Here is a 221,167-nt window from a genome sequence, read left to right as displayed (position 1 = left end):
TGTAAATGCAAGTTCTCCACACTGTCCTAACCAAAATATATGCTGTATTAGTGGGAACTAATCTCTTTGGTATTCAAGGAGTGAGTCTCGGGAGATTTTTCTGCAGCAGAAGCTCTGTCATATCATGAGCATTGACAAATACTGAAATTTGGGTCTCCCATACTTTTTGTACAAAATTTAAACTTCTTACAGCAGCATTTCTGGCTGTGATCTCCATTGAGATGTTGCTGACAACTCCCACTCCCCGAGAAAAGGAAATGTACAGCCATAGCTGTGACTTGCATGGCTCCTGGAGAACAACAGCCTCTGCTGCTGCCTGGAGCTGCATCTCAGCAGTGCCTCACTGCTCCAAAAATACCACATCTCAGTTGGTTCAGGATCAATCCTTCCCACTGCAGATATAAACCAGTGGTGATCTGAAAGTGGAGTATAGCAGGAACAGCCCTGCATCATTTGCCTCCCTCTGCCTCTGTTAAGTCCAGCTAACTTTTGCCATCTTCTGGAGGAAGGGAATAAAATGAGGGCGCTCAGTTATATTTGTGCTTTATCAAACTTGAGACATTAAGTAATCTGGGTTTTTGCTATTTTTACAAAGATCACTATGTTTGTAGAATTTTTATGGAGCTTTTAACTATTTCATCCCCAATTCTGCAATGCAGCTCTGAGTCTTTTGCAGACTCTAGAGGCCTCATGTTCATCAGAAACACTCCCAAGGTGTACAGAGCATATCTGGGGTCTCCTGACAAGTTCTTTTCAGCATTGCAGCCTGCTGAAAAGAACTTCTCAGTACCAGACCACTGGTGCATTTCCCCTTGACTGAAATAAAAATCTCCTTCACAGGAGAGCTGTGCTTTCCCATGGACAGTGAACTCACTTCCTTCTGTTTTGTTTATAGCCCTATGTGAGGTTTTTCCTCTTCCATTCCCTTTTCCAAAAGCAGTAAGACAATAAGACATTGTTAAGTGTTAAACATCCATGTTTCTGTTTCTTGTCTTCATAACAGGATTATTAGAATGATGAGAAGTGAAACAGGGAAATGATAAGGGAGAATGGCAAAATTTAGCTCAGATTTTTATCCAAAAAAGCAGAAAAGACATTCAGAAATGGTCCAGCAATAGCCAGAGGCCATTTTAGTTTTAGAAAAATCACAGATTAACCACATAATGTTAATGAATATGGGATCCATGTTTAAGCTAGAACACTTTGTACCCTGGTAACAGTGAGCAAAGTCAACTGTGACAGGGCATAGGAATGAAGCATAGAGGTCACTAACAAAAAGCAGAGATGCCACTTCCAGCAGCACCAGGAAGGAAAATATCCATCACTGAACTACAAAATCCTTGAGCTCCTCAAAAAAGGGGCCCTCCCTGGAGGAACCAGGGATAAACACAATCATGGGAAGACCTGAGGGTACCTATGGAGAGGAGCAAACTCTCCACAGTGTGTGGGAGAAAACTAAAGGAGTCTGACCTTCCTCACATCTTGGGGAGAATGTCTAAGGCAAGACAAACTGGAGCTGGAATGGCACACCCAAAACTAGGGATTGGTGCAAGCCCAGGCTGGAAGAATACAGACACTCACCATGCACACATAGAGCAACAGATCTATCACTGTGCCAGAAAGGAAACTTTGCACTATCCTCGACATCCTAAGTGTGCTGGGTGCCACAGTTTGACCTCGAGCAAGAGAAGGGCACAGTCAGGGACTCTGGGCAGCTTTGAAATGAATCTCGTGTTAAGTAAAGAAGATCCAGAAAACATGTATTTGGTTTAATGAGAAGAGTCAGCCCAGAGCATGGACAGGTAGATGGGAGGAGGTTTAGGGGTACATCCACTCCAGCAGGCATCAGAAATGCCTTGGCATCCATCAGAAATTCCTTGGGATTCCCAGCTGTCTAGAGAAATGCATGTCACACCCATCTGTCTAAAGCAGAAACCTCATCTATTGCCTCTGTCTCCCCAAGACAGCCTTTCTGAAGCCACATAGACGGTCAGTCCAGTTTGGCTTGCTGAGTGTGTTTTTCCTCACACAATAACAGAGCACAATTTACTGGCCACAAGCATAAACACTCTAGTCAAAGGTATGCCACTGATGGTCCCACTAGTGCCCAAGCCAAAGGTAAAAGATGATGATACAGTAAGAAAAGAGCTATCTTAAAGAAGGCAGAGAGATTTTGATCAATGTTTAGTATTGTCAAATCATCAAATAGATAATTTCAATATCATTCAATGACTCTTTTAGCCCTAAAAAACATGAAAAGTCATTCTATTTTACTAGCAGCTTGCATGTACAGGGACAGACAAGGCAAAAACAATGATACAAAATCAACTAATAACTAATTCAACAATAAAACATTTGATATATTTTGGATCAGTCAGTGCAAAACTAAAATGCTGCCATGAATATCAACAGGAGGAAACAGCAATTGCAAACAACTGTGATATCTCAGTGGACAGCCCTGAGGTTGGGGGCTGCAGGACAGAGGAGCCAGAACCTCCATTTCCAGCTCTTTGAAGGCAGGACAGAAACAATCAGCAAACTGAAACAGAGAGCTCTGGCTCACAGCACTGCAGGGAGAAGGGCATTACTGCTGCTGGACATGTGGTGGAGGGGGGAAACTGAGAGTATGGGGAAAGCTGAGAGTATGGGAACAGTGGGAGATCCCTAGACTGAAATTTCTGTCATTTAAAGTATATAATTACATGGACACACACACACATCTATATATCTATATCTATCTATCTATCTATGTAACCATGAAGAAAACCCCCTCCCACATACCTTCAATACATGAGTAGGTAGCCTTTATGCTCCAGGCTTTGTTCCTAAAGTAAAAGCTGAGAGATTACACAATAAAGTGTCATTATTTTTCCTGCTGCTCTCCTTCTCTTTCCTATCTCATATTCTTCCTTAATTTTTTTCCTTCTCTTTGATTTCACTTTTTTCTTCCCCTCTTCTATTCCTTGCTCTCCCTACCCCCCCATATTAGCATTTCATCCCTCCACTCATTCTTGCTCTTTTCCTGCTCCTTCTGCTCTTCTGTCTTATTCCCAGTCATTCATTTCTTTCATACTGAATTAACTCTACCCCTGGTCTATGAATCCTGACAATCTATCTGGTTTTAATTGTTGCATTAAACTTAGCTGGACATTTCAGAGAGCCGTGTACATTTAAGCTGAGGACCTTTTCAGAGTCTTCATAATTCAACTTGATTCCATGTATTTGATACCAGAGCCATATGTTTTTGTGGATCACGTATTGTTTCGCACATGTGAATACTTATGGAGCAGACCTGGATTTGGGTATCAATTGCTTTTGCTTTCTGAGCTTTCAAGTAATCTTGGGCTATGTTATAGCATTGATAGTTAGAAATGTGCAGAGATTTTCTCCACACTTCTGAAAATCCTCTTTTAATGTAACAAATGAGGGCTCACAATGCTGACTGGGCTGTGCTTGGCACCCTTTCACCGCGAAAAAGGAGCCCTCACATGCAGCTCCTGGTCAGAGCTAACAGGGTGGTAGGGTTTGAGCAGCATCGAGACCACATTGCTTCCTCATCAGCATCAGCCTTGCTAATGGCCTGTCACAGATGCTACCAGTGCTTTTAAGGTTTTCTGATTTATCCCAACAAACTCCCTAGAAATGATCAATCAATCTATTGCATCCTCAGAGCAGATTTAGCCTTTAACCAGACAAAACTCCTGTGTCATACCCTGGTGCTAAGTCTATAAAGAAAAGAGGGAGAACATCATAATGGATTCTGGCAAAGGCATATAAAAATTGACATTTCCTTTTCAGCAGCTAACTCGTTAAACTGAATGTTAAATCCTACCCTAGGTGTGGGTGTCCCTGGAACATCTTTGTATCAAATGTGTGCATCTCCTGGGAAAAGTGGACAGAGACTAGGAATGATCTAAATGGAGGGGAAAAGTTCTCACACTGATTCAATTAGAGCAGTAGATGTTGTAATATAGCTTCAAGGGATAACTGAAACTTTTGGAGAGTGCTTCCTTTTTTTTTTCTTTTTCTTTTTCTTTCCTTGGCTGCTGCCACATGGAGCTCATTTCACATTTCAACTATAATGTAAGTGATACAGAAAAACAGTTCTCACATTGTGTCAGATCCACTGGTGCTGAATCCACAGGCACTCTCCTTCAAGGGTTCTGAGAATACAGCCGTGCACAGAGGTTTACCTTTTCTACCCTACTCCTGCCACACCTGGGTTTTTTAAGTGGATGAGTTTTCTGTCTGACTGTCAGCCAGAAAACACTGAGTGACCACCAGAAAACCATCCATCTCACTGAGTTCTCTGGGAAAAAGCACAAAAGTTAAATCATGACAGGTGAGGCACAGGACAAAGAAAAAAGTACTATTAACTGATTATGTCAATAGAAATCCACACTAACGCCATGAGGGTGCCCTGACTTCATGACTCCTGCGCTGATTTGCACCAGAGAAGCATCAGCCCTGGCAAGTTCTCTGGGAGCAGGGCGTCCTTCTGTCTGTGATAGCCAACAGTCTGGAAACATCACAGAAGTATTTTGACTGGGGGCTCTCAGGAGCTGGGGCTGCTTTGTGTGCTGTGGTATTGCAGAAATGCCTCAATCTTGCTTGAACAGTAAACAAATAAAAGCATTAGCTGTAAAGATAAACCACAAAAAAAAATTCCCACTCCTGGAATTCCCAATGCAAGGTGAGCACCTTCCTCCAAGAAATAGCCAGCACCTCCTCTTCCCACTGCACTGGCTCAAGCAGGGGGTGCTCAGTGAGTCTAAAATTTGGCTCTGCTCTAGTCTTTGTCAACTCAGAAGTTGAAAGATCTGGAGAAAAACACCCCTAGAAATCAAGGCAGATAAGTTTGTTCACTGAGGAGAGCTCTCCTAGCTCAGTCCATCCCACTCAAACTCTCACCCTGCCATCAGAGCTGGCACTTTGACATTGCACCACTGAACAGGATGGTGGCTTCACCACGGCCAGGCTGGGCAGCCAAACGGGGGGATTAATTTGCAGTCTATTTCTTTGTTGGCAATGGACATCCCAGCTCCTCCTCAGCTGGGCTGGCTGCTGAGACACGAGGATTGGAGTCATCTTTGTGATTTTCCTCAGCCACTTCAGACCAGGGGCTGTGGGGAATCCCTTGCAGCCACGCTGCCCCACGCAAATCCCCCTGCCCAGCCCCAGGGCAGAACCGAAACAGGGAAGGGCCACGGCCAGGTCACAGCGAGAGAGCTCATGGCTGCACAGAGAATCCTGGACTTCCTTCTGACTTCAGCATCATTTCGCTGCTCCTTATGTTTCTCTAGGACCTACTGCACTTGATTTTCTTTAGCAAATCCTGTTTCTCTAATACTTTGTAAATATTCAGTTCTTTTTCAAATAAAAGGCAATAGCCGATCTTACAAAGAATATTAGAATTCATGTAGGATATAATAAGTTGTGAGCACCTTAAACTCTGTGACATTGGGAACTACAGAACTTGGTGATTTTGTTGCATAAATTGCAAATTGCTTCTATAAGCTAGCAGCAATCCTATATCCATGCATTGACAAATGTAAGCTTTGTATATAAAGGGATATTTCCTTAGCCCATACCCTTTTCTTTGTTTTTAATTTCACATTTTGCAATTACACATGTCCTCATTTGCTCAAGATCAATGGACCACAGAGTGATTTTTTGGGTCTGAGCAAAAGCAAATAAAAGTTTACCACCAAAAGTGTCAGTAAGCGTGTACACACACATTTCCTGTAGTTATAAGGTCTCAGTTGCCAAAGAAGGATTGTATCCTGCATGTATTTACAGAAAATTTGGCTATGAAAATTACTTGACACCTTCTAGTTCTCCTAAGCAAGTGCTGCTTTCCACAAGACTTTATGAACATTTGTACAGGGCCACACTCCAAAACACAAGAACTCAGAATGATTTGTTACATGAAGGATATTTTCCTTAAAGGAGAGATCAGTAGTAAAAAATCTGGAACACCAGAGCAACGGTAAAAGCCTGCCATGAGAAGTGAGGGCTGCAGCCCCTGTGGTAACAGCGAGAGAGTGAGAGCAGCAGCAAGGGGAAAAGAGGAATCTGCAAAGGGAATGGAGCCGGCAAAAAGAGAAATGTGCAACCGCGTATTTCTGGAGCAGGAATTCCCCACATTGCAAGACCGCACGAAGAACGTCCCGCAGGCTGGGAAACACCTCCCGCCCCCGTGGCTTTTCTGGGAGTTTTCTGGCACTCGGACCGTGCTGCGGTGGGAAGCACGGAGCCCCCGCGGCCGGGGGGCACGGCAGCCTGTGCGGCGGGCGGTGCGGGCGGTGCGGGGCCGGCAGAGGGCAGCGCCGGGCCGGCCCGAGGCTCAGGCAGTGCCCCGCACCGGCCCAACTGCAACTACTTAGGGTGTGTGTGCTCCTGCTTCAAACTCCCCAACGTGTCATGTGCAACATCAGAAAGGCGCACTGGTGAACTCTCCGCCTCTAATGGGAAACACTTGAGAGTTCTACCAAATCTGTCACTTTTTAAATGAAAACATGAAAAAGGGCTGAGATAAAACAAAACAACAGGGGGAAAAAATAGTTGGAATCATGCACTTTGATTCAGATACTAAAAACTTTTCCTCAAGGAATGGAAAAACTGATGGAAAAAAAAAAAAAGGCAAACCAAAATCTTCTGGTGCTTGCAGCAGCCGGAGCAGACATTCTTCCCTGTAATCCCCTCGCTCCCTTCTCGCTTCGGGAAGGGAAAAAAAAAAACCCAAACCCTTCTGTGATGGCTCTTAGAGATTTTGGGACCTTAAAATGTTTAAACAAGTGGTTCTTATTTCTGCTCCAAGGCAACTGGTGACTGTCCCAGACAACACTGGCTGCTCTGGGCTGAACTGAACGCTGGTTTGTCCGAAAAGGCGAACCAAAGCAAACTCGTTGATTTTGGGGAAAGAGTAGGTTAAGAGGAGTGTTCCCTGGGACTGTAGCTACGAGCCGGGCCGGAGGCTGCTCTACAGGAGATATTATCAGTGATGTGCATTTTAAAAAGAGTTACTGCTAACTTTTAAAATCTTCTGTTTCTTTTTTCGAAAATGTCCCTGTATCTTGGAGGCTTCGCAGGAATCAGAAAGACAACTTGTAAGGCCGGGGACTGAGAGGCAGTCCCGTCCCCGTCCCTGTCCCTGTCACTGTCCCTGCCTACCCGGCAGGGCAGCCGCTGCCCCGCGCTCTCCCGCCGCTCCCTGGGAACATCAGATCCATGGCAGGAACTAATGAGGACATGGATTAAAGTGCCTCGGGAGCCCCTGTCCCAGTGGGTTAGCGGGGAACCCAGGGGCCTCTCCTGGACGCAGGGTGAGCATCCCTCCTGCCCCGCCTGGGGCTGCTTTGAAGGCAGAAGGGGCTGGCAGCAGCTCTGCGCACCGCCCGGCAGCTACGGTCCCAAAACCTTGGTGAAAACGAATCAAGGCAGAGCTCCGGCTGCCCAAACCTCAGGCTCCTGCAACCTGCTTCCCTGGAAACCTCTCCCGGCCTCACCCCGTGCCCGGGCGATGTTCTGGTAGCCAGATAGCCAGCGGCGAGGAATATTTCCCAGGATTTCGTTGTCTGGGCTGTGCGAGCCGTTACCGGCGCCGCTTCTGATTCTCTGCTGGGGCTGCCAGCAGCTCCTCGGCGGGGCTGGATGCGGGGATGGATGAGGGGCTGGATGCGGGGCTGGATGCGGGGATGGATGCGGGGCTGGATGCGGGGATGGATGCGGGGATGGATGCGGGGCAGCCTTCGTGCCGCAAGAATCACTTGCACCCGAGCGTGGGGAGCGGCCAGGAGCCACGTACCCGATGCCGCAGACGTCGTCGCTGATAAGCACCAAGCGATATTACCGCCAAAGCAAGGAGCAGAGGGAGCGCAGGTCAACATGTGCCTGATTTTTTTTTTTCCCCGAACCTCTTGTTAAAAGCAACACCTGAAAAAAAAAGAGATCAGTAGTGAGTGACTCCTTTGTTTCTTCCCTCTTTTGATAACTTAGGACATTCCGCCTTGTGTTGTGCTCGGCTTCGCCCTGTACTTTATTGATTGTTTGGGTTTTCAAGGAACAAAACGATAGTAACGAAACGAATCACAGTTATCGCTGGGAAAAAAACGGGGAAATAGGCGACATGCCTTAAACACTAGGTCAGTAACTCTGCGGCGGGGCCGGCAGCGTGCCTCCAAATCCACACCTTTGCAAGCACTGCTTGTCCGAAGAAGTGGAAGCTGCCCCGACAGCCCAAAAATCTCCTCGCCCAGAGCCCATTTATGAAGCCCCGCGGTTTCGCCTCAGACGGCCCTGCCCCAGCTAAGCGCCAGATGCCCATCAGTTGTCAGTGACATGTCCCTCGAGGGCCAGCCCGCGGGTCGGGGCCACTCTGTGCCCGCATTCACCCCATGCTGCCTCATGTCATCGAAAACAGTCACTGTGAACGAGAAAGGTGAAATTCTGTCCCGTTATTTCGTGGTCGCTCCGAATTAGTTATTCATGTGGGGCGGGGAAAAAGGCCTTTTGGAGAGAGAAACAAGTTAAACGAAGGTAGGCGAACAATTTACCTGCCAGCAGAACCGTAGGGTTTATAGGGCCCAGTTGGGAAGCCAGGAGCTTCCGGCGGGGTCAGGAGCCACCTGTGTGCCCGTGCCCGCATGTGTCCTCAGGGAAAACCGCGTTTGAGACCCCCGGCACATCAGGGGAGAGTGGCGCTCCTCCTGCCGTCATTTTGTAACGGGGAAATGTCTTACACAGCTTGTTAACCGTCTCGCAAAGGCAGAGAAGGGAGAGCGGATGTTTCACTTTAAAATCACACCTGATGAGATTTCTCGGGGTATTTGCTCACTTGAGGGAGAGCAAGGCTCTTCTTCCCTGCTCAACGTGTTCCTGATCTGTGGTCCTCGACTCCCTTTCTCCAGGACACCGGGCAGGTCCCCGCAGCGGGGACGAGAGGGGTCCCGCGGTGCTCAGCCCTGCCCGGTGCCCGCCGCGCGGCGCCGCGTGCCTGGTGCGGGAACAAGCACGAAGTTTTGTCGAAAGCCGAATTCTGCTTCAGGAAACATGCAGCTGATTTTGAACGAATTCCCACCAGCCCACCAAATCCTGCAGCTGCTTGTTTGGCCAATAAAACCCCATGTGGTTTCTAAACTTACGGAAAGAAAAAGGAAAAAGATATCCATCCAAGTAAACTATAAGTGAAAACTCATTGATTACCTCCGCCTTCCTGTCTCTGATTTGATTAATCATTTGCCATCATGCTTTCCGAGTCACTTCTGTGTTGGTTTCCCTCCGCCTGAATCCTGTAAGACTTTTCCAGAAAGGCGGCTGTGATGTTGAGACCAACATACTGTAAACAACCACAAGAAGCAGAGCTAATGTTTTCAATACAGCTCGAGGACTAAAATAAACTCATTGGATTAGGCCAGCTCGAGCGATTGTTTTGGTGAACGCTTCCCAGGCCCGCTGCTGAGCACATCTCCAAGGGCTACCTGGGGCGGGCGGCGGTGCCGCGGCGGCCCCGGGCGGCGGAGCGGGAGGGCGGACGGGCGCCGAGCCCCACCGGGAGGAGCCCCCCCTGCCCTCCTGCCTGCCCTGTGCGGGGGCGCATCCCTGCTGCGGGACAGATGTTACACTGCCGCAGAGCAGAGCCCTGCCAGCACGGTGATGCTCCGCAGACCCAGGGGTGGGCTTCTCCTGCATCACGCATAGGTGGATGGGGAAGTCGCAGGGGAAGCGCAGACCCGGGAGAGCAGCCTGAAGCCCCTCTCCTTGCCCAGCTCCCGGCCGCTGCGGTGTGCCCAGGGCTGCCGGCGCCGCGGCCGGGACTCAACGCTGCGCTCCGGGCTCTGCAGTGTTTCTCGGGGTTCTCCAGCCTGGTTATCCAGGCTCCGTCCGAGCCCGCTACAGTCTCGAGCTTTTTAGCCCTCGCAATATTGGTTCCACCGTCTTGTATTGTCCAAAGCACTACGCCGGCTGCCCGTGCCCGCCTGCACGGAGATGGCCCCCCGCGTTTGAGGCTGGCCGGCCTCTCCTGCGAGCGGGCAGGAGCGGACCCCGCAGGGCGGGCCGAGCCCCAGAGCGGGGGGAACGGGGGTTCCTGCCCGCCCCCCGCCCCATCGAGCCGCCCTCCGGCCGCGCAGGCCGGGATGGGCCCGAGCCGGGGCCGCCGGAGCTCGCCGCGCTCCCGACCGCCAGGAGCCGCGTCCGTCACACACGCAGAGCGGAGATTTTTTAAGTAACAAATGTACTTTTTTATTTTTGAAACAAAAATATCATTTTCGGCTTAACAATAGCCGGATCTCGCTGAATGAAGCCTTTGCATATTTTCCTGTTTTAATTGGTTGTATAATAAACAGTCCTGACCCCGCACTCTCTTTTCAATGAGTTCAGGGTGAAACGCGGACCATGGGACTGGAAATGACTTTTTCACCACTTAAAACACGGACAAGAATACCAGGAATCAGGCGGTATTAAACAGCCGCTCCGGCCGGGGCGGGAGGGAGGGCGCAAGGTAAGAGCTCTGTGTGTGTCTCCTCACGGAGCTCGGCTCTGCCCTGCTCGCAGCCACCGGCGCCTACCCGGTGCCGGCACGACGAGAGGAGCCGGGACAGAGCCCACGGGGTGGCTCAGCACCCCGCTGCCAGGCTGCTGGCCCCGCGCTCCCGCCGGCCCGCAGGCAGAGGGCAGCCGTGCCGTGCCGTGCCGTGCCGTGCCGTGCCGTGCCGTGCCGTGCCGTGCCGTGCCGTGCCGTGCCGTGCCGTGCTGTGCCGTGCCGTGCCGCCGGGGAGCGCTCCCCGCGCCCAGGGCTCTGTCAGCCTCCGAGCCCGGCCAGGGCTTCAAAGGACCTTTGCGGCCTGCGCAAAGGACCGGAGACGAAGAAAAAGCTGCGGTCGCAAAACATCCCCCGGAGCTGGCACTGCCCCGAGGGCTGGAGCAGCAAAGGGGTGCTGGGAGTTCGCTCAGTCTCGAGGATCAAACTCTGTCCTTCCCCGACAGAGGCAGGCTGCTTCCACGCCCGCTCCGGGCAGGGAGAAAACACCCCTCGCTCTTCTGCTTTCATCTCTCGCCAGCGTTGCATAAACCCGGGGCCGCTCGGTAAGGGCAGAGGCGGCGGCTCAGCGGCACTGAGCCCCCCTTCCCTGGCTGTGGCCCCCGGGGCAGCCCCGCTGCAAGCGGCGGCCCCGGGACCGGAGGAGGCTCAGCGCCAAGGTGCTGTCCCTGGGAGCGTGTCCCTGTCCGTGGTGCATTCCTCCTGCCGTCATTTATATAACGGGGAAAGACCTTACACAACGCGCAAACCCAGCTCTTGCCAAGAGTGCGGCGCTCGGCCGCTTGATTTTGTAAGGGGCCGACGGGGCTGGGCGGCGGCGCGGCCGGGGACAGGTGGGAGCCGCGGGAGGAGGTGACGCGACGGGCCGGGATGAGGGAATGCTGAGCCACCGTGAGCACCCTTGGTCCTCTGGCGCCGTTCGTGCCCACGGAACTGACTGCAGAGCCCCCAGCCCCATCCGCCCCAAGCCCCATCCGTCCCAAATGCCACTGTCCCGAGACGCGGCGCACATGACCCGGGCTGCCCAGCGGGCTGGGCGCGGGTTCGCGGGGAGGCAGAGCTCCTACGGGATGCTCCGTAGATGCCTGACGGCGCCTGGGTGCTCGGAGGCGCACAGCGCGGTTCGCGGCCGCGGCCCATGTACGCCGGTGTCCGCTGCCCAAACAAGCACCAGCATGCAGGGAGATGATGGCCGCCCCCCTCCCCAGGCCGGCGGGACTGAACGGGAGGCCCGGCCACTCCCGGCAGCCGCAGAGGCCGAGCTGCTGCCGGCAGGACCAGCCCTGCCTCAAGCCTCCGCCCGACAGCGCCCGGCGAGCGCGGCCAGGCCAGCCCGGGACGGCGGCAGCGCCCTCGCCGTGATTTCCCTGCGAGTTTACATTCAGCGCTGTCTCTGTTTATAAAATACAGAAAACGATCGTGAAAACATCCTACGGGCGTGACGGCCGCAGCCGCCCGGGAGCGGCGCGGGGGGCCCGGGGCGGAGGAGGGTAGAGCCCCGGCCCTGCACAGGGAGCCCGGCAGACGGACTGGCCCCCGGCCTGGCAGGGAGAGCGGCCTCACGGCCCTGTCAGCCCCGTTCTCCCCCAAACGCGTGGCTCCCTGCCTCTCTCCATGGGCTCAATCTGCCGCTGATCACGCACAGCGGGACCTGGCTGGACATCAGTCGGGAATGGGAATAGCCCCGGGGGCCGCACGTCCCTGCCCCGTCCCGGCCTGCCGCCTCCTCTCCCTGCACTTGACACGGTCAGGTATGGCTTCACTCAAAACTGGCTAGCCCCAGCCTTTCCCGGGCGTGTGCCAAGGGTGCTTCGGCCTTTGCTTCAAGCCGAGCGACAGCGCAGCCCAGGAAGGAGCCCGAGGAGGCATCGGTGGGCCTGTGCGGGGTCCGCGGAGGTGCTCCCGCCCTCCCTTCGCCCCGTGCCCACCTCCGGTGGCGGTGGTTTCCCTTGTAGCCTCAACGCACCCCGGAGGAAAGTAGCGGGATTGGTAGTATCTATCTAGTACAGAACAAGCAGCCAAGGCCCCGAGCCCTCGGGTGTAAAGCTGCGAAGCTCAGTGCGTGTGAGCGGTGCTACCTCTGCCCTCCACCGCCCGCTCCCACCCGAGGGCCCCGGGCGGGTCAGAGGCACAGAGCAGCACTCCGCTCCCATAGAGCCACAGCTGGCAAAGGGGGGAGTCGCGGCCGCGTCCCGTGTGCGCTGGCAACCCCGCTTCGGCCTTTGGCCTCCCGTTACATCGGTGTTCGTGCAGAGGCCAGGCTCGCTCTGTCCCTCCCGGTGCCCGGGACAGCCACTAGGCCCGCAGCTCCGGTGCACAGCGCGGAGCGGTGGCGGCCCCGCCGGCCCGCAGTGACCCCGCTTGCTGCACCCCTTCTCTCTGTCCGCCCGGGCGCGAGGCCACTCGGCCTCAACAACTCTCGCAGCGCCCTCCCGTTCGGGGACCGGGCCTGGGAACGGGGCCAGGGGAAACAGCAGGGCCTCCGGGATGTCTCGGCGGGTTTCCCCGGAGCCCTTTCGCCCTGGCTGTGCCCGCCGAGCGGCAGAGAGGCGACCAGACCCCACGTCTTCCACCGCTTTCTGTGACTGGGCTGGAGGCTGCCGCTTCCTGCCGTGCAGGGAAGCTGCAGCAGGCCCTGGCAGAAAGGGAGAGCGTCAGGGAGCCGGGCAAGGGCAAGTGCCAGGCTCCTGCAAGCGGGCGCGGAGTGCTCAGCCCCGTTACCGGATTTCGCTCCGGGCAGCCCCTGTCCGCGGCAGCGAGCTGCCCGCTCGGCCCGGGAAGCGAACACGCGCATCCTCGCTTCTGCCGCAGAGCTGCAGGCCTGGCCCAGGCCGGAGTCTAAGCAGAACCCACTGTGTCCCAGGCCGGCACCGGGCGGGTCCGCCTCGCCTGACCCATCTGCTCTTAATTCCCGGGCGCCCGCGCAAGGGCCACTGCCTACGAGGACGGGCAGCTTTAGAAGCGAGGCCCAGGCCCCTGCCGCAGCCATCGGCGCGGCGAGGAAAGAGAGACCCGCCAGCGGCTCCCGGGTCCGCCACCGGCCCGGGCCCGGATAAGCCTCAGGCCCCGTCGCAGCGCAGGGCTCGGGGCGACACGGGGCCGCTCTGTGCCGCCCAGGGCCACGGCTCCGAGCATGCGGGGAAGAAACGAAAGCGGAGCCGGGGTCCGGCACAAGTCCCAGGCACTGCGCCTCGCGGGCCGGGCTCCGGGACGAGGTGCCGGCCGCTGCCCGCATCCCAGAGCGGAGGCGCTCCCAGGCCCGCCCGCCCCGCACGCCCGCAGAACCAACGCATCCGTCCCCGCACCTTCTTGGCCGCCGCCGAGACAGCCCCGGGCGGCCGGAGCTCTGCGCCGGTGCCTTACGGAGCCGATGGAGCGCCCAGCACGGCCCGCGTGTTCCCGCAGCCGAGCGGCCGTGCGCCGCAGCGGGGAGCGCTGCAGCAGCGGGCCGGGAGCCGTGCCCGCCGCCCGCAGCGGCCCTGGCACACAGCGCCCGCCCCGTCCTCCGCTGCCGCTTCCCGAGCCCCAGCGCGGAGGAGCCGAGTGAAATAAAACGATATGGAAAGAAGGAAAGGCATTTTATTGGAGACTTTACAATGCTAGAAAGTACAATGAAAGTGCTAGTTCATTCTAGAAAAGTTGGTCCCAAAATGGTACTATGCCACAGCATCTATCAGTTTACACAAACATTTACAAAATCGCTATGAACTGGCCCCTGTTTTAAAATCGCTATTTTTTTCACATTAATCTATGTAAAATTGAAGGATCAAAACTTTTTAAGAAAGAGGGTAAGCATTCAAAAGCAGAACCTACCGGATAATCCATTTTGGGCCAGGTTTGGGGGCAAAAAACTGAACACAGTTTTAACTTTCATTATTAATAATAATATGCACACGGAAAAATATTCCAATTTACAGGAAAGCGTCTCTTTTCTTTTTTTTTATAACATCAAAAAATTTTTTTTGACCTGTATAAAATTATTTTTAAGACCTCAAAGGACACAAATTGTCTCCTTTAAAAAAATATATTTACCGTTGCCGAAACGTTTCACGAGTCACCCTGGCGGGTTTTGGTTGTTGGTTTCTATTAACCAGCAATATCGCATATCTGCTGTTACAGCAGTCCCCACGTTAAGTACTATTTTAACGAAAAGCCACAGCTCGGAAGAAGCGCAGTGCTTTGCAGAGCGAGAAAGAAGACAGAGGGGATGAAGAGAAGGAGGAGGACGAGCACCGTGGGCACCCGCTAGTGTCTAGGCCCCGCCGGCCCCGCCGCACACGCGTGAAAATGCCTCCGCTATTTACAAACTCCACTTCACTCTCTCCACGGCTGAGCCCGAAAAGATTACGGCCGAATTACAGAGGAGCATAATTTTGAGGGCTGAACGGCCAATTTTTAATTAGATGTTCCCCCCCTCAAGAAATAAAAACCAAACAAACCCAAAACAAAAAAACCACCAAACCCAACAACTCACAAACACACACACGAGCAGAGAAACTCCCGGTGAATCCCCGCTCGCCCGGAGACAGGCGGCCGGTCGCCGCTGCCCGGCACAGCCCCGCGGGGAAGTCCCCACACTTACACTGCCTTCTTCTCATGGAGGAACGGCTCCTACACTGACACTACACGCGGGGCAAGGCTGCTATTTCCCCACCGCAAGAGTTTGGGCACAGAGAGAGGGAAGTCCGTGGCTAGAGACGAGGAGGAGAGACACGGAGCGCAGGGGAACGCGGCGGGGCAGGAGAGGGGCAGCGGGGCCGGTGCATTTCTGTGACGGCCGGAGCCTCCCTAGATGTCTATGCGGGAGTGCAGGGCGCTGTGTTTGCTGTCGTGCTCCCAGTAAGAACAGTGCATCATGGACAGCTCGGCGGGCTGACGGGCGCAGGCAAACTGGAGACCGGCTCCGTTTGCCGCCGGGGCCGCGGGCGGCGCGGGGCTGGCCGGGCTAAGCTGCTGGGGGTGGTGGGCGTGCGGGTGGTGGTGGTGGTGGCCCATGCCGTTGTAGGAGTTCACCATGCTGGGCAGCGCCATGCTCTGCACCCGCGAGTAGGGGCTGTAGGATGCCGGGCCCGAGAGTCCTTTCACATTGACGGGGCTGACGTTCCCACCAGACATCTGGCAGGACGTGTAGGGCATGGGCGCGGGGGGCTGCGCCAGCGGCCACGAGTTGTTCATGAAGGTGGACTGCAAATACTTGGGCGGGGACAGGTAGCCGTAGCTGTCGGGGCTGAAGAGGGTCTTGCCAGGCTGAAAGTGGGTCGGAGGGGGCCGGAAAGGCCGTTTCATCCTTCGTCTCCTGCGGTAGTTGCCCTTCTCGAACATGTCCTCGCAGGCGGGGTCCAGGGTCCAGTAGTTACCCTTGCGCTCGCCGCCGCCCTCCCGGGGCACCTTGATGAAACACTCGTTGAGGCTGAGGTTGTGGCGGATGCTGTTCTGCCAGCCTTTCTTGTTCTTCTCGTAGAAAGGGAACTTGCTGATGATGTACTGGTAGATCCCGGACAGCGTGAGCCTCTTCTCCGCACTCTCGCGAATGGCCATGGCTATCAGGGCCACGTAGGAGTAGGGGGGCTTCTGCGAGGGGTCCGGCTTCTCGGGGCCCTTGTCCGCGTTCAGCTCCTCCTTGACCCGATCCGGCTCCTTGCTGCCGCCGGTGTCATGAGCCAGCAGCGCCACCGTGTCCTCCTCGCCGTCCGGGTAGTTGCTCATCATGGTGCCCCGCGTCCGCCGCCCGGGGCGCCCAGCGCAGCGCCGCGCGGTGCGGAGCGCTGCCCGCTGCACGGAGCCCGCTGCCGGCGGCCGTCCCGCTCCGCGCTCGCCGAGACGGGGCCGAAGCCGGAGTCGAAGCCGGGACCCGGACGGAGATCGGGAAGCGCCTCTCGCGGCGCCGCTGGTCCGTGCAGCAAGCGGCGCCGGCGTCCCTGCCCCCGCGGGCTCCGCTCCCCTCTGCCGCGGCGGCCGGGCTCTTTTCTGATTTGTATGGGCCCGGCCGAGTTCCGCTTTCGTCAGGAGCCCGCTCCCCTATCGCCGCCGAGCCGCTGGGCACGGCCGAGTTCACCCTGCAGTCACGGCGCCGCGCTCAGCCCCGCGCACACGCGGCCCGACGTGGCCCCGCGGAGCGGCGCGGAACCGCCCCGGCTCAGCCGCGCCGCCGGGGGCGGGGGTAGGCGGGGGGAGGTGTCCGGGGGGCGCTGAGCGAGCCTCCGCCGCCCACCCCGGAGCCCGCCGGGACCCGCGGCGCTGCGCTCCCCTCCCGCCCGGCGCGGGGTCGCGCTGAAGGCGGTGGGTGCGAAGGGGTGTGCCCGCGGCGCCCGCCCTGCCACGGCGGCTTGTCACACGTCCAGCCGCACACGCGGTCGCGTTTATATGTCTTGGCCGCGGGCCCCGCCAACCGATCGCTCCCGGGGAGCACCAGGAGGCTGTTGCCGCTCCCTGCAAGTCGATTCTTGCAGCTCTTATTTGCAAGAGACAGAGAGCAAAAGGTGTCAGGTCGCCCCTTTTCCCTCTCTGCAAAGTACTGGCAGGCCCCTAGCGCTGCTGCGGGGCTGACAGGCGCTTCGAGGGCCGGGGCAGGGTGGCGACACGGGGGATGACACACTGGGCAGCTTTCCTACTCCTTCCCCCGGAGGGCTTGGGCTTATTTCACACAGTTCCTGGAGTAGCGTATGCGGCACCGACATTCCCGCTCCTTCCCCTTTCCTGCCTTCAGGTAGAGCCTCCTCGAGCAGCAGCCAGGTAGTCTCAGCTGGCCCGAGCACAAGAGATGTGTTATAACAAATCAGTGCCTCGGGACTGCTCAGACACGGGTACAGCGGCGGGCAGGCGACGCTTTGCTCTGATTTCTAACGGACTCTTCAGCCCTATACCGGGAGCGGGGCAGACCGGCCCGATTTGACCCCCGAGCCTTTCCACCAGACAACGCGACCGCCGGCAGCCGCAAGAGCCGGGCCGAGCTCCGCAGGGCCGGGACCACCTGCGCTCCTCGGCCGCGGCCTCGCTCGGCCCCCGGGGTGCGGCGCTGCAGTGAGTCCGCTGCTGCCGGTACGGCTCCGCAGGACCTGACCTCCCCGCCTATACTCAAGCACAACCCTGGCTGCCCAGAAGCGGCCCTGGGAGCAGCTGTTGGCCGGCGGCTCATCGCCCTCAGACTCGCTCCTGCCTTTCTTGCACGTGAACCGCCTCGCACGATTCTCCCTGTCCCGATAATTTTAAGTGCGACATCAATTTTCGTAACCACTCGCGAGCCCGGGGGGCTGGCAGCTTCGGAACGAGCATGCCCGGAGCACTCGGCCTCTCCCGTCGGGGCGCCCCGGGGCTTCGGTGGCCCATGACTGTATTGCTAGTTCCTCTGCCCGGCCACGGGTCCCTGCTCCCCCACTGGGACAGAATAATTGCGGGTAAAGGCAGTCGAATATATAGAAACATAATTTAACCGAGAAATAAATTAGCTCTTCGGGGAACTATCAGATTTATATATGTATATATAGGTACATATTATTGTGTTTCTCAGTTAAAACACTTTTCTGCGTCTTCGCCTAGAGCCATATAACGAATCCCTTATCTGCCGTCGGCGAAGGAACGTGTGCCCCAAAACCCGGGCTGCTTGATTTCGGTCACAGAAAGGAGGCCTGTCTGTTTCCGCACCCAGCCGCGGAGCAGCGCACGCCGCCCCCAGTCACCCCCCTAACGCGCACAAACGAAACGGCGCAGGGATGAGGCCCACAGGAGAGACCCTCTGCAGGGTTCCCCATCCCGGGCAGCCCCCGCCGGCTCCCCGGCGGCTCGCTCCGCTCAGGGCGCCGCAGCAGCCGGAGCCAGCTGTGCCCCGCCGTCGGGGCCCGGGCTGCCGGGCTCCCCAGGGCCGGGGCGAACTTCTTTCTGCCGGCCACCCATGCTGCTCCCGGCGCTCCCCCTCGCAGGCATTTCCGCGGCGAGGGCTGCTGCAGGTGTAACAGCACTGCTGCGTGTGTCATCACCTCCGCCAAATGGCACATTCCTCCCTTCTCACTCCTAAGCCGGGCGCGTAGCTCCTTGGCAGGGCTCGCTCGCTCGCAAAGGACATTTGACATCCGAGGGTCTTGTTTGGGTTTTTTTGACAGCCCCACCAAGGGGGATTTCGGATGAACACCAGGGCAGAAGCTCAGCCCAGCGCTGGAAGCGGCGACCGGGCCGAGCAGCGGCAAAGGTGAGCGCGCAGCCCCGTGTGCGGCTACTTGAACATTTGACACAAGGGCAGGCAGGGGCTGCCGGGCTCTCCCCTCTCCCCTCTCCCAATTAAGCCCTTTTTGGGACATGAAAGAATTACCTGGAAACGCAGGAGCACACCCCTGGCAGCTGTACACAGTAGCTGCGCTTAAGCGGAGAGCTGAGGGCTTTTCGGCACCCACAGAAATGTCACAGCGGGGTGAATGCAAGTAGCGGGGACGGGCGGGGAGCAGAGGAGCGAGGACAGCTCTTTCCGGGAGATGGAGAGGGGATCCCGGCACGGCCCCGGGGAGCGGCCCGATCCGCTAGTGCGCCCGGCTGAGCCCGCGCCCCGCCCGCCGCAGCTCCCGGGTCCGGGCAGCAGTCGGACAAACCCGGACAAGGAGAGAGCAGAAGGAGCCAGCGGAGCCGCTCCCGGCCCGGTCCTGCAGCCGCTCTCGGGGGTAGGGGAAGCAGGAGGGGGGCTCACGGCGCCGATGCACGTGTCCCAGCCGGCTACGGCAGGACGGTAACGGGCGGCGGGGAAAGGGCTCTCGCTTTCCTCACACGAGGGCAGAACAGCCCCAGCCCGGCCCCGGTGCAGGGAAGCCGGACGGGAGGCGGGCAGAGCGGGACTCAATCCCGGCCGCGCAACCCTGCTAAGAGGCGATTCGAGAGGCGCTGAAATTGGGGCTTCGCAGCTACCGAGCCGAACCGGGTCCCCCTTCCCAAACAGAGCACGAGAGCCCTCGCTGCGGCCCCGGGTGCGCTATTCCGGCTGCGCAGCGGCTGAGCCCGTAGGCGCGGGTGGAAGCGCCGAGCGGAGCGGGCACGGCGAGCGGCGGGGGTCTCTGCCGCGGGGACACAGGGCACGGCGTCGCCCCCACGTCTGGCCCCGGCAGCCCGGACGAGGATTCCCACGAAAGCCGTGCCTTCAGCTGAAGCGCTGATAAGACTCGAGTAGCCCGAGCGGTTTGGTTTTTTTTTTCTACTCACCGTCTTCAGGCAGCAGAACCTGGAAGGTTTGGGGTCAGTTTGCTTGAAAATGCTGCAGCCTTCCTCTCCCAAGGGTTGTTTTTTTTCCTTTTTCTCTTGGCGAGAAATCGTGTCTCCGGCGGGGAGTGCCGGTCCGCCCCTGGCTCGGAGAGCCCCGCTCCCGCTCGGCCAGCACAGCCGCCGCCTGCAGGCACCGGGGCAGGGCTCTCGCCGCCCGCACCGAGACCCAGACGGGGACAGGCGACACAGCCCCACAGTCAATCTGGCGGGTTCTACTCCGTTGTGCTGCCCCGCCGCGCCTCGGCTCCCGGGGACGGACACACGGCTGGAGCCCCTTTCGGAACCGCTCGAGCCCGCAGCACGCTGGGGCCGTACCGACATTACCCGCGCTCATTCGGCTCACGTAGGAACGACACGGACACGGATGTAAAAGCGGCCCGGGGCGCGCCTTGTTCCGAGTCCCGTTTCCCTGAGGAACGGGATCCGCGGCGGCCCGGGGCTCCGGGAGCCGGAGCGGGCAGGGCGCTCTCGGTCCCCGCTCCGTCCCCGCAGCAGCTCTCCTTCCCTCGGTACAGCCCGCAAAGCAGCCGGGACAGGGTAGTCACCACGCTACAGTTTCGAGTACTCCTAGTTTCTCCCCTTTTTTTTTATTTTATTTCCCTAAATCTTATTCTCCCAGGTACTACTGGTCTTTAAGATCGTGGAGTATTTCTCCTCATAACAAACTCAGGAGAAATAGGGCACACGTAAACGCGGCGTGCGCGGGTCTGTCCCGCACCACGGTGCTCATGAGAGTTAACGAAATGTACTGCGGGAAATAAAATATTCTGGCCTCAGTGAAAATTCATCAGATTTAATCTTTTAAAAGGCTGAGACAGAGGCGTTTTCCTGCATTTTCCTGCATTACCGACGCGGAGGAGCTCCGTGGCCCCTCGGGGGGAGGGAGCGGAGGTGCACCGGGACGCGGCTGCTCGAGTCCCCGCAGGCAGCTCGGAGCGGGCCGTGTCGTGTCGGCAGCCGTCCCGCTTCCTTTCCAGAGCCCGTTTCGCTCCCTTTCTAAATGACAACTGGAGGCAGGGCTCGGTGCTGGAGGTGCTTTTATCGGCACAGCACCAACTACCAAGAATAGAACTTTTGCAACCTTAACGCAACCATTATGTGAGACGAAACTGCGTTCGTGTCACTGCGTTTAGACCCCAAACTGTAGCTTGGAAAAACTTGCATTTTCAGAACCTCTCACTTGGCTTGCAAATCACATCGCTCATCTAGGGACACCACAAACACACACAATTCCACTTTCCCCTCTGTTTAGGATTCCCAGCAGCACAGTCCCGAACATTTAATAAACACTCTTTAATTACATTGCTCAGCGTGTGACGCCAGAACAAGGAAATATTCACCTGGAAAGTGTCTTCTTCTGCATGAATGAGTCTCATTGTCAAAATCTTGAGCATATATAGGTGCATATATGTTTTGCAGTGGAGAATTTAGTCTCTCGTTTATACTGTACAGCGAAAAATTTTGGTAGCTTCAGGCTTGTTTTTACAAGCTCCCAGCTGTACAAGGATTTCTGTTTTTACAGGAAAAACTAAGCAATCCATAGACCATGATGGCTGTACATCCATAATGTGAGCTTCATGAGGAACAGAGCAACTTTATTATGATCTGGACTGAAATCACATTGAATAAAAGCCCATCTAACAGAGCCTGAGGGAAAGAGTCACAAACGGGCTCAATTCTCTACCAAATCCAATGTGAGTTTTACAGGGAAAGGTTTGGGGTCAGGAGAGTAGATTTCCCCCTTCAGCTGATATTATGAAGATATTTTCATGATCCCATTTAATTTTGAGCCTGTTCTTGTTGCCTTGATATCAAAGATATCTATCTCACAAGACAAAAACAGCCCCAGACCTTTTCCCTCTTCTATTCCGGCTTCTCATCCCTCTCCTTCTCAGCTTCTCTTCTGTAGCCTGAGCCCGAGTCTTCACTACAGTATATTTGTTTATGCTTAGAGAACAGGCCTACAGGAAAACAAACTCTGCATTTCACTCCACCATTTGGTAGTTCCTTTCTTTCATCTGAAAACACAGCCTGATCCAGGGAAGGTTCTTGAATTCACACAACCGGTTACATGATGAAATGCAAACAGTTTCTTGTGGTATTAAATGGCAGCCCGCAGCAGAGTTCAGGTTGGCTGTTATGGATTCACTAGTTACGGCTCTGCAGGATAATCCTGTGTTACTGCCATCCTGCAGTTAGTGGCCTACAGCAATGCTGCCGAATGCTGCAAATAAAAACAAACAAGGTAGCCTCTGCTTTTTAGACAGAGTAGAAATTATGTCTTTTTAGGAAGCTGGAAGCAAAGATCGTTTGTATCACTCTGACAACCTCCAAAGCAAGCTGCTCCTTCTAGCACTTCAGAATTGATGCTTATTTTTCTACAAAGCATGGGGAGGGGGGAAAGAAGGAGGAATAAAAACCCCAAACCCTACAAGTCCACTCATGTCCAGATCACCCTGAAGTTGCAAATTAATAGCACTGTACAACAAGATTAGAGCCAAAGCAGGCATCTCCCATTGTTGCTGCAGAGATGCACTGCTTAACAGATAATTTTTAGGTATAAAAAAAATTCTGCATGCTTGTTTAGACTATTTGAAAAATTGTGCAGTTAAAGATTCAAGCAGGAAAAATGATACAAATTTCAGATTAAAAAAAAAAAAGAGAGACTTCAAGAAAAACTCTTCTAACCAACTTACAGACATCAAGGAAAATTTCTTTTCTATTATTCTCTGAGAACATGGGTCCCAAACTATAGCCATGACCCTCTCTGAACTCATAGAATCTACCCAAGTCTGTTTTCATAAAAGGTCTCTTACTGCATTGAAGAAACAATATTTGAAAATGTCATTCAGCTTAGAAGTTGAAATGCCTAAACTTAGGAGACAGAGATCCACCAACACAGTAACAATGTAACTGGATTGTTAGTGATGGGGAGAAGAGCAATTCCCCACCTGATACAACTTTGCTGACAAAGGCCCTTTTCGAGAGAGTCCTCCTGGCAAAGCTGGAGAGCCTGTACAACAGGCTGAAGTAAGCTCTGGCATTTGCCTGATACTTAGCTGTGTCCATCCTGGAAGCACTTTGCTGTGGGAGTTTTCGGGGATACTCCTGCTCAGTCTGGTGTTGGAGGCTCCCAGCCCTACAACAGACCTGGCCAGCTGGGGACATGCTTGCACACGCTTGCAGCTCTGCTGATTTTAGTTGGAGTGAGCAGCTCGAGCTGACTCACTCACACCACTGAACTTGGGCAGCACATCTATGTACTGTGATTTCAAGTTTTGTCTTTAGCAGCTCCTTGAGAATTTGTTCGAGGCATGGGCAGTGCTCTCTGTCTGCTCTCTGCAGGATCCTGCAGAGGAGGTGCTGCCCTGGGAGCCAGGCCATACAGACACAGCCACACACTGTAAAAGCCACATGTATATTTCAGACTTTGTCATCTCCATTACCACCACATAAGTTGTGCTCCTCTTCCATTTCTGAGCAACACAGAAGCAGTTGAACTTGGTTAAATCTAAGCAGTCATGTCCTAAGGTCTTCCAGAACTTGCAAAAGGGGCTACATCAGCCAGGAACAGGGTGTTTTTGTTTTAAATAGCCTGTCCACATCTGGAATTTATGTATACATTACCTACCTAAACAACTTGTGAAAAACTCTCTATACACACAAGCTTTCTCTCCATCTGCTTGTTGAACAGAAGCCCTGGCTGAAACATCCAGAGAGCACCTGGTCAGATGCAGAGGGCAGAGTTATGGTGAGGAAGGCTACCATGCTCTACAAAGAGCACCTTCCTCCTCTTAAAAACCTCAGGTGTTCAGGAGGAGCGTGTGGCATCCCCACACCGATGTACATGCAGCCTGCATGAACTGCACCTGTAAAGCCATTCCTGTTTCCCAAGCTCTCCAGTCAGAGCTAGTGCACTTGGCAAGCTATTCCCTCACAGCTTGAGCTGTGTCTCTACCAAGTACCTGCTGCACTTTAAGCAATTAGCAGCACTAGTTTGTTTCCTTTTAAATGTAACTATTGCGCTTCTAGAAACATTATAAGATTGCAAGTTAAATAACTAGGTCTGATCTGAAGACAAATCTCTTTTGTTGGATCAAACCACATGCTATCTTTCCAGAATCAGGTTAAAAGTGATGTGATGGAAGTAATTTTCTTCCTTCTGGAGGAAAAGAGCTAAGATTTAGCCAAAGTCAGCTTCAGATTCCATACAGGCTCCCCCCAAAACTTGAATGCATAACTTGAAAGCACACACACTGGAGACAGAGGTTGTGGTGCCAGTGGAAGGTGGATATGACCCTCAGAAACCCGTAAGGTACCTGCATTGTCCCAACCAACCACTGGGCTTGGAAGCACAACGCAAACCCAAAAGACTAGATTTCCCTTCATGAAAAGAAAAGAAACTTTGAAGAAGCTGAGTATTTCAGTATAAGCTTGGCAACCTAACTTCTAGTTGATTTTTGTCTGTACAATCACCCTGAGGTCTTTTAGTTTATCTCAGTCTTGTTCCAGCCTTCTGAGTATGTGAACCTGAACTGGAAATCTACCAAACATGGGAATTAGCATGACATTTCCAGCTCGTTCTACTTTTGACCTGGCCAGAAACAGCATATCAGAGTTGCTCACAGTTTTCCAGCATTTCTCCTCTTGGTTACAATGAGAGCAAGGAAATGCAGAGCAGACCAAACAAAAAAATAATTAACCAAACTTAGATTCTCTGAAGGGGCTTGGTTCAAATCCAGTTGAAATGTAGATGAAAGTTCAGCTTGCTCATTTTATTACAGCTTGTTTACTTACATATAATTTAATTTCAATTTGTTTTCCTTTTTTCATCCAGTTTGTAGCTATCCCTCACAACAAATAAGAGACACCCATTACACAAATAACTGTCAGGAGAAATTAAGCCCCATGGGTGAGCCCAGCCTGGGCTAGGCACAAGGTACTCCATCCTGTGACCCAAGGGTTCAGGGCAGAAGTTGTGCCAGGGTCAGGCAGCACAGCCTGGTCAGACAGAGCAGCTCTGCCTGGGGGTCAGGACACCCCAGCTCCTTCCCCTGGGGTGGGCAGGGCAGCCAGCACTGCCTGCAGAGGGCAAAGGGGAAGAACACCCTAAGATGCAAAGATTCAGTCCATGTCCCAGAGCCCTTTGCCAGAGCAGCTCCTGCACAGCTCTGGCCAAAGGCAAGGGTGGGATATGGGATAAATGCCCTCAGGGCTTATAAGAGTTGCCAGGACACTCTTAGCAGGGTTCAGAATATAAGCATTACTTGCGTTATTTAACAACAAAATAAAATTGCAAAATAATTCCACTTCTTCCTTGTCCTGTCAGGTACCTAGCTCACTTGGAATTATCAGTCTTCATCATCTGCCTGGTGCCATAGGTGTCTCATACTAAGCACGAAATAACATTATTTGTATAGAAAGGTATGTGCTACGTGACTGAATATTGTATTGAGCCAGTTCTGTTCAATAGCTTCATCTATGGCTTAACTCTTACAATGCCCATGGAATATGGAAGTATGTGTTGCACTGATAGGATGTTAAAGTCTCTACCAGACATTTGGAATAACAGTTCAAAAAATTACAATTTATTATTCTCCTGTGGTTCATTTTTAATGGGCAGGGCACAACAGTTGGATTTTTTTGAACTTTGATTTTATCTAACTTGAATGAATAGCAGAGGAAATGAAAGGGTTTGGCTGTTTCTTTTTCAGAAAGTTTTTGCCTTGAGTGAAAAGTGTCAGCTTTTAGTGCTCTGTGAATCCCTGCACCCTTCCAGAGGGAGCTCTGAGGATGTGCAGAGTGTATCAAGGGTCAAATGCATGGCTTACACTCCATTGAGGAGAAATAGGTTCAGTTTCACCTGATAAGTTAATTAATCAACAGTTACAACTCTTCTTTTAGTTGATGCCATGACTGGAATATTATAAAGCATTTAAGCAGCATGTCATATTTTGGGCAATTTAAGTATTTTGCAAACAGCATCATTGCTGGAAGGCATAAAGCAAAGTTTTACTTGCTATTGGATCCTCCATTAGTCATTTCATGTCACATTTTTGTACATGTGGTTTCTCAGAATTAGATAATACACAGTATCTTTAAATGCATCTGGGAACTCCTGTGTCTAAATACTGACTGAGATTGCTGATGTCAGACACTTCCCTTTGAAAATGTGACGGAGCTTGACAATAAGAAGCATTAGAAACAATGAACGAAGGGCACTTCAGCACAGATTTTCAGGGAAGACATTGTCCCCTTGAAATAAACAAAAAAACCCCAAAAAGCCCAAAAAGAAAGAGAGGCAGCAGTCACTTAATGCTACAAGCTCTGAAGAAATGTTCCTGAGCACCACCCCAGGAGCAAGCCCTACACTGACCTGTAAACCCGATACAAGGCTATATCCCCTTTCCCTGCTTGTGGGATGACTGCAAAGGGATAGAAATGCTAGGCCTTTTAAGCAGGCTTTCAGAATAATGCAAAGATACATTTTGGTTCTTTTGAAGCCGAAAAGGAATTTCCCTCTTGATCTCGAGGGGAGCAGGATTTCCCCTACTGTTTAAAACTCCTCATAATGAAAAGGTACTTTTCTGTTTCAGTTCTTGCTGTCGGTGAGGTGTTAATCCAGCACTGTCATGGCCTTGCAGCTATTTTGCACATTTGCTGGGAATGCAGAAAAGGAGAAACTACAGTTTATGACCTATTTAAAGTCTAGTTTTTCCAGTAAAACATACATTTACAAAACAAGATTTTACAGCCAGCTTTGGGATAAAAAAAGAAAAGAAAAAGGCTGTCTATTCTTTCTTGCTCAAGTGTCTATGCATGAAGTCTTGCCTGCCTCAGAGGCTTATTACCTTAAAAATACCTATATGGAAGGACTAATGTGGGGGATAACCTCATAATTAATTGATTCATGAAGCTGGTGTAAATATATATTTTGAAAAACAATTTGTTTGCAGGCTCCCTCCTTTTCAGAGAGACTATTAGATTATCCTGGATCCACCAAAAAACTTTGGTTTTGAAGATAAAAAAGTGCTTTTTTATAAACAATTATTTTCAGCTGAACAATGTATCAAAAAATCCCATCCTGGCTTCAGTTTTTCAATAGAAATACTGTCAATTTTTGACAAAAAGCAAAACAGCCTAAATTTTCCTTTGGGCAAATGGCAGTTTCTTTTTCAAAACTGTTTTGATAAAAGATTTCTGATTAGTACTGCACTGGGTCTCTGAAATGTCCAGCTGAAATGTAGCTGGGGCAGGAGCTTGGGCTGGGAGCTGGGTTTGAAAGAGGCAAAGGTGCTTTGGTTGTCCCACACTGCCAGGGAGCATCTCCACTGCTTCACATCCCTTGCAGAAATCAACCACCACTGAAAATGCTTCAGGGAAGCGTTCAAACAGCATTAACTTTTGCTGCTTTCTAACAGAAAGAGTTTTTGCAGAGGTTGGTTTAGTATTTTAAAAGTGATCTATTGTGCAGCAGCTCCTGCTGTGGTACCTACAATCATTGGCTGGTGAAGTTGGGAATGTTGTAAATGATCCAGTGCTCATGGTGCAGGTAGCGGGGTTTGTCAGCTACACTGCTTCCTTTCAATCTCAATGTTTTTGAAAACTGGCAGAAAAGGAATTTTTTCAGGATCATATGCCCACCACATCACCACAACCCTGATTAGACAAAAAACAAAGGAAAAACACAGCTAATGTAGTTTCCTCTAAATTCTGATAACTACAGTCAATTGGTAGAACTGCTGTTTGTATGAGTGAAATTAGCTCACTTTGTGCATTTTGTCCGTAAGACAATGATAAGATTCTTAAGGGTAGGGTAGCTTGCTCCCTCTTATCTCCTTGAATCAATAATGAGCCACCAGGTTCTCCCACTCTACTTCCCCTTTCTCTTAAATTTAATTTCTCAAGCCCCATTCTGCCTGGACTGCAAGGCTTATTTCAGTTCTTTAGTGGCTGCATTAGTCAAACACACAGCAGATGTCAGTGCGTTACAAAACTTGGTTTGAGAATAAAAAAAGAAGTTCCAAATGAGAAAGTTAAGCGGGAAAGTGAAAAAGCAGGGAACTGCAAAGCTCTGAAGGCATGGAGGAGCTCACTCCTCAGTGTTTGACACATCTCGTTAACCACTAACACTGGGAGCATTACTGCAATTTTCCAGCTTCTCCTGTTGAAACCTTCTAAAGCTCTTAAATCTCTCTCCCACCCAGCTTTTCTGGGAACAGCAGCACAAGCTTCTCATCTGGTTTGGGAAAGTATTGCCTAGGTATTTTTTTCCCTTTTGCACAATTCAGCCCGCAGAAGCAGAGCAAACTGAAAGCATCTCTGCTGCTCGCTCCTCCTGTAACCAGAGATTCTCTCCCTGCTTTAGGAAAGCCATCCCTAAGCAAAATATTTCCCTGGCCCGGGAGTCACGACTGAAACAGAGGTGGGTCATTGGGAGTCAAGCCACGCATACCCTAAACCAGACCTCGGTCCTGCTCCTGCTCCTCCCAATTTCGTTGAAGTCGCAGCAATCCAGGAACAAAAGAGAGATCCAATTAAAGGCCTCCCTTGTTTCCCCCAGAACAGAGAGCGCCCTGGAAAAATAAACAGCTGCTCCCCTGGCCCGGGGGTGGCGCAGCTCAAGCTGCAGGAGTGTGGAGGGACCCTTGGGCGATAAGGCCCACGGGCAGGAAGGCCAGGACACACACCTCCGTGCGGGGGGCTTCCTCACTTTGTACAGGCAGCTTCCCTGCAGGACACGGAGCATTGTCCGGCCATGGAGAGCCTCGGCTCCAGCAGGCTGCTCACATCCAACTGCCTCGCAGGAAACTGCTGAGGGCTTTTTTTGTTCTGCTTGGAGAAGTAAAGCAGAATGTTTACCTTTCTTATCTCAGAAAGGAAACCTATGGGAAATGCTATGCCATATTCTCCACTGTTCTCCTGTCATATAATTATAATGCATTACACAAAGCAAAATCTTTTGGAAAATCAGCAGGGCTAATGAGAAGACAGTCCCTTATTAGAAGGCACTTTTCTTTTCCTTCCAAATTCTACAAGGCTCATCTGAGTAGCCATTGGTATAAAAACAAAAGATGAGCTAAATGTTTATGTCAGGAAAACACAATGCACCCGGAGTGTCTCATGGTATTAGGAGAATAATTGTTACACAAGGCAAATCTCTTTTCCCCAAATAAAGAACCTAGGCCAGATTTTTTTCAGACTTCAAAGAAAGAACACAGTAGGGTCTTTCCACTGCCAAATGGCTAAGTGGAATAGAAAAAAAATTGTGATTTTGCCATTAAATACTTGGTATAAATTCAAGAGATTTTTTTTTAAACAGTGATGCTATTACATTCTATACTGGAAAAAGATAAATTAGAATTTCAAAGGCTGTAAGCGGTCGCTGGAGAAGGAACTGTGCACACAACACTGCTGCACCACAATGCACAATTTAGAGCACTTACAATCCCAAATAATGATAGGATATATTCTACATGTTAGTAAGGTCAGCATAGATTATACTGAACCAGCATCTAATGCCTTACATTCTGCCAACAAATTTTCTCTTGAAGATTTACTACAAAGCTCACAGTATTTTTCTAAATTCCACTGATTTAGATTAAAAAAAGTCTCTGAAATAGCTGAGAAGCCTGATATGAACAACGTCTCTAAGGAACTTCAATTTTCTTAGTGAAATGCTTAATGAAAATTTGATGAAGAGGATCCTGAGACTGTGTAAGAGGTTGGTAACAAGCCCAGGTCTCCAACAACACTTAACTCCAACAGTCACTGCAAAAACTTTAAATGCTTGGAACTAGATTTTGAAGAAAAGTTACCAGACCTAGATAGGAACTGAAGTCCTCTGAAAGAGAGTAAAATCTCACTGGTTTCCAGTTCTGCAGCATGTACTCCTCAGAACTGCCCACAGACACACACTCAGGAAATTATACTGAATTAATGTTTAAAGTGGATTAATTAATTGGCCTCAGCCCCCAACTTATTCACAACCAAGAGCTTTTGGGTTAACTAAGTTAAAAGCTGTTTAGAGTGTCCAAATTCTAAAAGGAATTTCTACACAGGATTTTAGTCCTGCTAAAGTATTTTGTTTTAAATTCACATCTTCACTTAATTTGTCGGGGGTTTTTTAAGCCTTCCTATGTAAATAGGTGCTAAGGCAACACAGAAAAAAAGGAGTTTGGATAAGTAAATTTGGCATTTTTAAAGTAAACAAAGAAAATGTTTAATCTCAGCAAATGTACCAGGATCATTTCACGAGGGTTCTGTGTGCAATCTCTGAGAATGTGCAGGTTTTTGAAGCAAATGTCAGTACAACAGCAACAAACTTCTCAAATCAGTGTTCTCTGCAGGTATTTGGCCCCCAGTTTAACACATACAAGCACCTGAAACTGTTTGCAGGTATTCCAGGCTTCTCAGTAGTTTAAGTGAAACTGAATGATGTCACCCAAAGAATCAGCTAAAAATAATGAGGATAAAGTAACCTGAGCCCTGCGCAAGGAGCACAGAAAAGCAGGAGGTGAGCTGAAGGGAGTCCCCAGCCCTCGCAGCAGCGGCTGGGGAGTGAGGGGAGCAGGGCAGCTCAGCCCTGGCTCTCTCTCCACGGGGACCATGATGTGGACATTTTCCTCCTGGCTGTCTGGAAGCAGTTTTGCAGGAAAACAGCTCAGTTGGTATAGATCCTTCAACAGTTACTGAAGTGTACTAAACTCACTGTTATCAGTTTTTCTTTCCGTGGCTGAAATTTTGGTTTTCTAGAAAAATACACCTCTTGTGGCTTCTCTTTTCTTAGTTGCTTAAAAATAAATGATTTGTGTTGATTAAGGTCCACTACTTGTCAGCTGGCTTCAGGTTTAGGTGGTTTATAATACCTCACCGTAACAGGACCACCCTCAGCATGTGATTTGAACTTTATGTTTCTTTCTGTGGAGCTGTTATCCTGTGGAGCTGCCTGCCACCTACAGAAAACTGCATTGTACGTGTTGCTCCCTAACCAAGCTTATTTCCCACTTTCTGCTTACAGAATGAAGCTGCAGTGCCCTTCATTTGCCATCACTGCTGTCCTGGGTGCTGTGGGACATCCTTCCTCTGGCACACCAGGCCATAACTTGACAAAAATATGATTAGTCCTCCACTCACAGTGGAAAAAACATCCTAAAAAAGATGTACTTTTTTTTTTCTGTGAGTTTCTAACCTCGTTGTTTATTAATTTTCAATGGCTAGAAGAAGAGATAATCCAGATTTACATTCTCTGGGAATAGTCCCAAAAAAAGGCAGCCAGCCCATTACTGACACCCTGCTGCCATTGCATTCCCCTGCTCGCAGCCCATTGACAGCACAATTCAGGGAGCTGAAAAAGAAGAGCCTTCATGCTATTATTAGATTTCATCTGCATATTAGGTTTCCTCTGCCTATTCCTCATTTGAGAACAGGGCTACATACAGACACCCCAGCCCTGGAATAGATAATGACAATAGAAAATGTTTGTCCCAGAGCTGCACTTATCTGTTATAAGAATAATTGTTACTACAAAGTTTAGTACGTGAAGGAGGAACTTGACACACAGAAAGGCATCTTTAACTAGCTGTGTTTTCCAGCTCGATAAGCTTTTTTAAAAGGAACATAAGCAGAACTAGAAGCTAGAAAAAAGGTGTACCACATATTCTGGACATCCAATAGTCTATAGAAAAGATTTCACTGGAGCCCTTAAAGCAGTATTAGGACAAACTAAAAGAAAACAAGAGTTTCTGTGGGTTAAGCATCAATACAACATTTCTTTTATCTCAAATAAATTTAACCTGGTCAAAAAGCTCTTTAAAATGCAATGGAAATTATTATGGAAATGTTATTTGTTGCATATGTTATAACAAAAATAGTATTTACTGCCTTCCAGCGCTATGTATACAACCTGGGATCAGGAATATGGAAAACAGAAGCACTGAATTTCTTTGCTGTCAGCTGTACTCCTACTCAAATCAGGGATTCATTACAAAGCTGTGTTCAGTGGGCGTTAAACTGTGTGAATGGAAGCAAGCAAATACCCCTATTTGTTTGGCACAGAAAAGCAGGAGAGGGGAAAAGGCTGGAGACACTCTGTGACTGCAAAGCCCTACAGCAGTGTGAGCTCCATGCAGCCGAGCTGCTGCACTCTGTGAAGTGGATTTGGAGCTCAGTGAAAGCACCCAGCTCTTGCCTAGGCATGCAGACACCAGAACCAGGCAGCACTGAGCACTCTGAAATGTCACTCATTGTGGGAACAGCAATTGCTTTTCTAAGGATTGGAATAACTCCCGACGTGGGTAGTTCCTGACGGCAGGGATTTTCAGATAAGGACAGGAGTTAAAGAATGAGCTTCTTTTCATCACACACGAGAATCAAGCTGGGCCCACAGCTCACTTGCACTTGCTTTAAACCTTGACAGATCACTTTACTACCTCTGGCTTTTTCCGAGGCTGAAAAAGTTTCTCTTTCCACCAAGAAAGAGAAACCTCAGCTTCACAAAAGCAAGTAGAAATTTGCTGTTGATTTTAGAAGGTCTGGCTTTACACAGGTCTTGGCAGCAACTAATATTAAAAGATATTACTCTAACTACAAAAATCAAACTCAGAATAATGTCCTGAAATGCAGTAGTTTCATGCATGCAAGAGCCCAGTTAGATAGTTAAAAGGATGCATGATAACTGCTGTGAAAAGGCTGGATTTTTAGTTTTTGTTTTGTTTTAATAAATATCAATGCCACAAAACTGTTTCCTTCTGAAGATGGTATTAAAAAAAAAAACCCAAACATAATTAAACTTGGAGCAAAATACTATTTGGAGCAATTAAATTTATGCATAGTACAGCAGTAAGACATTTAAAAGCCAAAATTATCAGATATTTCTTATTGAAAAATATATAACACTAAAAGAAGAAGCATCTGACATTCGCATGCATATAACAAAAGTATTCAGGATCAATTGTTAGAGGGAGAAACACTTAATTCTTCACTTTTCAGGTGAAAATTTTACCCTCGTACAGGTTTTAGAAAGCCACACAGAAGGGGCTGTCTGAGCACACAGAGAGGAACTGCCTGTGGGTAATACAGTTTCATTGAAGTGAGACAGAGTACTGCTGGAGCTTCGTAAAATCTCAGATCTGTGCATGGTTTTGGGTTTCCTCACACACTGTCTCCAGCTGCCTTCTCCTGCTCTGGTGTTTCCCAAAACGACCCAATCATCATCACCCAATTAGTGCTGGAGAAAAAGGGGCTTCTGTCAAACAGAACTCCTTAAACAAATTAGCACAGGTTTTGAATTGGGCTTTACAACCTATTGCAAAGATTCATGCATCAAATACATTCAAATTTGTGAGACAACAGGAGTGGAAAATGAATTAAATTTATTTACCACTGAAAATAGTGAGGTTTGTGAAAATATTGGCAGTAGAAGTGTATAGTAGAGATCCTTATCACAGCAGTTCAATCACAGGTGTTTCCCCATATTACTAGATTATCCTTATCCAGAATAAATATTTAATGTTAGTATTAACAAAGAAAAGCTGTAGCTCCAACAACAAGCTCTGTGTATTTAAAGCTCAGTGATGATTATCCACTTTAAAATCAATTGAGTAGTAAGTATTAAACAATTTTACACAATAAGGGTTTCCAAACTGTAAAGAAAAAGCTTCCAGTCCCCAGAGGCACCACTTCAGGAGCCAAGGCTGAAGCCAGCTCTCCCTGCTGGGATCAGCCCCTTCAGAACAATGCTCTTGGCTGATTTTTCTTCCCCACAAATGTCTTCCCCCCACACAAGTGATGTGTTACTGAAACACATCTACCCCCTGCAAGAGAGGGCAGGATTCTGACAGCAGTTTTTTGCTTGTGCCTCTCAGGAGGCTGCACTTCAGCTCACAGCTTTGTCCCTGCTGTGTGAAAGCTCTCTGCTAAGCACCTCTGGGTGAATGGCAGTGCTGAAGCAGGGTGGGATGCTTTCACAGGGACCATTGGGCTCTACTGGTAGTGATTAATACCTGATAAGTTATCAATTAAGGTTTGATCTTGCCAGAGTGGGAGCTGGGAAGGCTCAGGAGATCCCCAAGCCCAACACCCCACAAGGCCTGTGGTACCTCTGCTGCCACTGGCAATTTTAGGTTTTTGGAGGGGTTGTCCAAGAATCCTTCTCGTTATGTTATGAACTCCCTAAAGTACTAGAAAGTCTACTTAAACACAAATCCAGCTTGCATACAAAGTTCCATATTTTTCCTAATTCTCTGGAGAAAAGTAGCAAAAAAGAAAGGGTAGCAGATACACAGGCTTCTCCTGCAAAACATCTCCACTTTTCTTGAAATTCTAACTTTCAAAGCTCTTAATAGCCTTCCCATTTTCCTAATTTTGATATCTTTCTCATGAGTGCCTCCTGGCAAGTCTTTTATCACCAGTATATTGAGGCTTGATGTTCTACCTGTTCTTGGCCCCTTTGCAAGTTCTCCTGACCTGTACCCTTTTATTCACTCTTTTTGCATAACTCTTTTTCAAAATTTTATGAGTGGTTTGGAGAAGATGAAAATGATCCCTCCCATTGGAATAACTTTGTTAGGGAACTTGGGGCAGTAGAAGAGGACAGACTCTCAACTCATAAGCCACATTAAATATCCTTGGGTCTCCCAGCGTGCCTCTGTCCCCCCCTTGCTGTGTCTCTCATACTCTTCCAAACTCCCTTTTCCTGGTTTATTCTCTCACTGTTTCTTTTCTCCTAATAATTCCCATCCTTTTTTTAATAACCAAGCAACTATCCTCCCTTTAACTAGTCCCTTTCTGGAAAAACATATCACAAACTGCTTTTCCTTGTTCAAAGCTAAAGTACATCTGCCTGGATTTGGTTATTTCTTAGGGTGTTTTAGTCCCCTCATTTGCTCTTTTAGAATAAAAAAGATAAAAATTTCTCATGTCTTTCACACTATTTGAGCAAAAAGGAAACCCCAAAAAAGATGGCAGAAGTTAAAGACTCTAAAAAAAATAAAGTATGCTAACAGAATGTCATTCTTTGACCTGAAAAAACCTTTATTGGCATTTTCTTTCAACTGGCCTGAGTTCATTTGCTGGGGCAGAAAAGAGGGGCCAAGAGTCAGACGAGGTGGTGTGGGAAGGGCGATGGGGATGGAGGTGGGGGACACCCTTGTGAGCAAACCTGCACCTCTGTGTCCTCCTGCTGAGTGCAGCTCAAGGGATGAGCAAAGCAGCAACACAGGGCATGAAACCAGAGCAGAATGCTGCATCAATCCTCCTCCTGAGGGCTGCTTCAGTAGCAGCGATTCCTTTTGAATATAATCACTTTATCTTGTGGTTATAAATCCACGCCTGCCGCCAAATGGCAGAAATCTTTATCAGAGACAACTCCTTTTGGCTAGAAGCAATTGGTGAAGATGTCTGATAATGACTGCGAAATCACTGTTCAAATGATTATTTCTACACAACACACACCCAAACACAATCTGTATCATTCCTTACCTGCGTATTTGCCCTGTTTCTAAGCATTGCACTTCCTAGTGCTGCTGTGGGGATGCACAGGGGGTGCAGCTCTCCCGTGGCTGCACCACAGAGGAGGCAAAGCCTAAGGGGCTTGGTGCAAGGGCACTGCTGTGCTGCTCGGCTCAGCCCCACCAGCTGCCTCCAGCTGCTGCCTCCTGCTCTTTCCTTCCCACATCTGCATTCCTCCACAGCTCTCAGGTGAAGCTCAGGGGCTTGGGACCACCTTGGGTGATGAGCACATGGGACCTCTGCCACAGCCACGAGGCTGTCCCCATTGTCACAAAGCAAGCAGGGTTGCACTTGCCTGTGCACAGCCCCAGTGTCCTGCGCTCTGATGGGGCTGCAGTGCAGCAGCTTATCCATGCTTTTCACCATGGGCAAGGCAAGCAGGTTATCCATGCTTTTCACCAGGAGCCTCCTCGGGGGAGACTCGGCTCTCCTGTCTGCTCTGTGCCCTGCGGGGACCGCGGGGAGCAGCCCGAGCTGGGCTGGGTCACACAGGAGTGGACGCAGCCAGGCCAATTGCTTCCATACGCAGCCCAGGAATCCCCGGCCGGCCAAAACTGCTATTCTTAATTGGAATTATTTACAAATGCATTGGATTTCTTCTTCTCTTGTTTTAGTTAGTTCCAGGAGCTATGGACTAGATTCAAAAAAATAAAAGGCTGGGGGCTTTCTGATTGGTTGGATCTTTTTGCTTTGGGTAAGACAAACAGGGAGATTAAAAGCATCTCCAAGCTTTCTATATACTCATGGGAAGGGTAATATCCGTTAACACAATCAGGAAAATTGCCTGATGGAATCAAAACTGTTTATACAAGGCACAGTTAGAGGATGGATATAGGTGGAAATAAATGGTGCTAAATTCAGCCTTCTTTATAGTATGCACAGCACTATATAATTTTCTTATGTTACTTAAGATCCAAAGTCCACTTTGTCTTGATGTAAGGCATAATCCTGTTGTATTAAAAAAAATTGTAAGGGAAATAGTACTTTTCCCTATTGCCTCACTATACGTATGCTGGAGGGTACAATAAGAGCCTCTTTTCAAGTCTTGCACAAGTAAGGATGTAAAGCTGTGCTTTATTTGAGTTAAGGAATGCAGCATTAAAACCAGGCTTCTCTGTGGGACATCTCTGGGGGACCCAGAGGAAGCCCTGTGCAAAGTGCTTCCTGCGTTTGGCTGTTTCTCCTGGGAGGAGATTAAGATTAGGGACCTAATTCCACTGAACATCCTCCGTTTTTTTAGCTGTCCACAGAACTGGCTTCCTGCAAAGAACCTCATCTAATTAACTTCCCCTCCTGAGTGACAGACGCGTGCTGTGTTATGAAATATCGATATGCTGGCATGTTTTCATACTGCATAGCTGAGCTGTCCTTCCCCACAGTGCCATCAGGATGGCACTGGGAGCAATATGTTTAATCCAGGCATGCTGCCAGCAAATATAGATGTTTCCTGTCCTTTCAGGGGTCCCTCACACTGTCTTCCCTAAAAGACTGAACATATTCCACAGTTCTAATAACAAACATTGTAACCTTGCAAATAGTGACACTTGGAGTTTTCTTTAATATTTATATTTTCTGACCCCAAAAGGGGAAAGAATTTACCATACTTAGGCTGGAAAAACAGCGTGCTAATTTTGCTTATCAAAGGCGTTCAGAGCAAAGAGCCTGCCACTAATAACACTATGTTAAAAAAATATTCTGGAGCGCATCATGTGTTACTGGATTTTAGTACATGCTGGTACCTAGCTCTAAATGTCAGTATTTTCACAGCGTAATTCATGTCAGCTCCCAGCACTTATGACATCAGAGGATGAGTTCAAAGGGACACAGTTTTCTGCTTTATAAAAACAGTTTAAAGATAAAAGCCAGTTTCAACCAAAAAAAAAAAAAAAAAAAAAAGAGAAAGAGAAAATGAAAGTATTAAGCAGTGCATTAGCCAAACAACTCTCTGAGAGGCCAACGTCAATCAAAAGAAGATGACAGGATCCTGTAGTGAAACCATATTAGTAGAAGTGATCAATTGCTGTTGCTTAATGCCTTGCACAATGCTCAGTGTCTTTCCTACTAAACCATGCAGCTGAGGAAGGGGTAAAAATCATATCAGCTATCGAGTAGAGAAGATGGAAACAGAATATTCTCCTTTGCATCACTGACAGTTTTTAATACATATAATGAATCTACTATCCATAAACCAGCTTCTCTGTCAGCGTGAATAGACAGAGAAAGTGACGGAGTATTATTTTCTATACTAATAATTAAAACAAATACATATCAATCACATGCCTTTAAGCATTTAGCTTTCTGTGGATATTTCAAAACTTTTTTGACCCAGCACTCGGTGCTCTGGAGCTTATCAATGACACCAGGGGTCAAAAGTGTTAGTGCGACTAAAATTACTTGGACAAAGCCAGAACCAGGTCAGATCGCCATGGGATAGTCCCATAAGGCCTCCTGTAGGCTGCTGCCACCAAGGAGTTCTAAGGAAAAGAAAGGAAAGACCATGAATCAAACATCCCAGAAAATTCACAAGCAAATGTGTTATTAATCAAGGAAAATAAAAACAAAGTTTATTAAAATGCCTTGTAATAGTACATTTCAAAACAACACAAAGACATCTTATGTGATGACCATTTTATCACTGAGGCTCATTCCAATTGAGTTACATTCTTCAAACCCAAAGAGCCACAAGTGTGCCAGAAAAGAAAATAAACACTGGTACGATGTGTGCAGTCACACATCTAATTTGACGATTGATCTCACAATTTAAATAGACACTTTCCACCCCAAATAAATGCAGAAGTCTGTATCAATGGCACTTCTGCAAACTGAAACTAATGGCAGGACTGGTACGATTTACACATTTCTTTCCTTATTTAGCTGAGAAGTTCAAACTAGGATCTGAATGAAGCCAGAGGATAGGAAAACAAAGCAGAATGGGTCTACTATGTTCTGTATGATTTGGAACATCATATAAAAATATTTTTAAGTTACTATAACTTTCTCATTTTTTGCATAAATATTTATGAAGGGGATGAATCCTCACAGGGCGTAAACAGCCCCGAATTCATTGGTTTCAGCCATTCCAATACGGTCAAGGAAGTTACAACAATTGATATCAACCATGAATTTGCCCCAGCGTGTTTACACAGGAATTTCAAATCGAATTTTCTGTTGCTCCAGCTCTGGGGAATTATGGAACTGTTACAGCACACGATTTAGTCTTTTATGCTCTAAACCAACATCAAAAGATGGATCCTGTTTCTCCCCTCCCACAAGCTCTTGTTTACCCGAATATTGTCTGTGAAGTGACTCCTGGGAGCAGGGATTGAACTATTAGGCCTGCCTTTGTGCTAATGAGGCTAATACACAGGGATATTTGAACTGGATCAAGTTTTGAAGCTAAAGATGGAGGTCAAAGTTACAATTTTATCAGTTACATTTTGGAGCCCTTCACTTGATCATGACAATGCCATGTTCATAATACAATTATTGTAATCATATTTCCAGTATTGCTTGCCTTCAGTGGAAACAGATTGCATTAGACTCCAAAGCCGCCTGAAATGGTATGCACATTTCAAAGTCAAACAGAGGTTATGGAACAGGACCTTTCAATTCATGTGAACTGTATAATCAGGACTTGATCACTAGAGATATTTTTGAGGCTTTTGTGAACTTAGCAATTCATGCAAAAAATAGGCATTCTGTGAGGAGAGACAGAGTAGTTATTAGGTAATGAGCAGCTCAGTGATTGTACAGACCTTAGCAAGGCTGTGGGCAGAGCTGAGGGCTCTACATGACACTGGTGCTCTTATGATTTATTCATGCACAGAACTTATGTGCTTGAAATTTATACCAGACAGCAGCTCATGTCCCTGTTGCTGCAGCAGAGATGTCCCAAAATCTCCCCAGCTCATCAGATGGTGTAAGGCAGTGGAGCCTGGCTGTAACCAGTGCCCAGTCCTGCGAAGACACAGCTTATCTTGCAGTTTCTGTCTGAATCCCTAGTTCATTAACATTTATTAATGAAAGCACTTGAAAAAGAAACTACTTTGTGTATTCCTTCTATCCTCACTTTCTGAAGAACTGTACCTTTGGTTTGTTCTGTTGTTCCTGATCTCCCGTTGGTAACAAATAATTGTATTAGAATTAATTGCCTCTAGTCTTATAAAATCCTGAAATAGCATTATGTAAAAGTGGAGCTATCATATTACCAGGAAATGTAATATACAGAAAATATGTATTAATTATTTGTACAGAAACTGGACAAAGATTTATCACCTCACTAGCTCTTAAGATCAATGTCTAGAACAAAACAAGTTTTGTTCACTGACTAAACCAGAAGTTTAAGAATGGATTTTTCACCTTATTTTTCAGCTCTGAGAAATTAATTTCTTTTTTTTAAGGGCTTTTTTTGTCTAATTTTTTTCCTGACTTAGATAAATCCTTTTGACTGACCCAAAATGAAATTATGATTAAATTTTATTTGTTTTCCCAGTCTATAGTATTATCTAAAGTAACATTTTTGATTTCTAAATCAAAAGATTTCTAAAAGGTCATTTGAAATAAGAAATGTAAACTTTCTTTAAATACTGCAATAGTTTTTTTGTGTTTGTTTGTTTTTCTTTTTCTTATTTGTTTTTTTTTTATTTGTTTTTTTTTTTAATCTATTCACTTATTCCTTAGAAGCTTTGAATTTAGTAAAGGAGTTTAGAACTTGCACTTTAGGGGAATAACAAGAGCAAGCTGCAAAGCATCACCCAACTCTACAATGCTGCCCAAAAAGAGGGAAGAAATCACAGACATCTCTAGAAATGCACAAAAAGCACTGAAGATAAAGTGAGGCAGAATATTGAGTTTGTATGGAGGATAATTTGGTATGTTAGAAGGCTGAGTTTTGGTTTTTTTCCCGGTTGCTATTTTAATTTATTAGGTTTTTGTTCTGAATGAAAAATTAGCCAGCTGCAGGGACAGCTCAGAAAGCAAAGGTTTGGAAATGAAAGCAAAGTGTTCCTGTCCCTGGCTGCGGTCAGCTCGGCCCCTCCAGCCCCAGCTCCCTTCTGGAGGTTGTCCCCAGGCAGTCCCCGTGTCCCCTCCCTGCCCTGTGTCCCACATCCAGCACAGCCAGTGCTTACACAAAATCTGAACTTGACACTCGCAGGCAGCTCCAGGGCAGCGCCCCAGACACCACACACAATTAATGGGGAGTGCAGGAGTATTGGAGAGATCTGAGCCTGGCAGAGGCACAGCAAAAGGGGACACTCAGGTACCAGCAAGGGTGACAGCTCTCTACAAGGGCTATATGCACTTTCACAGCCCCCACAGATGTGTGACAAGAGTCAGCTCTGCTAGCCCCAGTGCTTTATTTTTTATAGGTTGTAAGGTGATCATGTAACATGCAGCCTGACTTCCTAAATAACACAAGCCAAAATAACCTCACCCGCTATTTTCCCTCTCCATTAGGACAAACTGTCTTCACCTTGGAAAATATCACGAATGTGAACATGCAGAAGAATGAGCAGAATGCTGTTTCCAGCACGGGGCCTTTGCCAGAGCGTGCTGGCTCCTGCTGAAGCCAATCCAGCCCTCGTGCGTGCACAGGGCAGATCCCAGCGCTCGCTGCCTGAAAGGAAACTTTGCACAGTGTCACGTTACTCTGGAGTTCAGACTTTGGGGGTTATTTTCAGAAACTCACAGCTAAGGGTCTAGAGCCATCGAGTGACCCCAGTCCATTGCAGGTCAGCACCAGCTCCCTTAAGAAATCTGGCAGCGACATCCTGCACTCCCTGTCTCATTTCTAATGAGAGTGCTCTGAGTGCAGTTCCAGCACAGAGCCCTTGGAGGGCTCGTGGCAGTTTCCAACAGCCTGATCACAGGACTGGAGTCTTGGATTGCAGCTGCTTCAGGGCAAGAATCACGGCTTTGTCATTTGCTTGTGAGATATACAGCCCCACAGCTCTGTCTCTGGCAGGATGAAAACACCAGGCCAGTTATTTGGAAGTGGATCTAGCCAATTTAAAAGTATTTCAGTACTCCTTTCATGTGTCTGACTTTGCAAGTTCACACCATCTCCAGCAGGTAGAGTTGATCTGAAAAATGAAACGCTGGGGATGTCCAGGAATCAAACATTGACATGTACCTGTCAGAAATCCTGGCTGGGACAGGCTGTCAGAGCCTTTATCCCAGGACAAGGCCTGGGAGGGAGTCGCTGTGAACAGCTGCACTTCAGGTTCCCCCTCCAAAGAACTGCCATGAACTGTGTGTTGCACAGCACCGGATGGTTCTGCAGGTAGCTCCTGCATGTGCCAGCCATGTCTGGAATCCAGGAACACACTGGGAATATTCCCAGCTCACAGATATCATATCCAAGCTAACAAAACAGAGAGTGATGAGTTCCTACAGATTCTGAAAAGCTAATATTAATGCAGATTTGGTTTATCTCAGATGTAAGTAGGGCGCTTTTTTTAAAGTTTGTTTTGCTGCCAGCTTTAATTCAAGAGACTCAAAAGACAGAGTGCCTAAATTTGGCAAATACTAAAATACTACCCACAAGTGCAAAGATTAAAGCAGAAATGAGTGGTGGTCTGTACTGCAACCTGAACCCCACTAAATAAACCAAAAATATTCACTTACTTGAACATTTAATGAAGGTTAAATATAACCCTTAAAGCATGAAAACAATGATTTCAAAAGTTTCCAAGTGCCTCTTAGCTGCCCCCCCGCCCCACTCTCCTTAGATTTTGGAGCAGTGATGAGTGATACTTCTTAGCTGCTTCAGCTATTCCTGAAGCTCTTGCTAAAGATGCAGGAGGGAATTTTTCTGCACTTCTCCTGCTTCATTAATGACTCTCAAGCTGGGGTTTTTCTAGCATGAACTGAGATGAACATTGTCCCTGGAGCTTATACAGGTGTCATTTGTATGAGCCTTCAGTGGTTTTACACAAATGATTGCCCCAGGATTTTTAGCAACACAAGCCAAATGGTCTCCTTCCTTTAATATATTATTTAAGCAATAACCTCACTCTAGCCTCAGGCTTCCAATGCAATAATTAGAACCAAACTAGCATTTACCCACAGAGATGCAAATGCTGTATTTAAATATAATAGCAGTATGTAAGTAATTCTAATTCAGAGAAGAAGTAATTGAAGTAGCTGAAGAAAACATTAAAGGATGTTAAAGACTTTTATCCCTGTTAAGGTTAGTCAGAAGGTTAGATTGGCATATATTAGGGTTAATGACATAAACAGTATAATGGTGTAGGAACAACTGTTCACATCAGCAGTTGCAGTGCTCCTAGTACTGAAACAGAACAGGAAGAGAACCTGACTTTGAATGACATTTACTGAAATATAATCAACTACCTGGACAAAGTTGGCCAGTTTGTCCAACTTCATTACTGTGGGCAAAAATAATTTTGTCACTGAGATTGACAGTACCTTTCTTCTCTGCCCTTGCAGTTGCACACTTTTCCCTCCACTTGTAAAACTTCAGTAAAACACATTTTCCATTTAAAAAATGAAATGTCATTCCTGCTTATATGAGAACTTTTGTAACAAAATCATATGTGCTATCGAACAATAAACATCAGCGATGAAACCAATTTTGCAATGTGGACCTGAGTCTTGACACTTCAGGCACAGAATCATAGAAAGGTTTGGGTTGGAAGGGACCTTTCAAAGGTCATGCAGTCCAATGCCATATTTCAGGTCTCCTCCCCCGATGACGGGGTACATTTGTGAAGGACCACACCCTGGCTTGGTACAGGAGCCCTTTCCTGGGAAGAAGTGCCTGGGGGAACAATGGCAGCAAGGGATGCCCAGCTTGCAGGGCTGTGTGTCCCCATCAGCTCTGCCCAGCAGCCGAAGGGGAAAGCTGTGCCTATGTCAAGGCTCGTGAAGGAATTTCCTATCCATTGTGCACTCCTCCAGGGTGAAGAGCAGCAGAGAGATAGATGGAGAGAAACAAGGAACTTGCTCAGAGGCACCAGTCCTATTTCACCAATTTGTTGTGTCGTACACAAGGCACACTGCCAGGTGAGGCAGACCCCTCTGGGTGCTCACACAAAGCAGCTGAGCATGCATGGAAAGGAAATCCTAACTGGCCCCAGTAGCAGCAACAAGAGCTTACATGGCTTGCCTAGAGAGTCCCTGTGGCAGTTTCTGGCTGAGCCACATCATGGGTATTTCCTGATTTTAGCCATTGCTGCAGTCCTACTAAAGACAGCAGCTGTTTTAATCTCTTTTAGCTATTCAAAGTTAACAACCCCCTTTTAAAAACAGTAACTGATTTGTATTAAGCTCAAGTCTTTTGAATCCCTTTAGCGAGACATCTAAACCACCTTTTTCCTAATGAAGACAAGATCTGTGTATCTGGTTCCAGGCACAGCAATCTCTTGAGCTTGGCTAGGGACAGTAGGCACCAAATACAAATAACTGAGCATCAGAGGTGTTTCTTGTTAGAAAGAGGCTTCTGCAGCCAACTTCCTTGCCTAGCTAATTGGAAGCAGTGTGTTGCCTTCCCCAAGCACAAGAAAGAAGGTGCTTGAGGCTGGCTAGGATGACCCTTCACAAGCAAAGCCACAAGCAGCAGTAGGAAAAATAGACGAAGTTACAGGGCAAATGGGCCCCCAAGAATTTTAAAAAGAAAGCAAAATGGTGAGCAATCAGTAAAAATAATGCTGGATGCAAACACTGAAGGTGACTTTGTGATCTCCCTCCCTGCTCTGCTCCCCAGAGCATTAGCAAGGACTTTGGTAGAAACTGGTTCCCAAATGCTTTTTGCCTGCCTCATTCATTTTAGTCAAATTTCCTTTTACTCTGCTGAAGCCTGGAAGTCTGTCTTGTGCTACCTTGTCACTGGCCCTGCTGCAGATGCTGCCAGAGAGCACTGGATAGAAAATACTTAATGTATGGACTGAACAGCAAAGTGAATCTGTGACCTGTGTGGATGCACTGGAGAGAGTTTCACAACCACGGGACAGTGGCTTTAAAGCAGGGATAGAGTTCATCTCAGCAGTACAGAACTGTGAACTTGAATTGTCAGTTCCTCCAATCACCCTTTTACTGATGAGTATTTAACCTTATGTTTACTTGAATAGTTCTCTCTGCCCTTACAACTACTTAACATAGACCTATTCTGAAATTATTCTTAAGAACCAGGAGTTGATGGGAATATTAGAGAAAAACACACCAAAAAGAAAAAAAAATCAGTGTACCAATGTGTTTAATTTTCATGGATACTCTCTGTACTTTTTGTATTTCCCAGGCAGCAGAGGTAATTGTTAAGGTTTTATTTTATTCCTGTTACCTCTTGGATAAAAAGCCAGCCAATATGGATAATGTGTGTGGGGTCTTCCTCCTATTTGTTTTTGATGGCCAACCTTTTTACTTTAGGAGGGTTAGAGAAATAATTATTGAACCCTCTTTGGGTAACAGCCAGAGGTTGTTTTCCTTAAGCTGCTCCAGATTGTTACAAGGCAAGGTTGAAACGATAGGCTTTCACATGGCATTTGAAAAGCAGGTGGTGAGTCAGAAAGGCAGCAAGACACAGGAAGGCTGCTCCAGGTGGCAGAAGCAACAGGGTCAGAGAGAAGGCCACTTGCAGCTGAAGAGAGGAGAGCAGAGAGGGGAGGTTATTTAGCAAGGCTGGAATTATCCCACGAAATCCTGGGGAGAGGCCTGAAAACAAGAAGGGCAGTTTTGAATTGCATCAGGGAATAATGGAGCTATTTGAAGCTGGGGGTTTTAATGCTGTGCTTCTTTATCTAGGAGGGAAAATCGCACTTGCACTGGGACTGCAGAGGAAGCAGCAGCAGCAGCACAGAACTGAAAGGTGTGACAGCCACGAGGAACGTGCACATCTGGGCTGTGTGAGGGACCAGCAGCTGATGCTCAATGCCAATTGCTTTGGTTCTCAGTGCAGACAGCCAAAAAAAATGACCCCAAAACCCAAAGAAAAACTCAGCACAGATTTGGATGGAGGATCAAAACCTGCACTGACATCAAGGAGAGCAACAATGAGGGGACACCATGAGAATGGAAAATGGGAGAAGGACACCTATCCAAGAGAAGGCAGCACTGACATGGCCAGAGCAAAGCCCAGCTGTATGGACAATGTACATATTTAGATTCTATATGCTTAGGTCTCTGAATGGCCACACTTACAGACATTGCTGTAAATGATGCATTTTATATGTTGAGGTACTGCTGTGGTCTCCAAAGATCTGACTTACGTTAAATAAAAACAATGAGAAGAGACCTAATGGCTTAGGGATTTTTTTTTTTAAATACATGACATTAAAAGTCATGAAACAATATCAAGGAACTCAAATGTTTACAAGTATCAGAAAACCAAAAGCATTTTTCAGTTTGAAGGAACATTCTGAGAGTGTTTTATTGGACATCACCAGAAATATCATATGAAACAGAAGCAGATACCCCAGGAATTTCAGACATTCCACTAGACTACATAACTGACACTCTAGTGGAATTAATTTATGCTTTAGAGATATATAAAAAAGTTCAGTTTTCTAATTTTCTTCCCTTGAGTGACATTCAAGGTGCACTTTACCCACATCTGCCTGAGTGTACAGCCAAGGGAGGGAAATTCAGTGTTTTTGTTATTCAACAGGATTAGCAGCCTAGATTCAGGTTAAAGTGATACAGGAGGGCCTTAACTAGTTCTAAATTACTTAATTCCCTGAAAACAGTATTTTTTAATGTGCTGCTAATTAAAATATTTAAAAGCTCACTGTAACAACATTTTGAAAACAAACCTGAAGAACCAATGTAAACAAAATATCATTTTACAAACCAAACGGAATCACTTAAAATCCAATGTAATTCTATGTTCCAATAAAAATAAATATATATATACAGGTGTCAAGACTGTCAAGCACACCCCCAAGATACCATCTAAGAATGAACAAAAAAGTCAAAATTAACCCCTCCTGTACTTGTTCCTACTTTTTGGGAGAGGCAATCTAATTTCCTGCATAGCACCTACCTCTGCAGCCCATGGCAGTTCCCCAGAACACGTTAAATAGAGGAAGAGGAGTCAACAAGAAATGCTTTGCTGGAAGTTCATCACAAGTCTCTCTGCAGGACTGCAGTGCACTACTACCCACATACTATGTTTTCAGGCTTTTACTCAACATTCTTAAAAGTTAGAGGTTTTCTTTGTAGTATTTTTCTTATATTTTGATAGAAATCTGACTATGACAGATAAAGATTTAAGGGACATGAGATCTGACAGTGCTCAGCAGCTTGATTCTCTTAACATTCTCTTAGCTTTTTTGGCAAAAGATTATTCTTGCTCTTCCCCAATACATTCTACTGACACAAAATTACATGAAGAGAAAATGCAGGCTACAAACTTTTGCCCTGTAAGTTCAAACTTATTTTTCCATATTCATTACTTTCCTTGTCCTGAGAATGTTTTAAGTGCTGCTTAACTGTGTTGGGGGCAGCATAACAGCAAACATTGAGAAATAATCATTCAAGGACTGCTGCAAGAAACAAAGCTTGTGCCTCTGAACAGACTGATCCCTCCACCTGGAAACTGTTTCTTTACAGAATCTGGGATTTCAGATGGGTCTCTTCTTGCATTCAGTTCTTTCAACGGAGCTAACCAACTAACTTCAGTCAAAAGCGAGGTGAAAACAGCTTTTTTTCCTTTTATTTCACTCGTATTTCCACATAATGTCTGACTCTGCAGTTTCTAGGTTAGAAGACATGTCCTTGGCCATTACTCTGTGGAGCACAGCTCCATGCATCCATTTGAATATCATTCCTTGTGCTCATTTCAGATGAACCTTTCCCTGGTATTCTCTGTACTGTACATGTTGTTCTGGAAATACTTTCATCTGCAAAAAAGTGATTACTAGCCTGCATAGCATTATCTCCTAGGATAACATCTTACACTTATCCAGTGCAAAAAAAATGCACCTCAACTAGATGACAGACAAGTGGGAACATCAAACTGCAAATGTAATGCTTCACTTTAGCCACTCTGTGCACTAGCCAACCTCAGGTTACTCGCGGTGTAGCTAAGTGAGTTCCTCCACCAAGATTTATTTTAGTTCCAAATTTAAAAAATCTACATGGGATAGGTGCTATTTCACAGCTGAAAAGATAATATTACATCAGAAGTCTATTTTGACCATTAACAGAATACAGCTGGTAGCTTCAGGACAGGAAAAAAGCTGTCTTTTCCAAATAATCAGGTCAGCAGGTTCCCCACCCTTCAGCATGTTGGCAGGGACCAGTGCTAGTACAGAAGACAGGAATATTTCCTAGGTGATCTAATAAAACCAGAAAAACCTCATATCAATAAGCCATATGGGGATATTGCTGATAAGCTGTTGCCATAAGCTGCAAACCTTTTCAAATGTCTCATCTTCCAGAGGCCAAGTTCTCATCTGTCAGTTCTCAGAAGCCAAAATATCTTGGGCATGTCACCCTTAATATGGTTAAACTCAGTATTATATTGTGAAGTTCTTTAAATGTGAGAAATTTAAGGTGACAAAGGAGAAGATTCTGCACTTTCTGCAACTTGCCTGTTCTCCAGTTCTTAAAAATTATCTTTTTTGAGGAAAGGGCCCAGGCAGCCACTCCTTCTTTTCCCAAAGGCTGAAGTAAATGTCTCCCAGAGTGCTGGGAAGGAGGACTCAACATGAACCACTCCTTCTCTGGGGTTTCAGAGATACAGAGGTGAAAGAACAAGAGAGAAGGCACAGCCTGGATTCCTCCTTGCGTTTTTCTCCCCTCTACTGAAATGTGTCTACAGAAAGCAGAGATATCAGGGATGCTGCCAGGGCAAGACTGTAGATTATCTTGACTGGGAAACTGCTGAACAGAAAAACAAAAGTGCCAATTCCACCCCTTTCCCAACCAAACCAACTCCTCGTGGTTTTTGCAGCAGGAAATTGGCCCCAAGTTTCTCTGCAGACCTCACAGGCACTGACAATTCTCACAATGGTATAAGATCCTCCATAGATCAAAGGGTCAGCATGAACAAATAATAGATTACCTTCATGAAAGGATCTTGAAGAGCTTCTCCAAAGAAAATGAAACCCAAATATTATTTCATGTCCCTACTGCAGAAATAAGTGCTGCAGTCCACTGAATGCCAGCTCTTAACCAGCTGGGCAGAAAGCCAGAGGGGCAAGAGGGTGTCAGATGGAATTTAGGCCAGGCAGGCAGGAAGCACCAAGAGGAAACACCAGCAGCAGCTGTAGAAGCAAAAGAATGGGCAGAGGCTCTAAGACAAATAATAACAGGCAGAGCAGCAGCAGTAGCAGATGTCAGACTATTGCTTTCTGGAGGGGGATGGGATGGCACTTGTGAAGAAAAGGGATTTTCTTTTTTTAACTACTTTGTATTAATTATCTGAAAAGGGATTCTTCCCCAAAATCCTTTGAAACACTGTTATTTTGGATTAGTTTGTGAGGAGAGACTCAACTGAGCATCCATTCAACGTGTGCAGTGCCCAGGACAGGCACTGCTGCTGATCCTAGTTCCATTTATGGGCTGAAATTCTCCCACTCTCCCGAGATTAAAAATAATTCTGGAAATCATTTTGGTAAAGGAATCCCTTGTTTCTAGAGTGGCTTTACTGCAAGGTTTTCTGGGTGTTTTTTAGGGTTATATAAAGTGGAACTATCTGGGAGAAGGAGGAAGTTCTTCTCTTTCAGAGGATGCTTCAATGCTGCTTTTGTCAGGGCTGTGATTTCTAGACTGATACATTTAAAATCTTTTGATCACTTCCATTCCTTGGTTGATTCACCAGGCAGGCCCAAGCAGCACTTGCATCACAACAGACTCTGTGTCATGCTGAGGTCTGTCCCAGTGTTCTGCCATTCCTGAGGAACTTGTCCTCTTCCACACAACCCGAGGCACTTTGCAGAGAGGATATTACACTGATTCAACCACAGTTCCCTCAGGCTACATTCAAAAGGTTGTAGGTGAGAGAAGAACTAATCAACCTTTCTCCTCAAGCACCATCAAAAGGAGAGGAGCCACCTCTCAGCTTCAAACCAGCAGAGCACCAATTCACTCAATCGTCTTTTCATATCTAAATCACCTTCAATTTTATCTTCAAGAAGCAACTGCTTGACATGAAGCCTAACAATTTTTTTTCCACATAAGATCATTTTGCTCGGCTTTTGAGAAATCTATTTCAAGACTTTTCTAAATAAAAATCAAACTCTGAAAAATCAAGGTCTAACCAAGATGATTTTCTCACCCAGTTTTTCAGGACCCATGTTTGAACATCCTCTTAGAAGTCTAGTTACATTCCCAAGTTTGCCTTTAAATAGTATTACTTTAGAAAAACCCCAAACATTCCTCCAAAATAAAGAAAAATCATGGAGCAGTTGGTCAGAAAATACAAAAGAGCAGAAACAACTCTTCACTTGTTCTTGAACACCTGGTTCAAAATGTTCCTAACAAGAACACTAACATCCATACCATGTTGCTGCATGTAGGAGCAGAACATCCATCACAGCAGTACTTTAACTACACAGGTAATTCTTGTAAAAAGAAAATTAAAATCAAAAGGTAAACCAGAAATTCTTGCACATGAAGACTACAGGAATATCTAAATACATCATGTCAGGGGGACAGAAAAACGCACATTTATTTAAATAAAAAAGTGAAAAAGACCAAAGAGATCGGAATGGACTTCCAGAATGTTAGAAATATAGACTTTCTCTGAAAAGATAAACAAACACAGATACAAGCTTCTTACTCATATACCTTACTTGCCTTCCCAAAGAGCTTGTGATAGAATTTTCTCTCTCTGAGCTTTACATTCAAATGGAGTAAAAAACATAGTAGGTGTTCACATCCATAAATAACTTCTTTAAAAATAGAGTAGGGATCCTTTTCCACAGGAAACTGTGGAGTTCCACAAGAATCTACATTAGAGCTTGTGGTGTCTAATGTATTTATGAATGTCTTGGGAAAGTGGAGAGGGAGATGAGGTTTCCTGATGAGATGTGGTTTTCAGTGAAGTATAAACTAAAGTCAGCCATGGAGAATTACATGACAATATTATAATCTGTCATAAAATGGCACTTAAAAGTGTGAAGTGATACACAAAGTAAAAAAAAAAGTCCTGATTTCACACACACAGTGAGGGACTCTGGCTATCACTAAATAGAGGTATTTTGAAATAACGGTTTCTACAAAAAATGCCAGCTCAGGGATCAGCAACAGACAAAATAACAGATAGAATTTTATGAAGAGTAAAGAACTTAGTAGAAAACCTTCCTATGTCCCCACACACACCCATGGTTGGTTTATATACTGAACACAATGTGCTGCTTAGGCCCATCTCAGACAGGACAGCCCAGAGCAGGCACAGTCAAGGGCACAAAGAGCAATCCAGGGCATGGAGCATCTTTCACAAACAAAATCATAAAATAGACCGAGACTTGTAGGCAAAAAAAAGACTTCACTGAGCAGCATAGGACATAGAGGGAATAAACCTGAGCAGCACAGAGATGATGAACAGGTGAATCAAGATCCTTGTACCAAAGTGTGTCTTCCTCAAGCCCTTGTCAATCTGTTTGTCCAGCTACTCCTGGTTTTAAATTAGGATGGCTAAGAGTTCTAAATTAAGTTTTTCCCTTCCTTATTCCCTTTGATCTTAACATATCTGCACATATTACTGATTGCAGCTTACCTTGACTTGCACAGCCAGCCTAAGATGTCACCTCATAATTATTTCTGATCTCCTTGTCCATCCAAACATTTGCCCTTAGAATTTGTGCACAAATCTCTACCTTGTTTTCAAGCACAGCTCCCAACCTTTCTGAACTTAACACTAGTTAACTTCTGTGTGCTGCCTGAGTGTCAGAAGTCCCTTCTCTGCTCCTAAAGCCCTCACAATGCAATGGATGTCTCCAAGGGTGGAAGAGGCCCGAAGGGTTGTGTAAAACACTGCACCCACATCTCCAGTCAGTCTGTGCAGTGTAACCAGCTCAGGAATCCACAGAAACTCTGAGAGGTGAGGACATTCTGGAATCTGATGACATCCACTTAAGCCTGGCAGACACCATCACAGCCAACTGCAGTGAGAGCTCTGCATGCCTTGGCCAGAGGAGGAGACATTCCTGCTGTCCCTTGTGTGCAGCGTTGTGCTCTTCCTGCCTGGCAGGGAACTCCATCACTGCTCTTCCCCTGCCCGCTCCACCCTCTGTCTTGTAAATCATCTGTCACAAGAGCATCCTGTATGGACATGAGGGACAAGGCAATATCCAAGGGCCATGGTCTAAGGGTCATGGTCTACACAGGCTGTAAGCTTCCGCTGGCTCAGGAGGAAGAAAAGGACAGCTACTCCTCACACAGCTTGGGCCTTTTCCAGATGCAGCTCTCAGAACAAACCATAAGCTCCCATTAGCTTTTCTGAAAGGATGAGCAGCCTCAGATGGGAAAGATAGTGAGCAGCCCACTGTAGGCAACGTTTTCACTGATGTCAACCACTTCCTCTCCTCCACACATGCCAAACTGATACATCCAGACAGACAGGGCCAGCAAACATCTGGCTGACACGAGAATCAGCAGGTTCCAGCCCACAGTTTTGTGTTTTTGCTGTTGTTATATGCTTTTAAATACACAAAATATATCAGTGCAAAAAATGATTTTAATGCGTTCATATCATTTCTCTCCATCAGATATGATTCATTATATAGAGGCAGGATTTGTCAGATATGTGACAGTGGCCTATCCTTGTAGCATTCTCTGAGTTCATTTCAATTTAATACGCTCTTAGCCTTTTCTAGCACTCCAAGAGGACACAAGAGCCAGGGAATTTGGTTCTTGGCTGCATGTCAAAGAAGCATGAAAACTCCAAGCACTTCAATGAGCCAGTTGATACTGACAGAAAGCCTACACTGAAGCAGTGATATAAATTTAATACCTCTTTATTGCTTGTCGAATAGTTACACCTGAAATAGCAGCAAGCAAAGAGTAAATTATGAGAAACTATGTAAAATCATAGGCTACATTTTTTTGTCTAATAACTACCTATAGTTTAAAACTAAGTCTTTTAAAAGTAAAGCTAGAAATACAGAGCACACTGCAGGATTTTTATTTCTTATGCATCCTGCTTGAAATGTGACAATAGAAGTGCTTAAGTTTTTTTCTTGAAGCATAAAATTACAAATCTGAGCATTTGTTATATCACCTTTGCACAACTTGATTTTTCACTTTCATGATCTCTTGAGATTTAGTGATGTAAACCAAGGGAATTTGGTGCCTTTTAAACACCTTCTGTCTCACTTTCAGTCTGCATAGACTTACATTCTTTAGCATGGAGCCTATTTCTGTGTTGTCCATTTATCTAGCTTGGGTAGCTATGTGTATTAGAAGTTGTATTTCTGGATTTGACATGTTCTATCATACAGCCAAACCCCAAATGTGATCTTTTATTAAAATTTAACTGAAAAGAATACAAATTTGCTGATTACTTGTGTTACCACATATATAGAATCAAATTCTCCTCTAGATTAAGTAAATAACACTGCTGTTAATTGCACAGACATTTTCAGGAAGAAAGGAGTAAAATAAGCGTTGATAATTATTCTCATAATTATTGATACATATTAATATTACTGAATATTACTGACAGAGTGCTAAGTCAGAGATTCCCATCAATTTAAGGACATTCCAGGATGTTAATCTGAAATATACATAAATCTTGTATAAATTAAGTTTTACTAAACATCCTTGTCCTGAGTCTTGCAAGAGCTAATATAGCTGTACTTTTAATAATAATATAATCCCAGTACTCTAAGTTGCCTAATGTATGTATTATGCATTGTTCAGTTTTTCTAAGAGCCACTGTCATGGACCACTGTGGGCTGGCATGTTACAAAAGCAGAATTAAAAAAAAATATTTTGCATAGAATGGTGATTTCAGTGTAACTAATTTTCTATTCTGATGCAGCCTCAAAGGAAATGTAATGAGGGTCATGTCATAATTTACAGTTTCCCCCTGCCAAGATTTTTGCACTTGTAATGGTTTAAACTCAAATAGGGCCATTTTAATGGAACACATTCAATCTTGTCTTTATTCTGGAAAATAGACCAAATAAAATACACAAACATCCACCACCCCTTTTTTCACTGACAGATTGAAGAGTCCCTGACACACATAAAGAAGTCCAGGTAACTCTGCTGAATGAAGAGTTCCACTTCCTACAGAAGCATGAAGCAATTCCAGTACAATCCAGCAGGCAAAACCCAAATATCAGACCTCACAGAGCCCTAGCTCTATTTGGACAGGCTGAGTGAAATCTGTATTTAAAGCTTCTTATCTGTAAATTGCAAGCAAAGATTTCCTTCCTTTTGAGGGGTGCACAATGCCTCTTTTAAGGTACATGAAGCTAATGGCCAATTTGAAGTAGATTACAGGCAGAAGAAATGAGAACATGGTACAAAACCTTCTGGTTCTCAACCATACACCTGTTAATGACTCAGACACTGAAGAAAACAAAAAATTAAGTGTTCTGCTTCCCAGATAATCCTCTCTCTCTCTCTCCACTCAAGAGATCATTCTGGCACTGGTATGGATGAAACACTCCCAGTACTCTAAGTTTTTTAGCGAATTACCTCACAAAGCATAATCTGAGTATAAAGCTTCCCTTTTATAGTGACTGTCATGACTTGCAACTGCCAAAACAACCTTATTCTCAAGAGCCAACAGCATAGACTAACTATTTTTTTAAAATAGTATTCATTAGGAAAGGAGAGGAAGGAGAAGGAAAAACACTGCTTTCCCTTTAAGATGCAGTTTGAGCCCAGGTGGTTGGACTGAAGTGTGGAGCACAGCTGTACTCCCAGAGAGAGAGGGATGTGCTGTGTGCAAGAGCAACCTGGAGCTCCAGTTTCAGGCCAGTGCTGAGTTTTTATCTTGCATCACTCTGGTGAGATGAAAGCTGCACTCTAATAGCACTCTTGTCTGCTTGCACGTAGGATTAACAAAGTGAAATAGTTTCAGTTCCACTTTGCAGGAGTGGCAAATATCACACTTTCTAGGAGATGGTGCCTATAGGGGAGAGCAGTTGTGGTAAGAGAAGAAAGCAACACATCTGTGCAGGTATTTGAGCAGGCAGAGGCGTGGAGAGCTCAGTTTGAAATACAGATGTCAGTACAGTGTCTGCACAGGGCTGGGAAGCTGCACCAGAGCTCAGGACCTTCCTCCATGCTTTTTTACTGACACATACCAAGAACTACCAAAAGGCTCTCCTGATCTTTTCTTTCAGAGGATTTCAGAGATGAGAACTTATTTCAAGGCATTGACTCTATTAGAGATACCCTGAATGACTTTTGTAATTTTTTTTTAACCTCCATTTCCTGTACAGTATGCAATTACTAACAGGGTGGAAACTTCTGAACTCCCTGGGAGAGTTTGCTATGTCTCTCATTTCAGCTTAATAAAATATAATCTGAATTGCAGCATCTGCAAGACAGAGTTGTTCCTTATCCAGCTGTTGTAACTCAGGTTATTCTCAGGATGATGAAGAAAGGAGATTTGCTGGAGGGATGCTGGATTGATTTGATATGAATAGCACAGCTAAGTCCTTTATTTTAGTATTTTAGAAAGTTTCCCCTTGTCAAAGTAGTTAAATTAGAAGGATTTGCTGCTATTGTGCCATTTATCTTTTTCAGACTTACTGCATTTTACATGAATTATGACTTTTCACTGATACAGTCTCTGTGTTCATTGTCTTTCCAGGCCACCTCAGGACTTCCATGTTCCTGGAAAGAGAGTGGCTTTCTGGAGCAGAACAACCACCAGCCAGGTCATTGTGAGAGTTTATTACCAGGAAGCAAAGTGGGACAATATACTCTTCCTCTTGCCTGCACTGAACCCATTTACCTCCTAAAAAGAGAGAAGCTTTATATACACAGAACAAAAAAATAATGAAAACTGTCCAGGGAGTGAACAGGTTCACTTAATTAGACTCTTTAATGTGAAAGAAAGGGCAAAACCAGGGACGTAAAAGAAGGGAAACCAGAGAGAGTTTGAACAAAGTGATTGTTCACCTCAGAGTTTTGCTTTTGCCTGTTAACTCCCCCAAATCATTTGCTGTTGATTACTGGCATGAAGGAAGCTGATCTAGCCCTGGATAGAGACACTCCAAGATTAGTCTGTTGTGAAAACCTGAAGTTCAACTGCAAGACTTTTTCAATGATAAATTCCAGTTCCCTATCAGATAGCTGAAACCAGGGCTGAACACACACTGTATTTTTTTCTTAGAGTGAAACACTAGAGGTGTCTTCCTTTTTGGCTAACAAAAGGAAAGTGAAATATTATTGATTCCCTCTGAACTTAAAGGCATATGGTGAAACTTCTCTTAATTTTCATACTTAAAAGAAAAATCCACTTAAGGTCCTAAAAAAATAAAAAAGAAAGAAAAAACCAAAGGAACTAAATCCAGCATGATTGATTTCCACAGGGATACATTGACCAAAGAGATTTTCCTGGGAATTATTCTAATAAATGCAGTACCAAACTCTGAAACTCTGAATAATCAGAGTGCAAATGATTAATCAAACCTTGCTTCACTGAAAAGTTCCCTCTGTTCAACATTTTCTTTTTTAAAGTGCTTTAGTAAGCTGCATATATTTACTTTGCTTACAATAAATATAAATAAATTAAACAATATTAATCTCAGGAAAAATACATATGGGATAGGAAAGAGTTATGTATCTGCATGTCTGAAACGACATTAAAATCAGCTACTAGGAAATAGCTTCTTCATTGCTGACCATTCCACTTTTGTCTAAACCAGATTTAATACCAGAAAAATATATTTATGAAATGTACAGCATTTATAAGTTTTCTTTATATTTACTTGCATCTTTAGCCTCCTCAACTACCCAGATTTCCCAGCTCTAGATTCTGGAGAGTATCTAGAGGAGGAACATAACCTGCACATTAAATATGCCCCTAAACCATGCCATAGTGAGCTCTATCTCCCTGCTGTTTTCAGCCTGATACAAGTGCATTAGTCCCTAAGCAGCCTTCACACTCAGGAAATGTCTCTCAACTGCACAGGGTAAAAGAAAGGTCTTCAGGCAACTGAGAAATGGCTGCAGATTTGGAGACAGGGATTCCTTTCTTTATTTCCTGCTGTACACTTCCTAAAGGCATTTGCTGACAAGGAATTTGCAAATCTTGTCTTGTTAAGGACTGTAATGCTCCTTGGTATTACTCAGATATAATCATCTGTGTACCTGTCCAAATACAGCTTAGCAACTGCCAGGCCGTGGAGCTGAGAGTTCCCCTCTCGTCTTTTCAGCAGCGATCAAATATCACAGTTTGCCTGCAGTGACCTTCTCCCCAGAATCCTTGCAGATGTTGCCGCCCCCTCCTCCCGAAGGTTGTCCCGGAGAGAACATGAAGTTCCAGGGTGACTCATACCCACACACTATCCCTTACTCATTCGAATACTTTCATTAAAGGCACTGGACCACGACAGATAATCTCCCATTTCACTGTGAGCCTGTGCTGCAGTTCTCTCCTCTAGGATGGTCACACAGACAGGGACAGGGGACCTCTGTGGGTGAAGGACACAGCCCAGCAGGGAGACTTCTGGGAAGAAGGAGGTTTCATGGCAGCACCACTTATCCAGGCATTCACAAGTGTTCATTAATTTCTGCAGCACAGAACCAGTGCAAAGATCTACAGCCTGTGCTTCCCAGAATAGCTGACATTTGCTATTTTGCTTATTTAACATTAAAATTCTTTAAAAACCGCCAAAACTTCACATTCCTGCCCCAACTCACTCTCTTTGAGAACACAGGTGAGTGAAGAGAGAACTTGAGCTCCCCAGCAGACTGTGTGGGACTCTGAAACCCACGAAGCACGGATGAGATTTATCACCAAAATGATAACCTAGGTTTTAACACAGCTTTAAATTATTTGGAAATTAGAGGCTTTATTTCCCGTGCTTCAGTTACCTGAGAAGTGCAATATGGTCCTACTTCTCAGAGGATAAAATGCAAAACTCAGAACGTAAAGGCCACATAAAGGTGCAAAAACAGTTGAGGAAACAGCTGGCAAGCAATCCTCTGCTCCTAAACTCCTCTGCTCCTAAAGCCAGTTAAGAAATATCACAGAAGAGGGAATTCCAAGAGCAAGGAAGAAAAGGAATTAGATAGTATGGTGGCAAGGCTGGTGAAAGAGAGATTAAGGTGTCTACACAAGACACCTTAATCTGTCTGGGCAGAGAGGTACAGTGTCTCCAGAACCAGGGATCAAGTCCACAAAATCAAAAGTGATTCTCAGTAAAACAGTCAATGTAAAGCCAACACATCGAGCAGATTCGTCCTTTTATTGGAGTTTAATTCTCTGCAAAAATGAGCTAGAAAATGCAAGAGCACATTTTAATCAACTACTGAAAAATACATCTGAAATTTCCAGAAGGCTCTTTGCATCAAGGATCCTGTACGAGTCACGCTGCTCTACTCAGGAGAGGGAAGTGCAGGACACCCAGCCCTGCAAGCAGGCAGTTCTTACAAGGAAGATCTTACAGAAGACACAAAACAACAGTTAATACTGGTGGAAATTATCAGATAACTGTAAAACAAAACAGAAAATTTCATAGAAAAGGTGATTTGCTGAGAAGTTTGCTCTTGCCAACATGCAAAGTGCTGCAAGATCCACAGTCACTCACAAAATCAGGCCTAAAATTATTCCTTTCTCAAAGTAAACCTGCCATACCACTGCTGACAATGCAGGCTCCTGGCCCCCACCTTTGCATTTACAGCCAGAGGTGCAAGAGCTTATTTTTGAGCTTGGTTGTTTTTCAGACAGCTGGATACAGTGTTTGAAAGCATTTGAAAAATAAAATAGCAATTCTTTTCTAAGCCTAGAAGTGTTAATTTCCCAATAAACTTGTTTGATTAACTAAGCAAACCCAGAGGATATGCTGACTTGGTCTCGTTTCCCTTCCCCCAAGCGCATTTTTACAAAACTCCAGTGGAGTCTTAACCAAAACAATGTGCTGATAGGAGAAGCTGTCTGCATTCCTCTTTTGCAGTTCACCTTACACTCTACATGTTACTCGAAGATAAGCTCTTCTAGATGCCAAAAAACTCCAGCAAGAGGTGAAGGCTTCTTTGCAGCGGGTAGAGAGCTGCACGGTTTTGTCAAGTTATTCATTGCATTCTTGCCTGTGGATCCCCACCCTGAGTGTAATCCCTGCAGTGGCTTCTCTTCCAAGTGACCCCAGCAATACTTAGGGCTGGGAAGAGCCTATTTCAAGCTTGACTATTAGCTAATCAACATTAGGCACTGTTTTAACTTCTTTATATCCACACTCATCCCTCTGGATGGAAAGCAGCAGCCTATTTAACTTGGCACCTGCGAGGGGCTTGCTCCTTTTCTCCTGAAGGAAGAGATATCCATGGGGCTGGACTCATTTCCAGGGAAGGACCCTGATGTCCTGCGATTTTTTGAGTGGGAGAGGGAGGGGAGGAATAAAACTTGTATTTGTATTATTTCAGCTTTGCTCGAGAGAGGTACTCTCCATAAATAGCAAATTAAAATATTTCCAGAATAGTAGAAGAGAAATGGTCTCTCCTGCTCACATTTATGTGCAGATGCTCACAACAAAAAGAGAATAACTGCCCAAGAAAGACAGATGCACTCAAATTTGCACTTCCAAATAGGTGCAAAGATGCAACAAATGCTGTAAAAACCCAAGGTAGCTCCAGATGAAATACAAATAAATACAAATAGAGAAAACAAATAGAGAAAACTGATGTTTTCTGACACAATTAGACCTTCTCTCTTGGCATACACAGTTTATGACTTTTTTTACATAGAAAGCGGGTTCCCATCATATCCCTATTTTCAGAGCTGCTGATATAAGAAATCAGAATTCAGCTGCCAGTAATGGTATCAGCTAGAATTCTTAAATTCAGGACTAGCAGAAGAGAAGAAACCAATCAATCTGAGAAGAAAACCTGAAAAATCATTAGAAGGACAACTTATATTTTATATTTATATAAGTCACTTGAATGCTGCTATAAAATGGAATAATATTCCCTTGTTTCTGCCTTTTTTTCAGTGAACACACACAACTGACATGACATGCAGGTCACATCACTTCCAAAGGAGCCATACAATTCTGAATTATAATCTGCTTCAATTAGTCACTAATTCAAGAGTCATTAACTGATAATTAACTTGTGCAAATTTTCAGGCATGTAAAAATAAAAAAGACACCTGGAAACTAAATTCAATTAAGTGTTAAAGCTCTTTAAATCTATTGCAGTATTTCTTCCAAACCAACACGAATTCATAAAAAGAGCCTTGTCACCAAAACTCAGCCTCTTCTGCTGTGGAATCTAAAAGCTGCTAAGGATAAAAAGCAACATCGCGTATGAATTTTTTTTTAATAGTGCTATATTTGTATCTAATTATTCAGTTGCTTTCTCTAGGAAAAGATTAAAATTTATCCAAACCATTTCAATATTGGAAAACAACTGGGAATCAATTAATTTCTTTTGGGTCAGTTCAAGGGCTGCTCCAGGAGAGCTGGGCAGCAGAGTCTGAAACTGAATTTGCTCATTTCCTCCTTTATTAACTCATGAAGTCAGCTTAAAAATATTACAAGTTCTGCGTTAGTAGAGTTTAATATCCCCTCCTTTTCACATGTGTATGTGTTCCAAGAGCATACATTTATTTTTCATTAATATTTAGAAATTTATACTACATAAGAGAAATATATCTATATATCTGAAAGTTATGCTGGACAAGCTAACATTTTCCCTGGATTACTTGGGAACATAGAGCTGTTGAAAGCAGTATAACTAAAGTCCCAAGGACAAAAAAATGAAAATATTTACTCGATAAAGAGACTGAATGTCACACTTTTTTAATACAAGAAGCAATGTGACATTGCTCATTTAATCTGGGCTCTGCTAATTGGTCTATTACACAAGGAAAAAATCTTTGGGAGTCCTTCTGGGAATGTCTCACATCATTCCCTATCAGCTGTTGACATACAAATACTCTGGTAATGAAAATATTTTCATTCCTTCATAACAGCATTCCCTGTCCTGTTTAATCTTATTTTCTCTCTTTCTAAAAACAAGCTTCTGTGTGGGGTTTCTGAACTAACAGACCTGATGCCATATATCAAAAATATCCTGTGCTCCTGTCAAACTTGCTAGGAGTCCACCCAAAAAAGAGCAAAAGGGAAAAAACCCAAGGATTTATAGCAATAACAGGATTTTAAACACCATTTGAAATTCATCTCAGTTCTGCATCATTTCAAAGGACTGAGAGAGCAACTGGATTATAACCCAGCAGCTGGAGCTGCCATCACTGGCAATGGAATTGCCAGGGCAGGATGCAGTGATGTGCTGCACAGGAGCAGGCTCACCAGTTTCCAGAAACATTGCAAAGCAGAATATTTTAGCCATTTGTCACAATTCCATCACTGTAAGGAAAAAGGCCATAGTGGAATAAAGAGTTTGAAAACGAAGGTGCCTTTTTCGCTTCCAAACAGGCTCTTCTAAAGCCTGGGCTCAGGCCCTATAACCATGGGGACATCAGGGACCTGTTACTGGAGATGTATAAAGTGGTGCTGAAAAACTTCCAGCAACCCCTTCCATGCACTGTGCCCTCTCCCCAAGGAGGTATCAGCACCTCCAGGGCAGACCCCTCTGCAGAGGCTGCACTATTCTCCAATCTCCCAGCAAATCCTACTTGGGACAGTTTTTACTTTCAATATGCTACTTCTAACCATTCAGATCCCCACTTTGTGCTCAGGCAATTAGCTTGGGAGATAAGATCACGTTCTGCTGTGCATGAAATTCTTGCAGCAGAGTCAGTACTATGGTCTCAGAGCAATGCTTTTGGAAATTAAACTATTTCAAATGTTGCTGCATTCACATTGTGCTGGTCAATACCTCTCTTCCCCTGGTAAACATCGTACCTAAAAACTGCTCCTAAATTGTTTGTCTCCAGTGTACCAAATTCTTCCAAATTCAAGGTCTGAAATATGATCCAAGCTGCTGCTTCTTCCTCCCCCATCTCACTCCCCCCTTGGGACTCAAGCCTCCACCCACATCCTGCTGCCCAGGTTGTAACATTCCTTTCTGCACCCTATCAGTGTCACACTCCCTCCTGGAAACAGGTGCAAGAAGATTAAAAACCCACTCATTCAGCTGGGATTTTCATCTGTTTGCACCTTCCTCTCTGCCACTCCTGTGTGTCAACATCTCGTGAGCCCAAGGTGGTGGGAAGGTGCTGCCTCTGCCAGTTCACACTGCTGTTTACAGGGAGAAGCAGGAGTTTCTATCTCAGGGACAGCTATATCAGGACACCGGAGAAAACTTAAGATACAAAGACTTTACTTAAATTAGGTTGGTATTTTTTTTTCTGTAAAAAACACAGGTGTTTTGTTAAAACCTAAGGTCGATTTGAAATGTCAGCATTAACTGGACCCGAGGGTTTTTCAATGAATTTTATAAAACTACATTAATTCTATGTTGTTATTTTTAATTCCTTAATTGTTCATGATATGAGGATTGAAATATTGTACCATTTTTCATTTCAGTCATTAAGTCATTTTATGTCAAGCTGTCATTGAAACACAAATAGAAGAGTTTGACCTAGAAGAGAGATCATTCCATGCTAAGTGGTAACTGCACTTAATATTGTAAAAACAAAGATAGTGCAGTGACTGAAACCTTCTTCCACAGTGGTTCTGTATCACTGCAACCGATGCCGGGAAACAGTGATACAATCTTTGCATTGCATTTGAAAAAATCCAGAAACATTTCTACAGACATCTTTTTTTCCTAAAAAATTCCTAAAATTGAGGAATGTTTTGTGTCCTTATTTCCTATCTCATTATTTCTTCCCTTCCCTTTCCATGCTAAATTAAAGAAGCCTATATCCTCTCATCCATATTTTGAATTGACAGGGTCTTCCACAGAGTTTCTGGGTTTGTTTTTTTTTTTTTTTTTTTTTTACTCCTCAAACACCTGCACTCTTTGGACTTCAGGTCTGTGTTGCAGAAGTATTCACCTTTTTGGGAACTCTGTTTTCTGTGTAGAAGGAGCTCTCTGGAGTACCATGGGGAGGAGAGGCCTCACAGGATAAGGACCAGGCTGTGTGCAGATATTTCCCAGAATGGCTGTTCCACAAGAATCCCTGGCGTGCTACCTGCAATGAGCACCCCACAAGGGCTTCCAGCAGAAGAGCCATTCCTGCACAGGTTTGTAGGGGCAGGCAGACCTTCAGATGTGAAGTTGTTCAGTGCCAAGGTCACATCCCCAAACCAATTAAACTTGTGACAACTGCTGGTTTCCCTCTGCTAGCAAAGTGCAGGCTGCAGAAGTGCAACCAAGTGGAACTGAGCCCCCGGGGGCAGCACCAGCAAAGAGCAAGGATCCGGGTCATTTTCTCAGCTCTGTAACTGGATCTCCCTGGCAAGAACAGACAAGTGCATCCCAGAGCTGGGACACTTCCTTCTCTGTCTGCCTCAGGAGAAGTGTGGCACACAGACTGCTCAGCCAGCAGAAGCTGCCACCATGAAAAGGGGATATGCACTCCTGTATCACATTAAAGGGTTTGCTGGAGAGGAAAGTGAGCAGGAGCAGCCACAAAGACCAGTCCCAATTTTTCCAAGATATTCTGTTAATTTTTTTTGTAAGGAGGAACTAATTTCTGATGCGATACTTTGGCTAAACATGCACAGGTGACCACACAGCTGAAAACTGAAAGCCAAATGTGCTTGTTAGAGCTTTTTGGTCACACACAAGTATACACACACACACCCCCCAAGATTTCTAATGGATGAAATCATTCCCACCTCCTTTCTTCAGTGTATTCCTCATGGATTGACAGGATTCCTACTTGCAGAAAAGGCAAATAGCTAATGATGGACCAGCCAACACAACAGCAACTTAGCACATTCCCCCGAGCACACCCGGCAGTACTCAAACCCCACTCATTGTCCTGTGCCGAAGGCAGATTTCCCGTGATATGAGGCGAGGAGGGCAGAAGGGGGCATCAGTGAAACGGCGAGCGATGGCAGACAGCGGGGAGAGGAGGGATGGCTGAGCCGAGCAGCGGGGCAAGGTGTGAGGCGGTTCTGCAGGAGCCTCAGCATTCCCGGGGCTTCCCAACGAATTTACAGCCCATAAAAAACAGGGAAAGAGCCAAGAAAATGCTAAACCGAGGTATAACAGTTTCTCTCCTGAACAGGACAAGGATCTGGAAAAATCTATTAGCATGCAACAGAAGGAAATAATACGTTTGTAATGTTCAGAAAGATTTGGCATGGCTGTATGTATGCATATATGAATGTAGCTAGCGACTTGGGGAAAAGTGTGTGTTACTTTCCCTGTGTAATCTTATATGCCAGGAAAAAAAGCAATTTATTAAATTTAAATTTCTACTTTAAAAAGGACTTATTATTTCAAGATTTAGTCTTTCAAAGGTAAGCCAAGAAAATTGGCAAGTATAACATATTGATCCTAGCAAAAAATCAATTCACAAGAAGTTCTGGTTTTGTTAGATAGGAGAGAATGAGAAAACACAACTGATTGGTTTCCACTTGCATGTGCACAGATTAAAACCAACATCGTTATAAATAATCCAGTGGTGCTTTCAAATGAGTTACTTCAAAGTCTCCAAAGCCATTCTGGGCATTTCTTAAACATAGTGGGGAAAACATTAAGTCAAGGAAAAGCTGCAATATTGTTACATTTCCAGGTGTTGGTGTGGAGCACTGTAGCAAGGAAATGTTTTCAAAGATGAGTGTTAGCAAACATTTGTTGTTCTCCTTGCCTCAGGTACTGCTGGGTACCATGAGCTGGCCAGCAAGTGCTGTCCATATACTCCTTGTTATTGCTCTTTAAAGTCCCTTGCTCAGTGTCTGTTTTGAAATTTCAGAGTACATCAGATCTGGACAGAAGGAAATAACTCTCCTCTGCCACTTGCCCTCTCCTCAAGCACTTCAGGTGGTCCTTTGAAAATCCCTTCAGCTTCAATGAGAAAACTGTGAAGGTAACTCTAAGCAGGACAGCACCAAATGACACCCAGGCTCCTGCTGCTCCTGGCTGAGTGGCAATGGCACCTCAGCAGGCTGCTGGTACTGGAATATGAGCAAACCACAGAGCTGCCTCTCTGTTAAATCGATTCCTGCCTAAATCCCCACCTCCTCCTCAACTTTTGTCTTGTATGCCCTCATTTGGCTCCTCCTTTATGCTCTCCCCCATTGAAAAGCCATATGAGAGCCACATCAGTCACTGGGTCTGCCCTAAAGGCACATATTCTCTGGTCTAAAGAAATTTTCCACCTGCAGCCTCAGGTTGCATCTCCTAACATCCCCCCAGCTTTGACATGAGCAAAATACAACCATCACCCCAACCCAAGAGTACCTGTGTGTGTCTCTAAGACACTAAGAAGACAGGAGAGATTCCCCTTTTTCTCTTTAGCCCAACTCATGCACAAGGCCCTCAATCTGTTTATTAACTTGATGTTACAGCAGAGCCATGTGTATATACAGAGGCAAAGCTTTTAAGAGGTTGGGTAGCTCTTTAGGATATAAAATCACACTAGTTTTAGTAAAAGGTGTGTGTCACTCAGGCTTCCACAGTCTGCAAATCTACTCCTGCTTAAAATGTCACATTTTCCCTTTAAAGGAAAGAGGAAAGAAATGTTTGCCCTTCACAATCCTTAGATATTTTTACTGATCTTTTGTTGACCATTTTGTGAACTCAGAAGTCTGATGTCAGTTACTCTATAGAAAGGATACAGGCTGTTCTGCCATATCTGGAATTATTTTTAAACACTTCCCCCTCACAAACTAAATCCTTGGAGGCTATGGGGGAAGGCAGACCAATTGGTTTATATTGAGAAGAGAATATCTTGCAAGAATTTAGTTCAGGAAAAAATAAGGAAAGTGTGGTGAAAAAACACAGGTTGTACAAATTCATGGTGGAGGTATTTTGACAGTCATGGGATAAAATCAACAACTTATTTCTGGATACAAAAGCTCAGGTCAGACATTTCAATCAATGGCCACATGTGTATATTTGTGTCCCAGGCAAACTACTGGCAGATTGATACATCTTCATCATTATTAATAATTATGTCTCTGATGGCGTTTCCACAGCTATTTGAAATAACTACTCCAACCCCTTCCAGCAGAAGTTTCACCTCTTTACATATATACAAAAGTTTTCCTTTGCCTTGAAATTCCAGACAGAGTATCTCAGGAAGAAAACAAAATGAAAACAAACAAACAAGTCTTCCCCTGCTCGAGAAGCTCAGCCATAACAAATAACAGGGGAGAAAATTCACTGGCATGACTGGGGAAAAGTCATAAAGGATGAACAATCTGTAACTTCTGAACAGAATATACATGGAAGCATATAAAACCAAAATAACAGAAACAGGCTTGGTGAGATCTAATTTTAATTGAAAAACATTGGATTTTCAGCTGCTTTTTCTCTCAGCTTTCAGATTTTAATTTCAAATATTTTTCAGCCTCTTACATTGAGATGAGAGGTGATCATGGGCCTGCCTGTAGGGGCTACTGGGAGGGGCAGCTGAAACTGAGCAGTATTTATGATCACTGATAGCAATACCAGAAACAACAAAATAATAATGCTGTCCTTTAACTCACTTTCAAAACACCATAAGGAAAACATAATAACAAACCAAACTGCCCAATATTTGTAACCAGCTACATTCCCAATGGCAGGTTGCAGATATTTAATTGTGAAAAGATGTTAGATATTCTCTCACTTGTCTCCTCTGCAGATCTCCAAGGGGCAATTGGAGCAGGGAGCAGGAATTGGTTGGTACAGCACTGATAAGCAAGCAGGGTTCCTGCAGCACCCATCTGCACCCTATGCCCTCTTTTCCAACCCAACACTTCTACTGCCAGCTTACTGCAGCTACCACTGCAAGAATTGCCTCATAGTTCCAGTCTGACTAAAGAATACCAGTCTGAACTCGACTAAAAACTAATTTTTTCTTTGTTTTGGCGATTTCTGGTGCTTTCGAGAAAGTCTCAGCTCTTGGAGCCACAGGAGACTGCAACAGCTATGTTGCAAATAATCAATTATTTCACTTAAAGGTGAGGTTCTTGGCTCTTGTCAGGAGTAGAAAATGAAAAAAAAATACAGTAAAACATATGTCACTGAGATTCATTTTAGCTGAATCTCATGATTTTGGGGTCTTTTAAAAAAGGCTGGTAGGTAATTACAGAATAGAAATGCAGAAAGACGACAACAACAAATATCTATCCTGGAAAGCAGAAAGAGAGCATAACGTAACAATACATGTTACACCTCCAGCCTACCAAACTTCTCTTTCAGATTTTAAAGAAAACAAATTTGTAATTCTTAATGCTGTCAAGTGACAGCAAAATTAAAATAGAACTTGAATGTTCAGTGCTGCCCACTGCAGCACAAAGAAGTTAACTCCCACTAGAGACAAAGTTGCACACTCAAGTCATCTGAAATTTGTTAAAGACCTCAATAAAACCAAACTCATCACTGTACCTGACAGGGGCCCTGGGTCACTGGAATCAGGCCATCTACCAGATGTCACATCTTGCAGAACTTTGTCATATCCTTCCTCAGACCCTTCTGAAATGTTGTGCTTTCCGAGAGGTTTCTCAGCAGTGCTGAGGATGTCTGCTCAAGAAACAAATCCACACTTCTTTCAGAAAAAAATGCTAGGTCTTTAGCAAATGATTTTGTCTTCAGTTATTGAATAATACTATTTATGCACTTGGAAGCCCAACAGAGTTTATATTTTTTTCCATTTTCCATTTTTTTCCAGTGCAGATTTAGTCACTACCACTTTTAATATGAAATCCTATCTAGCAAGTATTTTTTAAATACACTACACTTTCTGTGCAACTCTTCTGTAGCATTATTAAAGTATTAAAGCTTTAAATTTATCATGGGCTTTTGACAAAAATTATGTTTCACATTCACATACTCAAATCATTAAAATTATATTTTTACACAACTTTAAACAAGTACACACATTCTTTAGTGAATTCATAAGTGTATTTCAAATTCACTGATATTAAGAATAAGACCTGAAAAACAACTCTGAAGATAAACACACCAAAAGCATAGGTAAGATATCTGTAACTGACTTAGGCATTTTAGGTATGTCCAGAGCAGAATCTGGACTGTCTGTCTGTCCCCAATATCCAAGGTGTGTGGATGCAGACACTTTGCTCCAGTCAGTGTCAGAGTGAAGCACAGAGCTGGGAGGTGGAGGGGCTGCCCAGCTGCTGGCAGTGAGCACAAGGAAGTTATGCAGATTTTCACTGCCTGAAACTGAACTCGGGCATGCACTGCTCGCTCCCTGGCATTCACACACCGAGTGAATTTCTTGGCATTCATCTTGGTGTCTTGAGGATTAAAAGGAATAAAGGCCAAAGTAATAAAGTTAAGTATTGATACTAAATGGTGTAAGACAAGACAGAGCTATATCAATCCCCATTACATTTTTGGTATGTCTTGCAACATAGGTTTCACTCGAGCTCAGTTTGTCAGCAAGTGTCTGTAAGGTTCCAAAGGGTCCCAAAGTTCTGATCCAGACCCTCTGCACAGAGCTAATCCTACAGTCATGGCCTTGAAAGCACTTCCATTATATTAACATGCAACTGCAAGAAAACACTCAACTTATCCTTTAAAAGAATTTATAGCTTTTAGGGTTTCATCTGAGATGAAGGTGAAATCCATGGGGATGTGATCACTTTGGTTAGACCTCCACCATCAGAGGAACACACGTAAGGACACTGGGGCTGGTGGTCTGGCCCACTGAACTGTTTTCTCTTTTTAGCTTAGGAATTATATAGGGACTAACTAGAACAGGAAACTTCTCCCTCCCCCCAGCTTATTAAATGATTTCCTGTCAGTCCTTAGAAAAAGCAACTCATTGCTCAAAACCTTAAGAAGTTGTGAGTGGCTCACACCCAGACTGGGAACAACAGGAAGGGAAGGATAAGCAGAGCTAATTGGCCTTTTTACACTTTGCCAGGCTGGACAGCACGTTGTAGATAAGCTTTCTTCACCAGTGATACCCCATCAATGCCTGCCCCTCTTTCATTTTGCTTTGCCTTTAAACATGACCGTGTCAGATGAGATCCTGGCCAACACCCACGGGTGACTCCATGACCTTCTCCGCATACCAGCACTCAGGGAAGCCACATTTCCATCTGCTCACTCCACCATTTCTCATGCACAATAGAAAGAAGCCATTTTTCCAGGCGCCTCCTTCACATAATTAAAAAAAGCAGACCAGTGTGAGCATGATCACCTAATGTGGCTTTCTCAAAAGACACACTTCCCAAAATGATCTTTCTAAAACTATGTCAAGTGTTTATGTATTTGTTCTGGAACAAGTACCATCAGTAGTTTGGGAAGAAAGTCTCACAGACCAACAGTTTGGCATCTAGACCAAGGACAAGCTGTGCTGTACATTAGGTGCCAGTCAGGGTATGTCCATACAGCCTTGATGCTTAGACACATTTTTTCTAAAGATGGCCCTAAATGATCCTTCAAAGAATTAAGGACAGTCCTTTGACCACAATTGCACAGCAAATATTCCTTTTTAAGTCCTGCTGCCAACATGCAAGCATAAAAAAGCGCATAAATTATATTAACACGCATCTGATTTACTAATAAATCTGCATGTTTGAAATGCTAGATGAAACACACTTAAAAAAAAAATAATCTCACTTTTATGAAATTGTAGGGATTACTTGCAACAAGTCAATAAGCATCATTAGTGACTTAGGCCTTGAGTGACATTTCCAGACCTCCAAACAACCTCAGTGCTCAACACTGCATCAGTCCAGGACAGGACACACCACGACTAATGCTTTCCAACACTGCTGGGGTAAGGTGGCTGTTTCCCAGGGCTCACCAAAAACCCCCCGATATTCCAGCAGAGCCCAGGCCTTTGTTCCCAGCAGCAGCATCGAGTCAGGGCATGCTCACTGTGACGCAGGAGCTGCGGTTCCTGATTCTCAGTTAGTCACTGACCACTGCTTGTTTATACAACAGGTCAGGGGTGCTACCTCACACTCATCCCTCTTGGCCAGAATCCTGTCATCTGCAGATTCAAACCACATTCTTTCATCTGCCAACTGTGTTTCTGATGGACGAGCCACACCCAGAATATCTGAAATCCCACCCTATATATCCATCCATCCATCCATTTGAAGGGCAATTGCTGATAACTGCTTGAACACAGGTTTCCACTGTGCTTCTCACACATGTGCTTTGGCAGCTCCATAGAGATCTGAATTTTCTAGATTTTCCAGCTTAGAAAAACAGCCTGAATACATTCTTAAAAAATTTTTTTAAATTACCCTGTTTTCTCTGTTGAGTTGGCCTCTTACTGGGGAAGAAACAAGGCAAACCTGGGCAGCAAAATTTAAGATCTAATTGCAGCTCATACTCTTTACACCACTTTTACTTGGATTCAGCATTTATACTTCCTATTTTGCACTGCATTTAGAGCAAAACTTGATGGTTTTTCCTGGAAGCATGTACTCTTGGATGTGATGAAAACATTGCCATCATTTATGGCAAATAAAAAGATCTCAGTAGAATTTTAAAAACCCTGCCATTATTTTTACATGCAGAGTGTAAAAATAAAGATGAACACACTGATTTTTTTTATTTTTTTTTAACTTTGATACATCTCACTTCTGTCTCTAATTATTTTAAAAACATATTTGTTGGCCACCCTAAAGAAACACTTTATGCAATGTGTACAACTGGAAGGAGGAGAGTGCAACAAAGAAAAATCCACATTTTTCTATTGATAATCAACCATTTCAAGTAAAATGGTCCAATGGTTATACTTATACTTCATCTAACAGTTAAAGATGTTTCATTCTGCATAAAAGACAGGCACTTTTTTTTGTCTCCTAAAATATGTTTCTAATTTAAGTCTGAAAAAATATTTCCATTGTGCCATATATGCGGTAACTCAAAACCAAAATGAAAGGATTAAAATCAGGGCTGCACAGAATGGTTTAAATTAAATTCAGGTAGTGGGGAAGACTGCCGTATCTGGCAAGCTCCCACTCCCTGAGCTCTCTGGCCAAGAGGCAAGATGAAGCATAACAACCCTTACCTGCCAAGTCTACAGCAATTTTGAGGGGTTTATTCATCTCTTAAAATAAAATGTTAATGCTCCTGGAAACTTGCCTAGCCATACAGTAGATCTCACCTGTCTTTTCTTTATCCTCTCACAAATGTACCGTAGTACGCTTCAGTAATGACTGAAAATGTTTTCAGTCTTCTTTCCCTTTTTCTAAATGCACAGTATTTAAACTTATCGCCCATTACACCTCAATGGAAGACGTGACTAAATCCTACAGCTCTTTTGAAAATCTCAGCTAATACGTTGCAAAGAGTTTATGAAGAGCTGAAATCTGGACTCTGGAATGTCCTCATCTGTCACTCTTCTCACACCTATAAAACCTTTGCAGTCCCCCCATAGTCTTCCTAATTAAATCTGCCCCCCCCAGGTGGCTCTGCTTATGATAAATCAGCTTGCACTATTTATGATCCATATTATTACTACAGCCACAAGGAAATGAGCCCCAAGGCTTCCCAAATGCAGCTATGTCCCTCAACAGTTTACTCTTGGCCAAGCAAAGAACTGATAAGCAGAGCTCTGTCTTTCAGAAAAGGCAGCAAAGTTGAAGAATTAAAGTTTTCATGGGCTTCTTAGGAGATTACTTGAAACAGTAATATTAAATTATTTTTACAATCATTTGGGAAAAAATGAAATACAAAAATAATATATAGATCTCCCTGGAGTGTATGAGATTTAAAGACTTTCAGATGGCACCAGTTACAAAACGGTTTAGTAACAGCCTGGCTGACTAAGGCCACAGTTAATCTGTACAGACCATCTACCTTCAGGGAATTCTTTATTCCAAGCCAGGGAGTTCCCAAACTTTATTCTGCTGCATGTACAACCATCAGTAACTGCAAATACCTTCACTGGCAGCATCAGTGCTGTTTGTTTGCTGGGCTCTGTGCCATTTTGAAGTGGTTTATGCCCCTCCCAGCAGTACATTCATCACATTGCCTAAGCTGTTGCCTTCTACAGCAATATCTACAAATCATTATTTGCTGGAAAAGCCAAAAATTTGCAGCAATGCCACACCAAGTCACAGACATGGCTGATTTGAGAAACTGCTACCAAATTCAGTGTTTTAACACTATTTTCCATCTCCTTTGAGAGGAGTTTTTAGGATACATTGACTTGGAAATTTTGACAACTTTGTCAAAAAAAACGAGTTTCTCACCTTTCTTTTTGGGACCAGGGGTATCATAACAGGTCAAAACCAAAAGAATTCTTTATTACATATCAAGATCACGTCTGATGAAATGTTGTGAGTTCTGAGCACTTTGGGGTGGACTGACAGCAAGTAATGGAACTACTCCTCACACCATGCATTCTGCAAAACAGAAATTAAAGGGGAAAAAAATTATAGAATCATTTAGGCTGGAAAAAACCTTAAAGATCATGGAGTCAGTTCTGTTCTTCAAAATTTGTCAGGAAAAAACCAAAGGCATGGCTAAGCAAGGTTGTAATAAAGGCTGTTTTTGTTAATAATTCCTTCTTTCTTGAACCACATTTCATGAAATGGTTTAGTAATTCTTGGAAACTCACACACACCACTTGCCACTGAAAAGGAAAGTAAGGATACCCGCAGGGAAAGAGGTGGTACCCAGCTTGACCTTCTGCAGGCTGCTCTCAGGTTGATGAGATCCAAAGTGTGCAGAACTCCCTGCTGAGGTCCTGCAGAGCCCTATCTGCCTGATTCAAGCTCTGCAGAACTGAGGAGTTAATACAAAACTTGGCAGCACTGACCAGGGCTGAGAGACCAGGGAAAGAAAACTGCACTGTCAAACAGGAGGTAACTTTTCAGTTCTGCTTAAACTCATGTCCCAAGTGAGTTATTTCATGATGATTTCAACTGCCACATCAGTGACCTCTGTGTTCTGAATGTGTTTTCAGTACTGGCGCATGCAGAAAGCTTTCTCCTTAAATTACAAAGAGTTCAAATAAGTATAATCCTAAACGGGATCTCAACTTCAGAACAGAACCAGAGCCACTCGTGCCATTATCAGATCATCTTCTCAGACAGCCCGAGGTCAGGCCAACCTAGGCAATTACTTGTAGTCATTTGTGTGGAACTCACGGCATTCGAAAGCCTTGTGAAAGCTCATCAGGCTGCACAAACTCCAGAGGTCATTTCTGTTCCTTCTCATTACAGGAGCTCTTAACAGTGAGTGGATTAGAAAATCTCCATCAATTCTAGATGGCAATATTTGGCTTATTAAGAAAAACCAATGTACCACAGCCCACACTGAAGGGGAGATTGGGACTAATGCCTGAACTCCTGTGGCAAGGCTGATCTGTAACACGGGATGTTTCAGGGAGAGTGGCATCTCCACAGGAACACAGCATAGTCAGGGAACAATTCTGCAAAAATACAGGCTATGACAGAAAACATGGCACCTATGTGGCAAGAACATAAACCCCAGAGGCTTTAAGCTTGCCCACATCAATGTATTTTGAAGGCCTTGACAATGACGTTGACTTTCAATGTCATTAACAGCCCAGACAGAGCACTGCTGGAGCACCACCACACTACTGGGCTCCTGCCATCATCTGACACTCTGGGTGCACAGACCCAGCTGGGTGTGCCAATAGAAGGTCTGCTGAAAAGCTAAGACTTTGCACTGCTGCTCTCAACTCCTAGCAATTCTCTTTTATTTTCCCAGACCTTGCTCTGGTTTGTAAGGAAACCCACAGAAATCAGATAAGGACAATCACAGTACATTTGGGAAGTCTATAGACCCCACCTCCCATTTACCAAAATACCACTAATTATGCTGATACAAAGATACCAAAAGGGATCTATGGAAGCAAAAGATATCCTTCAAATTAAATAGAAGCAAAAATACTGCTGAACTCATTACAAAAAAGAATTTGGGAAATTTAAGCAATCTCCTCTTTTGGTAAGTATTATGAACTGGATGCAGTGGTTTTTCTTCCCTGCTGTCAAGAAAAAAAATAAATTAAAAATTAAAAACCAAGCTGTATTATTGCCAGACAGCTAGCACCCCATGCCTCAGCAAGGAGACACAGCCCTTTGACTCAAACCCTATTCTGACTATTTCAGCACAAAAGGTTCAACTGGACAGAGCCCCACGGCCAGGCAGTGCCCATGCACACACTGAAGGACAACAGCAGGGGAGCATTGGCAGTACACAATGGAAGCTCTACAGGAGCACAGGGAGTTGATCCTGCCCCATGTCCAATGTCCATATTTGTTTGGAATTGTCACAGGAAACATAAGTGCCATAACTTTCCACATCTACTCCCATATACGTATGTATATTTACACAAAAACAATGTAAAGAAGAGTTCAGTTCTATTTGGCAGCCACCTTTCTACTCCCCCTATCCAGTTGCTGGTAGCCATCCTCCACTGCTGAATAGACTTCATTTTTCATTTCTATTCTGCCTTTTATCACTCACTTCCTAGAAAATCATTCCCTTTATTCACGTGCATGTGTTCATTGTGTCTGGCTATTGCTCTTAATCATTACATTGGTGCTGTGTAAAAGAAAAAATAATCAAAGTGATCTCTCCACTCTCCCCCCTTCAGAATTTAGAGATATGTAATGCTAACTTTTGTTTATACAGCTAAGCCTCCAACAGTGGAGTTGCTGCTTTATCATTTTCATTTTGGGATATCTCTTAGAAACCAATTGTTGCATTCCCTGCTCTAATACTGTTTTGCTTGAGCATTTACCAATATGCTAAAAGAAAAACTATGAAGTAGGACAGTGTGTATAGCTAAAACAATGTGTACAACACAGCAGATTTACACTAGAAGTCTTTATAGAGGGAAAGAAGAAGTAGCAAAATATTCTGCCTGAGCTGATTTAACATTGTTCTACCTTGCATGTGCACTGCCTTGACAAGCACAATGTATAAAACTGTGATAGCTGTCCTTGTCAAAGAGCATAAGAGCCTGGAGATACCATGGGCTGAAAGCCATCTCCTAGTGTAGGTGGTGCTGGAAGGGATTGATTTGCCCAAAGTAGAGAGTACACTATGCTCACCTACTACTTAGAAATTTTAAAAAAGGTTATCAGTTATTCCCATTTATGTCTACCTCTCAAATATTTTTGTTGACCTCGAGAAATCTACTAATGCCCAGGGAGCATTTTCTATCTAACATTATCACTGATTCCAGCAGCATAATTCTCCCCATGGCAAAGCATGCAATCTGCACCTGCCACCTGGACCTTCACCATCCTACTGACAAGTTCCCTTTCTGCCCTGTATTTATTAGTGTTTAAACAGAAGTCTTATTTTGGCTACCATGCCAAAAGAGGTTTTCTTCTCCAGGGGCTGTCAGTTCTGTTTCTGGAGCACGAAATAGCTGGGTTTTTCCCTGCTCAGGAGCAACGTCTGTGTTGGATTGCCACCACCTTCCCAAGCAGTCCACTGAATCTGCACCTGTATGTCCTTTTACAACACCCAGTGCAAAATTCCACCCAGGATGCACACACTGCTCATCAGGGCATTGCTTCACTCTGCATACTTACTCACCTGTCACTGCAGCACAGAAGGTATTGCCACAGCAGACTCAGGGGACATATGGACTTCTCTCTGCAAATGACAATATGTCCTGAGATCACTTTCCACTCAGCTTCACCCTGCAGGGACAGCTGTCACTCTTCTTGGGTGGACAGCTCCCATCAGGGTTTTGGAATACAAGGTTTTAGTTTCCTCCAAAGTGTAATCAACACAGCAACAGGTAAGGACTGGCAACAGAAAACTGACATGGGGCTTCCAAATAAATCCATACAGGGCTGTTGCATGTAGATACTAATAAAAATTGTCACCCTCTCAGGTGATAGGTAAACAGGTAGTGAGAAATCAAATGACACATATAGGGAAGGAATTGATCTATGAACTGATGCTCATACCACTGAATACATCTACCTGCAGAGTTTACTTCTCCACAGCATGAATGTACCAGCAGGTGACCTGGTATATTCGAAATGGGTTTTCTTTAGGATCCCAAAAGAATGGTCACAGCTTCCCTTCTCTCTGTCCAGGACTATGAGCTGTGAAGCTGAACAAACTGACTCGTAGGAAGCTGACCTCACAAATTTCACTATGATCTGCAAGTCAGTAGTCTCAGGAAAAGGAGATACTTACTGAGGTAGGTTCCTCACCCTAAGAGACAAAGAGAGTGGATAGGTCTGCAGTGAGTAGAAAACTGACTCCTCCACACGCAGCTTAGGTTTTGAAACCAACTGAACAGGTCAAAGGCACATGGAAATGACCCACTTATAAACAAACAAGCATCAGAGAATGGTCTTCCCAGGGCCGTAGCCTGGGAAAATAGAAAGTAAGGGATAATTAGAAATTTGTGATGCAGTTCAACTTAACACAGAGGCAGATGTTTGGTTTGGGCTCAGCCAAGCAATTGAGGGAAACTGGGAGAGAGAAGGATGCACTGCCCCTTTCCTGCCACACACAGAACGTGCAGAGACTGCAGAGACTGCAGAGCTGCTGGAGCATCCCTTCCCTCAGTGGGTCAGGCAGGAGCTCAGAGCCCTTGCAGGAGGAACTTCCTTGAAAAATGCTAAAGCCATTGGGTATGTGCCTTTAAACCCAGCTGTCTGCTATTAGGATTTCATTATTGCACACTGCTCATGATTTTGGCAAGACTGTGTGACAATTAACATGAATTCTTCTGGGAGGGATGCAGCACATGACATCATGTAGTAAATTTTCTATTAGAACCTTTCATTTGTGCCCTACTGTACTTGTTAGGGTAACAAATTCAAAATGAAAAATGTAATTACCCAACAGAGCTTTCAATTGTATCATATATTAACTTCTAATACTCTAAGTATTCATTCTCAAATCCAAATCTGGCACAGAACATATTGGAAGATGAAACTTGACAGATCTAATCAGACACTAATCCGATTCTTTGACAGACACTGATTTAAGAGCATTTCATAATGAGAAGCCTCAAGTAAGATAATAGCAACAGTTGAAGAACAATTACCCTTGGCTGCCTCAGTGTTGGACTCTGAAAACTCACATGCTAACAAATGCTAAGCAAAAATGCACAACCAAATAAAACTCTTGGAACAAGCAGCATTTTGAAAAAAAATGTTTATGGGAACAGCTTTCTGAAAACATGACTATTATTGGGAACCAGTGGTTTTCAAACATTAATTTGTGCTCAAAAGCCCCTTAGATAAAATTATTCTAAATTTACGGGTAAGCAGTTCAGACAAAGATTAATAACATGTTTTTCAAGAATAATCACTAGATAGCTAAAAGGGCAGGATATGATAGAGTCTGCAACTTGGTCAATGAAACAAAAGTGAACACATCTAGTATATACAGACCTTTATGACAAAACTCCACCTTAATCCCCTCTCTGCTCTATTAGTGCAGTGAATTACTGGACAGCAGAAATGAACTGTTTTTCTGGACTTTTAGGCTAAGTTACCAGGTTTTAGGACTTCACGTGGTTTTACCAGAAGACTCATCATAACAGAAGATCTAAACAACCACAGGCTAGGCCTTGCCACCAATTAGAATCACACTGGTATTAACTACCCCTTTTTGTGTGATCTCTGACTTGTGGTTAACTGCGTAAACAAGACTGCTCATGTCCCGTTTTTATTTCCTCCTCAGTCTTTATACTAATTGCTGTAGGTAGAACTCTTGTGCATTTAAGTTCACGAACTCAAGCAAAGTACAGTGCTCATTCTGAAAGCTCTGACGCTATCCCATTACAAATATTGGCTTCTCTTTTGAGGTGCACTTTCGTCAGACACCATGCAAGAACATAACCCCACAGCATTCCAAAGATTTACTTTTCTGGGCAATTACAGGGGAGTATTCAAAACTTCAAGAGAAAAGCTGGGCACTGCTAGGATAATTTGTTCAAGCTTCAATAATTTTAATAACATGAAGACTGAGTATATCCTCAGACAGCCTAGCACAAATCCCTTACCAGAATCCTGATGCAATACTATTTTCACTCCTAGGCAAAGATACAAACTTCCAAAGCAAATTCAAGACCTATAGTCTTCTAATGTTAAGACACTTTCCTACCTTTTCACTGAAATTTTCTTCTACTTATTAATATGCAACACAGTCCTAGAATTAGCAGTAATGAGAAATACTGAAAGCATACTTACTTTGTTAATTAATTCAACAGAAGACAAAGCTGTTTTAAAGATGTTCAGCCCTGTGTGTTGGTTTTTGAACAATTTCACCACTAGTTTGCAACAAAAGCAGAAAAGAGCTGGAATTTCCATGAAGATTGGGAGTGCATCTTGTTTTAACTTTTCTGTTTTCTGACAACTCTACCATCACAGGAGGATAAAAGCCAAAAAGACCCAAACAACCTAGATAAAATATTGAAAGTAAAGCTGTAAAATAGATCAAGGTGACTCCAAGGTATCTCAACCACACAAGTGAAAATTCAGCATGTGGTGTAGAATTATAAAGAAGGAGGCCTCAGACTGCTCAGAGCATTGTATTTGTGGTATTATACTAAACCCACAATATTTGACTAAATGATCTTCTGTATCTCTTTAATTTTCCCTCATAACCTCATGTTTTACTTTCCAGTCTTTTCTTCTGCTTTCGTTTGCTCAGTTTCCTTAGAGAACACTCATCTCCCAGCTCCAAGGCAAGTGCAAATGAGATCTGTGTCAGTGCTTGTCTCTGCAGTTATCTTTTGATACTCGCCTCAAAACACCCCCATCTGAAAGCTAAGGAGATGGCTGATTGCCTGTGATAACTTCTCACAAATGAAAACACTAAACAGCAATTCCAGTCCACAACTGGATCCACCTCTCCAGCATGTCTTGCAATAGAACTCTTTTGTCAATAGCAGACTACACCTTTGAAAAACCCCTTTATTTACATCTGCTCTTCTTGTAAAAACAACAGTTACTCGAGCTGCCTATAAATATCTAATATTCAAAACCCTGAGTTCTGATTATTAAAAACTTTTCCAAAAAATTTGCTTCCCAGCATTTTATGTTATCATCACAATCAACATAAGCTAGAGGCTTCACTCTGTAAGATTCAAGTGCTCTTTAATTATTTTCATCAACATAGCCTGAACTATACAATAAACCCAATATTCTTCAGGTGCAGAGGTTCATAGCCTGAACTCCAGCATAAAGCAGATGTTCCTCAGGTGTATGGAGGGGCACATACAATTCCCAGCAATGGATTGCATTGTGTATCAGCTTCTGCAGTGGACATAAATTCAAGTCTCCACATACTAAATGTAAAAAGCACCTTGACAATGACTATCCGCAAATTATTGAGACTTAGCCAGTGTAATTTCATAGAAAAGGGAATAACGCTCATTTCAAATGAAGGGAAGAAACTGTGGTCACTCTGGAGCAGAGGTTGTACTCTGCATGTCTGGGTTAGGGATTGATCACACATGACACAAAAAATCTTGGGTCAGGACATTACAACAGAAGTCCTTCATATGCTGCAGTGAGGAAAATATTTTGCTTTGCAACACAACTCTCCTGAAGGTGCCTATAAGCAGCACTGGTTGTAGCAGTCAACCTTAAAGTTTCCAATCCTGGATGTTTTATCCCTAATTTTCTCCCTCCAGGGAGAAACTGAGATCAAGTCTCTGAAATTATCTGCCTGTCCACACTACTAGGATAATTTTCCTACCAAGTGTTATTCACAAGCAGGAAGCCCATAAAAGCTAAGTTTAAATAAAAATAAAGTTTTCATTAGAATGCTGTAGAATTAGCAGCTGCATCCATTAATTTCCTCCCTCTAGCTACAGAAAGGTACCAGAGAATTTCCAGGACAGGCTACTGCAAGCTTATGCTTCTTTCATGCACTGGAAGAGCTGCTTCTATAGCAAACCAGGAGATTAAACTCTTCATTTTAATTTCTGACACAGCTGTTGATAAAGATGCTAGGTATAAAACCTCCACACTTTTGTGGGGTAAACTCTCCACCCTGTGGCTCACTATTCAGGAAAATCAAGTAACTGCTGTAGTGCTGTTGTGTTATGTGACCTGACTTCATTCTGGTGCTCTGGCATTCTCTACTTACCAACATGATTTCTCTCAGCTTTCCAGACTTCATTCAGGAATCAGATCCTTCCCTGTTCTTCCTTCCCCATCTGCCCTACTAACTTACACTTTAAACCAAAAGGTTTAAAATATCTATTACAAGACTCAAGCTGTGGAGTTTCAAGTGTACCTGACTGGTTAAACACCCTCAGACCTGTGCACAGGTGATCATTTAGTGCTTCTGCCCATCTGAACAAGTGTACAATGCTGTTTTTCAGTTGTAGGGTTATAAGTACATAGTGGGTCACACCAGAAGGTGAGTTGTTAGATGAAACACAGCACCACACAGAGATCTTAGCTCAGGTGGGAACTGTAAATTCCATGCTTTTCTTTTTGGGGGTCTTAGCACCCTCCAAATGCAGCAAAGAATACTCCTGCAGCCTCTCATGCCTGTCCTTCCCAACGCTGGAAGTTCAGAGCAGTGCGCTCTGAGCTCTCCTATCCACAGCCTGAGCACTGCTCAGTGCAGATGGGAGAATCCTCATAGAAATTGCCTACCTCATTCTCCTCTGGATCCAAGGTACTGGGCACTTTGTCACTGATTTATGCTGCTAATACCAGAATGCTCCTCACCATTAGTGAAGCAAAAAGTTAGAGAAAAACATATTCTACAGCAACAAACATATGTGAATTTTAAAAATGTCCTGAAGCTGACAATGAAATATTGAATTGCTTGTCTCCTTCCCCAGGAAAAGTCGATGGAATGCACTGACTGTAGCAAGAAATTTTGCAGACCAACTCAATGGGTGATTGTGACATTGAAGACTTCCACGATATGCAAACATAAGGACTAGAATTCAAGTTACATGAGCTATTTGGAATGTGAACACTTTGCTGTAATGCCTTTGCATTTCCTGTTACCCTTGAGCTCTATCTGCCTTTGCAAGTTTAGCTGAACAATAGGAAAAGGTCTGCAGGGTGAAGAAGCTGATGCTCTGTCAACATTAAACTCAATCTGAAGGTGTTACTTCAGACTGGCTCTAATCTGTTCCCCACAGCTGAACACCCAATTATGGCTGGAGCATTTTAATTGCATTTCTGAAGCACATTTTTCTATGTTTGTTTGTGAGCTGTTCCAAGACTCGCCTGTGAATTGAATCAATGCAGAGTGAGCAGGGATGATGAGAGACCAACTTCAGAAATGCACTTCTGATCACACTAAAAGATGTGTGGACACTTCCTTTTGTGCCCTGCAGACCAGCTCTGTGCAAGGGTGTCCCCCAGCCATGTGCAAAAGATGTCTGGAGGGAGATGCTATTCAACATTTGTAAAGATGCCAGAATGTGGCTTCCTTTTAGGATTGCTCCCTTAAATGTACACTCCTGGGGTAGAAACTGAATGTCAGTACTTGAGTCAGTCCATGGGATTGCTACGGGATGAGTTTTAAGACATGAAAGGAGCAGGTATGTATCTATTATGGGGTGATTTTTTATATAAAGAATGTCATAAACAAGTTAAATTAGATAACTTGATTTCGCATGAAGTATATGTAGCCCTACAGCTTCTGAAATGTCTATTTTAGAAGTAATGTACCTAATATGAGGTTTAGTTTATGCATCTTGTCATAGTGGTTGCTATCTGGAATTATTGTACTATGAACCAATTGTTATTTATGTTACCAATGGATACAAGGATTTTGTTAGTGGAATTTAGCTTCCAGATTCATTTCATAATCCCTATGCCTATTACTTAGAGAGAAGAAAAAAGCACAAATCAAGATGACATTTTAAAAAAAAAGGAGCCTAGACTGGTCTTGTAGGAACATCTAAATCCTTTCCCATATTAAATACCTTATCTCAGCAGCAGTGCACCAGCCATTTAGGAAAATTAAAGAGGGAGATAGCAAAAAAGAGACAGCAGATGCTAAAGCAGAGTAGTTTCTAGTAACGTAGATAATGAAGGGACTCGGCACATGGCCTTTCAGTTTATCCCTGCTTCAGCTTATCCTTCATCTGCTTAAATTCAAATGGATCAGTCATTATTAAAATGATTTTGAAATTAGCTACTCCAGTTTCATGTGACTTTTTTGTGTATCCTATAAAACTTGGTAACTCTTTGGGAAGACAGGTGTCGTACACTTCTGCCATTTTAATTCAGTTTGGAACATGATTTCTAAGCAGCAACTGGTAGCTAATGCTTAAATAAAATTGAATTTTACTTACTAATGCAGATATCTATTTGTGAGTCTTTTACTCCTTCCAGTGAATTGTCACATCAAAAAATATAGGCTTCATTGGTGAAAAATACGAAATATTTTGCACAAGAGGCTATGGGCTTACAGCTCTAAGAGCTCCTGAACACTGAAGTATGCTTTAGAAACAATTTCTTTTCTTTATTATTGGATAAATATTTTTTCACACCTGGAACATTTTACTTGCTGATCCTGAGGAACACTCTATAAGTAAGAGTATACATGAAGCAATGATCAGCCACCCTCTAAAACATTTAAAATCTACTTCACACAACTGCTGGATTCCGTGCAGTTCTTAGACACTGATAAGCCTCATGTTGGCATCTACTGGCTCTGCCCCAAGCAATGTGCATGGCATGGCTCACCATGCTCAGCATGTCTGCCTCCCCAGGCATAGAAGGTTATGGAGAATTTTGCATTCCCATCAATTTTTATGGAAACAAACAAACATTTTAATAGCAAACACTGCATGTTGGATAGCATATACAGAATGACTCTTCATGTTTTTCACCGGTGTGTTTCATAATTTTTATGCCATCCTAAAACAGTCCACTACCCAAATTCCCCATGGTCATACATCTCCTTCTCCCCCTTCCTCCTACTCAATTTAAAATCTTACAGTGGGGCCATTTAGGAGATTTCTGCCAATCTCAAGCACTTGAAGAAAACAGTGATGGTTCTTACCTTCACGTTTGGCAACACACTACTGCTGCAATTCTCCTCTAATGCCTCCTGGAATATTAATAATAGCTGCATCCAGCAGGAACATACCATATTGAAGCAGCTGACTGCTACCAGCTCCCATAAGAAGGTGGCTTATGCCTTCCCTGGCTTTTGGCTGTCAATAGTTCCTTAATGAGCAGCAGCTCCTAAAAGAACTTTTCTGCAGTGAGCTTCACTGCCACGTGGTTTCCCTGGCACCACCTTGCTGTGCTCTAGTAACACAATCCACAAGAATCAAGGTTCTTGAACAATAATAGGTCTTGAAACTCCTGCCACTGAAGTCAATGACAGAGTTCTGCGTCATTAATTTTTAAAACAGAATTGTGTTACTTAAGTTTAAAAAGGCTTAGAGACTACAGAATGTATATAAAGACAGTAGGAGTGTTAAAATCCTTGACTTGGGTTTTGAATTGGGAAATGAATTAACACATCTCCACCATGCAGATTGTAAAAATATTTGCAAAAATTAGCTTCGTAGCTGAGCTAACTCAAGTGCAGCTTTGCCTTTCATCGGCCAGAGCACCTCTTTGTTATTCTTTGCACCAAGATGAAATGGATAGCTTAAACATCAAAACAACACAGCCTTACATTCTGCTTACACGCCTCTAACAATACTTCTTCCCACCTGTAGGTCACCAGTTCAGAGGTGAACAGGTCATTTCTGTCAGTTCTTCAAATCTAAGACTAGAAATCCTCAGTGCTTAAAGGTTTTTTAGATCAGCTTCTTTGAGCCAAAGTTCCCCACCACAGGTGCATGCCTCTATTGTCACTAATTGCTGCAAAGACAGTGGATTTCTTCTTCAAGTGACAGCCTTTTGAAGTTGGCTTGGGCACTTTCCTGCTACCTTCCTCCAAGTTTATGCTGAGGATTAAATAGTGACAACAGTGCTCCAGTGAATTCTCTGTATGAATTGATCTGGGAGATGCAAAGAGAACAGCAGAAGTCACTGTGAATAATCACTGCCCAAAGCACTTGGTAATAAAAGTGAAATTTAGGAATTGTCTGGTTTTGAAGAGAAAAAGCTATGAAGGAGATTATTCCCTTGTTAATTAGAAATGTGCGCATTTCAGAGAGCTCTTTAAATTTTTACGTCATCCTATACTGAACAAAATTTTTTAAGGCACTTGATTGGAACAGGAGGTGTTACCTTACTGAAGATTATAAAAGGTTCAAAGCTCTTCTACTGTAGGCTGACACTGAACGTTTTTGCTCAGCCTTGTGTGAAGGGTGATACACAGGTGCTCTGGCCCACAAGAAGCCTTGGGAAAGGGCTGTGATTCTGCTAATGCCTTCGTTATTTCCAAGAAGAGCAAGATGAAGCCACTCTTTACTACAAGTCACTATGTAGTGAACCAGTGACTTGTAGTCACTACTACAAGTACTGATGTAACAGGGCCATGGTGAGACCAAGCTTTGGCACAAGGATTTTTAACTGGGATTGCCCAAGAGCTGCTGCTACAAATTATTCATTTAAATAGAAGAGTATACTGCTGTTTTTTCTTCCTGTTTTCTCTGCAATAAAATTGTCAGTGAGTACAGTTTGAAGAGTTAAAAGCCAGTGTTTACACTTCTGTCCCTCAGCTGATCTAGCCCTAATCACCAGCTATAAGGCATTGTCTCCAGACTTCCCAATGGCAGGTGTGCACCTGACAGACCTTGAGACATTTTTAGTAACATCAACAATATCTCCATCCACCCTGTTCTCCTTTCTGTCTTCTCTTTCACTCGCTGCCCTAGGAAGCTCAGTACCCTCAGCATAGTGCAAATGACTTCATAGGCATCATTGAAGATGAATGGAGCTGTATTATATTACATTCCGAACAATGTGCTTTTCAGATAGCATGAGAGCAAAATGGAACATTACCTTTGGAACTGTCTTTCAAAATTAGGAAGTATAGGTCAGATTCTGCCACCTTTCAGTTGTCAATTTCTCTAGGATGCTCCAAGTCTTTCAAAAGGAATTATCTCAGGAGTACAGTATTTATAAAAAGAAGTTATTATTTATGTAACAGCTGTACCTTCAATGCTGAATCACACGGGAGCTTTAGCACATGTCTAGACATATTAGTAGGCTCCTGCTATGATAGGCTTCAAACAGCTCTTCGCAGTAGCTTCTGACATTGCCTTGCACGGCAAGTTGAACTCTGGCAACACCAGCAATGTTGGCTTTTATCAGTAGGGGATGTGTTCCCATCTCTTTAAATCAAACAGTCATATTACTGTTATTCTTCCTCTGACACTTTCAAGACTGTAGTTTGAGATGCTATCAGCTCTCTTAAGCGCTGCAATTAACTCCTTAAGTTGTATGCTAATCAAGCATGATCCTTATCTGCCCTCTGGACATAGGCTACACTTTACACTGGCAGAAAAGCAGCTTGTGCAGTTGGTATCCACTTTCCCCACTACAAATGACAATCTTTATGTGCTTAGCCTTTAAGATTCATACACAGAATACCAGATGGAAGTTTTTACTCTCAGAGATACAGGTTTAAAGCAGCTACAGTAATTAAGCATGGTATATTATTATCTTCCCAGAAAATCCCTTCATAGGATAGTTGGTAACCATAATATTTTTTATACAAAAATTACTCAATATTTGAACAAAATGTTTGTAGGATTCCCAAAGGAGTGTTTCAAACTGAGGTACAGATTGCGCCTTCAGTGACTCATGTCACAATGCTGCTGACCTGCCTGCTGGTTCAAGCAAGCCCTCACCCTTATGGATGGGGAGAAACAGGTTAAAAATAGGTACGCTTTTCAACAGCAATGCCACCAGAATTCATCCTTCAATTCAGCTGGAGTTGTTATCTCCTCTCTTATCTTCGCTTCACTGTAAGCAAGGAATTTGTGTACCATTTGTGCAGTCTTTTCCAAAACCAGTTAGACTAAGAATCAGCAGGAATTTTTGTTCAATGCAAAACACTCATTCATCAAACCCAGTATGAAACACTAAGGGACGTTCCTTAGGAGAAGATGGAAGGACTGGATGGAGCACTCATCTTCTGTGCCAGGGACCTGCTACAGATCACAGCTTCTGACTGGTCCTTTGGGAGACTGAGCTTCAATTGCAGTCATCAATTGTGTTTTAAAATCCCAGAGCTTGGAGCAACACAAAAAGAACAAAACAGACACCCAAAACAACTTATTGTTTTTGCTCCTAATCACTCACTTCAGAAGGGGAGGACTAAGGCTGCAGTTCCACTGCAAAACTCGAAGTGGCTGCGATGGCACCTTAGCTACACACAGTCAATCTGACAAATCTCCTGATGCAAGTCGTGTTAGAACTTAGTTCATTCCTTCATTAAAAGTGACTTTTTCCATAAATACTATTGCAAGACTCAAGCTCTCCACTAAAACTGTCATTTCATAGCTGTTCAGTTCAATTAATGTTTTGAAATAAAGACCCAGTTCTTCTAATAAACATTGCCTCAAAGATTCAGCACTTCAACCTGCCTGTGTTTGAAGCACAATTCTCAGTAAAATTCTCAGTACCGATATTAAGAACTCTGAATGTACCAGTCATGCTATGTTACTGTCTTCACTGTGTTTTGAACTTTTATACCATACAAGGTAAATGACAATTTTGATTCCAACCAGCTGAAAAAATGACAATTTCAAATTTATAAATAAATTCCTAAGAAATTTGGAATGAATTCTGAAATATTTTTTTCTTCATTTGTAATCTAGTTATGGAATAGCTTGATTCCATGACATTAAAATCATAATATTTCTAACACCTACATAGTGAAAAAAAGTGAAATACCTCTTCAGTGGGAAAGCCCACTGATTACATTTCACGTGGAAGAGAAATGAGAACAAACAACAAAAGCTCCTGCTATAGAAAACCTGAGTGAAGGAAATATTAATTCTTCATAACACAAGCATTCAATTGAATATTCAAAGTCAATAAAAATGATTGAAAAGCCAAAGTATGTATTGCAGAAACAAACACACTTGGATGTAAATCTGTACTGCATTCAAACTGCATCGCAAAACAATTCCTCGTCCTACATCTTGGAGTGACTAAGCCCAACACTGCCACTTTTAAGGAAATGTGAAACCATTAATTGCCTTATCTGATGAACTAGAGTCCAGCTAATGACTTATCAATTATCACAAGGCTTATCTTTCAGCTTCTTATTAGCCAAAGATGTTCTGGAACAGACTATCCATGGGATTGCTTAACATACGGAGACCAGACTACTGTGGAGGAAACAAAACATTTTGTGTTCAAAACACCCAAACACCACAGCGTCAACATTCCAGAGGAGAAAAAAAAATCAAAGTGGATATTTTTTAGCCACATCAGAACCACTTTTTTACTTAATTCTCCATACCACCTTCACTTTTGGGATAACTACTAATAAGTCTGATTTGATACAGGAAAACAGGCCAGATTTGTAGGAATAGATGGTCCCTTATTAGCTCAGCCAATGTCTCTGGAACAAGCTGTGGGATTCTTTAAAATGCAGACCTCTCTCCAGCAAGAGCTTCAAACTAAAATTTGTACTCTCTTGTGGAGCAGGGCAGTCGTAGGTGCTTTGAAACACCTCAAATTTGTCATTAAGTGGTTACTACCTCACACCAAGGCAGGCAAGAGTGTTACCTTATTGGTTTCTCTTATAAGCAAGTGCAGAAAGACACTTATATGCAGCTGTTAGGTACACACACCTAAAACTGCTGTGTGGAAGAATAAAATAACATAGACAAAAAAATAACTCTAGAAGAAAGTTTTGCTGTTAAATCCTGGATGTGTCATGCTAAGCACTGGTAAAGCAGACACTAAAACAGGTACATGCCCTGTCAGGAAAATAATCTGGCTGTTAGAGCACAGGACTGGCAATTAATAGATCTCAAATCCTGGCTTTTCCCACTGCTAACTCAGGCACCAGGGAAACTATGTTGCCACCAGAGAGACTTTGGCTCTTTTGCTGCTGTTTTCACCAGGAGGATTGCGTAGATGAGTAGGTGCACAGGAAAGATTAACAATAAATAAAGCCTTATCAGACTCTTGACATTTAAGGTATTCATGAATTAATCCCTAATTCAGTAAATTACTGAGCACATAGCTATGCTTATTTAGACCTTCTGATCATCAGGAAGTATTTGAAGACATTCAGAAGACTTTTACCTATTCTGGGTGGTCCATATAAATTCCTTTTTCTCGCAGGTTCTTTCTCTTTGCTAAAAAATCCCCAAAACAAAACCCCCATCCCCTAAAATTCCAGACCACCATTGATAGGGACCACAGTTGTGATCTTTCAGATCACAGTTGATAGCTACATAAAAAAATCAGAAATCCTTTGTCAAAGCTCTGCTTGCACCCTCGCAGGCCGCTAATCATGTGACATTTAATCTAAACCAAAGGCAAACTGTTAGCTAGGGATATTTTCCCTAGCCAGTGCTCTAAATGTAATAATGGATTTCAGAATGTGCGGGTCTGGCTCACTTCAAGCGGTTTTGCTCCTTCCTTGACTCCAGCTGCAAACTACTAAACACATACTTTTTTAGGTCATTATGGCCTAATGTCTGTGGCATTACATTATTTCAGTGACATATCTTTGAACATACCGTAATTCCAAAAACTGCAGGTCATCTTTTAGGCTAACTGGAGAGCAGGATTTTATATTAACTCCATCCTTTGTCTCCATCTCCCTTTTTAAAAAGGGCAAACAAAAAAAGCGCACTGAAACTTCCTTTCCCGTTATTCCCTTCATGGTAATGAGCTTTATAAACTTGCCCTATTAGGAAAAACCATTGCTAGTGGCAAAAAGCACACCACCACTGAGAACATCCTCCATCCTGATAAATCCTGGCACAGAACCAGGCACCAGGATAGCTAAAGCACAACATTCCTAATCAGAGATTCTAAGACAAAGAAACCTTGCCAAAGAAGACTTCTACTCCTCCCCTTAAAAACAAACAAAAAAACCCACACATGCACCCAGGCCAATAAAAGACGACAGCTGTCTTCAGAATGATGATTTTTATGGTCCTTTTCAAAAGGAATCAAGGAAACAATTTTTCATTTTATATCCTCAGGTTAATCCACTGTCCTTAGATACATATTTATCTACTTATACTCTAATTAGCTATCAAATAAAATTTATTTGGGTGGTTTCTGTTTGAGAAAAGGAATTCCCAGAAGAGCAAAACTTCTCTAAATCAGGTGCAGATTCTGTTATGGGTTTGACAGAACTCCATGAGTTGTCAGACTCATCATCCCAGCTCTAAGTGACAAATTCAGTATGAGTGCACACACTCAAACATAACTCCAGCCACAATCTCTGAGTTAAGGTATGTCAGTTGTTCCATTGGGCCAGTTTCCCCTCAATGGAAAATAGGAATTCATTTATTTTGTCAACATAAGCTCCATGAGGTACCATTTCCTATGAGCCATGCTCTCTCACGAGCAGAAAATCACTGGTATTTTGCACTGGCAGCAGAATAAAGCATCATTTGAACTATGCAAGTGCAATACATTGGAGGATTCAATCTCCTTATTTTGTATTCCTCCTGCAGTAAGGATTTTTTCCAGCAGAAAGCAAGCAAGCATAACATGGGGAGTTTTGTCTCCATATCAGTTTTTCATACCTCCTAGTTTTCACCATGCCCAACCATAGTCAGACTCTCTCAGACACAAAACTGCAGCTTCCTAATTTTAGCAAGGGAAAGGACACCAACACTTCTCACATTCTCAAGCACCCAGCAAGGAGAGAAAATGGAGCCATCAAACCAGATTGGGGAAGACCCTAAACTGGGCAGGATTGGAAAGCAAAGAAAACTCTAGATTTCAATCCCCACCATCCCTCTTTCATGCCCCCATGCATGTCCACACATCTGAAAGGAAACTGAAGAAAGACACCTGAAAAATTTTCACGTTACTCCAAAATGGAAATTTCCATGTTGCCACCAAAGCTCAGAGTCCCACAGGAGCCCCAGGACACCAGAGAGCCACACCTGCAGCAGGAGAGGAGGACATCTCAGAGGGACAGTGGCCTCAGAGAGCCTCCTGCATGGAAGCAGAGTTTGTGCCAAACCTTTCTCTTTACACAGGTGTTTTGGGAAGCTGAGCCCTTTCTAAAAGACACTTGTTCCAAGAAGCCTCTGTCACTGCCCTGCAGTTCCTCATTCCTTTAACCAACATCCTGGCTGCTCTGGCACTTTTGGCTCCCCGGCACTGGATGAACCTGGCAAGGCTGCTCATTTCTCAGCAAGTCATTGGTGCAGACTGAGGAGCTTTAGCAAAGCATGCAGACTCTGGATGTGTATCCAAACCAAACCCAAACATCTTGAGATTCTTCCTTCACTAACTCCAAACACATTGATATGCTTAAACATGTATTGTATTCTGTCAGGAACCAAATGACTATTTGCTGTTCCAAATAATCAGATCTATTTTGCTGGATAATTAACAGAAATATTGCTCACCCAAAGCAATCAAACTTTCATTTACATGTTTAAGAGAGCCTGATCCACAGTCCCTGGAGTCTCTGGGACTATTTCCAGTCACTTTGACAGACCGTGGATCTGGCTTTAAGCAATTTTTTCCCCTAAATATATTCATCCATTGAAGACTGAGCTCAGTACTGACTTTTTCACACTGGAGCTAAAGAATGAATATACTTAAAGCTTCTTGTAAGGCCGGATATCACTAGGTAAATTGAACACAGAGGCTTGTTTTCCTTACATTTGGTTTTGATGTTCTGTTCACTGAGCCTATGACTGCAAAGGTTATAGATGATGCAATTTATTTTCCTTCTGCTTTTTACCAGTAGAATACTGCTCCTCTTTCTAGATTAAACACAGGCTTTATTGCACATTTATCTCAAAATTCATGGCTTTGAAAAGTCCAAAATCTAACAGCATGTTTCACATTTGCTAGTAGTGTCATTTTTATGCTGGTCTTATAAAGAATCTGCTTCCAAACCACTTTTGCCTTTCTAATGTCAATGGTGTGTTAATCCAGACTTTCATAGAATGAAATGCTGATCTTAAAACCTTTGGAAGGATCCTGTTCCTACAATAAGCACTGCAGACATCACCATTGCAGTACAAATACATAATTAAAACCATGGCAACTATGTAAGACAATAAACTCTCTCACTTTACAGTTGATTTTACTTTGTTTCTATTCAAATTGAAGTTATGTACACTGGTCATTTCCAGTATTTATTTTATAGCTACCTCCAGGCATTAACCTGCTCATTTTCTACTGAGGACTGCAAAGGGTTGAATTAGCTGCAGAATGCTGATCACAGTATTATGTGCTATGCTTGATTACATGGGCATTATCTTAAAAACACAATCACAATGCTCCCTAAGTATATTGAACAACACATAGTCACACAAACTGCACATCTTCATACCACACTGTGCTTTTTGCGCCTTTGTTTCCTATAAATGCATTTCTCTAGCTCATGCTGAGAATAACTGGGTAACCAGCAGCTTGCACATGGGTTTTGTAAACCAGACTTTTTTGGTTTTATATTCACCAAATAGTTTCCTTTTAAAAAGAGGCTACTAGACCTCATTTATTTTTTTTTCAGGGAAACCGAGATCTAGCCAGTAACAGGTAAGTTTATATAATTTTGGCAATAAAATGCTGTAGGATCTGCATTAGGAAATCTAATTGACACTGCTGTTAGCTCAGAAGCTTTCCAGTTACATGATTTGACCTCAATTAGTGTCTAAGATTGAAGGTAGGTCTCCTCATCCATGGGTGTCACATTGCAGGTCTGTTTTACAGTATTGCTCTGACACCAGCCAATTACATGGACTAATTGAGAGCAAAACATTCCTCCACTGCTCTTGGGTTAGCCAACACTTCAATACTTTCCAGAGGTCTATTCTGAATACATGTCTGTGTGCTACCCTAAGCCCATGGCTTTTAGCCAATTATCTTCCTCTTAATTGGATACAGTTACATGTTGAGCACCTAATTGTAAGTAAAATTTTAACTTGTACGTTCAGCATATATTTATTAAATTTTTCACTTGTCTTATCAAGGCAATAAAGTTACTTGTAAGCAATACAACAACCTAAAATAAGCTGTAAACTTTCAAATAATGCAATAACTATGACACTTCTGTTCTAACTACTCTTCATCCAATGTATAGGATATCATAGCTAGAAGAGGTTTTTTTCTGGAAAAGAAGGAGGAAAATAATGGTAGGCAGTGCTTTTAATTTTTAAGTACTCATCCTGTTTTGAAAAAGCAGCAGTGAAAACAGTTACTGATGTGCTCCCCCTCTTGCTCAATATATTGCTCAAAAATCCCACTATTCAGTTACTACTTCCAAGATTTCATACTTTGATTATTTTCACAGTGACTGCAAAGCAAAGCTTGTTTACAGATTCACTATTTCCATCTAATACAAATTCACAGCCTTTCTACCTTGACAAGAATTAAGCATTTCTAGTCTGTGATTTTGATGAGACAGCCAGTTGGGATTTTCTCTGTTTAGTCCCATGCACTATCAAGATTTGAAAGTCCTTTAGGTTAAGAAGAAGTGAAAACACAGGCTATGGGCTTGATTCAGTTCCTAAAGAAAGTGATGGAAAGGCTCTCCTGAACATAGCAGTGCCTAATAAGCTCCTGAACTTTTGTCAAGCACTGTACAGAAACATTTAAATCTCTAGAAATGGGTGAAATAATCAAGAGTTAACAAAACACTAAAATAATTTTTTAGAACATTCAAAATTGAAATTAATAAATGTAATGTCTGCAATATATTATTTGTATTTATTTAGGAAGAAAAATTATGGAAACCTTAAACTAAAGAAACACTTAAATATGTTTTCAAAACTAGACAGTTAAGGACAACAAGCAGTATCAGATACTATGCAGAACTGGCAATACATGAATTGCCTGAACAGAAGTGAGCCATTCTTTCAAAATTATTTTCACAAGCAGAGAGAGATGCAAATTCAGCTGAATCACTTAATAAGCTTTAACAAATCATAGAGGAGTACCAAAAGCTTAGGAAAACTCAGATCCTTAAGGTTACTTCCACAGCACATTGCTAAGTACACACATTTTACTTTCAATACTTTTGAAACACCTGGAAACTTTTATAAAAGTCAACATGAAAAGGACAACTCCTAGCAATAAACTTTCAAGGAATCACTGTAATATATAAACAGTATGTAAAGAAGCTCAATTCAGCCCTCAGTGAAGTCTTAGTGAGAATTTATTGAGCAGACATGACCATCTGCTTTCCACTACAGCTGATTAGCAAAGGATCTATTCATCACAATCAGAGTAAAAGATATCACTTGTACTCTGGGAAGAGCTGAGGAACGAAAGTGGGTAAGACAAAGAAAACAAGCTGCAGCCTCACTGCTCTCTCTGAGACCACTGCCCTCCCATGCTGACAAGGGATGAATTCCAGAGTAACCAAAACATTTGGTTGCTTTCTCTCTCCACTGCTCTCTTAGTAAATATTATCCTAAGTACCTCTTTAGTAAACAGCCACCTGTTCACCTCACTGACACTGAAAAAGCCAAGTACCAGCTAACCTCCTCCAGTGGAGTTTACACCATCTTCAAACCAGGAAAATAGGTTTCACCCAATCTGCTTTGGCACAGATTCCACTGCTAAACATCGATTCACTAAGTGCTAGACCTAAATAAAATTCACATCCTAATCACCACTGAAGTTGCATTTTGTTAAATGTCTTTCTACACCTTACTCCTCTATTTAAGAATGTCTGTCTTTTGTTTTTTGGGTGTTTTTGTCCAAGAGGACAGAGATGTCACTAATGTAAATCCCTCTAAGAAATGCATCTGAAAGTTACTACAAGTCTGGAGGTCTGTGCTCTGTAAGGAAACATTCCAGGTTTAAATTTCAGATGCACATTTCATGACAAAGAGCACAAGGTGCCTTCTGTCCTACACAATTCATCTCAATCAAGTAGAAACACCAAGACAGGGACTCACCCGGTACCAAAATGAGCTAATGCATTTAGCAAGCTGTGAGAACAAACACCAGACTAACACCACCATACAGCCAGTAACTGCACACATTATATGAACATCCTTTCCTGAAAAGGAGAATGTGTCATTTTAGAGGAAGGCTCTCAGATAAAGCCCAGCAAACAGCCCTTTCTGGGCACCACGGCTCAATTACCACAAGCATCTCCCAGAGCAGTGGAAAGGCTGCAGTGCATTCACCAAGCACTCTCGAGATATTGCCTGATGAAAGAGGCTACTGCTTCTCACAGCAGCTCCCAGGGAATCCCCAGAGCAGCCATTACTGAGGGAACATCCAGGTGTTGCTGAGCTTGAACAGGAGAAGAGGCTGGGAATGAGAGGAATTCTGCTCCCCTGCCCACCCCTTTTGTTTCTCTATTTTTCTCTCAACTACAACCATGTCCCATTTCTGAAGGAGTGACAGACAGCTCCCAAAACTTGACCACCTGGCCTTTATCAATAGGCATAACCATGAAGCCCCCAGGACCTGGGCCAGATGGAAAGAAATGTTCAGCAACATTTGCAAACAAAAGCACTTAGACACTAAAACCTTGCTGTTTCTTGCTGAAGTTTGGCATTGTTTATTGACAGGTCAGCACTGAGAGTAAATCATCTCCTCTAGGAATTGGTGTCAACGCTTCCCTGAGCACTGCTAATTGTTACTCTATATTTATGTCACTTACAGACATCACCACAGAAAACACAGCCAGTAAATGACTTCACCTTCATGCAGCAAACCAGCACCTGAAGTCAAACACAGTTTGCTCCCTCAGCATTTTAGCAGTGCACAAAACATACAGCTTACAGGAATGCCTGAAAACATTCAAATGAAAACTGCATTTATTTATATGATCAAGTAAGAACAAAGTTTGGGAGCTTTTCTGTTTGTTCTTACATCTCAACCATGCCAGTTGCTAACTCTGACAGGAAACAGATTCAGGAACACTAAAATGTTTCCATTGAATTTTGTCACTTCTCATGTACCAATCTCTCAAGTCGCAAAGATTTCCTTTTTACCAAATGCTACTTACAGCTTTTTGATTATATGATAAAAACTTTTAAATGCTGATTGCAAACACAACATATTAACAAATACTTTGCTAGGGGACTTGCAAATCAATTTTCAAAGCCCCTAAAAGGAATATTACTTCAGTGCCTCACAGGGGACCCAGGAGTAGGATGGCAGGAGATGGCAGCAAGGACAGAAATGCAGGGAAAGCCCTTCATATTAGTGCTCATTCATTAAATACAACAAACCCACACAAATGTAACAGATTTGCAGGTTCCATCATCTGTGAGAGGGATGGCCTTATTCCACAGAAATATGAAATGCTCTTCTTTACTTCAAAAGCTTTCAAATATCAGTGGGAGATACTTTATTTTAATCAGGCCCAGGAAATTCAGGTTCCAAGCCAGAACACATTCCTGTCCCTAATTTTTTTTTTAATCAAAAAAAGCATGGCCTCAGGAAGAATATTTTGCGCTTAAAATTAACCTAATGTGTAACTGTTTAACTTTTTTCTTCAAATATTACTATAGGAGCAAGTATGAAACAGCAACCATATGAATCTTACAAATAAATATTTGCAGAATGTAAAATACATTAATTGTTCTAATAAATTGTTATAACAGTTGTGCTTTATAAATCAAAACAAAACTAGAATGCCTTCTTAAAAAGCACTGATGGCCACTAGTCAGACATGTAATCTTTATACTGCACATAATTTTGGACCCCAAAAATATTTCTCAATAACAAAGGACCAATCTAGATATTATTCATGTGGTTTCAACAGGAATTTCGTAAGGCCAGACCACACCTACATAAAGAGATAAAAGTGGATCATGTGGTTTCAGAAACACAAGCTTTTGAAAAGTACTCATTCACTGTTAATCCCCAGCACTGAAGACACCAATCTGGCCTTGGTAACGTTCACTCTCAAAAATGTCATGATACCTAAAAAAATCCCCCAAACAATTTGGTGTGGGACTGGCTTTTCTTATTTCTGATAATGCAGTTTCCCACTGCTTGAATATTTTGTTTTTCATCATGAAAGCTATGAAGTTATTAGTCCTAAGATTTTCTTACTAATCCTAGATTAGAAGTAATTCATTGCAACAATCAAACCCAGTTCTTAGGTTTTTGTTGCCTTTCCTCCCTTGACTGGGGCAATGATCTAATGTTGCCTTCCTGCTCCTATGGCATAACAGAGAAAGAGCTGGAAGGAAGAGCAGATATTTCACACTGCACTGCTAGAATTTAAATCTATTTCACCCTCATCACTGGTTTGAAAAGTTGCATTAAACTTTCATTTTAACTTTGTGTAGTAGCAGAAGCACTAGTATAAAACTGAAGCATAGACTTTTTCACTAGAAATCACATGATTATCATTTTAAATTGTTATAATTTCCACATTTCTTTAGCATTCAGCCTATCTGAAATTTGGGGTTTTTTACATCATCATAAGTATCAATTGCCTGCTTTAGGTAGATACAATGATGTGATAGCCTCTTTTCTTTCAATTGCTCCAAAATCTAGGACTTCAACTTATGTTATAGTGAAAGAAGCAAATCTCCCCTGTTACCTAAAAACCAAGTGTTAATGACCACATAGAATTTTGCTAGTTTACTAAAGGTATAAATACAATAATAAAATAACTCTACATACCTGGAAAAGTATCTTGAATGCTTATTAATGTCGTTTCCATACTATAAGGTGGGAACCCCCCCAACTATTTTTGTATTTTAGAATTTTTTCAGTTTGACAAAGTATAAATATTCTCATACATAAACAGGACTAACTGCAGAAATCAAACTTTCCCCCTAGACCTTTAGTTCACTTATCGTAAGCTAAACAATAACGATTAACTAAGATTCTCTGAGCTCCCAGCCAGCCAGACTAGGAACAAAACCATTCCTCAGTCAAGACACACATACATTAGCCTTGGTCAGGGCTGTGATTACATTAATTGGCCTTAATTGCCCTTACCTCCTCACCTCATACCCCTCCCACTCCTGCAGAAACTGCTGGAAACTCAGGCTGAAATTTGGGAGACTCTTAGGGTGCCACTAGAGGTGTCAGGAGAAAACAGGATTTTAGTTGTCAAGTAAGAGACTTGCTCTCTCCTGCCAGCCAAGGATTCTGGTGAATTCTATTTATTAGGGTCTGCTGTGTGCAGAACCTGCATGTGAACTCTGGTTCCTCTGAAAATCTAGGCTTTGCCTCAGTGTATTTTGACAAAAGTATTTTTTTCCTCCATGATCTGGGATACTGAAGGTGCCACTGCCTCTCCTCTGGTCCTCCTCTCCCACTGCTTCTCTGTTCCTGAGAGATATCATAGAGCTCAATATATTTTTACTTCAGTTCACAAGTCCTATTTCTACTTTTCTTTTTAGTGCTGTGTCAAGTTAAATATGTTCCACATTGAAAGACACTGATAACACTGACAGAGTGTGCTGTGCTATTCTACCCAACAAAAGCTTTGTCTTGCAACGAACCTTTCCCTCAGCAGACAAAAGTGAAGGGCACTAATAGCAAATGAAAACATGTAGCTCTGTTTATTAGGGCTGTTGGTTTGAATGCCAAGTTCTCTCTACAGGATTAAGTGCATTTTGTATGCAGCTGGAATATGTCATAGATACATTTAGGTCTTTGAATTTTAACATTCCCAGGTGATTTTTTTTTTCTTATGTCTTAGCCTTTAGTGCAGAAAGAACTCTGGATACATTTTAAGTTGTCCCATTGTGAAAAAAATATTGTTATTAAAATTAATGCAGTATTATTGGAAATAGCATCTATTTTCAAATTGAATTATTATGAAGCAATGTCAGCAAAAGAAATGTTAAAAAATTCGGATTTTATTTAATGTTTTTGAATGAAAGCATTTTGTCTTTAGTGTCTCTTCAAATATCTATTCCCAATACAGTATTTGGTCTTGTGACCATTTAAAGCAGTGTTGAAATTTTTGAATGATTTTACTCATATATGCCCTGTTCCTCACAAGTAAAATGAGTAGCAAACTTCACCACTGCTTTAAAGCTCTGCAAATTTTCAAAACAAAGAGCAGCAGCCATCTTCTTCCATGTGCTTTTGAAACAATACATTCGTTCCACACAACAAAAGCAGGGTTTCTGCCTGCTGTAAATAACTGATATGTCTTATAAAATATGTTGCTCATTTATGGCCTGATGTAAATCCTAGCGAATCATAGAAATATTCCCCTTGATTTCTGGGGACTCTGCATATAGTCCTTAGGCAAAATAATTTCTTACAATTTTGTTAAAGTAGCCATTTGGGAATCATGATGTTCTGCGTGTTAACATCAAGGGTTCTTTTATATGTATCCTGATGAGGTTGGTTTCAGCTTTGTTTATTAAATAATATGAATAATGGTCATATAGGAATTTACTTTGAGTGGTGAAATTAAGAGATATGTAGAAAACTTTTATAGGAATACAAACAAAAAAGAACTGAATAAATCAATTGGATGTTTCATATATATAAACAATTCCTATGATCATCCTCTGGCCTGCCACCACTCAAGTCCAGCATGCTTTTATCAGCTGTGTTTTCATGGGAGATTAATGAATTTGGGAAGTAGATGAAGATATTTAATAGCATTTGATCATCATTATTACTGGCATTTAGTTTGAAAATTCATTTATGCAAAAAAATGCCCTGCACACTCTTTTTCTTTATATGCATCCTTGCCTTAGGATTTTTAGGCAGGAATGGTGGATTGTTATGCTCCTTCTCAATGTGTAGCTGGTCACAAAATGGAGGCCTGTCTGCTGATAAGGACCTTACCAGAGTTACTTATGTCTTTGACACTTCCATGCTGTTTTACTGCACTGGCCAGTATTTGAAGTTAGCCTTGAGGACCACCCAGAAGTACCAGCTGGTGCAGAACTCTGCAGCTCACATTCTTAGCACAAAGGAGCTGCTATCACCATAAAACAAACTGTGCTCAGTGTTTTGCTCTGCCTATCTTTTCCTTGGTGCTACAGCAGTGTGCAAATTGTCCTGGGGAAGGCTGGATTGTCTGGCAACCGATGACTTGAAGCTGCCTCTCCTACTGCTCCATCATGGCTTGCTTCTCTCAAGTTCTTTGATAAAACCTTTAGGACCAGAGGCAAGCCACACTGAGGAAAAGATCAAACTCTTCCCCTCTGGCAGTTTGTCAGCACAAGAGCTTGGTAGGGCATAGTGCACATTTGTTATGGCAGGTTTTTAATTACATCTTTGATACAGCAGTGATAGGATTCCATATGTGAGAGTAATGCAGCTTATGAACTGGTACATCAGAGTTGAAACAAATTTAGGTCAGATCCTCACCTGATGTAAATTAACTGTTTCAGTGACTCGAAGGGAACCCTGTGTATTTCTCTCAGCTGAGAGTCTGATTCCTGGGGAGATTTTACTAAAATGTTTAAGCCATAAAAATTACAAAAATGATAGTTATTTTACATAAATGTGCTTTTCTCTCTCTCCTAACCCTGGAGCTCACAATGTTACTAAACTGTTGGTGAACTTTTAGGAGAAGCAGACCATGTGTTGACCTGTGTAAAACACATGAAACCTTGAAAATATTAGAAGGTTGTGGACTTTGGAACTGTGAACCTCAGCTGGAACTTCCTGCTCACTGCTCTCCCGGTTAGGAGGCATCAGGTCGAGTTTTGTGCTGTGTAGCAAGCAGCATGTCTGATCACAAGTGACAGACTGCTTCCCTAGCACACGGCGAGGATGAGTGCTTCATCTGCTCCAGAGCAGGGCTGGAAATGGCTTTCTGACTAAGGGAAGCTAAGAAAATAAACCCCACAGGGGTAAGATCATTTGTTTATAATATAATGTTCATAATTTATCCTGTATAAATGACAAAAAAGTGGAGAGTGTGTGTGTGTGTGTGTGTGTGCGTGCGTGTGTCTGTCTGTAAATTTTGGGAAACTGATCAGTTCAGTTTAACTAAGAGCATCATTGAAAATAAATCTCAGTTTCTAAGTAGTGTTCTGTCCCAATCTTTAATTATATAAATTGTGTGCTCTTCATATTATGCACTTGTTTACATTCAGTAAATATCAATTTCATTTTATCTAGAGAAAATGTTCATAATAAGGCCATCCCAGTGCAGTCTGCTCTCTGCAAAGCTTGGAGTCACACCACAGCTCCACACTCAGCTCATGGGACTCAGCCCAGCTGTGCCCAGCTTCCATTGCTTTTAAAGACCCATTCCCAGCTCACCAGTTTAGGCTCTCACTGCTAATTTTAGGCTACAGAATGACTTCAGAGAAGGAGATCTTTAGTTTGAATGTCCTTTGTAGTTATTCTGTCCTCTATCTCTCTCCACCCCACTTCCTTCCCATTATCTAAAGGTCAATATTGAGGCTCTCTTCCAGTCATGCTGAACAAGATGCTATTTTACTAACTGCCCCCAGAAGACAATAGGACCACTCTCAGTGCAAGACCAGAAGTGTAACTGGTGCAGGTGGAAGTGGCAGAAACCAAAGTAAGAGTTCCTAAGTATTATTCCCACTGACTTTGGTAGGTCCCAGCCTGGTGACAATGACGTGTACATCAAAGTGTCCTTCAAGCAGTGGGCTCTATAGAACATCACTGTCAATTAGGATCCCATGAGAAGAATAAAATAATAGGAATGAGTGTCAGCTGCTACATTAAATCCTGTTCTGAAATAAGATTCTACAGGTATGGGCCTTTTTCAATTCCTGCTCCCATAGGAGTCAAGGGATCAACCTTATCACAGAAGGCAGCAGGAGCCCACAGTACTGTGCCACTGCAGAGAACAGGAGACGCAACACTGCCTTGCTCTGACTGGCCCTTTGATTTGAACCCCTGGCTCCTTTTCACAATTCTGCAGCCAAAGACCCACAGGGGCTAAAATGCCCTTAGTAAATGACATAGTTTTGCATCTCTCTCCTCTGGATGTCCAAATCTGGAGAGGACCATGGCCAGAAGTTTTGATCGGATGGAAGGAGGGACAACGGCAAAGCATGTTTGACTGTTTTTGCTACTACGATATTATCAAATATGGGAATTAGGGTTGGCATCTGAACCTCAACAGTTTTTGAGGGACTCACCTAGTCTTCTGTAGAAGACTGGAAGGGAATAAAATACCTAATTGCACTGGTCTTTTGCAGGGAGAACCAGCACACAAAAGCAGTGGACACCTGTGTGTGACAAGACAGGTAGACAGAACAGACAGAATGCCTATCAGATTCATCTTCTCATTCTCCATCTGTGAGCTCAGGCCATCACTTGGATGCCTGAAAACATGCTGAGATTTTAGCCCAAGGGAAGAAAATGACAAGGCATTGACCCAAAAAGGGAATGTTCAAGTCTTAAGCATACTTTCGTCCTGTTTATCAAATAGAATCTTCAGATTTTCCAAACACAGTATTTTAATTTCATGCTTCCATTTTTGATATCATATGCACAGAGAAAACAACTAAAAACATAGAAAGGAAGGATCAACAGTATATTGCAGTAGAGAAACAATTCACTTTTTGTGCTCCAGTTTCCACCATTTAGATTGCTTCAAAGGTCATTTGTAACCCCTTCACATTGTCAATTCATCCTGTAAACCTTTGATGTACTGCAAAGACCAATGGAGACAACAGCCCAGCTGAACTGCAGGATGGGAGTGAGGGTGACCCCAAAATCTCCATTTCTGCCAGCTTTGGAAGGCACTGGCTGAAGCCCAGCAGAGCTGCAGGATGTGAGGTTGACCCCACAGGGCCCTGATATTCTGATAGATATTCTGATAGATATTCTGATATTCTGATATTCCATTTCTGCCAGCTTTGGAACAGTCTTGCTGAAGCCCAGCAGAGCTGCAGCACCAAATCTCTGTCCCCAGGGCCCTGCATGTGCAGATTTTTTGCATGGATAGCCAGTACCAGGAGCCTCATGATGCTGTTACCATGAATATGAGGAATTAGAGACAGAAGTTACTTCATTGCTATACTGCATTATTTTTCCACTGGAGTTTTTCAGATAATTTTGCCCTGCCTGAATAAAGCATTTCCTGCCCCAGATTTGCCACAGGTAAGCTCTAGAAGGTAGAAGAAAATAGCTGGGAAGAAGGTAACTGTAACATGTATAAGAAAGCATGAGCTGTGGATTTTCAGAAAGCAATAGAACCTTTGGAATTTCATCTTCTAATGAGCAGGTGAATCTGAACAGAACCTGCTGCTCAAACAACACCACATTTACTCAGTTTCTCCTGTAAACTGGGACTGATGAGGAAAGGATGACAATTTCATAGAGCAATAAGCAAAGAGAAACAATATTGCTTCTTTTAGCTCTTATGAAAGTGGCAGCTACAAGGGCCTGAACTCCATGACCAAACTCTCATAAACAGGCACACAAAGAAATATCTTTTTCCATAAATGAAGACAGAGTAACCTACAGTGACTTTTCAAAAAAACCGTATTTAGGAACATGCAGAAATAATCCCAGCCCTGGAGATCTCTAATGCATATACCTGTCATGATGCACATGTAAATTGTACTTGTTTTTTCTCACTGAGATGTTAAGAACTGGCCACTCCTCATCTTTTCTATGCCATTCACCTGTTCAAAGCATCTCTTTATAAGGCATTTATCAACCTTTTCCTCCAAATGAAGAGCCTGATCTGACTGCTGCTGAATCAGTGGCAAATGCCCCACTGCATGGAGTTGGAGTAAGTCTTTAATGTGTGTAAGCAGTTCCATAAGAGGGCAGAAGAGACAGTAAAATACACTTTTCCAAAACATCTGTGAATTTTGCTAAGATCACAGGTGATGGAGCACAAATTTTTAAAAGCATAAATAATATACCAAGTAACTTCAAAGTTATAACTTATCATGTATAATTCACATTGTTACTAAATGATATAAAAAAATTTTCAGCTTTCACAACTTTGACAAAGAAAGAAATCACCAGAAAAAAAACATTACAAGCCTCACGGGAAGGAGAAAAATGTCTTCAAACTGATGGCCCAATGAACACCCTGTTGGTCAGCATGCAGGAGGGCAAGGGATATCCACCTCCATTAAATTAGTGGGGCTTTTTCTCTGCCCTTATTTAATTAGAGGCTATCAACTTAATATTTGGCCAATAGACATGATGATAATGATTATTCATCAGACTATAAGGCCTCTCATGTGGATTTCATGCTGTTAGAAAAAGTGTCTTATTTCCCAGCTTGTCAGTACAAAAATATGACCAAAAAAGATTTGTCCCAGCATTGTCTGAAGTCTTTTTCCCCACTACTTGAAATAACATTGGCTTGTTAGTGGAAAAATTTTCTAGTGACTTACAGTTTGAGATTCACATTGAATGAATAATACCGTTACTATTATTATCAATACCAGTAGTATTAGGAAGAATATAATACTAAAGTAATAAATAAATAAATAGATATTTGTGCAAAATTTGATCATGTATATCTAAAAGCTGGTAATGAAACACCCTATCATTTAAAACTGAATATGCTGTAAGATTGCCACAATGAATGAAACAAGACATTACTGAAGTAACACTGATTTATTAGCCTACGTGTGTTTGCTTATCCCCAGTGCCATGATGATACACAAGCAGAAGCACAGCATCAAAGGGGTCTAATTCCTCTGTGGCATAATAGAAGTGAAGTAAGGAGGTATGAAGCATTAAATGAGATTAAAACACTGTTACCTGCAAGCAGCAACTCTTGTCATTGTAGAAGAGATGAGGGCTACAAATGGGGCCTGTTTTGCCTCCAGATTAAAGGCTGCACTTTGAAAGGGTCTCCTTTTGGTCTGTAGGAAGGAAACAGGAGAAGGAGTCAGTCTTCATCTTAAATATTATCTCAGACAGGAAACGTAGTCTCTACAGAAAAGTTAAGGAACCTCTCATCAAAGCTTAGCTGAAGACATAAAATAAATAAATAAGAAGTCATTCCTTTGCTAGGATCCCTGTGAAAGGGCACTGAGCTCTTGCAGCAAGGTCTCTTCTTTGTTCTTAAAAGGGCTAAAACTGTCCTGGTCAGTCCCCAGGGACAGGGCTATCTATGCTGGATGCAGTCTCATGTATTGTAAATGGTTAAAATGGCATTTTGTTCCTACAAGCGGATCCCAGATTGCCAAATGTGTTCCTGCTGTGCTTCCATCTCCTCATGACAAGAGCTGTGCTGCCTGAGAGGAGGTCATGCTCATCCTCCTCTGATTTAGACTCCTGAGTCCTTGCCCTCAAGGTCAGAGGAAAAATAAGAGCATCCAGCCAGCTCCTTTCCTTGCCTTCTGTGATGTCGGGCCACACAGAACAGCTGGACCTCAAACCCAAAGTACATTTGCACCCTTAAGGAAGATGCAACTCACACCATTATAAAACCCTTTTGCTGATGCAACTATTCCAGTGCTGTGAATTAGATAACACATACCAACAAATTGCTTTTAGTCTTTTTGTCAGCAATACTTTGTTAAGCAATGGAGGGAAATATCAGCTTCATGAACTAGAGGTAACTCCCAAGAAGTACCTCTGAATTACCCCAACCTCAGCAAATAGTTGGTACTTGTATTCTGAAGATCAACAACCACCATTGTGATAGAAACTTAGCTGCTTCTATTCTGTGCATAATGAATAAGTTACTAAAATGACAAATTTTAGATTATATTCCTCCAACACAGATTTCTCAGATTATTTAACTAGGTATGTTGCCCGAATTTCCACCAATGGCAGTTAGTAATGTAACCTTTCAGTCCTCACTAGTATCTTTGTATTAAATATTCCCAGTATGTAAAACATACCTAAAGAGCTCAAAGAATTTTTACTCGAGTTCATATTTTATCCCTATATATACCCACCAGGTGAAAGCATATTAACGAAGATAATTCTCTGGATTAAATATTTTAAAATAAGTAACCAAAATGTTTTCAAGGATCATTGGTAAAAGAACCAAGATTGAAAGAGGCAAAGCAAATTTCTGTAGTAATGCAGCAGTAAAGTTAAATATAGAAATACTAAGCAAAATAGCTTGAAATCAAAGTTCCCAGGAGATCATGACCTTTGCCTCTCATGATTTATCAAAATAATAAGCCTTTAATGGAATTATCACAGAAGACATTAATTTGCCTCACTGGCTCACAGCATTAAACACAGCAATTACACTGGCAAGCCCCCAGCTTGTGTGATCTGCTCTTCCAAATGGCAGCAATGATAATTCTGTGCATGCTCAGAGCCAGTTTATGCCTCATGGACTTGAGAAAATCAGCTACAGGTTCTTGGGAGCAAGCTGGCCTTTTTATTCCTAATATCCTAAAGACTCCCCACAGAATTCTCTCTCATTCACACAGAATGCTGCGACTGTCCTTATTCAAGTTTAGATTTTCTCTAAATAATTAAAAAGAAATAATAGATATTACTGGCAAGTTTTATAATTCTGTCTTAGAAACCTCCTTTCTTGACCTTACAATGAAGAGATTAGCACAGCCACCATGTCAGACTCAGATCTCCTCCAGTCTCTGGCAAGGGCATCCTCAGAGAAAGCTTCTGTAGCTTTTGCCACACAGTTCATTTATTCTGTAGCAGAGCTCCATGTACACACAGAGCTGTTAAGCTGTGCAGGAGCACTGTGATTGGAAAAATGACAGGGAAGTAAATTTTCCCCTATTTATTCACTTTGTTTATTCAACCAAAGATACACAGCAACAGACATAAAAAATACAGCTTTGCATGCAGGCTATGCTAAATCTTTCTTTGCTTTCTTTGCTAATCTGCAGTGCCTATGCTAAAATTTTTGTGAAGATCCAAACTATTTAACTCTAACATGCTCCTGGTATTCTTTACAGATATTCTTCATTTCTCTTCTTTCCTAGACCAGGATCTTTAATGATTTTGCCTTTCCTCTGCTCATAGACTACAGTTTAAGCATAAGAAGCCCCTGCTAGCTTGGTTAGACCAAGTTCCCCAGGTATCTAAGCATAATTTATGATGTGGTCAATTCATTGCCATGTTTGGTTTTCTCCTTCCCAGCCTTTCCTAATGTAACGCTATAAAGCTGACCAGGATAACATCACCTAAGTAAAGTGAAATGCACACAATATTTACTAAAAAAAGTAAAGCCCCAAACCTACAGACATTTTCATTTCCTGACTAATAAACGGAATTTAAAAGGTCACTAGCTAAAAACAGTAAAAAAAAAAAAAAAAAGATAAAATGGCAGGACCTTATCATGTAAAATGACAGGATCCTACATAATTTCTGTATCTGCACACCTTAATTTTTATTTAGCTATGAAAGGAAAGCTCAGAAGGAACCAAGAGGGCTCAGAAAAGGAATCCTCCTTTGAAGTAGAAGCTGAAAGAAGGACAAGTTTTTAGGAATGAGCAGAGAGAATGATTTCCCAGATACAAAAGATGTGATGTTATCTCCTCCACACTTTAAAGCACAGAGGGAGAAAAAGAAGCTTTCAGTACTCTTGGGAGGTCTGGCAGATTTATATTTCTGGCTTAAATGAGATTTTAACTTCCCAGTGACACACTGATATTGGATAGACTACAACCACACAGAACTATTTTGCTTCCTCCAATATTAAATGGCATGTGAGAGTGGAAAGTAATCATAATGGCAGAAGTTAGTTGCCTAAAAGATTCACACCAGATGACCACATTTAAATCCACTCCAGCTTGTTTCTTTTCATGTTTGGAGGAAATATGCATTGCACAAGATAGAAACAGTGTAATTAAATACAAATATATTTTAGCTTCTCAAAATAGATGTTCCTCATATTCCTCATTGTTCTTGATGTTGTTTCCCAGTTATTTCTCTGATTCTAAACATGCTGCCTGGTGGCCATAAGACCTTGTGCTCTTGTCTGGATATTTCTGTAGTAACAAGAAATTGAGCCATCAGAGATAGGATATGCTGAATCTGGCCTATATGGGAAGGACATGAGAACAGAAGTAAATTAAAACAGATGTATTTCAAAACATCTGAAGATGTTTAGAAAGGAAATCTAGATGGTTTTTATATCTATATAAACTGGGTACATCAGTTTAATAACCTGAAATTGCTTGGTAGCATTTACTCAGGAAGTTGAAGGCAGCTTCAAATGATTGTTACAGTAGATACAGCTTTGGAGCAGGTGTGTAGCCCAGCTAAGTATTATCCATGGATTAATAAACTGTAGGGTGTGTGAAGACAGCAGTCTACAGTCACTTTGGTAAATCAAATTCATGGCTATGTTTTGCCTCACAAACATAAAGTGATGCCACGAAGTTTTATTTCCTAATTTGCACCCAGTCAGAGGCTACCTTGGAAGTTCTAGTAAGAGACTCGAAACCAACCCCAGCTAAGGGATTTTGCACATTTCCAGCATTTCAAATACATTTATTAAGTAATTTTTTCCATTCACTCTGCACAAAGGACTCTAATATTCTTCTGCAACAAAATGAACCTGTTTAAACGTAATAAATTCAAAGATAAAGTTAATTTAATTGTGTCTATGCTAGAACTCTTTCAAATACTCTGATGGAGAGTAAACAAGGTCTTGTAGAATACACATATTCTGATTTATTTCTATTTCTATTATAGTTCCTTATTGCTTCAATATAAGCCAAGCTAGTATTATTTGAAATGAACAGAAAAGCTTCCACTGTGAGATGGGCTTTGTGCACTGATTTTTTTTGGTCACTGCTTGATATTACTAATACAGAAGTACACATTTCCTTCATGACTTTCCTCAAACACTTCACTGGAAGGAAAATGTAGATACCCATCCTAAAAGAGAATGTTTACCCTCTGTTTAAAAGCACATGTCCATACTTAATCACCTAAAGAAATGGTAGATTTCAACAAGGTCACACAGACTGGTTTTAAGCTCTGAATATCTTCAAATGGGATTTGGCAGGGTTGCAAGAATCAAGAGAATCAGTACAACCACAAAAGCTGCTTCCATTTCTTTTCTCCTTTCTTTCCAAAACAGCTTCCACATTGATAGCTGTTTTCCTACCCAGTCCTTGCATCTGTATTAAGAATTCTGGGACTAGATAAGACTCTTGATTTCATTTGAGTGTATCATAAGGCTCCTGTATTTAATTTATTGTGATAATTTTGATTACACAAGATACCACATAAGTAGATTCATGAATTTATAATGTGACTCCTGGAGATTATCACTGTAAGTAATGTACACAAATTTTAAATGCTGTACAACTGCCAATGGAATGAAGTTGAGGGGCGAGATTGAACTTTGTTATTATTTATATAGACTGTTGCTATCTTATGCAAAAGTGATTAATTCCATCAGTGAATCAGGGATGCATATGCCAGCTTAATCAAAGTCTGCTCAGATCAGGGACAAGAGGCCGAATCAGCTGCAGTCCCATTGATATCCTATGCCTTTGGCTCAACAGGTAAATTGCAGAAGATACAAAAGATAAACAAAGATACAAAAGATAAATGCGAACTTGCTGTGTTCTAATCCTTTTCTCTGGGATTCCTGTAGTATTAAAAGCAGAAATTCGGCTGATCCTCTATTTCCCATGGGAGGTGGTACAAGCAGTCAGCACAAGTTAAAAAAGGGGGGACACTTTTCACAGGTTTTCTATAATGAGTCCCAGAAAAAACGGGTCCTGTGGCATTGCCACCTTCCTGCTTCTTGGAGTTAACCAACACCTCCAAGAGTTTAGAAATGAATGAATACAGAAAACTTTGTGAACTTTTGTTCCCCCGATGCTCTGAGCAAACAGCCCATGAGGGTTCTCCCTCCTCTCTGCAGCACAGAGACAAAGTGACCACTTGCTGTATTATGCTAATAAGGAAGTCACCCACCTCAGAGTAGGGGAGAAACTACAGCTCAGAAAACATAGCTTGAACAAAGCATCACCCTGTTATTACAGAGTCAGTGGAGCTGCTCAAGAGTTTCTCATTTCCAGCTTTTGCCTGAGCTCTGAGACAACAGCAAAACTCTATATCTCCATATTCTCTACAGCAGCACCTACAGAAGTCTTTTCCCTTTAGAAAACTACTCCTACTGACACTCTGGAAAAGGACCTGCAGGTCTAGCAGCCTGATGTGTCAAGTTGTCTGAATGCTGTCACCTCCCTTATGTGAGTAGGAATGTTATAATGGCAGTACAGTTTAATGATCTGCCACCTTTATTGAGTACTCTAATAATTCTTTATTAATTGATATAGGAGACTAGGTACTACTAAATCATTTAGAATATAACCTGTGCAAGGAGACCACAGCGCATCTTAGGAATTTTGTTAGTAGCTAAAGAAGGTGAGTACATTCATGTTTGGGGTATCAGCCAATGAATGGGAAAACACATTGACTTGCAGGGTGAGCTTGGAAGGGTCATGTAGACTCTTGATGCTTTTGGTAAACAGGCATCATGTTCATTCTTTTGGGATTGCAGGGATGTGTACAACAAAGCCTCAGCTATCTCTGCAGTGTCACCCATAGACTTATGAGGACCAAGAGGAGAGTTTCTTAGCCAGAGCCTATTAATATCCAGCACACAATCTCCCAAGAAACATCCCCAAATCCACTAATAGATTAGCCTGTTTGAGAATCCAGGATAAGCCTGAAAAGACATATGCTTCATTTGGGGCCAAAAAGATTCTTTTGTGTGCATTTGTGAATAAGGTTGAGTCACACAAGCAGTTTTAACTTTCCAGGGCTTGGAACACTTTTTAGTTTTCCTTAGTTTGTAAACTGCTTTACTGTTGTTTATGCAAGCACAAGAAGAGCTGGGATAAACTTTATCTTTAAATATTGATCACCATTAAAGACATTTTTTCTCTCTATTGTATTTCTTTATAGTCTGCTGATGACCCATTTGGATGTTAATATGATGAAATATAGTAACACTTCTCCATTTTCCATTCTCTGATTCCTTTTATCTCTGCATCATTCACTACATGTCTTCCAGCGTGAAGTTTTCTGTTTTACCTCTCCTATGAAATGACAATCATTGCAGTACCTGCTGTGGAGAGACTCTCTGGAATGAGTTTCAGGGCTGCTTAGCTATTGACTGGAAAACTTCTGAAACTGTCCATGTACTCATACAAGATACCATGTACAGTGGTATCTTGTATAGTGCTATTTAAGGACAATTGGCTATTGGATCCATGTAAGGGCACACTGGGTAGGCTGTTTGTTTGCCTTTTTATGCTTTGCCAGTGACTTCCATTCTTTTTGTGTCATTTCTCAGCAGTGAGGCAAAACAGCAGAAGGCAAAACACTAGAGTGTCCAGAGACACTCAATAACCATTAAGTATGTAAGAAGAAAAAGAGAAATATTTTAATAACAGAATTAAATGAAATATCCACTTTGACTGGCAGGGTAAGAAAAATAGGAAAAGGAAAGAAATAACATTTCAGCTATAGGATAAAGAGGGGAATTTGTGATATACTTGAACTATAGATCTCATCTTGCTTGTATTTAAACAAACCACTGTGGTTATTAAATGGCAGTTTGTTTGTGGGATTGATTGGCTTGTATAAAGTCTGTGCCTTTCCTTCTATGTCATAAAAAATTTACTTATTTTTTTGACTAAATTAAAAATGGTTTATCAAGTAAAGAGTATCTTCTGGAAGAGATGCACATCTTCCCCAGATAAAACTTCACAGTTTACAAGGTTCAGCTCCAGCTCTGCAGCCTTGGTAAATCACAAGTAGGAGTGAAATGTAACCTGAAAATCCTCATTGAATTCAGCAGGGCTGACAATGACCCATTGTTGGGATGGCAGGAGTTCCTGTTGTGGTCACCACAGGACTCAGCAGCTCAGTGACTGTGCCTGATGCACCCTGTCCAAGGCTCTGCATCTGCTCAGGGCCTCCTGACTGCACAGCTCCACTGCTCCTCACAGCCTGCCCTCTTACTAATCCAGTAGGGATTATAGTAATTCTGTGTGCTGGTTCAAGGGAGAAATTTCTATATCCATTACTCAGTCCTTACCTACCTTCTCTTTGACAGATTTCTGTTGTCCTGCTGGAACAAGTGGAGATTGAGCATGGTGAGGAAAAAAATCACTGCTGTCTGTCTGAACCTTGAAGGGAGCTGCCTGTAGCTACCAGCTCTTCAGCCTAAGAAGTTGAACAGATCCTGAAACCTTTTGGAGCAGGTACTAAATTCAGGGGATGTATCTGTGCTAAGCCAGGAAGTTATTTGCTCCAGAAAAGTTTAATTATTGATAAGAATGATAATGGTATCCTAAAGCCAATTGTTTAAGGTAAACTCTGATTCATGTGTGCTATATGCATTGAGTGAAATGAAAAGAAAATTGCATAAATATTTATGTTAGTTAATTGTGTTTATGTTAAAAGTTACAATGTTTGTTTAACGTCTTTGCAAAACCTGTAAACTTGGCTTCTGGATAAAGGCCTTCACAATCCTGTTTAGGGTTACAGCCACGTGTTCCTGTCACTCACTTGCAGCACTTCTGCAGCAAACCCAGGCCTGTTTCATTCTCAGGTATCCAGGGAAGATAATACTGGCTGTCCTGAAATAGCCACTGAAACATTTCACACACTGACACACAAAATACAAACACGGGGACAGCTTGCCTTCTCTGTGGCTGAGAGCAGGATTTGGGATTTTGAACCTGAGGGTCTTTTATCCTGTCATTATTTCTGTATCTCCCCAAAGGGTTTTTTCTATTTAAATGAAACAGAAATGTTATTTTTCTCTGATTCATGAGCTCTCTCCTTGAGCTCAGGTTTGATGTAAAAAAGGTCAGTTCTAATACACTTCTGGAGAAAATTTTAAATTAGGGTTAGAGAGACATGAGCACAGCTTTGTCAGTTTGTACCAGCAGAGTGTTTGGCTTTCAGTGTGGGGCACAGGATCTATTCAACACCTTGGTTCACTGTTCCACTGAAACCCTGGACTTAAAGAGAGCAGGTTCAGATATACTCCCTGACATTGGTACCACAAAGAACAACCTTGGCTTCTCCTCAGGCCTCTAGAAATACCTAGCCCTGAATAGATTTTACTTGTATCTTAAGAATAATCACTTCCTTTTAGTGTAAAACCTAACTATGTGCAATTCTCGTGAGACCCAGAGCCGTGTTAGTAAAAATATGTCATAAGATCAGCTGTTCTTGTCGGACAGCTTCAGCCTGGACCTTCCAGCTTCTGTTTCTTGGTGATATCCACCATTAAAATATTACAAATCTCTGCTCCAAAGCAGCTAAAGACATTTGAGCATTCCCAGCAATGTTTTGCTTTGCCATCAGAAATGGCAAAGTAAGAGGACTTATCTGCAAAGCTAAGGGTGAAAGCTGGGCTGGCTCTGGATAGACTTCGATGTACTTACTGAAAAAGTCTGTGTGTAAATGTGGCAGCAGTGCTCAGCATTCACTGATTGCTACAGCAGCGCAGGCTTCTGCTCAATACTTGGCTGCAGCAGATCATCTAGGCATGTATTTAGGATGGAACAGTCAGTTCAATGCTAAAATAAACCTGCTCTTAAGAGCATATTTGAAGGACTAGTGCCTTTTTACATCTGCCCAAATCTTGCTGGCACCAAGTAAATTGTGCAAGAATAACTGCCACCAAGTCACGCATTTGGTATCAAGGAGAATTTGATGTGAATATGCAAGCTCAAATACCTGCTGTATTAAAAGTTCTTATTGTTTTTCTCTCTATTTTTTCACAATGTGAGAACAGGCTGACATTGTTGAGGCTTGTCCTTAACAGACAAGATAAATTTCAAATTTGTTCTATTGGTTGTTTTTAAAAAGAAATGTAAACAAGCAGCATCGCTTTGCAATGTCCTCGAACAGGATCTTCTGTTAACAGTGATAGGGTGCCTGGGATTCACATTGCTGGGAAATCACAAGTGCTTTCCCACCAGGCATTGCCATTTTCAGGGAAACGTACAATAGATTATGAAAGTTTATTTAATTTGTACTTTTGTGTCACTGATATTTAATCTTATTTTTGCCCATAACAGAATACCTAAAAAAAAAAAGTATTCAAAGGCTCCGATGTATTGACGTTTGGACCGAACAGACGGTTTTAAGTTTAGAGCTATTAATACCAAAACTGGTGCAAAGAACCACTAAAGAAAGACTCAGTTCAGTGTTTTAGAGTGTCAATGAAGTTAACAGGTATAAGTGCTTTAATGCTTGAAGATCCTTTTAGGTTTCAAATTTTTAGGAACAGGCATATACCCAAAGAAATTTTTTAAAGTCTTAATGGTTTTTCCCATTAACTTCCAAATAAAGATTAATCACTGGTGATTTTTCTAAATAAAAAATGTAGGAGGGCAAATTCTACACATTACTCATGGCATGCCCAGAGCACCCATGACACACAGTCTGAGTGCCTCTCCAGGTCTGCTGAGTCCCAAACCACACACTGCCAGCAGTTCAGTACAATGCAGGCTGTGCAGAGCACTCTGATGTTTTCATGGCACATGATGAAGTTGGATTGCTGACTGGATGCATGTGCTACAAACAGATAATGTAAAATGCAGCCTTTAAGATTCACAATCCCTGTCAGTATCACACCTAGGGATGGTTTACTGGGAAGGTTCAAGTTAGGCTTACCTTGGCTGCCACAAAACAAACCAAGAATGTTGCTTTCAAAAGGCCTATCTTGTATGGTGTCTCTGGAAGGATGCGTAAAAGGCAGATGTTTTTCATCCACCACCGAGATCCCAGGAACTCACTGTCCACATGTTCTCTGTAACCCTAATCATTTACATGCAGTCCTAAAAAGGGGAGCTACAGCCCAAGTGAGTCAAATTCCATCTTGTTGTCAAAACTCATTTCAGCTGTTACTAAGGTGAAAATATTGCAATGCTGTAATTAATCTTGCCTGAGACTTAAGAATGTCATTAAATTAGGTTTCTGTCACTTCTAAACACTGCATTAATCTATAGTAGAGTGCAAAAAGCAAAGCAAAATGAAAATCAAATGCAGTGATAGCTTCCAAACATGAAAACCTGTCTTATAAACATCAATAATGCAATATTAGTATATTATAAAGCCAAACAAATGTATTAAGAGAGGAACTGGGCTTTCTGCACTTATACAAAATATATGGTGGTGCTAGGAGCACTAGACTATTGGCAAAGCTAACTATGGAGCATCAGAACTAAAAAATAAAGTACTCCAAAATTGAAAGACAAAGGCTAAATACCTGCAAGTAACCAGAATGATTATCAGAGCCAAAGAAATATGCACCACTTTTGCCAAAATTCTTCATGTGAAATGCTAAAAAACTTTTCAAACACCCTTTTGTCTATTTGTTGGGAAAAGATAATGGAGTACCAATATTTGCAAAATTCAGGGGGTTCAAAGGGTCTTGCACATCAGGACTGAACTGTCTGTCAGAAAAGCATTGCAGCTGCCTTAGAAAAAAAATAATGTTTTGGTGCAATGGAAAGAATTTTTGCTAAAAAAAATAGAATTTAAAATTCTCCTTTATAATTAATTCATTACTATAGAGAGGAAAAAACCCACCCAGAAACCATCTCCCTCTACTTCACACCATGTGACCAAGTGTTGTCCAAGATGTCCACAGAGACCAGATGTTCAGGAGTGCTCAGCAGCAAGTGAAGCACTGAGCTTTGTCCATCTGGTCAGATGCACCACTGGAGCTTGGAAAAGAAGAGATCTGGACTCCTCTTTTACAGGGAATATTTGCTACCACAGCTACATCTCACAGAATCTATCATTATCACTGTTACCACTCAATACAATGTTTTTATCAACTGAGTTGCTTCCTCAGACTCTCAGAAAAATCCTCTTACATATCAAAATAGTTTACAGGAAACAAAATCTTGACAAATGATCAAAGGGCACAACAGTTTTAAAAATCACTGTCATGAAACAAAAGACAGGTTCTGGAAGGCCGAGGAAAATGGACTGAAAGTGTGCTTCAGTTTCAGCAGGAATTGCTCCTTCAGCTTCCCACGGCCACAGGGACACAGCTCTGGAGCAGTGGGGACAGCAGAGCCCTCAGCCTGCCAATGTTCCCACAGATGTGCTCCGAATCTGGCAGCCTGAGGGAGAACAGGCAGAACTGATCTGTGCTCCTGATAGCGGGCACTTCACGGCGCTCGTGCTAATCAAGAGGAGCAAGCTGGCTATTAGTTAATTGCATTAAAGAAGCATGAGGGGACCTGAGCTGAAGGATATAAAGAGAAACAGAAAAAGATGGGGATGAAAGACTTTGCTAATCGTAAATTAAGAAGCCAATTATGGGGAAGGAATGAGTCCTTGACAAAAGATCTGATAATTATTGAAATTCAGGGCAAAACCTTTGGAAAGAGATATAAGAAAGTCCAGAGATGAACATTTGCCAAATAATGAAATTCACGCTGTTCAAGAATGGAGTTTATGGAAGCAGTCAGCTCTGATACAGTATCTCCCAAACAAAATTCAAAATCTTGTAAGAAAACAGACAGAATACTGAGAGAACTCACAAAAGCTAACCCAAACATGTCAACAACATTGCAGCAACCGTCTCAAAGTAAGGCAATGACTGGCAGTAGGAAATAGAGATTGAAGAAATCCAGCAGTTTGCATCATTTCAGAAAGGCTTCCCACAGCACTAGAGGGTGTGGTACTTAGGTAGGCAGGGTGCACAGCCAAAAGGAACAAGGTGCAGGATAAATTAGATCTCTTAAAAATACATTCAAGAGCAAACACAACAGAAGTCACAAAGTGTAGTTAGGATAAGAGGAAGGATAACAGCAATGGCCACTCCAAGAGTGGTAGTAAGGATGGACATGCATTGAAAGCCTAAATACAGTCTTGCAGAGGTGCCAATAGCAAGGTCTTGAGGAAAGCCAGAAGTTGAGAGTGTTACTCAGTGCTAGCAAGTGTAACCTCCCATCATCTAGAAATCAATGGATAAAGAACTTCCAGAGATTAATTTGGCACTCTGATTAGACTCCACTCATGACTACCCTCCTCAAACCTTTATAGCTTCATTTTGAGACCCTGTTTTACTCCCAAACATCTGAGGGTTACAGATTTTATTTTACAATTATTAACTTAATGAAAAAAGTTGTGGGATTTTTTTTGGTCTTAAATGTATTGTCAAATTCATTTGGCAGCATATAGGTCTGATTTTGTGAGAAACAATGAATAAACATTTCTAACTCTCCTCATTCATAGTATTTACTTGATATTATTACAATTTTTAATGGACTTCTGTCATATTTAATGTCTGTCCACCAATTATCTCTTTCAAGAGAGAATCCTACTCAGTTTAGCTCCCTTGAGAAGACATGAATCAGGTTTAAAGCAGTTATATGACAGAGGGTGTTAGATGAAAGCCTCTTGCCCCTCTTACTCTGAAAAATTAGATGCAACACAGGTAATAAAACACAAAATGCATGAAAAAATAACCACCTCTCATCCAAATAAATTATTCCTAATCTGATCTCAGCCATAGAATTCTTAAGTAATTCTGGGTAAGTCACTTAAACCATAGATTTCCCAGAGGATCTCTTGTTTATAGTCTTGCACAAACTCTGTGTGTTTGACACAAGACAACAGAACAGTTATTGGAACCTGCTTTTCTCAAACTGAAAATTTTTCTTCTTTCTTAGCTGCTTTTTAACTTTTCAAAGATCTGTAATTTCCTTCCGTTGTTCCTAGGCCTTTTAATCCAATCAGAGGAGAACAATCATAGTAGGATTAACATCTTTACCTGCTTTTGAAGCCCAACTTTTTCCAATCTGATAGAGATATAAAATTTGTCACTGAATATGCATGGTTCAGTAGACTCATGTATACATATTTAGTAGACTAATTCCTCCTTGACCAAAAATCATTTTAGACTTCTACTTCAAACAAACAAAAAAGAAGTAAATCTGTCATATTAATTCAGTACCCTGATCAATCCCTCAGGGAAAGGGCCAGCATTGCTTTTATTATAAAAGCTCATAAGATGTGTTTAATTTGGTTCTGTAGTTATTTGTTCAGTATGCAGTGCAAATTTTTCTGGCTACAGACATGGGATATGGTAAACCTTTGCCTGGATCAATGTCCAACCTCTTTTAAGTTGGGGAGAAAGTTACTCTCTCATAAAGTTCAGACCTGCCAGACTCAATAACTCTACAAAAATGTTCAGATGAAAATTGCTTCAAGCAATCCTAGTAGAAAGCCAGCACCTCACCCCTAGTTTAAAGTTATGATCCTTATCATAATTAATTCAATAAAGAAGTAATGTACTTCAACCTAGGCATAGAGAATAATTTTCTGTCCTGACTGGTATAAACTTTCAGCTAGGGACGTTTAAACTCTGGACCTGATCTTTTAGAGCAAATAATAAATTACAGACCTAGAGTCTGCAGATTATAGCTGAAGTTGAACCATCACAAATATGTTGCTCTGTCTAAGATGAAAAGGTGTATTGGATAGGAGTGATAAAAAGTATAACACTATTTAGAAATATAAGAAAAATGCTCTTTTACTGACAAATTAAACACTAATATTATTTTTGAGCTGTGAATGCATTGAAGAGTAGGAATTTATATGTGATTCTTCTAAGCTGACATACCTTGCATCTTAAATTTATAATCAACATTTTTCTGCTGGTGAAATACAGAACTAATTCGCTGTCAAACAAACCAAGATGTTTGAAAGCCTCAATCTCGAATGATTGAAGTATTTAATTTATGATTCCCCTTACTTTTTCCTAACATTACTGCTCTGCTGTCACACCTTTTCCTTACACTGCTGTCAGAGGCAGATCCTGCTGCAGGGATGTGCTGTTCTGAAGTACAATGAAGGATTTTTGCCTGCTGCCCATCTGAATATTTCTGTTCTTTATTCTGGAGAGCAATACGCACTGACCACAGCAGCAGAGGTGTAGAGCTAAGTGAACACACTACAAACATCCTTCAATGTGTTCATTGCTTTATCACGGGTGCATTTAGCAGCAAGACAGAAAGGTCTGGAAGGGGAAGAACAGGCCAGCTGGGTCACTGCAGGAAGGCAGGAGAGGTTGGGTTTGGAACTTACCTAAGTGTTCTTTTCTCAATTTGCTGGGATATGTTAAAGCAAATGGCCATTTGTTTCAACAGCACAGATGCCACAGTAAAGTTGAGTGTGTACTTCTTTAAATGTTAGCTTCTATTTTATCAGCTCATCTCACATTCCATCTCCTTGCATTCAGTCCTGTCTGTGCTGCAGTGTGACACAACTTGCTGCAGTGTTAACAGTTCCAAAACACGTAAATTGCTTTTCCAAGACATCTTGTTCAAAACAAATATCCCCTTCTCACTAATTTAGTTTGATAGATAGATAATCTTTATGAGACATACTTAAAATACACATACTGCTTTTATCACATGTAAGAAATGTATTTTTATCCCAATATGCAAGGATTTGTCTGCTGTTTCTACTGTTTGTCCTTACTGTTACCTATATCTATTTATATTTCATTCTCTCAGTTCCTATTGTATAGAGATTAACCATCTCTGTACCTTTAAAAAGATGAGAGATGCAAATTGCAGAACTACTAGGAAGCATTTATTACCTAAGATTTCAATTATATTCAAGTACAGATGCATTATGAACTACAACTGCATATAAAACTGCAGTTACCAGAGAACATGTGTGGTACCCTGACCTGCAAATGCACATCGTGGTGAAAAATCCCAGTGATGAGGAGGATTCCATTTTATATTTTTACAGAAGTTACTGAATGAGAGAGAGTTTGTGGGATTTTAACTCATAAAAACTCTCTTAATTATACCATTATATTAAAGCAAAAAAAAAAAAAACCAAAACCCCAAAACTTTAAAAGAGACTTTGAGTAGAATTTAAATTAAATGTTTTTTCACATAGGTTTTCTGACTCAAAACTGTTGCTAGGGGTCTGACAGGATAAAACAAATTCACATTATTAAGCTTTAAGAGCTCCACTTCTCACTTCAATTCTCTGCTGTTAACAGTTTTAAGCTAGCTTTCCTCCACTGAGTAGTATTTACACTGGGTGAGTAGTTTATCTTATAGGAATTACAACTCTCAAGCTTACTCGTTTACATGATCAGGCTCAGATAATGTCAGTAGATGTTACTCGTTCAAAATATATTTGTACACTTTTACTATTTTGAAAGTAACACTGTATGAGATTTCAGATTCTTTTACGCTAAATTACTTCCACTTTAGAAGCGTCTTAAAGAAATTCAAGCTCACATATTTGTACATACAACCACATCTTCTACAAATTTAGCTAGCAATTAAAGCCCTGAAAGCAGTTCAGCTGATTGATCAGTTATTTACAGCATGCACAAACCCAGAGCTATAGGAAGTAAGTCAACACACCAGAGATTGGTTGCTGTTACAACAAATCCCTTTTTGCCAGAATGTTTGACCAACACTTGCAACCCTGCACCTCCACCCCCTTTCAGTCCCCCTTGGATTGATTAAATTGGCTCAAGATGACACCAATAATTGGCTCAAGATGCCGCTTCGACAGACCCAATGATCCATATCTTTGCATTCCCTAAAATCAGTCCTTTCAGCTCTGTGTTAGATTTAGGATGGTTTACATTGGCTCTGTCACAAACATTTTAATAAAGTCCCAGAGAAACCTCAAACTGGTGACATCATTGGATGGTGTTAAAAAAAAGTTCCACTTTGCTGGTTTGTTGTTAGACTTTATAATCCGATCAGAACCCTTTTTTCCACTATATTTTGTCATTCCTTTATAACTCTCTGCAATTAGGACCTTAGTATTAAAAAGAAAAGAAAAATTAATATTAGCTATTAGGAGAAAACAATTTTAAGTATTTTGACATCAAGTAGTAAAATGAAAAAAGCCAAGCTCAAATATTTACTGTATCTTAAAGGCAGGAGCCTGAAACTGCTGGGTGTATTATTTTCAAACTATTAAATGAATTAATTACAGTGAGACTATTGGCTGTTCTCATGAGACTATTGCATAAAATAAATAATGTCATCAAGCTCACTGGAAAGGCTAATACCCATTTAAGCACTTTTAGAAAATAAATTGCAAATTCTTCAGTGTGTCCCAAGTCTGGGTATATGTCTGGGCTCAGATAATGCACACAGTGCCTGGCTCTCCTGTAGTTTCTGTGCATGGAAAGGCAAAGATGTCCCACCTCTATCAGAGCAGCAATGCCAGTTTGAGGCCTGTGGCTGCTGAGAACCATTCCCATGCCAGCTGTGTATTTTTTCCTGAATGCACAGATTTTTAACAATTAGCATTTTCCATCGTTAATTCGCATCCACCTCAAGAATAGAGTTGCTGTGGAGCTCCACCATGCAGCATTCCTGTTATCTGATATCCAGGCTCCTTGAGCTTTCCAGTTTTTTGAGTTTAAACAGATGACAGTCCTTGTGTCATCAGATGTTATTACTTAATTACTTCTAGCAGTGGACTTTATATAAAAAGGATACTCTGAGTACTTTTTTCCACAATGCGCTGGAAAATTTGATGTGTTTTTCCTTTTCAAGCTCAAAAGCTGATTTCATGTCCTGAATTTCCATACTATTGTCCTTAAAAATATGAAAATCCCAAGTAAGTGAGAGCTAAAGTCTACACCCAGTTTAAAGCACAGGAACAGGCTGCCTTGCCAGGTGCCAGGATTTCCTGTGATATCTTATTTATAATGCAGTAGCATCCTGACACTGCAGCACAGTCTGACAGCCGCTGATGCTAAAGGCTGCACTGACATGTGGATGATGCTCCAAGCCCTCATCCCACCCGCCGTAACTGGAACTCAAAACAGAGTCGGGCAGCGGAAGAGGGAGCAAAGAGATAGGAAATTACTTGTTTAAGGTCAGTAGCAGAGCCAGCATTTGAACCCAGGTTTCTCCTCTTTATGGTGGTGCATTATCAGCAAAATTTCCTGCCTCATATGTGGCAGTGCTGTACCAGCATTCGCTGCCTCTTCCCATGGAGCAGGGGACACTCAGCTCGTCACAGGCACAGCGATGATGCTGCAGGCATTCCCTGAGCTGCACAGGCAGCAGTGGCAGCAAACTCAGGACCCTCCTGGCCTGAAGTCACCGTGCAGCCCCAGGCAGGAGTGTCCCTTTCACACACAAGGTGCTGCAGGGCAGCAGCTCGCGGGTTTGCCTTCGTCCTTTCGAAAACAAACGCTGTGTGCAGATGCTTGGCTAGTGCGACTCAGCGTCAGCACTTTATCATCCTCAATTTACACTTCTCACCAAGGAAAAGGGAGGCTGCCTGATTCCTACAGTCACTCGGAGCTCCTTTCAAAAGTCAAAGAAAGGGGCTTTGCTATCAAAACACAGAAATATTTATTTTTAACACGTTAGTTAAAAACTTGATAGCATGCTTTAGTCATCTAAAAAAATAAACTAGCTTTCAAAACTAAATCAGCTTTCTCAGCAGATATAATGCTTACAACCAGTGAAAGACCATAATGATACTGTTACACAAATATTAGACAAATATAATGTTTTTTATATTCGTTTCTTTTACAACACTGGCGTAAAATATAAGTACTTTTTAAAAAACCCTATTTTCTATAAAATATTTCTTGTAAATCTTAAAAGCCTTATTCTTTCCTTCTTTTGGTTTTGGTGGGGCTTTTTTAGGGGGGCAAAAAAAAACCACACCAGGATAACTGCAAGCATATTTCCAAAATAAAACAAAAAAGGTGATTTTCCAGGTTTCAATATGTAACAGCTTTTAAAATTATCCAATACGCTGCCTTGATTCTGTACAAATGTTCCCTTCCTTCAAAGAGACAAAAAAGCATGTACTGCCAGATCTGATTGTATGTAGAGAGTGGATCTGATCCCCTTGTCACTAAGGTTACTAATCAAATTTCCATCCAATATGCTCATGCAGGATTTCCTGATCAAACACTTAAATCTGCCCCCTCTGCACCCCCATTAGCTAACATGTTTTATATGTAGCGGGGTCATCAAAAGTGTAATTCCCTTAAAGAAACCTAATCCTGCCCCCTTGTCAACCAGCAGATAGCTAATAATGCTTTCTATCCTACAGTTTTTGAACATCAAGAGCATACCAGAAATTAAAATCTTATTTTAATCTCACAACAGATGTTCAAAACAAAGGTATTGCATACGTGTGTTACACGTATTTAAAAACCATCAGGTGAAGAAATAAGGAAGTTTCATATAAGATTAGCTTGGGGTTTGCTAGAAAAATAGCAAGTAGGTTTTTATTTCTGTTTGGGCTGGATAAGTCCTGTAGAACCTCATGAAATAAGGTTACACAGTATGATTTTGCTGCTGAAAGGATTATTTGGGAAAGCTGCGGAGGCACCGCGGATCTGTCGCAGGGCTCGCTCACAACACCCGTGCTCACCCTCACACTTGTTTCCTTTTCCTACGTGGATTTCTACAACTTTCTGCTCTGAACACTCACTAGATGTTTTAGCACTGCTTTTCTTTCATATGAGAAAAATCCCAACCTAAAACAAAAGAAGAAAACTCTCAAATCAATTTCACTGAAAACACGATTCAGTTCTGTTATTGAAGGTGGTTTTCATTCTCAAGACCACTTTTTTTATTTTTAATAATAAAATCAAACCTTGAAGACTTGGTTCAAGATTTTTCCTCTTGTTAATTCTTTTTTAACAGGTTGAATAAGAATTTGCACTGAAGAAATATGACTTCCATGATGATCCTTTTGGAAGCCTGTGTGTGGGTGTATTTTTTTCCTTTCTCTTTTTTTTTTTTTTTTTTTTGTCTGAGCAATGGTCACAATCAGAGCAGCAGAAGTGGGTCAGGAAATTTAACCTGACTGGTCGAACCCTGGGCTGAATCTGTAAGGTCTGCAAGGCCCAGCTTTGTCAGAACTCTGTGGATTACATACATCTGAGTGGCAAAACAGATTTAAAATGCTGTCCATTTCAACTTAACATTTGCCCTAGACATTGCCGAATTTCCATGAAGATCAACTCCACTGCCCCAGCTCTTGCATTGCCCCAGCTTTTTACCACTGTTGGTATCGAAATGAAATTGTTAATTGCACATGGGAGAGTTAATTTTTTTTCTCTGACACATGGTCATTTAACAAATTTTTCATATGTAAAGAGAACAAGTGCAATGTAATCCTGGTGCTTTCAGTTTTGGTTAGTGGTATTTTATGAAGTCAATATTAAATGTTGACAGATCTGAATAATACTTCATATGGAATTCTGTGGGACCCTTTAGAAATATTTTAAGTGTAACTGAATAATTTCAACTACTGTATATGGTAAGAAAATGTATTTTAAGCATATTAGTACCATTTTGGAAAATGTCTGTTGAGTTTCAGGATTTTATTGATTTTAAAATGATTTACTGAATAGAGTTAAGGAGAAAGAACATAAAGGGGTGATTTAATTTACTTCGTATTTTTCTGTACAAAATCTCTAATGGAAAACAAGTGGATGGTTTATACTTTAACTAGAACAAAATTTAATATAATAGTGTATGAGAACAAATTCAACAACAAAACTAATGCTTTTGAAAATAAAACACTCATTATGCTAAAAATTAATTTTCTTTTTTCAAATCAATTTTTTTCAGGTTCTTTCTCCAATATTGCAGAACATGCGTGTTTTTAAACACTGAAATTATAATAATTTTCTAGGTGGTGTTTGAAGATGTTTAAATGAACTGCTTAGATTTTAGTTCCAAAAACTTTAAAAAAGATTAATAAAAACTGATTTATTAGAATAAAATAAATAGCAAGAAAATAACATGGACACTGTAAGTCCTCATTTCTATGTGTACAAAAATAATTTCTTCACTTGCAAACTTCGAATTTTCAATTAGTATTCTAACCTGAAATCTTCCATTTGATATGAATAACACTCTAATTTAATATCTACTATGATCTTAAGCTTCTTTTTTATTCCCAGCATATTTAATATACTTCGACGTTTACCAAATCAGCCCAGTCATTGAAAAGGAAAGAACTGAGTAACTTTCCAAACAGTAACATGAGTCTTAACGAGAGATTTCAAATGAAAACAGTGATGAGTTATGCAAACGCAGCTGATATTGCATCATACTCCCAAATCTTCTCTAAATTAGCTCTATGTCAGAGGGCTGTGCTGAGAGAATAGGTTCTTGTGAAAGTGTGTCAGATTAAACAAAGTTACAATAATATCAGTTTACTGCACAATCTAAGAGTTCATTACATTTCATTGCAATGGGAAATGTTTTAAAGTTCCTTTTTTGGTTGTTTCATTTTAAAGCTATAGCTCAATTTAATACATTACTCTAAAGAATTGCTTTCCTAATTTTTTCCAACATGAAACATTTTCTGATTTTAGTGCACCATGAGCTATACAAGTAGATCTTGCCCACGTGACAGATACTTTGAGAGCTCACAGAAGGAGCAGTTCTTTAATATGAGCTGTGTTAGGATTTCTGAAATGATTCAAGTTTCTACACAGGGATGGAGAGGGATCACAGGTAAACACTACATATCATCAAGTGTGTCTATAACTGAATGAAAATACATCAGAGGAAAACATCACAGACCTTTGTTACATTTGACAGAACAAAATGCAACTGTTTTGGGAGTTCTTTGTCATAAACTGTTGTAAAATACCAAAAAGGTAAGTCCTCAGACTTAGTGCAAGTTTTGGAATAAGATTCTGCAGTAGAAGGCACCATTGGTCCCATGAAGCTCCACAGTATTTAATCAGTTGTCAACACAAGAGAGTATAAAAATCAGCCAAAATGATGAACATTAGCAAGAACTCAGTTATAACTCAGCTAGAGAACAGACCCAAAAGATGCAGAACAAACTCTGTCACTAGGGTTTATGGTTTATGTGACATGTTATATATGACTACAGTACTGCAGTGACTGAACTGAGGAACAGAAATATGGCTGGAATGTAACTGATACACACACAGAGAGTATCAAATTAGTATTAGAAATGCTGGATGTTTACATAGATGAGTTTCATATGAGAATAATGAATTTTAGTTTATACATACAGCCTTTTAAATTATTTTACAATAAGACAGACATATTAGTGGAATATATAATTATATAAAATATATAATTTCATTGATCTTCAGCAATGCTCACTGTCTGGTTATGCCCCACTACGTTGATATCATCAGTGGGAGAGAAGGCAAGGTTCACATGTCTGTCTAAACATCACAACCATTTTTCCCATTAGAGCTACTTTTCTTGGTATTTCTCTATTAGTTTTGTTATAATCATCACTTCTGCATGAACAGGTTAATCCTCAAAGCTTCTGTTATCAGCTCACGTTGGGGCTGTGCTACTGCATTACACACATTTAAATCCTTGCTGAAGTTCGACAGGAAGTTGTTAGTGACAGAAGCTGAAAGGCAAAAGCCAAAGCTCAGCCTTTCCAACTTGAAAGTCTTCATGTGACAGACAGACAACACTGTTCTACTGTTGTTTACCTCTCTATTAAATGTAGAAAACTCCGTTTTCTCCCCAGGTGGGTTACACTGAGCCCCCATTCTCCCCTCAGCAGTGTGCTAACCCTGGGAAGGTGTGCACTGCTCCCCAGGCACTGCTCCAGGCAGGAGGGACATTCATCACCACAAATCACTGCACAAAAAGATTACAAAGACAGGCAGACTATTCTCTAAGCCTTTCCTCCTCTGCCCACCTTGGTCTTTTAAAAAAAATGAAATCTCACAAGTATTCAATGTACCTGTAACTCATCCTTACAGGCAGAGGAACAAGCATTTATACAGAAGGGCCATCTGGTTAAATGAAACTCAACCCAACTGTCAAGGCTGCCTAAAAATTTAATTCTGAATTTTTTACTGCAGCCTAAAGTAAAAGTTGCAGCCTTTGACTTTTCTTGCAGTGCTGCTGTGTATTTTTGTTCAGTATTGAAGCTTTCCATATCCAGACATGCACAACTACATCAGAAGAACCACCTCCTGGCAGAGGACAGAGGACAGAAAGAGCAGGAAGGTCAGACCATGGCCTTGTGTGCCATTTCTCTCTGAGACACATTTCTCTTTGAAAGAGAAGGGTGACTGTGAAAAAAGAGGTGGCACTTAACGAGCACTTGCATCTTTCCATATTCCCTGCTCTCTTGTCATGCACATCTAATATACACACTGCTTTTCCAATAAATTTCTGCCTGTAATGATTTAAATTCTGGTTGTCTGTTGCACAGCTGTGCTCTGTAGGTGTCAGAGACACTGCAAGTTAGCCCTTTCACAGGGTGTAGAATCGAAAAGGGGAGTGCATCAATGGCAGGGTGATGGGGGCTAGCAAAGTCACTTCCAGAAGAGCCTCAAAGAATAACATGACCTTGTGCAAGTCTCCAGAAAGGAAAGGTACTCGGGATCAGCAGTGCCCAGAGCAGTCAAGCGGAAGCGCAGAGCTGTGACATGCCCAAGGTCAGCCGGCAGTCAGTGACAGCAATGGGAACAGGCCAAGGTCTCTCCATTCCCATAAACATGCCTTGATCCTAATACTCGCTGTGACACTGACATGCAGTGACACATCTCCCAGCAAATATTTCGAGTACATATGTTTCAATCTAGCCTTACTCATACCCACATCACGCTAAAACATATACTTAAAATACAAATGGGAAAGAGTAAAAGGCAAAATGGTAAAATTTCTTGGGAAAGCTGTGAAGAATTCTGTGGCACAGCTCTGTATCTCCTATTCCAGGCCAAAAGGTAAATATTTCTCGTTTGTTGATTATGTTTTAAGAACTGAAGGCTTCATACCAGAAGTCTCAGGAATATTTTGATTGTGAAGAGGGAGGTTTTGGTACTCTCTGTTAATTGTTTAAAAACAGATATACTGTAGAGTCAGCAGAGAATAAAAACAAAGAAAATTTTCTTCTCTAAACAAGCTTTTCTTTAATTTCTACTTGTTCATCCACTGCAAATGAGAGAATTTATAATAGATTTTTCTTTTCTTGTTTGCCTTTATCTTGATCAGAAATAGCTGCCTGGATAATAAATTTTGTATAAAATTTTAAAAAACCCCAACTTTAAGAAGCCTCCTCCTATTTTATGTCTAAGGAAACAGACATTTTTTGCTGGTGTTTGTGGAGTAAGAATTTGAATATATTTGCCTAGATATTTTCCTCAAAATTCATAACAAACAAAAATTACCAAAACAAATACAGAAGAAAAAAAAAAAGAAAAATCTAATCCTGGAATCTCTAATCAAAGAATAACTTTTTTTTTTTTGCATAGTGACACTTTGGCTTCAGGGAAATAATAATTTATGTTTTGTCAATTACTGCATTTTCCCCACATTTGCTTTTTTAATGGCTGAAATTAAATTAGTCAAATTAGACATTATGTTACTCCATACGCAACAAAGTAGAAAGCAATCTAGCTTCAGTTACAAAATACACAACCAAATCTACTTGTGCTGCCTCATGTCACAAATATGGCTACAGGGCACTTCTAGTGGGCTCTGTGTTAAAAAGAAAAAATAGTAGAAATACTGAAAAATACTACTCAAAAAAGAATAATATTCATGTTTCTTCTCAATGGGACTTTCACTGAAGTAAAATCTGCAAATTTCAGCCTTTGTTGCAGTCCTGCAGCATATGAGCATTCATATGAAACTGAAAACTCTGATCCAAAAATATAATTATCAGAAAGGCAACACTGAAATTAAAATGTTACAAAAGCATTTTAGAGCTGGATGATAGAGTGTGTATTTCTGATAAAATGTTTAAATAGCATTGGCTTCATGGAGACTTTCTTGTCAGTGCCACACTTAGGCACAGACAGTGTAGCAGTCGCATCTGGAGAGCTGCTCTTGAGCTCTGATCCCAGCTCTGCTCCTGATAAAAGGCACAGCCTTAGGCAGCTCACCTGGCCTGCTTCCCCTTCCTCCTTGCAAAGACTGCAGGCCAGAGGAGAGAAATTTTGTTTCATTGTAAATGATGAAGTCACCTCAAAGCATGAGCAATATCAGCACCCTTCCCCCTGAAGCTGGGCACCGTGGCTAATGAGAAATTGCATGTTCCCTTTATGAAACGCCTCCACCACGGTATCAGCGTAATGCGAAAAAGAGGAGTTTCCACTGGAAAATTTGCCATGAAGCAAGAAGCAAGCAGCACTTCAGAAACTTAACACCATTTTCCAATGATTGGCAGGAATCATCTCTTGGAGAAAGACAGAAGGAGACAATTAAATATCTGCCTCTGAAAATCTGCCTCTGAAACCTAAACTTGCTGAAGCTCATTGCCTGGAATTGAGGCTCAGGATAGCTGAAGTTCTTTGAAGGGCTAAGTCTAACAGGTAGACAGTGAAATGACCAATTCTTTCACTGGGAACTGCTGCATACAGAGCTCTTTTGAAAATGTGACTCACTGTATAGACTTCTGTTACCAAAAGTAGAAAATCACTTTTGACTGATCCAATTTCAAGCATTTATGCAGACTGCTGCATGTATGTTATATGCAACATGAATAGATTGCACACAGAATGCAGGAGTTTTGCCAAATATAGTACTTTCCTGCCAAAAGCTCTGACCCAGCAGTGACAGAATGGAAATGAATAAACAAGTTACTGGAGAAAATTATTAATGTATGTGCTGCAGCTTCACTTCCAACCCAAATTCACTGAGTTCTGGCAGACAGACAGTTGAAGTTTAGCTGTTTGCTCCAGAAAGTGAATGTACAACAAGCAGTAATACTGTCACAATACATGCCACACATCCACACACACTGGATATTGCAAACACACAGTAACGTTTTTTGGTAATGATTACCTCCATGCCAGTGCTGAAATGAGCTTTTCATTTCAGCATTGTAACTTCCCTGTTGCACTGAAAGTGTGATATAGAGACATGTCCACCTCACAAGGGTTGGTGAGATGTGCAATGAGGGATGCTGCACACTTTTATTTGAAGTGCACCTACCTAAGGTGCACCTACCCTAAGAGATGGGGATTCATATTTTTATTTTTGCAGTGGCTGCTTAGCAGGAACCCAGCTACAAAGCATTCCAAAGAGAGCACACTGCTGCCTGTGCAGTGCAGTAACTTCAAGCTAAGAAAAGCCACACTTGATCCACACAGCGCAGCCTCCAGGAATCATTACTGTGTTTCCTTTAATTCTGACTCTAGACAAGCTCTTACACAATGAAGTCCAGGGGTCTCTCTTCTGTCTCTCATTTCACAGTCAGGGAGGTCCTTTCAATCTCTTCCATGAGCAGAGTGCCAAGGAAGGGGTCAGTCATTTGCTAAAATGTTTGGTTCAGTCATCACTCCCTGCTTTTTGCTTTCCAAAAAGGAATTCGGAGAAAGAAGGGCAGTGGAATAAGAATGCATTGGAAAAGGAAGCAGAGAAGAGCAGGAGAACAATCATTGAGTAGGAAAGTATTTCAGGAGAGGAAACACCTGATGTGTATTACTCTCTGAAATAAGTCATATGAGTGGTTTTTTAAAAAAGCATTTATAGTCAAGGAGAGAAAAGGAGATGACAAAAAGCTGTCTGCTAATAGACACACTGAATTCACAGTGCAGAGGCTGCAAACCTTTTCCACTGGATGGATGTGGGGCCAAACCTCTGGAGCACTTTGATGTGAAAGTCCTAATTAGGACAACTTGATCATTCTGCCTTGTGAGAGGTTGGAGCCTTTTCCAAGTCTGCTCTGAAAATCAAGTCTGATGTACAACACAAAAGTAGTAAGTACAGAGAGCAGCACTTCTGACAGGTAAATTATCCTGCCCAATCTTGGTAAATGGATGGTGTCAGTTCTAATACACATTACAACAATATCTTTTTAACAAATATGAAAATCTATTTATTATTAGGTATAGCCACAAAGAAACATTGCAAATATTTTCCATGTGCCTGTACTAAATTTTATGTATTGATTTTTTAATTTAAGGCTTTGGTTTTGTTTTATGGCAACTAACAGTACATTTTTCTTTATAAAATAAGAACATTTGCATATGCTATCAAAAAGCAGGAACGCTAATTACTAATTGATAATGAACTTTATTGTAAGTTTATGCCTAAAAACATACAGTTCAACATATTCATAGATCAGAAAAAAATCTGAAAAAAAGGAAGTATGGAAAAAAGACATAGATATACACGCCTCTCCATAACCCATTAAGAAATATCGTGGGTATTTAAAACCAATTGTCTATCAGAGAGCCAAAGATTCATAATTCAGTAGAAAAGTCCAAAATGGATAACTAATGGGACCATGCAACACTATTTGATCAACTGTATTAGCTCAAATAACACCATCTTGAAGAACTTTTATCTGGTCATTAACACCTTAGGTCAAGCCCTGTAAAAGCACCAGGTTACTAAAGGGCTCATCCCATTCTGACACCAAGAGAAATTCTTGTAACTTGAGATATGTTCCTGGTTAATTCCTTAATAGGAACACATCTGTGAAATGCCAGAACTGGATCTGCTGAATTCCCAATGCTGCCTCATCTGCTCATGAGATGTTGAAATACATTTTATAACTAAATTACACACCACATTGGCCCACAATGCCTCACTCATGTTCTTTCGCGTCTAACGACTCTGTTGATGTTTATTTTATGCTTTAGCTGTAAGACTTCTGGGACCAGGACCATCTTCAGCTCTCTTTGTGGAATACTTTACTCATAGTGGTCCAGAGCAATGAATCATGAATGCTCTGCTCATAAAAATAATTAGTATTTCCCGTAACAAATGAGAAATCTTCTATCAATTTCAGCAAAGCCTGTCTCTGCCTCTCTTCAGTCTCACTCTTCACTTCTGTCTGAACACCTGACTGATGCTTCACACATCTCTCCCCATTGGTATTTCACAATAGAAGAAAGAAAAACAGATTTTCAAACTAAGAATATGCAAATGAGAACAGCTTTGCCTCAATCTTCTCAGATTGCTCGGGCCTCCTTTTTTTGTGGCAGCCTGTATTTATACTTTTTTCTGGGGAGTGTAAAGCTGCAAAACCTCATTGCAGAACTATTGTAATAAAAACAAATAAAGTGGCAATTGAGATAACAATTCTGACCACAATCTCTCCTGCCCTGTTAAGTGCAGAATTAAGCACTTTGTGCTGCAACTGGGACAAGCTTTCAAACGGGCAGATGGCAGAGAACCAAAATTATTCTTTCCTGCTTGACAAATTGTTTGCTTATATAGGCATAAGATGTTATGCTAGAAGCTCTTTAATGGTAGCGTTGAACAAGTGTCTGCTGTTCATCAAAGGCTGAGCTAGGCTGCATTCCACACTGGGAAGAAAGCATTTGAATATATTCTTTAGTAGAACAGATAGAAACATTTCCAGTTCCTAAATCTTTGATCCTGAGAAAGGACTTACCCACATAGAAGCCTGTTGTATTCAAGAGGATCTCTCAGGAACAAGCAGGTGCATTCAAACAGGCTGAATTGCACTTACACTTTCAGTTTGGGAAGTTTTTCACTCACTGTGGTTGACAACATCCAGATTCTCTGATAATCCCTTTCCATACTATTTTCAGATAAGCTTTGTGTATAATCATAAAATGTCCTAACAGAAACTAGCAAACCAATGAAAATGCACATCCCTATTCAATCTAGGAGATTTTTATTTTAATTGCTGATATGTGTTTATTTTGGGATGGAATTCTAGACTGCACAGTTCAGAAGACAGAGAAGCAGAGGATGAGAAGGCTGCTTTTGTCCTCCATTTGCTCAGCTAAATTAGTAAGCAGGAATTTGGTTGTATCAAATGTAGCTAATGACAGACATGCTTAACTTTTTTATAATTATTACAATAAAATCTGCTATAAAAAGATTCATATTATGATTGAAAGCAACCTCAGTGAGTATTGAATTTGAGTGAAAATCCATGGCTATCATTTCAATAGTCACCTTATCCATGAGAGGTGGAACAGGAAAACACATTATTAAACAAATGAACATAAGTCCCATTTGTGAGGACACTTCAAGTCTTCAGGCCATTTGTGGATGGAAAGTAACTTTAATTCCTTACTCCCAACAGTTCTGAGAAATGCAGTTCAGTAAGATCTGACTGCCACAGAGCAGCCAGTTGTGTTTGGCTGAATCTAAGATTATGATTGAAATCGAAGCAGTTTGTTTGGAAAATGATCTTTAGAAAAGGGTGAACTTTTAAGAGGGCTTAGTAGACAGCACTGTTCAGTCTATCTGATCAGAGATAGCCACAATCTGAAATAAAACTTTTGACAGTTTGCAATATAAGAAGGCATGGGAGGCCTGCAAAGAAAAAGGTCTAAACCCCTCTCTGGAAATCCTCCATTAATGTCAGACCTGTGGGATGAGGAAAGATCTCTAATCTTCACCACACCCCATGAAGATGAAGAAGTTAAGGTATACATGGGCTTCATTAAGTCAGTATGAAAGGATTACAAAATAATTGTTTTTTCACTTTAAAAGGATATAAGAAAACCTCACACCAAAGGCAGCTGGTGGAAAAAAATAGATGCAGAAGTGCACATGCTTTCCCAGTTTTCTCAAGCCAAGAAGTAACAGCACATTTCCTGGTACAGCCCCTAAACAGCACAAGCATCAGCATGGGATCCTGTTCAAAAAGGTTGTTTGAATCCAACAAATGTGAAAGGGATGATTTCCTTCATGCCAGCAGAACAGTGCATTATAGACTCTCTTCAATGCAGACATCACATAAATTCTGAGAACATCAAACTGGAATTCTCTGTGCACTGTTATGAAATGTGAGAATAGCAACAGTGAAGTGTTACATTTTTGTTGTTCAGTGCTTAAGTGGATGCTTATAAAACAAAACCCTGTAGTTTCTACCAGCACATGGCTGTATATGAGCTTGTCGTTTTCCTAAGGTTTCTTGCCTGAAGTTTGTGACAAACTCTGATGCCACTTGAGGCATAAATACAAATATTTGTATTAAATTGCTTTCATTGCTTCTCCCCACATGTGTTGGAATACTTTTATGGACTCATGGCTGTAGTAATGAAGGGTCTTAAAGTTCTGTTACATTGTTTTTAACACTTTTCCTGTCAATATAATTTAATTATTGTAGCTGCATACCTGTGCAGCATTCACAGCTGGGTTAGGGAGTGCTCTGTATCCACATACTGAGACAAGTTTCTTTATCAGAAATGTGGGGGTTTTATAGATTTTTAGAATGTAGAAAAATATTCTTCCTCCATAAATATCCCATGTTTACTTCTTAGAAGAGGTCTGGAAACAAAGAAATCATAATCAGACATTTATGTCTCCAATTCCTCTCACACTAAGGTAGATACATGGAATGGATGAACTTCTCTGGCTTCTCTGCACTGATTGTAGGAAAAACATAGACATAAAAAGGAAGCACAGCCAAATGGATCAGACATCCACACCACCCCTTCCTACATCCAAACACTGATGAATGCCACCTTTCCTTGAGGTGGAGAACTCTGCAGTGAGATGGGTGTGGAGCTCAGCAAGTGCTCACAACACAGAAAGACTGAGGGGGGAGCAATCTGCACTGTGTATTTACACATTATTGCAAACCAGGCCTTTGAGAGTACCAAAGTCTTACTCTATGGAACACCTGGGCTGGCTTAGGCAGAGGTTTGGGACATCTCCTCCATTGATGAGAAGTCTGAGATTATAATATTAATATTTTTTAAAGTGCTACAGGTATATGCAACTGGTCCCCGTACCTGAAGGATTTAAGATCAGATTCAGTCCTGCTGAAACTTTTTTGGAGTCTTTGCATTAATTACAATAGGATTTTATGGAGGGGCACTAGCAAAATCATCCAAGACCTTGCTTTGGTACTTTTTATGTACTAACATGTACAAGTAAAAAATCCAATCTGAAAGAGTGTTAAATGATTTAAAAATCCGTGCTCTCTGCAGTCCTTCCAGTCATGTACTTCTTTACACTGGGCATAACACAGATTTCGAATTAAAACCTAGAAATAATTCAAGAGAAGAAAATTGAAAAAAAAAATCTGGAGAGAATGGCTCCACATCCCAAAGCAGTCTGTATGGCCTTTGCTGTCACGGAACGTACTGAAGACACAAACATGCAGCCCAAAGCATTTCTGAATTGCATGTTCCTGTGAATGCATTTTAAAAATATACCTTAACAAAGCCACTCAGAATGATTCTTTTTCTCTTTCACAATAATTTTGCAAGCAAGGAGAAAAAAGTATGCATGACAAATTTTATTGCTAATTGTTTAGTGTCCAGCTGTTTATCTTTATTGCCTTTTGTTTCAGATCTAGTTAACTGCATGTTTCACAAATGAGTGGGTGGATTGGATTCAAGCAAATATTTTAATATCTTTTCACAGGCCATTTTTGCTCTCTCTCTTTTAAACCTGCATCCATTACTTTCCACTAGAAAGTCTTCACAGAAAGAGGAACTTCCTAATAATTAAGAAGTTTTCTTTTATTTACTACTTGTGATTTTATTCTGCATGGCAAGAACAGGAGATTTCTGTCTTCCAAGTAAGCCAGTTGGAGTTGTACATTCCAGATCATGAGGCAATTATGGCTAAGTGAAGAGGAAGTTAATAGCAATGTTATATTTGGGGTAGCTCCAAGCATGCTTTCACAGCTTTGATAGCTGACAGAGAGATGGTCATTTTATGCAAGACAAAATCCATTTACCACTGAAGTTCCCTTGCCAGATTTTTCACACTGTCTCCGGTAATAAGCAAACGTATAAATGAACACCATTATTAAACAATAAGCCCTGATTAAATCCATGTATTCAGGGGCTCCATTCTCCAATAGAAAACACATCGTTATTGTCCTTTCCTGGTGCATCTGTGCCAATGTCTCCCCCAGGTGCCCTGCCAGGCAGAGCAGCAGGAGGGCAGTGCTGCTCACTCCCACACGTGCCGAGATGCTGCCTAGCCAAGTGTGCAGAACAGCGCTGGAGCTGCTGCTTCCAGCAGGATCATTCCTTCAAGCCACTCTATCAGAGGCACCAAATCCAGTAAAACATGGTGGACTTTGAATTAGGTACATAGTGGGATCAAAAAGATTTTGAATTTGTAATACCTGAAAAAGTTATAGGGCAACAGTCCAAGCATTGGTTCCAGGGTCATTTTCATTAGCACAAAACCTCTCCCTGCAATGAATTGTTACATATGGTTGCCTTTACTGCTTCTACTGATCCTCTTTCCCATGCACTCACTGACCTCTCTGACTTTCTGAATAAATCTAACAGTGGGACTATCCAAAGATATCCTTGGAAACTTGCAATCTAGTGACACCAGAGGGATATGTTTCCAAATATTGAGACAGTTATCCCTAAGGATATTTCCTATTGCAGGCCTGGCAAGTGTGGAAGCTGCTGTGGTCTTATTTTATGCTCAAAAAATGACCAAGAAGTGAAGGAACTGGTGCCAAAAATATGCCTTAAAAATTAGAGGATGACAGAGCTAATAATAAGTTTTCAAGCTAGTGAAAAAACAGCTGAGATTCTGTTGCTCAGTGGGATAGCTGGAATGCAGGTTGGTGGATCATGAGACAATTTGAAAACACACCTGAAATTTTTTCAATGCCCACCTAAGTACAGACTCTTGGTCACCAACAGAACTAAGTTTGACACAGCAGACCTGAGAATATCTCTTATTTTCTACCTAAGTCTAGCTTCAGAAAAAAAAAAAATTAACTGACAAGTATATGCTCAATACAAAGCAGTTTTGCTCTTCTTTCTCTAATTTTCTAAATTTCCTTTAAGCACAAGATTTGGCGAATCAGTAGATGGAGAGGTGAAGGGAAACTGAGGCATAGAGCAGGGATGTGATTTCTCATGATGTCAGAGGGAACCAGTGGCCAAGTATTTGAACTGACCAGTTATCCATGCTATCACTTAACCAGGAACATAATTTAAACTGATTTATTATGGAAAGTTATTTTCCAAAGTTAACATCAGAGGACTTGCATGACTTTTAACACCAACAGGGCAAAAGATGTCAAACAAACTTGCAGCAAGATGTTGCAAGTTTAATAAAGTGCACTGAAAAGTGACACAGGCTGTGATGTCTAATCTGATTTTTCAGGCAACTTCAAAAAAAAACCCTTAAAAACACACAGAGCATTTGTCTCTGAGTTCCTGTCCTATGAAATACCACACTGGAGCCAAGAATATTAAATAATTCCTAAGAACATGTCAAAAAGCATTGAGTTTTTGTGAAGGCGTATTTCTGTAATTTCCAAGAACAGGAAGAGGATGAATCACTTTCTGATCAGAAATAAAGCTGAAGCTTTCCTAGATTTCCCCTTGTAAGAAAACTGACTTGTGTGTTGGTGCAGTCTAGGATGCCTTGGGCTGATCAAGTGGCACTTCTCCTTGCCAGGTGTTCACTGGCCAATACCTCTGGGTTTTTGCCCCAGAGTTACCACACAAGGATCGTGTCCTCTCACTGTGATGGGCAATCCTTAACAAGGAGAAAACATTGTACAACTGTTAATAGTGAAGGTAATATTTCCATCCAGTGACTGAAGACAGTGACGTTCAAAATATATCTACCACACACACAGTGCAACTCAGATCCTATTCCAGGGAAAAGATTACAAAAAAGTCTGCACATGGATACAGTATTCCCCTTAAATATAGTTTAAATGGCTTCGGTTCAGAGCAGGGACATAACATTTCTCCAATGCAAAAGTAACCTCTAGTAAACATATAACAGCTTTTGCCAGAGCCTGACTCATATATTTATTTCTAAGTTCACACCACCACCTTCTTTCATGTGATAGGCCATGCTTGGAATCTGGTCCATGCTTAAATAGGTATTCAGATTGAATCAGAGCTCTAGGCTTTACCTAATCAGAACACTTCATAAATAAAATTTAAAAAGGAGAAATTTAATTAAAAAGAAAGGAAGAAAAAATTGATCACTGTGATGTCCATAGTACAAGAAAACATAATATTTAAGGAATATCTAGTATGATCTGTATTTTTAGTAATTTGACATATATAGTTTGGTCTAATAAGCCCACTCTTAAATGGGAAAGCTATGCTTCCTCTAAAAATCAGAAAATTGAAACTACCTTGCAGAAGTTTATGAAAAATAGAAACTGTTTTGACTCTGTTTCACAAGAAAAGAATTCATTGCATGAAGCTGTCAGTCACTAACATTGAGACACTCAATTTTCCTGCAAAAAAATGCACAAATGGCTTTCATTATATTTAGCTGCAGCTTTAAGAAAATTTAATCAACTTAAACTGTTTAGTCTTTTTCCCTGATGAGAATCATAAAGTCAAATTCACATTTAAACCTGTTTAAACTGAAGCTCCTGTCAGCACCTCTGTTTATATTAAATCTATCGGCATGAAATGCATTAAAATAAGAATAATGATATAATGTCTTAAGTGTATAATGTTAACATAGGTCCCAGACAGAAAAGTGGGACAGACAGGCTGAACACTGTAAATTAATTTTCAATGTGTTATATTTATAGCTGTCAACTTTTCTAAATAGTTGCTCTTGCAGCTTTTACACATTCTACTTATCCATCTGTCTCTGGTACTCAATGTCTATCCACCACCATCAGTATTTCAGCAGAAAATTGCTACTTCCACATTTTCAGAATGAGTTGGCAAACTGGATATCAAGTTCTCCTGGTACTTGCTTTCAGAAACAATAACAGTTACCTGGAGTGGTAAACCTGAGTTTTCCCAGTCCCTAAAAAGGCCAATGCCAGTGCTCCTCCAACTCTTTGGTAGCTATAGAATCTATAAAAACCCTAGGTAATAAACAGGGGAAAATTTCCAGAAAAATACTGGAGTTTGTGTATAACCCATCTTCTTAGGAGGTTTCATCTGATCAATCTTCTTATGAATTTCCATCTGATCAGAAATAAACTACCCCAGAGGTCTCAAAAACTCACTCAAGACTTGGGTTGTGTCCATATTTCATACTCCATTAACACGCCATAAGATTAAAAACCGAAGTTCAGAAAACCCCAACAACTCTACCTTCCCAAACTCCCACTGTAATGTTAGAACCCTTTTCCTGGGCATTACAGTCACATTTTCAGTTCTTGAGACAGTGGCTCAGACTGTCTGGGGAGCTGCACACCTTTCAGATATGATGGCTCCACCCAAGGGGTCTCAGGGTTAATACAATTTCTGTTGATGTACCTTTTGCACAATGCTGCTTCTGGGCATTTGCTAAGAACTGGGCTTAGCATATCACACTGAGCAACCAAAAGGCCTATTTTTGCTTGAAAAATGAGGACAGAACTATGGAAATAAACTGGCCAGCTACTGCATTCCAGACATGTCCAGCTTTCACAGTGACTTTGCAAAAAATTGTTTTGAAAGACCAGGAACTCAGTTTCATATCTATATTTACAGGATCACAGCAGTACTTGCTGGAATTTGTAGCCCTGAATACTACCAAAGCTCAATATTTTATAAAGCTTGTGATAAACAGACTGTGTGCCCTGAAATCATGCTAAAGAAACTAAAAACCTATTTCCTCACTTGCTATACATAACAAGAAGGGTCAAATATCAGGATCCATGATATAAAAATTAATGATTCTCACACAGTCAAGTTGTGGGAGCAAAAGATGCAATCAGATCATCTATTTCCTTCCCCAATTAATCACCCATCACAGTGTGTTTGCTGCATTCTGATGACTCCTCTAGTCTGAAATTTGCTTTGCATTTCTCTATGCACAAGGAAAAAAAATACATTGGCTGTAGGTAAAGTGGCCTCTGAAGTAGCTATTGTAAAGGAGCAACCAATAAACCTTATTTCTGGTAGCTTAATTTTGTTTTGAGGTACATTTCTGAAAGGTGTACTTTGAACTTCACGTAATGACACTTAAAAATTCATTTTTCATCCTCCAAATACCTTCTATTAACAAATTAAGTAGAAGTAAAGTCCAAGTAAATTACACATTTAACTAACATATTAACATGCAGAAAACTTAAATTCACCAATAACTGCAAAAGGCTTTATCACACCTGTATTATGTCAGTAACTTCACAGCTACCAAATCAGCCATCACACATTAATTTGATTGAAATCATTATCATTTGGAGGATTTTCTATGGTACATACACTATAATTTTGCCTTTTCTCCAGCATGTTTTTCTAGTTTGGTATTTATATCAGAAACTGGATTTGTCTTCTAACCTCCACAACTTTCACCTCTCTTTTGATAACACATTCTCTGGCAAATTCCTGTTTTCTTACACAGCCTGCCAATCTGACCACTAATGTGCTTAACTTTTTCACTGGTCTTCCAGCAACAATTTTTATGCATATTAAATTCCCTTCTCAATGGGACCAGATGTGATTCTTCACTCAACTACTCTTGAAACACAGTACACCATATCTTCCACGTTCCTTCCCATTTTACTCTTTCCTTAGTCCCTGTGAATATTGGATTATTCTCCTACAATCCTTCAGTGTCTATCACCTTAGCAGACCAGGCTATCAACCACCTATAAACCAGGGTAGCTCCATGGATGTCACTGGAACAGGAGTGATTTTACCCTTGTCCCCAGATTTACAGTTCAATGCATGTGGCACTTTATCCCAGCAAAACTGCAGTAGAGAGAGAGGGAGAGAGAGAGGGAGAGAGAGGGAGGGAGAGAGGGAGAGAGAGAGAGAGAGAGAGAACTTTATAATATTGATTACTGTGACACAGCCACAATAATCAGTAATCTGCCACAGCTTGTGAAACAATTTCACAAACTTGCAAAATATCAGCAGGTTCAGTGGAGGGTTTAAAAGACAGTAAAAAGGTCCAATATTGAGGAAGCTGTTTTTAGCTTTTGAACCCCCTGCTGATTTCCAAAAGAAGTAAATACTGCACACACTACTAACTCAAACAGCTCATCCTCCACATTCTGCCACAGCATTTGCAATACAATTCTGAAGTCTGTCTTGTTCTTCCTTGCCTCCAATAAGTAGAAAAGGAAAAAAGATAGCAAAGCAGTAAAGCTTTCTGGAAGAGACAAGGAGGTGAATCCATACCACATCAGTGGGATCAAAATTCCCAAGAGGAAAGCTGTGTCCCTTCTTCCTACATTATCAGTTGCTAACTCAACCCTTTTAGATTCACATAGGACTTTGGCCCAGGTTTTATGCTGTGCATCTGTCCTGCCCCAACTTCAATTTAGTTATCTCTCTTCAATTTTTTTCTTTTTGCCTTTTTTTCCCCCAACACAGTCTAATCTTCACTGTTTGCATTTTAATTGCTTGGCAATGCCAAGTTGTTTTGGTTCAGTCAAACCATGGAGGGAACGTTTATCACAACCGTTACACTGCGAACCAGTTCAGTTCTCACCAAAAAGAACTGTTATTCCCATCAGTGACTTTTTGTTCTGAAAACAAGGCTACTGATTTGGCTGAAGGAAACAAAACAGCCTTTCCCACTCCCAGATAGCTACAAGACTCCCATCTCAACAGTGAAAAAGAGGGGAGGTGCCACAGATCCAAGGATATTGTAGTTTCTGAAGGAGCATTTACTGATAGGCTAAATCACAGTGACAGAAAGATGCTTCATTTTTCAAGCACTCCTTGTGGATAAAATATTCAAAGTAATTTTCATTCATGTGTTGGACAGACTAAGCAAGGATGAGAGAGATACTGATATTCTTGAGAAGGCAAAACAAATGAGTTCTCTGATTGCCCTGTACTACCTGTCCTGGACCAGTGACACTGTGAGCCATCAGCAGTTTGTCTTGCTTCTTAGATAGCACATTCAGGCCAAAAGCAGACTCAAAGTCACCAGAGCTAATGAATCAAATATTTGGATTGCTTCCATAAATGTTAAAGAGTTTATTTCAGTTTCCTCTCACCTCAAAAAAAAGAGAAAATTTGCTTGTGGAACTGCACCAAGCAAATGGTGACCTTTATGGGTGCCTTCCAACCTGAGGTATGCTGAGATTTGACATGTGAAGAACTGGAGTAGGATTTGCTCAGGATCAGCCATGTTTTGCCTGAAGGTGTGGGGACCAAAACTGAGCAATTGTGAAACTCCAGGACCCCTCGATTAACATAATGATATGCAAAGACTGTGTATCCATCTCTGAAAGGAAGAGGGGCTTCTGAGCAGCAGTGAACAATAGTTTAAAGCCAGCAGCTAAGGAACATCAGAAGAAACAATGTTGGAGAGGGATTAAAGGGAGGTAGCATGTAATTGTCGCAGCTGGAACTCGGCCTAGAGCTGCATTTCAAACTGTTTTTCCTTTTTCAGGAATAATTACTATGAAAACACTTAACCAACACTGTCAAAACAGATGTCAATATTCCATTCAAAATATGTTGGAGCTTTTCATTATTAAAAGGGAACAACTGAGAACATCAGAAGTTACAGTTTTTACATATTTCATCCGTCAGTTTGTCAATTACAAGAAGCAAAGGTAGTGCTTCAGATGCAGCTGGCTAGAAGGAAGGGGTTGAAGTCAGCTGTGGATGCAACAGTAATTTTAAAAATCTGAATAATGTTATCTGAATAACTCCTAAACACAGTTCTTTGGCACCACTCAAGGCCTGGCTGTGCCCTTTGTAACAACTGAGGGACCAGTGATTGTGTCAGGGAGCAAACTGCTGGAGCTAAAAGAGTAGAAGTACTTTTCACCACTGTCACTGACAATATTGTGCTTGACTGGACCACTGCTAAAGACTTTTAAATCCCTGATTGCGCTGAAAACTGAAGAGATGTTAGATTAAAAGTGAGATGCTAAGTCTCTTTCAGCTTGGGAGTCAATGACCATACACACCATATTACAAACAGGAGGACTTTTCCGAGAAGTTAGTGTCCTCTAAGAGTTTAATAGGAACACTACAAAGGTTTTTCATGTTCCTTTCAAGTAAAAGAGCAGTTCTGATAGCATCTACTCCTATTGAACTTTTTATTCATTCCAAACTTTCTTTTGTTCTACAGGGTTGTTTTTTTTCTTGGCAAACACAGGGAATTTATTTGGGTACAGCAGTATATCTTGACCAAGTATTTTGCAGTTAAAATATTTCTCTCTTTGTTGGATGGAATAAAAAACCCCACTGCCGCATTTTGCTATCCCGAAGTCATTTCTACGCTCTTGAAAGTTCTTCTATGCCAGGATAGTAAACAGAACACAATGGATTTAGGGCATAGAAGGGGAGATATATTTTACTTTTTTTTTGAAAAAGCAATGAGGTAAACATTAGTCACAGCTAGTAGGAAACAAAATTTATCATAAATATCACCAGTGTCCATGTGTCTAAAATAGAAGTAACCATATGAATAGACCATTTCTGACCCATCTACTAGTGGGCGGGCATACACAAAGCTATTTAAAAAGGCATACTTCAAAAGTTAAGTCAAATTTGCACCAGTGGAAATTTCTTCCCAGCAATGGAGTTTGCCCCAACACAAATTTGGCTTTAGAATTCTGAGTTTTTCCAGAATCAGTTTTCCAAATAGAGCTAAATGAAAGAGCTGGATACATAATGAGCTCTTTGGAAAGCTGTCTTGATTATTAAAAGCTGAAACCAGAGAAACAGCCTTTACAATTAATGTAGTACTGATCCAAAGGCAATTAATTTTAACTTTGGATGAATGAGGACTAAATTTGCCAGATTTTAAAAGCTTGCCTTTTCTCATCCTGCCTGCTTTCCTCTATGTAACTGACACCACACTATTTGTCTCACATGAAAGCCTGGATGGATATTATTGCACATTAGTGGAAGTTTTACAGTTTGCTGTCTATTAGAGAAAAGAGAATGGATCTTCTTTGGCCTCCTTTGAATGACATACGGCTGTTCTCAGCCGTTGGATTCTGAATTCAGTGACTCAAGAAGTCTCTAGCTTATTTTAGTGCTCAAACTTCTTGCCCATGATGAATGGATTTTTAAATTCCAAACTTCCTTCCAAAGTCATCAGAAAGCTCCCTTGAAATTACCAAGTAACCCAGGTATGAGCTCTGCATGCAAAAGAAGGAGCTGCCTTGCTAAAGGGAACTGCTGTGGGGAGGTGAGAGCAATAATAAAGCTCCCCAGCCCCACAGTGCCTGAGCACAGCAAACCTGGCATTGGCAGCCTCAACAACATCTCCAGATCTCCAAGAAAGATCCTGGGAATAGGGCAGGGCTGAGATTTAGGCAGGAACACAAGTCAGCCATGAGGATCAGGCCCAGCTCTCGCACCCAGGGTGAGCCACAGCCCCCGGATTGCCAGGCAGCCCAAAGCCACAAGGTAGGGCCAAGGCAGGCCAGGACATCAGCCCATGGAGCAGAGGTTGGATCAGTGGGATCCATGGCTGGACACACACACAGGTAAGGCCGGGATGCACAGGCAGTCCTGCAGCACAGGGCACGCAGGAAAGGCTCGGGGCTGAGCTGGAATGTGTGTCCTGGGCTCATGGGGGAGTTGGGTGCTGGGGCAGGAGTGCCAGCCAGGCTGCTCAGTGGCCTCAGGGCCTTGGCAGGATCAAGAGCACACCATTGAGGGAAGCTGGGATTGAAATATTTGTGATCCGGAATAATACTCAGTTGAATTCTTGAAGCTAAATATGGGCTTTAAAGAAGTTCTAAACTAGATTTTAACTGGAAAGTATATTCTAGTTGCCTTAGCATAGGCTTCATTTTGTACATAAGAAAGGATTAAATCACAGTAATTTCCCTTACCTCTGTTCCATAAGCAAGACTAGCCTCACATATCATGGTATTTTCTTTTAGAATGTAGAAATGTCCCTATTAACCTTGCCTTTACTCTGTTCTGCAAAAAGGGAAAAATTATTTTTAAGGTATTTGACAAGCAATTTTAGCAAATCACCTAGCAGCACTACCCACAGGAATGTCAATGAGTATATTTGTATACATTCTTAAATTGCCCAAACCATACCTGAACACTTCCTAAATTTTTATCTCATGCCTAAAAAAAGAATCAATAACCACTTCCTTCTGCTGCCAGATTAAAACACTCAGCAAGCCTTAACTCCTTTTAGTTCAATTCTAAGCCAGTACTATTCTGCTGTTCTGGTAAATCTTAATTTGCTAGCTTGTAGCCTTGCAATTTTCAAGATCAGGAACAGCTGGAGGCCAGGCAGGCCCCAGTTCTCGAAACATAGGCACAATTCCTTTTTCTTATCAGCCTGTAAATGCATCATGCAAATGAGATAATGAAAATCAAAATATAGTATGAGTAACAGCTAGCATTGTGAAGGTTATTTTGGGTCTTTCCTTTACTGAAGGGTGGCAGTTGCAAGACGTATGGTCAATACCTGTTGATGAAACCTGAGTTTTTATGTATAATTTTTATAGAAAATTCTTTTTTTTTTTTACATAGAATATAAAAAGAAGAGATATTATCGTATTAGCCTTACATAAGATAAACTTTTTATATCTTCATTTGCTTAAATAAAGTCATTTCTTTCATTTAACTGCTACTTTTTTCCACTAAGGGAGAATAGAATTCAACTGACATTAAAGTGAAAAATTGTGTGTGAAAGAATATTATACATCAGGCTAGTGACTCTACACAGTGATAATATTTTTATATTGTAGTTAATCACTTTTGAAAAATTACGCCTGCTTTTTTCTTCTTCTTTCTCATGTGACTATCAATATTAGCAGTTACAACAGGTAAACTTCTAAAACTTCTGTATCTGAACACCATAAAGACATAATCCTGAAAAGTTTTTACTCCAGTATTTGATATGCTGACATTGGGCTTTATATGACCTGGCATCAAGCTTGCTCTCACTGAAATCTGTCGTGGAAAATCTTTAAAAGTCCACCTCAGACACAGGATACTTCTATTGTACCCAGACTAAAAATGTGGAAGTCAGTTATTTAACTTAATCACAGTGTAAGTCTTCCTTGTTTAATCCCTCTTACCAATTGCCAAACTGGTAAAATTAAATATAGTGAAAACAGAAATCCTGATCAAGCAGCACTGACAAATCCAGTTACTAAATACTGGAACTTAAGGGAACGTTGTAGGGAGTAAATCTTAGGCCCGATTTCACTCTGCTCAGTTATCTGTAAAGGACAGTTCTCAGTACATTTGGTCCCCCAGTTGGCTCCTCTACAGCTACAGAGATAGCAGTTAATTGCTTCACTTGATTAGAATTCACAGCTGCATCAGCAGCAAGAAGGCTCTTTCTGAAATTAACTGAGCTATCAATCAACAGAATAATTCGCTAGAATGAAAAGCAACTAGTCAGCTGTGCACTTATCAACAAAACCAGCAAAGTTTCTCTGGGAAAACTCCTAATGTTTGATAAAACAATCATATTCTTCCCTCCAGCCTAAAACATCAATATAAATAATTGTCTTCTGCACTTGAACTGTTCTCAACACTTTTGCCAGCTTGATTTTCTGTGTGCTACTGTGTTTACAGAAGAAATCTCTGCAGGTTTCTCTAATATATTTTAACATGCAGCATCAATCACATGCAAGGCATACAGGGGCTCATGAAACTTTCTGATTCCATTTTCTGAGTGACCTGCTCAACATAACTCTATCTGTGCTGTTGTTCTATTTGGTAATTAGGCAAACCTGGAGTTAACAAGGACCTTGCTACACGTCTTACAGTTACTAATAAAGTTCAGATTCCTAAGAAAGCAAGCATAAAAAATTACCTGCTCTGAATATTTTGGAAGAAAAAGTTACATGAAACAACTTACTACACTAATTGTTTTAGCCATTGCAGCCCAAAATGTACTTCGAGATTTTGGTATCTCCTGCCAGACAGCACATGTAGTCATTGAGGCCAAAGTTATTTTTTAAGAGGAAACTCAAGCCGTTTGCTGCTATAAGAAGCCTTGAATCTAACTACATAGGCTATGGTAACTCCTTCAGTCCAACTCACAGCCTTAATATATGTTCATCAATTTTGCCTAGTTTATATTTGCTAATTCTGAGCTAGGCTTGTTGATGCTTAGTTATGATCACTGACAGGCTCTTCTTCCCCCTCAACTTGTGCACAATGAAAATGAGTAAAAGTCTTTTCTACAGAAACCTAGGCACTCATTGGCTCTTATGTAACTTGCTGACCTTGGTACCATAAGAGCAATTGCAATAACATTTGTTATGCTTGTGCTTCTGCTCATTCTCTAAAAGCCAGGCGTGCAATGGCTGCTGTTCTCTAGACTGTGCCCAGCAAGTAATGTTTTCATAGGCTGTTTCTGTGGAGCCTGCATATAGAGAATCAGCTGACCTGTGCACTAAGATCTTTGGAAAGTGATGTCTGAAGCCAGTTTACTGAAACTTTGTTTATCAAGTTCACAAACCTCATAGAACACTTGCAACACAGTAGAACCATGCAAAAAGCTCTTCCCCCACATGCCACAGTCTCATATTTAAAGCTTGATCAATTTAAACCTTAAACTGGTATTATTCACATACCTATTGATTGTTAAACTGCTAGATTTATTAGCAAAAGGGCAAATATTAGATATTTGGAAACGTTTTTGTCTAGTTTAATATGATGACTCAGTGTGATTACTGACGTTTTCTTTTTATGCGCTTTGAAGGTATGGAGGACTTTGCACAAAGTCCTGGATAAAATGCTGCTATTCAAGCACCTTATAAAGACTGAATTGTACCATTCCATAACATGTCAATAATTTCTCCATGTCTAATTGCATAAATACTAGGCATGAGTTCAAGCTTTTGCATCAGAGCAGGAGTTTGTCCAATGTGATGTAGTGACGTTCTGGTGTCTAGTATGTGGCTTACAAATGGACAAATGAAATTCCTGCAATACAGAGAATTTTCCCTGTATATCCCCTAATTCTCAGGAGCTACAGGTTCAGCCACAATTTACTCAGCAGGAGCATTACTGCCCTTCGAAATTTAGGGAGGGCAGGGATTTTATTAACTACAATTAGAACAGAGTGAAGCCAGAGATGAGCACATTATAAACCTCCCAAGTGTCTTTATGTAAATAACCTAGACATTTTTATATCTCAGTCATATTTTACACATTATTTCTTGAAATAATAAAGCACTTCCTGCCACCCAAATGAATGCATACAATGTCATGGTGAATATGCTTGTTACAAGTCAGGACTGTCAATTAAGAATGAAAGATCAGGCATCAAATAATTTTTTTTTTTAGCAATTACAACTTTTAGTGTGTTAGAAGTCATTGTCTACAGCAGTGACCTCCTTCAAGGGCTTAATGATGGAGTTTAGAGTTCACAAAAGAGAACACTGAAATGCTGAAGTGCTTGTGCTTCGAGGAAACAGGAGAATGGAAGTATAATTTCCTTTTTTTTACTGCAAAATTAACACCATATTTCCAGCAGCTGAGTAGCGAGGCTTCCTATAGGCAAACTTCAGTGTTATCAGCTCATTCCAAGACACAGCAATAAAACTGGACTACATGAAATGGGTTTAAGGTGGAGAACAAGGTCAGCCTCATAGTTAAGATTATCAAGAAGCAGAACCATTCCAAGGGAAAATGTCAGCTCGGCCTATTTTGTACTAATATTTGTATGTTTAAAACAAGTCCATTAATTCTTTTGAACAAATTAATTGGGTGATGTTGTGAAAGAGAAAGGTATTTTAAGTTTTAGATTTCTAAATTGCCTTCTAATCTGTGATTCCTTCCACAGGGGAAAAGGTTTTGATGCTACTATTCTCAGAAATGTTTCTGTATTCCCATTAAAGCAGACTTGGAATAACTGGATTCAAGGCAAATATTATAATTAGAAAGCTGCATATACATAGGCCTACATATTTTAGGACTGAAATGATACATCTCAATCTGCACAAAATATATTTTTAGAGGTAAGAGAACCAAAAGAAATAAATGTGCTCTTTATGGGGCAACTGCAGCAAGAGTAAACTGATTTTAATGTTACTGCAACTGTGTGTGCTGTGTCTCAATATTCCCTCTAAAGCTAGAAGTATTTCCAAGGAGCTACCTAATAGATTGAAACACTGCAACAGGTCTGAGCTGACAGGACAGGAATGACTTCAGAAAACTTGCTGTGCTGTGAACTCATTATGATCAGACACCAGGCTCTTTATGTGCCTTGCTGCGCTACTGACATAAATTTTATTCCTTGGTATTTTTTAGAATCAGGAATTTTAACTAAAATAAATTAAAAAATACAGTATTGAATTAGACACTATGATTGTCGCCTATAGCTGTGTCTAGATGTTCATCAGGTTAAAGCAGTTGTTTGGGGTTTTAACTCTCATGGATTTGATTTGCATTCATTTCATCCTCTGTTCTTTCACTAATTAAAGTTTTAGGAATGCTTTTTGGGAGCTCTGATCCCGCATCTCTGAGTGCAGTACAGCTGAGCTTCCTGTATGGGTACTGACCCATAACTGTGAACAGATGTGCTGCTTTGAGACAGACAGAGGTTACAGATGTTCTGCTGCCAGAAAAGAAATGCTGTTATTTCAGTGAAGCAAGAGAAACTCAGAGCACCTTGACCCATCCAAGGAACACCTTACCCTTTTGCTTTACTGTTCTGCCAGGTTTTTCTTCTTTTCATATAATGTCGTTGATGAAGCTTTAATGTGTGGGAGACAAGGCTATTGCTGTTTATCAAGCCCTTTGAAATGTCCAAATGCATTGCCAGAACTGGGAAGCACAAGTTTTATTGAACTGACTCTGCAGTGAACTCTCTACACCCGGGTATTTTTACTTCCCTCTCTCCAGCCCCCCCAGTTGGTTTTCTAATAAAGCAGCAGCTGACTCAGCAGATATGTCCTGCTCTTTTCATTATCATTTTAAGAAGCTTAGAGAACAGGGATGCTGTATAAAGCAGCTTTTTCAGTAGAGTGATGGTTTCACGGGGAAGGATGTCTCAAAAAATTACTTTTTAGTAGCTTTGAGTTGCATTGCTCCTGATCTAGTTCCTCCTTCACACTGAGGAGAAAACAATGACAGCATAGAGGAGCAGGAGGAGGATTAAGGGGTTACCCCTTCTGTTACCCACAGCTACCATTCCCATGGATATTCCTTGTGAATAATTATTTTTAAGCCTGTACAAATTCTGAACTCAGTTCTAGACCAAGAAAGTTTCAGGAAGGCTTTTAAGATAGGGTCAGTCTGCCAGAAACAACAAACCTTGCCAAGAGAAAACATCCACAGGAATGAAACTAAAAATGCTTTTTGTGATTCCAGAGCATCAAGTCAAGCACTGCAGCATTTCTTTTAAAGCCACAAATTAGAAACAATAAAAAAGCCCCAACTTTTTTTCTTACCTATTTCAAATATGTGTAAGGGTTGCTGCTTCCAAGTCTGTGAAGATTAGAAAGAACTTACGCTAAAAAGTTCTGCAAGAAAATTCATCTTCTGTTGCCTGTCTAAAGTATTTTGGGATACAGCTGGTTATCTAAGCAGTTCTACTGGATTATTTAGTGTCAATTTCTACATTTATCTTTGCTCACTTTCTGAGAAAGTAATTTAATTAGACTATATTTACAAAGTGGCACAAAAACAGATTATTCTAGAAGGAGAGTGATTCCTTTTTCTTGCCAGAGAATACTACCTAATTGATTATCAGCCTCCATTAAAGCACTGACTACATACTTATAAAATCATTTGAGTGCTATGGTTAACAATTCAACTCTAAAAATAATCATTAGGCAAAATAAAAAATTATCAGCAACTAAGAGATTTTAATAAATGTTAGCATTGAATTGTGTAAAACATACTCATCTGAGGAAAATCAATCCTGCTCAAAAGCTTTGGATGATTGCTTTGCAGAGGTTGCAGAGCACCATGGATTATTTGGGGGTAAAATATCACTGCAATTCCATACAGCTCATGCCATTAAGAACATGAGGAACCTTAAACTGCAAGTGCTGACATATGAGCAACTTCACAAATTAGGAAGCTCAAGCAAGAGGTAGACTATCAGGCTTTCCGATAAAGCACTGCAGCTGCACCGCCTCAGCTCTGGCCTCCCTTGCTGCCACCACAACACCTTATCCATCAGCTCAGAGATTGCATCCACCTGCAGACAGCAGGAGCCTCACCTCGGGAACTGGAGCTCTTCCCTAGGAGTTCTGCATTATAGGGGAAAATGCTCTGACAAAATGGAATGGAATACTGGAGGTGGCTCTGCAGCCACCTGCTTTATTTGTAATGCATGTGTGAATTTGGTTACACAGCTCCTGGGCTGAGCACTTCATTCAGCTTATAAATGAGTTCATGTTTACTGTGGAAACCTGTTATGAATCCAGCTCCATCTTGCCTGGCCAAATTTGCTTTGCAAATCAGGAAGGTATTAAAATAAGGGTCTGTCTTTATCTCTGAAGCAGGCACTGACTGCACACAAAGGACAAACAGGAATTAGGAGAAAAAAAAGATCTACACTGATCTGTAGAAAGAAATAGAAACCAATGACTGTAATGAGATGAAGAAAGAAACTATGGCTGCAGAACTCTCCAGATGCACCCAGCTGTTTATTAGGGATATTTCTGATCCTGCAATCAATCCTTAGTCTCATAGAACTAAACAGATTTCTGACTGCAGAACTATGAGGTTTGTTGATTATTTCTTTGAACTCAGATGGTCCAAGAACATAACAGCTGTTTTTCACAAAGAAATCAGACTTGCTAAAAACAACAGCATAAAGAGACCTGATGGTTTATGGTAACACCACTATTGCATGTAGTCTCATTAACCAGGCAGCACCATTGTAAACTAGATTAAATAAAGAGTACTTTATATGAAAGGTATAATATTCTAACTGAAGCTGGCTTATATTCTCTTTAACTTGTCTTAATTGCAATCAAAATAATGACATAAATTGCTAATCACAGTACTTTGAATTTATGAAGCATCACAGACGTTAAGAACAACTATGCAGCCACAAACATGTAAGTATTTTTAAACTACAAAGATAAAAAGGAAGCCAGAGACAACTATCAAATGAAGATGAGTAATTCAGCTCTGTGCTGTCAGTGGAAGTCCTCTGTGTCTCTGAGACTTATTTATGTCTTTAAGGTGTCTGGTGACCAATCTGTTATCCCCTGTTATTCCTGAGTACCTTACAGGGTCTAATCAGAAGCTGGCACTAATATGAGAAGCAATGCAACAGTGTAGTGTGAGGAAGAGTAGTGATTTTCTGATTATGAGTAAGTCTACAAAAGTTTTGCATTTAGAACAATTACACCTTTAATAAGTGATCTAAATATCATCCTCTACACTAAGAGGAGTGTGTTTAGCAAAGCTCCTTTGTTCCCATGTTTCTGTTCAGTTATTTAGCTACAGTTTCACAAGAAGATAGAATAAAATTCCATAGCTGCACCGCATTAGAAATGCTGTCAAGACTGGCTGAAGATTACTGATTCTGCTTCAGTTGGAATTTGTACAAGTAATGTTATCTAAAGAAGAACCATATGAGGGCAAATTGAGAAGCACAGAATGAAAACTATTAAAGTTTAACCTAGCGGCAAAGTATCTAAAAAAAAAAAAGATGAGACATTCAGCCATCAATGTGAATACATGAACATCTAAGATACTCAATGAGCAAACCAAATTCCTTCAACTCCTCTTTACCAAGCCCTAGTAAAAGTCGTAATATCTTTAGAGCATTTCACTCAGTTATACATCCACAATGAGTTACTTTCCCTTGATAATGGTGCATCTATTTATTTATAATTCATTAAAGAGGACTGATGCTTAAGAACAATGAAATGTGTCTGTTTTCCAAAGTACAAAATGGCATATGCAAAAAGGAAAATTTCTTATTCAAATACTTCAACTCTATCAAAATGGATTATCTTAGCACAGGCAGTTGTTACTTGACACATACTAAAGCTGCTTACGTGAATGCTATTTAGATTAGAAATATGACCACTTTATTTTGAAGAGGGACTCAGACAATAAATTATCTTGACCTGCAAATACTCCATGCTTAACTCACTTTTATTGAGTTTTGCTTCTTAAATGCTGGACTGCCCGCTGTGCAACACTCATGCATGTTCCATGAAATACAACAAAGAGTCACAGGGCTGACCAGCCTAACATGTGGCAGCAACTCATGCAGTGAACTGAAGCAACAGTAAACCAGAAAAAGAAAGATAATATTGGACAACACTTTCCTCAGCTATGAAATTATGGGCCTTGTAGTTACAGCAAAAGTGGAAGAGACAGGAAATCTGGGATTTATTCTGGGATCTGTCACAGATTTCCTGCAAGGCTTTGAGAAAGTCCTGTGGGGTTAACTTCAGCCATGGGGCTTTCGTTCCTTTGAGAGCAGCTTGTAGCCATATCTCAACCCTCCTGTACAGTGTGAGCTAACTTAGGAGTTAGCTAACAAAGGGAGGATGGTACTGGTGCAACTTTTGTACATAAGCAAAAGCAGAGTCAGATCTACTGCAGGTGAAACAGCATGATCAAAACCAGCCTGGGTAATAAAAGTCCAAACACTGAGGCAGGCAACATCCCCCTTCCCAGGAGCTGGCAGGGAGGGAGTAAAAAGGACATGCACTCCAACCATTGAGTAGTGCAGCTGTTACACTGGTGGAATAAGGAAACAGAAATTTATTTCCACTGGAAGCCAAGACTTAATTTCCCTACCTTCTTCCAAGCATAAAAACTAAAGGGGAACATACAGGGCTTGTAATTTCTTGAACTACACCGCCTTTTCAATTTTCACACATAGTACATTGTCCTCATGAAATCCAGCTTCCAGTGGTGGGAAAACAAGACACTCATTCCTCCAAAAGACACCTTCACATACTCAACTAAGTTAACCCAGAGTTTTCAGTTGCAGAAAGTAGTATGGCAATTTCAACAGGTCAGTTTTATTTCTCAGGTCTGGGTGGCTCTATGTCTCAGATTTGAGCAAAACACAATAAATCCCACCTGTTCCTGTTGGGAGCTCATGCCCTCTTGGGTTCTTCTGGCTGGAGAGATGGCTCCACTCATTCTCTGAGGACTACCCCAAAATTAAGATAACTAATCCACAACAATAAACCATCTTGTGTTTTAGGTCACTTGCCTCAATGGTGATCCATTTTTATCCCCCATGTTCTGAGCTATTTTGTTTCTGCTCAGTGTTGTTACCTGCAAGGGAAATAAAACCTCTAGAAGATGGCTCAGTGCTGCTCTCAAGTTCAGTTAACAAGGATCTGAAACAAGGCGTCACCCAATTGAATTTCCTATCCTCCAGCCAATAGGGTTATTAAATCACAGCAGGTGTTTCTACTTGTTTCATGATGCTAGTAGATGCTTGGATGCTAACAGAGCTTGTAATGCATTTGTAACTTTTGGTTATTTATGGAAAATGCTGTCTAGAAAAGCCTTACTTTGATAAATTCATCACACAGATCACATTCAAACTTCTGAAGTGATTTATTTTAGTATATGCATCAAATCTTAAACTGAAGAATGACTTGTTTGAACTTTAATTTTCAGAGAAAGATAAGACTGGAATTGGACACTTGGGTCATAAAACAATACTGCATTCTAATCTCTTAAATCATCCTCAAAAATGAAAGATGTGGTAACACAGAGCTGCATCCACATAACCCTATATATATGCAAGACAGTCAAATCTGTAGAAAATTAAGTAGTAAGTAAAAGATTATGAAATATTTCTTCTGTATGAGATGCATTTTGTGTAAGTTTTTTTTTTTTTCTCTTTTAAAGAATTCACATCCATCTATCTTTACACAAACCTTGCCCACCTATATCCACATCTTCAAGCACAAGCTTTGCTACTTCTCCCTACTCTTCAGGGTGTGTTGAATGCAATTGTAACCTTACCTGGGGCTGGTCTTAGTGCCTCCAAGTGGAGCTCACAGAGTCACACACCTTCAGGGCTCAGCTATTCCAGCTCATGTGAGACACCACAGCACTTCTCCTTCAGGACAAACACTTCCTGCCCACATTTGACTGTTCTCCAGGAACAGCAAAACCGGGTTTCAGTTTGGAAATACAAAATGAGAGAGACTTTTTGCATCTTCATTTGGGATGAGAAAAAACAAAAAGTCTTGACCTTATTGCAGTCCCAATAATGACTCAAAAATTTGAAACCAAACATTCGGTGCTATTCTTTTATAGCCTTGGTCTGTCTAAAGCATCTTGGGAAGGCTTGTGTACACTGTACCAATAGGAACAAAGAAAAGCCTCCCAGTTCTGATTGTAGCAAATTTGGGGCATGTCTTTTTTTACTGTGTTTGTGTAACATCCAGCACAATGGACCTCTAATTGTGACACATTTCTAAGAATACAGGACAACAAAAACACAAAAGAGAGGCTGAAGGTGATGCTGCAATTCTGACTGGGTCATTCTAAGCATGGGTATGAAGTTCAATTCATCCAGAAGGGATTAGCAGGCCAGATTGTTTACCATATAAGAGAAAAATGCAGAGAGTTTTTAATAAATGTTTCCTCATGCTGTTACTGCATTTTGACAACAATATAATTTTGTTAAAATATCATAAGAATAATTTATTACCTCAGAGCATTCCTTCAAAATCTAAACTCTGAATTCAACAGAACTGTACTAAATAATTGACATCAGAACAGTGTCCACCAGCTCCTCTTCCTAGAAAACTGGTACCTCAGAAATGAACTAAAATTAACAATCACAAACATTAAAAATAAAATTCTCCTCCAAAAGAGGAAAATGTTGAGCTAAAGACAACACAGTAGATAATTGGATAATATGCTTTATCACCAGTCCTGTCTAAATTACAGTATTGTAACTGTTTTGTATCTTTTATGTTACATTTCCAGGTATTTTTGTTATAGCAGACAGAACCTTTAATTTTTTTTTTCATTCACTATATCTTTATTGCCATGAAATAGGCCCTCAGCTAGAGTAGATTCTTGTATATCAAACTTTACCAGGGGTTTGTCATTTTTCACCAGCATCTTACACTACCTATTTTTTGCTATGCATTTAGGAAATTACCAAGAATCTTATGTATCTCTTCCAGGGAAGAGAGGAAGCGTAATTATACCATTCTAATTATTGCACTTTGGCTTCCTTAGAATATTTGCTTAGCATGAAGATTTGTTTATGTTCACTGAAACTTTGTTAAAGTTTATTCTTAATTTATTTTAATTTTATGTTCCAAGGATATTTTACTGAACACTCCCTCTAAGACCTTCAACTGTGGCCACCCACATCCTGAAATTTTCATTCTACCTAATCCTGCCTTATGTCATAACACAGTAAATATACATATATTTACAAAATAAATTTATTCCAGCAAAATATACCCAGTATTTTGGAAGTTATTTTAAAAAGCTTGTGTAGCATTGCACAGTGTGTGTGTGTACATAAACATGTACACTTGCTAGCCCCCCTAAGAACATACACAGAGCTATTGTTGAAAATTTTCATTAAAACTTTGTAAAGGAAGTCCATCTGCCACAGCTCAGGATGTCCTGTTTCTGTGAGGGCCTTCAGCTATTGCTTGGCCATTTTCTCATTGAAAACATAAGTAGGAGACCTGAGAGCATTTAATCTACTATTAAAACAAACTGATTTGGAAAGGGTGTTTTGAAGAGATTTCCCCCACCAGCTGGGAACCCTGAGGCACGGACACCTCCTCAGACACAGCACACTTAATTTTGTGTCCTCTGGAATGGTGTCATCAGTGGGAAGGATGGGAGGAAAAATTCCTTCTGTAAAGAGGGGATGTAATCTGGTCATTGAGATAATCTCAAAATACAGCTGCTGTTCCCAGGCAATATCTGTGCCCTGTTTGTCTTTCAAGGCAAACCACAGCAGGGCCAGGCAGGCTTTGTGGGCTCCTGGCAGTGGGGTGGGCTGGAGTTCCTCCTCTGCCCTGCCTGGCTTCTGGGTGCCCCTGGCCCCTCAGCACAGGTGGCCTCTCTGGCACAGGGAAGGAACAGAGAGCCTTGGCTTTGAAAGTACTGGGGACATCATTTGGGGTTAGTATGTGCTCAAAGTATGTATCTGCTTGTTTTAAGAGACTGATTGCTATGCAAGAGGATGGAGGCAGCTCTGTGGCTAGTTAGATTCTGATTTTATTTTGAATTATTGAAAGAAAACCCCAAAAGTTCAAACCTCAGGAAAATTCTTTCATGATTCATTGGGTATGTTTGTTTTTCTTTAGCACTGCTCTCCAAAATGTTCAGCTTTAATTTTACAGTTGATCAGTCTGCAGGAAGTCCCAAATCTCATTTCCACTAAACAAGGGCTTTCCTTGTTTGTGTTCCTCATTGAGAAATAAAGAATTGTAGCCATGAGAGGTTTACACTTACACACAGTAATTATGAGTACCCAAACCAAAATGTTTTCAGCGGGGACTGGTATCAGACCCAAGCAAACAAAACTAAATGCCACAGGGATATGCCCTATTACCAGGAAAAGAAGAAGAGGACAAAAAGAGACAATGGGTGGAAAAAAAGGAAGTGCATGAGGGGTCAAAAATGTCAAAATAAAGCACCAATAGGGAACATGGAGCAGAGAGTCCAACAGCAAAAAGAAACTGGGGGCAGAGAAGGGTCATTAATAAATGCCCTAAATATCTTAGTTTTCCCATACAAGCTTCCTTTTCCCAGTGGAATGAATGCTGGTGTTTATCACAAGACAGCACTGGATGCTGCACCAGGATGGAGATGACAACAGGGAGAAACTGGAAATAAAATGTCTGCTCTGGGCTCTGCCTGTCCTTTTTGGCATAGAAACCAGCATTGCTTCTGATAGGGGAAAGAACGAGACTGTGCTCCTTTCATCCTATGATCCAACAGGAACCACAAGCCATGGATAGTCCTTCAATTTCATCAGAGCACAGCGTGAAACAGCCTTTGAACCCTCCTGTCCCCAGAGGCAGACACAGCCTCCCTGCCCTCCGGAGAGCAGTGGGCAGGAGTAGAACAACATTCTGCAGTGTCTTAGGCACAATGCCCACCTCTAGCAGCCTTGGTGGGCCCTCACCATTCCAAATCTCCCTCCTGTCTCAACAGCAATCATGCACTACATGGAAAATTGCTCTAAAAATTATTTCTGCCTGCCTTTCTGCAAAGAGAGATCATTAAATCTGACAAACAGGGTACCAGTTTATCTTCATAAGAAGTGATCCACACAGACTGGTTAGGAGAGAGACCAAAAGCAGTGAGACAGAGGTAGGATATGACATGGAAAAGTAACAACACACTACACGTGGTTTAGCTTCATTATCAAAACACACACAATCTTTTCTAAAGAGTTTGTGCAGGCTTGGGCCCTTTTCAGTAATATGGCAGCTGTGTAAGATCAGTGGTTTTGAAGCCACTTCTTTTGAAGTCATCCTAAAGCATTCAAACAGTGCCAAAGTAACAACTGTTGCACTGTTTGTCCTCAGAATGACTCCTTAGCTCAAAATGAGGTTGCCTTGCTACCCAACTCCTTTTGCTTTACCTGAGTTTTAAAATGTCCATTCTCACCATTGTCATGATACCAAGTAAAAGGTTACTTGAGGAGAAAGAAGAAGGGTCATTCCTGTCATTCCTCTTTCCTCTTTCATGGTGCTGATGATGCCAGGAACTGAAAATTCTCCCTTTTGACAGATTAATCGATTGGAGAGCTTTACAATAGACCAAAAAATGGGTAAATGTTGTACTCACCAGTCTAACTCATTAAGAAATGTTCCCCATGTAGTCATAATGTAGGAAAAAGAAAGTGTGTAAAGTTTCTAGACTGCAAAAATGGAGCATTTACACGTTATAATTGTTTTCATAATAAAAAGGCAATATTACAAATATTTTTGAAACATGAGGATTCTCTCACGTGTTGAGAGACTTTTGCTACCGCCTTTCCCCAGGATGTCACACAGCCACACATTGCCATCTAGCGGCAGAGGCCAAACCCGCAATGACGCTGAGAACTTGGAAAGGATATTCCAAATTAGTTCACAATAACAAACACGGATCAGTTTTGTTTTTCACAAGTACAGTACTGCGTGATAAAACAATCACATCTAAAAGATGACGAGGAAGATTTTTTTTGTTGGTTTTTTTTTTTCCTAGTCGGACTGAGGAAAATATTAGGAGAAAGCAAAAGAATGTCTGACTATAAAGCAAGCAATATTGAATTATCATTAGTAGGAAATATCATCTCTAGAGAATATATTAAATTGCACATGTTATACCAGAATTTAGAAGAAGTTTTATTTGGTGTACAATAAAAAAGAACAGAGAGAGGAAAGGAGCAAGGAAAACTGTGAACAACCAATTCAAATGATGCTCTGCTATAAGGGCAAATATTAATTCAGTCCTTCAGGCAGAAATGTGCACAAAAATTATACAGTTCATTTTGAACTCTGTTACACAAACCTTCCAAGCAATAGCCTGATAAATTTTTAAGTATCAATCAAAAACTCCACTGCCTCCTTAGAAAGTAAATTGGTGCTTGGGTTGGAAGCAATTCTGCTGCAGTGGAGCACTCAGAAAATGTGATCTCAGTGCTGCCAAACTCCCCTGTAAAATACTGCGTGCATTGGCTGCATCTCACTAAAACCTTGTAAGGTTTGAGAGAGCTTGGTGCTGTTCCAGAGGCTCAGAAGGGACAGAACCCCGTTTGCTTTTCCATGCAGTATTAAGCTCCCTTTCAGAGTCAGGTCCTGAATTTCTGTGTCACAAACTAATGTGCTTTTAATCAAAACTCAGAAGAAAATTATTGACTCTGTTTAGTGACCATTATGAAGACCAAAATGTTTTCAGCAAGTGAAACCACCCAAGGGAGAGCTTGAACAGAGGGAACAGGAAAGTCTTAGATCAATTCTGGCGAGATTTAAAACTGCATCTTGAGGCTGCAGTTACCTGAAACACTGGGACACAATCTGCAAGTTGCTGTTAACAAAGTGGAAGGATTCTGCTCCAGTTTTTCCTTCAGAGGCTCTGGAACTCATTGGATCTGCGACTTGATTCAGCTCAATAACCAAAAAGAAAATTGATTCATTGTTTCCACTTAGATAATACACTGAGATTGTTTATGGAAAGATAGAATGCATGTATATGGAGTGGGTATAACGGGAGGAATTAGAGACAGCCTGACCAGAAAAGTGTAAATAAAAGGGAAGATGAAGACATTCCCCTATTCCCGTGCAGTTGGAAAAAAAAAACCAAAAACCCAAAAAATCCCACAAAAAAACCCCCAAGAAACCCACAAAAAACCAAAACCAAAACCCGAAAACCAACAAAAACACAACCCCCCCAAACAAACAAACAAAAAAGCCCCAAAAAAGCCAAAAACCCTAAACCAAACCAAAACAAAAAACCCCCAAAAACAAACACCAAAAAACCTTAAAAAAGCCAAAGCCAAACAAACAAACAAACAAAACCAAACAACAACAACAAAAAAAAACCAAACCAAAAACCAAAAAAACACAAAAAACCCCACCAAAACCTATCCAGATACAAACACTTGGACTTCTAGCACTTTTCACTTTTTAATTTTCAGTCTCCTTGCTTGCTTAAGGGGTTGTTTCTCATCCCCGTCCCCAACAATGAAAGAATTCCACGCTCTGTGGGTCACACACTCATCCCTCTGACAATTGGGCATACACTGCACCATGCACAGGGCAGAGTCAAGCCTGTTTTTCATGTGTTTCTGTCACTAATATTTCCTTGCCATGCTGAGCTGTCTGCTGGCTTTTCTCCCTTAAAACATTTAATAAAACTGCTATTAGATTCCTTCAACTGCCCAGCTACATTATTTATTCAGAAAATAATATTTATTTATTTTTATTATTATTATTATTATTAAATAATCAAAATCCAAGCACTTGTTCTGCCCCAATGTACAAATGCTGACATCTGGCAGTGCCCATAGCATGTACTGCAGGATGCCATAGGGAAGCATGCAGGGCGTGCAAGAGAAAGCAGTGGAAATGCACTGTACAGATTTCTACCCAGAAACACTCTCTGAAAACCAATAGAAACATAAATGCAATTGCTTGCTCAGTGCACAGGTTTAAAACAATTCCATACACATCTATTTAGTCCCAGATTAAGCAAATACAGCTGAATCATTTTTTATCCCAGCTCTTCTGGAAATCATCCGATGATATCTCATTCTCCAATCAGTTTGTCCAAAAACTGATGGGAGCCTTCCTATCAGCTCTAGTGGGCAAGCTAATAAATGCCAAGAGGTTTACTTGGAAATAAATGGGGGAAATAATCTGGTAACTATCTGACCAAATCAATTCTATTGCTATTTTTTACAGGATTTTCTTGATTTGCTTAAGTAGAAAGAAAGTAACAAGAACAAACACAACTGGAAACTGTTCTTGTGAGAGAGGCTCTTCACTAAACAGCTGAATAACCATTTAATCCTGGACCTAAAGACAACTTTCATACCAAACAGATAAAGAGACTTCTTTGGTTAGCAAATGAAAATGCTTCTGCTTAAAACAAATGAAAAAAATGTTAGATTTTACAAGTCTAACAGGAATGGCTAAGGTTTTAACTGACACTGAATTCTTTTAGCTCTACTTCTGTGAGATAAAAATATCTTTTACTTTCTGAGCCTTTTATTTCACTTATTTGATCCTGAAGATATTGTAGATTTATGTGTTGTTTGTACTGGAGAGCACAGCTGGTTTAGCTTTTCTGTCAGACCCCCAGGATCCTGTCTTTAAAATGATTTTTTTCAAATGCACAGTTGGTTTGCCTAAGCAAATTAAATTTGTATTACACTCTGGATCCAAAGGAAAGAATAACAAAAAAACAGAAGGAAAAAACCAAACACACACACATCTCCAGTGCCACCTTTAAAAGAGAGGGGATTCTGTTTTAAATAGTGTCATGTTGGTATGAAATAGGTAAAAAAGTTGGCCCTATCATGCAGGTAATTAATATATCTGATAGTAAGTCAAAGGTACACATTGCCCTTGTCAACAACAACAAAGTAAGTTTAAAAATGCAAACTGTGAAATAGCAAATTACAGGAGCCTATTTCTACAAAAAATTAATTTGGGGAAAGACAAAAGAGGAAAAAAGGTGACAAAACAAGTCCTAGTAAATCCAGACGAATTCAAAGTAATATGGAAACAGGAAGGCTTAGAGGTAGTATGAAGAACAATTAGGATACTTAAAGAAAAATAATTGCATAAACTTGGAGAAGTGAAATAGTAAAAGAATCCCAGACAGATGAGTCTCAAAGGCAAAAAGAACTTGAGAAGGGAATGGCATGTAGATAAGAATTATTTCTTGGCATGATTAAGCAACAAGATGGCTGAAGTGAAGTTACTGCTCTTTAAACTGGAAAAAATAAACAAACAAAATAATAGAAACCGAACCAGTTTCAGGGAAAAAAATTAATGTATGCAACTGTAACAAATCATGAGAAGACAAATATATTCACCTGTTTCTGAGGCAACCGAAGAATGAATTGGTTGCCTGGTAATAAAATCAACTCATGAGAAAAGATTGGAAGAAACAAAATCTGGCAGTTACCATTGAGTGGTATTAGAACAGTTTATAACTAGGAGGATGTACTTCTTTTTCAAGTAAATTAATCGATAAAATAATTAAATTAAAACATATAAAATTATACAACATCCCTGATGAAACTTAGATTAAAAAAAGCAGGAAAACCAGACCTCCAGGCTTCTTTAGGAGAGTGACAAAACATGACAAAGTGTAGACACATGTGATTCAGATTTTTATGAAACCTTTGACAACAGGCCAGGCAATACATACAACAGACATTTAGGTTTAATCTGGACAGTTTTGGTTTCAGATGATTCTCTCGGGTGTCAGGTTTCAGTGAGAAACACATAAAAACACAATTATGAGAACAAGGGAATGACTACTTGTGCTAGCACCAGGAGAGAAGCAAAATACTATAATTAACCCTTAAATTGGAGGGTGCCATCTTCTCCTAATTTTCCTATTCCCAAAGAACAAAACAAATCTGCCAGGATCATTGCTCTGCCCTTCTACTGTGCAAACAAAGGGATCAGACACATCCCACCTGCCTACATGTAACTGTTTGTTCTGGACACCAGATTTAGTTCACAATGCCCCAGCAAGTGCTTGGATTCAGAAGGACAGGACTTGAAAAACTGCTGGAATGTAGAGGGAGGTTAAAAAACTAATAGGAATGGGGAAAACAAGTTACTCAAGCCATACCTTACTTTGAATAAAACTGAGTATGTACTATTATTTTTTCCCTTGATAACTATTTTTAACAGATAAGTATTACAAGAGCAGAAAGGAATAATAAAATTTATTTGAAAAGTAGGGACTCTTAATTCAGAGCCTGCTGAAGTTAGGAAAGGACTTTAATGGGCTTTGGCTCAAGCCCTTATAGTGTAGCAAAGAAAACAATATAAACTGAAGTGGGATTTATATCCCTACTATAAATAATGTATGTAATCTCAACTACTACAGACAATCTTTGTATATATCTAATTTATCATTATTAAAGTGAGATTATGGCAGCTTTATGCGAGACAGAGGCAAATCTGGGCCATTAATGAAAACAGTTTATTTACATTATCCTCTGAAACTCCTCAGGCACTTTCACTCCTCATGTTTAAGCCCTCACTCCTGCCCCGCTGTGGCCCACAGCAATACAGCACACGTGCTCAGGGTAAGTGTGGCTGAAACAAGACTGAAAACTGAAAATAAAGGGCAAGTATAATCCTTGTGGTTTTGTCATTTCCCCTTCGAATCAGAAATACAAATGTCATATGGCCAAGGCACAAATAAAACCTTGAGGGGCATTTGCTCTTCAACCTATGCTGCCTATTAGCACTTGCTAAAGGTGACAGCACCAAAGAAACAACTTTGGAAATCTTTTGCACAGTTTCCTCATTCTCTCTCACGAAGGATCAGCAGCAGCAGAAGGCAGCTGCTCACACAGGATGCTAATGCTGCAGCTGAACTCCATTACTTGAGTTTCAGTGGGCACCTCAGAGAAGTTTTGTAAAAATGGCCTTTGTCTAGCAGAACTGCCCACAGTTCTGCTCTTGGAGGAAGGTTTCCCACACACAAACCACACCAACCACCCCCCCAAACCAAAAAAAAAAAAAAACACCAAACAAACAAACAAAAAACCACAAAACAAACCACACACACACACCACACACAAAAAACCACCCAACAAACAACAAACCAACCAAAACAAAAACACCAAAAAAACCCCCAAAAAAAAAACCCAAAACCCAACAAAAACAAAAACAACAAAAAAAACCCCCAAAACAAAAAAAACCCACCCCAAAAAAACAAAACCACCACAAAAACCCAAAAACAAAAAAAACATTTCTCTTATGTCAGCACTCTATGCCCTCTCTGAGAAAAATAATTTGTCTTCTTTCTAATTCACGCAGGTTTAGTAAAAAGAGCTTCCAACATGGTCCATTGTGTCCTTCAGAAAAATGTTCCACAAGATTCCAGGTTGTTTCTTATCAGGAACAAGAGAACCAACCATTAATTTTAAAAAGGTCACATCATCAAATGTGAACATGTACACAGCCTGACTGGGTTCACCCTGTTTTCTTCACATAACAACTGGATGCATAGTTACCAAACCTGACATTTTGTATTTTTCTCTGTATTTTTTCAAAGAAAGAATTCTTCCTTTCAAACAACTTCTCCCTACTAATTTGACTTATTTATAACTCAGAAAGACTAGTAAACTACTGTGCCTTATTTTATTAATTAAATAGGCAAAGCAACAGCATATGCTCCTACACTCCTCACTTTCCTCCTCTTTCCCTGAGATGTCAACCAACTGCAACACTCCCAGCAGCCATCTGATCTATTAGCTCTCCTGAAACTATCAACAGAAAGGAAATTAATGCCAACTGTGCAGGTGATTTTGTATTGACACTTTTCCAATAGAATCCAGACTTAGACCAGCAATATGTTCCACTGGGGACAACCATCCATCATGAGATGGCTGTAATTTTCCAACAGCAACTGTCCCGGGATACATTCGAAATAATAACAAAAGCCAAGAAAGAGTCTTTATTTCATTATCAATTTTTACACCACTGATTCTTCAAGCTGGTGTTGTATTTTTAACTATACCAATATGAAACATCCCACTTAAAGCTGTTACTTCAGTACAAATATAAACCACAAATAAAATATAACCAACCTACCCAACATAAATGATCCTACTTTATAAATTACGTTAACCTGCTATACTTCCATCTACAGTATAGTTAGTTAATATTTCCTTTCATCCCACCAGCCAAAAAGGTTAATCCTCACAGCAGCTGTTACTACTCCAGTACAGACTGAATGTGAATTTAACCTCTCCTGGATATAGCCCAATAAATTCTGTTGTTTTTCTAAGCACTTCTGTGAATTAAAATGGACGTTGGCTTGCCATCCAAGCTCATGAACAGGTCTGAAGTGGCTTTTAGGCACGTCGCCAAATAACTTCCCAATTCCCTTATAGGGTATAGCTCTCACTCCAGAGATCTTCCATGCAAGAATTGAAAAACAACACCTTCTCCATTTCATCAAAATTATTTTTCATTTTCTTAACATTATTTAAATAAATTCAGCACAAAATTACATTACAATAATATTAAGGGTTCATTTGCCCTCTGCAATACCCAGTAATTTCAACTTAGTTGTAGCAATGCAAATATGAGAGGAACATATCCTCCTGCAACCTTCCTGAAAAGGCCAGGATATTGAAAAACCTGAATATTAAATTCAGTCCAGAATTATATCCATGTGTTTGGATATAAGGCTGAGAAAAACAAGAATACTCCCCAGTACAAAAAAGGCCAATTATAAGAAACAAACATATTTTTTCAGCCGATGTTTGGCTTTATCCTAATTTAAACCGGTTGCTATAAAGTATTCATTTTCTCCCTGACTTCAATCACTGTTTTCAGAAATTTTCAAATTTAAACTTTGATTTGGCAAAGCAATGAACAACACACTAAAGTTTAAAACAAATAGCAATCTACACAATATAAGCACATTACCTGTGTTTCCATATCGCCCCTCCCGGAGATGAAATCTTTCCTCTTCCAAGGGGAACTCATCACCAGGCTTGCATTGATGGGTGGCTTTGAACATTTTGGAACTTGAAGCATTCTGGGCTCTTGGACAGAGACTCACCTGCTGATAAGAGAATCATAAAATAATCAAGCTTGGAAGAGACCTTTAAGATCAAATTCTTTCTGTTTCACACCCCCCTAAGCACAATCTGTAAGACTCAAATTCACAAGAGAAGATACAGAGCAGCTAGAATAAATAAACTTCAAGTTGCAATAAACTTTCAACCCCCTGAAACTGACCCAGTTATAAGAAGTCAATACCCCCTCTTCACAGCCATTAAATCCGATATGTCATAATTATTGAGTATAAAGATAATTTTGACTTTATGCTTAAATAGAGTTACATTTTTTCGTTGCTTTGCAAAAGCGTTCAAGCTCCCTGAAGGTGAGGACAGCAACTCACCAGCCACGGAAGTGAAGCTGGGGCGGGGCTGAGGAGGCCAGCGCACAGCACAGGTGCTTCCAGGCACGGCACAGGTGCTTCCAGACAGGGCACAGGCACTGAAACAGCAGAGAGCCAGGTGGGGCACTCCAAAATGTGAATTCCCAGCGTGTTGCTGGCTCTCGGGCAGCCTGCCCAGGCCGCGGGGCCGGAAGCTGCCCGCCTGCCCCTCACACCAGCAGGGCACATGCCGATGCAGCGCACCTGCTGCCACCCGCACCTCACCAGCCATTTAATCCCTCACGGTGGAGTCAATTCCACCTTTTTTCCTACTACGAAGTCTCCCTGCTAAGGAAGGGATCCTGCCAGGCACAGCTCAGCTCCATGCTCTGGTGGCTGAGGGAGCCGGTTGCCCGCCGCTCCCGCCGGAGCTGTCCCACCACAGCCGAATGGGTTCTCTCCCTCACCAGGCCCTCACCCGCGCCTCAGCAGCGCTTTAACGGCACAAAACGCGCTGGGATGTCAAACTTGAAATGACACGAACTTGGAAACACATCGTTCTTGCCCTTTCTTGCCTCGGGGAAAGTGCCCCGGGACCGTGTGTCTCCCTCACGTCAGGAGGAGACTCGGGAAACCTTATAGTACTCTAAAGCCCCCTCATGAGGGGAAGCGGAGGGGCAGGCACTGTTCTCTGGTGACCAGCCACAGGACCCGAGAGGACTGCATGAAACTGAGTCAGGGGAGGTTTAGGTTCGGTATCAGGAAAAGGTTTTTCCCCACAGTGGTTGGGCACTGGAACAGGCTCCGCAGGGCAGCGGTCACTGCACCAAGCCTGTCTGAGCTCATTTGGTCAGCGCCCTCAGGCACACGGTGTGAGTGCTGCGCTGGGCCAGCAGCTGCACCCGGCGATCCCGGCGGGTCGCTGCCTGCGCGGGACATTCCCTCACGATGTGACTCCATTTCCCGGCGCGCCGCGGGGCGGGAAGGGGCGGGAGCCAAGATGGCGGCGCTGGGGGCGCGGGGCTCGGCGGCGCTGCCCGCGCGGCTGCGGGCGCTGTGGGGCTTTCCCGCGCGGCGGGGGCTAGCGGCGGGCACGGGCGGTACGTGAGGGGACCCGGGGATACCGCCAGAGCGCTCCCGGCTGCCCCGGGCTGGGGGTTCAGCCGCCCGCGCTCCGCGTGGTGCTGCTGCTGGTGGGTGGCTGCGGTCGCCGCGGACAGGGATGCGGGTCGGGTCGGGGCGGGAGGAGCCGTGAGGACAGGGGTGACTGTGCCCGCGGGCAGCCCCTCAGCCCCGGCTAACAGCCCCGCTGTGCCTCCTCCCGCAGAGGGAAAGGGCGCCCAGCCCAAGCCCGCCTTCACGGACGAAGCGGTGCAGTCGCTGCTTTACAAAATGACGGGGCTCGACCTGCACAAGGTGTTCCGGCCCGTGAAGAAGGGCCTCAAGCCGCCGCAGTACAAGCTGATGACCGAAGCTCAGCTGGAAGAGGTAGGCTGCACTGCTCCCTTCGGAAGTAAGTGTTGGTTTTAGCAAAATGCCTGTCATAGCCGATATTTCTGCCTCTTTCCCTGCTGCGTTTGAAAACATTCTGGTTTCTTTACTTTGAGGTCATTCCCTGAAGTCGTGTAAATCGGTGTTGCTTCACTTGAAACAGCGTGGTTTGTCCAATTTTGTATGATTTTAATGGAATGTGGAAGGAAGTCGGATCCTTTTAATGAGTGTCTCTTTATTATCCTGTTATGCCTCCAAACTCTGTTAAATTATAGCCCTGGGAATCCTCTGACTGCTCTTTTGTTTTTTTTTTCCCTGTGGGCTGACTTGGTTCAGGATGACAGAGGAACCTGCCTTAAGCCAGTTCTTCTGTAGCCACAATTAAAGCTATATACAAACTGTTGATTGTGGTTTATGCTTTGGGGGAAATTTACAGCGGAAAAATGACTGAAATAAACTTGGTGTTCGCAATAGTTTGTCCACTGTAGTCTTGGAACTTCCTCCAGTATTTTGTTGAGGTTTCAGTAGTAGTAAATTGTTACATGAAATTTACCTACCTAGATGTTGAATTAGTGTCTCATTTTTTCTCAACTGCAGAAGGAAAAAGACCCCTTTTCTAAATGAAAATGTTTGTCCCCAAATTGAATATTATCTTTCCAGTAGAATAATATTTTTAATTGTGAAATTAAACTACTTTTTTTTCCCTACAAGGCCACAAGAAAAGCCATTGAGGAAGCAAAATCAAAACTAATCATGCCCCCTGTTTTGAATGAACGAGAACCAATTGATGATGTCTTAGCAGACGACAAAGTCCTTGAAGGAACTGAAACTGCCAAATATGTGTTTACAGATTTAAGTTACTCTGTTCCACATCGTGTAAGTAGTGTGATTGACAGTATTAATTTGTTCTCAAAATAAGCTTTAATGGAAATGTAGTTATATCAGTTTGCAAAAAGGAGGAGTTGAACATTTAGTCTACTACAGGGCAGTAGAGAAAAATGTATTTCTAAGTGCTTGCGTCTAACCGATAATCATAAATTATGTTCTACTCTTTAAAAGCAGGCAGGGGGCAAAGCTGTGTGGTAGTTAGCTAATTATTTTATAAGCAGATGCTTGTGCTATCCTTGGAGTGCCAAGTTTTTCCATGCTTTCTAGAAGATTTCAGTAGAATTGGATTACTTTGTAAGATAGAGCTACTTCATAATTGCAAAGATCTGGTGGAAAGCTGTGGAAATGATGAACAAATTCACAGGAAAGCTGTAAAAGGAATAATTGTCTAATGGAGTTGTGGAGTATAGGGGTAAAGTTTCCTTTGTGTAATGAAACATCTCAATTGTCTTTAAGTACCAGTAATAAGAGGCTGGAAAAATTCTTAACAAAGTTATGATTCCAAGAAGTCTTCGTAGTTCAAACGTGCATATGATGATGATCCTGTGAAATGAATTGACCAGTCTTCCATCTCTTACTCCATCTGAGAGCTTTCTTCAGGAATCTGCTATTTATTCTCCTGCTGTACCATATTGAAAACTTCCCTGTCAAATAAATTTTCCCATTTGTCACTCTAAATCAATTATGGTTGTGAACAGATCTGACTATATTGTTTTATATGTTGTATTTTTTGCCTTGCACTTGCCCTTACTTGATTCTAGCAGCTACCTCTGGAAAAAAGGTACATGATACTTGCATTGTTAATTTTGTATGGATTATCAAATGATAAAATCAGGCTAACTCCCTGTCTGGGTATGAGTTATGATCTCCAAACTTCACAGAGATGTAGCTTTTAGTGTTGACACATGCACAGTTATCATACAGTAAAACTGAGGTGCAAATGGAGCACTTAATTAGCAGGTAGCAAGGCAGAAATGACGAGTCTAGCACATGGCAGCAACCTCTTAGAAACTTAGGAATAGAAGGACTTTGACAAATGAGATTTTTTTGGATTGATTCTGGCTATGAAGAGAAGGCTTTGGAAGATAATGTTTTTCCTCATTTGCAGGAACGTTTCATTGTGGTTAGAGAACCAAATGGGGTGTTACGCAAAGCGACCTGGGAGGAGCGAGACAGGATGATACAGATATTCTTCCCAAAGGAAGGGCGCAAAGTGATTCCCCCCACGTTATTCAAAGATGAAAACCTTGGGGTAAGCTCTTCCTGGCTTTGAAACTGATCGCTTTTACTTCATTGCAGTGATAGTGGAACTGTGTTCTTTGGGCTGAATAACTCTGAATAAGCTGTTCTGCGTGTGTGTGTTTAGTTGCTTGAATTCTGTTTTGAACAATTGCTCATCATTGTAACTTGGTTAAAACACTTGAAACAAAGTTCCAGGTAAGGAACAGGTAAATCCTGGGTAGGTGTAAATACTGTGTCATACTAGAACCAAGTGTACATTTAATCTGAAAATGTGAACTGGTGTTTCAGAATCAAAAATCAAGAAATACTATATTAGTGTCATCAAGGCAGTTCCTGTACGTCTATCTATTTTGTCTTTTGATGAAGGGGTTACTCACTGTAAGTGTTGCCCAGGACAGAATGTTGTGATTGCTGTTTTGATTTTGGAGAGTTGGGATGATGTGATTACATAATCTGCTCTTGAATTTGAATTTTTTGTTTCAGACTGTATTTCAGCAAGACCGTCATGAAGATCTCCTTAACATGTGCATTGCACAGTTTGAACCAGATTCACCTGATTATATCAGAGTGAGTTCACTTTTAATTTTTCTTGTAAAAAGAAAAAACCCAAAACTCCACAAAATTAGTAAAGAATTGTAGGGTTTATTTTATAAACATAAGTGTTTTGCTGGGGATCAACATTGTTGGTCATGTGTGCTCTTATTTCCCTATATAGATTATCCTTGTGATGAGTTTTGGGGTTTATTTTTATGCAGAGAAGTAAAAGAGGATTTTGCATAAATAATTTTCACCAGCCTAGAAAGGTACTGCACATGCAAAATACAGTCTTAACACAAGCATTTTGTTATTAAACCAGAATTGATAATACCTGTCAGGGGCTACAAGCAGAGTTGTGCTGCTGAAGTCACACTAACTGCTGGCTTAGGAGTTGGCAGCACCAGGTAGGGAACTGACGAAATGCACTCTGAGAGCACTGCACAGAAAGTATTATTTTGACAAAGACCAGCTACAAAAATGTAGTTCTACCTGAACTATTCAAAACTAGTAGCTCTAGCTGCTAGTAAATGTTAGTCTACACTTGCCTTTAAAATACATACTTCTCTTTAAACTGTAATATTCTCAGTTATTTGAGAAATTGTAACTTCTATTAGGCAATGTTACAAGTAACCTTTTTTCAAAGTAAAGTTTCACCTCTTTGCTCTAGCATTTTTCTCCTGAAAGACTAAATGCAGCAGTGCAGTGAAGGTTCAGAGGTTATGTCCCTCCCTCCCCAGATGTTCAGGACAGAGATGGGATTTAGCTTCCTTTATCATAAGGATGTCTATACCTAAGTACTAAGGATTGGGCTAGCCCAGTGTTGCCCTGAATTATAACATGCATAAATCTTTAGCATGGTTCAGCATGTGGCTTACTCCTGCACTTTAGGGAAATGAAAATGGATTAAAACTCCCAGTTGAGAGGTAGAGGGGGAAAGCTGTCATCCAGCTGCAGTTCTGCAAATGAAACAGGACCTTGTGTGTGCAGGTTCATCACCGCGCTTATGAGGACATTGAGAAACACGCCAAGTATGACCTGCTCCGCTCAACGAGGCACTTTGGGGGCATGGTGTGGTATCTGGTCAACAGAAAGAAGACAGATGGATTACTCATAGATATGATCAACAGAGACTTGTAAGTAGTTTGTCACTTGTTAACCCTGCCTATCCTAATAAATAGAAAACGTGTGCCAGCATTTGGAAATAAAAACAGTATTTCTGTAAGATCTAGAAAAGTTTTTATTTGCATTACATTTTAGGCTAATTCTAAGTGTTATCTACAGTCCGTGAAGTTGTAGGGTATCAAACTAGGTTTCTGCAGAAATTAGCCTTTTGTAATTGTTGGGGTTTTATTTTTATTTCCTGTGTAATTGTCATACTTCCAGCTCTGAGCACTGCTGATCTCAAAGCCTAACACTTCTGTACTGAGCTCAATTTGGCTTATAAGGTTGATACACTCTGGGATTTATATAGAGCAATTCCTAAGTAGCTTAACAACACATAGATAAGCTTTCATTTTAAATGGGTAGATTTCTATAAAACATGCTGCTTAACTTACTCAAAGCTCTCAGAAGCAAACAATATTGAATTGTTCAAAATGTCACTAGAGTTGGGAGAAATTTGAAATCAGAACTCCAAATTGCAGTGGTGGTGGTATTTCCTGCTGTTCCAGTCAGAAACTTGGAACTGGTGGTCAGATCTTGCTTTTAAACCTGAGGATATGGACAAATCAGGAAGGTTCCTGTTTTAGAATCAAGCTGTTAAAGGGAAATGACCAGAGTTCAGAATGTCTTTCCCTGCCACACACTTCAATAGTTTTAAATTCAGCTGAGAGCTCTGTGTCACAGGCTACTTCTGTAAAACATACTGGTCATTGCAGTCTGTGTTAGAATGTTCCCCTCTGGTGGAACAGTTGTTCCACTAAGCACTCGTTATTGGGTAATAAGTTGTATTTTGCAGAGATGTCAGCTGTTTTACTGCTGAAGATGCCAGCTGGCTTCAGCTGTAGGAGGGATAGATTGAGGTACTTGCCTGGTGCACCTTGGTGTTCAGGGGCTTCTGGCCATTGCAATAGATGCCTGTTCACCTGTGTGCACCAGTGACTGTGTACTCAGTGGAAACAGCAGTTCGACAGCCTGTGCTGTGCAAAGGACGTTACAAAATACACTCTAAATACTCTGAAAAGAATTGCTAAAATGAGCCTTTGTTTGTTTAGGCTGGAGGATGCTACAAGTTTAATTACACTGTATCACATGCTTCATCCTGAATGTCAGTCAGCAAAAGAAGCTAAAGAAGGGAAACTTCAAGGAGTTGATCTGATCAAGGTAAGCTTTAAGCTACTTAACTACAGGAGAGACCTTTTAACCAGCAGAACCCCATTTAGTAGTTTCAATTTCTCCTTAAGAAGCAGATATTTTACCAGAACTGTTGTATGTGCCATGTTGGGTTTTTTCGTTAAACTATATATATATATAGCTGCACAGGATTTCAGTTGTAGGTGGCTGATCTGCCATTGGCATGATGAAATTTCATTATGCAGCTGTGCTGTTAACTGTACATCAACCTCTCTCCTGCCGTGGTTGCAGGTATTTGTGAAAACCGAGTCGCAGAAGGAAGGTTATATCCAGCTGGCCCTGCAGGCTTATGAAGAAGCAATGGCTACTTCTTCAGCCTCATGAAACAAAGCTCAGCTCATCGTATGTTTTAAGTCTGTTTATAAACATTTTCTGTACAGGATTCCACAATAAATACTTGAAACTGACTGCTACAGAATGTATTTTTCTTTACTAAATTCATGTGAATAACTACAGCAATTTAGTTTGAAAAGTTCTGTTAAGTGAACTTTGAGCAGCCATCATGACTTTTGTTTTCGTTGACATGGTATGCTGAGTTTAATTTTTTTACTATTACATCTTGAATGTAAGGAATGGCTCACAATTCATTTTATTTACTGAGGAAAATGCAGGGTCTGGAGAGCTTTATTTAGGAAAGGGTGTAACACCACTTCTAACCCTTAACCTGTGTCACTGCTCTGTTAGAGCTTTCAGCGAGATGTGGTGGCTGAAACAGTTACTGAATTGATATTGATGGTTACTAGATACAAGTTAAGTAGCACAGTGAAAACATAACCATATACCTGAGTGGATGTGCTGAGAAAACTCAGATTAAAATGCTAATTGTCAGCTACTGTGCTTGTTTCAAGTATTTTTAATATTCACTATTGAAGTTGGGTTATTCTTAAGAATTCTACTATTCTTAGTAAAAATTACTATTAAATGGAGAACTGAGGAGTAGAATGTTTAAAAGGATTTATTGAATTGTTTAATAAATGAAAACTTTTTTTAATATGTTGTGGAGCTGGCCTACATCTTGAATTTCAACACGCTGGAAGCTGATTCTCTTTGTACAGTTGCTGGGTCTATACTTCCTTCTACATGTACATGGTCCACTTGTGATACAAAAATCAAAATAACTTGGAGCACATAGTCCACAGAACTTCATTCCTTTGGGTTTTGACCAAATCAGGAAATGATTCAGTCATCTGAAAAAGGCTGTTCACTCATCTAAGATCTCTTCATCCAGATTGATATCTGTGGTGTCAATATCCTCCAGATCCAAGTTATCTAAGTCATCTTCCAAGTCCAGCAGTGTCTGGGGAAAGAAAAGACTGGATGAAGGGATACCACTATGGTTACATGGCAGGCAGCTTATGGGATCTGTAGGATATGTTTGAAACACAAGTGCTAAAAGAAGCTGTAGAGAGCAGCTGCTTGCTTGGTAAGGAAGCATCTTCCACCAATCCCAGCTTTTTCCCATGTTCTGAGCAGCTATGTTTGAAGTGCACCCTTGTAACCCCCCAAGCCTGCTGAGCTGGGCTCTGTTACTGAGCACAGTGTGCAGACACTGGGCAGGGTTCTGAACACTGGTCTGGGACTATTAAAGTGATAGTGTTTGGTAGCTTTGTTAAATCACACTAATTAAAGTCTTTGCTGTAAAATGAATAGTGCTTATATATCCCCTCAAAAAACTGTCTTGGTACCTTTTGATCTTTTGCTGGAAGGGTATCAGAATTCTGCACAACTGGTTTCATCACTTCTTGTTTAGGAGAGGGAACTGGTTCTTCAGCCTTCTTCTAAAGGCAAAGAAATTCCTTTAGTTTTTTTCAATTTAAATTCTTTCAACACAAGCAGGTAAACAGCAGACCTATAACCCCCTTTCCCAGTGGTTCTCTTTCAGTTTCCCTCAGTTACTCTTGAGCCACATCTTCACAGTCAGAAAGGATTCTAATCGTCACTCCACTGGAGACTATCTCCCTCCCCAGTTTATTTGAAGCAGTTGATGATGGAACTAATAAAATGAAAAGAACCTTCAGAAGGTGTCAGTTCATTTAAAATACTGAAGTACTGTTAGAAAGTGATTTAAGGACTTCAGCAAGAGAGATTAAGTTAGTTGAGACTGAGACAGCAAATTTTCATAGTTGCTGGGCTTTGTATTCCATATCCTACAATGGTTTAACACTTCCTCTTCTCTCTTGACTGCTGCTTAAGTTTTATATTAAGATAATTCATCAGTTAGTAGTATTGAAGCAATGGTGCTATTCAATTAACTATTACAGAATTAATTATATCCTACAAAACTTCCCATATTTAGCCTCAGCAGTAAAAGACAAATGTGGTTTAGGGCTTCTATGCAATCATGAGCTGAATGCAAAGATTCTCTTAGGCCTTGCAAGCTAGTTCTCATTTGTTTTAGGTAGCCCTAACAATGTTTATCATCTTAAACAAATGTGCAAACACGTTTGATTTTTGTTTTAATGATAATTCCTTTGATACACAAGAGGCAAAGATTCATCACAGAGGCTTGAAAGTAACCTAACTTCTCTGGTCTGTCAGGAATATTCAAAACTATGTTTTGTAGTGTATCTCCTATAAGGAAAAAATAAAGACAATAGAGAATTGTAGCTTTTCTGTTTCTACTTCAGTTTCCACTGCAGTTTTAATTTTCCACATTTATAGCCTCAAAGAGCTATGCCAACATCACTGTCTAAGAAACTCTCACATTCTGACTTTTATGTACAAATGTAAAGTGTATTTGACATCAGCAAAATTAGGAGTTGTCTTCTGTTAAAGCTCTGAAAAGCTTTAAGTATTAATTTCAGTCTGTATGCTTATACCATATACTTGTGTTTTCTGCATAATAATTGGACAACTGAGGTGGTAAAAAAAATTATTTTGTTTAGATTGATTAGAACACATGTTCAAGTACCTGAGCAGGATTCCTGGTCAGTTAGTTATGGGATAGTGTTACTCCATAACCATGCAGCACACTAGCAAAGAACACTGAGTATTTTTCATTGCTGTAACATGCAAGAGTTTCCAGTTGCAGCTACTGAGCTTTTAGGAAACCAGCTGCAGTCAAGGCAGTGTTTGTAAATGCAATTGGAGTTATTTTTCTGTAGGATGAATTCAATGGTAAGGCTCTATGATTACTCACAATACAACCAAGGTAAGGAAGCACAAAAACACTATTGCAGTCACAAAGTTGTTAGTAGTTACAGATGTAGATTAAGAAGGATCTGAGGCACAAGAACATGGAGCCAACTGCAGTGCTTACAATCAAGGTAATAAAAGGAACAATTTGTCCATTATTGGTGAAATATTCTCCAGGCTAGATGTTAGTGTAAGATAGCACAGTTCTCCCTTGGAATTCATCACTCAGTAGTAGTAACACTGACCTGAGATGTCATTATTCCAGAAGGCTCAAATCCTTTTGCTTCTTCAAGTAAGTTTCTTTCTTCATTTGGCTAAAAGTAAAAAAACCCGTAACACGTTTAAATGTTGCACTGAGTTGCTTAGAGCTGATTTTACTAAAGCAACACATGTTTTTCTTCTAGACACAGCAAAACCTTCTACTTACAGTGACAAGGGGGTATTCCCTGGCTGGCCTCAAGTCAGCAAGACTTTGCTTAACGTACTCTTCAGCAACAAAAGCTTCCTTTAGTCCAGGGAAAAGATTTTCATATTCTGTAGGATCAGCAAGGGACTCAGCGGCTTTTTGATTGACTTTAGAGAGGTTCTCCCGCCAGAGTTTAACAACCCTGGAGATGCAAACCAGGTTTGTTACAGACAGTTCATTCTGACAATGCAATTCATGCTCTGCATGTGCTTAGAAATTACCTTGAAACTTGGCTTGGCAAATACGTCCGTGCAAGAAAAGCAGCTTCAGGGAGACGCCCAGTTTTAATCAGGAGTTCCAAACATGAATCAAGCCTAAAAGATTTGAAAATGTAATTTTAACCAGGAAATTTAATAAAGACAAATTCTTGTATTAGAATAGCTATTTATTCTATTACACTGAAGTGTTTTCATTTCAGGTTTTAAATCTAGCTGCCATCATGAGCTTTTCTGAGAAGGATCTATGACCATCTTTCTCCCTACAGTTTTAAGTTAGCTGTTGTTAACCACTAGCAGAACCTGGGGGTCTTGGCACTTCAGAAAGCAGAACAGAACAATCAGAATCTCATTTGCTACTTACTTTCCCTGCAGGAAGTAGCTCATAAATGCCACATTATTCTTGCCATCTTTTTCTGCACCTTCAGCTAACTTGTTCACCATGTTGGCATTTCCTGAAGCTGTGGCCAGGAGCAGCAGTCCTCCATAGTCTTGTGCATGGTGGAGACACTCCTGGGCTAAGCCAAACTGGCATTTACTAATGGCAAGCTCTGCAAGTTGCTTCCACTTCTGTTCTGACTGATTATACAAAAAGGGGAGAGGGGGGGAAAGACAAAAAAACAACCATTCATATTTTTGAGCAGCATTTAAACGTTCTCAGAGCACTCAGCATGAAAATACAAGTTTACTTGTGAAGGTGCTGTATGCCATGACTACACTTGTCTTCCCTTTGAGGTACTGTGATTATTGTAGCTTCCCAGCATGACACAGTGAATGTTTAAAGCATATCCCTACACAGCTACAACATTACATAAAATAAACACCTTCTCAGGAAACATGGAGGGGGGAGGTAGGCATAACTTAAAAAAATTAACTGTAACAATCTCTTAAAGCTCCCAAGTTAACTTCAGAATGCAGGCAGGCATTTGTGCCTGTAACTAAGTTAACATTCCTCATAAATAACTTCATTATTTTACAGCAGGAGCAGTGAGATAAATTCTCTGCATAATAATGATGGGACAAATCACTGCCTGTGAGGTTTTTTTGTGCAGCAATTTAATTGCCAAGGCTGGGACAAAGGTCTGAAGGTTTCAGCCCTGTCTTTCCCCCTCTCACTGTTAAGTACTGGAGATTAAGGCTTGGTTCTTGGCTCCAGTTTTGTATTCTCCAGGAGTTCCTGTAGCTTTCTGAGCAGACAACAATCTCTGTCCTCAGCCCACAGCTTAGATTCCCTTGAATTACAGGCAGAAGAACTTCATCAAAGGAGTTGGAGGCTTCAGTTGTGTTTAGGGAGTTGTATTGCATCTCTACATACCACTGCCATTTCTTACAGGGACTCTCAGATTCATGCTAATACTTGGAATCAGGATGAATCACCCAAATTTATATAATTACCTCTGCTTCCACTGCAAGCTGATAGGCTATTTTTAATTCTCCAAGTTGAAGAGCAAGCTCAAAACGATGCTCTGGATCTGTAGATACTGCAAGAGCTTGTTGTTTGAAGCCCTAAAATAAAAATCTGAAAGTGAAGCTGGGCCCTGTCAGGTCAAACATCATCTTAAATGCTTTAACAAAACCACTCTGAACAGAAGGTTACAGTGTTCTCAAACAAATAGAGATAATTAATAAGAGTTAATGCTCACAGATAATATGACTGGGTTTTGCTTAGCAAACTCAATTAAGAATGTGAATAAACTTATTTAGTTTGATAACTAAGAAGCAGTTTTCTTGCCTGTTTTTCAAGAAAATGTGCAACTCTGGTTCTCTGTTCCTTTGGAATTGTGGGAAGAACTTTGTCAGCCATGCCAAAATCTCTTCTCATCACAGCAGTTTGATATTCAAGCACTGAGACCAGCAGAGAGTAACTGACAATGTTTAGTTCTTTATCACCCAAATACAGTCTGTTGTCCTTAGGAATATAGCCCAGAAGATACATGGTTCTGAAACAAAACAAAGAACACTCAGCTTCCATAAATCCACTACAAAACAGTCCATAAAAAAAGACCCCTGTCATTTTTACAGTAGCCAGAACACTCCCATAGAATATTCTACTTTTACTATTTGTACACTTTCACACAGAACTGTTCATCCTTCCACAACTACACTGCTGCCTCAGAATCCAGCTTGTTATCCATCACTCTAAAGCAAGGGACAGCAAGCAGGTGACACAGTTCACCTTGAACTCACTTCACTGAGAGAACCTTTAACACTCCTACCTGGAAGCAGCAACTTACCTGTCCAAGTGGGCAATGGTGACAATCTCTCCTCCAACATAGTAGTTGAGTCTGTTCACAGAACTGGTGTAAATAAAGCAGTCACCAACCCACAAGCCTGTTTTCACAATCTCCTGAATCTCACCAAGAACCTGAAAAGTAAGTTTGGTTTAATTAGATACATAAAAAGGTACTTTGAGGTAGCAGAAAGACTACTGCAATTTAAAATACAATGCCATATTCTGTACTTAAGTAAATAGTTGGGCAAGTTGCAAAAGTAAGTTTATATATAGATTAGAAGTACATAAATGATAATTTAGTTTTACATAAATGCTACCTTAGTTCTTATCTAAGCCAATTATAAATCTAGGAAACAAGCACCAAACTAAACATAAAGTCAAGACAATCAAAGATAACTTTTCTTCTGAAATTTTGCTTTCTGACACTTCCTAGCATGAGATATTTTCACTATTTCTCAAACTTGAATAACCTTTCAAAACTTGAAAATTGCAGAAAAGAAATTAGGCTATGACCCAAGAAGTGTATTTTAAAAATAATCTCTATAACTCTCCGAGAATAGGGAACTATTATGCTGGGATTCAAACAGGGATACACTCCTCAGGAATCCCAAAAAAGTGATTAACAGTGTTTCTCAGGCAGGTGTATAGTGTGTGATCCTAAATAGTGTGGGAAATAAAATGTAAATAGGACTATGTTAAGGACTAAGTTTGCTGCACTCTGGGAAGACCTGCTTCTACCATCTATCTTATTCCACACTTTAAATAGAAGGTACCTCAAAGGCATCTTCAATTCCATCTTCAGTGACACCTTCATGTGTTTCTTGGGCTGCTGCAACTTTTTCTGACAGGTATTTCAGAATGAAGAATGACTCTTCTGTAGCAATGCACACAAGCTCACCCGAGTCAGACCAGAAAATCTGCATCATCAGAATCAACAATGGCACAGTGTTAGAAATCCCAGGCTAGGACAGGATAATGTGGAAATTGAGGTTAAAACACACTAACTCTAGAAGCTTTAGGACCTGAAAAGCCACAAGATACAGGAATTTTTCTCTTTTTCTGCTGCATGACTGAGATAAACTTTGGTTATTACTTTAATCTTTACAGCTTGACTTCATTCAAGAAAATAAATTTTTTACTAAACTTTTTTTTTTTTACTAAAAATATAAATTAGTAAACACATAGAGGTAAATATCTCCAGTCCCATGCAGAAACTCACGTGTTTGGGCTGGATTTCAATTCTGCGAATCAGTTCTGTGTTTTCCCAGTCATAGAATGCCAAGCCATTAACAGATCTGACTCCCAGCAGAAAGCCACCGTAGATGCCTGCAAGAAAATAAAGGTGGGAGAAATCCACGTGGTGCAAAAACCACACCGACATATCTATTTTAGAAGTACTTACCTTCTGCCCCAAAATCAGGTTTGAATGACTTCTTCTCTTTGAAATTTTTAAATATCTTTACAACACTGTTGCTCTCCCTGATTGCATACCTAAATAGAGATAAAATTGTAAACAAACAAAAACAATTATTCAGTTTCCAAAGTAGCAAATTATTAAATCATAAGCTGCTACAAAACAACTGCATTTGAGTTATCTTCTATAACTAGCAGAGTGCTAAAAACACAAACTTTTAAAGCAGGGCAATTATTGAAAGTTCATTATCCATGCAGGTTTTGGTCTTCATGGCCTGAAAACTAAACTAAAGTAGCAGCAGCAAATGTAATGCAAAGGCAAAAATGTGCCAGACTTACTCTGAAGAGTCATGTGCCCACACAAACTCCTGTGCAGAACCAAAGCTCTTGTTCCTCAGAGCCATGGCTGTGTAGATGATGTATTCACCATCACCACACACCACCACGAACCTGGGGCAGGAGAAAGAGGCATTTGTCAGATATCTATGTTCAGTTCAACAGGCAGCAGCAAGAAGGTAAATTATCTATAAAGGTAAAGGCTCCCATGCCCAATGTAATCACTACAAATACAGACAGAGCACAAGCTTTAGATACTCCTAAAATGTCGTGAAATTGGATTTTTTTCCTGCACTGTGTTTCTAGCTATTTGGTATTCCCTCTTCCTTTGGTCTCCACTGAGCAGCTCTTGTACCTTGCACCCCTTCTTTTATTTTAGCCTGTTATAAAATCCCCAGATATTCAAGTGGTGAAAGAATGTGTTACCGTCCATTAGGGTTGTGCTGAATTGTCTGAGGATAGATTTCACAGCTGCCCATATCCTTCACAGCCAGTGGCAACCTCTCTCCATCTTTGATTTCAGCATCTCCCATAGCTTTCAAGTTAGCCTGTTGGACTTCGGAATGTTTAGCCCAAATAATTTTTCCATTTGCATCCATGGACATGGCAGGTTCTTCACGACCAAGCTAGAAAGTAAGTAAGAGGTTAGGTTATGGAAAAAATACATTGTTGATTGTCCTTTCAGTTGAAAATATCAAGTGAAATCGTCCATCTCCATCTAAAATGCCAATTCAACTGCCAAAATTTCAGTATTTTCCATATTATCCCAGAATCAGCAATCAGTTCCTCTGACCACAGGACCGTGATGAGTCACAATTTCTCATTCCCAACCATCAGCTGTACCTTAACAATAATGCTGCCTTCATCATATCCCAGAGCCACGTTGTTGGAGCCTCTCAAGCTGGCCACACACCACACCCTCTCCATGCCGTAGTTCAGAGTGCTCTCCAGGCGGTAGGTGCTGGAGTGCCAAATGCGCACAGTTCCTAGGGAAAGGAAGGGATGGATGCCTTTCAGCTCTCCTCAGGGGGAGGACAGCAGGTGTGCAGCCACACCACAAGGAGAGTTCTCCCCTGAGTTCACTCCCTGTCCTTCACACAGCAGAAAGCACAAAATTACCATCTTCGGAGCCGGTGATGATGATGGGCAGCTCCGGATGGAAGCTGACACACGACACGTTCTGAGCGTGTCCTTCCAGGGTTTGGACACAGGTTTTATTCTAAAAGAAAGAAAGAAAAAAAACAAAGAGAACACAGTGCAACATTTTAACCTTTATTTCTTAAAAAAAATCTCTGCCAAATCCAAAGTTTATCTGAAAACTTATTTCTAAGATTTCTTACATTTCCAAGGTGCTTAAACAACAGCATTAAGCTATTAAAAATAGTGACTGTATTGAGTTGTACCTCCTGCCCAGAAGAAAATATTTATTCCCTTTGACAGAGGTGTTTTCCTCTATCTTCAGATGTGTTGATGCTTAGAAAATATGCTTTCTCAGGGCTGCATAGCACAACAGATTAAAGCAAGATAGGAAGCTGAAATCACTTAAAAAAAAAAAAAAATTGTGTCCTGAATTTTTTTTTCCAGACATATTAAAGGAATATCAAATCTCATGTTAAATGAGGACACAAAATGGAGCAAGTCAAGTGTAGCTATATTACCATTTTCTCATCTAATTTAGGTCTTTGGTAAGAATGTTCACTCACATACTTGTGAAAGAAAGGCTACTCTGCTTGAGATAACTAAGACTGGAGTATGAATCTGGTGTCTCCAGCTGTACATGGTGGCAAAATTTCAAGCACTGCGGTGTCACACTCATTACTTCAGTGAATGCTTAAATTAACAGTGCCAGCTTCAACTTTTGGGCTTTGATTACTCTATAGCAATAAGCTTTAACAACCAGGAAGCACCACCTAACAACTTTGGTCTTGCCCTTCTGGCCATTCAGATATTTGTACACAGGAAGAACTTATGAATTCTAGGCTCCAGCAACTGAATTGAATTCCTGGATTTCATGTCTCTTTCTTGTAGAGCATTCAAACAGGGCTCTTGTCAAGTAGAAGTAAATGCCTGTGTGTGCATGCAACACCTGAGCCTGGGCAAATGTGTACAGGATGAAACAGGAGCAGGGGAAAGCAATAAAGAACTAAGGGAAAAATAGTGAGAAGTGAAGGGATTGAAAGAGTTGATACACAAGCAGTATTTACACTCGAACATAAAGAGGAACACCTTAATCCACAAACACGAAGCCTAAAAGGCAGAGATCAACAGGTTAAAAGAAAAAACCCTAATGCAACCAACAGAAACTTTATGCCCAATGTTTCAAGCTGCACAAAGGCTCCTGAGGAGCTGAGCACACACCTGGTAGTCCCAGATCTTCACCAGTCGGTCATCTGCCCCAGAAATGAGGTATGGTTTGTCCCCACCACTGTAATAGTCAATACAGTTCACTCCTTTCTCGTGGCCTTCCAGGGTGAAATTGGGAGATGATGATCCAAGCTGCCACACCTTGGCCACAAAAGACCCAACAAAACATCAGCCATGTGTACTTAGCAATCTTTTGTGCCCAGGTCACCCTTGCCAAACACAACAGGTATCCAGATGTGCTTTACAAGTCCAAAGAGAAATAATACAGAATTCCAAAATAACAGTTGTCTTGTTAGTGAAGAACCTCAACAACTGCTCAGTGAACTAACAGTCCTTCCCCCCAACAAACATAAATAACATGCTGAGTTGCCCATGCTCTGCTCATACCTCTAAACAATGGAACTGGTTTCTTTAAACTTTTTTAATTACATGCAACTGTATAAGGCACTGCCTTTAAGAAGCAGTATGTGTTTATAAAAGTAACTAATAACTAATTATTATCATACATGAGCTTCCTCCAACTGCATCCTGAATTTTGTTTTTTCCAGTTACATTAAATGATTATCAAATCTCATGTTAAATGGGGATACAAAATGAAGCAAGTCAAGTCTAGATATACTACTATTTTCTCATGTTTATCACATCAACATTTACATGCACCTGATCTCAACATCTGTGGGACATATGAAATCAAACCTAGCTTTTTACAGCCAATATACTGATAATGTACAGGAAATGTGAGGCAGTGTCACTGCTCAGAGGCTGCAAATCTGTAGTCACAGATATTTAGTAACAGCTTCACAGCAAATGAGACTCATCAGGGGCTACCATGAGAAGGCTGAAGGCATCTTTGGAAACAATACCATGGACAGCCAAAAACATGACAGTAATGGGAGAGACACCTTTACCACGGTTTAGTTTTTTCTTGTCAATGCACAGTTAAAGCCTTTATCCACTACATAGTTCCAATACTCCCAAACCACTCACTGACAGTATAACCATTATTCCTCTCCAGTACCTCTGTGTAATCCAAATGGAAATGCAGCAGTTAAAAGAATTTTAAAACTTCTTTTCAATGATTAAAGGCAACAGGTAATCTGGTAAATTTACTGAATTACTTAGCAGGTACCTGGATCAATGTCTAGGTCTTTGTTTAATTAAAATTCCATTATTACACATGCTTTTAAGAATACTGACCCGTCATCCATATATGCTGATTATCACTTAATGACTAAAAAACCCAAATACAGTTTCTCTACCTTAATTGTCCTGTCCAAAGAGGCACTGGCAAACTGATTATTGTCTTTTGGGTTTATGACAATCTGCATGACGTAATGGGTGTGTCCTTCAAAGACCTGAGAACAAGACCATTTTTTATCCCAGTCCCAGAGTTTAATCAGCATGTCATCTGAAAAAAAATACCACAAACAACAAAGCTTCAGTGAGTGGTAACCACATTCTTACAATACATAATCCTCCATAACTTCATGTTAAAGGCTGGAAAGGAGGCACTGCTAATAATCTGGTTTCATCTGTAGGATTACCAGTCCTTGCAGAAGGACCACAGGCAGTAAAAATTTCTCAAAAGTTGTCCAGTAAAATGGTGATAAAACTAAAACCAAATATATCTGTCTTTGAAAAGCAGGTTAGGAATTAAGGAGTTGAATTATTAATCTTAAAATAGTGGGCAGACAGGAAGCAATTGGCCCTGTTCTTTGTTCTGCAATACCTATTCTGCTATTATATTTTAAACTGTAAGTGCAGTTGATATTCCATTAAAGAAACAGGAATGCGTCTAGCAAAAAACCAACAAAGTGACAACTCTCATGCTGGCTACTTGCAATCCCTCACTACACAGAAAACAGAAGCCTGAAAATAGCTACTTATTGCATATGAAAATATCCCCAAAGAGTCTCACCACTGCTTGTGAGGATGAAGGGCTGTGTGGGATGCACAGCAATGCAGCGGATGTAGTCGGAATGGGCTTCAAACATGTGAACTCTTTCCAGGGTGTTGTAATTAAAAACTCGGATTTGCATGTCATCCTGGGAAAGGGAAGAAAAGCCACCATGAAAATAAGGCTCTTGTATAGTGCACCTTCTGTGCAATGAAGGGGAGCTAGAAAAAAATACTCCACCACTGAAGACAACAAAATGTTTACAGAATTTTGTTTGCTAATGATACAAATTATACTTGGATTCAGAAGGCTATAAATTACATATTGCTGTTCCAAGTAATTTTTGAAACAGAAAAAACTTCAACCAAATTTTCATTTTTAATAGTAACTAGGTCATGGCAGCACAGGATAATGAAATGAAATGTTTACTCTGTGTGCAGGGCAGAAGACTAGGCAAAGAAAGTTGAGACAAAAATATTTAGGCACTACCTTAATTTAGCCAAAAAATATTCATTCTATAAATGAATAAAAGCACAGATTTTTTTTTGTAACAGTGATCAAAACAAAAACATTTATTTTTAGTATAACCAAGAACAAAAGCAGAAAGCAATTTCTAATTCACCTTACTGAGGATTGTCAACAGTTTTATCTTAGTTAAAGTAGCACCATTAAGGTGCCAGTTGAACTACATCTACCTGGCAGTACTTGCAGTGTTAATCACCTTAGCAGGTTGCTCTCTTTTGAAGTGAAAAGTTTAAGCTTCTAAGCTTCCTTAAAAGAGAAAGTTTCTGGGAAACAGTAGTGAAGTATTTCCTTCTCTTCTACAAATTCATATCAGATCAGATTATTACGTGATGCACAAAGTAATGGAATGAAAATACATTAGAGAAAGTGCAGGTGCATTAGAAATCACAAGAGGAGAACAACTTACAGCTCCAGTAACAACCCAGTTCTTCCTCGCCACAAATTTGGCAGCTCTCACGGGCAGATCACACACTTCAAAATTCTTCACCAGAGTCTACAAATAAAAATAGTTAAGTTTATAGCACTGGAGAAAAAAACAATTTTGAAATCAGCTCTTTATATTTTCTTAACAGTGTCCAGTATGTCCCTTCCTTGTCTACTAATACTGTGACTTTTATACACAGAGGAGAGCACAGTCACTTAATGGCATTGATTTAAGATTCTTGCATAAATTCAATTTTTCAACACTAGCTACACATCTGTCACTTATGACTATTTCATCCTAAGGGAAAAGTGCAGGCATCACCTGTGTTTCGTGGTTCCAAACACAGACACTGCCGTTGTACAGGCTGGCCAGCATCCATGGCTCGGTGGGGTGCAGATCCACACTCTTCACACGGTCTGACCGCGCCGTCAGCTTCCGCTTGATGTCCAGGCGGAGAGGCTGGGGGAGAGAATTGGGAATAGCAGGTTATTGAACAGGAAACTGGCACAGGAAAGGACAAAGGAAAGCTGAAGCTCTTAAAATAAAGGGATTCAATCCTGCTTTTCAGGCAGGCAGGTTACTACTCTTTGCTATCCATGTCTGTATTTGTTTTTGTAGCAAGCACTGCATCCCCAAAATCAATGGATCGATTTAATTAAATTATTGAAATTGAGATTTTCTTCATATTGTAAAGAGTATCTCCAGTATGGTCAAAAACCCCAAAAAATGCACTGCACATCTTCCTACTGTCCCTGAACTACAAAAGCAAATCAAAGAGAACTTGCTCCTAATACAAATGTTAGAAAATTAATCTTCCTGCTACTTCACTTGATAAACCAAGAAGAAAAGTCAGTTATCACAATAGAGCACAGCAACATTTACCCATTACAGATTTACTTCCATTCCCAATTCCAAAATCACATTTCAGAATGGAACACTACATTGCAGAAACAGAGAGGGGAAAGTTAAAGTCTTTCCCTTACAAAGAAGGCTGTAACCTTCCACTTACGTCACTGCCAATGTAAAGCCAGAATATTTAAAAGGCATGAAGTCTAGCAATGCGATTTTCTAAAATATTCGAGGCATTACAGAGCCATTTAGACACTGAGTTGAGATCACTTAACGCTGCTTTTATCTCAGAGAACTTCGTGGATAATAGCTGATCAAAGAACACTGCACGTACTCATAAAACCTGCTGTTATATATGTTAGACACTGCAATGAGAAACACCACCTAGTTTATTATATAGTGCCTGTACTGCAGACATGACATCGAGTGGCAAAGCTGAATTTGGGGTTCATTTCTCCTGCCAGAAACACCAGGAAGGCAGTAACAATTGCACTCGGGTCTGTGCTTATCCTCAGAACCGCTGGGATCTGCAGCTCCCGGGCCGGGCAAGGCCGATCCGCAGTGCCCAGGCACTGTGAGCAGCGGCACAGCCGCTCGGTGGGCTGCAGGAGCACCCAGGGCAGCACTGCGCTGCCGCTCCAGCCCGGCCCCTCCTGCCCCCCGCCTCCGCCATCGCGGGGCTGCGTGCCGCGCTGGGCCGGGAGGGATGGTCAGCCCCCCGCAGCGGGGTCGCACCGAGCGCACCCCGGGACAGTGTCCCTGCCGCGCTCACCATGGCCCCGCAGTGCCGAGGTGCCGCTCCGCTCCGCTCCGCTCCGCTCCCCTCTGCCGCCGGGCACGATCCGACCTCCGACGTGGAGCTTCCGGGGCCGCCGCTCTCGCGACAGTGCCGCCACGGCGTCCCGGCGTCTCGCGAGAACCAGGCACCGCTGTGGGATGCCGGGATGTGTAGTCGGCGGTGCCGCGCGGGGCAGGCTGGGAGTTGTAGTCGGCGCGCGCTCCCTCACGAACGGCAGGGGGCGGTGGGAGCTGTGGAATCGCAGATTTAGAACCAAAAGGGACTCATAAGGATCATCGAACCCAACTCCTGGGGCTGCACACAACATCCCAAGAGTCGCAACACGTCTGAGAGTGTTTTCCAAACACTTGAACTCTGTCAGGGTTGGTGTTGTGACGACTGCCCTAGGGAGCCTGTTCAGTGCCCAGCCACCCTCTGATGAACGATATTTTCTTGATATATCCAACCTAATCCCCCCGAGTCAGCTTCTTGCCATTTCCTCAAGTCTTGTCTCCAGTCACAAACGTGAAGAGATCAGAAGCTGCTCCTGTTTCCCCATGTGAGGATGTTGAAGAGCACAAAGAGGTCTCCCCTCGGTCCCCTCCGGGCTGAGCAAACCAAGTGTCCTAAGCCACTCCTCATACGGCTTCCCGTCCTTCACCATCCTCGGGGCTCTCCTTGGGACACTCTAGAATAGCTTAATGGCTATTTTTTTATTGTGGTGCCCAAAACCGTGTCCCCTCAGTGTCCCCTCCGTGTCCCCCGTGTGACCTTGTACCTCTCAGTAGGAGGGCGGTGCTGAAGAGCTCCCGGGCAGTGTCCCGGTGCGAGTGCCCCTGCTCCTGTCCCCCTCTGCAGCCCCAGTGTGCGCAGCGGTGACACTGCCTGAGGGGACAGCTCCTTGGTTACAGCACTGTGGGGTGACCGGAGCCCAGCATGCTCATCTCTCTCAAAGACATGAGCCTGGTCACTCCTGCAGACCTTGTGACAGGCGATGTGACACACTTCTTAATAATTTTGTCAGCTAAAATTGCTGCAACTGCAAACAGCATCTCATAGAGACGTGGGGAATGGGAGGGTTTGGGAAACACCAGAGCACAAGGAACCACTGTTGAGGAAATTTCTCCTACCCCTGCTGCCAGATTGAAGTTCCATCTCTAAAAATCGCATCCCCCACATTTCGTTGTATAAAGGAGAGGAATAACACGCAGGATATTTATATTCATTGGGATTCAGTTAAAGAAAATTCTCCTTTCGATACAAGTGTTCATTTGGGGATTAGGAGCTCTGTGTGTTCTATCCCACAACACTGCAAGAAGGATTACGCTGGCCTGAAGTGTTTACAGTCTGAAGGACATAAACAAACAAAAGGGAGAGGGACAGAATGATTGCTGCAATTCTTGTCATTTTCACTCCAAGGGAGAAAAGACAGATAATTAAAACTTGAAAAAACCCCACAAGTCTAATGAAAAGTGAGAAGAGAAATGCCTGAAGCAAGAAAAGAGGCACAGCATTGTCAACTGCTATAGGTGAGTTTAGACTTTCAGCTTTCTTTAAGGCTTGCTTTCCACTTTGAATTCATTACAGTGATGATTCTACAGTATAATGAATAACACTGAAAATGTTTGAGTACAGAATTTGAGGATGCAGAATCTGGATAAACTTGCCTAAAAGGAATGATCTGGGTAAAATGTATGACTTTTGAGTGTAGTTCATGATTTTTAGACATCTGAGGTGGAACATGGAAATAAGAGATGTAGAGGAAAGATACCATAGTAGGAAATGTAGGTAGTGGGGGATATACAGCACACATTGTATGTTTTTCCTTGAAAAACTCAATGAAGTCCTGTCCAGAGAGAGATAAGACTATTACAGGGCAATTAAAGATGAAGCAAGGCAAAGGAAAGATGAAGGTATAGAGCTTGTTAGTCAAGAAAATAACTGCAGAGAAAAGAAGAAATTATTTTGGTGTTAACTTCTCCTGTGAAGTTGTAATAATAGAAAAGCTAAGGGGGAGAGAAAAAGCACAGGGTATAAGCCAAGACTGACCTTACAGTAGGAAAGAAGAAATGAAAAAAGCAATTAAATTTGAAATGAGAAATATCCCACACAGCTGTTAGAGGCAAGTTTACCAGTTGGGTACCAGTTCTGAGTTAAAACTATGATCCACTGTGGAAATTAAATGGGTATACAGAGGAAATATATTATGTGTTTGTTTGCCTTTCACATTCTTTCCTGCATCGCCTGTGCTGGTCACTGTTTCACTGAGGTTTGTACACAAAACAGCTGGAATCATGGGCTGTCTCTAAGAAGTCTTTCAGTGCAGGGATTACAGGAGAACACAATCTCTACTTCAGGTTCTTTTGTGTGACTCAACAGCTATTCTAATGCTTGTTTACTGAAAGGTATTTTTCAGGTGAAACCTGCCCCCCAACACAATGTTTTGTTCCAGAACAGTGAAACAGAGGTAACTTTGCTTCTAGTGGGCATTGTCCTGAAGCTCCTCAGTGCCCCTTTCTTGCCTCTGCCTGCTTGGCCAGGCAGTAGCACTTGCTACAGCATCCCTGGAGCAACACACCTGTGCTGGGCATTTGGCTTTTTCCCCCCAGGCCTGAGAGAAACCTAGCATTTTCTTTGCTTTGGAGGAAGGGCACAAACCTGAGTTTGTCTGTCTCCCGTAGGTAACTGCTATCTTTATGACCACAGACAGGGAGAGGGGAGAGGAGAGAGTGATGTAGGGAAATGATGAGATGGTGACAGGTAAGTAGAGTGCAGCCACAGGCCTGGCTTCCTTCAAAAACCAGAATAAGGCTGTACAGAATGTTTACAATGAAGGGTGTAGAGTCAGTCCACAACTGCCTTCTTGTCAGAAACACGAGCAGCATTTCTGGAAACTGTGGCTATATGTGTGTATATAAGAGTATAATAAAGGAACTGGTAATAAGGTGTTGCAGGACACATTTCCTGCAGGTGCAAAGCTGCTTTTAAAGCTCTTGAAAGTTCTCAATGGAAAGCATCAAAAAGGACCTTTTTTATTACCCAAATAATTGGCTCTCAGAAGAGTTGATCCACTCAGTCTTACTTTTCTTAGATTTCAGGTTAGATCCTTTTGGCTGTGAAATTATTGGCAGGTTTTGAATTTGTATGGCAATAAAAAGTCTTTTTGAAAGATTAAAATAAGAAGTACAATATCATTATTTCAAAGGAACATATCAAAGCAGTTTGAGATACCAATCACAAGCACCTATAGTTTATCCTTAGTGTACTAAATTAATTTTAATGGGTGTTTTAACAATAAAATAGCAGTCCACTTTCTTTTTCTCTCAAGTAAAGACTAGAGGTCTGGAAATAAGAGCCATATCTGTGTGGCTCATCCTATATGTGAGAAAATTAATTTTCAGCTATTGAATGCTGTCAGGTAGACTCATACCTGGTGTAATAAATATCATGTGTGCTGCTGCTTGCTGCAGCAGACAGTGCAGTCCTGAGGTCCAATGTTTCTTTGCCTTGATTGATCTACCCAGGATGCAAATTCTCTCTCCAGATTTCAGCCATTGCTGCTTTTCCTTCTGGGGCTATGTGGCACCTCCTGGGATAGCTGCATTTCACTTTGGGGCTCAGCTCATCGGTGCCTCGATCTTGACTTACTAAGGTGGTGTTGATGGCTTACTAATTCCCTAAGTGTTCTGTCAGTTACCTTGTAACCTGAATTACTGTGTTATTCTCATAAGATCCTTGCTTTTAGAAGAAACAGAGGCACTTACATCTTTAGGTCAGCTCTACAGTATTGTAAAGTGTTTGTTTCATATGTGAAATTAATGTGCTGTGCTCTTGATTGCCAGGAGTTAATACTTGCAGTGCAGCGAACTGAAGCAAAACTCATTGCAGTCTTAACTTGGAAGATAGTAAAGATTGATGGATCATGGTGGGTTTAAAGGAAAGGTGTTATTAACATGTAGGTGGCAGAGCTGTGAGACAAACCTCACTGTAAATCTGAATTAAAGCCTCCCTTGTTGCAGTAGTGTTTCACTTTGTGGTGGCTCAGGGACACAGCAGTGTTGTGGAATGCAGTTTGTCTCTTTTAGTCTGAGATGCCCAGCCTGTCTCTTATTCTCTTGGAAACATCCTAGCCTTCAATGCAATCCTGCCTCATGTACCAAGCATTAAACTGACTGGAATAATGAGGAATTAAAATGCCAGTAAAGAAATGAGAACTGTCAAAAGTCTGGAGTTCATATTAGAAAAAATATAATCCCATCCTCTCCAACCCCTGAAACCTGTCAGTAACAGTCTGATGGTGCATAAACTGACAGTTTCAAAAAATGGTTGTTCCTTCAAATGCAATCATATATGTGGTGCATAAGAGAAACTAGATACTGCAGTAAGTAAAGAAGGGATTGGAAATTTTATATTTGATAGCATCTAAAATAATATTGCCTGACACTTTTATTGCCGACCTGCCTTTTCAACTTACAATTCTGCCAAACTTCAGCCACATGGGTTTGGATTTTTTTTTGTACTGGATATCTTAATCTCAACAAGATGATGTATTTCAGACTTTCTGTAGAAAGGTTTACTATTTTTTAGAGGATTTTAAGTGAGCACAAATACCACCATCTTTAAAATCAGGAACAGGATAATCAGCAAGGCATCATCTGATATGGACTTAATTTAAAGAGAAAATATAAAATATTAATTGTGGTGGCACACTAGTATGTGATACCCACATGCTAATAACAAGGAGAGAGATGTCTTTAAACAGACAACTCTTATAAAAAAAAAGCTTGTCAGTGAGAGAGAACAAAGTGTTGTACATAATATAAAGACTCCAGTTTCTTGACCTCTTGTGCTACAGCTTCTTTGGGCACATTTGATTCATTAGATAAGTGCTATCTCTGTGTCATTCATGTAATCACTTAACAAGAACCATCTTGATTGACCTGTTAGTGCTTCTGATTTATTATGACTTGCTTCTTGTTTTATTTCCTGGAGGCCACAGTCCCAGCTTTGGCATGATTCCATTTCCATTAAGATTGGTGGCAAAAGGGCAGGTCTTGAAACCACAGAAGTGGTTCAGAAGGCAGCAGTTTATATCCTCCCAGGTATTCCAAGTTTGGAGCTCATAATTTCTTTCTTTATCAGATTTACAATGCCTTTCACTGTAGTTGAATGTTGGTGCTAATGTTCTTTTATTGAGTTTCGAGGTTCAGATAAACTTATTCCATTTTCTCTGCTCATCTTCAAACCTGCCAAACTGTTCCTAAGATCTGATTCAGTGAGCAGTTTAGTTTGCCCTGAATATAGTGTTGAGATAACATGAACTAGAAAACCTATAAAATTGTTTCTTCTTGTCTGATGAATATCAGTCCAGTAGCTACTTAAAATTTCTGTAATGATATGGATTTCTGGGCAAGAAGATTCTGTGATTTTCATTTTTATTTGCTATTATATATTATTACTTTATCGCTGCTGACTACGGAGTTGGAGCCTTCTTGGGAAATGATTCAGCATCAGGTTTTCCATAAGCTTGCAAAAAAATCTTTATTGAATGGTATTGGTTGCCAGGCCTCTTAAAAACTAAAACTACAGTGTTTGTTTTCTATTGAAGTTAGGCAAAATTGACATAGAGTTATTTTTTATCCAGAAATAAAAGGAATAAAAGGAAATTTAGGAGCAACACTGTGGACACTTAGTCAGCATGAAAGGTTAGAGGTCAGACTTTGGCAATTGACTGTAGCTTGTGAAGGAAGGAAGTTGGTTGTTTTCTCTTGATCTGATAGTTTTGTGTTTTCCAGATGCACCAGTGAGGCTTCAGCTCCCACTGCAACATCTTTATGATGTGCAGAACAATCCAGAATCCAAATATCTAAATATCCTACACTAGTGTCTGTTTCCAAGGACAAATAAGGATGTTAAAACTCTTTTATGGCTGTGCAGTGATATCAGACAATTGTCTTTCACTTGTGGATTCTCAGTGAACAAAGGGAAGGAGATTGAGAGTAAAGCACAGATGTCATTGTTGTCACTAAGATCCTGCTGCTTCAGCACTCACCCCACACAGCCCACTGCTCTGCTATGGGCAATCTTTTGATTTTAGAATTTGATAGCAGTCGTTTCACCACGGGCTCAAATGCAGGTCAGGCATGTGGTGTGCTAGGCACAGAAAACTAAACCCCTGCTACTATGTTTTGGTTTCATGGCAGGCTAATTTAGACAGGGTGTCAGAAGAACATTTTAGAAACCCAAAATATGACCATAATCAAACACTATTTTCTCAAGAGATGCCTGTCAAATAAAAGGTGGCTTTGTCCCAGGTTTGGAGCTTTTTTTTTTTTTTTTTTTTTTTAAAAATAGATAGTTTTTTTTCTTGGAAGGGTCAAAACTGCTCTATATTTATGATTGGAGCTGCATAGTTACATCGTTTATGAGTTTGCATTGCGCTCAGAAAATAAGTAACACCCAGAATTCTATGGCATTTCTGTAGCACAGAATGTGTGTCTTTGTATCAACAGCTTTTTCTTCACAATAACACAGTACCAAGTTGTTTATGTAGGAGAGCAGGCAGTGATGAAAGCTATATTAAATTTTATCCTTGTTCCTTTATAATAATCACACATAAAGCCAGAGGCAAATGTAACAATATATTTGTGTATACAAGTCCTATACAAGCACTGTTTCTTGTTTTCCCATTTCTAGTAGAACCCGAATCATTAATTTTTTCAGAGATACAGTCATATATATATAATTCAATAATATTAGTGTTTGCTATGTACCCTCTTCAGGTAGTCTGAAGACTGCAAGTTATCCCAACTATCTCTGTCCATTGTTTGAATTTTTAAACTCAGGCTGTATCCATTAATGAGCTTTAATGTTTTAGCTTTAAATATCTCTTTTTCAATCCTTGGTCAATATATTGCATAAATAGAACCTGACAGAGGATTTGCAGTATTCAGATCTTCTGGACAAATCCATTCTCAAAGACGAAGTACACAGTCTATTAAAGAATGAGGATCAGTATAGAGTCTCAGTTTTGACTAAAAAAGTTTAAGCCTTTAATCCTAAAGGTTTCTGGTTTAACTCTCATGCTGCTGTTCTTGCAAATGCTGCCATTCTCTAATAAAGTCAGCTTCCCCCTCCCTCCAAGTAGTGATAATAACTATCACCCACACGTAGTTTTATAGCATTTATGAATTATTCCATAAAAATGGATATGGATTATTTTTATATGGTTTTCAAAATTAAAACTGTTGAATTTTAATAATATGTAGACAGTATCTCATTGGAATTTCATCCCCCCAAAGTGAAAGTACTTGGAAAGTTGTGTGGTTATGAGTGCACACATTATCTTAACAGTTCTGTTCTTAAAAAGAAATGGCAAGACTATTTTTCAATTTACCACAGAGATATAAAATGACAATAATAACAGCATCTTTGGTTTGAGGGAAGACGGCAGTGTGATTACAAGATTCGCCACTCGATGGCGCCTTGATTCTGTTAATATCTATTTTTTTTTCATCTCTGATTGATGTCTGGACACAAAATCCCAAAACTGGTTTTGTAGTAAATCCATCTGGGGAAGAATGCTTATCACATATTTTTAAACTATAGTTTTTAGTGTCTTCTGCTGAAAATTATTTCAATTTTCACTGATGCCTTTGAACTCCAGCCTTTAATGAAAAATGATGAATTCCCTCAATTTTGGTGAAGCAGTTCTTCAGTGTAAATATTTGTGCATGGACAGTGGCATGGGAACAGTTCCTGGCATCAGATTGACTAACAAGACCTATTGGCTTTGTGACTTTTTTTTTTGTGTGTCAAAGGGCCACAGTACCTCCATTATAAAAAATGCTAATAGAACAGATCTGGTATTTTAGGACATGGCTATGTTCTGTGCATACTTGTCTGTTTTACTAACAAAATCCCGGCTCATTAGATGGGTTTGTAACTGGAAGAGACGTCATCCACTGAGACTTTTTAAAATTAGTTACAAAATTACTTAAATGAAAATGCTTTCTGATTTTTTATATGAACTATTTCATGACAACTGATGAATATTGTAATATTCCCTGTATTAGAAATTAATGGTGGAATTGTTTGAAGGGCTTCTCCGAGATGGGATTCAGAAGACTGGCTCTGGCTGCAAATAGAAGCTGGAAGTGTTTATAAAACTAACACTGGAGACAATGCCATTCTGTCAGCAGTATCTTTGGTGATTGTATGTTGGCTGAGAGAATTCTGGTGTTTGGGAAAGTAGATTTGATTTGGACGAGATGAAAACTGGGCTTTACTGGCTGACATCAGGTTTGTGTTTATAGTTTGTGTGACAAAAGGAGGTTTTTGGCAATAAGCCTTTGCAGTGTAGACCAGATTTTGAGGATATTTTTCTGTGCTGAAGATGATAGTATAGAAGAAAATGCTTGTGGTACTACTCTTATATAAGGTCTCTTCAAAAAGAAAAAAAATCACTAAGTTAAAGCATTTACCTTCAGACATGATGCTGCAAATTCTTCAAGTAACTTGGGAAAGGACCATGGAGTGTGTTAGTATCAGGTATTGCAGAAAGGCTCTCTATACCCTGAAGTAGATGGGACAGCCATGCTGTACTTTGAAGCTCATTTCACCATGCAGTGACATGGTTACAGTCGTACACATTTAAAAAAACTACATAAACCAAGATTTATTTTTTGCTCCCAAAATACTACCAAATAAGAAGACCTGACATTGAACTGGATACAGAATTTCTCAGATTAAATCTTCTCCTGCCTAGACGTAGATGCAGAAACCTCTGATGTCTTTTTTTTATTGCTGTATAATCATTATAATGCAGGGGGAAAATGGTGATAAAAGCACCTTTATGCTCCTCAGTCAGTGGAGATTAATTACCGCTGAGGCAGCTGGCAGGGAAGGATAGGAGTAGTAATGGTTTCATTACCAAAACCTAATGGAGTGGTTAGGAAAGAAGGATAAGTTATAACCTTTTAACAAACTGAGATCAATTGATTGAAATAATTCCATATTTTGGTCCTTAAGCACACATGGAATCCAGAAAACAACCAAAACAGGTCCCCCAAATGCTCTAGCATCAATCTAATATTTGAGAAAACTTTCTGCCTGTAAATTGCATAAGGGGGAACTGACTGCTGGGTGTGAGGCTGTGAACATACTTGACTGCAGAATTCCATCCAGAGTGGATGTACTGACAAGTCTTGGTTGTTACTGTTGGTCATCAAGGAAAAGGACTGTATATATGGGGAATATATTGCAGGCGCATAGTATTAGATAAATTGTTGCGCTCTTGTTATATCTACCAGAGTGATAATGATTTATTCTATCGAAGAATTTTAATCTGTGTCTAATTCCATTCAGAAACAAATTTGCAGTTCAAGGTGAATTTTTGGGGTCTTTTATAACCTATTCCAAGGTGCTGAAGTACGTTCTGTTTTTCACTGAAAAATTCCTAAAATGTTCTGAGTCTCATTTTATTTAAATTTCTTGCAGTAGGACAGCTACAGAGTTTTGTCACACACTTTATAAATAAAACTGGAGATCTGAGAAGTTATTGTGGTGTTTTCATGCACAGCCTTGCTTACATTTGTTTATATTGAGACATACAGTAAGCAAAACAGATCTTTTTTCTTGTGACTTCATGAAGGATTGACTTTCTTATTTGAAACAAATGACAAACACAGACTGCATCAACAGCATCTAGAGATTTATCCTTGTAAAAAAGCAAGTTATGGAAACCTGGAAACCCAAGTCTGAGCTCAAGAGCCAGCATCTTCATTGCCTTGCATTTATGCTGTGTTCATGAACATTACAGAAATTTAAACTGCTATCCTAAAATGTGTTTGGCAATTCCTTTTTGCTATCTTGTTCTGGGGAAGTCCAGCTAGTTGGTATGAGATCATCTGGTGCAGGTACAATACTGACTGAGCCAGGTGAGTCAGGCAGGAAGAGATGCAACAACACAGGCTGACAGCCCTATGGCTGTGAGCAGATGTTGGAGCTGGAAGTCCAAGCTCAGGCAAAGGCTGGAGCTCTCTAGACGTCCATTGGGGATCATGGATTCTGCAGCCTCCTGGCCAAGAGTTAATTTACTCCTGCCACTGTCATTTAGTCACAGTCTCTTGACCATTCTGCTCTGCTGCAGAATGACTGTGCAATCAGCATGGCCATGGAAAACCTGGTGCTGCTTCTTGTTTTAAATGACACAAGTTCCCTAAAACAGAAATCGTTCCATTATGATCATACAAAGCCTTTCTCTGGAAAACAGTTATTTTCCTTTAGTGACTCTGGATGTGCTAACATTTTAACTAAGTGCTCATGTTTTCTGTGTATTCAGTTTATGCCATCAAGGAAAGCAATTTGCTGTAATGCTACACAAGGCACCCATTAGTAGCAAACAGCAATCTGTGTTTTTAGAGAACCAAGGCTGTTATTTCACAAAGGGAGCAATTCAACTCTGCCTTAATCCTCTAACCAGTAAAGCTCATCTTCCAGGTGTTATTCCTGACTATTTTACTGCTTTAGGCTTCTGAAAAATGTTTAGAAAATGAAAGTCTAATTTAAATTAGGTTGTTGGTGATTTATTAAAAAAATACAATGTGATATATACCTATATTAATAAATGCAAATTCTCATATTTTTTAAATGACAGAAAAAATACTTTATGTCACATGCCTTTTTTTCTACATGCTTGTTTTCCACATCTAAGCAAAAAGAAAAATGTTTAACTTAAAACTCTGTTTCTAAACATTCAGGAATTTTATTGCTTTCATTTATTGTATCAGTCAGTGAATAGCAATACACATTTTTCTGACCCAGATACTTTGAATGCATTGAATTCTACAGCTTCAGAGTCTGCAGTCTGTGTTATCAGTAGAGATGCATGGCCTGATCAGGATCTGATCTGGCTGAATTGTATAAATTACTCCCTGGAAGTGCTCTGACTTAAGTAGAGCTACTTGCAAAACAAGCTCTAATATATAGTTTGACACCCTTACAATTATTTCAAAAACTGAAAAATTAATTGAAACCATATAAAGATAAAATTATATAATTTGAGAATATACTGTTTTCTCACTTGTTATACCAACTGACTTTTATTACAACTTTGTTCATTTTTGTGCCAAAGCTCAATAACCTTTCTCTGGTCAGGCTAGAAGGCATGACCATGGAGTGTGGTATTTTTCAGCCAGTGACTCAATGTGTTGGAAAGGCACACTACACACTTCAGTTGGCTTTTAGGACTACTCTCCCATTGGAAAAGCATTGCTTTAGTCTGATCATCAGAAAATTTAAGCAATCTTTGGCTTTAGGGCACCTCCAGGAAAAAATATAGACTTCAGCTATTAAAGTTCTTTTCCCCTATACATGTGTAGGAAAAGATGAGCAAATTAAAAAAAAAAACAAAAAAACCCGGTTACTAGAGAGGCAGCCAGAAAAAGATAAATCAGTTAATTTAGTAAGTAGAAAAAATGTTAAATATTTTAAAGTAGGCAGTGAAAGAAGTACTGCTGTGAGCAGCAGAACTACCAAAGCTTGATTTCTAGTGAATTTTATGTCATGGTTGAATTCGTTGACATCGAACTGAAGGTTTTCCATGGTTACAGGCATTTATCCTAAATGATTTTCTGGGACTTGATAACCATGAATTCACCCTGTAGCCTTTCCTTTACTGGAGGCATTCTATCAGGCCATTAATTTTCACATAATAGTGTAGAAATAGTATATCTTAGAGATTTTATCTTTCACAGGCAGGTTTGGTTGGCCAATCTACACTGGGCAACTGCTTCAAAAGCTGTGGGGGTGTTGATAAACAAATATTGTGAGCACCTATAAACCCCTCTTACCCCTGAATGTAAATATATGGGTGTGTAAAGATGCATAAATATATATATATATATGTATCCATGTATATGGTACATGTGTATATCCAAAAGTGAATGAAATAGAGGTGAGAGAAGGAAGACAATTAAGAAACTACAGGAAAACAATTCACATAGGGTGCAGTGACAAAGGCAGCAAAAGTAACTACAAATTTAAAAGCACTTATAAGAAATGCCCTTTGCAGTTTTCCCAGAGAGACATCCCATTTAACTGTCATACCATTCAATTCTGAACTCATACCTAAGTCTACAGCAAAACCCTTTGTGTAGCGTTTATCAGATTTTCAGAAAGCCCTCCTTTGCAAGACTGTTACCTAAACCAAACCCAGCAGAAATCCTGAGTACAGTAGCATGAAAACAGGTAAAGAGAACTTCCACTGGTTCTCAAGGCTTGTTTGTGGGTCTTGGTAAACATTAGTAGCTTTTCTCTTATTACAGGGACTCTATTAGACCCTTTTTCCCATAAAACCAGTAAGAATTATAATATCTTTGGGATCTTCTTGCCAGCCTTTTTGTCAGCTATTACTGCAGGTACAATGATAGGTTTGCTGATGGAAGAAAGTGGATACAGAGATTCCACAAGCTCATCTGCTGGTCTCTTCCAGTCCTGCCCCATCTTTGGGGAGCAGAGGCATTGCCTGATGTCCACCTGCAGTTTCCATGCTGCAGTTTCAGGCTGTTGCTTCTTGTCCTGTCTATTTTTTCCTGTCTTTGAGCCTGGATGAGAGTGTGCCCCTACTCCTTCAACAGCAACCTTTCATGTTTATAGTCTTTTTCCAAGGGAAGTCTCTGTTTGCTCTCACATAAAGACAAATGTCCTAATCTTTCCATGGATTCCTCCAATTCGAAGAATTCTGGGATATTTACTGTCATCTGTTGCATTCCCATTTCTATTTAACAGTGACTAAAGCACTGCAATGTGAAATATAATTAAAGCAAATGTGATAGAGAATAACTGAGAAAATTTTTGCAGCTATTGAAAAACTTGTCTCATTAATATTATTTTAAATCTCATTTTCACAAAATGATTTCTTCTAATCCTCAGAAGCTGCATAACAAGTGTAATCAGCTAGCTGAAATTAAAGCATCTGCAACCTCTGCCCTTTGAATCAGTCAGAAATTAAAGAAAAGAATGTCTTCTAGTGGGAAAAAAATTTTTTAAGACATCCTTTCTATAAATCTCTCCCCACTAAAGCAAAATATATACCCTTGCTTAAAAGAATACAAATAAATCCTATTAAGCAACTCTTGTTTTGGAATTGTTTTTCAAACACTCTTGTTTTTGAATTATGTCTTCATCAGATCTTGAAGTAAATGCTGATTTGAAAACCTCAGACTTCTTGCCAGATGGCAGTGGAGTATCTTTCACAAGCAGCAGAGCAGCAAAGCATCCAGGATATTCATGGCCAATTTGAAAGGCACTCTGTGCATATATGGGTGACCCTCCAGAGCTCCACAAAAAGACAGCACTGTAGAACCTTGCCACAGAACACAATTGGTAGGAGCAATGACAACATTATTCTACAGCCTTTGCCTACAGTGTTGCTCTCTTCTTTTAGCAGTTGGCAAGAAAATGCTAGTTAACTTTTTGGGAGAAAAAATGGCTCAATGCAGAGAACTTTTACAAATTCCACCATAAACATTTGTTACACACAGCTTTGTCACTGTCATTTGAAAAGCCCAGGACAGGTAATGGTACTGGTTCTTTCCCCAGTACTGTGCTCACTAGGAAGTGCTTTTGTACCATTCAGGCTTTTCTGTTTTCTGCATGTATTGTGTTTGCATGGCCAGGCTTTGGCAGTGAGGGGGCTACAGGGGTGACTTCTGTGAGAAGATGCTGGGAGTTTCCTCTGGGTCTGGCAGAGCCAATCCCTGGTGTTTCCAGAGATAGATGGGTCACTGATCAAGGCTAGGCCAGTTAGAAATGGTGGTAACACCCCTGTGATAACAGATCTAAGAAGAGAGAAAACTGTTATTGCACAGTTGTAGTTGAGGCCAGAGAGGAGTAGAGTGAGAACATGTGAGAGGAACAGCTCTGCAGATACCAAGGACAGTGAGGAGTAGGGGGAAAGTGTTTTTAAGGTTTTATTTTATTTCTCGTCACCCTGCTCTGCTTTGTTAGTAACAAATTCAATTAATATGTCTAAGTTGAGTCTGTTTTGCCCATGATAGTATCTGGTGACTGATCTCTCTCCCAGCCTTTATCTCAACCCATGAACCCTTCGTTGTATTTTCTCTCCCCTCTCCAGCTGCAGAGGGGAGTGAGAGAAAGGCTTAGGTGAATGCTTGGTATCCAGCCTCAACCCACTACACTGGATCAGGAGGCTGCTGGTAAATTCCCTTCCTGGAGCTGTATTTGATCAATATTCTCTGTGAGGACAAGAATCCATGCAAATGGTAATCCTTCAAAACAGCTGAGACAGCACTGCGTGCCAGAGGGCTGAAAAAATGTGAATGAATATTCTCTGATTTACCAGCAAGGTCCGTTCCTCCAGAGCAAGTATTTAATCTGCTGACAAGGAGATAAGGGACTTTGAACAGCTTAGAGACCAACTTAACATCAAAAATATGATACAAACAAGGATACCTTTGGAAGTAATTATAATGCAACATAATGAATATCTCCTCTGTCTCCAGCACTGTGTGTACAGTTGTAAAGGATGCTGCAAATTCTTGTATATTGGTATGTGCAGAAACAAAATGTTGTTTTGGAGCATAAAAAAAACTTGCATATTTTCTCACTTCATGTTAAAAAGTGGAATTTTCATTTCCAAGATAGGCAAAAAATAGGGTGAAATTCAGTTTTCTCCCAATCAAAGTCTACTCGTGCTCAATTGCCTACTTCATTTCCTTCTGAGACATAACCATTAGATAGAACTAGTGAGCATAATAAGAAACCAATTGAAGAATGTTTGTTTTCCCTCTTCAAACTCATCATTTGTGAATTGATGATGGTTCCTTGTGATATATGAAAGGTTTTCTTTGGATTCATGATTTAGTGTGAATTTCCAAACAGCTGCATTCTGCAGGCTTACTCCTGGCAAGAACCAGCTAGGAGAAATGCCACTGATTAAAACATGCACATTTTGTTTCCTAGTGATTACGTTCTTCTGATAATATTTTGAAAGCTTAATGAACTGTGGTACTTCCTATCCTTGTAACTAGAAAACACTTAGAAACACAAATTAAAAACATTTTTACTGAAAAGTCCAGGTCAGGGCTGAACAAGACAAAATAAGGAGTTTACTAACTCAAAGTGCAGTTTCTTCTGTGCAAACTAACGTGAAAGCATTGCTCAGGAAAAGTACACAGGAAGTTTGATATCAAAACAACTTTTATCAGGAAAAGCAAAGTCCAATTAATAAAAATATCCTTACATATGCACTTCTGTGCCTGTCGTGATTTAACTCCAGCTGGCAACTAAACACCACGCAGCCATTCCCTGAAAAAAGTCCTGGGCTGAACTTAAGACAGTTGAATAGGTAAAGAAAAAGCAAAGCAGAGCAAGGAATTCATTCACCATTTCCCATGGGCAGGTGCTCAGCCATGTCCAGGACACCAGGGCTCCATCATGTGTAACAGTTTCTTGGGAAGACCTCAGTAATTACAGGGAAATGCCATCCCAAACACAACTCTTTTCCTTCTTGCAGCTTTATATGCTGAGCATGGTGTGCTATGGTATGGAATATCCCTTTGGCCAGTTTGGGTCTGTCCTGGCTCTGCTCCCTCCCAGCTTCTTGTGCACCTCCTCAGGAGCAGAGCCATGGGAACCTGGAGTCCTTGGCTTAGAGGAAGCAGCACTGAGCAACAACTACTCACTGTGTTATCAATATTATTCTGATACTAAATCCAAAACACAGCACTGTACTGGCTAGGAAAATGAAAATTAACTTAATCCCAGCTGGAACCAGGATAATGTCCATGGCCATATACATATTGGTGACATATTAATCCGATTTTTGCAGATGTAACCTAGTTTTCAGCTGGGAGACTGTCTCACTCCGTTCCTATCCTGAGCTATTGACAGCGAGTGGGCTAAGGAGCAGGTGGGGATGAGGAGAAAGCATATGTTCCTCCATTTCTGCAGAAGTTTTTTAACATATTTTCTGTACTTCCCTACCACTGATCTGTTCAGCAAATTTTCACTCCTCCCATACCAAACAGAGGATGGGGGCCTATGGACATGGGGGACTTAACAGTGATAAAGTTGATGTGAAAGTTTTTATATCTGAAAGGCAAGGTTGTAGGAAAGACAGAGTATTTTATTAGAATAATTCATGTAGTTGGGAAAAAGCAGAAGAGCTTTTGGGCATACAAGCTCTTCTGGGGAAGGTGTGCACATATTTTGTTGAATAATATAAGGTTCTATCTACTGAAGGAGTGTTCATCATCCATGGTTAACTTAAACTTGCCTTTAGCAATGATCATGAATTCTTTTGAAAAACCCTGAATAAAACTGAGAAGGATTGTATGAAAAAGACTTTTCTTTTTACAGTCTCTGAAAGGTGGTACAAGGTGAAGTTTGCAGCGTGCTGGGTACTCTTTATGCACAGGGTACATGCAGACTGTGTGCTCTCTGCAGTTTCCCTCTTACAGTCCTAAGTGTGCCTTAGTTTTCACACCATGGAGCAACTCTTCAATGTAGAGTTTGCTTCAAACAGCAGATTTCTCCACTGGGAGGATTATTAGGGTGCCAGCTCTAACTGGAAGGTACAGCATTGTCATTGATCCATGTTAGGACCCTTTTGAGGAGCTACAGCATTTCACAAAGGCCATGAGATATTTATCAGGTGATACCCAGTAGCAGCTTTAGACCTGGGCCAAATTCAAGGGAACAATCCAGATGTGAGAGGCCATGTATTGTGCTCAGTGAGGCATTCTGTTGCCTGAAACTGTGGACTTGGTGATCCAGGAATAAATTAAATATAAACAGTCCAATGAATGTCCAATGTTACTCAGTCATCCAGATACATTATGATAATACAGCACTATGGAGAGAGATACTGTGGTTGAAATAATTGTGACTGTTAATTTTCAGCCTTGTTGCTAACAGACATTCCTCTGGAAGTGATTATACAGATGCAGGAAAACATTACTTGAAAGACAATTACTTTTATTTAACTCCAGACTGAAAGACAAAGGAATTTATGAGGTTTGTAACTGTTTGATGTTGTATCTATAAAATGTGTTTGTTTCCATAAACAGTCACATAATGTATTCACATTGCAGTGTCAAAGGAATGAAAATCTGGCTTCGTTCTTCTTTTTAGACAAAACATAACAGCGTAACATTATGATGAAGATCTGGGAGACTTTCTGCTCAGTTCTAGTTCTTCCTCTTAAATGTCTGATGGCACACCTGGTCTTCACATGTCAGTTCCTGGGGTATTAAAACAATTAGTAAGTATATAGGGGTAGAGGTTCTATTTTGCATATACATCAGATCCCACCAGAAATTGCTACAACTGAGCCACTACATTAAAAACTTGTGTTTATGAAAAAAAAAACCAAACCAAAAGAATAGTGTATTACATGTAACGAAGCAGCAGGTATGCACCTCATGTTGCAGTAATTAGTTTTGACACTTGAGCTCTAAGAAGAATAAACATGAAAAATGCATAAAAATTGTGCTTTAGTTCAAGGCTTTTTCATGCTCTGTTATTAAAACAATATACTGTAATAGTTTATAATTCATGTTACCTCAAAATTCATGAGAAGCACTGAAACAAGGAAATAAAAATAAAGGAGGAATGCTTTAAAAAGATGATTTGCTTCAGAGGTGTGCCCAGCCATTTCTCAGGGGCCAGAACAATGCACCATTGCTGCCCAGTGCTGCAGCTGACCTCTTAAAGGCTGCACAGCTGCACATTGCATTGCAGTCAGTTTGGTTGTTGTCATTAGGCAGCACTCCTGGGCCAAACAGGACTTTGCAGGGAGCTGAAGTTGCCTTTGTGGCCAGCAAAGGGCCAAGCCTGAACACTTGTTGTGAGGGTCTACTTGGCTTCTCTGCTTCCACCAGTCTCAGCATGAATCCTGGTGCCAGCATGAAGAGCCTTAGGTCAGCTTTTGAAGATGTGTTCAAATAGAGCTGGAGAAGTGCACTGGACAGGCGACTTTTGGTTGGTGGCAGATCGTGGTTTCTAATTCCTGGCTTTGACCTTTCAAGCACACAGATGTGAGCCAGTGTGATTGCCCACAGCAAGTGTATGTAAACTTGGGAAGGAGAAGGTGTCTAGGTGCAAAGCATGGGATAGAACAATGGCTCTTCTTAAGCTTGTCTCCGTCTACCTATTGTGCTATCCAACATCATCATGGCCATTTCTTAATTGATCTCCCAGGAAACCCTGGAATAATTATCATTATGTGAAATGTTCAAAATATGAGTAGATGTGGCACTTTGTGATATGGTTTAATGGACATGGTGGTGTTCAGTCAAAGCTGGGGCTTGATGGTCTTGGAGGTCTTTTCCAACCTCACTGATTCTATGATTCTATGATACTGTTGTTTTGAAATCTTTCTGGACACCACTGATTGCTTATTTCCTGTACAAGCTCTTCTGGCCTCTCTTGGATTTACCACATCTATCTTTGGGCTGTAGCTCACTACTTTAGATGTTTGAATTTATTATTGAACTAGGAAAAAATAATTGCAGTATAGGTTGTTTGTGGGATCCTCCCCTGAGTGTCCAGGGGTTTCTGATCTGTATTACAGCACAGTGTGCTAAATTTTCACATTGCTTCTTTCAAAAGAAAGAATAACATTTTTCTTGCAATCTCTCTGATTTTTTTTTGTCTTTTTTTTTCTACCAGTGATTATATAAGAGTGAGATTATGTTAGAGGTGCAATGTAATGGGAAGGGTTAAGAGCTGGAGGGCAGTGGACTGGAGCAAAGAAACCACTGCAGGGTTATGACTTAATTGGGAGCAGGTGGAAAGAAATTGAGCATTCCTGAATTGAAGCAGAGGGGGAATTTCCTTGGACTTCAGAGATCAGAACTGTCTAAATAAAAACCTTTCTAACTAGAAAAAAATAATGGATCCTTTGAAATGGAAAACCTGAGCTTATGCTGCAGCCTCAGTGATGTGCACTGTATCTGTAGAGCAGCCCTTACCAGATGCAGGATGTCTCCTTCAATCCAGTGCTTCCAGCCCCTGTTCTTCTTCTCACCTTTCTGAACACAGACCAGTTTGTCACCATCCCAGGTCACCAGGGTCTGCATGAATCAGATAATTAACTCAGTTACATTAATGAGAAGTTTATGAACATATAAAAATAAGTCAAATCAAACAATGTGAATACACAGTTACAGTTGCACACAATTACAGTTGCTTTCTCTCATTCTCCATTTTCCTCCTAAAAACCCCCTCAAAAGCATTTAACCAAAACCCAGACACATTGAAGATGACATCAGCATGTTGACAAAAAGCTTTGGTACTGCTTTGTTGTCATTTCTGTGTGTTTCTTCACATACATGAATATCACGTGTTCATACTAACTAGGAGGTTGTTGGATTTACAGCGACTTGTGCCATGTATGAAAGTTGTGGGTTTTTTTTGCTGTTTAAAGCCATTATTGAAAAAATTATAACGTTTAATGTATGAAGACTTGAGGGCTTATACCAACAAGGGCAGTGCTAACACTTTTTCTAGCTCTGCATAAAGTTACAAGAGAACCTGTGTGTTAATTTCATCTTCTACACTAAATTTATTTGTATATTTTCATGTACTTTTACAAAGAAGTGTTAAGAGATGTGCTCATAAGCTGGACAATGTGCTGTAGCTGACCCTGCTTGAGCAGAGGGGTTGGACTAGGTGTTCTCAGGAGATCCCTTCCATCCTCAACCATTTCCTGATCTGGTGTGATTCCCATTCTATCAGCAGCAGATAAGGTATTGGGTATTCTGATTCTTGTCCAGGAGCGAGATAAGCCTATCAGTAGGGAAAAGTTCTCTTTACAGGCTAAATGATCAATCTACAGATGTGCCAGGGTACATTCAAAGCAACTTTGTTTGAATTGTTCTGCATTTGAACCATTGTCCTTTAGGGATGCATTTAACCATGTATCAGACAAATCCTTATTAGAGACCAGTTACAGTCCATGAAAGCTCAGTTATTACAAAGCTCCAAGCGTATTGGGAGCTTAATTCATTTTCTAGTTCAGCCCTGGATGATTTATTTCTCTTATGAGGGAGCTTTCCATTAATAATGAGACAAAACTCATTCCATTTCAGTTAATTTCTTTCTTATTTACGGAATTTTCAAGCTACATGCTCTTTAAATTATCCATGCCCTCTTTACATTTAAATGTTGCCTACCAATTTTATTACCTTCATCTAAGTTTAATGTGTTTGAGGCATTGTTTTGTTAATAAAATGACCAGAAAATACTTTTAGAGCAATTCAGAGAATAATGGCATGACATGCTTCCTTTTTCCTTCTCCCCTCACTAGAAACAAATCATATGATTTGTTTAGAAATGAATATTAGGCAATAGTAATTAAATCAGGTAGGATTATAAATGCACAAAATCCTTCCTTCCTTCCTTCCTTCCTTCCTTCCTTCCTTCCTTCCTTCCTTCCTTCCTTCCTTCCTTCCTTCCTTCCTTCCTTCCTTCCTTCCTTCCTTCCCATTTATAGTGAAAATAAAAGTCTGCAAGTGAAAAGATTTTGCAGAGAAAGGCAAGGGCTTTGGCAGTGGTGATGAGCACTAGAGGAGCACTAATTGATGGACTTAAGGAGTGATGAAACTAATGAGTCCTTAGATCACTAGTAATGTCTTCAACTGACCTGAAGAGATGTGGGAGCAGTGTTTTAAAGCATATACTTTGTCACATGAATTTGTTCCACCCAGTGCTCACTGGAGAAGAAGACAGAAAGAAAATTTAGAGCTAGGGTATTCAGGATAGTGAAAAAAAAAAGCATCTTACTATGTGATGGCTTGCAGTGCTGTGAATGAGAAATAATTTGGAAGAAATCATAGGCATTACACTGCACAAAATTAGTTTGAGAATTAAAAGCGATCCATGGTGAACAAACAATGTCTTCTGTTAAATTTGTGCCACTTCAGTGAAGGATGATGTGAGCTCAAATGTAAACATGTCCTTTACACTGCCAATTTCCTGTGGCAATTGCCAAAACAAAACAGGTCTTGTTGACAGTGAGTTTTGATCTCAGCTTTTCAGAGTTTGGCAACCGAGAGCTGATTGGCAGAATATACCTGTGGTAATTGGCAGAGCTGAGAACAGGTAGATTCAGTGAATGATGACAAAAGGAGGGAAGTGGTGCAGGACTCTGAAGGGGACAGTCAATGGAAATTTAAGATCTACTGGCCTTTCTACATTTGAAGTGTTGCTTAAGCATTTCAGGGGTGAGAAGAAAGTAAAACAGAAGCAGTATTGATACGGAAGCATGAAGCTGAATTCAGTAAGTGAATTAGTGCTCATGGGTATTCTTTCCCCCCCTGACTTCTCTGAGAGAGTCTTGTTTGAATGACATGACCCTTGATCCAAATGTTACTTGTCCACATATATCCCTGGAAGGTGTGTGAACAAATGGCCTCAGATTCCTGGGGGAATTCTGAGCTCAGGTTACTCTGTAATCCCAAAGGTAGTAAAGCATCCACTGCTGGGCCTCCTTGCCTCTTTGCCAGTAGCCCTCTCACCCAAACCACTGCTAACTTTGGCTCACATTTCTTTCTTGCCCCTTCCAAAGGTGCTTTTACATTAAAAGCCAAATGTGGGTTTATTTTTAACAATGTCCAACTGTTAAACTGCCCAACTGAGGCTTATCACCGTAAACCCAACCATCCTGAAAAGAAAATCTGTCCTAAATTCACAGGGGTGAATTTACACTTTCATTAAGGAAGATACATAGGTAAAAACACTGTTTTGCTACTGTCTAGATACATAAAGATGTATCATGGAAAAGCTGGAAAAATCCCCTACTGGAAAAACATAATTAATGATTGTCCTCACGTATCTCCCTAGCCATCCTGATTTGCATTTCTAATAAATGCTTTTAGAAGGAAAGAAGACAGTCTCAGGATGCAAATTATTTCTGCTTTGTAAAAATCCTCTGATTTCTCTAAAACACTGGGGTTTTACTTTAAGCATTCAGCTGATTTTTGGAACTGCTGGCTCCTGGTGCTAACTGTAGTACAAACAGCTATCAGGTATCAGATTTTTACCTTTACCACTCGGTTATCCAGTCCTTTGGTGTGTTCTTCAAACTCCACTCCCACAGTGTAATCCAGATCATAGTTTCTGAAAGTACTGAGTGTTTTTGTTTTAAAATTATCTCCATTTTGAACAATCTCCTTTGTTTGTTTCAAGTGTTTTGCAATCTTACGAGTTGCAAAATCAATACCTGTCAAAAACCAGAAAAGAGAGTGAAAATTCCAGTACTTGCTGACAAAAATAAAACCCCACAGCACTTATATTTACACATTAAAAAAAAAAATCCTTAAAGGTGGATCTCAGAATAATATTCCTGATCAGAATTTTAGCATGTTTGAATGGGTAGGTAATCAAGGGAGAATGAGAATGTAATCAAGGGAATTTGGGCATATTACTTTTATGATGAACCTATAGTCTGTGAGAGTATACAAGAGGGTAATTAATTAACTTAAAAGAATGAAAATTATATTAATGAAAAAGAAACAATCAAAAGCCTGAAACCCATTACTGTTAGATAGCAGATGCACAATTTAATTGTAGTTTAAAAGCAGACCAACTCAAAGCCAAAAGTCAAAAAAGTATCCATGTAGAGCATTTGACAGTTCCTGTTTCATATTCTGTCAACATTTTCTGCAGTACTGATCTCCTTAACATCCTTATTGGTTTGTGATGAGGACTAACATTATGGTGTAAACAACTGCTGGGGACTGAATGCGTTGCAAGTTACCAAAGGGAGAATATATATTACCAGGTTCACAGTTTGCCCCAGCCAACCCCCTCATGCCAGCAGCATTACCATCTGCAATAAATATTTCTGACCAGCTGGCAGGGAATCTTATTATGGTTCTGTATGCAAATGAAATAATCTCCCATGCTTCTGCAAGGGATTGAAAAATGGGTTTGGTTTGCTGGCCATCCTTTAGTGGTTTCATGTGTGTGTTAATCATTGTCACCTCAGCAATGCCACTTGCTAATGGAGCCCTTTTTCTTTTGGTAGATTCATTATCCTACTTGTGAAGTAGTAATCGAATTGAGTAAGAGGATAGGCTTGAAAAAAATGTGACTTTTTAACATGGGGAATAATGGTCCTGTTCAGTATTTATATTCAAGACTTCTTGGGTATATTTTATCTGCTGTGGTGGATTAAAGGTATCTCTGGGTCTGATTTATAGCCAGACAACATAAAATTTAGCTCTCTCTGAGGGAAAGAATGTCTAGACCTCTAAGGAAATGCTATTTCTGACTAATATATTAGTCTTGTAGCTCCTGGAGAAAAACCAGGGAGGTTTTATTAAAGCATGGTTTTCATAACTGCATTTTGAACAATATAAGCAATAAAAATGATATGTAGTTCTATTATGGTAGATTTAAATACTTTGTAACATGTTTATGATAAAATCAAAGTCTCTGACTTAAAGCGCAAAACTACTCTTTAATTAAAGTATAGAAATGTGTATGCATTAATTAAAAGGACAGATGAATTTAAAAAAAAAGCCCTCAAAACTTCAGTGTGCTTTGAATCTTAGCACATTAATACTTAAAATATCAACAAAATGTAAAATTGTGAGCAACAGCAGAAGAATATATTTTCACCCTTTCCCTGCAATTTCTTTTCTTTCTGAGAACCACCTACTGCATCTGCATCTTTGCATTGTTTTTGGTCTTGGGGTTTTTTGTTTATTCATTGGCAGTTTTGAATTACTATAACTCATGGTGTATATATAAGTTTGTATATATATATAGTTATAATATATATAAGTTTATAGTTTATATATGCATGTATGCACAAAAATCACTTCAATTAATGTGTATCTTTCTCCTGATATTCAAGATATTGTCCTAATCATTCTTGGTTTTAAAATCCTTTTTATCCCTCACAGGTGTATATGCATACTATTTACAGATGTCGCTAAAGTTATTGAGTTTTTTTCCATCAGTTAAAGCATCAGATTTTTATCTGTGTAACTTAATTTGTTCAAAGCATTAATTAAATACTGGCATTATTGTTACATTAGTGATACAGAATATCTTGTTCCTCTTTAACTAGATTGTGGCTTCAGTGTTACAGTAAGTGTATACCAGGAGTAAAACACAGCTTCTGCATCTGAAAGCCTGTTGTTTTGGGGTTTTTTTATCCCCCCTCTATCTGTTTTTTCATTTATCTAAATAAAGAATAATATCTTACAAGTCTTCATTTGCTTATATATTTAGATCATTGCAATTTTAAGTACATTACAATTACCTGATTTTTAATGTGATTGGCAGAAACCCTTATGCCACAACATACATTACAGAAAAAATCTCAATAATTTTTAGAAGGATATAATTGAAGCATTTTCCCTTTATGTAGTTAATATTTTTTCATTTACCTAAAGCAACCATGTAGCCTTCAAAGTTTTCATTGCTTTCCATTTCCCACGTCCCATTGAAATCAGCAGGCATGGTGGCGAGAGCTTAAAACCAACTTCAGCTCAAGAGGTGAGACTGGAAAGGATCCGCTTTAGGATCTGCTAAAAGAATGTTTTATAAACCTTTTCATATCTTTTTTTCCATAAGGTTTATGATTTTCTAGATAATACAGTTTAAGGGGCAGAGTGATAACCTGAGAAACTTTGCTTTCATTGGCAAAGTTCAGTTGAGCAGCTGGCAGACAAGGAACACTTTCAGAAATATGTAGTAATACAGGATATGATTTTACAGTGACCTTTGTAAAGAACTGCTGGCTATTATGGGATACCTTTGAAATATATTGAACACGGTGGCAAATTGTACAAGCCAGTTAAACTTTCCAAGATGAATTCCCCTTTTAGCTCCTTTCTACGTGTCACTGTTCCTTATGAAGTGGCAGTCTCACAGAGCTGACACACACAGAACTCCCATTTACAACTTATGCAAGGCTTGAATGTGAAACAAATATAAGTAAGACAGGACAGAAAAGGGAATATTCCTGTTAAAAATATTTTTGTTTTCCTTTGATCTTCAAAATATCAGCTATATACTAATAGCTGTACTTATACCAACTACTCTTCCATATTTTTTAGTTTAACAGCAAGTTTAGCAAATGTAAAGTAAAACAAAATAAATCATAATTAGTATCAATCTTGCCTTAAAAATGATTTTTAACTACTCTGAAACATAGCAGTTTGCATTGGAAAGCTATTTTACACATTGTTGTGGAGAAAAACACAGATTTCAGCTGTGCAAATAAGCACATTCAGAATATGTCTGAATGGAGAATTTGAATGTGCAGTCAAACTTTATTGGACTTTAAAGTAAGTACTAAAATCAAATTAATTTAAGGTTTGACATCATGTGGCTTTAATCAGTGAAGATAATTTACAGATAGCTCTACAGAGACACTAATTGAAATGACCAAAATTTAAAAACTTCTTGAACTCCTTGCCTTTCTCTCCTGTTTTTTTTTTTAGAAGGAATGTTAGAAAAAAAATTACTGGAAAAAGTATTAAGGTCTGGAACTCCAACTCAGAAATAAGTAAATGGAAGAGTTACTGATCCTACAATTTCTCTACTATGCCTTTACTTTGCTAAAATTTAATGTGAAATTCCACGAATGCCAAAAACTTATACAGGGATAAAAAAACCACCAAAACAGATCTAAAGAAAGTTGAGAGTTTCTGGGAGCTGAGTTCTTAAAACATCTCAACTTGAGGAGCTAATTTAAGGTAAGGAAAAGAAGGATCTTGATCTCTGTTTGTAGGAGAAATGGAGAGGGTTTTCAATGAGGCATCAGGCAAAGGCTCAAGGAACTGCAGTGCCTGAAAGTTGCAGTCAGGTGAATTGCTGTGTGAATGCCCACAGGAAATTACCTGCATTCTTGGCTGCCAAGTGCAGTTTGTCTACAGAGCACATTACCCAGGGAAGTTGGTTAGCACTGACATCTTTACATAGGAAGAGAGTTGCCTTCTAAAACATATGTCTCATTTCAAGCACAATTTATTGGGCTGAAAACATCTGCTTATGTATTTGTTTCCACTCTAAGAAATTCCAGATGAAACATGAATGATGTCACATTGAAAGTGAAAATTAAAAATCTTTTGTTCTGTAGTGATATTATGTAACACTTACACATTAGGTTTGCTTTTGCATATGTTTGTATACTTTCTTAGCCTCAATGTTAGATCAACATTAATAGTCGATGAGTACTATTTATACATTTTATGTATTTACTAAAAGGCTTCATAAAAATAAGAATACATCAGACTGGATGTCTACAATCACCTCCTAGAATCAGAGCATATGCTGGAAGCTCAAGGTGAGATATTTCATATGCTCATTGATTTCAGTTCTGCTGTAGTTTGCTTCCTATGTAACACAAGATGGGGAAGAGACTGAAGCTGTATTGTGTGACCATCAACAATTAATGTCCATTAACAACTAATAAAGTAACAGACGGTTCTCTTGCTGTAGATATGCAGAGCTAGGCACATTCAGGGAATTAATTATGACATGAACACATCCTTTGCATAAAATATCATCATTAATTAACAGCATATACATATAATTGTACAGCTTTCCCCCACAATGTTTTAATTATGCTCATCTCTTATTACTTTTTTACATTTTCCTCCAATATATGTATTTTCTAAGCATGTGTTTATCCATCAGGCTAAATTAGCATTTAGAGCCTTTTCAGGAAAACATAAAACTAGGAGGTTTACAGACACTAAATTTAACCAATCAGAGAGCTAGCTAAGTGGGGAATTAACAAAACATGAAATATTCACTTGGCAGGGTTCTGTGATGCTTCACAAGCTTTTAAAGAATTTTGTGTTAAGGTCCACAAAGAGAATATTCAGTTTACCAATCAGTATCTTGAGAGACGATAAAACTCTACCAGAGTCAAATGCCTGCCTAAATCATGGGGTGCCGGGATACAGTACAGGTACTGCTCACACTATTGTTTAAAAGCCCTGGGTGGAGAATTCTAAGTCTTGGGTCTGTGCCTTGCTGGTTATACTGACCTGCTGCTCATCAAAATTTTAAAATTTTGACTTATTATCCACTTGAAATCTTAGAAATCATGCTTTGTGCTATATGTTTGTTGTTTATATACTGCATATACAGAGACAAACTTTCAAAATGGCAAACCAGTATTTCCTTCCTGTGGGAAAATTCTGCATTTGGAGAACTGAAGATAGGATGCTCTTTCCAAATTGTCAGGACTGTTTTGTTCTCAGCATCCTTTTCTTGCAAGACTGCCAGGGATGCCATGTGAGTCATGTATTGAACCCCAGGAATGGGGAGAGGATGGTGTCTTCTCCACTTTTTCCAATACACATGCTAAAAATCAAACTCTGAGCTCATATCTTTTGTGTCAGGTTTCAACACAGGGCTAAGATTTATGGCTGAATATTGAGACCTTGGAAATCGAACAGAGTCAGGAAAAAAAATCAACTTATTTCTTCTAAAAGCCTAAGCAACTTTTTCAGTCTTTATTTGTGTGTGAAGAAAAAAAGATGGCATTGCTTGTCTGTTTCTTGTGACTCAGTATTGATTAGTGACAGTTTGAAAAGATCTCATGGAAAACACCTCGACTGACAAGACTGAAAAGTGAGGCCCAAATGCTGTTTTGTGTGGAATGAGTCAGCAGTCATGGATGCCACTTCCAGCATTTGCCTCCAGAACCTCTCATTGTGTCTGAGACGTGCTCAGAAGAGAAATTCTATCTGGGTGGGTGAACAAAGTTCAGCCTTTCTTGCTATCTGAAAGGGCTGGAAGTGCATTCCCCTTGGAAAGGCTCTGTAAAGCACTATTAGAGCTCTATATAAAGCACAGAAGGACCAGTCAAATGGAATTTTTCCTGTAAACCTTTGGATATGGTATTTTGAAGAGATGGTAACATGCTTCCCACTCTGTCCTTGCCTCATTTAATTTTCCTTTTAAATTATCCAATATGCATATATAACACAGGAGAAAAATGCCTTGTACTCCCCCGAGCAGCCCCTACACTCCTCATGCTTGACAGCTGGGACTTTTGCCTATAGTTATTTGGTTGTTGTTTAACACATAGAAATATGGCAAACGACGTAAGTTGTACTTAGCAACTGAATTCCCCTGAAGGATTCAGACAGAAGCAGCATGGTCACAGACACCTATTATTATTTTTAACTTGTTAGCACATGTGCACTCACTAGGTTTATTTTTATTTTTTAGAAAATTAATCACTTGAAATGTATTCAGTGATGGCTGCTACTCCAAAAGCTGTCAGAGGTGCTATCTCAGCAGGCTGGGGGCTCTGTTCTGCACAAACACCAAGAGTCACATTCTGAAAACTAAAAGTACTCTGGAAGGAGACAGTTAGCTCCTTGTTGGTGTGTGATGGCTTGCAGGCTTTTGTTTGTTCAGCTGCTGCCCAGAGACTTCACCAAGACATGGCAGGAGCTGTAGGAGAGGTGTGTACAGCAGGAGAGGACAGAATCCAAAGGTGCTATTTGCAAAATGGACTCAGCAAATGGCATTTGATGGCCTGCTTGGGGGTTGCCCTCCTGTAATATCAACTTGGCATTACCCTACCCTGGATATCCCTCGCTCATCCCAAGCTTTCTCGCTAGGTCAGGTACAACTCAGTGTAAGAAAGCTCACCACAGAGCCTTGGAATTGGAGGTTTGGCTTCTGACTCTCAGGCTGATTGGTTTGTTCAGGCCTGGGCCCTCCAGAGAAGGAATGGAAGGAATTCTGACCCGTTGTACATAGAGTACACTTATTATTTGATGTCAGTTCTTAGCTGATCATGCCAGAACAGAAATCTGCAGGAGCAAACTTTTTGTTGACACCTAAGAGAAGGGGGAATTCCTTCATTCACATCTCAGAAGAGGAACTTGTCTGACATCTTGTTGACAAAATAGTAGGGATGGGGTGTAGACACTGTGGGAAGGTGAGGGAGTACACAGGGCACACAGAACTCACAGTTATGCCAGTTCAGCACATTTTGTGTTTACATTTAACTTAGGCAAAGATGCACAAAAATATGTTTTTAATCACTCTTAAAAATAAAATAATTGGCTTTCAGCCATTGAGTTTTTGTAGGTTTTTTTTTTTTTTTAATTAATGACTGTCTTCAGTCATTTCCATCTCTCTTACTCCATCTGATTTTGCTAATGGAGTTGGCTGCAGATGTTACACACATTATTAATCAAAAGCCTCCCTCCTCTCTCAACTAAGGACTTTAGCTTAGCTCTTAGAGACTTCATAATGTCACTAGCGGTCACGTTACTGAGTTTGATAACATTAAAAATAGAATCCAGTGGATCCTATTGTCTTGGGAACTCAGTTTTATCAAAGTGGTTTACATTATGAAAAATTACACTGTAGAGAAATATTAGCCAATGGATAAAGCTGACCTTGATTTTCAAAATAAATGGGGAATACTGAATTTATTTGTTCACTAATTCTTCTGAGCACTTATTCACAGCTCTTTAGCCAGGCTTTGAGGAAGCAGATAAAATCATCAGCCTTTGTGAAATCAGAAAAACTTTGGGAGCATCGTGGTTTGGCCAAGGTCAGGAAAGGAGCCACTCTGCAGAGCAAGTCAATGAGCATAACCATTTATGTTATCCAGTTTAAGTGCTTTGTCATTGGCATTAAGGCTGCTTAAATTTTCCCTTAAAAGATTTTTTCAGGACCTGAATTCCCTGCATGAGCTATACATTAATATCTGTAACTGTAATCTCTAATTTAATTGTATTTATTCTGTGGCAAAGTTTTGTAATTGCAACTGCCACATCTTATCTTCATCAGATAAAGGTTGCATTACTTAGACATTGAACTGGAATACTGATGGATGGGTTTTGAGTTAAAAGAATCTATAGAAAGAAGTCTGAGGTTTTTCCTTTGATACTTCCATGACAAGCACAATTTAGCTAAGAACATATGTATCTTCTTTGGCTTATTCATGCCTGACCATAAAAGCTGAAATGCCATTTTAATGCAGGGTCTCATCCATTAGAAGAATATTTTAAAGAATCAATTTTGTCAAACAGAAATAATCCTTTCTACCTCACCTGAAGAACACTTTAGAGATACTTTCAAATATCTTAGACCTTAAGTCTTCACATAACTCAGAAGTGATAGACTTCAATGATAGAAAGATTTTGCTTCAAGTTCCAAAATTCACATAAACAGAAAAAGTTGTGTCAGCTTTGCAATTAGTGCACAATTTTGGATTCACTGTAGCCATTTAGAAAAATGTTAGAACCATTCTTGTGATAACCTTAAGTACTTAGAGCCAGTGTCCCAGAAGGACTGTACAGTATATGTACATTGCACATACAGATCTATTGATGAAAGTGCACAATAATATTCAGCCTGTTTTCTTTCACTGTGCTGCTATCAGTGCAGAGCAGTTCCACAGCTGTTACCCTTCTCCTAGGAAAATTCCTAGACAGGTGAGTGTATCTATTTCCTGAATGCTTTTGTTTTGCCATAAAACACTTCTACTGCTTCAGATTAAAAAAATACCAGCTCAGAAACCCAGCAGCAAAATCTTCAGGGTAACTGAATATGATCATCCTGTGCTGTTGCAGCTCTCTCAGAACGTAGGCACAAGTCGTTATTTCCTGTTGATTAAGGGATGCTCTGTGTAGTAAATCTCATAAATTTACTCCTCTCACAGCACTGTATGCTTAATTCTTTTCTGTCTGCATCTTCAGCTCCACAAGGGCATCCCTTCTGTGGGAAAGGCTCTGGCATTGTTTCATCACATCCTGTTTGAGGAATGAACCAATGTTTAACTCTCCAAGGCAGCCTGGAACTTATTAGAAAGTAATTTGTTATAGTACGAGTGGCATTTAGATGTCTGTCTGTTCTTATGGTGAATTTCTGGCTCTAAGTGGGCAATTATTTAATAGAAATAGGACTTAGGATAGAAATTTATAGTAATCTTAAAAAAAAATCTGAGTTGAAAAATCCGAATATTGTCCACTGTAGTTAAATGACTTGGTATACTCAGTGTTATTAAAATGCAACACACTTGACACTGCAAGCTGGCTCTTAAGGCATATGTATAATCAATCAATTTAAGAATCATTGGGGATAGGCCAAGCAATATAATTCAGGACACATTGCTGAAGTTAAGGTTTCTCCCAGGCATGACAGGATAGGTTCTTAATAGCTGTGATGCCATGTGGTTTCAGTTCCTGGATGCACATGCATACAAAGCAGGGGGAAGGAGCATTTATATTTGATTTATTGACATTGCCACTGGAAGACTGATTTGAAATAAGGGATTTATAAATATGGTAATTTCACTTTCAGTAAAAAGTACCAAGTACATTTAATATATAAGATAAAAGAGAAAACGAAGTTTCTTAAATTGTGTATTTTAGATGAAAATTTATAGATTTAGATGGAGATATACCTATACCTATATCTACATACATAATGTAGCAGAATGGCAGGCTGTGTTTCACTAGAAGAGTAAAAAAAAGAGAGAAATAATTGAAAATTGAAAACCTGAGGCCTAAATATAATCTCAGATTAGGAAAGGACTCCCCAGAATTTGAGTCATGCTCATGATGATGTTTCTCTAGTTTACATAGGAAAATAAAATTAATCAATTGATAGTGAGAGTTACTTTCAACAGAGCATTTGAAAGTTACTTTTCCAAATTTACATTAAAAGACATCCGAAAAACTGGGGAACTATACAAGGAAGGAAGGAAGGAAGGAAAAGAGCTTGCCTAGAATATTTCCACAAGGAGCTTAAAGAAGCTGAATGGATAAGGCAGAACAGCCGTGTTTACCTCTGTCTTGCTAAAACTATTGGCAACTTAGTATGAAATGAAAGTATCCACTCTGGTATCTAAGAGCTTTTTCCCACTTACCTCCTTTAGACTGTATTTGATGTTATAGTTGGTGTAGTTTTTTGGCTCTATCATGATTTTAGGGAAATTTCCAGATGGTCTGAGGTTTGATGAGAGCAAAACCCAGTATGGATACAAGTGTGTCCTTTTTATGAACATGGACACAGGCTACCAGGTGTGTGAAAGCACAAGTGAAGTGTCAGCTTTGACTTCTGTGATAACAACCACGAAAAAGAGTTTGAGCTGGGAAATATTTCTTCAGCACCATTAGACTCCTTATGAGGAGTCTCTCTTCATGACAGTGGGAAAACAAAGCCCTGTGCTGAAATGAAATGTGTTACTTGTAAAAATATAGATAACTGGGCAGTTTTTTCTAACTTGCCAAACATAAACCAAAGTCGTTGCAGTAAGCTATATATCTGTTAGAATGATGTTTATCATTGCCTTTGTTGCCAGTAAAAGACAACCCTGTCAGGGAAAAAGTGTCTTGGTTATCAGGGTATTGTTCTCCATTGCTTGCCAGCTGAAAGATGAACATTTTGGGGAGAGCACTGCTGCATGAATTAGCTCTGCTATCAAGAGATTGAAACCAGTGGGCATTTTAAGGTCAAAAAAGTGTCTGTTTGAGCAATATTCAGCATGAGGGGGAAAAATGATTTCTTTCCCTCCTTGTGACTATTACAGCTCCATCTTCAGCCAGCAGTCCTAAGGATTCAGATAGCACCATGCTATAACAGTGACAGTGACAAAGTACAACGTGGTTGGAAGGTCAGGGAGCCCTCTTAACAGGCAGTTGTGAAATTGCCTTGTGCCTGCCTTTGCTTGGAGTATGCTCATGGCCTTCCAAGGCTGATTTGCTATCTCTGTTCAACAACATCTCCTTGCAGCTAAAGGTTCTATTACTGCGTGGCAATCAGATGGACCTGAAGTTTCAAAGAAGACATCATATCATTATTATAACCTTTTCCATAGTAGCTATTACACACACACTCATTAGACTGAAGCTCTAATTGGATGCTTTGAAAGTTTAGATTTATCAAAAGCAGCCCAAAACTGTTCCTCTTCCCCCCATTAATACATTTTCATTAGTGTCTGACCCAGCAGCTGCCGACTAATCTGCCTTTTATCTACCCAGCACATTGGCATAACTTTTTACTTTCTGTCAGTGATAGCACTGGGTTTTAATAGCTCCCATATCAAGGTAGAGATCTCAGTACCCTACAGAATCCCATTCAAGGGCACTTGCAATGCAGACACTAGACTGAATTTAGATATTTAAATACAACAAGAAAACATGCTTGCATTAATCTTAAAATGGAATTAATTAATTAATTAATCTTAAACATGGAAATACCTACTTTTGAAATCCTTGGCAAAACTGCAGGTAGTTTTGCTGTCTTTTCAAAAGATAAAAAAAAAGAGAGAATTAAAAAAGTGTTATTTCAGCAAGGACTTTCATTGTGCAAAGATCAAATTACTAGCAAATAAATACCAAAATTACCTGTGGTACAGCTTTACAAAACTGAATTTTCTAAAAATAAGGAGCACTTGCACTATAAAGAAAAAGAGTATAAAAAAGGAAAATCTTCTTGCCCGGCCCAAGCTGTTTCATCAGCAGTGTTTTTTGTCTGGTAGAATGCACATGTTGCACAACAAAACAGAATGCACTCCAAAAAAAGTGTAGTGGGTCCAGGATGAGCTTTACTTCACAAAGAAATATCTCTTATGAAAAGTGCCCTTTTCTGTGCACACTTATTACATTTATTTTTTTCTCTTGACTCATACAAACATTTTTTGGAGGAGGATTTACCAGGTCTGTGCGCCATCCTGTGCCATCCTGTACTTAGGCAACCGATCCAGAGTCTTGAGGTTTTATGCTTCAGAGATGAACTGTAATGAACATTTGGTCAGCTCTGTAATTGAAAGCTGTACTTATTTGGCTATTGATGATTTTGCTGTTGTGGGGCTTTTTTTCCTTTTCATTGTGCAGGGGGGACTTAAAGAAGAGCAGTATTATTTATCTGGGGATATGCTCTACATTTACCTTCACTTCACTAAGATTTGGACATTCCCTTTTCAAATTTTCCATGTCTAATGGGTACTGAAAACGAATCTCTTCAGGGAAATATGTGACTGAAAAGGCAACTAGATGTCTCTGAAGTTATACAAGCTGCAGTGGGAAGTACTGTGTGACACTGAGCTAGCTTTTCAAAGAAATTTTGTGGCTGAAGAGGGAAAAAGGCTCCCCTAAAAAATCCACGTGATGTTCAAGCAAATTAGGTACTTGTTAACTGCTAATTTTAACTAAAAGTTAAGGACCTGGTAAGGTTTTTGAGTGGCCTTCAGCAGTTTAAGTACCTACTTTTTTCTTTGGTTCCCAAAATACATTTGGAAAGACAGTCAAAAATAGATGGCACCATGCTGAGAGGTGGAACCAGAAATGGAATTTTGTGTAATGTGATAATTCAAATGTCTACAAGGTAGACTTGCTGTGTGAGAAAAATACATTTTAAAGGGTTGTACATATGTTGAAAAAAAATATTATCTGAAGTCATTCTGCATCTGTGTTTGGGAGTAATTATTCTTGTGTTCAATTGCACAAAAGATGACAGGGAAAGTTTCTAATGGAAATTTGGGCCTTTTTAGTCCTTCAGGAGGTGGAACCAGACTGTTCACAGGTTATTTTGCTAGGGAACTCTGATGTTCTACTTCTTTTCTGTTTGGCTGGATAGGGAGTGAATCATCTGTTTCTGCATCATTTAGGAGAGTGTGAAATCTCGTGTGCAGTTCTTGTTTGTCTGGCTCCTGAGTCAGCCCCCGTGTCTCAGATTGGTTGAAGCCAATCTCAGGCGAAGTTGGGATGATGTGTTAGTGCTGCAAAGTGTTGTGAAAGTCTGTTCTGTGCTTTTGGCTCACTTTTTTTAGGTATAATAAGTTTAAAACTCTCAAGTAATTCTTTCAGAGTTAGAATTTATCACCAGTTCCTAAGAACTGAGAACTGAGAGAGTATCTGTGTTTATAGCTGAAATAATGGAACACGTGTTGGAATAAGGTGTGGTGATGACTGGTGCTTTCCAGCTAGTGCTACTTTAGACCATATGTTGCCCTTAAGGATTGTCTTGAGCAATTAATTGTCTCTGAGGAACATTGGCATCAGTGTTAGAATGGAGAGACTTCATTACAATGAACTACATTGTTGTACCCAAAGCTGAGTGTTTGGAGGAGCTGCTTGGTACTGTGAGTAAGTTCTTTCTGTGTTGCTGTAACATATATAAAATGGCACTTTTCTCTCATTTTTCTCTACAAAAATAACCTTGGAAATGTCAGCATCAAGAATGGCAACATGTTTCTTGACAGGATGAGTGAAAGATCACACAGTAATTTCACAGAAGTACTATTGAATTGTGTTAACTTCCTCTGCATGCCCTTAGCATGCCCAGCTGGAGAGAAGTGTTGGAAATTGCAATGGTTATGGATGATAAGCATCAGTGTCTTGGTAAGAAAATATAACTTGAATCATGCTGATTTCAAATTAGGGAAGGGGAACAAGGAACTACTGTGAGTCTTGTTGCACTTGATTGAATGTTAA

The 221,167-nt window shown here is 41.1% G+C and overlaps 5 protein-coding genes and 1 long non-coding RNA gene across 8 annotated transcripts; 2 read left to right on the top strand and 4 right to left on the bottom strand.

Annotated features, from left to right (window-relative positions):
- Positions 1-2,772: 2,772 nt before the first annotated feature.
- On the bottom strand, positions 2,773-165,539 carry LOC146433401 (uncharacterized). The gene is made up of 6 exons (XR_014854105.1): positions 165,033-165,539; positions 164,098-164,236; positions 103,087-103,190; positions 71,632-71,784; positions 66,836-66,970; positions 2,773-7,935 (listed from the first exon to the last, which is right to left on the bottom strand). It is a non-coding gene; the product is annotated as an uncharacterized LOC146433401 (long non-coding RNA).
- On the bottom strand, positions 14,100-16,641 carry FOXL2 (forkhead box L2). Its single transcript, XM_085069716.1, has one exon. It carries the CDS (start codon positions 16,247-16,249, stop codon positions 15,329-15,331), a length of 921 nt encoding a protein of 306 aa, XP_084925842.1. The 5' UTR covers positions 16,250-16,641; the 3' UTR covers positions 14,100-15,328.
- LOC146433402 (uncharacterized) lies at positions 18,189-46,000 on the top strand. 3 transcript variants are annotated; one of them, XR_014854098.1, is made up of 3 exons: positions 18,189-18,722; positions 40,745-41,019; positions 45,050-46,000. XR_014854098.1 is itself a non-coding variant. In XM_085069720.1 (2 exons), the coding sequence occupies exons 1-2, from the start codon at positions 18,658-18,660 to the stop codon at positions 20,411-20,413; spliced, it is 657 nt and encodes a 218-aa protein (XP_084925846.1). In that variant the 5' UTR covers positions 18,211-18,657; the 3' UTR covers positions 20,414-20,562. The 3 variants fall into 3 exon arrangements, 1 of the variants encoding a protein (XP_084925846.1); XR_014854097.1 differs by lacking the exon at positions 40,745-41,019; XM_085069720.1 differs by lacking the exons at positions 40,745-41,019; positions 45,050-46,000 and adding an exon at positions 19,822-20,562 and having other exon boundaries at positions 18,211-18,722.
- MRPS22 (mitochondrial ribosomal protein S22) lies at positions 165,539-171,471 on the top strand. The gene is made up of 8 exons (XM_085069715.1): positions 165,539-165,654; positions 165,882-166,042; positions 166,757-166,921; positions 168,042-168,185; positions 168,659-168,742; positions 169,700-169,845; positions 170,926-171,034; positions 171,296-171,471. The coding sequence occupies exons 1-8, from the start codon at positions 165,555-165,557 to the stop codon at positions 171,386-171,388; spliced, it is 1,002 nt and encodes a 333-aa protein (XP_084925841.1). The 5' UTR covers positions 165,539-165,554; the 3' UTR covers positions 171,389-171,471.
- Positions 171,472-172,001: 530 nt separating this feature from the next.
- On the bottom strand, positions 172,002-185,842 carry COPB2 (coat protein complex I subunit beta 2). The gene is made up of 22 exons (XM_085069714.1): positions 185,694-185,842; positions 184,394-184,531; positions 184,055-184,141; positions 183,145-183,271; positions 182,486-182,634; positions 181,221-181,367; positions 179,982-180,081; positions 179,706-179,848; positions 179,289-179,488; positions 178,866-178,976; positions 178,516-178,604; positions 178,333-178,439; positions 177,887-178,030; positions 177,115-177,245; positions 176,613-176,820; positions 176,276-176,386; positions 175,245-175,459; positions 174,887-174,979; positions 174,627-174,807; positions 174,445-174,513; positions 172,750-172,842; positions 172,002-172,361 (listed from the first exon to the last, which is right to left on the bottom strand). The coding sequence occupies exons 1-22, from the start codon at positions 185,694-185,696 to the stop codon at positions 172,266-172,268; spliced, it is 2,742 nt and encodes a 913-aa protein (XP_084925840.1). The 5' UTR covers positions 185,697-185,842; the 3' UTR covers positions 172,002-172,265.
- A 16,841-nt stretch (positions 185,843-202,683) lies between these two features.
- Positions 202,684-210,265, bottom strand: RBP2 (retinol binding protein 2). Its single transcript, XM_085069692.1, has 4 exons — positions 210,128-210,265; positions 207,770-207,948; positions 204,698-204,799; positions 202,684-202,966 (listed from the first exon to the last, which is right to left on the bottom strand). Exons 1-4 carry the CDS (start codon positions 210,198-210,200, stop codon positions 202,913-202,915), a joined length of 408 nt encoding a protein of 135 aa, XP_084925818.1. The 5' UTR covers positions 210,201-210,265; the 3' UTR covers positions 202,684-202,912.
- Between the last annotated feature and the right edge of the window lie 10,902 nt (positions 210,266-221,167).

The sequence above is a fragment of the Lichenostomus cassidix genome, chromosome 9 (genome assembly GCF_008360975.1).
Source record: "Lichenostomus cassidix isolate B80296 chromosome 9, HeHo_3.0, whole genome shotgun sequence".
Classification (NCBI taxonomy): domain Eukaryota; kingdom Metazoa; phylum Chordata; class Aves; order Passeriformes; family Meliphagidae; genus Lichenostomus; species Lichenostomus cassidix.
Note: the sequence above shows the minus strand (reverse complement) of the source record. Positions and strands in the feature narration are given on the sequence as shown.

Coding starts and splice junctions, on each gene's coding strand:
- MRPS22 (XM_085069715.1), top strand. CDS start 165,555: ATGGCGGCGCTGGGGGCGCGGGGCTCGGCGGCGCTGCCCGCGCGGCTG. Junction 168,186..168,658: donor TCAAAGATGAAAACCTTGGG/GTAAGCTCTTCC, acceptor TTTTTGTTTCAG/ACTGTATTTCAGCAAGACCG. Junction 171,035..171,295: donor AAGGAGTTGATCTGATCAAG/GTAAGCTTTAAG, acceptor CCGTGGTTGCAG/GTATTTGTGAAAACCGAGTC.
- LOC146433402 (XM_085069720.1), top strand. CDS start 18,658: ATGAACACCAGGGCAGAAGCTCAGCCCAGCGCTGGAAGCGGCGACCGG. Junction 18,723..19,821: donor CGGGCCGAGCAGCGGCAAAG/GTGAGCGCGCAG, acceptor TCTCTTGGCGAG/AAATCGTGTCTCCGGCGGGG.
- FOXL2 (XM_085069716.1), bottom strand. CDS start 16,249: ATGATGAGCAACTACCCGGACGGCGAGGAGGACACGGTGGCGCTGCTG.
- RBP2 (XM_085069692.1), bottom strand. CDS start 210,200: ATGCCTGCTGATTTCAATGGGACGTGGGAAATGGAAAGCAATGAAAAC. Junction 204,800..207,769: donor TGGATAACCGAGTGGTAAAG/GTAAAAATCTGA, acceptor TGATTCATGCAG/ACCCTGGTGACCTGGGATGG. Junction 202,967..204,697: donor AAGGAGACATCCTGCATCTG/GTAAGGGCTGCT, acceptor TTAATACCCCAG/GAACTGACATGTGAAGACCA.
- COPB2 (XM_085069714.1), bottom strand. Junction 184,142..184,393: donor TTTGGAACCACGAAACACAG/GTGATGCCTGCA, acceptor TTTTATTTGTAG/ACTCTGGTGAAGAATTTTGA. Junction 178,977..179,288: donor CAGCACAACCCTAATGGACG/GTAACACATTCT, acceptor CTCCTGCCCCAG/GTTCGTGGTGGTGTGTGGTG.